The sequence below is a fragment of the Macaca nemestrina genome, chromosome 3 (assembly GCF_043159975.1).
Source record: "Macaca nemestrina isolate mMacNem1 chromosome 3, mMacNem.hap1, whole genome shotgun sequence".
Lineage (NCBI taxonomy): Eukaryota > Metazoa > Chordata > Mammalia > Primates > Cercopithecidae > Macaca > Macaca nemestrina.
Genome location: NC_092127.1, coordinates 157,096,742 through 157,385,099, shown reverse-complemented (window position 1 = coordinate 157,385,099; position 288,358 = coordinate 157,096,742). Strand labels below are relative to the sequence as shown.

The 288,358-nt window shown below is 42.4% G+C and overlaps 3 protein-coding genes, 1 non-coding gene and 1 pseudogene across 28 annotated transcripts in view; all 5 read left to right on the top strand.

The window, feature by feature from the left end:
• Positions 1 to 93,823, top strand: part of LOC105487725 (NEDD4 binding protein 2) — a 109,449-nt gene extending 15,626 nt beyond the window's left edge. For 3 of the 15 annotated variants that reach the window (XM_011751339.3, XM_071093694.1, XM_011751338.3), the window contains exons 2-19: positions 2,538 to 2,634; positions 21,433 to 21,512; positions 23,130 to 23,472; positions 28,331 to 29,474; positions 32,598 to 32,722; positions 37,832 to 37,920; positions 39,787 to 39,863; positions 44,244 to 44,399; positions 46,641 to 49,018; positions 49,838 to 49,923; positions 50,882 to 50,927; positions 52,832 to 53,028; positions 58,836 to 58,954; positions 63,984 to 64,122; positions 68,080 to 68,268; positions 70,751 to 70,919; positions 77,553 to 77,676; positions 78,960 to 84,886. In XM_011751339.3, coding sequence (XP_011749641.2) covers positions 23,244 to 23,472; positions 28,331 to 29,474; positions 32,598 to 32,722; positions 37,832 to 37,920; positions 39,787 to 39,863; positions 44,244 to 44,399; positions 46,641 to 49,018; positions 49,838 to 49,923; positions 50,882 to 50,927; positions 52,832 to 53,028; positions 58,836 to 58,954; positions 63,984 to 64,122; positions 68,080 to 68,268; positions 70,751 to 70,919; positions 77,553 to 77,676; positions 78,960 to 79,005 — 5,313 coding nt within the window. In that variant the 5' untranslated portion in view covers positions 2,538 to 2,634; positions 21,433 to 21,512; positions 23,130 to 23,243 and the 3' untranslated portion in view covers positions 79,006 to 84,886. Of the gene's footprint in view, positions 1 to 2,537; positions 2,635 to 12,303; positions 12,397 to 17,514; positions 17,638 to 21,432; positions 21,513 to 23,129; positions 23,473 to 26,282; positions 26,376 to 28,330; positions 29,475 to 32,597; positions 32,723 to 37,831; positions 37,921 to 39,786; positions 39,864 to 44,243; positions 44,400 to 46,640; positions 49,019 to 49,837; positions 49,924 to 50,881; positions 50,928 to 52,831; positions 53,029 to 58,835; positions 58,955 to 63,983; positions 64,123 to 64,593; positions 64,722 to 68,079; positions 68,269 to 70,750; positions 70,920 to 77,552; positions 77,677 to 78,959; positions 84,887 to 92,505 lie in introns of those variants that run through there. The other 12 variants (XR_011621344.1, XM_071093697.1, XM_011751336.3 and 9 more) reach the window with 12 other exon arrangements.
• On the top strand, positions 7,530 to 7,628 carry LOC112427742 (U6 spliceosomal RNA; annotated as a pseudogene).
• On the top strand, positions 12,458 to 12,593 carry LOC112427754 (small nucleolar RNA SNORA51). Its single transcript, XR_003019484.1, has one exon. It is a non-coding gene; the product is annotated as a small nucleolar RNA SNORA51 (small nucleolar RNA).
• Positions 93,824 to 116,416: 22,593 nt separating the features above from the next.
• LOC105487724 (ras homolog family member H) lies at positions 116,417 to 253,410 on the top strand. 10 transcript variants are annotated; one of them, XR_011621343.1, is made up of 6 exons: positions 122,112 to 122,615; positions 167,938 to 168,059; positions 168,384 to 169,196; positions 250,639 to 250,891; positions 252,050 to 252,510; positions 253,313 to 253,410. XR_011621343.1 is itself a non-coding variant. In XM_071093693.1 (4 exons), exon 3 carries the CDS (start codon positions 168,593 to 168,595, stop codon positions 169,166 to 169,168), a length of 576 nt encoding a protein of 191 aa, XP_070949794.1. In that variant the 5' UTR covers positions 122,112 to 122,615; positions 167,938 to 168,059; positions 168,384 to 168,592; the 3' UTR covers positions 169,169 to 169,196; positions 175,603 to 176,864. The 10 variants fall into 10 exon arrangements, 9 of the variants coding, with proteins under 9 accessions (XP_011749632.1, XP_011749633.1, XP_070949794.1 ...); XM_071093693.1 differs by lacking the exons at positions 250,639 to 250,891; positions 252,050 to 252,510; positions 253,313 to 253,410 and adding an exon at positions 175,603 to 176,864; XM_011751328.2 differs by lacking the exons at positions 250,639 to 250,891; positions 252,050 to 252,510; positions 253,313 to 253,410 and adding an exon at positions 135,621 to 135,821 and having other exon boundaries at positions 122,118 to 122,615; positions 168,384 to 169,738.
• Positions 253,411 to 254,603: 1,193 nt separating this feature from the next.
• LOC105487723 (cholinergic receptor nicotinic alpha 9 subunit) lies at positions 254,604 to 283,079 on the top strand. 2 transcript variants are annotated; one of them, XM_011751322.3, is made up of 6 exons: positions 254,604 to 254,692; positions 263,220 to 263,342; positions 263,636 to 263,781; positions 265,036 to 265,190; positions 276,337 to 276,869; positions 281,411 to 283,079. In XM_011751322.3, the coding sequence occupies exons 2-6, from the start codon at positions 263,279 to 263,281 to the stop codon at positions 281,950 to 281,952; spliced, it is 1,440 nt and encodes a 479-aa protein (XP_011749624.1). In that variant the 5' UTR covers positions 254,604 to 254,692; positions 263,220 to 263,278; the 3' UTR covers positions 281,953 to 283,079. The 2 variants fall into 2 exon arrangements, with proteins under 2 accessions (XP_011749624.1, XP_011749625.1); XM_011751323.3 differs by lacking the exon at positions 254,604 to 254,692 and having other exon boundaries at positions 263,256 to 263,342; positions 263,608 to 263,781.
• The last annotated feature ends 5,279 nt before the right edge of the window (positions 283,080 to 288,358 follow it).

Here is a 288,358-nt window from a genome sequence, read left to right as displayed (position 1 = left end):
GTGTCATCTTCGCTCACTACAACCTCCTCCTCCTGAGTTCAAGCAGTTCTCCTGCCTCAGCCTCGCAAATAGCTGGGATTGCAGGTGTCTGCCACCATGCCCGGTTAAGTTTTGTATTTTTAGTGGAGACGGGGTTTCACCATGTTGGTCAGGCTGGTGTTTTTTTTTACGCCAGATTTCAGTCAAGAGCTACCCGTTGCATTTGGTTGTAGTCTCTTGAGTCTTTTTAAATATATAGGTAGAACTGTCTCTTCTACCCATCCACCTCCTTCTCTACTCTGCTTCTGCTTCCCTGTGGTATTGACTCGTTAGATCTGTTGAGACGATTACATTTTGTATTGCTGCTTGTTTCCTCATGGCGTAGTATTACTTCTTCTTCTATCTTATTTAATTCCTGTAAACTGGGAGTTAGATCTAAAGGTGTGAGTAGACTTAGGGTAAACAGTTTTGGAAGAGTACCTCATTTAGTAATGCTATGTAGTTCCTGCTGTTTCTAGTTAAGAGGCATATAATGTCAGGTCCCACTATTTTGATGCTGTATTTGATCACCAAGCTGAGGTGGTGAGAACCTGATCATTTCATTATAAAGTTATGGTTTTCTTTTTGCTTTTAGCAAGTAGTAATCTGTAGGGTGGTACTTTGACATCAGGTAAATTTTTTTATTCTTATTTTTTATTTTTTTGAGACGGAGTTTTGCTCTTGTTGCCCAGGCTGGAGTACAATGGTGTGATCTTGGCTAACTGCAACCTCTGCCTCCCGGGTTCAGGTGATTCTCCTGCCTCAGCCTCCCAAGTATCTGGGACTACAGGCTCCCGCCACCATGCCCAGCTAATTTTGTATTTTTAGTAGAGACGAGGTTTCGCCATGTTGGCCAGGCTGGTCTTGAACTCCTGACCTCAGGTGATCCTCCTGTCTTGGCCTCCCAAAGTGCTGGGATTATAGGTGTGAGCCACGGCCCCTGGCCTCAAATTTCTTTTAAAAAAAATTTTTTTAAACTTTTTTGGAGATAGACTCACTCTGTTGCCCAGGTTGGAGTGCAGTGGCACAATCTCAGCTCACTGCAACCTCTGCCTCCCGGGTTTAAGTGATTCTCATGCATCAGCCTTCCTGAGTAAGCCGGGACTACAGGCGTGTGCCACTATGGCTGGCTAATTTTTTTTTTTTAATTTTTTGAGATGGAGTCTCCCTCTGTCACCCAGGCTGGAGTGACACAATCTGAGCTCACTGCAACCTCTGTCTCCTGGGTTCAAGCGATTCTCGTGCGTCAGCCTCCTGAGTGAGCTGGGACTACAGGCATGTGCCACCATGCCTCGATAATTTTTTTTTTTTTTTTTGAGATGGAGTCTCACTCTGTCGCCAGGCTGGAGTACAGCGGTATGATCTTGGCTCGCTGCAACCTTCGATTCCCTGGTTCAAGCAATTCTCCTGCCTCAGCCTCCCAAGTAGCTGGGATTATAGGCACACGCTACCATGCCCAGCTAATTTTTGTATTTTTAGTAGAGATGGAGTTTCACCATGTTGGCCAGGATGGTCTTGATCTCCTGACCTCGTGATCTGCCCACCTCGGCCTCCCAATGTCCTGGAATTACAGGCGTGAGCCACCGCGCTCAGCCCACCTGGCTAATTTTTGTAATTTTAGTAGAGATGGGGTTTCATCATGTTGCCCTGGTTGGCCTCCAACTCCTGAGCTCAGGCGATCCCTCCCTGCACCCCCCCAGGCCTCCCAAAGTAATACGACTATACTCGTGAGCTACCATGCCCGGCCCCAGATAAATTTCTTTCTTTCTTTTTTTTTTTTTGTGGGATTTTTTTTTTTTTTTTTGTGGGTTTTTTTTTTTTTTTTGGGACAGAGTCTCTGTTGCCCACGCTGGACGGCAGTGGTGCCATCTCGGCTCACCGCAACCTCCGCCTCCCAAGTGATTCTCCTGTCTCAGCCTCTGTCCCGAGTAGCTGGGATTACAGGTGTGCCCCACCATACCCAGCTAATTTTTATTTTTAGCAGAGATGAGGTCTCACCATGTAGGCCAGGCTGGTTTCAAACTCCTGACCTCAAGTGATCCACCCGCCTTGGCCTCCAAAGTGTTGGGATTACAGGCGTGAGCCACTGCCGCTGGCCAGGTCAATTTCTTTATCAACTTTCACCTATTTTAGCATTCATTGATGATTCTTGATTAACTATTCAATTATAGGTTAAAAATGGTAATCAGTTTTGGGTTCTGTTGTTTCTTTTACATTTAATAGCCACCTTCTATAAGGATAAGGTTTCTCTTATCGGCTAAGGCTATTTTGTTATCTGGAATTAGTGTTCTACTTAAAGGCAGAATAATGCTTAGTTACTTTCTTTTATGTAGACATTTTCAGAGTGCAATAGCACCTCCAATGGCAGTAAGTGCAGTCTTTCTTGTCTTTTCTCTTTTGTACTTTCTCTTTGGAATATCATGTATATTATATATATTATAGACATTTTTGACTTTGATTTATTTTGTGATTATAGTTTGATGTGAATTTGACTTTAATATATAATTTTCCTTTTATAGTAAGAAGACATGTTGGATAACAAGAAGAGGTGTGGAGTTTGCATACATCAACCGTGGCCTTAATGAGCATGTTGACAGCATCAATGCTAGACAGACAGTAAGTGTTATTAAAGTTGTAGAGTATGAATATTTTACACATAAGATGTTTTTGTTTTTTTTTGAAATCGGGTCTCGCTCTGTCACCTAGGCTGGAGTGCAGTGGCGCGATCTTGACTCACTTCAGCCTCAAACTGCTAGGCTTAAGCGATTCTCTCACCTCAGCCTCCCGAGTAGCTGGGACTATAGGTGCATGCCACCACACCCAGCTAATTTTTGTATTTTTTGGTAGAGATGGTTTTTTTTTGTTTTTGTTTTTTTTTGAGACGGAGTCTTGCTCTGTCGCCCAGGCTGGAGTGCAGTGGCCGGATCTCAGCTCACTGCAAGCTCCACCTGCCGGGTTCACGCCATTCTCCTACCTCAGCCTCCTGAGTAGCTGGGACTACAGGCGCCCGCCATCTCACCCGGCTAGGTTTTTTTGGTATGTTTTAGTAGAGACGGGGTTTCATCGTGTTAGCCAGGATGGTCTCGATCTTCTGACCTTGTGATCCGCCCGTCTCGGCCTCCCAAAGTGCTGGGATTACAGGTTTGAGCCACCGCGCCTGGCCTGTTTTTTGTTTTTTTTTTTAGATGAATTTTCATTCTTGTTGCCCAGGCTGGAGTGCAGTGGCATGATCTCGGCTCGCTGCAACCTCTGCCTCCCGGGTTCAAGCGATTCTCCTGCCTCAGCCTCCTGAGTAGCTGGGATTACAGGCACACGCCACCACGCCCAGCTAATTTTGTATTTTTAGTAGAGACGGGGTTTCTCCATGTTGGTCAGGCTGGTCTCAAACTCCTGACCTCAGGTGATCCGCCTGCCTCAGCCTCCCAAAGTGTTGGGATTACAGGCGTGAGCCACCGAGCCCAGCTTGTTTTTGCTTTTTTTTTTTTTTGAGACGGAGTCTTGCTCTGTTGCTTGGGCCGGAGTGCAGTGGCACGATCTTGGCTCATTGCAACCTCCCCCTCCTGGGTTCATGGAATTCTTCTGCCTCAGCCTCCCAAGTAGCTGGGATTACAGATGTGTGCCACCATGCCCAGCTAATTTTTGTATTTTTAGTAGGGATGGGGTTTCAGCGTATTGGTCAGGCTAGTCTCTAACTCCTGACCTCAAGTGATCCACCCACCTTGACCTCCCAAAGTGCTGGAATTACAGGCTTGAGCCACTGTGTCCGGCCCAGAGATGGCGTTTTGTCATGTTGCCCAGGCTGGTCTTGGACTCCTTGGCTCAAGTGATTCGCCTGCCTCAGCCTCCCAAAGTGCTGGGACAACAGGTGTGAGCCACCATACCTGGCCTACACAGGTTTCTAAGCTTTTACTTATATATTTGAGGGACTAAAATAACACCTCATGAGAAGGGAAGTATAATCACAGATTTTGTTACTAGAATTTTCAAAAGAGTTTATGGTGGTGTAAGACATGTTCACTGAGGAAGCATTAAGAACTGAATTGTGGTGTTAGTTTTTCTATTTAATGAGTGTTTTCATTTCTCTGCTTCTTTTTTTTATTTTGAGACGGAGTCTTGCTCTGTTGCCTAGACTGGAGTGCAGTGGCGCGATCTCGCTTACTGCATGCTCCGCCTCCTGGGTTCTGGCCATTCTCCTGCCTCAGCCTCCCATGCAGCTGGGACCACAGGCGCCCGCCTAATTTTTGTTTTTGTATTTTTAGTAGAGACGGGATTTCACTGTGCTAGCCAGGATGGTCTCGATCTCCTGACCTCGTGATCCGCCTGTCTCGGCCTCCCAAAGTGCTGGGATTACAGGCGTGAGCCACTGCACCTGGCCTTTCTCTGCTTCTTAAAGGCCAATCTTGGCTAGGTACGGTGCCTCACACCTGTAATCCCAGCATTTTGGAAGGTTGAGGCAGGCAGATCACTTGAGGCCAGGAGTTCGAGACCAGCCTGGCCAACATGGCAAAACCCTGTCTCTACTAAAAATACAAAAATTAGCGGGACATGGTGGCATGCACCTGTAGTCCCAGCTACTTGAGAGGCTGAGACACACGGATTGCTTGAGCCTGGGAGGCAGAGGCTACAGTGAGCTGAGCTCTTGCCACTGCACTCCAGCCTGGGCGACAGAGTGAGACTCTGTCAAAAAAAAAAAAAAAAAAGCTTAAAAAAAAAAAGGCTAATCTTGCTTCTTCGTATTTTACATATTGTTAGCTATCCGTAAATATTTGTCTACCTGTTTTACGTGTGTTACTATGCATAGTACCATTTTGGAGTATATATCATGATCCATGTTCTCAAGAAACATTGTTGTAAATATAAACACATATAGATGGAAATTATAGACAGTGCTGATGTATTATACAGAAATACACTTGGAATTAAAGATATATATTTTTCAGCAACTGGCTTTAACATTTAACAACATGTCCTAGAGGTCTGTCTCGTTTTTGCACAGCTTTTCTTTTATTTATTTATGTTTTTGAGATGGAGTCTTGCTCTGTTGCCTAGGCTGGAGTGCAGTGGGGCTCACTGCAACCTCTGCCTCCTGGTTAAAGCGATTCTTCTGCCTTAGCCTCCCGAGTACCTGGGACTACAGGTGCATGCCACCATGCCCGGCTAATTTTTGTATTTTTAGTAGAGACGAGGTGTCACCATATTGGCCAGGCTGGTCTAGAACTCCTGACCTCATGATTCGCCTGCCTTGGCCTCCCAAAGTGCTGGGGTTATTACAGTCATGAGCCACCGTACCAGGCCTACACATCTTGTTTCTATATTCCACCTAATTTTTTTTATTACTGCATAGTATTCCAAAGGATGATTTCTGTGATAATTTATACTGTTTTCCTAAGTGTTTAGAATGTTATAACAGATAGATAAATATTTCTCTTTTTGTTTGTTTGTGTGAGACAGGGTTTTGCTTTGTTGCCCAGGCTGGAATGCAGTGCTTTGATTACTGCCTACTGCAGCCTTGGCCTCTCAGGCCCAAACAATCCTCCTACCTCAGCCTCCTGAGCAGCTGGGACGACAGGCATGTGCCACCAGATCCAGCTAATTTTAAATTTTTCGTAGAGATATGTTTTCCCTATGTTGCCCGGGCTTATCTTGAACTCCTGGGCTTAAGCAATCCTCTTCCTTTGGCTTCCCAAAGTGTTCGAATTAGAGGTGTGAGCCATCATGCCTGCCCCTGATAGATATATTTAAAGATTATTGGTTACTTAATTTGGTTACATTTTCTATAAAAAATATTTTTTGGCCAGGTACGGTGGCTCCTGCCTGTAATCCCAGTACTTAGGGACACTAAGGCAGGAGGATCACTTGAGGTCAAGAGTTTGAGGCCAGCCTGGCCATCATGGTGAAACCCTGTCTCTACTAAAAGTACAAAAATTAGCCAGGTGTGGTGGCCCTCACCTGTGGTCCCAGCTACTTGGGAGACTGAGGCAGGAAAATCCCTTGAACCTGGGAGGCGGAGGTTGCATTGAGCTCAGATGGTGTCACTGCACTCCAGCTTAGGTGACAGAGGGAGACTTTGTGTCAAAAAAAAAGCCAAAAATACCTTTTTTTTGAGATGGAGTCTTGCTCTGTGGCCCAGACTGGAGTGCAGTGGTGTGATCTTGGCTCACTGCAAACTCCGTCTCCCAGGTTCATGCCATTCTCCTGCCTCAGGACTATAGGCGCATGCCGCCACGCCTGGCTAATTTTTTGTACTCTTAGTAGAGACAGGGGTTTCACCGTGTTAGCCAGGATGGTCTCAATCTCCTGACCTCATGATCCACCCGCCTCGGCCTCCCAAAGTGCTGGGATTACAGGAGTGAGCCACCACGCCCGGCCCAAAAATACCTTTTTTAGTGACATACTTTTGGTATCTCATGAGATTTTACCATCTACCTTTTTCTTATCACAGTAGTATTTTGAAATCATCTTGTAGGTAACTTAATCCATGGGAAAGACATTGATGATACTGGTTTTTGGTAGCTTCTCTTTCTGAGGAAGTTGTTTGCTGATTGTGTTTGGGAGCATGCTGTGTTTGGGTTCCCTATATATTACATATAGATATATTTTTTTGTTTGTTTCTTTTTTGATGGTCTTAAGGAGCTAAATATTTGATTCTTAGTATCAGTTTTCTTAGGCCTATTATTCCTAGTTGGTTGATATTGAATATTATGTAGAATATACATATGTGGGTCTGTGTATGTGTGTGTGTGTGTGTGTGTGTGTATATATATATATATATATATATATAGTTTTTTTTTTTTGAGAGTCTTGCTCTGTTAACAGCCCAGGCTGGAGTGCAGTGGTGTAATCTCAGCTCACTGCAACCTCTGCCTCCTGGGTTCAAGCAATTCTCCTGCCTCATTCTCCTGAGTAGTTGGGACTACAGGTGTGTACCACCATGCCTGGCTAATTTTTGTATTTTTAGTGGAGACAGGGTTTTACCATGTTGCCCAGGCTGGTCTTGAACTCCCAACAAGTGATCTGCCCGCCTCAGCCTCCCAGAGTGCTGGGATTACAGGCGTGAGCCACTGTGCCTGGCCAGAATATCTTTTTTGTTTGTTTGTTTGAGACAGAATCTCGCTCTGTCGTCCAGTCTGGAGTGCAGTGGTGCGATCTCAGCTCACCGCAACCTCTGCCTCCTGGATTCAAGTGATTCTCCTGCCTCAGTCATCTGAGTAGCTGGAATTACAGGCACCGGCCACCACACCCTTCTAATTTTTGTATTTTTAGTAGAGATGGAGTTTCACTATGTTGACCAGGCTAGTCTCAAACTTCTGTCCTCAAGTGATCCACCCACCTCAGCCTCCCAAAGTGCTAGGATTACAGGCGTGAGCCACCGCACTCGGCCACAATATCTTTTTTGATTGTTATAGAGATCTGTTATTTTCTGGATATTATTCCACCGAGGTAAGTTATTCAAACTTACTTGTCCTTGTCATGTACTACATATAACAGATTTATTTATAAAATGATATGGAGTATAGCACATTTCCTAAAATTGGAATGATACAGAGAAGATGAGCATGGCCTCTGTGCAAGGATATGACATGCAGATTCGTGAAGTGTTCCATATTTTTAGCTTCAATATAAAAACTGTATAAATATTTGTATAGCTGATAAGGTTCTTTTTAGATAAAATACTTAAAAAAATGCAGGTTGTACCTTTTTGAATTAGATTTTAAAGCTTCTGATGTTGAATATTTCTAAATGTGTGTGTGTGTGTGTGCGCGCGCGTGTATATATATGTGTATATATATATATGTGTATATATATATAATTTTTTTTTTTTTTTGGAGACAGTCTTGTTGCCCAGGCTGGAATGCAGTGGCAGAATTTCAGCCTTCTGGATTCAAGAGATTCTCATGCTTCATTGTCCCGAGTAGCTGGGACTAGTGTCATGTGCCACTATGACCGGCTACTTCTTGTATCTTTAGTAGAGACAGAGTTTCACCATGTTGGCCAGGCAGGTCGTGAACTCCTGGCCTAGGTGATGCACCTGCCTCGGCCACCCAAAGTGCTGGGATTACAGGCGTGAGCCACCGTGTCCAGCCCAATATTCCTAAATATTTAATGTTTTTTTAAGTTTCTTGACTTGTGTATGGTAGCATAGCAAGCTTGGAATTAATATCTTTTGTTTTAAACTTTTTCTTTGAGTCAGGGTCTCGCTGTGTCACCCAGGCTGGAGTACAGTGGCATGCTCATGTCTCAGTGCAGCCTTGACTTCATTGGCTCAACTGATCCTCTCACCTTAGCTTCCCAAGTAGCAGGGACTACAGGTGTGCACCATTACGCCCAGCTAATTGTTTTGTATTTTTTTGTAGAGACGGGTTTTATAATGTTTCCCTGGCTGGTCTTGGACTCCTGGGGTCAGGCAGTTCGCCCACCTTGGCCTCCCAGAGTGCTGGGATTACAGGGATAAGCCACCTGTGTTTGGCCTCAGAATTAGTATCAATAGTAAAGTTTGTGATTTTTAGGATACTGCATTTTGTTTTTTTAAGAAAATCTGTAATAAAATTGCGTATCTTGAATAATGATATGGTGCTTTTCAATTTTTATTTTCTCATTTTTTTAATTGTTTAGAGAGGAGTCTCACTCTGTTGCCCAGGCTTGAGTGCAGTGGCATGATCTCAAGTGATTCTCCAACCTCAGCCTCCTGAATAGTTGGGATTACAAGTGTACACCACCACACTCGGCTAATTTTTGTATTTTTGGTAGAGACGGGGTTTTACCATGTTGGCCAGGCTGGTCTTGAACTCTTGACCTCAAGTGATCCTCCTGCCTCAGCCTCCCAAAGTTCTGGGATTATAAGCATAAGCCACTGTGCCTGGCCTGATATAGTGCTTTTTTTTTTTTTAGTATTGATGATGTGGTTTTCAGTGGGAAGGTTTTGTATTTTTTGTTTATTTATTTATTTAGAGATAGGCTCTTGCCGTGTTGCCCAGGATGGTCTTGAATTCCTGAGCTCAAATGATCCTCCTACCTTGGCCTTCCAAAATGCTGACATGTGCCCATAGCCCTCGCTGCTTGGGAGGTTGAGGCAGGAGGATCACTTAAGCATGGGCAATTGAGGCTGCAGTGAGCTGAGATCATGCCACTGCAGTTCAGCCTGGGTGACGGAGGGAGATTGTCTCAAAAACAAAAATCTAGAGTTGGTAAGACTTCTGCTTACCATGTTGGAATATTATGATGATAATCAGTGAGCAAGTATTTATTGATTAGATTTTACATCAGGTTAAAATTATATAATAGAGACGGAATAATTTGAAAAATGCATATATTCATGGTATTGTTAATAATTATTTGTTTTGAGGACGGGAGCGGGGAGTATATTTGTTTTTACATTGTTCATTTGAGCCAGTCCATTCACATTTCTCCATAATATATCAAATCTTACTTATGCATTCTTATTTTCTATATCCTTTTCAAATACACTCTGTTTAGGTCAGGTATATATATGAAGAAGCTATAAAAGTTGTTTAAACTAATGTATTAATGATGAGGCTTTCATTATGAAAAAAGAAAGATACGTAAGATTAGATGATAAAATAGTTAAACCCAGTGGAATAGTTAAATACAGTGGAATATGTGGGATTGAGATAAACTGGATTTATAAGTAGAACAGGTGATTGGAAGATAGTGTCAGCTATCTACATATAAATATATATGTAAATATATATTTACATATATTTATATTTATGTATTTATATATTTATATTTATATGTATTTATATAATTTTTTTTTTTTGAGTGGGAGTCTTGCTCTGTTGCCAGGCTGGAGTGCAGTGGCACGATCTTGGCTGGCCGCAACCTCTGCCTCCTAGGTTCAAGCAATTCCCCTGCCTCGTCTCTCGAGTAGCTGGGACTACAGGAGTGCACCACCACGCCCATTTAATTTTTTGTATTTTAGTAAAGACAGGGTTTCACCATGTTGGCCAGGCTGGTCTCGATCTCTTGACCTAGTGACCCGCCTGCTTCGGCCTCCCAAAGTGCTGGGATTACCGGCGTGAGTCACCATGCCTGGCCTACGTGCCTGGCCTGTATATGTTTTTATACATAAGAATTTTCTTTTTTTTTTTTTTTTTGAGACGGAGTCTTGCCAGGCTGGAGTGCAGTGGTGCGGTCTTGGCTCACTGCAAGCTCCACCTCACGGGTTCATGCCATTCTCCTGCTTCAGCCTCCTGAGTAGCTGGGACTAGAGGTGCCCGCCACCACTCTCGGCTAATTTTTTTTTTTGTGTTATTAATAGAGATGGGGTTTCACTGGTTTAGCCAGGATGGTCTCGATCTCCTGATCTCGTGATCCGCCCACCTCGGCCTCCCAAAGTGCTGGGATTACAGGCATTAGCCACCGTGCCCGTCCAGAATTTTCTTTAATACACTAAACATTATTTGGACCCTAAAACTGCCTATATGTTTAGATCTTTTTACATACAAATAGACAAAGTGAAAAAAAGGGAATGGAAGGGATATATAGCTTGCAAACCGGAGGAAGTATAGCGGGAAGTCCATGATTCACCTTTAATTTATAATAATGATTTTTTCCTGATTATGAAAAAAATGCATTTATTATGGTTTATGTGGAAAATGCAAAAGTACCATATAAAAAAGTATATAAAAAACAAAGTCACCTATGATTCTATTATCCAGAGATTTCTTTTCTGGTCTAATCTAATTCAGTCCCTTTTGTGTGTCTGGGTAGATTATATTTAGTTGAGTGTCTTGCTTTCATTTCTAACATTCTCTTTTAAAAAACTACAGTGAAGCCCAGGTGAGGTGGCTCACGCCTGTAATCCCAGCACTTTGGGAGGCTGAGGTGGGCGCATTACCTGAGGTCAGGAGTTCAAGACCAACCTGACCAACATGTTGAAACCCTGTCTCTACTAAATATACAAAAATTAGCAGGGCGTGGTGCTGCATGCCTGTAATCCCTGCTACTAGGGAGGCTGAGGCAGGAGGATTGCTTGAATGCGGGAGCTGGACGTTGCAGTGAGCCGAGATTGTGCCATTGTACTCCAGCCCAGGTGACAGTGTGAGACTCCATCTCGAAAAAACAAAAGCAAAAAACTACAGTTAAATATTATCCAAAACAGGCTGGGCACAGTGGCTCATGCCTTTAATCCCAGCATTTTGGGAGGCTGAGACAGGTGGATTACCTGAGGTCAGGAGTTTAAGACCAGCCTGGCCAATGTGGCGAAACCCCATCACTCCTGAAAAATACAAAAATAAGCCTGGGTGCAGTGGCTCACGCCTGTAATCCCATCACTTTGGGAGGCTGAGGCGGGTGGATCACCTGAGGTTGGGAGTTTGAGACCAGCCTGACCAACATGGAGAAACCCCGTCTCTACTAAAAATACAGAATTAGCCGGATGTGGTGGCTCATGCCTGTAATCCCAGCTATTACATGCCTGTAATCGCTGCTACTAGGGAGGCTGAGGCAGGTGAATCGCTTGAATCCGGGAGGCGGAGGTTGCGGCGAGCTGAGATTGCACCATTGCGCCATTGCAATCTAGCTTGGGCAACAAGAGCGAAACTCCATCTCAAAAAAAATAACAAAATAAGCTGGGCGTGGTAGCGAGCGACTGTAGTCCCAGCAAATTGGGAGGCTGAGGCAGGAGAATTGCTTGAACCCAAGAGGTGGAGGCTGCAGTGAGCCAAGATGGCGCTACTGTACTACAGCCTGGGCGACAGAGTGAGACCCTGTCTCAAAAAAAAAATTATTTAAAACATAGTCTTTTTAAATGGCTGCCTAAACTTCCATTATATCAATCTAAAGAGATGTTGTATTCAATAATCTAACAATCCTGGGTTCAGCTTAATAATAGAAACAACCCAATTTACAAATGGGCAAAATAATCCAAACAGACATTTATTCAAAGAAGTATATAAATGCCAATAAGAACATGTAAAGATGGTAGCCAGGTGCGGTGGCTCACACCTGTAATCGCAGCACTTTGGGAGGCCGAGGTGGGCGGATCACGAGGTCAGGAGGTCAATACCATCCTAGCTAACACACTGAAACCCTGTCTCTACTAAAAATACAAAAAATTAGCTGGGCGTGGTGGCGGGCACCTGTAGTCCCAGCTACTCGGGAGGCTGAGGCAGGAGAATGGCGTGAACCTGGGAGGTGGAGCTTGCAGTGAGCTGAGATCACGCCACTGCACTCCAGCGTGGGCAACAGAGCAAGCCTCTGTCTCAAAAAGAAAAAGAAAAAGAAAAAGAATATGTAAAGATGGTCAACAACATTTGTCCTTAGGAAAATGCAAATCGAAACCACAGCTAGATACCACCAGGGTTATGTGGAAGAGTTCCTTGAGCCCAGGACTTCGAGACCAGTGTGTGCAACATGGTGAGAATCTGTCTCCAAAAAAACCAACCAAAAAGCCTAACCAAACAAATAACAAACCCAACACCTCCTGGTGCTTAACCACAGGCTGTATTCTTACACTGACTAGATAGATAGAGGAGATAGAGTAAACCTACCCCATATATACTTCAGCCCACGCTTTGTGCCTGTTCTGTATTATGAAGCGTTTGGGGGCGTGCATAGAAAAAGAAAAAAAAACAAAAGGTAAAAATGAAAAAAACAAACCCAAAACAAAACAATGGACAGTAACGGTGTTGGTGAGGATTAGAGAAATCAGAGCCCTCACATTGCTGGTGGAAGCTGAAATTGGTGCAGCTGCTTTGGAAAACTATCTGGCAGTTCCTCAAAAGGTTAAACATGGAGTTACCATATGAACTAGCAATTCCACTCTTAGATATATACTTAAGAGATATGAAAACGTGTCCACAGAAAACTCTTACACAAATGTTCATAGCAACATTATTCACTATAGCCAAAAAGTAGAAACAACCCAAATGTCCCTCACTTGATGCATGTATACATAAAATGTGTTATATCTGTACCATGCAATATTTCCTAGCAATATCAGTGAAGTACCAATACAGGCTACAACATGGATGAACCTGGAAAACATGCCAAGCGAAAGGAGCCAGTCACAAAAGGCCATGTTTTATATTATAAAATTCTGTTCATATAAATGCCTAGAATAGGTAAACCTGTAGATACAAAAGTAGATTCGTGGTTGCCAGGGGATAGGAGAGGGAGGAATGGGCATGGTTGCTAATGGGTTGCGGGGTTTCTTCTTGAGATAATAGAAATGTTCTGGAATTCGTGGTGATGGTTTTACAACTCTGAATGTACTGAAAACTACTGAATTGTACACTTTGAAATGGTGAATTTTATGGTTTGCATATTATATTTTAATAAAGCTGGTATAAGTAGAAATTTGGGAGCTCCCACACTTAAAACCAATCCATGACATTACCTTTGATACGGATGGTAGTGGTGAAGGTGATGATTTTAAATGTATTTTGAATTTATTATTCATTCATTCATTTAGACAGAGTCCCATTCTGTCACCCAGACTGGAGTGCAGTGGCATGATCTCAGCTCACTGCAACCTCCCCCTCCTGGGTTCTCCTGCCTCAGCCTCCTGAGTGTAGATGGGATTACAGGCATGTGCCACCACTCCCAACTAATTTTTGTACTTTTAGTAGAGACGGGGTTTCGTCATGTTGCCCAGACTGGTCTCGAACCCCTGACCTCAGGTAATCCATCTGCCTTGGCCTCCCAAAGTGCTGGAATTACAGGCGTGAGCCACCATGCCTGGCTTATTTTGAATTTACAACTGGTAGGAATTGCTGAGTGATTAGGTTTGAGGGAAAGAATAGGCAGAAATGACTATTAGTTTTTGGCTTCAACAAGTAGAAATTGCCATCAGCTGAGATTGCAATTACTGTAGATAGGGCAGGGTGGCAGTAGAGAATCAGGTCACTTATAGACATGCCTGGTTTGAGGTTTTTTTATTTTTTTTCCTCTGAGATGGAGTCTTGGTCTTTTGTCCAGACTGGAGTGCAGTGGCACAATCTCAGCTCACTGCAACCTCCGTCTCCCGGGGTCAAGTGATTCTCCCGGCTCAGCCTCGCAAGTAGCTGGGATTACAGGCATGCGCTTCCATGCCCAGCTAGCTAATTTTTTTTTTTGGTTTTTGAGATGGAGTTTTGCTCTTGTTGCCTAGGCTGGAGCGCAATGGCGCAATCTCGACTCACTGCACCCTCTGCCTCCCGGGTTCAAGCAATTCTCCTGCCTCAGCCTCCTGAGTACCTGGGATTACAGGCATGCGTCACCACGCCTGGCTAATTTTGTATTTTTAGGAGAGATGGGGTTTCTCCATGTTGGTCAGGCTGGTCTCGAACTCCCAGCCTCAGGTGATCCACCCGCCTCGGCCTCCCAAAGTGCTGGGATTACAGGCGTGAGCCACCGCGCCCAGCCTTTTTTTTTTTTATTTATTTATTTTTTTTTTGAGACAGACTCTCTCTCTGTCGCCAGGCTAGAGTGCAGTGGCATGATTTCAGCTCACTGCAACCTCCGCCTCCCGGGTTCAAGTGATTCTCCTGCCTCAGCCACGCAGGTAGCTGGGATTACAGACATGTGCCTCCACGCCCAGCTAATTTTTGTATTTATTTTTATTTTTTTAATTTTTTTGAGACAGAGCCTCTCTCTGTCACCAGGCTGGAGTGCAGTGGCATGATCTTGGCTCACTGCAACCTCCGCCTCCCGGGTTCAAGCGATTCTCCTGCCTTAGCCTCCTGAGTAGCTGGGCCACCATGCCCGGCTAATTTTGTATTTTTTGTAGAGACGGGGTTTCTTCATGTTGGTGAGGCTGATCTCGAACTCCCAACCTCAGGTGATCTGCCTGCCTTGGCCTCGTAAAGTGTCGGGATTACAGGCGTGAGCCACAGCACCCGGCCTTTTTTATTTTTATCTTTTGAGATGGAGTCTCGCTGTGTCGCCCAGGCTGGAATGCAGTGGTGCAATTTCAACTCACTGCCACCTCTGCCTCTCAGGTTCATGTGATTCTCCTGCCTCAGCCTCCTGAGTAGCTGGGATTACAGGCGCCCACCACCACGCCCAGCTAATTTTTATGTTTTTAGTAGAGACGGGGGTTTCACTGTGTTGGCCAGGCTGGTCTCGAACTTCTGACCTCATGATCCACCTGCCTCGGCCTCCCAAAGTGCTGGGATTACAAGCATGAGCCACCGCACCCAGCTAATTTATATTTTTAATAGAGACGGGGTTTGGCCATGTTGACAAGGCTGGTCTTAACCTCAGGCAATCTGCCCGCCTCAGCCTCCCAAAGTGCTGGGATTACAGGCCTGAGTCACCTCGCCCAGCCTGATATGTTTTTTAGATACACAACGTAGAGATGTTCAGTGAATAGTTTGATGTGGGTCTAGAGTCAGAGAAGAGTTGCTGGCTGAAGATGTAAATTTGTTAGCATGTTGATAGGATTTATTTTTTATTGTTTTTCTTAAGAGATGGGGTCTCACTCTGTCACCAAGGCTGGAGTTCAGTGGCACAATCATAGCTCAGTGCAGCCTCCAACTCCTGGAGTCAAGTGATCCTCCTCCCTCAGCTTCCAGAGTCGCTGGAATTACAGGCATGCCACCATGCCTGGCTAATTTTTAAGTTTTTTGTAGAGGGAAAAGAATAGACCCTAGGACTGAACTCTGGAACACTCCATTGTTTCCAAGTTGAGAGATGCGAAAATCTTGAGAGTGGCAGTGTCCTCAGGAGAAGAAAGCCAGTTCTTGGGGGAGAGATTCATCAGCTGTGTAGATGCTGCTGATAGGTCTAGCAAGACAAGAACTGAGAACTGATCATTTGATTTAATTTTATTTTCTAATTGTTGTTGGTATAAAGAAGTATAATCTAGCCAAGTATGCTGCTGACACCTGTAATCCCAGCACTTTGGGAGGCTGAGGCAGGAGAAATATTTTAGGCCAGGAGTTTTTTAATTTTTAGATGGAGTTTTGCTCTTGTTACCCTGTTCTTGTTACCCAGGCCTAGAGTGCGATGACTCGATCTCAGCTCACTGCAACCTCTGCCTGCTGGATTCAAGCAATCCTCCTGCCTCAGCTCCCGAGTAGCTGGAATTGCAGGCGGCTGCCAACATGCTGAGCTAATGTTTGTATTTTTAGTAGAGACAGGGTTTCACCATGTTAGCCAGGATGGTCTCCATCTCCTGACTTAGTGATCCACCTGCCTCGGCCTCCCAAAGTGCTGGGATTACAGGCGTGAGCCACTGCGCCCGGCCCTGGTAGGCATTTTCTTAAACTTGTATATCAATTTGGGGAAGAATTGACATATGTGTTGTCTTCCGTCTTTGAACATTGCTTTCATAGTTTTCAGCATATTAAGTTTTGTACTTGTTTTCTTAGATTTATACCTACGTACTGAAATATAGGAAGTCCTCACATAACATCATCGATAGGTTTTTGGAAACTGATTTTAAGTGAAACTACATATATCAGGTCCTTGAACAGTACTTTCATTCAACGTCATTCTGTTATGTTGATGAGGAAAAAAATTGGTTATGTATTGTTTTGTTTAAAGTTGTAGTTTATAGCCAAGAGTGGTGACTCACGCCTGTAATCTCAGCACTTCGGGGGGCTGAGGCAGGCTGATCACCTGAGGTTAGGGGTTCGAGACCAGCCTGGTCAACATGGTGAAACCCCATCTCTACTAAAAATACAAAAATTAGCTGGGTGTGGTGGCATGTGCCTGTAAACCCAGCTACTCAGGAGGCTGAGGCAGGAGAATCGCTTGAACCCAGGAGGTGGAGGTTGCAGTGAGCCAAGATCACGTCATTGCACTCCAGCCTGGGCAACGGAGTGAGACTCAGTCTCAAAAAAAAAGTTGTAGTTTACAAGATCCTATTGATGGCAATAAGTGAGGACTTAGTGTATTTCTGTTTTTTTTTTTGTTTTGTTTTGTTTTTTAGCAATTGTGAAGGGTATTGTTTCTTTAATTTCAGTGTCTGTGTGTTTTTTGCTAGTATGTATTTTTTGCTAGTATATATAAATGCAGTTGCTTTTATATATTTATCTTGTATCTTGCACCCTTGTTAAACTCACTTTCTTGTTGGAGATTTTGTAGATTACTTGGGATTTTCTATAATACACAGATAACCATGTTATCTGCAAATAGGGACACTTTTGTTTCTTCTTCCCTAATCTGTATATGTTTTCTTTTCTTTCTTTTTCTTATTTCATGGGCTATAACTTCAGCATTATTTTGAATAAAATTGGTGAGAACAGACATCTTGCCTTTTTCCTGATGCTAGGAAGAAAGCGTTTAGTATTTCATTATGAATACAATGTTAGCTGTAGGTTTTTGTAGGTGCTCTTATCAGGTTGAGAATATTTTTGTTCCTGTTTTTCTGGTAGTTACCATGAATGGTATTGAATTTTGTCATTATTTTCTGCATTGATTAATATGATTCTTTCACCCATTAAGATGGTGGATTATACTGATTTTTGAATATGGAACTAGCCTTGCCTTCCTGTAATAAACCCCATTTCATTATAGTATACAATCCTTTTTTTTTTTTTTTTCAAGACAGGGTGTTGCTGTTGCTCAGGCTGCAGTGTAGTGGTGTGATCATGGCTCACTGAAGCCTCAATCTTCTGGGCCTAAGTGATCCTTTTACCTCACCCTGCCCCCCAGTACCTGGGACCACAGGTACGTACCACTATGCTTGGCTAATTTTAAAATTTTTTGTAGAGTTGAGGTCTCACTCTATTGCCCAGGCTGGTCCTGAACTCCTGGGCTCAAGCAATCCTCCCAACTCAGCCTCCTAAAGTTCTGGGATTGTAGGTGTGAACTACTATGCCCTGCCAAAATTCAGCAATATATAAAAACAATGATATCCACTGTACTGCCGCCTGGGTGATAGAGCAAGACCCTGTGTCAAAAATAAAAAAAAAAACACAAATGAAATATATATTGCTGAATTTTATTTGCTAGTGTTTTGCTAAGGATTTTTGTGTCTGTAGTCATGAGTATTGGTTTGTAGTTTTTTTGTACTGGCTTTGTTTTTGGTATCAGGATAATATTAGCATCATAAAATGGATTGGAAGTGTTTTCTTACTTTCTGGAAGAGATTATGTAGGATTAGTATTATTTTTTCCTAAAAATATTTGTTAGAATTTTCCATTGAAGCTATTTGGCCCTGGAAATTTTTTTTTTGTTTTAAAATTATGAATTAAATTCCTTTATAAATTATAGTGATTTTATCTATGTCTTATTGGATAAGTTGTGATACTTGTGTTTTTTGAGACATTGGTCCATTTCATATAAATTGTCAAACTTTTGTGTGTTCATAGTTTACTTTATTAGCCTTTTGATATCTGCGAAGTCTATAGTAATATCCCTTTTTCATTCCTGATATTGGTAATTTCTGTCTTCTTTTTTGTCAGTCTTGCTAGTCTTTCAGTTTTATTGATCATTTTGGTAAATCAACAATTTATTTCATTGAATTTTCTCATTGTTTTCTGTTTACAATTTATTTGTTATCTATTATTAATATTTTTATTATTATTATTATTTTTTAAGACAGAGTCTTGCTCTGTTGCTCAGGCTGGAGTGCAGTGACACAATCCTGGCTCACTGCAACTTCCATCTCCTGGGTTCAAACGATTGTCTTGTCTCAGCCTCCCAAGTAGCTGAGACTACTGGTGTGCACCACCACGCCCAGCTAATTTTAGTATTTTTAGTAGAGACGGGGTTTCACCATATTGGGCAGGCTGGTCTCGAACTCCTGACCTCAGGTGATCCACCCACGTTGGCCTCTCAAAGTGCTGGGATTACAGGTGTGAGCCACCGTGCTTGGCCTGCTTTTTTTTTTTTTTTTTCCCAAGACGGAGTCTTGCTTTTGTCACCCAGGCTGGAATGCAATGGTGCAATTTCAGTTCACTGCAACCTCTGCCTTCTGGGTTCAAGCGATTCTCCTGCCCCAGTCTCCTGAGTAGCTAGGATTACAGGTGCCTGCCACCATGCCCAGCTAATTTTTGTATTTTTAGTAGAGAAGAGGTTTTACCATGCTGGCTAGGCTGGTTTGAAACTCCTGACCTCAGGTGATCCACCCGCCTCAGCCTCCCAAAGTGCTGGGATTACAGGCACGAGCCACTATGCCTGGCCTACTCTGTATTATTTTCTTTTTTTCTGATGGGTTTGAGTTTATATTGCCCTTCATTTTCTAGGTTCTTATGGTGGGGGCTTAGATTATTCATTTGAGACTTCTTTTCTAATGTATGCATTTAGTGCTATAGATTTTCCTGTTATCACTGCTTTAGCCATGTTCTACAATTTTTTTTTTTTTTTTTTTTTTTTTTTTTTTTTTTTTGAGACAGAGTCTCACCCTGTTGCCCAGGCTGGAGTGCGGTGGCTCGATTTTAGCTCACTGCAACCTTCCCGAGTTGAAGCAATTCTCCTGCCTCAGCCTCCTGAGTAGCTGGGATTATAGTTGCGCGCCACCTTGCCCGGCTAATTTTTGTATTTTTATTATTATTTGTTTATTTACTTTTGGAGACAGAGTTTCTCTCTTGTCGCCCAGGCTGGAGTGCAATGGTGCTATCTTGGCTCACTGTAACCTCTGCTTCCTGGGTTCAAACGATTCTCCTGTTTCTGTTTCTTCAGTGTGCTCACCAGCACGCCTGGCTAACTTTTGTATTATTAGTAGAGACGGGATTTCATCATGTTGGCCAGGCTGGTCTTGAACTGACCTCAGGTGATCCACCTACCTCGGCCTCCCAAAGTGCTGCAATTACAGGCGTGAGCCACCGCACCCAGCTAATTTTTGTACTTTTAGTAGAGACGGGGTTTCACCATATTGCCCCGGATGGTCTCGATCTCCTGAGCTCAGAGTGGTCTACCCACCTCAGTCTCCCATGGTGCTGGGATTGTCAGCGTGAGCCACCACACCTGGCCTACAAATTTTGATATGGTATATTTTCATTGGCATTCAATTTATTATATTTTTAAAATTTTCTTTGAGACTTCATCATTGACCCATGTATTATTTAGATGTATATTGCTTGGAAATTTTTATGTTATTGATTTCTAGTTTGATTCCATTGTGGTTGGAAAACATACCTGTGTGATATCAATTCTTTTAAATTTGTTGTGGTTTGGTTTTAGCTTAGGATATGCTCTATCTTGGTATGTCTTCTGTTAATACTTGAAAAGAGTGTGTATTCTGCTGTTGTTGGGTGGAGTATTCTGTAAGTATAGATTAGATCCTTAATTATTGGTGTTGTTGAGTTCTATATCTTTGCTGATTTACTGTCTACTGTTGATAGAGTGATGTTGAAGTCTCCAACTATAATTGTGAATTTGTCTATTTCTCCTTTCAGTTTTAGCTTCACTTATTTTGTAGCTCTGTTTAGTGCATATACATTTAGGGTTGCTATATATTTTTTATTTATATTTATTTATTTATTTATTTATTTTTGACATGGAGTTTCACTCTTGTTGCCCAGGCTGGAGTGCAATGGTGTGATCTCAGCTCGCTGCAACCTCCGCCTCCTGGGTTCAAGTGATTCTCCTGCCTCAGCCTCTCAAGTAGCTGGGATTACAGGCATGCGCCACCACGCCTGGCTAATTTTGTATTTTTAGTAGAGACAGGGTTTCTCCATGTTGGTCAGGCTGGTCTCAAACTCCCGACTTTAGGTGATCCACCCGCCTCGACCTCCCAAAGTGCTGGGATTATAGGCATGAGCCACATGCCTGGCCTTTTTTTTTTTTTTTTTTTTAATTGAGACAGTGTCACTTTGTCTCCCAGGCTGGAGTGCAGTGGCATGATCTTGGCTCGCTGCACCCTCTGTGTCCTGGGTTCAAGCGATTCTCCTGCGGTTAGTCTCTCGAATAGCCGGGACTACAGGTTAGTTCTTTTTGTATTTTTAGTAGAGACAGAGTTTTGCCATTTTGGCCAGGTTAGTCTCAAACTCCTCACCTCAAGTGATCCTCCTGCCCATTGTCCACTGTGCTGGGATTATAGGCGCCATCCCCTGAGTCTGGCCAGGGTTACTGTATCTTTTTTTTTTTGAGATGGAGTTTTGCTCTTTTTGCCCAGGCTGGAGTGTAATGGCACTATCTTGGCTCACTGCAACCTCTGCCTCCCGGGTTCAAGCAGTTCTCCTGTTTCAGCCTCCTAAGTAGCTGGGATTACAGGCACAGGCCACCACGCCTGGCTAATGTTTGTATTTTAGTAGAGACAGGGTTTCACCATGTTGGCCAGGCCGGTCTCAAACTCCTGACCTCAGGTAATCCACCCACCTTGGCCTCCCAGAGTGCAGGGATTACAGCTGTGAGCCACTGCACCCAGCCTGCTATATCTTTTTGATGGCCTGATCGTTTATCATTACACAGTGCCCTTCTTTGTCTGTGGTAATTTTCTTAGCTCTGAATTCTACTTATATCTGATATTAATATATAAGTGTACTTTTATTTAATTGTAATTAATTTAAATTTAAATAGGAACATGTGGCCGGTGGCTGCCATATTGACAGTGCAGTTCCGGAAGGTGGAGAGAGCTATGATACAAATTTAATTAAAAGGTAAATTTTATAATGTAATAGAAGACGATAAGGGCCATGGATAGTTAGCAGGAAAGGAGAGATTAGGGCCGAGGGAGCAGGGTATATGGTTTTCAGTTGGATAATCAAGAGAGAAATCATTGAATGTGACACTTGAACAAAAATTTGCAGGAGTACAGGAGTTAGCTGTGCAGATATCTTGAGGAAGAGTATATCAAAGGCTAGCAGACAGATAGGCCATTGTAAGAACTTTAGCTTTGTCTCTGAGTGATGTGGAGAACATGTAGGGGTTTAGATCAGACCCTTTTTACATTGTATAAAGCTCAGTCTGGCTGGTATATTGAAAATAGACTATGGGGTACAAGGTACAAACAGGGAGAACAGGTAAGAGGTTGGAATATGGGTTAAAGATGACAGGTGTCAGACCAATGATTAGAGCAGATTTTGGGAAATATATTAGACATTTAGTTTTGGATATGTTAAGTTTGAAATGTTTGTTAGGTATATTCAAGCAGAGAAAACAAGTAGACTGCCTGTAGTTCTATTCCAGATATGAGTCCCTGCCCTTGTGGAGCTTACACTTTATTGGAATATGGGTGGTAAATACAATATGTGTATAAAACATATGCTATGTAAGAAAACAATAAGTCCTGTGGAGAAAATTCAAGTAGGAAAGTGGGGTAAATAGTGTTGAGGCACTGAGGTCTTGAGAAGGTAATATTTGAATAATGATAAGAAGGTGATAAGGAGATAATTGGAGAAAAGTGGTTCCGTAGAGGGAACTAAGGTGTAAAGGTTCCCAAGGGAGAACATTGCTGGTGTGTTTGAAGAAGAGCGAGGAGACTTAAGTGTGGCTAAGGGAAAGGACAGTGCAGAGGTGACCAGTGTCCAGGTTATGGGCCATTTTAAGGGCTCTAGCTTTTATCTTGAGTTAGGGAGCTAGTGGATAGTTTAGTAGAAGAAAGGCATGGTCCAACCTATGGTTTAATTGAGTCACTCTGGCTTTGGTGCTAAATAGTCTGAAGGGGCAAGGGTGGAAACCAAGAGACAGGAGACTTCTAGGAATTTAGGCAAGAGGCTGTGGTAGCTAAGTCTAGGGTGGTGGCAGTGAGGAATAATAGTATTCTGGATACGTTTTGGGAGTCACATTGACAAAATTGGCTTACCAGTTGCATGTGGGATGAGAGGAGTCAAGGATTATTCCAAGATTTTGGCCTGAGTCATTGGAATGATACAGTTGTGCTAACTGAGATGGGAAAGACTGGGAAAAGCAGTTTTGAAGGGGGTGATGAGGAGCTGTTTTGGACATGTTAAATGTACGGTGCCTATTGGACATCTGAGTATAGGTGTTCAGTATGCATTCTAATTATATTTATGAAGACTTTCATGTTTTTAAAAATGAAAAAATATATTGAAACAGTGTATTCATTGTTCTGAAATATATATTGTTAACATCTTAATTTTTAACATGTTCAATCCTGGCAAAACCTGAATATTTTGGAGAGAGAGAAATTGACTACTTTTTAGCTCTGTTGTTAGAGTTGGTGGTACTTTCTTAGAGCTAAATAAAGATGTCATTCCGATTTCAGAAATGGAAATATATATAGTCTGAGTGTTTTTAATTGCTTTCTATTTTAGGTCTTTTTACTGCTGGATTGTGCAAGATATTTAACCCTATTTTTTTTGAATTATGACTTAAATATCAAACATCTTAACTAAGAAAAGGGAAACATTTTAGTTTTGGAAGTCAGAATGCCAAGGAAAAGGAAAAATCTTGGGGGAAATCCTTTTCGGAAGACTGCAAACCCTAAGGAAGTTATCGTATCCAGTGTTGCTAGTCGTGAGGAGCCAACCACTACTCTTCCTTCCATGGGTGAGACAAAAGTTGATCAGGAAGAACTCTTCACCAGTATCTCAGAGATGTTTTCTGATCTGGATCCTGATGTAGTGTATTTGATGCTTTCTGAATGTGATTTCAAAGGTGAGAAAAAGTTTAGTTTGAACCCTGTCCATCTTATAAGAAGACTTTGTGTACTATGCCATGATTAATAGTAATATAGAAAAATGTCTTATTTCTATTTTATTCATCATTTATTAATCATCTGCTGTTGGCAAGTTATTAAGGTTGGTATTTGAGTTGGTATTTGGGATATGAAGAATAAAACATAGTTTCTACTCTTAAGAAATGTGCAGTTCTAAATGTAAGGTATTTGTATAGATATCATATTCTATCTCTTTCATCTTTACTCTAGAACAGACTGGCACTATTGACACTTTAGGCTACATAATCCTTTCTTTTGAGTGGCTCTCCTATGCATTGTAGGTTTAGCAGCATCCCCGGCCTATACACACTAGTTGCCAGTAGCTCCTTACCACCCAGGTGTGACAATAAAAAATGTCTCCATGTCTTGCCATTTGTTCCCTGGGAGGCAAAATTGTACCTGGTTGAGAACCACTCTCCTCTAATGTAAGCTCCATAAAGACAGAGGTTTTAAAAACTTTGTTTTACTCCTGTATCTTCAGCCCATAACATGGCAACTGACTCATAATAGGAACTGAGTAAATATCTATTAAGCAACTAGGTAAGTATAATTTTGAAAATAAGAGCTGATTAAGAGTTGAGGCTAGTCGGGCGCGGTGGCTCACGCCTGTAATCCCAGCACTTTGGGAGGCCGAGGCGGGCGGATCACAAGGTCAGGAGATCGAGACCACGGTGAAACCCCGTCTCTACTAAAAATACAAAAAATTAGCCGGGCGCGGTTGTGGGCGCCTGTAGTCCCAGCTACTCGGGAGGCTGAGGCAGGAGAATGGCGTGAACCCGGGAGGCGGAGCTTGCAGTGAGCCGAGATCGCGCCACTGCACTCCAGCCTGGGTGACAGAGCGAGACTCCGTCTCAAAAAAAAAAAAAAAAAAAAAAAAAAAAAAAAGAGTTGAGGCTAGCAGAGTAGTATAATTTCAAAACATTGACTTTGGAGTCAAGAAACCTGGGTTGGATTTCCAGCTCTGCCACTTAATCTCTCTAGAGTCTCAGTTTTCTAATCTGTTAGGGAGAAAAATAACAGTATGCACCTCATAGGACTTTTTTTTGGTGACAATTGAGTTTTATTTTTTTGTTGTTGGTAAAGTCTTCAGTATGGTAGGTTATTAATAACTTGTCATACATTGTTTACAAGTATGTAGACAGAAGGGAGTTTATGTAAGTTGGCTAGATGAGTAATTAAATGTTGATGCTTAGTATTGTTACTAGCCATGATTAATATAAGATAAAATCATTCTAGATTTGGGAAGTTTTGGTAATGTGTTATAAACTTCCAGTTTCAGTCATTGTGTGGTCTGTGATGTGAGCATGTCTTATCCAGTTATGTATGCAGAAAACCAGTTGTCAGCAGTGCGTGATGCTCAGAAATGATAGTATATTGAATTTTGTAAGTTACTTCAACATTTTCCTTTGATGTGTTTCAAATTTAATTGTTGCATATAAACTAATACAGCAATGAAGAATTATAAGAAATCCACATCATCCTATACCATAACAAAACAACTTATTTTTGTTTTCCAGAATCTTCTATAGACCTTGTTCATAAGCATTTGTGATTTGAGTGGTGGAATTTTGTATTATGTATTTTTAACTTAACATAAGCATTTTGTCTGTGTTGCTGTAATCTATATTTTTAATGGGTTTCTAATATTCTACTGAGTTGTTGTGCTATAGTTTAATTATATCTCCATTTTTCACGAATAATTAATATTGCAGAGAACATCTTGGTAAAAAATATATTTTTCTTTCTTTTGGCTTTTTTTTCTTAGTTCCAAAACTTTATTTTCTTGCATCACAGGGTAAGAACTGCTTTGGCTCTTGGAAGCATACTCCTAAATTGCCTACCAGTGAGGTGTTCTGATTTGTAATTCCACCAGCCTTGCATAAGTGTAGTGGTTTCACTTCAGCCTTTTCAACATTGTGTAGTAGTGTTTTAAGATTTTTTTTTTTTTTTGAGATGGAGTTTCGCTCTTGCTGCCCAGGCTGGAGTGCAGTGGTGCCATCTCAGCTCTCTGCAACCTCGGCCTCCCGGGTTCAGGTGATTCTCCTGCCTCAGGCTCTACAAGTAGCTGGGATTACAGGCGTCTGCCACCATGCCCAGCTAATTTTCTTTTTTTGTATCTTTAGTAGAGATGGGATTTCCTCATGCTGGCCAAGCTGGTCTTGAACTCCTGACCTCAGGTCATCCACCTGCCTCAGCCTCCCAAAGTGCTAGGATTACAGGCGTGAACCACCACACCTGGCCTGTGTTTTAAGGTTTTAATAGGAATAAAATTGCATTTTTCTTTGTGTTGATTTAATAAAGAGGAATGTTGGACATTTTTGTACATGGTTGTTTATTCTTGTAATCTTGTGTAAATTTTTCATTCATTGAAAAAAGTTTTTTTTTTTACCATGGTTTTAATTTTTCCCAACAATCTGTATAAGGACTTTTCTTTTTATGTGATAAGTACCTATCCATCTTGGTCTTTAATTTACTTTTACTTAGTGTTAGTGTAATTTTTCATTGTATACACATTAAATTTTTAGTTGATCTTTTCTGGTTTTACTGTCACTTTACTGTCATGTAGATTTTTTTCATAGAAATACCCCTTATGTTTGCTTTCTTTTTTTTCCCCCCTCCCTGCCCCCCCCAACCTTTTTTTCTTTTCTTCCATTTTTAGGTTTTCTGTCCTTTGTAGTATTGCTATGATCTCCTAATTGGTCTCTGCCAGGCTTGCCCCCTCCAATCCCTCTTTGTTTTTCTTCTTAAGGGAACATTAATTGGGTGCTTACTAGGTGCCAGTTCTTTGTGCACAGCACTTTTTCATGGATTATCTCATTTAATCCTCACAACAACCTATGAGGTAGGTGCTTTTATTATCCCCATATTACAAATGAGAAAATCGAGGTTTAGGGACGTTAACTTGTTGAAAGTGTCATAGCCAGCAGTAGAGATTTAAATGTTGGTGTTCTGACTCCAGACCAGAGCTGTTACCTACTCTGCTGTGCTGTTTCCAGACTTACCTTTCTTAAAACAGCAAGACAAAACACAAAATAAACAACCCCTCGCTCCAAACTTCAAATGCTTAAAAATTCTAATTTTATTTTATTTTTTTTTTGGTTTCCTTTTTTTTTTTTGGGATAGGGCCTCACTCAGTTGCCCAGGCTGGAGTGCAGTAATCTAATCACTTTCACTAGAGGCTCACTGTAGCCTTCACCTCCTGGGCTGAAGCGATTCTGCTACCTCAGACACCCTACCACACTGGCTAATTTTTGTAGAGATAGGGTTTTTCCATGTTGCCCAGGCTGGTCTTGAACTCCTGGTCTCAAGCGATCTACCTGCCTCAGCCTCCCAAAATGTTAGGATTATAGGCATGAGCCACCACACCTGGCCTTAAAATTTCTAATGGCTCCCTATTTGTGTTATAACAGAAAGAGCTCAGCATTGGAGTCAGATACACCAGTCCTGGCTCTGTCACTGACTATCTGTGTGACTTGGGCCAAGTTAATGTACTTTTTAACTTCATTTCTTCATCTGTTTGCTAGGAATAATATACCTCATGGTAGTATTTGAGGATTCAGTGAGGTGATGTGTATAAAACTTCTAGCTGAAATGCTATGACTGGTAGTTTCCTTCAAGTTCCCTTCGAAAATAAAATTAATATTTCTTAACATGGCATACAGGACTGTTCCCAATTTTACCCAATCAACCTCCCTCTAGGGAGAGCCAAGCCTGGGTTTACCCTTTTTTCTCTTGTGTCTGGCAAGTTACTTTTTAATCTTCAAGTCCCAGTTCACATATCACCTTATGTGAAATCTTTTCTTATTCTCCCTTGTGCTTCTATGGCATTTGTACATTATCAAAAATGTGCATTATTTATTTATTTATTTATTTTTGAGAGGGAGTCTCGCTCTGTCACCAAGGTTGGAGTGCAGTGGCTCGATCTCTGCTCACTACCACCTCTGCCTTGCCGGTTCAAGAAATTCTCCCACCTCGGGCTCCTGAGTAGCTGGGATTACAGGCATGCGCTGCCACTACACCCAGCTAATTTTTATATTTTTAGTAGAGACAGAGTTTCGCCATGTTGACTAGGCTGGTCTCTAACTCCTGACCTCAGGTGATCCACCTGCCTCAGCCTCCCAAAGTGCTGGGATTACAGGCATGAGCCACTGTGCCTGGCCAAAAGTGTGCATTATTTAATCTGTATTATATTACAATGTAATTGTCTCTAATATAATTGTTTTTAATCTCTATTAGACTGCAAAGTTCTCTATTAGACTGCAAAAAAAATCTATTAAAGATTTTTTTTTACAAAATATTTCTGATATGCAGTACACACTCATAAATATATTTGTATTAAGTGCAATTCATAGCATGGATCATGTAAATAAATTAGATTTACTAAGAGAATATATAAAATACTTAATATTTAAAAGTGTACATTCAATAGGTATTTGTTAAATTAATCAACAGGCTTTAGGACTTTTATAAATAAGCCTAATACATCTAATGACAGATATCTATACATTTACTCAATAAATTCAGCAAATAATATTTATTTAATTAGTTTATTAGCTTGGTTTATTACTGTTTCCTGAAAGAATAGGATTGCATGTCTCCATCATTCAGACTTTTTGCCACTACAGACTTTGGTATGTTAGTAAAATATTACTTTTTTAAAAATAACATGAACATTGTACATTTATATTTTGTTCAATGCAAAATCCAATATAATTTTAGCTGGATTTTAATAAAATTATTAAATCTGTTTTCTCTGTCTATGTTTTTGTTGTTGTTATTATTCTTGTTGTTGTACAGTTGAAAATGCTATGGATTGTCTATTAGAATTATCTGCCACTGATACCAAGATAGAAGAATCATCTTCACAAAGTTTTGTTGCTTCTGGGAACCAAGTAGGTGCAGCAGAAAGTGAAATAATGGAAAAACGTCCTGAAGAAGAGAGTGAAGATTCAAAAATAGATTCATTTTTGGACATGCAGCTAACTGAAGACCTGGATTCCTTAATACAAAATGCTTTTGAGAAATTGAACTCTTCTCCTGATGACCAAGTATACTCATTTTTGCCTTCACAAGATGTTAATAGTTTTAATGACCTGAGTGAGTTTGTAAATCCTGATTCAAGTAATATGACTCCCATTTTTTCTACACAAAATATGAATTTGAACAGTGAAAATTTAGACAATTCTGGCTCTACGTTAAGTTTAAACCCATTACCTTCACATTCTGTTTTGAGCGAGTCCAAATGTTTTATAAAGGATAACACATTGGCTTTGGAAAGTAACTACCCAGAAGATTCTCTTCTCAGTAGTTCTTTAAATGTAGCAAGTGACTCCATCGTGGGCTGTAGCAGTCTCAATCAAAAACAGAAAGAACTTTTAGAATCTGAGTGTGTTGAGGCTCAATTCTCTGAAGCTCCTGTAGATTTGGATGCCAGCGAACCTCAGGCTTCTTTAAACCTTCCAGGGCTTGATTTACCGGGTACGGGTGGGGATCAAAAATCTACTCGGGTCTCTGATGTTTTTCTGCCTTCCGAAGGGTTCAACTTCAAGCCACACAAACATCCTGAACTGCCAACTAAGGGGAAAGATGTGAGTTACTGCCCGGTACTTGCTCCTCTCCCCTTACTGTTGCCTCCTCCGCCACCTCCACCGATGTGGAATCCAATGATTCCTGCTTTTGACCTCTTCCAAGGAAACCATGGCTTTGTAGCTCCTGTTGTAACCACAGCTGCACACTGGAGATCTGTGAACTACACATTTCCACCCTCAGTTATTTCTCACACTTCCCCAACAAAAGTATGGAGAAATAAAGATGGAACAAGTGCTTATCAAGTACAAGAAACCCCAGTTTCTCAGGTTGTAAGAAAGAAGACATCTTATGTTGGACTAGTTCTTGTTCTTCTCAGAGGTCTTCCAGGATCTGGAAAATCTTTTTTGGCAAGGTATGAGGTTTAATTGGGTTTTAAAAAAATAGTATAATGTCTGAATTTGAACACAAGTGTGAATATATATGCAAAATGCTTTGCTTAGTACAGATCTTTAGTAACCCCTAAAATGTTTTCTTTTTACTAAGTTTTACTAACTTTGTGTAGCTAATAATAACACTATTTTCTCTGGAAACTTTTTTTATGGAATCCCTTCATCTTTGACTATCTCTTTGAAAGACAGAAGAAAAAATTAAAGAGGATTCCAAAATTGTGAGTTATTGACGTAGTAGAGGAGAGCTAATTTGAGTGGGAGAAAGATGAGTTCAGCTTTGATCACAGAGTTAAAGAGGTATAATTGATCTTGATTTCATGGAATGAAAGTCTTAAATATATTAATTTTACTGGTAGTTGGAAATTCAGGATTATAGAATGTTGTTAAATAATGCTTTTAGAAATATGTGATTTGAAGGAAGAGAGTATAGGATGACAACTGGTAGTCAGAGAACTTCAAGTTTTCAGGGACTTTTCTGTTCCAAAATAGAGTACCATTAGTTATTTGATCTCATATATACACCTTTATCCCTTCTGTAGTTAAGGTAGGCTGTGAGTGCCTTAATCTGGGAGATAGGAGTCAAGTGTTACAGGCAGCTTTGTAATGGTTTCAGTGGCACTCCTTGAAGAGTATTGTTTTCATAATTTCTCTCTATCCCTGCTTAACCTTTAAATTCTAGAAGATTTCACCTAATCTATTTTATTTGCTAGTTTTTTTTTTCTTCTTCCAAATTTTAATCGTTAGCCTTCTAATATTATTAGTTGGGTGTCCTCTATTTGATCCTGGGTGTATCTAGTCTAGTCTTAATGAATATGCATAGATAACTGGAGAATGTCCTTCATAAACTTATTTTTAGTTTTTTTTTTTTTTTTTTAAATATCTTTTCTGTGTCTGAGTTTCTCTGCCAGTAAATTTCCGCATATTCTGCTGATACACTTACAGGCATATTTTTCAGTAGACATGTAGGCTTTTCTAACTGACTTAATAGCAACAACAACAATAAAACAATATTATAGATGTTACTGTCAGTCATGGCAGTGTGTTTCATGAAAGAGATTGGACTGAAAGGTGGTACCTTAGAAGGCAGTTGAGCTGTGAGACAATTTTGAAGAACTAGGTTTCAGGGGCCTTTAGAATCAGAGGCAGCTACAGTTTGAGTGTGGGTAAAGAAAAATGTGCTTGTCACAAGGTAGAAACTTAATATTTTTTGAATGAAGAGAGAGAAATAACGGGGATAGTGTTGAGACATAGAACCTGCGTTGTCTTGAAGAGAATGGTCCCATATTCAAACCAAAGGAAAACGATGGATGCAAAAAGTCTTTTTGAATTTTTTGGAAAGAAGGTCATGAATGGATATCTGGGAAACAATTTTGTTGTCCTGTGAGGGTAGAAAGCAAAAGGGTTTAGCAAGCTCTGATGATGGAGTTAAGGGAAAGAGAGAAGTTGGGTAGTAGTTGAAAGGGGTCACAAAGTGTAGTTACAATTTTTTTTTTTTTTTGACAGAGTCTGACTCTGTCGTCCAGGCTGTTGTGCAGTGGTGTGATCTCAGCTTACTGCAACCTCCACCTCCCCAGGTTTATGAGATTCTCCAGCCTCAGTCTCCTGAGTAGCTGGGATTACAGGTGCCTGCTGCCACCCCCAGCTAATTTTTATATTTTTAGTAGAGACAGGGTTTCACCATGTTGGCCAGGCTTGTCTCAAACTTTTTTTTTTTTTTTTTTAAGAGACAGGGACTTGCTTTGTCACCCAGGCTGGAGTGCAGTGGCATGATCATAGCTTATTGTTGTCTTGAATTCCTGGGTTCAGGCAATCCTCCTGCCTTGGCCTCCCGAGTAGCTGGGACTGCAGGCATGGGCCATCACACCCGGCTCGTTTAAAAATTTTTTGTAGAGACAGAATCTCGTCATCTTGCCCAGGCTCATCTCAAACTTCTGGGCTCAAGCAGTCCTCCCACCTCAGCCTCCCAAAGTGCTGGGACTATAGGCATGAGCTATCATACCCAGCCTAGTTAGAATTTTTAAAGATAGCTGAGATATATGCATGTTTAATGGTAAAAAAGGAAGTGTCAGAGAAGGGAAAGCTACAAAGAGAAGAGGATAAACATAGGAATTGGGATCAAATGAGCATTCCCTAGAATGTAAGCTCCATGAGTGCAAGCGTTTTTGTGTTTTTTTGTTCATTGATGTATGCTCAGTGCTTAAAACAGTGCCTGGCACTTAACAGATGCTACAGAAAGGGATATATATTTTCAGAAAAGGATAGTTAAACATTTGTTAATCTTCAAACCATTATAACGATTTTATAGTTAAGGATAAAAGGTCTTCATAACATTAAAAACAAGTTTCTGAATAATAATTTACATAAAGCAAAATAGACCTGCCTTAGGTTGGATTTTTTTGGAATTAAACTTCTGCTTAGAGTATTTTCAGTATGATTTGTTTGAATATTACAATATGTTTATTCTTTTATTTATCTATTTGTGTTTAATTTTTTTTTTTCTTTCTTTCTTTTTTTTTTTTTTTTGAGAGAGGGTCTTATTGTGTCACCCAGGCTGGAGTGCAGTGGTGCAACCTTGGCTCTCTGTAACCTAAACCTCTTGGGTTCAAGTGATCCTCCCAACTTAGCTTCCCAAGCAACTGGGATTATAGGTGCACACTACCACACCTGCCTAATTTTTGTCTTTTTTGTGTAGTTGGGTTCTTGCTATGTTGCCCAGACTGATTTTTATTCTTTTATTTTATTTATTTATTTATTTTGAGACACAGTCTCGCCTGTTGCCCAGACTGGAATACAGTGGTGCAATCTCAGCTCACTGCAACCTCCACCTCCTGGGTTCTAGCAATTTTCATGCCTCAGCCTCTAGTAGCTGGGACTGTAGGTGCATGCCACCATACCTGGCTAATTTTTGTATTTTTAATAGTGATGGAGCTTCACCACGTTGGCCAGGCTGGCCTTGAACTCCTGGCCTCAAGTGATCTACAAAATGATAGTACTTGAATAATGTATTTGGTTTATGACTTTGAAAAAATTAGGAGAGAAAATTTAGAAGAAAAGGTAATGAAAATTATTTCATTTATCTTTCACAGGACTTTGCAAGAGGATAATCCAAGTGGAGTCATTCTTAGTACTGATGATTATTTTTATATAAATGGACAGTACCAGTTTGATGTAAAGTACTTAGGAGAAGCACATGAATGGAACCAGAATCGTGGTAAGAACAGATAATCAGATTCTGGGTAACGTTGTGAGTAATATAAAGAAAAGATTCACTTAGTATTTGTTTGTGTATTTGTTTTTTTTTTTTTTTTTTTGAGGCAGGTTCTCGCTATGTTGCACAGGCTAGAGTGCAGTGGTGTGATCTTGGCTCACTGCAGCCTTGACTTCTGGGTTCAGGTGATCCTCCCACATTAGCCTCCCGAGTAGCTGGTACCACAGATGTGCGCCACCATCCCTGGCTAATTTTTGTATTTTTTGTAGAGACAGGATCTCACTTTGTTGTCCAGGCTGGTCTTGAACTCCTGGGCTTAAGCAATCTGCCTCTCTCAGCCTCCCAAAGTGCCGAGTTTGCAGAAGTGAGCCACTGCGCCCAGCTAAATTGGCTTAGTATTTTTTTTCGAGATGAAGTCTCGCTCTGTGCCCAGGCTATAGTGCAGTGGTGCAATCTCGGTTCACTGCAACCTCTGCCTCCTGTGTTCAAGTGATTCTCCTGCCTCAGCTTCCTGAGTAGCTGGGATTACAGGTGCATGCCACCACACCTGGCTAATTTTTGTATTTTTTGTAGCGACAGGATTTCCCCATGTTGGCCAGGCTGGTCTCGAACTCCTGACCTTAGGTGATCCGCCTGCCTTGGTCTCCCAAAGTGCTGAGATTACAGGTGTGAGCCACCGTACCCAAGCTATAACTGTATAGTATATATAAAATTTTAACTATAATTAACATTAATTCTTGTGTTACATAGTAAGAGGTAAGTTTGTCTTATAGGGTTGTTATAAGGATTCAAATAGTTAATTTTTGTAAGGTACTTAGAATATTGTGTGGCATATTTAAGTTATCAGTAGGGATCTTTTGAGAAGTAAATCTAATTTTCTGCTTGGATCTCAGAATAGCTGTAAGGAAATTGCACTTGTTTCCTATGCTCTGGTTACTGTTGTCTTTTTTTTTTTTTTTTTGACACAAAAAAAAACTGTGTCGCCTGGCTGCAGTGCAGTGCTGTGATCTCGGCCCACTGCAACGTCAGCCTCCCACGTTCAAGCAATTCTCATGCCTCAGCCTCCCAGCCTGAGTAGTTGGGACTATAGGCGTGTGCCACCATGCCTGGCTAATTTTTGTATTTTTAGTAGAGATGGGGTTTTGCCATATTGGCCAGAGCCAGGCTTGTCTTGGACGCCTGTCCTGAAGTGGTCTGCCTACCTCGGCCTCCCAAAGTGTTGGGATTACAGGTTTGAGCCACCATGCCCAGCCTGGTTACTGCTTTCTAAAATCAAATTTGAACCACTAGAAATGGAGTTTGACCAGTTAACCACTGGTCTTCGTTAGATTGGTTTACTCTTTTTTTTTTTTTTTTTTGAGACCAAGTCTCACTCTGTTGCCCAGGCTGGAGTGCAGTGGCTCAATCTCGGCTCACTGCGACCTCTGCCTCCCGGGTTCAAGTGATTCTCCTGCCTCAGCCTCCTCCTGAGTAGCTGTGATTACAGGCGCATTCCACCGTGCCTGGCTAATTTTTGTATTTAGTAGAGACGGGTTTCATCGTGTTGGCCAGGCTGGTCTTGAATGCCTGACCTTGTGATTTACCTGCCTCGGTCTCCCAAAGTGCTGGGATTACAGGCATGAGCCAGTATGCCTGGCGATTGGTTTACTTTTTATAGAAGATAGTGTGAGAATAAAAACGACTCTCTATAAACTGAATCTGTAGGGACATCATAGGTAAAAATTTAGTTTCCTTGCTAGCATAACTGTCTATTCAGTGAAGGTGGTTTTATCATTAAATGTTTATTTGCATAGTTTGAATTTTCTATGGAGAATCTTATTAAGATATAGGGACTATATTTTCCTCAGGTTTTTTTCTTTTTGAGACAGAGTCCTGGTCTGTCGCTAGGCTGGAATGCGGTGGCTTGATCTCAGCTCACTGTAATGTCTGCCTCCTGGGTTTAAGCAATTCTCCTGCCTCAGCCTCCTGAGTAACGGGGACTACAGGCATAGGCCACCATGCCCAGCTAATTTTTGTATTTTTAGTACAGACAGGGTTTCACCATGTTGGCCAGGATGGTCTCGATCTCTTGACTTCGTGATCCGCCTATCTCGGCCTCCCAAAGTGCTGGGATTACAGGCATGAGCCACCGCACCAGGCCCTCAGTCTTTTATGATAAGGGTACTATAAAGGTGATTATTGGGTTTGCCATCTTCAGACATTGTTAACTTTTTATATATTCATTTTTGAACTAAAGATTAAGAATTCAGGAATCTGAAAATACCAACATAACTAAAACCAAAGGAGGCAGTATGATTTGGTGATGAAGATCACCCTTGGATTCACCAGTTACTAGCTATATGATCTTGTGCAAGTTATTTATACTTTCCAAGGCCCAGTGTCCCCTTTGTGAAAGGGAATAATAATACTTAACTCCTAGGATTGTTGTGAAAGTTAAGTGAAGGTAAAAAGTGTTAGCATTGGCTGGGCGCAGTGGCTCATGCCTGTAATTCCAGCACTTTGGGAGGCTTAGGCAGATGGATCACCTGAGGTCAGGAGTTCGAGACCAGCCTGGCCAACATGGCGTGACCCCATCTCTACTAAAAATACAAAAATTAACCAGGCATGATGGTGCACACCTGTAATCCCAGCTATTTGGGAGGCTGAGGCAGGAGAATCGCTTGAACCTGGGAGGTAGAGGTTGCAGTGAGCCAAGATCCCACCACTGCACTCCAGTCTGAGTGACAGAGCGAGACTCTGTCTCAAAAAAAAAAAAAAAAAAAGTGTTAGCATGGTTCAGCATGCCATTATAACAGCAACAATAATATATGTTAATAGGTGGAATTCATTTTAAAACTGCTTTGTTAAGACAAAATTCATGTACGATACAAATCATCCATTTAAATTGTACAATTCAATGGTTTTTAGAACTTAATATTCAGGGCTGTGCATTCGTCAATACACTCTATTTAATTTGGCTTTGCTGCAACTTTTAGAACACACTAAATTTTAGAACATTTTTATCATCTCAGAAAGATTCTGTACCTATTCACAGTCACTCTTCATTTCTCTCTAGTCTGTGTTTTGTCACTATAGATAATTTGCCTATTCTGGACCTTTCCTACAACATGTGGACTTTTGTGATTGGCTTCTTTCACTTAGCATAATGTTTTCAAGCTTCATCCATGTTGTAGCATGTGTTTCATTCCTTTTTATGGATCAGTAAGATTCCATTGGGTGGATATATCACATTTTGTTAATTTGTTCATCAATTAGTAGACATTTGCATTGTTTTCACTTTTTGGCTATTAAGAACACTGCTGCTATAAACAAACACACATGTCTATGTCTGATCTTTCTAGGAACTGCCATGCTGTTTTCCAAAGCAATCACACCTTTTTATGTTTCCTCTAATAATTTATGAGGGTTTCAACTTTTCCACATCCTCACCAACACTTGTTATTGTCCGTTTTTTTGATTATTCCTATTCTGGTAGGTGTGAAGTGGTATCTCATTGTGCTTTCAATTTACTTTTCTCTGATGGCTGATGAAGTGGAACATCTTTTTGTGCGTTTATTGGCCATTTGTATATCTTCTCTGGAGAAATGTCTATTCATATTTGCTCTGTCGCTCAGGCTGGAGTGCAGTGGCACGATCTTGACTCATTGCAACCTCCACCTCCTGGGTTCAAGTGGTTCTTGTGCCTTGGCCTCCTGAGTAGCTGGGATTACAGGTGTGTGCCACCATCCCTGGCTAATTGTTGTATTTTTAGTACAGACAGGGTTTCACTATGTTGGCCAGGATGGTCTAGAACTCCTGACCTCAGGTGATTCGCCTGCCTCAGTCTCCCAGAGTGCTGGGATCATAGGTGTGAGGTACCATGCCCAGCCTCTTTTGCCCATTTTTAAATTGGTTCTTTGTTTCATTAGTGAGTTATTAGAGACTGGGCAGAACTTTGAAAACTTCCAAATAATTACTTGTAAGACTTACTTGTTGTGGTACATCATTAATTTCCTGTATGGTCTAATTCCTTTGGAAGAAAATCCCTTGTGCAACAGTGTATTATAATATTTTCTTTATTTCAGGTCATTACATTTTGTGTGTGTGTATTTGTCCATTTGGGTTTGTTGTTTATTTTTAAGCTTTAGTTTTGAATATTAGATTTATGGAAAAGTTGCAGAGATACTATGGAAAGCTTCTGTATACCCTTCACTAATTTATCCTTCATGTTAACATCTAATATAACTAGGATACATTTGTCAAAACTAAGAAATTGGTTTATTATTATTAACTAAACTCCAAACTATAGTTTGATTTTAATTTTTCTACTCAAGGTATTTCTCTCTTGCTTGACAGTCTTAATATGTGGGTTTTTTTTTTTTTTTGGAACGGAGTCTTACTCTGTCACCCAGGCTGGAGTGCAATGGCGTGGTCTCAGCTCACTGCAACCTTTGCATACTGGGTTCAAGCTATTCTCCCGCCTCAGCCTCCCAAGTAGCTGGGACTCACATGCGTGCACCACACCTGGCTAATTTTTGTATTTTTAGTAGAGACGGGGTTTCAGTATGTTGGCCAGGTTGTCTTGGACTCCTGACCTCATGATCTGCCTGCCTTGGCCTCCCAAAGTTCTGGGATTACAGGCGTTAGCCACTGCACCTGGCCTTGTTTTGTATTTTTTAGGCAGAGTCTCACTCTGTTGCCCAGGCTGGAGTGCAGTGGCACGATCTTGGCTCATGGCAAACTCCGCCTCCTGGTTTCAAGTGATTCTCTTATCTCAGCCTCTTGAGTAGCTGGGACTACAGGTGGGCACCACCAAGCCCGAATAATTTTTGTTTTTTTAGTAGAGATGGGATTTCACCATATTGGCCAGGTTGGTTTTGAACTCCTGACCTCAAGTGATCCACCTGCTTTGGCTTCCCAAAGTGCTGGGATTATGGGCATGAGCCACCATGTCCAGTCAACCTGTACTTACTTAATTTTTATGTCCCCAAAGGGATATTTAGAAGTTGAGCAGTGAGTAAAATTAGCGCATCTGTGTTTTTCAAATTATGAAAACATCAGATTTTTTGAAAATCATAATACTTAAATATTGTTATTTAAAAATGATTTTTAATTATCTGTTATGTTTTTCAGCAAAGGAAGCATTTGAGAAGAAGATATCTCCTGTAATTATAGATAATACAAACCTACAGGCATGGGAAATGAAACCATATGTTGCTTTGGTTAGTACCATAAGTTGTCATAAGTTTATAACAGATCATATGCAGTTATTGGGGAACATTAATTATGAAAGTGAATCTGAAGCACTTAAGAATCTCAGAATCTTGGATAGTCTGTAACTGAGCTTTCTTTGGTCTTCAGGAAAATGAGAAAATTAGGCCATTTAGCTGAGTTTTTCCATAAAGGTAAATTTTTAAATTCTGAAATTCAATTTTTAAACTCTAAGTTAAATTTTTTTTTTGAGTCTTTCATGAAAAGATAGTGGTACTAAATTATAGTTTTTTTGTACATATGTTATATATATTTATTTCATTTTCCTCGTACTTAGCAGAATCAAAATTTGTTGGTCCTTTGTTTTTCCCCAAATTTCTTTTGAAATTTTGCTGTTCTGAGAAATTCAGCAATCTGTAAACTCAGCTATTCTCTCTAAATTTGCCAGATTTCTTTTACTATCTAAATCCTTTCCGTTTACCTGACCTATACCTAATCCTCTTTCCCTCCTTGCTCTTTTTTGCCCAGCTTTTTTTTTTTTTTTTGGTGAAACTGAGCTTCGCTCTTGTTGCCCAGGCTGGAGTGCAATGGTGTGATCTCTGCTCACTGCAACCTCCGCCTCCTGGGTTCAAGCGATTCTCCTGCCTCAGCCTCCTGAGAAACTGGGATTACAGGTGCCCGCCACCACGCCCAGCTAATTTTTTGTATTTTTAGTATAGATGGGATTTCACCATGGTGGCCAGGCTGGTCTTGAACTCCTGACCTCAGTTAATCCACCCACTTCGGTCTTGCAAAGTGTTGGGATTATAGGTGTGAGCCAACATGTCCGGCTGAAAATTCTTTATCTTCCTTTTTTTTTTTTTTTTTTTTTTGAGATGGAATCTTGTTCTGTTGCCCATGCTGGAGTACAGTGGTGTGATCTCAGCTCACTGCAAGCTCTGCCTCCCGGATTCATGCCATTCTCCTGCCTCAGCCTCCTGAGTAGCTGGGACTACAGGCGCCTGCCACCATGCCCGGCTAATTTTTTGTATTTTTAGTAGAGACGGGGTTTCACCGTGTTAGCGAGGATGGTCTCGATCTCCTGACCTCGTGATCCACCCGCCTCGGCCTCCCAGTGTGCTGGGATTACAGGCGGGAGCCACTACGCCCGGCCTATCTTCCTTTCTTAACATTTTTTAAGAACAGTCTGTCATTAACACATGTAGAATTTAGAAAATTACTGTGTAGTATTTTCATCTTGTGGTTATACCTTCACTTATTTAGTCAGTTCTATATTAATAGCCACATGGTTATTTGTATTCTTTTGATGTTACAAATAGTGGAAAACTGGCTATCCTGGCGTATATCTAATATATGTATTTTTTTTTTTTGGAGATGGAGTTTCGCTCTTGTTGCCCAGGCTGGAGTGCAATGGCACAATCTCGGCTCACCGCAACCTCTGCCTCCCAGGTTCAAGCGATTTACCTACCTCAGCCTCTCTAGTAGCTGGGATTACAGGCATGTACCACCATGCCTGGCTAATTTTGTATTTTTAGTGGAGATGGGCTTTGTCCATGTTGGTCAGGCTGGTCTTGAACTCCCGACCTCAGGTGATCCGCCCGCCTTGGCCTCCCAAAGTGCTGGGATTACAGGCATGAGCCACCGCTCCTGGCCTAATATATGTATTATATAAATAAATGCTCTTATATAAGTATTTATCAGTAGTATAAATTTCTAATAGTTAATTGCTAGGTTAAAGTGATTGTATATTTTGCCATTTTAACATGCTCATCAAGATGAGATAATCTTTACGTTTAAAATGCTATAAATTTAGAAACAATAATTTTAATTTCTTGGAAGTATCTATTTTAAAATGTTTTTGTCTTTGTTGTATGTAGTCTCAGAAACACAAATACAAAGTCCTTTTTCGGGAACCAGACACATGGTGGAAGTTTAAACCAAAGGAACTTGCAAGGTAAAACTTGGAGGCTACCTAACATGCTTTTTATATAACAGCAGACAGAGAGGGTCCATCTAGATTTTTCCCCTTGTAAATGATGAATGAATTGATTAGACTGTATTTAATTTCTATTGCTTACAACTTTTTGTCTAGTTTTATGAAGAGTTTGTGTTTCTAAAATTGAGTTAATTTACAGTAAAAATTCCCCTTGTATTATATATTCTGTCCCTTATTACCTTTTTTGAGTTCTTATTATTTATTTATTTATTTATTTATTTATTTATTTATTTATTTAAATATAGAGACAGGGTCTTGCCATGTTACCCAGGCTGGTCTTGAACTCCTGGCCTCAAGTGATCCTCCTGCCTCTGCCTCCCAAAGTGCTGGGACCACAGGTGTGAGCCACTATGCCCAGCCTGTACTTTATTACTTTGAATCATATGTTAATATCTGAAACTAGAACAGACCCTAGGATTTGGCATACCTGAACCATGTGCTACTGGGAGGGGCAGACTGTTGTAGCTGCTTAGTGACTTAGAGCACTGGAAGGTAGTATGAATGTAGAGATGGAAAAAGTAGCAAATATCCAGCTGTCCAGGTATCTCACTCCATGCCTGCCTCCCCCTATGGCTATACTTTTTTCTTTATTCAGTTGCTTGACTTGAATAAAAATGTCAGTCAAGGCATGGACATACAGTGTGTTTTGCTTTGTGTTCTATATTTCCATAGAGATAGCCCTAACTTCATTTTGGTTAGGTAATTTTTTTTCTTGGCAATTTCAACTAATTTTAGTACTAAAGGACAACCTAATTTTAGTATATTCACAGTGTTGTGTGATCATCACCCCTATGTAATTTCAGAACTTTTCCATTTTCTCCAAAGAAGCCTTATGCCTACAAGCAGTTACTCTGGTTCCCCCCTCCTCTTGGCAACTACTAATGTGTGTTCTGTATTTATGGGTTTTCCTGTTGTGTATACTGCATATAAATGGAACGTATAATATGTGGCCATTTGTGTCTGGCATCTTTTCACTTAGCATAATGTTTTTAAGGCTCATCCATGTTGTAGCATGTATCACTACTTCCTTTTCATTTCCTTTTGATAGATTACTGAGTTTGGTTTTCTAATATTTCATTTAGGATTTTTGCATCTTTATAAGTGAATGAGATTGACTACAGTTTTTTATTCCTTGACTTGTCTTACCTGACTTTGCGGATCATAACATTAATTGGGAAGTATCTCCTCTTTTCTTCTTTTCTAGGTTTATCTAAGTTTGAATGTTAGAATTTACTTAAAAAATTCTCTGGATCTGATGTTTTCTTCGTGAGAATGTTCATTTGGAATTTTTCCTTTACAGCAACATTTCCGAATTTATTAAGACTTTATTAAAGCAATTATAATCGTCTCTTACTGTTTACACATCTACTGTGTTAGCAGTTAAGTTCCCTCCTGCAATCTTAGTATGTTTATATTATCTTCCCTCCTTTTTTCTTTATTGTTCTCATCAGAGATCAGATTTTGTTTTAATTAGCCTTTTCAGATAAACAAGTCTCAGCTTTATTTGAACTCCATTGTAAGTTTTTTGATGTTTAATTTCTGCTTCTCATTATTCTACCTTTATTGCTTTAAAAATCAGTTTTGCTTTTTTATTCTCTTGTGTTTTAAACTTCTCTACTTGAAGGTTTAGGTCATTTTCTAATATGACATTTGATGTTAAAATTTCCCTATGTATGCCAGGTGTGGTGGCTCCCACCTGTGATCCCAGTACTTTGGGAAGCTGAGGCAGGAGGATTTCTTGAGACCAGGAGTTTGAGACTAGCCTGGGCAACAGAATGGGACCCTGACTCTACAAAAAATAAAAAAATTAGCTGGGTATGGTGGCATGGGCCTGTGGTCCCAGATGCTGAGGTGGCAGGATCGCTGTAGCCTGGGAGGTCGAGGCTGTGGTGAGCCGTGATTGCACCATTGCACTCCAGCCTGGGCAACAGAGTGAGACTCTGTCTCCCAATAAAATAAAATTTTCCTGTGTATTATTTTAGCTGCTCTCAGAATTTTAATATATAATACTTTATTTTTGTTTTATTTAGTTATTTTCTAGTTTGCATTATGATTAATTTCGTCCTTTAGCTCTTGGGTTATTTAGTACTGTGTTTTTAAATTTCTGAACAGATGGGTGTTTTGTCTTTTATAAAAATTGGTTTTCAACTTAACTACAGTAGGTCAGGTTGTGTAGTTTGTGTGATACTAATTCACTGATATTTTAAAGATTTTTTTGGCCTACTTAAGTGTTGGTTTTTTATACATTTCATATTTGCTTGATAAGAATGTATATGATTACAATGTGTCAATATATCCATTAAATCATGCTTCTTGTTACTCATATCTCCTATATTTGAGGGATGAATGTTGAAATCTCCCTTTATTTTGTTGAACATGTGATTTCTCCTTATAATTCTGCCTATGTTTGCTTTATATATTTGGAGGGTAGTTTTTGAAATGTATACAAGCTTAAGATTTTTATATTATCCTAATAATTGAATCTTTTATTATTTTCTGGTGATTTTTGTTGTCTTTAGTAGTGATTTTTGTTGTAAAGTGTAATTGGTCTAATACTGATAGACCTATATCAACTTCCTTTTAGTTAGTATTTATTTCTTTTTTCATACTTTTACTTTGAATGTTTTTGTTAGATGTATCTCTTGTAAGCACGATGGCTGGATTTTTTGAAATCCACTCTGTCCACCTTGACTTTTAACTGATAAGCTTAGTTCTTTTATGGTTATTTTGGTTATTCATATAATTGATCTTGTTTCTTACAATTATGCATATAATTGATCTTGTCTCATTCTGTGCTTTTTGTTTATCTCACATTTTCTGTGATTGTTCTTCTAATATAGAAAATGATGTAGTTGGATTTTTTTTCCTATCATGCCTTATTTAAAATTTTTAAAATTGTTTCCAAATTTTTTAATTAAATTTTTTTCTTCTCTACTAATTTGGAAATCATATACACTATTTTTGTTCTTTTAGTGGTTACCTTACAAGTTTTATCATGCAGACTTTAAATCTAAAGTCAAACCATTTTCTTGGCTTTCCTCCTCACACATACGAAGACTTTAAAACATTTTAATTCTGATACTTGCCTCCCTCTCAGTTTACATGCTCTCATTGTCCAGAGTATACAGGTAGTGTTTGTTTTCACTTATTCATCTAGTTATTGCTTTCTGCTTCATTTTTTTCTTGCATCATATACCTTTCATCTGGGAATTTCCTTCTGCCTGATGTTCATCTTTGAGAATTTTCTTTACAGTAAGGGTCTGCTTGGTGTCAAATTCTTTTTTTAAAATCTGCAAATCTTTTTATTGCCCTCATTCTTGTAAGATACTTTTGCTGGATATGTATATTCTATACTGACAGTTATTTTCTGTTGTTGAAGATAACACTTAACTCCCTTCTGACTTACATTATTATTGTTGTTAAGTCAGCTGTCATTCTAATAATTTCTTTGTAGATAACTAGTTTTAAAATGATTTTTTTAAAATTTCTGGTTGCTTTTAATATCATCTCTTTGTCTTTGGTGAATGACAATTTCAGTACTATGTTTCTAGTTATGGATTTCTTATTTTTTATCTTGTTTGGCATTTGTTGGCTTCTGAAATTAAGGGATTGGTATTTTTCATCAGTTCTGGAAAATTCTCAGCATTTTTCTTTACATTGCTTCCGTCCCATGCGTTCTCTTCTCTTTCCGGGACTTAGATTAGATGTATACTAGAACTTTTGGCTCTGGCTCCTATGACTCTTAACCTCTCTTTCATATTTTCTATCTCTTTGCTTCTCTGTGATCTGAAACCAGACAAGATCGAGGTAGGTAAATATGAAAGCCAGATTTCCCAACTGGCAAATGCATATATTATCCCTGGGATCCAGACACAAAGCCTTGAATTCAACCCAAGACAGGAGAGTTGCAATTGAGATGTTTTCATAACATCTGGCCTCCTGGCAGAGATAAACCTAGATGCTGTGTGAAAGTACTCCCGAGTTGAAGGCCTCAGAATTCTCATGTATTAAGTTCAACCAAATATGAGCTTATAATAAAAAACATTTTTAAAAAAGCCACCATGAGTGAAAACACAAACAACAAACTTCATATTTGAACCTCTAGAAACTTCAAATACTAGAATTTTCTTTCTTTCTTTGAACTTAAAGTGTATAATTTAAGAAATCCTTAATAAAATGAAAATTAGGATCGATTCATATATATTGTGGTCACAAGAAAGCAGCTTTGATATTCTTATCTATTAGAAATATATTATTGTTTTTCTGGACATATGTTCTGATTTTTAAAAATTTAATTATCAATATTCCTTCAACCCTTTTCTCCCCTGGAATTTTCAGGCGTAACATTCACGGGGTAAGCAAAGAAAAAATAACAAGAATGTTGGAACATTATCAACGTTTTGTTTCAGTGCCAATAATTATGAGTTCTTCGGTTCCAGAGAAAATTGAACGTGTTGAGTTGTGTGCATATTCTTGTGAGGATAGAAGCACTAGGTAGGTTAAAATGCCTTATGTACGAAATTCAATTTGAAATATAATTTTTAAAAAGTATAATTTTGGAGCGTGTGGAATCATTGCTGATAAACTTTAAAAATAAGGTGGAGTTGGCCAGGTGTGGTGGCTCACACCTGTAATCCCGGCAGTTTGGGAGGCTGAGGCAGGTGGATCATCTGAGGTCAGGAGTTCGAGACGAGCCTGACCAACATGGAGAAACCCCATCTCTACCAAAAGTACAAAATTAGCCGGGCTGGTGGTGCATGCCTGTAATCTCAGCTGCTTAGGAGGCTGAGGTAGGAGAATCACTTGAACCCGGGAGGCGGAGGTTGCAGTTAGCCGAGATCGCACCATTGCATTCCCCCCTGGGCAACAAGAGCGAAACTCCATCTCAAAAAAATAAAAAAATAAATAGGGTAGACTTTTGTTATTTATAAGGGTTTACTTATAGTCTTACCTGGGGTGGGATGTATGTAGTTAGCAAGAGAAGTACAAGTTCATATGGGAGATGACATGATGGTTCTTTTGTTGTCCTAGAGTTTTGCGAGTCCATGATTATGCTGTGAATTCTCCTGCCAGTTTTATGTGACGCTCGCTGCTAAACCAGTATTTCCCTTATCTTCTCGCTGTTTTATATCCACTTAAATCACTTCTTAATTTCCTTAAGTTTTAATGAAAATACTCTTTCAGGCTAGTGTTATAAAAATTATTGGCCGGGCGCGGTGGCTCAAGCCTGTAATCCCAGCACTTTGGGAGGCCGAGACGGGCGGATCACGAGGTCAGGAGATCGAGACCATCCTGGCTAACACGGTGAAACCCCGTCTCTACTAAAAAATACAAAAAAAAAAACTAGCCGGGCGAGGTGGCTGGCGCCTGTAGTCCCAGCTACTCGGGAGGCTGAGGCAGGAGAATAGCGTAAACCCGGGAGGCGGAGCTTGCAGTGAGCTGAGATCCGGCCACTGCACTCCAGTCTGGGTGACAGAGCGAGACTCCGTCTCAAAAAAAAAAAAAAAAAAAAAAAAAAAAAAAAAAAAAATTATTAACGGTACACTTTTACCAAGTAATACAAGTCGTGGCCTTCTGACAGTTTGCAATCTGAGGTAGCACTGATTCTGTTTAGCAGTGAGGACACATAAACAATTGAATAAATAAAAACAGCATTAATTGACCGAGTAAAGAAGAAACCAGATATATGTAGAGGTCTGAATTATCCATATGTTATGATGGTAAGGGATAAAAAGGAGTTGGGAATGGGGAAGACAAAATTTATAAATGCTTTTTTAAATTGAGAAACAGTGTTGCAAAGTAGTTAAGATCATGAACTCTTGAACTATGTTTCCTGGGTTCAAAAATCCCAAAGCTTTGTAATCTTTGGCAAGTTACAAAATCTTTCTGTACTTCAGTTCTTCATTTCTAAAATGCCAGTAATACTCTGCTCATAAAAATCTTATAAGGATTATGAATTAGTACATGCAAGGGACTTAGAGTTGTATCATCATCTAACACATAGAAAACTCAGTGTTAGGTATGAGTTCACTTAGGAAGGCATCCTGTGAGAGTTGGGACTTCGAGCACTCCTGAAGTTAAAAAAAAAAAGGAAAATGCGTTGACAAATTTAATCTGGAAAAATTAACTGAAGTTGAGAGTAAAATGATTTGCACAAGTGCTCTGAGTCTGAAATTAACATTAAGTATGGCTTTAAAAAATCTTACCAAATGACATTTCAAATGAAAGCTCTTTTTCTCTCATTTCTCTTAATTGGGCAAATAGCGTTTGTTGGCCCTTTGTGACTTTGTAAATGAAGCTTCCTCTGTATCAAATGACAGGTACACAGTATAGAGGCAGACCTATTTTACATATGCTTAGCTATGTAAAACTAAAGTCAGAAAGAAGCCAGGAAAGTGGTGTCCTCTCCTGGGAACAAATTCAGAGCTTTAACTTTAATGCATAATTAACACCTAAACTGAAAATCTCATATGTACTATTCAATTCAAAAAAAAGTTTGAGTGCTTCATATATGCCAAGCATCATGCTAGGTAATGGGGTTACAACAAAGTAATGTGTTCATAGTGATCAAAGATCACTATGATCAAAATTAGCTTTTATAATTTTAATGTAGTTTATTTATAAAATTTTCAGAATAACTGTTAAGTGCCCTGACAATTAATGCTTCTTTAAATCATAGTATTGATGGCAGCATTAAGAGACTTTCTCATGATACTCTTTAAAATAATCTTACAGCCCAAGAGACAATGAAGATACTATCTCTGAAAAAGAAGAAAATGTTTTATCTTCATCTTTGAAGCATCTAGATTTCATTGAAGAGAAGAATCTTGATGTAACCAAAGAAACGGTGTTACCCGAGAATGTTACATATCTCTCTAATGCAGATTTAAACAAAAGAAGAAAAGAAATAAGTGATATGAATCCTAGCATTCAAAGTGCTTTAATTCTGGAAACTCCACACATGTATTTTTCTGACTCTGAAAGCAAACTACAAGTAACAGACAAAAGTGAAGAAGAGCAAATAGAAATGGTGGCTGTAAAAGGGTATAGTAAAACTGACACAGATAGTTCTATGGAGAGAGTATCACCTAGTTCTTGCTATAGTGAAAATAATCAAGAAGACTGTGATCTTGCAAATACCGAAGCACTTCAAAATGAAAAACCCTCACCTGGTGAAATAGTGGAAGAAAGAGCAACAGTAAAGAAAAAAGCCTTTGGGAAACAAAAAAGCAAATCAACTTTGGAAAAGTTCCCAAGACATGAGCTGTCAAATTTTGTTGGTGACTGGCCAGTTGATAAGACTATTGGTCAGAGGACAAAAAGGAATAGAAAAACGGAAAAAACTTCATCTGTACAAAATGACAAAAAGTATAATTACCCTCAGTCACACAAAGTATTAGTTAACAGTTTATCTGTGAATATAGATTGTGTCCAGCAACGAGGATCTCCACATGAAAGTGTAGAGGATGGCAGAAAGTCACAGTGTGATGATGCTTCAGAGCCACTCAGTAGCTATAAATATGATGCTTATAAAAATATTGAAAAAAACTCATTCAACATTGTGGGTGACTGGCCTTCATCTGATTCTTTAGCTCAGAGGGAACACAGATCAAGAATGCCAAAGACTGGTTTCAGTGAGCCCAACCTAGAAATTGGAACAAATGGCAAAATGAATGAAATATCATTATCTACAGCACATGAGGCCTGTTGGGGCACAAGCCCTCAAAAACTAAAGACATCGAGTAGCTCCAATTTAGGAAGTTCTGAAATGCTACCCAGTGAAATGACCTGTGAGAGTCAGACCTGTCTAAGTACAAAGAGTCATGGGCAACACACATCATTGCCTCTTACTTTTACCAATAGTGCACCAACTATTTCTGGAGTAGTGGAACCAGAAACATTAGCTGAATGTCAAGAGCATATGCCTAAGAGAGACCCTGGAAAAGAAGTGGGCATGTGTACCCAGACTGAACCACAGGATTTTGCTCTTTTATGGAAAATAGAAAAGAATAAAATTAGCATTTCAGATTCTATCAAAGTATTAACAGGAAGATTAGATGGATTTAAGCCGAAAGTTTCCAGTATTAACACAAAATCAGGTGTTCAAGAAGCAATTCCATATAGAGTAATGTATGATAAAAGCACGTTTGTTGAAGAAAGTGAGCTTACCAGTGCAGATGAATCTGAAAATCTTAACATTCTTTGTAAACTGTTTGGATCCTTTTCATTAGAAGCCCTGAAAGACTTATATGAGAGGTGTAATAAAGATATTATTTGGGCCACAAGTCTTTTGTTGGATTCTGAAACTAAGTTATGTGAGGATACAGAGTTTGAGAATTTCCAAAAATCGTGCAATGGATCACAAATTGGGCCTTTTTCTCTGGGGTTGAATTTGAAAGAAATTATTAGCCAAAGAGGAACTTTAGAGAATTCTAATTCTCCTGTGCCAGAGTTTAGCCATGGGATTGGTATTAGTAACGCTAACTCACAGTCTGCTTGTGATGCAGAAAGAGGAAACTCAGAGCAGACGGAAATGAGAGCTGTTACTCCTGAAAACCATGAATCAATGACAAGTATACTTCCCAGTGCTGCTGTGAGTCTAAAGAATAATGACGACGTACTTCCTAACAGCCAGGCAGAACTTTTATATAGCAGTAAGCAGTCCTTTCCAGGTATTCCAAAAGCTACTACTACAGATATGAGTGAAACAGAAAAAAACCTAGTAGTCACAGAGGCTGGAGACAACATACATTCTCCTTCACATTTTTCTGATATTTTTAACTTTGTATCTAGTACTTCAAATCTTGAATTCAATGAAGAAATTTATTTTGCTGACTCTCTTGAAATAAAGAGAAATGAAAAATTTCCAAAGGATTATGTGAAATTTTCAGATGCAGAAGAATTTATGAATGAAGATGAGAAGGAAATGGAGGAAATTCTAATGGCAGGAAGTAGTTTATCAGCTGGAGTTAGTGAGGAAGATAATACCGAGATATTGAATCCCACTCCAGCGATGGCCAAATCTCTGACTATAGACTGTCTGGAATTGGCATTACCGCCTGAACTGGCTTTTCAACTTAATGAATTATTTGGTCCTGTTGGTATTGATTCAGGTGAGGAAAAAGTAAATGACCATGTGTGTGTCTTTGTGTGACTAGACTATAGAGGCTTCTATTTTTTTTTTTTCCCCTGAGGCAGAGTCTCGCTCTGTTGCCCAGGCTAGAGTGCAGTGCCTCAGTCTCAGCTCACTGCAACCTCCGCCTCCCAGGCTCAAGTGATTCTCCCGCCTCAACCTCCAGAGTAGCTGGGATTATAGGAATGTACCACCATACCTGGCTAGAGAGTTCTATTTTGATTGTAAAATTATTTTCTATGTTAACTGAAATGCAAAAGTAATTTTATGTTGTCTTAACTTCACGTAGTGCCTTATTTTTGACACATTTCTGGAGACCTTTAAGAAATATAATTGGAATAAATAGAGAATATTTATATGGAGTTTGTATTTATCCCATGCATAGTTTGAACGTTTTCTCTGGTGTTTACTTCACACCTGATTGTACGGATGAACCTTTTAAAATCCTTTGGTGCTACTCCAGTTACGTTTAAGACAAGATTAATTTTTTTAGAGCATATTTATTGAAAAGTCTTGATTAACAGAAATGAATAAAGTAAACATATTTAGACTCATGGAAAGGAATAACTTAAATAGATTTACTATGAAGCTTTGTATAACTGCAGTAGTCAAGAAGTGTGAAGACAGTAACATAGCATATAACATAAATAAAAATACTCTGAGATTTAGTAAATAGAAGCATAAGTTAGGAATTAATAATACAAGTTAGTTTTATAATGCATGAGGTGGTTTAGTATGTTTTCTGCAAATATATAATGACTAATGATTACATTTTCTTCCCTCCCCCTTCCCCCACAAGGGTCTCTAACAGTTGAAGATTGTGTGGTTCATATAGATCTGAATCTGGCGAAAGTGATTCATGAGAAATGGAAAGAATCTGTAATGGTTGGTAGGCTTCTTTTTATAAAGAGCTCCTTTTTTGTCCATTTTGAACCTTTGAATTTCAATAAAATCTACCACATAATATGAAGGAGTTCTGTTGAGTTTTGACTTTGAGATGGATGAGTTCTGTTGAATTTTGACTTTGAGAGAGAATGAACTTGTACCACTTAACAGATTACTGTCTTTTTTCTTTCTTTCTTTCTTTTCACTAGTTTAAGTATTTCCAGACAGCCCCAAGTTATATAATTAGCGATGGAGCTCATTGTGATTGTTGATTTTTTTTTTTCTTTTTTCTATTTTAGAGACAGTGTCTAACTCTGTTGCCCTGGTTGAGTGCAGTGGCACAGTCATAGCTCACTGCAGCCTTGAACTACTGGGCACACAATCCTCCTGCCTTAGTCTCCAGAGTAGGTGGGACTAAACAGGTGCCTGCCACCACACCTAGGTAATTTTTTTTTTTTTTAATAGAGGCGAGGTCTCACTATGTTGCCCAGGTTGGTTTTGAATTCCTGGCTTTAAGTGATCCTCCTGCCTTGGCCTCCCAAAGTGTTGGGATTATAGGCATGAGCCACTGTGCCTGGCCTGTTTTTTTTCCAAGAAAAAAAATTACAAACGGTGAGTTTTTCACTCCCGGAATTAAAGACTTCAATGCTGATTGGTTAAATTTCAAAGACAGTTTTTAATTTATTAAAAATTTTTTTTTCAGACCATTCTCCATAACAAGAATTTTTTTGAAAAAAAAGGGCAGTATTTTTACCATTCTGTAAGTGGAAAAATATGTAGCTGTAGTCATGCTTCATAATTTTTATTATCTAACTTTATTGTTTTACTTAGATTTAGTAAGGATCGTTTACAGTTATACAAGGAGAAATGATTTCTAGAGAAAAATAATATAACCTTGTATCCTTGTTTACTAATGCATTCCTTGTTTGCTAATCTCTTGCCTGGCTTTTGTGTTTAGGAGCGACAAAGACAAGAAGAGGTGTCTTGTGGCAAGTTTATGCAGGGTAAAGCACATATTTTTATTTCTAATGTCTTAATGTTGAAACTTGGTGTGTGTGTTTGAATTTTAACTCATTCTAAATTACTTCCACAAAATACAGTACTCACAAATTTTGATTTGCAAATAAAAGTTTTATTTATTTATTTAGGGACGGAGTCTTGCTCTGTCGCCCAGGCTAGAGTGCAATGGTGCCATCTTGCCTTACTGCAACCTCTGCCTCCTGGGTTCAAGCAATTCTCCTGCCTCAACCTCCCGAGTAGCTGGGACTACAGGTGCACGCCACCATGCCTGGCTAACTTGTATTTTTAGTAGAGACAGGGTTTCACCATATTGGTCAGGCTGGTCTCGAACTCCTGACCGCAGGTGATCCACCCGCCTTGGCCTCCCAAAGTGCTGGGGTTACAGGCATGAGCCACCACGCCCAGCCAGTTCTTTAAAAATATTTAATACTTTATTTATATGAAATAGAACTTAAAAGGGAAAAAAGCCCCTATAATATATATTGAACTTTCATGAGTGCTGTGGAACACCTAGGGTATGCTCTCAAAGTATTTCCTGTTGAGGTTTTGCTCTCCATGAAAGAAAACTTTTGGTTTGAGAGCAATAAAGTGTTCATGTGTTTGATCAAGAACATCATTGAAATATTACTAGGTTATTCAAAGTTTTTATTGATGTCAGTATTGTTAGATCACAAAACGCAGCCTGCTTTTTTGGTACATCCTGCCAACTTGAAAATATTTGATTCCAGATGACTTCTCTTAGATAGTGTTGTCTTCAGTGACTGTTGCAGGGTGGCAGACCTGTTATTAAGCATCCTCCTTTTGTGCATGAGTTCCTCCATATGCCTCTGTTGTCCACTCCACACTGGGACCAAGGCAAGGAGTTCCACCTTGAAGATTCTTAGGATCCACTTTGGTCCAGACCTGTGCTCATGTCATAGCCTCAAGAGCTACAGCTGATGTAGGGATAGAGGTGCCCAAACGATGGTGTGCAAATGCCAGTGTCTGTTGTTTCTTCACTCCCCAGGACAGCAGAGGAATATATCAGAATGTGTTGATATTCCTCTGAGAAGTTGAAATGTTACACATTAAATTCTGTTATTGTGAGCTTTATAGAATGTTCAGTTCCTTATTTTGAATATCATTTGCCCAGTCTTTATTGTGTGCCTTCAGTGAGTTACAGGTTTGCCAAAATAATCAATCTTCTTGGTCCTTAGAATGGGTGGGCAGAGCTGACTATAGCTGTTATGGTTGCTCACTTCCAGCTGGCTATAACTTCCTCTATTTATCAGTGTCCTGTATACATGTCAGCATATTTTGGGTTGATATGATATGAAAAAGAGTAGGAAGCATTGAGTCAGTTTAAAATTATACACAGACTGGCCGGGTGCAGTGGCTCACACCTGTAATCCCAGCACTTTGGGAGGCCAAGGCAGGCGGATCACCTGAGGTCACGAGTTCAAGGCCATCCTGGCCAACATGGTGAGACCCCGTCTCTACTAAAAATACAAAAATTGGGCGTGGTGGCGGGCGCCTGTAATCCCAGCTACTTGGGAGGCTGAAGCAGGAGAATTGCTTGAACCCAGGAGGCGGAGGTTGCAGTGAGCCGAGATCGCGCCAGTGCACTCCAGCCTGGGTGACAGAGCAAGACTCTTGTCTCAAAAAAAAAAAAAAAAAAAAAAATTATACACAGATCATTACTCTTTTAAAATATTGCTACATTAACACCATTTCTTACTTGCAATGATGTGAAGATGTATTTTACAATTTCAGAGTTGTGTTATATTTACAAACTGAAAATTAAAAAACTGTTGTTCCCTTGGTCTCTGAGGTAAATGTAACAGAGTGAATAATGTTTAATTTATACATTTATTGTTGAGAGTATGACAGTATTTATACTACTTTGTAGATCCTTCCTTGGTTGGACATACTGGGCTTGATAATCCTGAACAAAAATCATCTCAGAGAACAGGCAAAAAATTACTGAAGACCTTAGCAGCGTCCGAAATGCTACCTTTATTGGATCATTGGAATACTCAAACTAAAAAAGTATCACTCAGAGAAATAATGTCAGAAGAAATTGCTTTACAGGAAAAACATAATTTGGTATGAATTAATATAAATATTAAGCTACTGTCTCTGATTCTGGTTTATTGTGTATGTTTACTTTGTGATTTTCAAAGTATTTTCTAGTCTGGAATCCATATTTAACCTGATTGAATTTAATGTTAAAATTGAAAAATATTTTAAGTATAATTTGAAGCTGGAGGTTTTTGCTTCAGGGAAATTAGTTGATACTCAGCTATAAGCCATCCATGTTATGTTTGTGTTGTTTTAGATTTAATTTTATAGGTGATTGAGCTGCATCTTTCTTTTTTTTTTTTTTTTTTTTTTTGGAGACGTGGTCTTGGCTCTGTTGCCCACACTAGAGTGCAGTGGTGTGATCACAGCACATGGAAGCCTTGACCTCCAGGGCTCAGGCAATCCTCCCACCTCAGCCTCCTGAGTAACAGGGACTGCCATGCCTGGGTTATTTTTTTGTTTGTTTGTTTTTGAGATGGAGTTTCACTCTGTTGCACAGGTTGGAGTACGGTGGTGCAATCTTGGCTCACTGCAACCTCCATCTTTCAGGTTCAAGCGATTCTCCTGCCTCAGCCTCCCAAATAGCAGGGACTACAGGTGTGTGCCTGGTTAATTTTTAGTAATTTTAGTAGAGACGGGGTTTTACCATGTTGGCCAGGCTGGTCTCGAACTCCTGACCTCAAGTGATCTACCTGCCTCAACCTCCCAAAGTGCTGGGATTACATACATGAGCCACCATGCCCGCCAATTTTTGAATTTATTATAGAGACAGTTTTGCCATGTTGCCCTGGTTGGTCTTGAGTTCTGGGCTCAGTGATTCACCTGCCTTGCCCTCCCAAAATGCTGGAATTAAAGGCATGAGTCACTGTGTCTAACTGGTTGTGTCTTTTTTTCTTTTTTTAATTTTATTTGTTTGAAATGGAGTCTTGCTGTGTTGCCCAGGCTGGAGTGCAGTGGTACAGTAAGGCTCACTGCAGCCTCAACCTCCTGGGTTTAAGTGAGCCCCCTGTTTTAGCCTCCCAAGTAGGTGGGACCACAGGCACGTGCCATGTTGCCTGGCTAATTTTATTTTTTGTAGAGAGGGGGTCTTGCCATGTTGCCCAAGCTGATCTTGCACTCCTGGGCTCAAGTGACCCTCCTGCCTCAGCTTCCCAACGTGCTGGGATTACTGACATGAGTCACCATGCCCAGTCAGCTGCATCTTTTTCAGCTTTTAATATTTACCTCTATTTTTTTATTTATATAAAAACATGAAAGAAATCTTATTTAAAGATAATTATTTATATTAGTAATAAGAAATGTCTGTCTTACTATTAAAGATGTCTATCTTTGAAACAAATTTTTTTTTTTTTTGAGATGGAGTCTTGCTCTGTTGCCCAGGCTGGAGTGCAGTGGCGTGACCTCAGCTCACTGCAAGCTCCGCCTCCCGGGTTCACACCATTCTACTGCCTCAGCCTCCTGAGTAGCTGGAACTATAGGTGCCCACCACCATGCCTGGCTAATTTTGTGTATTTTTTAGTAGAGACGGGGTTTCACTGTGTTAGCCTGGCTGGTCTCGATCTCCTGACCTTGTGATCCACCTGCCTTGGCCTCCCAGAGTGCTGGGATTACTGGTGCGAGCCACCACGCCTGGGTGAAACAAAATTTTTTAGAGAAAAATTTTAGAAACTTACGAGTTTGAATAAAAAAATTACTCTTCCTTTTCAAACAGAACCTTCACTTTACTTTGAATTTTAGTTTTGGTCTTTATTTCAAAATATCTAAATATATGAAGCCATACGTGCAGTTGATTTCATTTGGATTTCTTCTATTCTTTTCTGGAATTCTGAAAATTAGTATTAAAGAATTCCAGGTCAAAAGGGAAAACATCCTAGAGGTTATTTAGTCTAATTCTCAAGGGAAACAAATAATTCTTAGATGGTGTTCTTAAAACATTTTAGGGCCGGGCGCGGTGGCTCAAGCCTGTAATCCCAGCACTTTGGGAGGCCGAGACGGGTGGATCATGAGGTCAGGAGATCGAGACCATCCTGGCTAACCCAGTGAAACCCCGTCTCTACTAAAAGAAATACAAAAAATTAGCCGAGTGTGATGGTGGGCGCCTGTAGTCCCAGCTACTTGGGAGGCTGAGGCAGGAGAATAGCATGAACCCGGGAGGCAGAGCTTGCAGTGAGCCGAGATCGTGCCACTGCACTCCAGCCTGGGCGACAAAGCGAGACTCCGTCTCAAAAAAAAAACAAAACATTTTAACACTTTCTTATTTGTTTGACTGCACAAAGGAGCACCTTTATATTTGGCTGTAATACATCCAGTTAAAGCATAGGGATTCCTATACCTTCGTATTTATTTTTTAAATTTATCTTGGTTAATTAAATTAGAAATATGCTGCCATTTCCATCTTTGTATCCTAATGCAATCCAAGAAATAACCTCTTCAGTAGATCTTAAAATTTTAGTGTCCTGTCAAATAGCCTCTTCAATTAATATATGTATTATTTTGAGGCAATGAATTCTCTCTTTTTTTTTTTTTGAGCTCATTCTGTCACCTAGGCTGGAGTGCAGTGGTGCGTTCTTGGCACACTGCAACCTCCACCTCCTGGGTTCGAGCAATTCTCCTACCTGAGCTTCCCAAGTAGCTGGGATTACAGGCATGTGCCACCACACCCAGCTAATTTTTGTATTTTTAGTAGAGACAGGGTTATACCATGTTGGCCAGGCTGGTCTTGAACTCCTGACCTTAAGTGATTTGGCCTCCCAAAGTGTTGCGATTATAGGCGTGAGCCACGGCGCCCAGCCAGCATGGATTTTCTTAAAAAAATAAAAAATAAGAATAAGGAAAGCCTAACACTTAGGCTTAAATGATATGATACTTTCTGTTGAAATGCCATTTTCCCCTATTGAAACTTGTCTTTACAGTTCTAACCTCTCTTTAATATCTTGATGTAATAGTGAACAAATGAGCATCTTTTGACTTAACAACTTACTCTTTTTTTTTTTTTTTTTTTTTTGCTATCAGTGAGTTTTGCTTGTTTTTTTTTTTTTTTTTTTTTTGAGACAGAGTCTGGCTCTGTTACAGGCTGGAGTGCAGTGGCACCATCTCAGCTCACTGCAACTTTGCCTTTTGGGCTCAAGCCATCCTCCCACCTTAGCCTACCAAGTAGCTGGGACTACAGGTATGAGCCATGATGCTCTGCTAGTTTTTTTTGTTGTTGTTGTTTGTTTGTTTTGAGACAGAGTCTCGCTGTGTTGCTCAGGTTGGAGTGCAGTGGCACAATCTCGGCTCACTGCAATCTCCACCTCCCAAGTTCAAGCGATTCTCCTGCCTCAGCCTCCCAAGTAGAAGGGATTACAGGTGTCCGCCACCATGCCTGGCTAATTTTTGTATTTTTAGAAGAGATGGGGTTACACCATGTTGGCCAGGCTGGTCTCAAACTCCTGAGCTCAAGCAATTCACCTGCCTCGGCCTTCCAAAGTGCTGGGATTATAGGTATGAGCTACCACACCTGGCCTTTGCTTGTTTTTCTATAGATTGGATAATATAATAGAAGCTGGTTGGCTTTGTCCCAAGGATACCCACCTTTACATAGAGCCTCAGAAAGATAATTTTTTTCTTTCTTTCTTTTTTTCTCAAATAGAGATGAGGTCTTGCAATGTTGCCCAGGCTGGTCTCGAACTCCTGGCTTCAAGCAGCCCTTCTACCTTGGCCTTTCAAAGTGCTGGGATTATTAAGTGTAAACGACACTGCACCCAGCCAGATAATTTTCTGATGCTGTCCTCACTCTTTGTCCCCAAAGGAGAAATATACTTTGTATATATTTTTTAAAGCAAAAAATAGAAACTTTACACATAATATATGAATAGAATAATTAATTTTAAGATGATTAAGGTTACAAGGTTTTAGTTCATTGATGAAACCTCAGAATTTATAGTTTAGAAACTATGACCTGGTAGATTGGTAGAAAATCTGATTATTGAATTTTTTAGTAAGTTTAGATTACATGTGTATCTTAAGTAAAATGTGAAGTATTTTGAATTTTTTTTTTGGGGACTGGGTTTCACTCTATTGCCCATGCTGGAGTGTGCAGTGGCGCAATCTCCTGGGCTCAAGCAATCCTGTCACCTCAGCCCCTCAAGTAGCTGGGACCAGAAGCACACGTCACCACGCCTGGCTTATTTTTGTATTTTTAGTATAGATGGGGTTTTGCCATGTTGCCCAGGCTGGTCTCAAACTCCTGGGCTCAAGCGATCTGCCCACCTTGGCCTTCCAAAGTGTTAGGATTGTAGGCATGAGCCACTGCACCCAGCCAGAAATATTTTAAATTCTTCAGGTAGCTTGTTTCCATCACTCTTGTTATATGTTCAGCGTTATCACTCCTTTTTGCTTGTCATATTGTCACCTCTTGTGGTTCCTCTTTTATTGCTGTTTGGTGTTATAAATGGCCTCAGTATGGTTAAGCTTTAAAACAAATAACAATTCTACCTTTTTCCCAGATTATTTTAATTTGTTTATTTATTTATTTATTTATTTTTGATACAGGGTATCACTCTGTTGTCCAGCCTGGAGTGCAGTGACTTGATCCGAGCTCACTGTAGCCTTGACCTCCTGGGCTCAAGCCATCCTCCCACCTCAGCAGGGACTATAGGGACTTGCCATCACACCTGGCCAGTTTTTAAAAAACAATTTTATGTAGAGATAGAGTCTTGCAATGTTGTCAGGTTGGTCTTGAACTCCTGGGTTCAAAGAATCCTCCTACCTCAGCTATTGTAATTTTTAAATTTAGGAATTTTCAGTCATTTTATTGCCTTTGAAATTGTATAGGAAGTTATTTTTCAGACATCAGCATTTTTGTAGCAAACAAAATTATTTTGTTACATCACAGTGTTGACAAATTGCCACTTTAAGAATATTTATTATCATCTTAGGTTAGAATTAAAATAGCATATTTTTAGGAAAGTTCTTTTGGTCTGATAGTTTAGAGCAGATCCAAATATGAAATGTGAGTAATAATATAATTCTTATACAGTTATTTTGGAGTAAATATATTTGTGAAAAACTTATAAAATAATTGTGAATTCCAAGATTTTCTGTTAATCTGAATTTACAGCTTGTTTGTACACTGTAGTTTCTGCCCATTGAGGGAAATATGTTTTGAGGACGATGTTCACAGCATCACACAGTGTCACTTTTATGAGGACCCATGGGAGAAGTTTCTCTCAGGTCTCAGTACCAGAAAAATCTATATTTCTCCTGAGCCACTGGTTTGTTTTTATTTTATGGACACTGAGAATCTTTGTTTTCCCCTTTGCTTTGGCCATTAAGAGTCTCAGAACTAAATTTGTGGCCTGCCTTTTGCAATTGTACAGGATTTTGTGGCATGCATTGATATCTAATACTACTAGCCTTATCTTGTATTTTATCTTTATTTTCTCTTTCATTTATTTATATCCTGTTTATGTATGTGTGTGTATATATATACCTCTATATCTTCATCCTTTTAATGATTCAATGTGTTGGATATGCATGTGTGACAGTATGCATATATATATTTACATACACATGCCCACACATACATGTATATGTGGGATTTGTGTGTGTGTGTGTGTGCGTGTGTGTGTGTGTGTGTATTTTTGAGCAACTTCAAATACTTGGCAAAAAATGGGATATAAATAAATAGTGCAAGAGTACTCATATTACTAATTTCAGCCTTTAATCAGTAAAGAAAGTCTGTGATTGCTTTTCATCAGCAGTTTAGCAACAAGTTAACCGTGCCTTTGATGAGCGTTTCTAGTATTATGCATTTCATCTTGAAGATGATTTTTGTGTTTTTGTTTTAGAAAAGGGAGACCCTTATGTTTGAAAAAGATTGTGCCACTAAACTAAAGGAAAAGCAGCTCTTTAAGATCTTTCCAGCCATTAACCAAAATTTTCTGGTGGACATTTTCAAGGACCACAAGTGAGTGCTAGAAGGATTGTCTGTAGTTTCTACTCTGATATCACTGAAAGCATATGCCATGTTTATTTTTCTGATAACAAAAATAATACAGGTCTACAGTAGTCTCTCCTAATCTGTGGGTACTATTCCAAGACCCACAGTGGATGCATGAAACCATGAATATAACTGAACCCTACATATACCCTATATATACTATGTTTTTTTCCTGTAAATAAGAATTGATTTACAAATTAGGCACGGTAAAAATTTAACAACTATAGCTAACAATAAAATAGAACAGTTATAACAATATACTGTAATGTAAGTTATATAAACCTGGTCTCTTTCTCTGTGTCTCAAAATACAGTTGTCCTTCAGTATCTATGGGAGATTGGTTGCAGGACAGAAAATCTTTGCCTTTATTGTTTCTGAGTTTTATGTTTTATTTAGGGAGTCTGTTATGTCCCAGTATTATAAAAATTTTTCTTTATTATTTTAAATGTCTACCTTTTTATGTGTGTGGTATGAGGTAGAGATTTATAAATGAGCTAGAGATTTAACTTGTTTTTCCAAATGACTAACCAAATGAATGGGTCATCTTTGCCCCCCCACTTATATAAAACATAACCGGTAATACTTACTACATTCCCAAATACATACAAATACTTACTACATTCCCAAATACATTGTTAGATCCTGAGTTGCCACCACGTTGTTTTAATTATTGTAGTGTTATGTTTGGTATATCAGGAATGCTGTGGCTTGAAAAATGTATACTTTTGATCCTGTATTTTTCGTAAATTCTTCACAAGAGCTTGTTTTAAATAGATACTTTTTGAGAATCTATTAAAGATTTTGATCTTTAGTTTATTAATACATTTCATATCAATCACAATAATGGATTTCTGGAATAAAACCTACTTTACCTTCAGATTTTTTTTTTTTCTTCCTTTAATGCAGGTAGGAATTGATTTACTAATTCATTGGGATTTTTGCAATAGTAATGAAACGGCGTTGGTCTGTGATTTTTTTTTTTTTTCTGTTCCTGGGCTATTTTCGTCAGATTTTGGTTTCAGTGTTTTATTTGGTGTCAGCCTTAATAAAATAAACTGGCAGACCGCCATTTTTCTCTCTGCTATGGAAAGTTTAAAGAACTTGGTACCTTGAAGGTTCTGGGCTTGTACCTTCTCAGAGAGAGAATCTTGGTTTATTGGTCAAAGTCTATTTTATGCTCTCTCATCATTTATTTTTACTGATATCTTTCTCTTAAAATTTGTTAGTATATTTTCAACTCTGGTTAGTTTATTTCCCTTCAGTCTTTAATAACATACATTTAAGGTGTGAATTTTTCTCTATATGTTGTTCTGATTTTGATATATATTTTAATTTTCATTATTTTCTAAATCTCAGATTTTAGTTTGAATTTCTATTTACCCTGGAATTTCTTTCTTTTTTTTTTTTGAGACAGTCTCACTTTGTCTCCCAGGCTGGAGTGCAGTGGTGCCATCACAGCTCACTGCAGCCTCCACCTCCCAGGTTCAAGTGATTCTCCTGCCTCAGCCTGCTGAGTAGCAGGGATTACAGGCGTGTGCCACTATGCCCGGCTGAGTTTTGTATTTTTAGTAGAGACAGGGTTTCACCGTGTTGGCCAGGCTGGTCTCGAATTCTTGACCTCAGGTGATCCACCCACCTTTGCCTCCCAGAGTGCTGGGATTACAGGTGTGAGCCACCTCACCCGGCCAATTATTAAGGCATATAAAAACATGAGTGAATTTTATGTTTAGACTTGGACCCCATTCCCAAGATACCTCATTATGTATATACAGATATTCCAAAATTTGGAAAAATTTGAAATCTCAGCCACTTCTGATCCCAAGTGTTTCGGATGAGGAGTAGTCAACGTATACTTTTTTGTGTGTGTGCGTTTGTGTGAGACAGGGTCTTGCTGTTGCTGAGCCTGGAGTATAGTAGCACGATCTTGGCTCATTACATCCTTGACCTCCTGAGTTCAAGTGATCCTCCCACCTCTGCCTCCCAAGTAGCTGGGACTACAGGCACGTGCCACCACACCTGGCTAGTTTTTGTATATTTTTTGTAGAGATGGAGTTTCACCATGTTGCCCAGGCTGGTCTTGAACTCCTGAGCTCAAGGGATTCTCCCCGCTTGGCCTCCCAAAGTTCTGGGATTACAGGTGTGAACCACTGTGCCCAGTGCAGTCTGTACTTAAGAATATTTATTCTCTGCTGAGTGTGCAGAGTTCTAAATATGTCACCTAAATCAAATCTTTAAAGGTAGTATTCCAATCCCTAATTTTCTTATTTATTTTTGCTACCTAACTTGCTGTTTTCTGAAAGTTTTGTGTTAAAATCTCCCAGATGCCGGAGGGTGATGCTAGCATATGGCCATTCCTGTTCTATGAGTACCTAGGGCAAGAGGCCTGAGGTGAAATAGCTCAGAGTTGTGCTTCCCCAGGCAAAGGAGGGGGCTGGGTGTGTCCTTTCTGGGGATAGCCAGTGATTGGTCAGCCAGGACCCTCATGTTAGGTGGCTGATTGCCTCTATTTATGTCTGCCAAAGACTGGCTGATTCTCTCAGCTAGCAGTAGGTGCAACTTCATCCTGGTAAGAAGGGTACGTAGGCTCAGTTACTACAGTATGTGCTTGAGGTGTAATCTTCTAGGGCTGTTTGCGTCAAACAGCGTCAGGGCTGGAGACTGACTTCCAGCAGGTGGGTGATTTTAAGGCCTAGAAAGGATGTGGATAATTGTTGATAGCATCCAGCCCCTAGATACTGATATCCTTTGTGTTGAGCATGTCTGAGGCAACAAGATGAGAGGGGAAGTGGAACTGGTAGTTGCACATGGCTTCCCTTCAAGGGTTGTCTTTAATAAATTGAAGAATAGCAAAACATCACATTATTTTGGATAATTAGTTTACCTCCTTCCTTCCTTCCTTCCTTCCTTCCTTCCTTCCTTCCTTCCTTCCTTCCTTCCTTCCTTCCTTCCTTCCTTCCTTCCTTCCTTCCTCCCTCCCTCCCTCCCTCCCTCCCTCCCTCCCTCCCTCCCTTCCTTCCCCGTTCCCTCCCTCTCTCCCTCTCTCTCTCTCTTTCTTTCTTTTTTTCTGACAGAGTTTTGCTCTTGTTGTTCAGGCTGGAGTGCAGTGGCACCATCTCGGCTCCCTGCAACCTCTGCCTCCTGGGTTCAGGCATTTCTCCTGCCTCAGCCTCCCAAGTAGTTGGGATTACAGGTGCCCGACACCATGTAATTTTTTTTTGTATTTTTAGTAGAGACAGGGTTTCACCATGTTGGCCAGGCTCATCTCGAACTCCTGACCTCAGGTGATCCACCTGCCTTGGCCTCCCAAAGTGCTGCAATTACAGGCGTGAGCCTGGCCTAGTTAACCAAACTTCAAAAAATACTCGTATGTGGTCAGTTCCTCAGTATCTGGCCAATGGAAGAGGTGAGAGACATAAATAGTGTGAAATACTGAGCAGCACACTAAAATGTTGTGAAATACTGAGAAGCATATACTTTTTTTGAATTATTTTCTTTAGATATTGGAACGTGAGTGTATCAGACATTTGTCGATTTGTAGAATTTCATTCTACAGATAATATAGTATCACCCTCAAGATATGACTGAGTAATGCAGGGATGAGAGGTAGGGTAGTGCTTTACTTTTTCTTTTCTGTATCCCTGCTTAGAATTTGACTAAAATCCCGTGGTAAAAGTAAACTTAGAATTTGACACAATACAAATGTCAGCTTAAAGGTCTATTGTCTGTGTTTGATGTTTGAAGGAAACCAAGTGTGAATCCAACAAAGGATTTAAGAATAGGTGATAAGGCCGTGCATGGTGCCTCACGCCTGTAATCCCAGCACTTTGGGAGGCCAAGGTGGGCGGATCATGAGGTCAGGAGATCGAGATCATCCTGCCTAACATGGTGAAACCCCATCTGTACTAAAAATACAAAAAATTAGCCGGGTGTGGTGGTGGGCGCCTGTGGTCCCAGCTACTCGGAACGCTGAGGCAGGAGAATGACATGAACCCGGGAGGCAGAGCTTGCAGTGAGCTGAGATCACACCACTGCCTGGGTGACAGAGCGAGACTCTGTCTCGGAAAAAAAAAAAAAATAGGTGATAAAATGAAAGAAAGATTTGTTGTGGTTAATCTGCCTGGAACAAAGGATTAGAAATTGAATTATCTATTTTTTTTTTTTTTTTTGAGATGAAGTCTCTTTCTGTTGCCCAGGCTGGAGTGCAGTAGCACGATCTCAGCTCACTGCAACCTCTGCCTTCTGGCTTCAAGCGATTCTTGTGCCTGTCAGCCTCCCAAGATTACAGGTGCATGTCACCACACCTGGCTAATTTTTGTATTTTTTGTAGAGATGGTGTTTCGCCATGTTGGCCAGGCTAGTCTAGAACTCCTGACCTCAAGTGATCCACCCGCCTTGGCCTCCCAAAGTGCTGGGATTACAGGCGTGAGCTACCACACCCGGCTGAATTACCAATGTACTATCTTTTGGCATTCGTTTTTTGAAAATTAGCTTTTGAGAACCTACTGCTTGATAGTTTCCTTCTGATTATTCTTTTTTTTTTTTTTTGAGACGGAGTCTCCCTCTGTCACCCAGGCTGGAGTGCAGTGGCCGGATCTCAGCTCACTGCAAGCTCCGCCTCCCGGGTTCACGCCATTCTCCTGCCTCAGCCTCCCGAGTAGCTGGGACTACAGGCGCCTGCCACCTCGCCAGGCTAAGTTTTTGTATTTTTAGTAGAGACGGGGTTTCACTGTGTTACCCAGGATGGTCTCGATCTCCTGACCTTGTGATCCGCCCGTCTCGGCCTCCCAAAGTGCTGGGATTACAGGCTTGAGCCACCGCGCCCGGCCCCTTCTGATTATTCTTGATTTTTTTTTGAGATATACCATGAGCATTTAATTTCAAGGTTGAAAACTTAAAAGTAAGCCAGTTTTTCATATTCTTGTAAGACGTTTGAAGATTGCTTGTGTTAATGTCTTCACATAACTTATTTTCATTTATTGACATTATGTTTCTACAGCTATTCATTAGAACACACAGTGCAATTTCTTAACTGTGTTCTTGAAGGGGACCCTGTAAAAACAGTTGTAGCCCAAGAGTTTGTTCACCAAAATGAGAATGTCACATCTCATACTGGCCAGAAGTCTAAAGAGAAAAAGGTATGGAGTTACTAATTTTTTTTCTATAAGGGTAGATAATTGCATATAAAAATGTAATTGGTTCATTGAGTATAATAATTTAATGATTATTTCTCACCATTTTGACTAGACTGGAAATTTAACCACCAGTGGCATATTTGGCTTATAATATTTGTGCACTCAAAATAATGAATTTATAGCTGATGCTTTTTTTCGTGTGCATGAAAAACAGGCACTTGAATTTCTGCAACTTCTGTATACTCTGACACAGTAGAGTATGAGGTTTAATTGAATAGCAGTAATATGATGGGTCTTAAATATAAACATGTGGGCAGAAATATTTAGCCTTTTGGGAAAGTGCCAAATTTTTTCCCTAAGTGGCTCCTCCATTTTATATTTCCACTAGAGTTGTATGAGGGTTACAATTTCTCCACATCCTCACTGACACGTATTATTATTTAACACCTGTCTTTTTTATTATAACCATTGTAGTGAGTGGGAATACCCAGGATTTGTTTTAAGAATACCCAGGATTTGGTTTAATCAGATGTGGTAAGACGTGGAGACATGGAAGTGTCAGAAAGGAAGTTTATCATACTCACAGAGTTCTGGAAAAAGGAGGTATGGATTGCTACCCAAGGCCACATGGGGAGCCAACAGGATTGGTCAGGAGGCAGAAGGAGTAGGGGGAAATGTGGGCAAAAGCCTGTATTTTGGTTTCTATGGGAAGGAATCGGTAAGGTAGGGTAAGCAGGTTTAGGATTAGCTAGTTTAAATAATTTCAGTAGGCTCTGGGGCATAGGGACTTCTCCTGGTTGTCTGGTACTTGGGGCAGGTGGATAGTGCCCGGAGTGGGAGAACCCCATTAAAGGAGGAAGTTGGAGGCATAGATTCCTGATTGGTTGGTTTGCAAATGAAAGGCATGCTCCCAGACAGGTGTTTGTTATCTCTAGGAATTAGCTAAACCTGAGGAGGTGGTGAGAGTGGATGGAGATGAGGGGGCAGAGGGAGCAGCCTCTCTAGTGTCTCGAAGGCTGCAAAAATGCCATGGTTAATACAGAAGTGGTATCTTATTGTGGTTTTGATTTGCATTTCCTTGATGACCGTTGATGTTGAGCATCTTTTTATGTGCTATTGGTCATTTGTATACCTTTGGAGGAATGTCTGTTCATATCCTTTGCCTATTTTTAAATTGGGTTATTTGTCTTTATTGTTGAGTTGTAAGTGTTCTTTATATATTCTAGATACAAGTCCCCAATCAGACATGTGATTTGCAGATATTCTGTCCTGTCCATAGGTTGCTTTTTCACTCTGTTGTTTCTGTTGTGACACTGAAGTCTTTTAAATTTGATGTAATCTAGTTTGTCTACTTTTGCTATGTTGCCTGTGCTTCATTGCCAAATCCAATCTTATGAACTTTCCTCCTGTATTTTCTCTAGGAGTCATAGTTTCAGGCCTTTCATTTAGATCTTTAATCCATTTTGAGTTAATTTTTGTATATGTAGTGAGAGAGAAGTTCAAGTTGATTCTTTCGCATGTGGATATCCAGTTGTTTTGTACCATTTGTTGCAAAGACTGTTCTTTTCCCATTGAATTTTCTTGGCACTCTTGTTGAAAATGAATTCACCATAATTGTAAGGATTTATTGTTGTACTCCTAATTCTATTCCATTGATCTGTATGTCTATCCTATTGCCAGTACCACTTATCTTGATTACTGTGGCTTCTTGATTACTGTGGCTTTCTAGTAAGTTTTGAAATTGGGAAGTGTGAGTCTTCCAACTATGTTCTTTTTTTTTTTTTTTTTTAAGAGATTTTGGCTATTCTGGTGCCCTTGGATTTCCATGTGAATTTTAGGATTAGTTTGTGAATTTCTGCACAGAAGCCAGCTAGAATTTTGATGGGGTTTGTGTTGAATATGTAGACCAATTTGAGGAGTATTGCCAATTAACAATATTAAATCTTTCAACTCATGAAATGGAGTATCTTTCAGTTTATTTAGGTCTTCTTTAATTTCCTTCAACAATGTGTTATAGTTTTCAGAGTATAAATTTTGCACATCTTTTGTTAAATTTATTTCTAAATACAGTATTTTATTCTTTTTCATGCTATTATAAATGTAAATGGAATTATTTCTTTTGTTTGTTTTCTTTCTGGTCTGGAATTACGCCCTTTTTAAAAATTTACTTTATTTTTTGATATTACTTTTAAATTAAAAAGAGATGAGGGTCTTGCTATGTTGCCCAGACTGGGTTCAACTCCTGGGCTCAAGCAATCCGCCCACCTCAGCCTCCCAAAGTGCTAGGATTACAGGCTTGAGCCACCGCACCTGGCCTGGAATTATTCATTAATTTTATTTTTGGATTGTTTATTACAAGTACATAGACATGCAGTTGTGTTTTTTGTATTAATTTTGTATCAGCATTAGGCTTTTTTTTTTTTGAGTCAGAGTCTCACTCTGTTGCCCAGGCTAGAGTGCAGTGGTGTGATCTCAGCTCACTGCAACCTCTGCCCTCTGAGTTCAAGCGATTCTCCTGCCTCAGCCTCCTGAGTAGCTGGGATTACAGGTGCCTGCCACCGCGCCAAGCTAATTTTTTGTATTTTTAGTAGAGATGGGGTTTTACCATCTTGGCCAGGCTGGTCGTGAACTCCTGACCTCATGATCCACCTGCCTCGGCTTCCCAAAGTGGTGGGATTACATGCGTGAGCCCCCACGCCTGGCCTAGCATTAGGCTTTTTTTTTTTTTAACAGAATTTTTTTCTTTTTTTTTTCTTTGAGACAAGTGTCTTGCTGTGTCACTCAGGCTGGAGTGCAGTGGCAGGATCACATCTCAAGTGATCCTCCCATCTCCCCCTCCTGAGTAGCTGGGACTACAGGCACGAACCACCACACCTGCTAATTTTTGTATTTTTTGTAGAGGTGGGATTTTGGTTGCCTAAGCTGATCTCGAACTTCTGGGCTCAAGTGATCCACCTCGGCCTCCCAAAGTGCTGGGATTACAGGTGTGAGCCACCACGCCCAGCCTTATTTTTAAATTTTATTTTATTTTACAGAAACTTATCATCCTGCAGTTCTTATTAATAAAACCCCTCAGGGGTAAATTATATGCTCCCTTTTTTCTTTGAATGTTTCATTGTCAGTCAGTTGGTATTTAGGACTTAGGTAATTTTGATTTTCATTTGATCTGTTAGTGCTACCACCGATGCCTTTGCCCAACTGGAAAATATGCCGCTGTCATGGATAGATAGATGCAGTATATTATAAAATGCAGAGAGTGTACACAAGATGATTATGAGACCTTATGGGCCAAATTGGCAGTGAAGTTACTTCTCCCTCCTGATAATATGCAAGGCACTGTGAGTCATTATGGTAATAGGGGGTGGTAAGAAGGTGTGCTTGCTCAAAGTGGGAGATGATTGGAAATGTAATCAGAAAGAGAGTTTTTGTGAGTTATGTAAACGTTGGCCAAAATGTAAACTTTAAGTTATTCTGGGAATTATTTTTGCACTTATTCTCTTAAATTATCATCTTTAGTTTCAAAACTCAGACCACCAGTGAACAATTTTCTATTGCTTTGGTTCCTTTGAGTCATGATCCTCCCCTCCCTGGCGCTGGTGGCGACGGCTGGAGTTGGGCTGGGGGCGACCGGATGGTGGCTTTACCTCCATTTTCAGACCGGATTTGCCTCTTCCAACTCAGAGTTTAATATCCCTAATTGTATTTTGATAATTTTAGAGAACTCTTCAACATCTCCTAAGAGTGGTTAAAGAAAGGGTAACCTTAATGGCATAAAAAAGTTAATGATAGTCTATAAAATGCCTGACTTATAAGGTAGACACCAGGGAGAATCTGTTTCCTGAGGAGAGAGATGAAAATATACGAGAGCCCAGTTTTCACATGCGTTTTGTGAAGGTGTAAAGCGTGAGTTTTTTTTTTTTAACTTTCTGTGTGTGTTACTTATTGTTTAATATCTTATAGCCAAAGAAATTAAAAGAGACTGAGGAAACACCAAGCGAACTGTCTTTCCAGGACTTTGAGTACCCAGACTATGATGACTACAGAGCAGAGGCTTTCCTTCACCAGCAGAAGAGGATGGAGTGCTACAGCAAGGCCAAAGAAGCATATCGGATAGGGAAGAAAAATGTCGCCACCTTTTATGCCCAGCAGGTAAAGTGGAAAAATGTTTATATATTTTTTGTTTGTTAGTTATAATAACTAAATAATCTTGAAGCAGATAACACCCATATTGTGACTAGATTAAGTTATTCTGAGGAACGTAGTAGTTGTATAAGTGACATAAATAAGGTATCCTAAGAAATGTATGGTTCTGAGAATTTCATCTGCTGTTTTGAGCATGTGAAATGCTCAGTTTCTGTGGTTGTTTTGCATTTACTGCTTATGTGAATTACGGTTTGTTCTGACAGTCACTATTTCTGGCAGCAGAATATTAATATTGGCCATCTCAATGAGATTAAAGGGATTTTGTGCCTTCTATGATGTTTGAATTTTTAGTAATATATCACTTTCATAGTAGAAAAATAACATTAAATTTTTTAGGGAAGTAAAATTTCTTTTCTTTTTTTTTTGTGAGATGGAGTCTCGCTCTGTCGCCCAGGCTGGAGTGCAGTGGCTGGATCTCAGCTCACTGCAGCCTCCGCCTCCCGGGTTTACGCCATTCTCCTGCCTCAGCCTCCCGAGTAGCTGGGACTACAGGTGCCCGCCACCTCGCCCTGCTAGTTTTTTGTATTTTTTAGTAGAGACGGGATTTCACCGTGTTAGCCAGGATGGTCTCGATCTCCTGACCTTGTGATCCGCCCATCTTGGCCTCCCAAAGTGCTGGGATTACAGGCTTGAGCCACTGTGCCTGGCCGGGGAAGTAAAATTTCTACTTGGGCTCATGTAACATGGTATTTATAAGGAACCTGCTTTTCTTTTCTTTTCCTCCCCTCCCCTCTCCTTTCCTTTCTTTTCTTTCTTTTCTTTCTTTCTTTTTTGTAAGGTCTTGCTTTGTTGCCCAGGCTTGGAGTATAGTGATGCAATCTCAGCTCACTGTAGCCTTGCCCTCCTGGGCTCAGGTGGTCCTCCCATGTCAGCCTCCCAAATAGCTGGGACTACAGGCACGCGCCACCATGCCCAGCTTATTTTTGTATGGGGTCTTACCATGTTGTCCAGCCTGGTTGCGAACTCCTGAGCTCAAGCAATCCTCCCATCTCAGCCTCTCAAAGTGCTGGGATTACAAGTGCGAGGTACCACTTCCAGCCAGGAATCTGCTTAACTTTTTATGTTTGCGTTTCCATATGGGTTACTTCTTTGTGATTGAGCAGAGAAGAGTATCAGACTGCTATAGGCCTGCGAACCCTAACAGTAGTCCTTGGGGGATAGCTTCTGGGGTAACTACAAGATGTTGAAAGTGAACGCCAAGACGAGACCTAGCATTATCAAAGGATACACAAATAATAAACCAGTGGTTCCTTCTTGAGATAGTGTATTAGAGTTCTCTAGAGAGACAGACCAGTGGGATATATGAAAGAGAATTTATTAGGGGGAATTGGCTTTCACAGTCACAGAGATGGAGTAGTCTCTTAATAGGCCAGCTGTAAGCTAGAGAACCAAAGAATTCGATAGCCTGGCTTAAAGCCAGCAGTGTAGCACAGTCGAAGTTCAAAGCCTCAGAACCAGGGATACTGACTGCAGCCCCCAGTCCAGGGCCAAAGGCTCAAGAGCCGCCGAGAGGTAGCTGGTGCAGGTCCCACAGTCTAAAAGCTGAAGAATGTGGCTGGTGCAGGTCCCACAGTCTAAAAGCTGAAGAATGTAGAGTCTGAATTCCAAAGGCAGGAGGAGAACATCTGCCTGTTTGTCCTAGCCAGCCCCCAGCTGCCCACATGGTTGGTGCCTGCCCACAGGGAGGGGAGGTCTTCTTTCTATCCACTGACACTCAAGTCAGTCTTCTCTGGAAACATCCTCACAGACACACCCAGAAACAGTGCTTCACCGGCCATCTAGGTATCCCTCAGTCCAGTCAAATTGATACCTAAAATTAACTGTCTCATATGGGGGATCGTGTTAAGTTTCCCACTTTTACGACTTTTGGTTCAGAAAATGTTAGAAAGAATGACTCAGTAGTTTAAGGATTACATTATTTTTTATTTTTATTTTTGTTTTTATTTTTTGAGACGGAGTCTTGCTGTGTCTCCCAGGCTGGAGTTCAGTGGCGCGATCTCGGCTCACTGCAAGTTCCGCCTCCCGAGTTCACGCCATTCTCCCACCTCAGCCTCTGAGTAGCTGGGACTACAGGCGCCCGCCACCACGCCCGGCTAGTTTTTTTGTATTTTTAGTAGACACGGGGTTTCACCATGTTAGCCAGGATGGTCTCGATCTCCTGACCTCGTGATCCACCCGCCTCGGCCTCCCAAAGTGCTGAGATCACAGGCTTGAGCCACCGCGCCCGGCCAGGACTACATTATTAATTCACTGAAATTTACCTAAATTTTGGTGTATTCTTATATATTAAACTCATTGCATTATTTAAGATTTTAGATTTATTATTCCCTTTTTTTCCCCCTGTCTTTTATTTGGGGCACTGTTAACTTCCTCATCACCCAAGTAGCAAATATCAAAAGTGTCCCTTGGTGATGTGTTTATGATTTAGGGTACTCTTCATGAGCAGAAGATGAAAGAAGCCAATCACCTTGCTGCCATAGAGATCTTTGAGAAAGTCAACGCCTCGCTGCTGCCACAGAATGTTTTAGACCTCCATGGACTGCATGTGGATGAAGCTCTAGAACATTTGATGAGAGTTTTAGAGAAGAAGACTGAAGGTAGGACTGTGGAAATCACAAGTTTTCAATAGAATATATGTCTTTGCTTGTATTGGTATAACTTGCAAATTCAGGAGAGTCTGAATATGCAGGCTGAGAATATCTGTGCAACATTTGTAAATGTTTGTGTTATTCTTCAAGGATTCTCACTGGTATGATGATTAATATTTTCTTCATTTGTATTCCTGTGTTGTATTTATTAGAGGGAGGGCATGGTGTAATCTGTGAATCCTCTCTGTGACTTATAAATGAGACCTTTCAGGAATATTACATATCTTTGTCCAATAGACATTTATTAAACTTAATAGATATTTCTTGGATTTCACTTTTTCAGTAGATGTTTGATAAAATACAGAAGATGTAAATAAGGTAATAGGATACTCCTGCCTCAGTAGTTTTTTTTTTTTTGGTTTCTTTTTTTGAGACATAATCTCACTTTGTTGCCCAGGCTGGAGTGCAGTGGTGCCATCTTGGCTCACTGCAACCTCTGTCTCCCGGGTTCAAGCCATTCTTGTGCCTCAGCCTCCCAAGTAGCTGGGATTACAGGCAGGTGCCACCATATCCAGTTAATTTTTGTATTTTTACTGGAGACGGGGTTTTGCCATGTTGGCCAGGCTGGTTGTTGAACTCCTGGCCTCAAGTGATCCACCTTCCTTGGCTTTGCAAAGTAAGCTACTGCACCTGGCCTGACCCTAGTATTTTTTTTTTTTTTTTTTTGGAGACAGAGTCTCGCTCTGTCGCCCAGGCTTGAGTGCGATAGTGTGATCTTGGCTCACTGCAAGCTCCGCCTCCTGGTTTCACACCATTCTCCTGCCTCAGCCTTCCGAGTAACTGGGACTACAGGTGCCCACCACCACGCCCGGCTAATTTTTTTGTATTTTTAGTAGAGTCGGGGTTTCACCATGTTAGCCAGGATGGTGTCAATCTCCTGACCTGGTGATCCACCCGCCTTGGCCTCCCAAAGTGCTGGGATTACAAGTGTGAGCCACCACGCTCAGCCTGACCCCAGTAGTTTTTAAATTGAATTTTAGAAATCTTGGAGAAAATCTAGAAAACAATAAAGATTAGAAAAGAGGAACTTTAAGAACCGTTTAAATGCATTATTATTTAGTCCAGAGAGAAGAAAACTCTTCAAATATATAGAAGTGTCGTGAGAGAATATTCTCTCTATAGAGGTTGAATTAATCGTGTTTTGCTCAATGAATATTTGGTTATCTTCTGTATTCTAGGCATCAAGGATAAGGTAGTGAAAAAGACACACAGTCCTTGTCTTTATTGGAGTTTATTGTCTAGTGGGGTATACCATCTAGTAGGGTAGATAACAGTGACCAAATAGTTACATAAGTAATTAGCATTGTGATATGAAAATACAAGTTGTGGCCGGGCTCGGTGGCTCACGCCTGTAATCCCAACACTTGGGAGGCCGAGGCAGGTGGATCACCTGAGGTCTGGAGTTTGAGACCAGCCTGGCCAACATGGTGAAACTCCATCTCTACTAAAAATACAAAAATTATCCAGGCATGGTAGCATGCACCTGTAATCCCAGCCACTTGGGAGGCTGAGGCAGGGAGAATTACTCTGTAGGCAGAGGTTGCAGTGAGCCGAGATCGGACCCCTGCCCTCCAGCCTGGGCAACAGAGTGAGACTCTTTCTCTAAACAAATAAATAAATGAATAAATAAAATAAGAAAATACAAGTTGTATTTAGAATAAATTCTAAAATCCCTACGTAATGTCTCTTGCTTACCTCTCCAGTCTCATCCTGTGTTTTTTCCTCCTTTTCTGTGTATTTAACTACACTGTCAGTCTTGACCCCCGTACTAGTTAGACTCCCTGTTCATAACTTCTGACAGTACTTCTGCCTCTCACAATGTTTATAAAAAGCTTTTTGTATAAGTGGTTATTAAATGTCTGTCTTTTTGGCCAAGAATTGAGCCAGTGATGATCATGTTTTTTCTTCAACACTCAAAAAGTTTTTGAATAAATGACTAAATAATGGTAGGTATTACTCTCATTTTTTTTTTTTTGACAAATAAGATTGTTTATATTGAAAGTATGCAATGTGATGATTTGATAAATGTACACATTGTGAAGTGATTACCACAATGAAGTGCTTTAGCACATACATCACCTATTATTGTTACCATTTTGTTTGTGTGGGATGAGAACACTTATGACTTACTCTCATAGCAAATTTCAAGTATATGATATAGTGCTATTAAATATAATTACCATGCCACACATTAACTCAGCAGAATGTATTCTTTTTAGAACTGAAAGCTTGTACCCTTTGACCAGCATTTCATTTCCTCCTGTCTATTCTGGCACCTGGCAACTACCATTCTATTTTGTTTCTATGTGTTTGGCTTTTTTAGGTTCCACATGTAAGTGAGATCATACAGATTTGTCTTTCTGTGTCTGGCTTATTTCACTTAGTATAATGCCCTCCAGCCACATCTGTATTGTTGCAAATGGCAGGATTTTCCCCTTTTAAAAATTTTTTAAATTAAATTTTTATTAATTTTTATTTAAAAGAAATAGGAGGTCTCAATGTGTTGCCTAAACTGGTCTCGAACTCCTGGGCTCAAGTGATCCTCCCGCCTTGGCCTTCCAAAGTGCTGAGATTACGGATGTGAGCCACCACGCCTGGCCTGAGCCACTGTGCCTGGTCCCCTTTTTATTGTTGAATAATATTCCATTGTGTCTGTATCACATTTTTTAAATCAATTTATCCATTGATGGACAATTAGGTTGTTTCACTCCAGCCTGGATGACAGAGCGAGACTCTCTAAAAAAAAAAAAAAAAAAAAAATTGAAAAATTAAAAAATGAAATGGAAAGTAGTCAGTATTGTTAAGTATGTGGATAAATTGGAGCCCTCATATATTGCTAGTGTAGCCACTGTGGAAAATTTCACTAGTTGTTTGAAAGGTTAAACATATAATTAACCATATGACCCAGTAATTCTGCCCCTAAGTATGTACCCAAGAGAATTAAAAACACAATATGTCTTTACAGAAACTTGAATATGAATGTCTGCAACAGCCAAAAAGTGATAGTAACCTAAAAGTTCATTAACTGTTGAATAGAGAAACAAAATGTGGTAAATCCATACAATGAAATTTAATTTAGCCATGTGGAGAAATGAAGTGCTGATAAATGCTACAGCATGGATGGACCTTGTAAACATTATTCTTTGTGAAAGATGAAGGCAGATAAAAAGCCGTATGTTGTATGATTTCATTTTTACCAAATGTTCTGAGTATGTAAATCTAGAGAGACAAAAATTAGATTAGTGGTTGCTGGGACTGGAATGGTGAGAATATGGGCAGTGACTGCTACGAGGCACAGAATTTCTTTGTGAAATCATGGAATGTTCTGGAATTAGTGGTGGTGGTTGCACAACATGATGAATATGCTAAAAACCACTTAATTGCATATTTTAAAATGGTTAGTTTTATGTTAATTTTATCTCAATTTTAAAAATTGTAAGAATTAAAAAAGAATTAATAATTTGCCTCAAGGTAACACTTGGTCAGATCCAAGATGCAGATCCTTTCTGGAGGCCAAGCCCCATCTCTAGTGCATGCTTCCACCCGTGGTAACCTGTAGTTACTGTCAGTCACCACCAGGTGGCAGTATTGTTGAATAGAAATGAATCCAGTGGAAGATTTGTGGCTCTGACCTGCATTACTTTTTGTCGTAAGATTAAGAAATGTTAAAATCGGAGATGAATTTTTTTAAAAAGAGAGACATCTGGACCTTATGTCCCTTCTGATTGAAATATGCACTGCTACCTATGAATCATTTTTGCCCCCAAATCAAATGAGGAGCAGATCAAACCTTTAGAACTGACTACTGTTTTACAAGGATTTACAGGGGACAGAGGAACGTGTTAAACAACACCATGGGGATACACTCAGCAAAATCCAGATTGTGAAAATCTAGGACAGGCTGCGTGTGATGGCTCATGCCTGTTATTCCAGCACTTTGGAAGGCTGAGGCAGTCAGATCACTTGAGGTCAGGAGTTTGAGACCAGCCTGGCCAACATGGTGAAACCCCGTCTCCATTAATAATCCAAAAATATTAGCTGGGCCTGATGTCTCAGGCCTGTAATCTCAGCCACTCGGGAAACTGAGGCAGAAGAATCGTTTGAACCCAGGAGTTACAGGCTTCAGTGAACCGAGATCGTCCCACTGCACTTCATCCTGGGCAACAGAGTGAGACTCCATCTCAGAAAAAAACAAAACAAAAAAAAGGAAGTCTAGGATAAATGATCCAATTTTTTTCAATAAACTGTAAAGAAAAACACCAGGGGAGGGGAAACTTTGTTACTTAAGAAATATGTCAAATAGAATGTATAGACTTATTTCAAATCTTGATGCCAACGAATCACTGTAAAAACATATTTTTGAGATAATTGGGGGAAATTTTTGGAAATTAATGATATTAAGGGACTTTTATTAATTTTATAAGATATGATGGTGCCATTATAGTTACGCTTTTTTAAGGAGTCCTTATCTTTTATGAGGTACGTACTGAAATATTTGCAGTTGAAATAAATCTGGAGTGTGCTGAAAGATGAGTTAAACAGTTTTTTCAAAGGTGTTAAACAGCAAGAACAGCCTGTATTTGGGAAACTAAGCATATACATTAATTCATGCAACAAACATCTTTTGAACTCTTACTTGAGGCATGTGAGTCAACTAGAGAATATTTTCATAGCAATAAATGAACTATTAGCAGGTGATAATGGTAGAAATGATTGACCTAAGTGATAAGGAGAGCCATAGTGAAGAGCATGAGTTATGGTTAGAGATTTAGTTGGGCTTTTTCTGTAAGTAAAGTTTTTCTTTTTTTTTTTTTTTTTTTTGAGACAGAGTCTTGCTCTGTCACCCAGGCTGGAGTGTAGTGGCCGGATCTCAGCTCACTGCAAGCTCCGCCTCCCGGGTTTACGCCATTCTCCGGCCTCAGCCTCCCGAGTAGCTGGGACTACAGGCGCCCGCCACCTCGCCTGGCTAGTTTTTTGTATTTCTTAATAGAGACGGGGTTTCACTGTGTTAGCCAGGATGGTCTCGATCTCCTGACCTCGTGATCCGCCCGTCTTGGCCTCCCAAAGTGCTGGGATTACAGGCTTGAGCCACCGTGCCCGGCCAAGTTTTTCTTTTTGAGATGGGAGTCTGGCTCTGTTGCCCGGGCTGGAGTGCAGTTGGTTGTGACCTTGGTTCACTGCAACCTCCACCTCCCAGGTGCAACCCATCCTTCTAACTCAGCTTCCCAAGTAGCTGGGACTACAGGTGCATGCCACCAGGCCCTGTTAATTTTTATATTTTTAGTAGAGATGGGGTTTTGTCATGTTGCCCAGGCTGGTCTTGAACTCCTGAGCTCAAGTGGTCCACCTTCCTTAGTCTCCCAAAGTGCTGAGATTACTGGCGTGAGCCACTGTGCCTGGCCAAAGTAAACTTTTATATGTAATATAACATTCGTAAAGAACAGTGTCCAAAACTATAGGTATATAGTGCAAAAACTTTGTAAAAAGCTCGTAAAAAGGTTTTATACGATATACCTAGAATTTTGTGCACTGTGAATACCTTTGTGAAACTAGCACTCAGTTGAATTTTGAACAACATATTGCTTGAAGTAATGGATATGGATTAGAGATGGGGATCATAAACAGACAAGGAATTAGAAATGCAAGAGCAACATATTCTTTTAAAATTCCAGGCTGATACCATCTTGGAGATTTGATACTTGAAAAACCATTTGTTTGTATTCTATTGGCGTATTAGGACAATTTAATAAGCAGACTATGGAATGTTTATATTGTGTGTGTGTATTTTCAATTTATTAATTCATCTCATTGATAGTTTTTTTTTTGTTGTTGTTATTCTGCTACAGCTTTTATTAGTTTTCAGGATTTATATCCTTGATTTTCACAAGGTCATTTCCAAAGTGGAACTGCAGTATTTTAGGAGGCTGTGACTCCTTTGATGTTTTAAGAACTATCTATTAGAAAAAGTTTGTTAACAATTGATTATCTTTAACAGTAAGACTGCAATCTAGCTGTGATTAGTGGATTTGCTAATAGCTATTACTGGAAGATAATCTATAAACTAGTTGCCATCATTATCCCTTTTTCCTGATGAGAAAATAGGTACAAAAGAAACTTAAGTAACTTGTCCATGTTCACACAGTCATTTAGTGGCAGAGCTATGATTCCGAACAAAGCTTGATGGCTTTAGAATATTTAATTAACAGGGTTGTTGTAAAGATTCTTAGTTAATAAATATAAGCCACTTAAAGCAGTATTTGACTCCTTTTGTGTAGTAATTATTAGGTATCATTAATGTTATTATTGCCATTATCATTATTTCAGGGACAGAAATCTCTTTCCCCATAAAGGAAGAAGTCCCACTTAAATCTTTTGATGGATAGATTACAATGAGGCTATGTGTTTTAAAACACATTAATTTGGGGGCTTTTTGAGATAGCAAATCTATCTTACTGTTTTGAGATGGCAAACCCCAAAATCCTCTTGGAAACAATTTCATGTACTTGAGCAGCTAAGGTTTACCTTTTCTACTGAGAATGTAAGATAAATGAATTTTAACTCCCCTAATTTCTGTTGTAACAGAATTTAAGCAGAATGGTGGGAAGCCTTATTTGTCTGTGATTACGGGGAGAGGAAACCACAGCCAGGGAGGAGTTGCTCGCATCAAACCAGCTGTCATTAAGTACCTCATAAGCCATAGCTTCAGGTGAGTGTAGATTTCTGTTATTGATAATGGCAACTGCCCATATAGAGCTGTATCAGAGATTTCCGCGAGTATAGATTTCTGTTTTTGATAATAGCAGTAGCCCTCATATAGCTAGGTAAATAAACACTAATAGCATACTCAGAACAATCTGTTAAAATAGTTAACGAAATTTAATCATCTGATTTCAGCCACAGATTCATGCTTAAATTGTGATATAACTTTCCCTGCTGGATTTATGTTGTCTGGTAAACCAGAAATAAGGAAAAATGTGTTTGTTGCCGATAATCATCTGATAAAACTTTCATAAATTTAAAGTTCTAAAAGAAAATATGTTTATTTGATAATATGCAAAATAATTAGGTAATATGTATCATATTTTAAGATTTGCTATTCTTCTTTAGAAAGGAAATAAGTATTTGTGGATTTTGGATGGAATTGGGTGGCTTCTATTGAAATATAGTTATAATTTAGGTACGTTTAAACTTTAGCAGAAATATTCCATTTAATATGAATGTATTTGTTTTCATAAGTTAAATGCCATTAATGACCTGTGTTGACAAACATGAAATGTTCTTTTTCATTAAGTGATAATTTAATAACAGAAAATGACAAGAAAGTCAAAGATGAAAAATCCGTTGATGGATAGATTTCCTGCAGATGTGTATCATTAACTCCTACCCACCAATTTCAGTGTAGCATATTTATTTTATGCCATGTAATAAGATGTTATTTGGCTACATTATTGAAAATGGTAGCATAAGTTATGAGCATAAAACAGGTGACACATCAGAGTTATTTTTATAAAAGGAGTAGTTAGACTGGAACATTATCATGTTGAGATTAATTATCTATTTTAGAGACTAGTCTTCCTTTAAATTCTTTACGGATAGAGCTGAAAGCATTGCATGGCCAGATTAATCAGAATTACCTGATATATCAGAGATTTCTTCTTGGTGCTTTCATGATGCACCAAAACTTTATTCTTCCTACAGCATACTCTTTTTCATGAAGGTAAAATTCAGGCCTCATGAGTTTTAACAAATCTTAAGTTATACTAACTACTAAGTCAGGAGCAACCCCCAGCTTTAAGATTGTATTTCTTTTGACCGTAGATAAAAGGAACATAAACCTAGATGTTGGTCTTGGATATTGACTTAATAAGGGTTAATACTTTGGTAGTAAATATTATATTAAGCATAGGTACTTGGAATTGATTACAAGGTATATTCCTTAGCTAATTTGAAATTTTCATCTTTAAAATAACTCTTTTCTCATTTCTGCAGGTTCTCTGAAATTAAACCAGGGTGCTTGAAAGTCATGCTAAAGTAAAATAGACGTCCTTGAATTAGAAGTATGAAGGTTTGTAGGTTAAAATTACTTTTATTTGCAGTAATTCAGTCAAGTCTACCTTAAAGGTGTGTTTTATTATAAATAATATTCAGTTATGAAACAAAAAAATTATGTTTTTGCAAAACCCAAGCGAGTTTAATTTGCTTTTTTACTGAATCAAATGCAAATGTTACCTGTTAAAAATATTACAGAGAAATTTTATTGATTACAAAATATCTAAGAAAATTATCAGCTACAGTTTTAAAGTTTAAAATGCTCTGATTGTTTCTCAGAAAAGGTTGCCTTCGTATTAACTGTTGTGTGACATTTAGTAATGTCCTAAAAGTCTTCTGTGAGAGGTATTTAAAGTGCTTTGAGACATGATTCATGCCCCTCAAAGGGTGGTATTAAAAGAAGAAAAAGACATAGTAGTGGGTAGTAAAGAAAAAAAGGAGATCTAACAAAAACACTTGAATATTTTTTATTTTCAAAACTAAACACATAAAATGCTTTTATTTTGCCATATCCTACAGGAAGGAAGACATGCTTTTGCCCTTTTTTCTGCTTTGTATATGACCTTCATCTTTTACCTTTTGTTCTGTTCTTCTGTGTGCATTTTATAGGAAGAAAGTTGGGTCTGAGATTATATTGTAATTTCATACTTTCTATAGACAGAAAAGTTTTCAGAGAAAAAGAAATGATTAAATATCTTCCAGATGTTGCTGCCTTATCAAAATGCTTCTAGAACTGTCTGTATAAGTGGTATTTCAGACAGTACTAAATACTTATATTTTATTTTTGAGGCATGTAATTTTAAAACTGCAGTAGCTTAAAATTCTATTAAACAAATGTAGAAAATATTTTGGTTATAATTGGCCTGGTGCGGTGGCCCACATCTGTAATCCCGGCACTTTGGGAGGCTGAGGTAGGTGGATCACCTGAGGTCAGGAGTTCGAGACCAGCCTGGCCAACATGGTGAAACCTAGTCTGTATTAAAAATACAAAAATTAGCTGGGTATGGTGGCATGTGCCTGTAATCCCAGCTATTTGGGAGGCTGAGGCAGGAGAATTGCTTGAACCTGGGAGGTGGAGGTTGCAGTGACCCGAGATCAAGATCACACCACTGCACTCAGCCTGGGTGACAGAGCAAGACTCCATCTCCAAAAAAAAAAAGAAAGAAAAAAAAATATTTTGGTTATAATCATAAGAGGAATCCTTACAATTTAAAATATTTTCACTTTTGTTTTGAAAAAGAGCCAACTTTCTCAAAGGAAGCTTTCATTAACTTCTGTCGTTTGGTTAGCTAATAAATTCTGTTAGTATGCAAGTTAAACCTGTGTAAAGAAGGTTATAATATGGTAAAGTGTAATTTTCCAATATGAGATAATGGCTTAAATTTGTCTTTGGAGATGGAGAATATTTTCAACATATATAATTTTAACGAACAGTTTTGTTGCTTTTTGTTAAGCTTAAAAAAAGAAATTTAGATCAGGAATTATAGGATTGAGCTGGTACCAAAAGAATCCTGAAGTACAGAATGGTTTTCCGAAAGAGCAAACATTTCAATGAAAATAAAACCCCAAAACATTTTTTTATATATCATGATTGCATGCTTTTAAAATAAAGAGGCTTATCATTGAATTTTAGTTCCATAAAAATAAAAATACATGTTTATTATTTAGAAATGGTTAGTGACTGGTATTGAAGTATTGTTCACACTTACGTTTGTAATAATTTGTTTAAAGAGTGCCAACAGTTTAGCACACTTTTGTAGTCTCTAGAACAGTTCTATACATTAAAAATAAAGCAATTCCTTTAAACAACTTACTATAAAACTATAATTGTTAATGAAATAAGATATTCCTTTGTGTAAATTAGTATGATTTAAAAGTATGAAAAACAATGTTAAAATGTGGAGTTACTGGAATGTGTGCAGCTGCATACTAACTCTGTGTTTTTATATTTCCTTACCTGGTTTTAAAAATCATCACTTTTGGGCACTTCAGCTAGACTTATTTCAATATTATAATTATGATTAATGAAGGAGCAGTCAAAAGAAGTAGAGGTGTGGTATTTGTGGGCAGAACTCAAATGAAAAAAGCTATATTGTTTACTTGTTTACTTTATCAATGTTAATATTATGCCTTATTTTGATAAATCATATATCTTAATCATTGTTGATAAGTATACAGGCAAAGTTTGAGCATCACGTATTTTTATGAAGCTGCTTAATTCCAAATTGCCTCCCACGCCACTATCTAGCATAGTTTAAGAAACACATAATTTTGAAAGAAAAGTTTATAATCCCTCCTTTCTTTTTTTGCCCATTTCTAAATTCTGTATGCCCGAGGTAAATATAGTTTGGGGATTATAAAAGATTTCTCTATTACCCATTTCTAAATCCTGTATGTCAAAGATAGTTTGGAAATTATAAAAGTTTTCATGTATTGGTGTAGGTTGAGTGTCCCTAATGAGAAAATTCAAAATCTGAAATGCTTCAAAATCTGAAACTTTTCGAGCACAGATATGATGCTCAAAGGAAATACTTATGGAGCATTTTGGATTTTATATTTGTAGGTTAGTGATGCTCAACAAGTAAATATAATGCACATGTTCTAAAATCTCTCCCCAAACCCCAGCAATCCAAAACACTTCTGGTCCTAAGCATTTTAAATAGGGGATACTCACTCAATCTGTATATTTGTGCCAATACATGACTCATTAGAATGATTCTTTGTAAACTTAATATTTTAAAAGTACAGCACTTCTATAGTTTGGAAGGTTTCAGTAATAATTATATTCATTCAGTAGTCTCTTACCATTATCTCCCAGATGGAAAAAGAGAACTAATGTGGAAACCCCAGACGGTGTCCAGTTGGACCAGGGCGACATTAGACACTTAACAGTATTTTCAGTCTGTCTGTCTCGTTATTCCAATGAGAGAAATGGAAGTGGTTTTTTTTTTTTTTTTTTTTTTTTTTTACATTTACATTTATTGGCTCTTCATATTTCTCTACATTATTTATAAGTTACAGTTGGTTAGTATTTCCATACTGTTTGCAATTTTATGGCCTTTAAATATAGGACATATTATATAGTAGAAATTTTGACTTTAAAGCATCTTGAGTAGTATATTTTGAGAAGAAAAGCTATACTGCTCTTCTGGATGGTTTCCATCCTTTATTTAGGTCTTTTCTTTTTGAATTCAAGTGTTTTGTATGCTTAGAAAGTGGACATGTATAATAGCGAGATTGGTTGTTTCTGAGCTGGAAATTGGAAACTTTTGAAACTCAGGAAATTGCTCTGACAATGTTTTAACTGCTCTCAATTTAAGAAAATGACTAAATGTATAAGAAAGACAAAAACCACTTGTGCTGTTTTTTCCAAGTGCTTTTTCTAAGTGCTTTTGCATTGTGCAATGAGGTGAAGTTTGGTAATTTTTCTGTGAAGTAGTTAAATATTGCTAATTTTTATTTCCACGTAAAGAAAACAGATTTAATGTTTATGTGGCCAAAAAGTGTCATTTAAAAGGTAAAGTAGTTTGTGTAGAATGTATGTACATGGTGCTTATTTTTAAAATGTGATTCAAGTTTACAGTATTACTTAATGCTTCTTTACAGAATTTAATAGAGAAACAAGGCTAGAACACATCTACAGCCTGAAGAGCCGTTTATAACTTCATATTATGTGATGACAAAGTTCATTATTTTCCTTAAAGTTGAGCAATTGACTTTTATGGTCCAATGATGAACTTATTATTAATAAATGATTGGATTAACTGTGAGGCTTCTCATTAAAATACAATATTGCAGCTATCAGTTGGAGAATATATTATAAAATTTTCAGATGGTATATCAGAAAAATGTTTTTATTTGTACTGTAAAGAAAATGTAATTTTGCTGTTAACTCTGTACTTTTTAAATTGAAAATGTTTTATAAATTTGCTTTTAAAATTTCTTATGAAACCATTTGCAAATTACATACTTAATTTAATAAAATACTTTAGCCACAGTCCAGTGTGAGGAAATCTTTCATTTGATGTATTAGGGTTAGTGGTTTAACTATTTTAAAATATTTTTATGTGTAACTTTGTAATTTCAGGGGGAAAGTGTCATAAAAATTTTATTTCTGTACCACAACTTTTCTTCTATTTTAAACTATTTTCTGTAGCAAATAAGAGTCCACTTTTGAACCAGATAAATGGATTAGCTATGGTTTCTCTCCTCACACCCTGTATCTTTTGACTGACATCAAAATTAAAAGTTATATCTCTTAGAGGCCGGGCATGGTGGCTCATGCTTGTAATCCCAGCACTTTGGGAGGCTGAGACGGGTAGGTTGCTTGAGGTCAGGAGTTTGATGCCAGCCTGGCAAACATGGTGAAACTCTGTCTCTACAAAAAATACAAAAAATTAGCCAGGCATGGTGGTACACACCTGTAATCCCAGGCATGAGAATTGCTTGAGCCAGGGAGGTGGAAGTTGCAGTGAGCCGAGATTGTGCCACTGAACTCCAATCCAGCCTGGGCAACAGAGTGAGACCATCTCAAAAAAAAAAAAAAAAAAAAAAAAAAAAAAAAAAAAAAGAATCTCTTAGAGACTCAAGTAATGCTTTAAATAATATTAATGACCTTTGGACTTAATATTTGAGTCCAAAGCAGAATAATTCACTCATTTCGCAAAGACTTAAAAACATTTATCTAACAAATATTTAGAGCACTTGTTACTGGGGTTACAGTGTAAATGCGATAGAGCTTTTATCCAGAGTTATAATTATTCTTATCAACTACTATGTGTATAGTGACTTATACTGTAGGATACTTTTGTGTATGTTATATTTTAAATCTCAAGAGAATTTTATTACGTAGGTAGTGCTATCCCAATTTAATGAATAAAGCCACATAGAGAAGTTAACTGGTTTGCTGTTTAATGTCAGAGTTGTATAACTTGAACTTGCGTTCTCTGACTCCTAATATGGAGCAGCTGCATTTGTCTTCGAGTAGTTACTTATAAAGAGATAATATTCTACTGTTCTCTTCAGAGAGTTGTGGCTCCACAGTATATGTCTTTGAAAACCTGCCATTTGGCTGGGCGCGGTGGCTCAAGCCTGTAATCCCAGCACTTTGGGAGGCCGAGACGGGCGGATCACGAGGTCAGGAGATCGAAACCATCCTGGCAAACACAGTGAAACCCCGTCTCTACTAAAAAAATACAAAAAAAACTAGCCGGGTGAGGTGGCGGGCGCCTGTAGTCCCAGCTACTCGGGAGGCTGAGGCAGGAGAATGGCGTAAACCCGGGAGGCGGAGCTTGCAGTGAGCTGAGATCCGGCCACTGCACTCCAGCCTGGGTGACAGAGCGAGACTCTGTCTCAACAACAAAAAAAAAAAACAAAAAAAAAAAAACCTGCCATTTATGAGTCTGCCTTCTTCCTTTATAAGAAAGGTGGTACTTTGGAAAAACCCAAAATACTAATGGCAAAAGGTAAAAGTTTATTTCTTTCTTCCCATGAAATCCCAGAGATAAAAATTCCAGGACTGCTGGGAGTCTTCTTTTTCTTGATGCTTTTGGGAATCTAGGAAAGTTCACCATTCTGCCATACCCAAGATATTGGCCCTCATTTTCCTAGGCCAGGTTGGGTGGCCACATCTCGAACTCTCACATCTGTATTCTACTGGAGGAAAGACAAAGAAAAAGGGAGCAAAAGGCAAGTGCTAGTGATCTAAAGATGATTTTTGGAAGCTGCCATAGGAAACTTCTACTTACATCCTATTGGCTAGAACCTGGTCATGTCACATCTAGCTGCAAGGGAGGCTGGGAAATTATCTATTTCAGACTGCCATGTTCTGCTGAAATTTGGTGTTCTCTTGGTGGAAAGAGAATGGATATTAGGAGAATGAATAGCAGTCTCTGCCACATCATTTTTTTTTAATCATTATATGCAAATAATGTGAAAATTAGTTCTTGATATGTTGATGACTTCTAAGTGTTAGGAAATAAAAAAAGAAAATAACAGTTTTTTTTTGTTTTTTTGTGTTTTTTTAAGATGGATTCTCACTATGTCACCCAGGCTGGAGTGCAGTGGTGCAGTCTCCTGAGTAGCTGTGATTACAGGCACTCACTTCCACGCCTGGCTCATTTTTGTATTTTTAGTAGGATGGGGTTTCGCCATGTTGGCCAGGCTGGTCTCGAACTCCTGACCTTAGGTGATCCACCTGCCTCAGCCTCCAAAAGTGCTGGGATTACAGGTGTGAACAATCGCACCGGGCCGGGGAATTTTATTCAGGGAGGGTTGCTCTATATGATCCTGTTCTAGCCTCAAGTAGGAAAAAACTAAATGACATGGACTAGCTAAAAAAGTGCTAGTGGCAGGAAGTACATTAGTCAAAACATGTTTTTGGCATTGCTACATTAGCCTGCCCTATTTAATATAGGATATATGTACAGATGGTTCCCCACTTAGGATGGTTTGACTTATTTTTCAGTTTTATGATGGTGTGAATGCCATATGCATTTAGTGGAAACCATCCTTCAAAGCTTGAATGGTGATGGGCTAGTGATATGCGGTGCAATACTCTCCTGCGATGGGCAGTGGCAGCGAGCTGCAGCTCCTAAGTCAGCCCCGCTAACGTTAACTTTCCTAAGCACATTTAAGGTAGGCTAGGCTAAGCTATGATGTTCAGTAGCTTAGGGGTATTGGATGCATTTTCCACTTACAATATTTTCAACTTACAGTGAGTTTATTACATAAGTGACTCCATTGTAAGTCGAGGAACATCTTTATTTCACATGCATCTCTTAGTTAGAAAACTCAGACTGACCCCCTAACTGGGAGAGTTGGGAAAACAAAAGATTCTGGATGAAAATATTAAACACACACTAAAAGCACTGCACAGTTAATAAGATAAAAGGGGCTTAGGTCAGAAATCTAAGTGAGAATATTAGAGGCACTTTTGCAAAAGGTTCTTGTGCTCCTGACTCATGTTAAGTTTTAGTTTTCAGTTTTGAGGTGGAGGGACAGATGACAAAGGACAGCAAACCTAAAAGACTAAGACACTCCATAAAGCTAACACCCTGCAGAGCTTTATCCTCAGTGGGGATGGGGATGAATAAAACAATTTTGCTCTCCTTCCCACCCCCAGAAGGACTGCAAGGAATATTGTCTTGGCATGAGAAGAAGAGACCAAAAAATGAATCAATCAATCAATCCTGACAAGTTAAAATCACTACTGGCCCTCACAGAATAACAGCCCAAAGTCATAACACTTAGAGTGGTCAAAAAAATGACAAGTCAAGAATTGAATTGGTAGAGGTCTCGGCCTGATAATGCTGCCATTAGCTGCCCGACAAAGGCAACACAAATTTTCTCAGAGAGAATGCACCCTCATCTTGGACAATTAGATCTGATCAAGGCTGTAGATCCAACAACCGATTTATAGGGATTACAGAGGACAGAGGAATACGTCAGACATCACCATCGGGATGCAATTACCAGGATAGACTGTGGGAAACAACACAATTTCTTTAAATAAGTTGCAGATAGAATAAAACCACACAGGTGGAGGGAGAGCTTACGCATTGAAACATTAGAGGCATATACCAGTTGCAGTTTTGGACCCTTTTTGGGTACTGGTTCAGCGGAAGAACTTTGACAGTCACAGGACAGTTGGCAATGTGAACATTGACTCGATAATTAATGATTGTTTTTTAGGAATGGTGTGGTTGTATTTTTAAAAGGATCTCTATTTTAAAAAAAGAGATACATGCTGAAATATGTATGTAAAATGATACGATATTAGCAATTTACTTCAAAATGAGATGGAGGAAGTGGGTGTGGGTACTTAGGAAACAAGATTGCCCGTAAGTTTGTAAATGGGAAAGATAGATGTTTATTATACTAGAATGTCTACTTTTGAATAGATGCAAAGCTCTATAAAAAAAGGATTTTTAGAAAGTTGGTGGAAGAACTGGAGAAGTGGATTCTAGACCTGGCTCTGGGGATGAATTCCAGAATGCTGCAGAATTAACCTGCTTAGTAGCTGCTACCTCTGCTTTAATTTAAAGGTGAGGAATCAGGAGGCCACCATGGCACTGTTGCCACAACTGTCTCTTAACCATTCTCAAAGGTGGTGACTAGGCACCAGAAAAGTGTTGTAGAAAAAAATCTCCATCATTTGCCTTTTGAGCAGAATGAGCCATACCAGTGGGTAGACGGCCTTCACCTTACTTATGCCTCCCAAATTTCACTGGAGTGTATCCAACTGGTAGAAACTATTGTATTCATATATATATATATAATTTTACCTTCATAAAAGATCTGGGAAATGTTATTTTAAACTTTACAGGAAGGCTTATTAGAAGTAGAGCTGGGGCTGGGTGTGGTGGCTCATGCCTGTAATTCCAGCACTTTGGGGGACCAAGACAGGCAGATCACTTGAAGTCAGGAGTTCGAGACCAGCCTGCCCAACATAGTGAAACCCCGTCTCTACTAAAAATGCAAAAATTAGGTGTGGTGGCACTCATCTGTAATCCCAGCTACTCAGGAGGCTGAGGTAGGAGACTTGCTTGAACCCGGGAGGTGGAGGTTGCAGTTAGCCAAGATAGCGCCACTGCACTCCAACCTGGGTGACAGAGCGAGACTCTGTCTCAAAAAAGAAGAAGTAGAGCTGGAGGATGAGTATCAAATGTTCATATTTGCTACACCGATGGTACTTATCCAACCAGGTATAGGAATAAAATGGCTTGACATATTAGTCACAAAAGCATTGCATGTCAACTGGGATATTTAGAAGTATGCCAAGGAGTACCCCAAGTCCAGGATAAGCTTAGGATATATTTCAGGAGCATTGGTTTTACTCAATGGCAAATAATACACATTATTATTTAATGTAGCTTATTGGTGTAGGTATTAGAGTTCTTCAGAATGAACAGGAGATAGATAGAGGATTTATCAGGAGAATTGGCTCCTGCAATTTTGGAGGCTGAGAAGTTCCAGCCAGAGAAGTTCTCCAGCAGAACCAGGGAAGCCAGTAGTATGGCCCAGTACAAGTCTGAACGCCTCAGAGCCAGGGACGCTGATGGTATTTTTCAGTCCAAGTCTGAAGTTCTCAAAATCCAGGGAGAGAGGACCCCATGTGGGCCTCTCCAAAGGCTGCTTGAGTGTCCTTACAACATGGTGGCTGGTTTCCCCAGAAGAGGTAATCCTTGTGAGCACGTCGGAAACTGCAGTACCTTTTATGACTTAGTATTGGAAGTTTTTTGCAGTTATCTGCCAAATTCTGTTAGAACCAAGCCATTAAATTCAGCTAACTTTGAAGCATAGGAGAATTAGCTCTACCTTTTGAAGGATACAATGTCAAAGGATTTGTGTATGTATTTGGAAGCCGTTATGTTTACTGTGAACTAGGCACCACTAGGTACTTTGCAGTGTACCCAGTATAAACCACCCACTGGGGTAGGTATTATTGCCCACATGGCAAGACATTGTTGTCCTACCCAACAGGTATTTCTATTACAGCTCTTTTTGTTCAGGCATCTGGTGGCAGTGTGCTCAGGAAAGATCAACCCCTCTGTAGCTCCTGCAGGTGAATTTTGATTGGTGGAAAAGCCAATCATGGCAATGCCATTTCCCCTTGCCAGTGATTATCTGAAGGGTGGATATATGATCATACCAACAAGAATTCTGCTAGAATGGGTCTAGGAAAAGTTTTGCTCATGAATACAGAGAGACACATAGGAAGAAATGCACTCTTGTTCAGCAAGACTTTGTGTCTGTGTGTGATGTCTGGAATTGCAGTTTCCTTGTTGAAACGATGAAGAGACAAACCTAAGGCCCAAGCCAATGTGCTAAGGATGGCGAGTGTAGAGAAGAAAAACCCTCTGTTCTTGATGATGTCATTGAGCCCCTGAATTAACCCTGGAACTGACCTTTAGTGGTCTTGTTATGAGAGACAACAAGCTACCTTTGTTTGGGTTTTGTGTTACAGCTGGAAGCATCCTAATGATTTGATATACCCCATTTTACAGACTAGGAAACATGTTCAGAGAGATCATAGAATTTGCCAAAACTTTCCCGCCAATAATAGCAGAGCCAGGATTCAGACTGAGATGTCTATGTTCTAAGCACCTGGTCCTTTATCGGTTAAGTGACTTTTCTTCAGCAATTCTCAGGAATCAGAGAAGAGAAACAGAAGCCTCAGTTGGTTTCAGCAGAGGTAGTGATTGGAGGACAGGTATAGGAAGGGGTCAGTATGGGAAGGGGTCAGTGTGGGAAGAAAAGGAGATGAAATTCAGGACGCTGTATATGTAAGGTTGAAAAGCTTGACTGTGAGATACAGGCTGGTAAGGAGTCAAGTGGAATCCAGAGGGGGCTGATAGACTGGAATAGTGGAGGTGAGCAGTGAAGGTATAGCTGGGGAAAGAACAGATTCAGAAAGTTTGAGGGGGAGGGAAAGTGGAAGGAGATTGTAGGAAGGGAGAGAACTTCTGAGTTTAGGGTATTAGGATGTGGGTATTTGTTCCCAAGGGAGTTTGATTTGTGGCTGAGCATGGAGATGATGGTAGTTGGAGTGGAGAAGGTCACAGAATTGATACCAAATTTCTGGATCATCTACTTTGTGTACATATTACATAGAAAAATGACAGGCAGTGCAGTGGGGAGGAATATTGAAAGCTAGTCTGCTATAAGTCTGGGTAAATTAAAAATGTTTTCTTTATTTGTGTGGTCTCCATTCTTCACACAGATAGGATCTGACTCAACACAGCCCCATGTTGAAGAAGAATTATAAGGATTATTCTGTTTTAATCTGCTGCTTTGCCAAGACTGGAGAGATGAGATGGATAGGGTCACTGGGAGGGGCTAAAAGGAGAGAGTGGTGAGAAATGGAGTTTCCTGTCTTTCTGAAACAGTTCTTTGCAGTGGGACCTCACTGTTTTGTTTGAAGTTGCCTCTTGACTAATCCATCTGAATTTATGAAAACCAACAAAATAGCCTTACACATTACCCATTATTTCAGATTATTGTGGTTTCCCTACTTACTTAAACAATTACAGGCAACTCTGCTGATCTCTTTGCTGAGACTCTGAAGACTCTGGTGATCTCTTTGCTGAGCTGTAGAGTAAGAAGAGCTCACTGTCTTCTTAAGCTCTGGGCTACGTTTTTCTTTTCATTGTTCTGTTCTTTCTTAGGTAAAATCATTTTTTTCTTTCAAATTTTTGGCAGTGGGTTACATAGGAATCTATTTTTAAAGTAGCTTATTAATTTTATGTTACCTTCATGGAATCATTAGCTAGAATATCTGAATATAGTTTCTTTCTCGTCCCTTATATTTCTTGGTTCCTGTCCTTAGAGTCATGTTAATAGTTTTAGGTCATATTCCTGTGCTTTTATTGTAAGCTAACTCAAATCTTTTTTTGGAAATAGGATAAAAATCAATCTGTACTTTTTTTTGGTCTTGCTCTGTCACCCAGGCTGGAGTGCAGTGGCGCAATCACAGCCCACTGCAACCTCTGCTTCCTGGGCTCAAGTGATCCTCGTGCCTCAGTCTCCCAAGTAGCTAGAAATACAGGTGTGCGGCACCATGTCTGGCGATTTTTTGTATTTATAGTAGAGATGGGGTTTTGCCATGTTGGCCAGGCTGGTCTTGAACTCCTGGCCTCAACTGATCCACCTGCCTCGTCTCCTAAAGTGCTGGGATTATAGGTGTGAGCCACTGCCTGTACTTTTAAGAGAAAAAGAAGCAAGGTGCAAAAGAGTACTCACAGTATGATCCATTGTGTGTTTTTAAAAGGATATGTGTAGATAGATCCACCGATATACTCTACATCTCTATGTACATGTGTGTGTGTATATGTATATATAAATGCAAACACACACATACAGTGAATAGAATAGATTCTGGGCCCCTTATGACTCAGTTTCAGAGGATGTCATGTTCAGAAGTCAGTATTCCTCAAAGAACTTGTAGGAAACATTTGTGTTTTATATAGCACAAGTTGAAATTAGTTTCCCTTCATATTCTTTTTGTCTCCCACTCTCATACCCCAAAGCCTCTGTCTCTGTATTTCTTCCTCTCCTGCTTTCACCAAAACCCTCCCTGACGTCTCTACAACTGCTAGGCCTTATCTATCTCCCTTCCCATTTTCTTTCTATTTTCTTCTGCCTAGTGAATAGTTCTGGGCCTTTTGTATATAAATCTCTCATCTCAGCTTCCTTGGTTCTTCTTATAGAACACACCTCCCTTCCATTTATTTTATCTACACAATAAGACAATGCAAGGGGGCGGGGGCTGTGGCCAGTGGGAAGCGGTCAGGGTGCAAATATTGGCAATTTTTTTTGTTGTTGTTAGTAGGCAGGAGGAAGGAAGCTACAAATACTCCCACAGTAATAAGTTTTTTCCCTGTTTCACATGAAGAATTTCTGAAGGATTCTGTAAGAAACTGTGAACAGCAGGTTATCTTGCGGGATAGGCCTGTGGGGTCAGAGGTGGGAGAGTTAGATTTTGCCTTAATTGTCTGGACAGTTTTTATTTTAAAACTATATATATTACTATTAGAAAGTCATTAAAAAATAGAGACAATTGGCCGGGCACGGTGGCTTACGTCTGTAATCCCAGCACTTTGGGAGCCCGAGGTGGGTGGATCACTTGAGGTTGGGAGTTCAAGACCAGCCTGACCAACATGGAGAGACCCCCGTCTATACTAAAAATACAAAATTAGCCAGGCGTGGTGACGCATGCCTGTAATCCTAGCTATTTGGGAGGTTGAGGCAGGAGTATCGCTTGAACTCGGTAGGTGGATGTCCTGGTGAGCCAAGATCGTGCCATTACACTCCAGCCTGGGCAACAACAGCGAAACTCCATCTAAAAAAAAAAAAAGAAAACAAGATAATTAATAGATGTACTTTTTATTTTAAAATTTTGTGTGTACATAGGAGGTGTGTACATTTATGGGGTACATGAGATATTTTTGATACTTGCATGCAATGCATATTAATCACATCAGGGTAAATGGGATAGCCATCCCCTCAAGCATTTCTCCTTTGTGTTACAAACAATTCAGTTGTTTATAGTTATTTTAAAATGTACACTAAATTATTGTTGACTGTAGTCGTAGTCACCCTTTTATGCTATTAAACACTAGATCTTATTCATTCTAACTATACTTTTACATTTTGAAACATAGCGAAAATGTCATACTTGATATTAGAGTGAATTATTCAGTGTACAAATTATATGTATTTTAATATGTTTCTCTTTAGGCTGCCCTCTAGTACCAAATGTTATAATCAGATAATTGACCTGGTGTTTGTGATGATCTGATATTATCAGGAAAAGCATTAATCTGCCTTTTTTTAACTCTTAAATTTATACAACTGCTGAAAGAAGGGAGGACAGATCCAAGAGATCTAATTTGTGAATAATTGGAGTTCCAGAGTGAAATACAAGAGAAAATTCAGATTTAATAGAAGTAAATTTCCTGAGCTGAATAAAGCCTTATATTTGCAGGTTGAAAGTGTTCACTAAATTCTAGGCAGGATTGATGAGAAAAAGCATACGCCTAAACATACTCTGACAGAATTCCTGAATCTCAAAGTTAAAGAGAAAAATATATAAGATTCCAGACGAAAGAAGTTATTTGTAATGGGAAAAGAGTTGGACTGGTATCAGACAGTGGAATCATATGTATACCTGTTAAGAGAAAAGGAAAGTAACCCAAGAAGTCACTTTCCAGCCAAGCGTCATTCACCTGCCAGAGTGAAAGAGATGCAGAAAGGATTCCAAGAACCTATCGTCTGCGTATCCCCATCTGAAGGAACTGAAAAGAGGACTGTAACTAAATAACAAATTAATGAGAATAGAGACTCCAAGAAATGAGAAGGTAAAGTAGAAAGCGAAAATGATGAGTGAACAATAAGCCTTGTAATATACATGGGTATGTATATTAATGTACTTGGACGATGATGAAATGACTGAAAATGTGTACTATATGTGTTAAATAAAGACGCTTAAGATAAATGAGACTCATCTAACTAGAGCCTGGGAGTAAAAGTTACAATTTTTCTCAGCAAAACCTACGAGGTGGTATTGGAGGAAAGGGAGGAAGAAGTAAAAACATTCTAAAGTTTTATCTTATTGGGTGGAGGGAAAGTATCAAGAAATACAGTAACTTGGTGGGGAAATAATATATTCTTACATAATAGTAATAAAATATGTGTTTGATGATGTGTATTAAAAAAGAACATAACCACTAGTGGAGTGGGAAAGTATAATGTCATTTTGAAATTATAAGAGGAAACAAAGGAATAAATTATAACTTGATCATACCAGTATATATAAAGAGAAGGAAAAAAGAAAATGAAGTAAGTTTAATAGTAAATATAAGCAAGAGAGAAGGAATAAAATAAAGAATATCAGTGATTATATTAAATGTAAATGAGCCCAATTTTCCTATCAAAAGACAGAGACTATCAGAATAGATTAAAAACAAATCCAGTGAATATGTTGTTTATAAGAAACACACTTAGAGTGATAAAGAAATATTTAAGGGAATTGGAAAAGCAATACTACAGATATATAAAGAAATTAAAAATTAGGAGAGGCAATATTAATATCAGAAAAGGTGGGACTGAACAGGGAGAAGAACAGTACCTACAAAAGACAATGTATGAAGATAAGCACCAAACAATATCATAAACATATAAATCAGAAGATTGTTATAAGGATAACATAAAAATGAAATTTGTGGATTTTACTACACCTTTTTCAGAACCAGACAGATCTAGTAGACAAAAAATAGGAGACCATAGAGAAACCAATTGACCCATTTGCTGTAATAAATATATATAGAATTATACATTCTTCAGAGAATATGTGTATTTCTTTTATTTCTTTTTTTCTTCTTCTTTTTTTTTTTGAGACGGAGTTTTGCTCTTGTTGCCCAAGCTGGAGTGCAATGGTGTGATCTTGGCTCATTGCAGCCTCCGCCTCCCGGGTTCAAGTGATTGTCCTGCCTCAGCCTCCTGAGTAGCTGGGATTACAAGTGTGCACCACCACACCCAGCTTATTTTTTGTATTTTCAGTAGAGACGAGGTGTCACCATGTTGGCCAGGTTGGTCTTGAACTCCTGACCTCAGGTGATCTGCCCACATCTGCCTCCCAAAGTGCTGGGATTACAGGCTTGAGCCACTGCACCTGATCAAATATATATATTGGCTACTAAGTAGTTACACAAATTTATCATAAACTTGGCCACAAAAATAAAAAATAAAGGGCTGGGCATGGTGGCTCTCGCCTGTAATCCCAGCACTTTGGGAGGCTGAGGCGGGGAGATATCTGAGGTCAGGAGTTTGAAACTAGCCTGGCCAACATAGTGAAACCCCACCTTTACTAAACATACCAAAAAAAAGCCTGGCGTGGTGGTGCACACCTATAATCCCAGCTAATTGGGTGTCTGAGGCACGAGAATCGCTTGAACCCAGCAGGCAGAGGCTGCAGTGAGCCAAGATCCCTCCACTGCACTCCAGCCAGCACAACAGAGCAAGACTCTGTCTCAAAAAAAAAAAAAGAAAAAAAAAAAACCTTAAAAATAGAGATTTTAAAATTTCACATTATTTGATGAAATTAGACGTAAATTAATGAAATTTGAAATATATAAAAGATTATAAAAATAATTATTTGAAATTTGAGACCACCCTCCTAAATAATCATTGGATCAAATTAGAAACTAAATTGAAATTATAAACTTTGTAAAGAAAAAAAGGGAAACTCGACATAACCAAACGTACAAAACCCAGCAAGAGCTGTACATAAAGTACATAAAGATTGGAAATTCAGTGCTCATCTTTAAAAAAAGAAAAAGAAAAAAGGGAAGCTGGGTGCGGTGGCTCACGCTTGTAATCCCAGCACTTTGGGAGGCCGAGTTGGGTGGATCACCTGAGGTCAGGTGTTTGAGACCAGCATGACCAACATGGTAAAACCCCGTCTCTACTAAAAATACAAAAATTAGCTGGGCATGGTGGCGGGCGTCTGTAATCTGAGCTACTGAGGAGGCTGAGGCAGGAGAATTGTTTGAAGCCGGGAGGCAGAGGTTTCAGTGAACTGAGATTGCACCATTGCACTCCAGCCTAGGTGACAGAGCAAGACTCAGTCTCAAAAAGGAGAAGTAAAATAACCATAAAAGAAAATGGAGGAAATTAATAAAAGACTAATATTAATGAAATTTAGAAAAGATAAAAAAAATCTCTGAAAAAAGAGAAACACCTTATGAACTTGAGGGTAAAAAACTTAAAAATTAAAATACACATTTAACGCAGTAATTCTGTCTACAATTCTCATGGAAATAAAAACATAAATTTCAAGATATATACCCTCAATCATTAATTTCAGTTTTTTTTTAGGGGGCCTGCTTACTATGTACACTGGTCATCCCAATTTAAGAGTCCATTGTGGTAATATATTTAAAGATTACAAATAAAGAAAATGAACTAGGTAGTTGTCTAATAAGAGCACATGCAGGATGGCCAGGTGCGGTGGCTCATGCCTGTAATCCCAGCACTTTGGGAGACTGACGCAGGTAGATCACTTGAGCTTAGGAGTTGAAGACTGGCTTCGGCAACATGAGGAAACCCTATCTCTACAAAAAATACAAAAATGAGCTAGGTGTGGTGGTGCGTGCCTTTAGTCCCATGCGCCATCACAGTCCCACACTACCTGGGGGGCACTAAGACAGGAGGATCACTTGAATCTGGGAGGTTGAGGCTGCAGTGAGCCAAGTGGTGCCACTGAACTCCATCCTGGGTGAGCAAGTGAGACCCTGTCTCAAAAAAAAAAGCACATGCAGGAGCTCAGCAGACCTCATCCATTTTGTATTCCAATTGGAAATTGTTGACTACCTTTTTTCAGCTGTATCTTTTTGGCCAGATGTTACCAAATGAGATCATTTCCTGTTCAATAATTCTATCAGGTTATGCATTAACTTAAATGATTGAGTTAATATGTCATGGGCCATTTAAGATAGTGCAATTGTATTTCACATATCCTCATTTTGCTCAATGATGTCTTTTCTCTTTTGGTTTCTCTTTGATATGTTGGAAAGGTATTGAAACTAGGAGCTAAGTGATATGGAAAAGGCTTTTACATGTTTATGATGGAGAGATTTATTTACTTTCTTGGCAACTTGTGTGAGAATACAGTTTTAATATTTCAGCAAAAGCAGATTGGTGTATGTTTTATTTAGGGATGCCCAGTTTAATGATTTTATCAGTTATATTGGAGTTTGGTCAAGGCATTTAGATATATTTAGCCTATCTTGCTAGGTTGCATACCTAAAGGCCTGGGCTTCCACTTTTCTCAGTCTATCTTCTGCCCTTCGCAAGTTCTTCCAACGTGAAGTGCCAGGGCATGCTGTCACTTTCATTGTTTGTCCATCCCTTCTGCCAAAAACTAGCCAGGAAACCAGGAACCAAACTCTAGGAGAAGGCTGCCAATGCCATTGGCAGAAAGAGTGCCATCTTGTTTTTTACTTGTTGTTGAGCCTGGTGTCGGTGCCACCTTTGCATCCCAGGGTAATGCTGTGTGGTGATTCCCATACAACATGGCCAGAGAAGCATTTCAGTGTTGTCTGATGACACTTAGGTTCAGCTTTGGATCATCCCCTATGATGTGGCTGGGTGTTATGGCTTGAATTGTGTTCCCCCAAAATTCATATGTTGAAGTCCTAACCCCCAGTACTCCTGAATATGATCTTAATTGGAGGTAAAGTCTTTACAGAAGTAATCAAGTTGCATTAGTCAGGGTTCTCTAGGGGGACAGAACTAATAGGATAGATATATACATAAAGGGGAGTTTATAAGGAGTATTGACTCATACAACCACAAGGTGAGGTCACACAATAGACCATCTGCAAGCTGAGGAGAAGGAAACCAGTCCGAGTTCCAAAACCTCAAATGTAGGGAAGCCGACAGTGCAGCCTTCCATCTGTAGTTTAAGGTCCAAGAGTCCCAAAGCTGATGAACGTGGAGTCTGATATTCGAGGGCAGGAAGCATCCAGCACAGGAGAAAGATGAAGGCCGGGAGACTAAGCCAGTCTGGTCTTTTTCTGAGATGGAGTCTCACTCTGTCGCCCAGGCTGGAGTGTAGTGGCACGATCTCGGCTCACTGCAACCTCCGCCTCGTGGGTTCAAGTGATTCTCGTGCCTCAGCCTCCCCGGTAGCTGGGATTATAGGCATGCGCCACCACACCTGGCTAATTTTTTGTATTTTTAGTAGAGATGGGGTTTCATCATGTTGGCCAGAGTAGTCTCAGTCTTGTACTCCTGACCTCAAGTGATGCACCCACCTCGGCCTCCCAAAATGCTGGAATTACAGGTGTTAGGCATCATGCCCTGCCAACAGTCTAGTCTTTTCACGTTCTGCCTGCATTTATTCTGGCAGGCAGATTAGATTGGCAGCTGATTAGATTGTGCCCATCCAGATTGAGGGTGGGTCTGCCTTTCCCAGTGCACTGTCTCAAATTTTAATCTCCTTTGGCAACATCCTCACAGACACCCCCAGGTACAACACTTTGCATCCTTCAATCCATTAAAGTTGACACTCAATATTAACCATCACACAGTTAAAATGGGGGTAATTTGGGTGGACCCCAATCCAATGTGACTGGTGTCCTTATAAAAAGGAGAAATTTGGACACGGAGATAACCACAGAGGGAAGATGATGTGAAGAGACACAGGAAGAAGACACCATACAGGCAAGGAGAGAGGCCTGGAACAGCTCCCTCCCTCACAGCCCTCAGAAGGCACCAGCCCTGCTGACACTTCGATTTTGGAATTTAGCCTCCAGAACTATGAGATAATAAATTTCTCTGAAGCCACCCATTCTGTGGCAGTTTGTTACTGTAGCCCTAGCAAACTAATACAATGAGGTTGGATCAGTTCAACTCAGCAGTGTGTTTAAATCTGTGAATGACCACTTCACTGCAATCTTCCCAACAATGTGTTTTATGATATCTTAAAATCTCCAAATCTCCAGCACATGCCTGGCTAAAGTAATATTACTGTTTGTTAAATAAACAAATGAATGGTTACATTGAATCTAAGAACTTTTTCGCTTTTTTTTTGCAAAAGCACCACCCAGTATTCCCTGTAGGTATCTTTGAAATTATATCCAGTTGACACTGCCTTGCTGTTGACAGTTTGCTCCCCTAACTTCCCCTCCCATTGTCCGCATCCCTCTACTCCCAGCCCAGAACAAAAGAGGATCTTTGTGGTTATCTAACTCTACTATCACCATCAGTAGAGGACATCTCTTGCACATCAGGACAACTTCCCCTTGAACCCCTTGTCCTCTTAGAGGGCCTAGTTTAGGAAACCTCTGTTCTCCCACCTCAGTAAATTGCTCAGATCCTGGGTGTGGACAAATTGGCCACCCAAAATTGCAAAAGGTAGCTGATTACCCTAAATGCAGGAACTCCCTGGAAAGCACCCCATGATCACAAATAGTTTTTGCTTGAATATAGTTGGATGAAGATGAGAATGTGATCCCTGGCAAGTTAGATGCTGTGGGAATACAACCCCTGTCCTCAAAGATTTATGCAATAGCGGGAAAGAAAATAGGACACTCATTGCTATACTAGGAGGCAGCATTTGTAGTACACACTACGCGAGAGGTATGAGGGAACAGAGGAAGAAGTTCATTTTGACTGGGGCAGCCAAATAAGGCTCATGGTGATGAGCATCAGATGGAGGTGAAGGGAAATACGCTCTGTGCAAGGTAACAGTGTATTCCCAACCACATCCTTCCTTGTAAAGTGAGCCTGAAAACAGGCTGACAGTCAGTGGATATACAACAGTGCATGGACCAGTTAGTCACAGTCAGAGTCAAACTGTTCTCACTGTAGAGAGCCTGGGCCGAACTCTTGTTCAATATTTTGCATGTCACCTCTATTGGCAAACCAGTATTTCCTTTTCTCTGCATTATCACTTTCTCTTTCCTCTCTCTGCTCCCCTGTCCTCTCCTCTTTTTTTTTTTTTTTTGAGATGGGAGTCTCACTCTGTCGCCAGGCTGGAGTACAGTGGCGCGATCTCAGCTCACTGCAACCTCCGCCTCCTGGGTTAAGCGATTCTCCTGCCTCAGCCTCCCGAATAGCTGGGACCACAGGCATGCGCCACCATGCCCAGCTAATTTTTGTATTTTTAATAGAGACAAGGTTTCACCATGTTGGCCAGTATGGTCTCGATCTCTTGACCTCGTGATCCACCTGCCTTGGCCTCCCAAAGTGCTGGGATTACAGGCGTGAGCCACCGTGCCCGGCTCCCTGTCCTCTCCTCTTACCTCCCTTTTCTTTTCTCATTTCTTTTTTTTTTTTTCTCCTGAACTGATGGCAAGAAATAGAAAGTACGAATTTGAAATTTTACTCATAAACTTTCCTGGGCTTATTTCTGATTATAAAAGCAATAATGGTTATGAGAAAAAAACACTAAAACTACAAAAAAAAAAAAAAAGGTATAAAGCAGAAGAAATTTGAAGTCTTTATTAATCTCATTCAAAACAAACAACTGGATAGCTAATATAAAAAAGACAAGAGAGGCCGGGCACAGTGGCTTATGCCTAATTCCAGCACTTTGGGAGGCTGAGGTGGGAGGATTGCTTGAATCTAGGAGTTCGAGACCAGCCTGGGCAACAGAGCAAGACACTGTCTCTACAAAAAGTAAAAAAATTAACCTAGTGTAGTAGTGCATGGCTGTATTCCCAGCTACTTGGGAGGCTGAGGCAGGAGAATCACTTGAGCCTAGGAGATGGAGGCTGCAGTGAGCCGTGATCATTTAAAGAAATTAAAAATAGAATTACGAGATGACCCAGCAATCCCTCTTCTAGGCATATACTCAAAAGAAATGAAATCACCACCTCATAAAGATATCTGCACTCCATGTTCATTGCAGCATTACTTGCAATAGCCTGGATGTGGAAACAACCTGTGTGTGTTGAAGGAAGAATGGATTAAAAAAACTGTGCTGACTGGGCGCGATGGCTCACGCCTGTAATCCCAGTACTTTGAGAGGCCGAGGTGGGTGGATCATTTGAGGTCAGGAGTTTGCGACGAGCCTGGCCAACATGGTGAAACCTCAAATGCAGTGAGCCGAGATCGCGCCACTGCACTCCAGTCTGGGCGACAGAGTGAGATGCTATAACAAACAAACAAAACTGTGCTTAGTGTTCACAGCAGTTTGGGAGGAAAAAAAGGAAAGAAACTGTGCCATAGATAGACTGTGGGATATTATTCAATCTAAAAAAAAAGGAGATCCTGCCATTTGCTGCCACGTGTGAACCTGAAGGACATTATGTCAAGTAAAATAAGCCAGTCACAGAAAGAAAAATACTGCTTGATCTCACTTGTATGTGAAATTGTTTTTGTTTTTTGTTTTAACAAAGACAGTCTCATTCTGTTGCCCAAACTGGAGTGCAGTGGCACAAAGAGAACTCACTGCAGCCTTGAATTCCCGGCCTCAAGCAATCCTCCTGCCTCAGCCTCTCTAGTAGCTGGGACTATAGGTGCATAGCATCTTGCCTGGCTAAGTTTTTTTGTTGTTGTTGTTTTTGTTTTTGGTAAAGACAAGGTCTTGGTGTGTTACCCATATTACCCAGGCAGGATTTGAACTCCTGGCCATATGTGTGTCAGTTTCCCAAAGTGCTAGGATTATAGACATAAGCCACCAAGCCTGGTATATATGTGAAATATAGGAAAAAAAAAAAAAGCCAAATATACAAAGACAATAAAATAGTGATTACCTGGGGCAGGGTGGGAGGTAGGAAGTAGGGAGATAGAGGATGGGGGGATACAAAGTAACAGATACCTGGGATGAACCAGTCTAGAGATCTGATGCAAAACATGAGAACTAGAGGTAATAATAATGTATTGCATTCAAAAGAAAAACAGCTGGCCAGCGCTGAGGCTCATGCCTGTAATCCCAGCACTTTGGGAGGCCGAGGTGGGTGGCTCTCCTGAGACCAGCCTGGGCAACAAGGCAAAACCCTGTTTCTACAAAAAAAATACAAGAAGTAGCGGGGCATGGTGGCGGGTGTCTGTGGTCCCAGCCACTCGGGAGGCTGAGGCAGGAGAATCTCTCAAACTCAGGTAGCGGAGGCTGCAGTGAGCTGATATTGCGCCCCTGCACTCCAGCCTGAGCAACAGAGACTCTGTCTCAAAAAAAAAAAAAAAAAAAAAAAAAGCCTGTAATCTCAGCACTTTGGGAGGCCGAGGCAGGTGGATCACGAGGTCAGGAAATCGAGACCATCCTGGCTAACACGGTGAAACCCCGTTTCTACTAAAAATACAGAAAAATTAGCCAGGTGTGGTGACGGGGGCCTATAGTCTCAGCTAGTCGGGAGGCTGAGACAGGAGATTTGCTTGAACCTGGGAGGCGGAGGTTGCAGCGAGCCCAGATTGTGCCACTGCACTCCAGCCTGGGCGACAGAATGAGACTCCGTCTCAAAAAAAAAAAAAAAAAGAGAAAGGAAAAAAACCCCCACATTTTGGTGATTTTCCTATCCACCCTCTCTGCCATGTATATAAACATCTAAACAAAAAAATCATATAAACAATGATTTTGCAAGATGAAAAAGTTAAACCATCTTTTCTGATGTTCTAAAAAGAAATAGTTACATATAATAATAACATAATTTATTTTCCTGTTGGACATTCACGCTGATCAAAATCTTCATCACTAAGAATATGAACATCTATCCTTACTTTTATTTCCAAAACTAGATTCTTAGATTAATTTTTGTCCGTTATATCCCCCTTTCTTTTATTAGATCATTGTTGATCATCCAAGGAGTGGAGAGTGTATAGTTTTTTTTTTGTTTTTTTTTGTTTTTTTTTGAGATGGAGTCTCGCTGTGTCTCCCAGGCTGGAGTGCAGTGGCATGATCTCGGCTCACTGCAAGCTCCGCCTCCCGGGTTCACGCCATTCTCCTGCCTCAGCCTCCCGAGTAGCTGAGACTACAGGCGCCCGCCACCTCGCCCGGCTAGTTTTTTGTATTTTTAGTAGAGACGGGGTTTCACCATGTTAGCCAGGATAGTCTCGATCTCCTGACCTCGTGATCCACCCGCCTCGGCCTCCCAAAGTGCTGGGATTACAGGCTTGAGCCACCGCGCCCGGCCGAGTGTATAGTTTTGACAAAAATACTCCCAAGGTGGTTCTGATAAGCATACCTCCCTCTACCCCAACTCCAGTTAAGAAATGTAGGATTAAGGCATTGAAATCACTCTGTGGTGACTGGGAGAAAACACGAGAACAGTAACCATAACAAATGCCTGAATAATTGTGATACTCCTTTCTCACTGAGTTAATTATTCAAGCTCCCTGTGCTAGAATTCACAGTCAAAGCAGATGTCACCGAGACAGCCAGGTCTCAGTGCGAAAGGGTCTCTGGAGAAACTCCACCCAACCTGCCCACTGAGGTGGAACCTCAGGAAGTTCATGATGTTTGCAGCGGGGAGGAACCTCGCCCCTCCTCTTCCTGTGTGGAACCTGGGATTCAAACTGCGGGCGGGAAGCGCTCTAGCAGGAGACTCTGGCCTTTCAGGGATCCCTGTTTCCCCTGCTTCTTTCCCTTTTCACCCAATAAAATCCTTTTCTCATCCTTTAAACCTCTGCGAGCCTACATTTTCGTGGCCGTGGGACGGACAAGAATCCCCTTTTACCGTAACTACGGAAAAGTCCTGCAACGTCAACCAAGAGTATTTTCGCAGCAGACAGCAATGGAAAGCTAGCCTGCTCCTCTGTCTTCTAGAACTTTCCTCCAATGACCAACCTGGAGGGGGTCGTGCCTAGCTAAAGCTCAACTCTGAACACAGAATTCACACAGTATTTCATGTTTGTATTGACTAGGAAAGGAAACAGATAACTAGGTTCTTTGGGAGATGACAGGTGATCTGGTACCATGCAGAGGGAAGGAAGGGAGGGAAAGGGAATTTGTAGTTGTTTTGCTTTTTAAAGACTTCTTTCTGGGCTGGGCGCGGTAGCTCGCGCTTGTAATACCAGCACTTTGGGAGGCCGAAGCAGGTGGATCATCTGAGGTCAGGAGTTCGAGATTAGCCTGGCCGACATGGTGAAACTCCGTTTCTACTAAAAATACACAAATTAGCTGGGCATGGTGGCAGGTACCTGTAATCCCAGCTACTCGGGAGGCTGAGGCAGGAGAATTGCTTGAACCTGGGAGGCAGAGATTGCAGTGAGCCAAGATCGAGCTACTTGCACTCCAGCCTGGGTGACAGAGCAAGACTCTGTCTCAAAAAATAAAATAAATAAATAAAAAGAAAAACAAAATAAAGACTCTACCTCAACTAGAGCACAGACTCCATGTGAGAATATCTGACTTTCAGTATCAGATGCTCTCATTTTCTAGTGTCAGATCCTTCATTTGTAGAGAAACAAAGATTTGGAAAGGTTTGAACAGACTCTATCTGCATGGTTTCCTTGAGACATGCGAAATGTGTAGGGAACGAGCTTCCTTTGAATATGAGCACGCATTTGCCTTCCATGGGATAAGACGTGCTTAGTGCAGCTGCTATCCGAGAGCTCTGTCAAGGCCAGACTCACAGTTGAAACTCGCTGCCTCATGTTCTTCTATTTGCTTAAAGCTGGCTGAGTTTTTGCAGCTGGTACTTCTATTTGATTTGCAGTGTGACACTGCCCTTCTCATTTTCTGTCTTTGTGGTTGCTGATTTTCATGCTTATTGGTAGGGGCAAGTGGCAGAAAGCATAAGACCATTGTAAGGAATGGATGTATTGTGGAGCATTTATTTATGGGTCCTAGTAGATATTAAAACATTTTGGAGGCCGGGCACAGTGGCTCATGCCTGTAATCCCAGCACTTTGGGAGGCTGAGGCGGTCGGACCATGAGATCAGGAGATCGAGACCATCCTGGCTAACATGGTGAAACCCCACCTCTACTAAAAGTACAAAAAAATTAGCTGGGCGTGGTGGTGGGCACCTGTAGTCCCAGCTACTCAAGAGACTAAGGCAGGAGAATGGTGTGAACCTGGGAGGCGGAGCTTGCAGTGAGCTAAGATCAAGCCACTGCACTCCAGCCTGGGCGACAGAGCGAGATTCCATCTCAAAAAACAAACAAACAAACAAACAAAAACATTTTGGAAAACTACCATCGAGTCACAGCAAAAATAATAGTAGCTTATGTTTATTGAAATGTTCTGTGTTGCAAAAAGGTGCTAAGCAGTTGGTATGTACTAATTAATTTAATCCTCACAACAGCCATAAGAGGTGTAGAGGCTATTATTATCCCCATTTAACAGTTGAGGAGGCAGGGCGCGGTGGCTCAAGCCTGTAATCCCAGCACTTTGGGAGGCCGAGACGGGCAGATCACGAGGTCAGGAGATCGAGACCATCCTGGCTAACATGGTGAAACCCCGTCTCTACTAAAAAATACAAAAAACTAGCTGGGCGAGGTGGCGGGCGCCTGTAGTCCCAGCTACTCAGGAGGCTGAGGCAGGAGAATGGCATAAACCCGGGAGGCGGAGCTTGCAGTGAGCTGAGATCTGGCCACTGCACTCCAGCCTGGGCAACAGAGCAAGACTCTGTCTCAAAAAAAAAAAAAAACAGTTCAGGAAACTGAGGCACATGGAAATTAAATAATTTTCCTGAGGTTACATAGCATAATCAAGCTTTAAACTTGGGCAGGTTGGCACCAGAGACTGTACTCTTAACCATTATATTATTGCAGTGTAATTTTGAAAGAATGATAAATCATGAATTGTAGGAAAATATTGTTTATATTTTAGAGCAGTAAGGCCCTTCTTTCTTTCTTTCTTTTTTTGAGACTGAGTTTCACTTTTGTTGCCCAGGTTGGAGTGCAATGACATGATCTCGGCTCACCACGACCTCTGCCTCCTGGGTTCAAGCCATTCTCCTGCCTCAGTCTCCCAAGTAGCTGGGACTACAGGCATGCACCACCACACCCGGCTAATTTTGTAATTTTAGTAGAGATAGGGTTTCTGCATGCTGGTCAGGCAGGTCTCGAACTCCCGACCTCAGGTGATCCGCCTGCCTCGGCCTCCCAAAGTGTTAGGATTACAGGTGTGAGCCATTGCACCTGGCCTAGAGTGGTAAAGCCTTTCTAAGCAATTGCTGAAATCAAAAACTTGGGCATGGCAAAAGACACCATAAATAAAAGACAAGTGACTGAGAGATAATGTATGTAACATATAGACAGATTATTGATATCTTTCATATACAAACAACTTTTCTAAACTGATATGACAATAACAAATCAATAGAAAAAATGGGCACAAGATAAAATATGCCATTTTAGAGGAGAAATACAAAAGACCAGTAAATATGTGAAAAGATGTTGAATCTCAATAATAATTAATTAGCAAGACACCACTTTTCAACTAAAAAAGTAAAAAAATTTCTGACAAAAACAAAAAAGATTTCTAACATCTGGTGTTGTGATAATGCAGGCAGATAGTCAGTCACTCTCATACATCACTGGTGGACTTCCCTGGAGTGTATTTGACAATATCTACTACAATAAAAAAAATCTACTCTGAAACCTGCAAAGTCACTTCCTGTCATTATTCCACAGGAATACTTAATTACTCATGCATAATTCATTCATGCACAATCAATTCAGTTCACAATTACAAAATGTGTTACATTGTTTTGTACAAGTAGCACTGTTGGTAATAGCAAAAAAGTGAAATACATCAAGATGGGCTAGTTAAATTAATTATGGTACTTCCATACAAAGGAATATTATGTTGCTATTAAAGGATGAGGTTACTCTATTTTCCAGACTTGTTGTCCTTGCTATATTGATTGGTCAAAACAAAACAAAAATAAGTTGCAAAACAATACGTCTACCATGACCTTATCCTGGTATAAAGAAAAACTGTAGGCCAGGCACGGCAGTTCACACTTGTAATCCCAGCACTTTGGGAGGCTGAGGTGGGTGGATCACAAGGTCAGGAGTTCAAGACCAGCCTGACCAAGATAGTGAAACCTTGTCTCTACTAAAAATACAAAAATTAGCCAGGCGTGGTGGCATGTGCCTGTAGTCCCAGCTACTCAGGAGGCTGAGATAGGAGAATTGCTTGAACCTGGGAGGCGGAAGTTGCAGTGAGCTGAGATCTCGCCATTGCACTCCAGCCTGGGTGACAGAGCTAGAGTCTGTCTCAAAAAAGAAAAAAAAAAAAAAAAGATTATTGGCCAAATATTTGCCCTCATTCCCTCCCCTAAAATAGTCATTGGTGGCTCTAACTTGTCACCATATTGCTAACCCACTGTCTCTTCTTGTCTCTGTTTTCTTTTACAAGCAAACTTGAAGCTTCCCCAACTTTCTGTTTATTTCTTCTGGATAGCAATTCAGTGCTACTGTTGTCATCCCTTCTTCTCAATACATTTTTGATACTAACTCATCTTGTAGATTAATATATCAATTAGGATTAGGTTAAATTGTATGTGACAGAAAAACTCCCAAGCAGTGGTCGGCTGTGCAATATAAGTTGATTTTTCCCTGCTATGCAAATGAAACCGAGAGGTAGGTGCTCCAAGGCTGGTACAGCAGCAGTGTCATCTTCAGGGACTGGGCTTTCTTCTCTCTTGTTCCTCCGAGCTCAACTTGCGACTTTCATTTCATAGTTCAAGTTGGCTGCTCAAACTCAAGCACCTAAGAAGGAAAGGACAAAGAAGAAGTCCGGGCGCGGTGGCTCACGTCTGTTAGTCCCAGCACTTTGGGAGGCTGAGGTGGGTGGATCACAAGGTCAGGAGTTCAAGACCAGCCTGGTCACATGGTGAAACCCCATCTCTACTAAAAAACTACCAGTGTGGTGGCACACACTGGTAGTCCCAACTACTCTGGAGGCTGAGGCAGGAGAATCGCTTGAACCCAGGTGGCAGAGGTTGCGGTGAACTGAGATCATGCTACTGCACTCCAGCCTGTGCAACAGAGCAAGACCGTCTCCAAAAAAACAAAGGACAAAGAAGAGAGTACTTCCCATTAAAGACAATCCTGGGATTGCCTGGAGGTTGCTTACACCCCATTAGTCAAGACTTAGCCACATGACTACATTCAGCTGAAATGAAGATTGGAAAAAATAACCTTTATTATTGGCTACAGTGCTCAGTTGAAAATTATGTTCTGTTGCTAATGAAAGGGATTTTGGGGGATAGTCAGCAGTCTCTAACACAACTAACAGTGTTTTACCTTGCACACAAGGAAAGGCTTTTCAGGCTGGTACAAGAACATGCGCAGAGACAGGAAAATGTGTTCATGTGCCTCGAACAGGACATGGGTGGAAGGTTGGGCTAGAAAGAGAGGCAGATGCCGTGTTAGGAAAGGCTTTGAGAGTTAGGCTGAGAAGTTTGCTTTTGTCCTGTAGGCAGTAGGGAGCCAAACAGATCCTTCTATTTGGTATAAATCCTTCCAGGGATTTAAACTAATTGCTTGTCTGAGTTCATTTTATTTATTTATTTTGAGACAGGGTCTCACTTTGTCACCCAGGCTGGAGTGCAGTGGCGGGAACACAGCTTACTGCAGCCTCCACCTCCCAGGCTCAAGCGATCCTCCCACTTCAGGGCCCCAAGAAGCTGAGACTGCAGGTGCACGCCACCATGCCTGGCTAAATTTTGTGTGTGTGTGTGTATATATATATATATAAATTTGTGTATATATATATATACAAAATATATATATATATATATTTTTTTTTTTTTTGTAGAGACGGAGTTTCGCCATGTTGCCTAGGCTGGTCCATTATATATATATATGTATAGAGAGACGGAGTCTTGCTCTGTTCCCAGGCTGGAGTGCAGTGGCCGGATCTCAGCTCAATAAAATCCCAGGTTCAAGTGATTCTCCTGTCTCAGCCTCCAAAGTAACTGAGATTACAGGCACCTGCACGCACAGCTAATTTTTGCATTTTTAGTAGAGATGGGGTTTCACCATGTTGGCCAGGCTGGTCTTGAACTTCTGACCTCAGGTGATCTGCCCGCCTCAGCCTCCCAACATGCTGGGGTTACAGGCATGAGCCACCATGCCTGGCCCCATTTTATATTTTTTAACATAAAAATTGTGTAAGTCCCAACATTTAGAAAATAGAGGAATGTATAAAACCAACCTTGTTACCCTAAGACAATTCCTGTTAGTGGGTTGGCTTTGTTTCCTCACAGTCTTTGGAAACACTGTTGTATTCATAATGCACAGATACAATCCCAAGTCCTGTTTCTCTTTTTGCACATAAGCTCGTATCATGAGCATCTCCTTATGTGGCCACTTGATCTTCCCAAATACTATTTTCAAATGACCACGTATAACATCCCAGTAAAATAATCTACCAACCATTTCTATACAGTATTCTACAGTTTTGGCCATTTAGGTTGGGTATTGGCTAAATTACTTTTTACATTTTGTAAGAGGTTGATAGCTTCAACGTCATAAGCTTTTTCTTATTTGTTACTATATCATTAGAAGACATTTGATTTCAAGTATTAGAGTAACGAAAACTGTGGCTTAGATAAGACATTTATCTCACATAAGAAAAAGTAAGAGGTGGTAAGTGAGTCAACAATGCCAGGCTTCTGCTGTGTCTCTGCAGTCTTTTGGGTTTCTTTGCTTGTCCTCAGGGCTGCTGCAGCCCTCAAGAAATCTAATTCTCCCACGACTACACCCAAAGTACGTAAGAAAGACGGGTGCGCCTGCCCGTGTCTACTTAATCTAACTGGTGAGCAGCACCTTCCCAGGAGCAAGCAAGACTTTCCCGAACATTCGTTGATGAGGACTGGGTCACACAGCCACTCATAGCTGCAGGGGAAGCTGAGAAGCAGGAGAAGCTGAGAAGCAGGAATCAGAAGATTCTTTTTCAGTCTTAGACATTATGATTCATCCCCTGGAACAGAACATTTTGTCCATCTCAAAATAGAGGTTCTTTTAGCAAGGAAGAAGACCTGACTATCGGGCAGGTAGTCACCTATGTTAAACGTGGGACTTACTGTGGCAAAGAAAACCACAAAAATGGTTTACAGATTAAGTTCTCAGAATCGGCCCTGTACTGCTGCATGGGCTAGAATGGAGAAACAGGCCCTCAAAATGCAGCACTGGACTTCACATTATTTTTTTTTCTTTACAATGAAACTTCATCTGCCTTTTTTTTAAATAAAAAATTCCCAGCAAATCAAAAAGCTGAAGTGAAACCAAATACATTAGAGAATCACTGAAGAGAATAAACTATATGAGTATAGCTCTTCATTAAAAATAGATTGTAATGTTTATTTTTCTGATTATAGAGTTAATCCTTACTGATCACTAAAAATCTGCAGAGTACAAAAAATTAAAGAAAAAAGTGAAAAAATTATCTCCAATTTTACCATTCAGAAACAGTCACTATTACTATTGGGTCTAATTATTTGTTGCCTTTCAGATGTATGAAAAAATTTTTTTCATATTAAATTGGGATTTGGGCTGGGCATGGTGGCTGATGCCTGTAATCCCAGCACTTTGGGAGGCCAAGGCGGGTGGATCATCTGAGATCAGGAGTTTGAGACCAGCCTGGCCAACATGGAGAAACCCCATCTCTACCAAAAACACAAAAATTTTCTGGACGTGGTGGTGCAGGCTTGTAATCCCAGCTACTCGGGAGGCTGAGGCATAAGAGTCACTTGAACCTGGGAGGCAGAGGTTGCAGTGAGCTGAGATTGTGCCACTGCACTCCAGCCTGGGCCACAGACCGAGACTCTGTCTCAAATAAATAAACAAATAAAATAAAAAATAACTTGGGATTTTACTGTATAGATAGTTTAATTTTGTAGCTTACTCTTTATAATAACAAATCTATGTCCCTTTAAAAATAAGTTTTTCTCTATTTTTTGCATGTCTGTCTTCCATTTGATGTGTACCTCTTGTTGTACTATAATGAGTTAATTTGAAAAGTAATTTGTCTTCTGGAAGGGGAAATGCTGTAGAAGTAAATTGATCCAGGGAGTCCCCTTACTCATTGGCTGTGTAGCCTTATGTAAGTTGATTAACCTTTCTCAGCTTCAGTTTTCTTATTTATAAAGTGAAGATGTTGGTAATAATAGTAATAGTTGTTTTTGCTGTTTTATGGTTTTCTTGTGATAAATGATAATATAAAAGGATATTGTAAATTGAATTTGAAAGACAAAAATTTAAAGTTAAAAGAAAACTTAGTAATGTGAATATCCTTTCAAAATATTTTTAGAAATCTCATTATTTTATATTTAGACGATTAATTTAAAAGACAGGAATTAGAGAACAAAAACAATTTTATTTTCCATTTTGAATAATAAATACCATAGTGGTAAGTTTGCTCAAAATTGTAAAACTTGTTTTTGGTAAACATTTGAGAACTTAAATTTATTATTTGGAAAAAACATTTTAATAGAAATTTTGCTTTTTAAAAGGTTTATGTGGTTTAAAAAAAGCAAAAACATTTGTTTATGACTAATCTTGAAATTTTATGTATAATTTAAAATGTCATTTAAGCAGGAAGGTACTCATTTAGGAGAAATTACAAAAATATTTCCTTTTCTTTTAAATGATTAAAAAAATGCACAGCTACAATAATTTAGGTAATAATAATAATAAGGAGAAAGCAGCAGGCTTAGTTTGAAACCAGATCTTGCAATCCTTGACTGCACTTGTCACAAACATGTTTTCCTCTAATGAGCCTCAAGCATTTCCCACTACCTCTTTCTTTTTGAGCACAGACACTGAATTAATTTCCCGGAAACCTCACTTTTTTTATTTCTGAGTACTCCTTTATCTTCCCATGAGAAGAGAAAGCTACTAAAATAGCCCAGGATATGTTTCCCAGATATCATTTCCATTCTAAGGGAAAGTTAAGACAGCGCTTCTAAGAGGTTTGACGCAAAAGCCTCCAGAATGCCTTGTTTTTGGAAGTTTGAATTGGGTTGGAATCCTCTAAATATGACCCTGTGTAAGCTGAGTAATGAGGAAGATGACTTTGCTATGCTCAGCTGTGGTTCAGTGATTCTCCACTGAGAATCAGCTGCTATAAAAATCACTGATTATTATGTAAAACATACTGTGACCAAAGCAATGACAAGGGTTTATAAAGAAAACTTAGGTTGACTTGCTCAATGAAGTTAAGAAAAATAAAAAAAGAGCAGCAACTTTTCATCTGGTTCATATAAATGATAGATGCTCATTACAGAAAATTTGGGAAATACGTAGCTAGGCGGCATGGCTCATGCCTGAAATGCTCAATCGGCCGCTGCTCACCTCCTGCTGTGTGGCCCAGTTCTTAACAGGCCACGGATGGGTGCCGGTCTGCGGCCCCAGGATTAGGGACCCCTGACCTAGCGATTGCCTCTATAAACATTTGCATGTGTGTATACAACAAGTTGAATCCAAATTAGTTTTGTAACCCGCTTTTTTCACTTAATACTATATTGTGAGCATGTTCCCATGTCATTAAAGATTTTTTGATTTGCAGTGAGCTGATATTGTCTGCTTCCTAGGACTGAGCCACCAGGAGCAAAGAAAGGAAACATTGCCTTCCAGAAGAACATGGTTGACTCTGGTGCCCATACTTGTCTCTCTTTCATTGAGCCCATGACTATATTTCCTGATAAGCCATGCCAACTGGTGTCAAGTCTCATCTGGATAACATATTTTGTTGTTGTCATTGTTGTTGTTTTTTTATCTATGGGCCTAATTGCAATTTATAAAGTACGTATTTTCACACAGATATTTTAAAGCTGGTTCTTTTCATGATAATTACATCAGTAATAAAGTGAATGAAATTGACAATTTTACTTAACTGACTCAACATTTATCATTTATCTTGAGCAGGGAATACTTCCAAGACAAGAAATTAATTGGCGAGGAAGAAGGGATATGCTAATCTGAATCTGGCTTCCCAAAGCTTTAGCCAAATTATCCCTGATTTGCCAACAGGTCAAATATAAAATTTCTCTTGAAGTAAGGAAAACTTAAGGAGTGTTCTACGTTCTGGTGAGCTGATTTTCTCAACCATTTTTAATACCGTAAATGGAATCTTTAAAAACAAACAAACAAAATCTACATTCATCCAAAGCCAAAAATCTGTACACATTCTGGACATCTGTGCAAAAAAAAATTTAAAAGGCTACATGGAGTTAAAATGACACTGGTCATTTACTTTCTAACTCAGGACATACCCTGACTTCCTTGTGTTGGTTATATGTCACTATAAGATGCAGTTATTTATTTATTTTTAATTTTTTTCTATTTTTTGTAGAGATGGGGTCTTGCTATGTTGCCCAGGCTGGTCTCAAACTCCTGGTCTCAAGTGATCTTCCCATCTTCGCCTCCCAAAGCACTAGGATTACAAGTGTGAGCCACTGTGCCCAGGCTAAGATGCATTTTACGGCCCGGCGCGGTGGCTCAAGCCTGTAATCCCAGCACTTTGGGAGGCCGAGATGGGCGAATCACGAGGTCAGGAGATCGAGACCATCCTGGCTAACACGGTGAAACCCCGTCTCTACTAAAAAATACAAAAACTAGCCAGGCGAGGTGGCGGGCGCCTGTAGTCCCAGCTACTCGGGAGGCTGAGGCAGGAGAATGGCGTAAACCCAGGAGGCGGAGCTTGCAGTGAGCTGAGATCCGGCCACTGCACTCCAGCCTGGACGACAGAGCCAGACTCCGTCTCAAAAAAAAAAAAAAAAAAAAAAAGATGCATTTTACTCACTTAAGAGAACTAACCTGTTCAGATTATGAATTGACAAGTCATATCAATTCTAGTTTTGAGTGACTTTCAGAAGACAATCACACACTTCATCTACAAATCAGCATATGTCTGTAACATCTTCCACAACTCAGGAGGGCAGATGAAAGCCATTCTCACACATGTCGTTCACATTATCAGCAGAAACTGTGCGGTGGTGGGTGGAATTCCTTTTGTTTAGTTGTATGATGGTGATAGCTAATTAAAATGGCATTTAAAAATGAATGTCTAAAACTTGTGCTAACCCAGGAAAATACAGGCATCTTAGGAATAAGAAGACAAAAAGAGACAAAGAACTATTCTTTAAAAGTGCAAGGAACAGAGAGAGGGCAAGGGAAAAGGTTTCTTCTGGAGTGGGGAGGAAACACAAAACAACAACAAAAGAAAATGTTTATTCTTTTTTGGATGAGAATAAGAGTAGCCTTTGAAATTTAAAATTGATCTTTGTCAATGAGTCATTTGGAATTCAGGATCAGGCAAACTAACTTGAGAGGCTCGGGTACTCATCTAGTGGAGAGACCTAACAAGTAATATTTAAATAATGTAGCTGCAGCCTGAAGTCAAGGATACCAAAGATATTGGCAAAAGTCAGCTGGCTACCATCATAAAGGTGTGCAAAGGTGAAGTATGGAATCAGGCTGTGCTGTTTATTGCCCCTGTGGCCCCGAGCAAGATACTTAATCTTTCTGTGCCTCAGTTGCCTCCTTTGCATATGGAGATAACAATGGTACCTACCTCATAGTTGTTGGGATGATTGGGAAAATGCATATAAAGTGCTTAACTGGGCCCGATGCAGTGGCTCACGCCTGCAACGCCAGCACTTTGGGAGGCTGAGGCAGGCGGATCCCTTGAGCCCATGAGTTTCCAACCAGTCTGGGCAACATAGCGAAACCGGACTCTACAAAAAGTACAAAAATTAGCTGGGCGGGGTGCTGTGTGCCTGTGGTCCCAGCTACTCAGGAGGCTGAGGTTGGGGGGATCACCAGAGCGTGGGAGGCGCAGGTTGCAGTGAGCTGAGATCTGCCTGGGTGACAGAGTGAGACTCTGTCTCAGAAAAAAAAAAAAAGTGCTTAACTGACTAATCTAATGTAGTGCCTAATAAATGGTAAGCCAGTGTGACCATTATTATGAAATTATCAGTATGCTCTGATTACAAAGATCAAGGGAGGCCGGGTGCAGTGGCTCACGCCTGTAATCCCAGCACTTTTGGAGGCTGAGGCGGGTGGATCACCTGAGGTCAGGAGTTTGAGACCAGCCTGGCCAATATGGCAAAACCCCGTCTCTACTAAAAATACAAAAAATTAGCTGGGCATGGTGGTGTGTGCCTGTAATTCCAGCTACTCAGGAGACTGAGGCAAGAGAATCGCTTGAACCCAGGAGGCGAAGGTTGCAGTGAGCCAAGATCACACCACTGCACTCCAGCCTGGCGCCAGAGCGAGACTGTCTCAAAAAAAAAAAACAAAAACAACAACAACAAAAAAAAAACAAAAAAACCCAACCCATCAAGGGAGCAGAGAATAACAAGCTGAAGAAGAAAGCAGCATGGTGGTGCTACGTTTTGAAAAAGCTCCTACAACCCTACAACTCTGGAATTTTCCACTAGGTACTTGGCTATGGTTATAGTTCTCTCTCCATGGGGTCTGTAACGGAAAAGACTTTCAAGGATTCAGAGAAGAGACTCAGAAAGGACTCAGAAAGGTGGAGGACTGAGCAGTTAAGTGGAGGAATGGGGCTGAGAGATGAGCACCAACTTGCCCCGGGGTAAAGCTGCGTGGTCAGCTTCTCCTGCTGGCAGGTATGGATAGAACAGGAAGCGGACTGTGCTTCAGCAAGGAGGAGCCGGGGCTTGGTGATACCCGATGATCATTAAACCTATGGATTTATGCCAGTGTTAAAGACCATTGAACATTATGGTGGGGAGTGCTGGCTCACACCTGTAATCCCAGCACTTTGGGAGGGCAAAGGGGGTGGATCACCTGAGGTCAGGAGTTCCAGACTAGCCTGGCCAACAGGGTGAAACCCTGTCACTATTAAAAATTGTAAAAATTAGTCTGGCATGGTTGTGGGCTCCTGTAATCCCAGCTACTCAGGAGGCTGAGGCAGGAGAATCACTTGAATCCGGGAGGTGGGGTTTGCAGTGAGCTGGGATGGCACCACTGCACTCCAGCCTGGGCAACAGAGCAAAAACTCCATCTCAAAACAACATATATAGGCCAGGCGCGGTGGCTCATGCCTGTAATCCCAGCACTTTGGAAGGCCGAGGGGGGCAGATCACCTAAGGTCAGGAGTTTGTTTAAGACCAGTTTGGCCAACATGGTGAAACCCCATCTCTACTAAAAATATAAAAATTAGCTGGGTGTGGTGGTGGGCCCCTGTAATCCCAGCTACTTAGGAGGCTGAGGCAGGAGAATCGCTTGAACCCGGGAGGTGGAGGTTGTAGTGAGCTGAGATTGTGCCACTGTACTCCAGCCTGGGCAATGGGGAGAGTCTGTCTCAAACACACACACACACACACACACACACACACACACACACACACACACACACAAAATAGGCCATTGAACATTAAAATGGCTTTTGGATATTTTTTAAAAGACTAAATTTTTCATCTTTCTGTCAAGGATGTTCCTGACCATCCTTTTTAAGTATGCACCCTCCAAGTTTTCAATCCCCCTTCCTTACTTTGTTTTTCTTCTTAGTAATTAGCTCCCTGTAACATATTCTACTACTAGAGTTTCACGTTCATTGCTTGTGTTCCTAGTATGTAGATATAAACTCCGTCGAGCAGGCTGTTTTTGTTCTTGTTGTTCACTGCTATCTCCCTAGCACCTAGCCCAGTGCTCAATCAGGATTACAGCAAGTGTTCAGTAAATGTTTGTTGAATGAAAGGAAAAATTCTAATTTAGCTTAGGGCATTTGTAGTGGGGCAACCAGATGGCTTCAGGAGGCACTTCTGAAGATTCTGCATTGCTCAGATTATGCATAAGGAATAAAGTATCATTAACAATTTGGTTTTAAATGTTCTGTATCCTTTTAACTCATCACGACAATAAACACATGACATTAGAATCCTCTGATGTGTGAGCTTCTATGACTTTATTCCACATGAATTTGGGCCCTGCCAAAGCTTCTCAAATTTTGCAGTTCAACAGTTGTTATTTAAAGAGGGGGTAGGGATGGAGGGGGAAAAACTCCAGAAAGCAAACATCCAAAACAGGAGTGGCTAATAACAGCCACTACGTATTGAGTATTTACTGTATTCCAAGCACTAGTCAGCTTTTTTTTTCTTTTCTTTTCTTTTTTTTTTAAATAAACCTCTTCCAAGTTAGATATTATACCTGTTTTGCAGATGGGCAGATCAGGGTCTCATCTTTAGTAATAAGTGGAGCCAGGATTTGCATCTTGTTTTGTCTGAATCCAAATTTGTATTTCTCCAAAATTTCAGATTGCCTTTTAGTGTAAGCTTCAACCTGTTCCCTACAGAACAGCGAGGAGATCTGTTATTTTGAAAAGATGGCAAGTTAACACTCGGTCTGCCCTGCCTCACAACTGAAATGTTTGCAGCACCCGCTGTGAGCAGATGTGCTGGGTTGCAGTTACCCTGTGATGTTTGTGCTCAAACTGAAGATCCCTATCAATGCAATGAGTAAGACACAAGTTTGAGAAGAAGCAGTGATGACCTTCTTCTTCACTCCTCCCGCTGATGAATTTCTACATCACTGTGCGTGTCCTGTGCTTTGCAGTCATTCCCTAGGAGCGCGGGCACTTGACCCAAAGATACTGCTCTTACTAACACTACATTTTAAACTCCTCCTCTGGACTCACTCCCAGAGCCTGCAGCACAATCTTTAAAAACTTTGTCAATGATGGCAAAATCTTTTTCCTTTTAGAGTGGATTTGATTTTAGGAGACAGCCATTCGGAGCTACATCCAGTGAATAAGGTGGGTTAAAAAGCCAGGTACTATTTTGAGTCAAAAACAAGTTGTGAACAGAATGCAGAGATACTGGTTTTGTTTTGTAGTTGATTAAGCTGTCTCTCAAGGATATTGTAAAAAGGGTCTAAATGCACTTTGACTAATGTCTGCGATATTGCAAAAGTGCATCAACTATCGAGGGACTGCTTTGAAGGGAAACGGTCATTTGACTACATTTGCTCTGCTCTGACAGGCTTTTTTAAAAAAAGGTGTATCATAACTTTAGAGCCACAGCTTGAATTATCACTTCGGATGCTATCATCTTCCACAACAAGACCCTGTCTTCTTATGAATTATGGCTCTGCAATAAAAAGAACCAGGATGTGAATGTTTGCTAGATCAACACAGTTATCCAGGGCAAACAAACCAGAATAAACATGGCAGTTGAGAATCCTGAGAACCAAATATTCACTGAAACAAAAAGCAATATGTTATGATACATTAACATATTTAAAGAGAAAATAAATGATGAGAATAACAGCAGGGGAAATGGTGTTTTTATGGTTATGGCAATAAGAGGGAAGCTAGAAGATGTTTCAAATGCTATTATCTGGTTAGGCAGGGTGGTTTTTTTTTTTTTTTTACAATGAATTAAAATGCAGAAAGAGGAAATCACCCATGAGATTTCTAGCCTGTGGCATTTTGAAGCTATTTCAATATTCTGAATTTAGAAAGTATTTTATATCAATGTATTTTTACACTAAAAGTTACATCAGAATTAAGATCATTCTCTTAACATTTTATAGTTCTTATCATGAAATCTCTCAATCAGAAAGAAAGGATATTTTGTTTTAATACAGTTGTTCATCATCCAGTGGGGAACTGGGTGAGAATAATTGCAATATGACTAATGGCCTGGGTTTGAAATTCAGAGCCTTCAGACAAGGTCTTAGTACATATTACCTATCTTCACAACTCACTGAAATATTTTATTAGGTGGCATAAATGAGGGTCTGTGTAAACATTAAAAGCTACCCACTGAATCTAAATCATTTCAGTTAATATGCTAATAGCAAGGGGGAGGCAAAGGCATCTCACTAACCCAGCGTTGAAATTATTTAGTAGATGAATCATGTCTCAAGGTTTCTAAGATTTACTATTCATACAATTACAATTGTCATTAAGAGTTTTCGCTGGTGTAAGTGGCATAACAGCTTTGCAATGAGCAAACATAGTGCTTATGCATGAGTTCAGGGTACACAGGTAGTTGTCATATTATTTTAAAAACCTCAGTAAAAGAGGTCTTTGTTCACAGGAGACTATTAAAGTAAAAGTAAGCTGTTCTTTTGCCATGTCAGAGAACATTTCTGATGCAGGTGGTTTTGAGAAAGTAAGTCTTTGCTTTTTCACCTTGACCTGACTGGGACCGTTTGCACAGAGAATCCTGGAGGGGGCATGTTTAGGGCCAAGAAAATGGGCCTTGGGCCTCGGGGCTCTGGCTGCTCCTCCTTGCCCGCGCTGGTTCAGTTCTCTCTGTGGGGAGGCAGCGGGAGTGACCGGCCAGGACAGATGAATGGGGTGAATCTTGGTTCTGGTTTTCGTAGGCCATAGGGTCTTATGCAAATCATTTAACCAGTTGAAGTCTCTGTTTCCTTGGCTGTTAAAATAGGGTTTAAAGTGTTTACTGTAAAGGGCAGCTGTGAGGCTGTGAGATGGGAGAATCAATCTACTGGTCAGAAAGCGGTTGTTGAATGACTGTTCGGTGCCTGGGATTTCTGAGTGAGCAAGGCTGGACCCCGAGCCTTGGGACCTCTGAAGTGAACACTACAGGGCCGTTTGGTGAGTGCTCCGGCTGTGTTAACACAACGTGCTGTGGAGCCCCTGGGAGGGCACCTCACTGGGCTTGCAGGGGAGGTGGGTGGTGGCTGCAGATGGCTTCCTGGAAGATGGCTCAGAGGGGGCCTCTGAGTCCCAGTTAGGGACTGCGGACCCATGGTTTCCTTCCTCCTGCCACTCTGAAGTCCCCAGGATTTCCCCCTACCCCATCCCAAGGACGGACCACACAGCATCAGAAGGGACACGCTGTGGGGCTCGGGTGCGTGTGTGTCTGTGAATGTGTGCATGTATTTTCAGCATTTGCTTCCTCCTCTCACCACTACCCCTGTCGGTTAAAAGTCTGTTAAAAGAATGAGAACGAGAGAGAGAGAGAGAGAGAGGAGAGGAGGGGCGGGGTGGGGGAGGAGGGGAGTGGGGAGAGAGAGAGACACCAAAAAGACATTTTCAAGAAAGGAAGAAAATTAGATGGCGACCCCCTGTCCCCTCTGTCTAAGAAAATCCTCTCTGAGATTAAACTGTGTGAAGATTAGAGGTGTGTAAGTCAGGAGTAGGAGGAAGCCCAGTGCTGGACTGTACTAGATCATCTAAAACTGGCAATTCCAGGCACAGAAAGCCAGTTCTTCGGATGCAGAAGGATGGTCAGCCATGGGGTGAAAGGGACAGGGGTCTCGCAGCCAGGCACGACAGTGCCCTTCCTAGTCCCTTCCAGGATGGGATGGGAGTGCTTGTGCCTGAGGACACCCAGTCCATCCCGACTCTGGAGTATGTCTCCACTTTCGTGCAGAAAATGGTACAAGGCCTGAGGCCTGGAGCTCGTGATAAATCATGCTGGTGGCGTTTCTAGCTTTGTTTCCCAAAGGGCAGAGCCTCACCTCCCTTTCTACTTAGGAGATGGAGGGGGTCTGTCCGTACAGGAAGCTGTCCTTGTGTGACTCCTCTGCTTTCTGAAGGGGAGACAGTGTCCCCCTTAAAGGACACTGGATCTCTTGTTGGAGGGGCAACCAGTTTTGAACTCTTTGCCTCTTTAAATCTTTTAGAAACTTGAATGAGACAAACTTTTTATCCTGAATTTTCTGAAGCATATCTGAAATCATTTTTCTTTATTATTATTAGTAGTAGTATTATTTAAGCTGAAGTCTCACTCTGTTGCCCAGGCTGGAGTGCAGTGGTGTGATCTCAGCTCACTGCAACCTCTGCCTACCGGGTTCAAGCAATTTTCCTGCCTCAGCCTCTTGAGTAGCTGGGATTACAGGAATGCACCACCATGCCCGGCTAATTTTTGTATTTTTAGTAGAGGTGGGGTTTCACCATGTTGACCAGGCTGGTCTCGAAATCCTGACCTCAAGCGATCTGCCCTCCTCGGCCTCCCAAAGTTTTGGGATTATAGGCGTGAGCCACCGCACTCTGCCTATTATTATTATTATTATTATTATTTTAGAGACTGGGTCTCGCTATATTGCTCAGGCTGGTCTTTGACTCCTGGCTCAAACAATTCGCCTGCCTCGGCCTCCCAAAGTGTGGAGATTATAGGCATGAGCCACTGTGCCCGGCCCATGAAGTCATTTTTCATCTCTGGATAAAGCTGGAACATCAAAGCAGTGTTGTGGCATGGCACACTCTGTTAATCTCCTGCTGCATTCTCCCCGCCGCACGCCCTGGAGTTGCTTTTAGTGAACTCTTTGGTGAGATGCAATCAGCATACATGGAGGAAAAGTGTAAGGAACCACCTCACAGACTTGTGGCTGGCTGCATGGAGTCTAAACATGGTGTTTCACTTCAGCCATGTTGTCTCTCTCTGGGAATCCAGGGGGCAGAGTTCCTCTTTAATCTCAGCACTGGGGAGCCAGGGAGGCCTCATGGTTCTGAGCTCTTTGTTTATGTTTCTTCCGTGGGCAAAGAGTTTTCTGGGTGGTGGTAGTTCCTGCTTCATACCCGTTGCTGAAGAGCGTAGAGCCACATGGCATACATTCTCTGTAATTAACCTTACCCCAGTTTTAGTGTCGCTTTTGTCTTCACTTCTCTTGGCCTCGTTTTCATATTTCTTGTTTTTAATTGTTTCATTTTGCTAAGGTGTAAGTATTTTTGCAAGATGCTCTAAATCCTTTGATGAACAAAACCAGAAGTAAATAAAGTGTCCACAAGCTTATGTTCTGCTCAGCGGATAACATCACCATGGTGATCTGGCTTTCCACAGAGGATTTTCCCTTTCTTTCCTTTCTTTCTTTTCTTTCTTCCCTTCCCTCCCTTCCCTTCCCTTCTTCTGTCTCGTTCTCTCTCTCTCTCTCTTTTTGAGACAGAGTCTTGCTGTGTCCCCAGGCTGGAGTGTGGTGGTGGATCGCAGCTCATTGCAACCTCAACCTCATGGGTTCAAGCAATCCTGCCTTGGACTCCTGAGTAGCTGGGACTACGGGTGTGGTTGCTCAGCTAATGTTTACATTTTTGTAGAGATGGGATCTCACTATGTTGCCCAGGCTGGTCTCGAACTCCTAGGTTCAAGCAGTGCTCCCCCCTTGGCCTCCCAAAGTGCTGGCATTATAGGTGTGAGCCACCACCACCACACCTGGCCTCCCACAGAGGATTTTCTAGAAGATAATGTGCTCTTCGGAAGGCTCAAGGATCTCAGCTGGCAGATTGAGTTCTTACTATGCATCAACAAATTGACACTTGGGTTCATATGAAAGTCTTGTGAACTTGGTAATTGTGTGTCTATTGATAAGAATGCTCTCCTCGTACCATTGATTCCCTCTACAACTGTGCTGCAAGCACAGTCATCTGCTTTCACTTCTTTGAACATGCCAACTTCTTTCCTACCTCGGGGCCTTTGCATGTACTGTTCGCCTCTGCTTGGAATGTTCTTTCCTCCTTCTCATCCATTAGAGTGGCAGCAGCACTTTAGAATAATCAGAGGGGTTTAAAATAATATTGACGTCCGGTCCCCACCCAGCCCAATTAAACTCAAATCTTTGAGTGTGGGGCCGATGCACTGATAAAATAAAATAAAAGGCATGGAGTTGATTTTATCCTTATGGCCGGCAGGTGTTTTGACCAAGCTATCACTGTGAGCGGTAGCATCAACAGTTACTCAGGGATTCGGGGCACAGGGGGGTGTGACCACATCACGAAAGTTCCATTTGTTGGGTTAGGCGTTTAGCCATAACCTAAGTAGTTGCAGATGGTCTCTACACCTGGATTGCCCATTAGGACAAAACAAGTAAACTTGTGTTTTTAGGCAAATAATGAAACTCTGAGGAGTCTGAAAAAGCAACTCATCGCCAGGTACCTCCCAGCCCAGGTGCCCATCCACACAGGGGTGAACGCACGGCGGGGGCTGCTTGAACTCTTACTAAGCCTGTTCTTTGCAAAATATTATTTGATAGTGTTTAATGCAGCAAAGCAAGGCAGACAACCCACCTCCTGTTTTCCCCGAGCTGATGTGAGGGAAGTTCTAAGGTGCTGTTTCCTAAGCTCAGATTAACCAAGACGGATCAGTGGCATGGACTTTTTTTTTTTTTGTAATTTTACTTCCATGAGGAATCATTTGGACTCTTCGGTCTTCCATTCTTCAGTTTTACGCTGGGCTTTGCTGGAGGAAAATGGGGCGAAGCGGGAGAGAAATACAGTCTCGGAGTGGGGTGGGAGATAAATTCAACACAAACCCAGCGGTGCAGCAAAGGCCTTATTCTGCCTCTGATCTGGGGAAGTTTCATATTCTAATGGAGAGAAACGCACGTGCACACACACCCCCCTAAACCCACACAAATGAAACCCCCTCTGCGGAGAAGCCGGCTGCAGGAAACTGACTTAGGCACAGGAACTTGCTAATCTCTGTTGTCACATTCGGATTGCTCCTGCTGCCTCACGCACACTAAACCCAGCCATCTTGGGGTGGACTCCCTGCCAGCCCAACTCTTGTATTTTCAGTTCTTCTAGTGTGAACCAGTTAATGTTCTCGGGAGCGAGGGAGAGGTTAATCCTAGGAGGAAATCAACCACAGTGAAAAGGCTTGGGCCGCTTTTGTTTTCACATCATTTTGCTGAACAAATTTGATTTCCGGAGTCAGTCATTTTACTGTCAAGAAATTCCTTCGGCGTTCTGCAACAGGTAAGGATTTTGCTTCTTTGAAAGTATTTCTTTGGTGTCAAAAGAAATTTTTCTAATTTTGTTTAGCTTTTACTCTAGGCCAAACGTTGTAACGACTCTGATCTACCTGCTGTAAGGTGTAGAACCAATTCATAGTGGGACGGACGGGGGGTGTTGCTTTGATATTCAGTGCCCCTCACCACAGTCCTAACAAGATTTTTGAAACATTAAAAGTTACAGTCGTTGGCTTTTTGATTTTCCAGATATTCTAGAGAATGCATATGCTTGTGACTGACTGTGGCTGGGCTCAACTGTATGGGTAGTTTAAATACTACCCAAGGTTTGATGAAGTAAATCTAAAGACTAAGTTGTGCAAATCTGAACTTTAAAGTTGTCTAGTTCAGAAATGAAACAGAACCGAAATTCTAAATGATGTAGATTTCAATCTGGAACTTCTAGCTTGTGTTTTTCACCTCTTGCCAATGCTAATGTCCATTTCCCAAAAGTGCTCTGTGATGTATAACATGTAGTTTTTAATTAAATTTAATTTTTCTTCTGAGGTGGTTTGATTTGGAGATATGCTATGAGGTACCAGTCAGTAGCCTGAGTTGTAACTAAACAAAGTTTGGGAAATCACTGGTTTTAGGTGCTTTACTAAATGAAAGTTGCCATTGAAGTATTCAAGCAGGCAACAAGTAGTTGGTGATCCCTTACTGGTTCTAAGCTGGTGCTGTGGAGGATATAAGAAAAATATTTTAAAAATCTCTACTTCGAAGGGCCGTATAATCTAGTAGTCGTGATAAGAAGTAAAATTTAGGAAGCAGTGCAAGATGAGAATTCAGTGATGAGTGGGGAGCACAGGCTTGAAGAGTTCTGTGAATTCTGTGGAGGTGGTCTGGGGGCAAACTGGAGTCGTCGGGAAGATCTGGGCTTTGGAAGGATGCGAAGTGTTGGTAGAAGAAGAAGGGGAAGGTGATTTCAGACTAGGAGGACCTTGTGGGCAAAGGCACAAAGGCGAGGCTGACGTGGAGATGATAAGGCCAGTTGAAGAGACACTGGAGAAGAGAAGATAGTTTGTTTTACACATTGCAGGAAATCAGATTAGACGGTTAGGGTGTGGACGCAAAAGGGAGGACCTTGCAGGCAATGGGGAGAAGTGACCCCATTCAATAGTCACTGGTCTCCCTCTGCCCTGGGCTGCGCCTCCTCGGCTCTCACGGCACTAGCAGAATTCCACGTGAGAGGAAGCTTGTCGAGTGTGGCCTCTTCCCACTGGGGCTGCTTTCTGCATCCGTACACCTGACTGTGGGCCTCCATTTGCCCTCTACTGTCTTCCCTTGGGACATCATTTACGCAGAGAAAGGTTCGTGTGGCTCGGGGTACAGGTAAGACCTCCACCTCTGGTTTCTACATTTTAAGGAGGCCTTTCAATTATCCGGGAATTAAAGTGGTCTTCCTCTTGGGAGGACGAGTTGGTTGATGAATGATAAGCAAGTCTCTATTCCTCAAAAGCCAGTCCCCAAATTCCATGAAATACGTGTTACTTTCTTTGCATGTCTAAATGAGATGGCACGGGTATGCTTCTGTTCTTTTTCTGGACGTTGTTTAGAGAGTCAGTAGATCGTAATAATTCAGACACTATTTTTCTGGACCATAAAATATCTGAACCCATTTAATAACAAACATACAGCATGGTGAATAAGAACCCAACTTTTGAACCTGATCGCTTTGCATTGAATCCCCATTCCATCATTTCTGGGCTGTGGGAACCTCAGACAAGTTACTTCACTTCTTCAGTGCTCAGAGTTTTTAAAAAAATTCACAAAATAACTCAAATAACACTAATAATAACTGAAAATACCTACCTCAGAGAGTTGTTGCAGAGATCAAATGAGATAAAACATGTAAAGCATGTAGCCTAGTGCCTAATTAAAAAAAAATCTCTCAATAGATACAACTCTTATGATTCTTCTTAAGGACTTGGCTATTGACATAAATGAAGGTGTTATGAGCCCTGGCTTAAGAGCAAGAAGCCTGCAAATCCCAACGTTCTCCTAATCCCAACATTCCTTTCCAGGGAAAGTGGGGGGTGACAGGTGGAGACTGGGAATTAACATTTTTTGAGCACCAAATATGGACAAGGCACAGGGTTGGATGTTTTTCTAGTGGGAATACATATGAAGAAAGGAAAACAAGCTTGGAAACTGCTATTTTAAGCCTTTCTGTAACAGTTTCTCTAGCTTATGAGAGAGGTCCTCTGAGTAGCTGCTGCATTACTTGTGGGCCTCCTTGTTTGATGTTGCTCTCTGAATGCTTGGGTGGAATTCTAGAGGTGATTTTCATTAGAGGCAGAGAGCGCGACCTTTCTTCCTTGCCCAGTTTAAATTAAATTATTCTATCTTACAATGTGTTAATTTTGGTGCTAACAAAGCACAACTACAATTCCATTTCTACTTACGAGTGGGGATTGTTGTGGCATTAAGTGCTTATTTGGGTTCAGGATGCTTGGATCTAGGTGAAAGCCAAGATTAAAAAGCATCCTGCTTTCCCCTTCCACTCTCTAGGTTATAAATATTTTTTGGATTAAAAGCCTCCTATAAAAAATGGAAATCCACCTGGTGTGTTAATTGTGCAGGGGATTCCTAATTATGTGCGCAGATGACTTGAGTCAAACGGTGGTAGTGTTCCTTCTAGAGTCCCACTGGTGTCCTAAGGTAGGAGACTCTGGAGCTTTGTGTATGAAAAGGGATGGGCACAAGTCAGGATGGGGTGCACAGGTGGAGGCTGGGAGGCAGCATGACAGAGTGGGGGGCTGGGGTGGGCAGTGAGAGCAAGGAGGGTGTCAGAGATGGAAAGGATGACCCAGGGGGGTGGTAGGGTGCCTGAAACTTAGGGCTCCTCCGTGGCTCTGTAGCCGTTTCACTCTAGCAACTGCTTGAATGCCCTGAACAACCTTTTGACGACTTGCACAAGAAGTTCTCATGCTGTTGCCGGGATGTGGACAGTTGTTCAGCGGTAATGATCATGTGTCTGCTGTTTCAGTGTGGAATAGTGGTTTCTAAAGCTGGCTGGACAGCAAAACCACTTGGGGAGCTTTTAAGAAACTGAAATTCCGTGTCTCATATCCCAACCCTCACATGAGATCCGGGAATCTGTGTGATTAAAAAATGCAAGCCCTAAAACAACTTGGAAAGTGGTCGTTTTACAGGTGGGGATTTAGGAACCAGGAATCCAGAACTGTCCTACCAGGGCCCCAGAAACTGTAAGTTGAATAGTGCTGAAATGAGGCAAATTGATCTATTCTGTATTGTGATTAATATTTTTACACAGAAAGTATTTTCCTTTGTTTTGAATTTATTCCTTGAGATGAGTTACTGGGAGTGGGGTGACTGGGTCAAAGGTGTGAGGATGTTTAGCTCAGTCCTACCTACCTTTTAACATGCAAACATAGGGCGCCACTAATTTAAAAACCAAAGTGTTGTATACATCTAGAAGCTACATATTATTCCGGGGCAGTCCAAAGAGGGGAAGCTGCTTTCAAGCAAGAAAGTGCCAAATCACATTCTTTTCTGGTAAAATAGAATGCTAATGAATTGCTTTTGGAAGAAATTTCCAGAGCATTGCTAAATGTTCAAGTGTTTCTCAGAGCATAAGTTGAACCTTTCTTATCTCTGCACTCAGTTTCTCGTAAAACAGAAGTCACAGTGACCTCTTCCTCATTTCGTAGAAAAGAAAACCAAGGAAGAGAGTGGTTAAGAAACAGAAGATACGGGTCTCATCACATTTGCCTGAGAACTACATATAGTCATCCATTCAGTGCCTCGTTAAGTAAACAAATGATCGAATCGTTTGTATACATGATCTCATGGAAAAAACACCGTAAAATGAATGCTTGAGGGTGGGTAGACGGAATTATTCAACCCAGACAGGCATTAGATGTTCACTCTATCCCCCTTTTTTTTGCATTAGATTTTGTTCATTATTTGTATCATCTGTGGACCTAAAAGCATGCTCATTGTTTGTCACACAGATGGGAACAGGGTGAAATTTCAATGATTTCAATTAAAAAAAAAAAAAAAGATGTGCTCTTGCAAAATATCAAGGGAGATGTTTACAGTGGTGTTCTAGAACAGGCTCGCTTACAAGTGCTGATTGTCATATTTTCAGAAATTTTCCAAGCCACTGAAGTTACTGACTTCTCTTTATCTGTATTATGGAAATGCTGTATTATAATGTGCTATCTGAGCATCTCTTTTCAATTTTGCATTCAGCGATGTCATGTTGGTGGCTTGAAATTGGCTATGGTAAAAGTATTTACACTGTGAAAATCAGCAAACACAGTAAATCAGGCTCCCTACCTTTTTTTTTTCGGGGCGCGGGGGGGCAAGCATGTTGTTAAACATTTACTAGCATACTACTGAGGAACTGTGTAAAATACAAATATGGCGATTTGACAATATGTACCAAGAGCCATTAAAGTGTTCATACACTTTGATCCATTCATTCCACCCCTGCAAATTTATTCTGAATAAATAATTCAAAGAAGAAAGAAATAAAATGCATGAACATATTCATCGTATTATCACGTATAGCAGCAAAATCTGAAAATAACCTAAACACTAAGCAATAGGGGCTCTGGCAACATTAACTCCAGGAGATTTTTTTTTTTTTTTAAAGACAGGGTCTTGTTTTGTCACGCAGGCTGGAGTGCAGTGGTGTAATCACAGCTGACTGCAGCCTTGACCTCCTGTGCTCATTTGATCCTCCTGCCTTAGCCTCCCAAGTAGCTGGGACCACAGGTGTGTGCCACCACACTTGGCTAACCTTTTATTTTTTGTAGAGATGGGGTCTCACTTTGTTGCCCAGGCTGGTCTCCATCTCCTGGGATCAAGTGATCCTCCTGCCTCGGCCTCCCAAAGTGCTAGGATTACAGGCACGTCACTGAGCACAGCCCGTGGGTTGTTTTAAAGTCATTAAAAATCATAGTTATGACAGTTATGAAAATATATTTGATATGATATTAGGTTAGAAAAGCAGAATTAAAATTTTTAATTACGTTCTGATTTTGTTATGAATAAGAATTAAATGTGAGCTGTAAAAAAAATGACAGCATTTGGTATGTTAGAATGGTGAAATAGGAGAACTTGTTTTTATTTCGTTTATGGTGGTCGTGGTGTGTGCATTTAAGAAATTTGGAGAACCCCTGTTAATAAGTGATCTTGAGTAGTTGTAATATTTAGGAGGAAGGCTATGAGTTTTGTGAACCATATGGGGCTTACCTTTAACCAATCGATGTTACTGTGAATCCCTGGGCAGGGTATTGTAAAGGGAGTTTGGAGCTGGGCAGTGTGAGCTGTGGATGCTAAAGGGGTTTCTTTAGAGCAGCTTAAGGAGGAGGAGGAAGTAAGTAACTGTGTCCTGAGGACTTGCTAAAGTAGACCGCAAGGCCTGAGAAATAGCCCAGAGAAAAGCTACCATCAAAGGCCAGAGAGACGGGGGAAAGAAGGTTTCTTAGGAAGAGACCATGAGATGCTGATCTCAGAGGTAAACAAGATGGATAAGAAAATAGCTCCATTTTGACCCGAAAAAAATAGGGGCTGAAACCAGAGAGGAAATGATTTTGGTAAAGCAACGGTTCTCAAGTTTTATTTATTTATTTATTATTTATTTATTATTTTTTGAGACGGAGTCTCACTCTGTCGCCCAGGCTGGAGCGCAGTGGCGGGATCTCAGCTCACTGTAAGCTCCGCCTCCCGGGTTCACGCCATTCTCCTGCCTCAGCCTCCCGAGTAGCTGGGACTACAGGCGCCCGCCACCTCGCCCGGCTAGTTTTTTGTATTTTTAGTAGAGACGGAGTTTCACCGTGTTAGCCAGGATGGTCTTGATCTCCTGATCTCGTGATCCGCCTGCCTTGGCCTCCCAAAGTGCTGGGATTACAGACAGGCGTGAGCCACCGCGCCTGGCCGGTTCGTTTTAGTGTGTTTGAGAATCACCTGAATGAGTGGGGGAAGAGTTAATTTAGCATCCAGGTTCCATCTCCATGCATTCTGATGCGGTTGGTCTGGACGTTGGCAGGAACATGCATTTTTAACAAATCCTCGCACCCTGTGAAGACTCCAATGTGAATTACCTGAAAATTACACTTTGAGAAACACTAGTGGAATAAAGGTAACAGTTTGGTTTTGTCCAGGGAAGGTATATCTGTGAGTGTGTGAGAGTGTGTGTGTGTGTGTGTGTGTGTGTGTATTGTGGGTGGTTACTTAAAGGCTCAGAATTGAAGGACTTATAATATAAAAGGGGAATGAAAACAGAGAAAGCCCAGAGGGACAAGTTATTTGTTATAGAAACAAACAGCACAAAACAGGAAGCTGTACATATGATATTCCTTAAAGGAATATAGTTTGTGGCACAAAATTCTCTTCCATAGTTAAACAGTTTTGTCCGGCATCTGAACAAATTAAAAGTAGCCATGGCCAGGGGAACTACGAGCACAGAGAAAGAAGGTCATGGGGAGAGTCTGGGGCCCATAAACAGTCTCTTTCCGGCCATAGAGAGGTGGTTGTTAAACCCGTAGTAGAATATGGGAGAGCTATGGACAGAAAACACTCTGGACCTTACTGTATGATAACATTATGTTAAAGAAGAAAAGAAAGTATATTTTTTGATGAAATGTAGTATTTTATATACAGAACTGAGCACTCAAAATAGTCATAACAATTAGACTTATGCCATAACAACCTTATATCACAAAATAAACATATGAAAGTGCATGACATCACAGTAGCCACGGTTCTGAGATTATCTGCTTCACCTGGCTTTGGAAATTTAGTGATTGTAATAGCTTTCAAATAGCCTTCAATGTCTTGTGCTCTTCTTACGGTGGAGACGATTCTTTTACTTTACTCACATTCCCCATCATCAGGGCCTCTAATCTCTCGAGACATGGTGTGGTAAATCGAGGATAAGTTAACGACCCATCTTAACACTGGAGGCGCAACTCACAGGGTCTGTTGGATGTGCAAGGGTCTAACACTTGAAATCAGACCTCTTTCTACAAGCACGCGCTGACTATTCTATTCCCCACCTAACAGGGTTTTTAATGGACTGATTGGCTTATGCTTTGGAGCAATGTTTCCTAATCACTATTTTTGGTCACGGATTCGTTTGACGATGTAATGAGAGCCAAAGGCTTTCTCATACAGGGACATGAACATTTGCCGCAGAGGCTTAGGGGATATAAGGACCCTCTAAAACCCATTCACGGACTCTCAGGGATCCAGAGGCCTCATGTGAGGAGCTCCGGCCTCAGCAGAGGGATTATTGCAGAGGAAGTTCTGGTTATTACTGACATCAGATTAATCTCCTAAAGACTGAAATGCTGCTTCTCCAACTGATGGCTGAAATGAGGGTAAGATGGCAGATACATGTGTAGATTTATAGCATCAGATCCTTAAAATGAGTAGCATGCGGGGCTAGAGTTGGTTCCCTTCAGATAACATGATTAATGCTCTAAATGGTTAGTTCTGAATTCTCTCAAGTGAAGCCAGGGTGGGTTCCCATTTGGGAAAGCAGCCTCTCAAGATGCCACTTCAATGTCTTACTTATCAGCTCATGATGCCTTGGGTGGCACAAGAAATGCAGGCAGCGCCAGGTGAAGTGGCTCACGCCTGTAATCCCAGCACTTTGAGAGGCCAAGGCAGGCAGATCACCTGAGATCAGGAGTTCAAAATCAGCCTGGCCAACATGGCGAAGCCCCGTCTCTACTAAAAATACAAAATTAGCTGGGCGTGGTGGCACATGCGCCTGTAATCCTAGCTACTCCGGAGACTGAGGCAGGAGAATCGCTTGAACCCAGGAGACAGAGGTTGCAGTGAGCCGAGATGGTGTCACTGCACTGCAGTCTGGGCAACAAAGCGAGACTCAGTTTACAAGAAAAAGAAAAAGAAATGCAGGCAGGTTGTAAGCACTGGTTTGGCCAACTCTAGAGTGTAGTGAGTAGTGTGGGGTCACCTGATGCCCCTAAGCAACGTACTGGATACCAGCCTGGCTGCTTTTAGGGTGAAAGGCATTGGCATTAGCCGGTGGGTAACATGCTCGCTTCTGAGTGTAAGATGTAGTTGTCCTATCTGAAGCTGGGCATCTGGTTGGGCTTTGATAACTTTGAAGATAGTTCGTTTCCTTTTGATCACAGAAGCCCAGTTGGTCATCTTCCATTAGTGAGTATCTGACCTGCAATTTGGGGAACTGAGTGTTTTCAGCTGAAAGCTTTGTTCATTTCCTGTGCTCCCAGACTGTAGTATCAGGCACGGTATGGAGACCTACCCCAAACCCGTCTGTTTAAATTAGCCAACCCTGCTGGAAGTGGTAAAATGAGGCCACATTCTCATGTCACAGCCATACAGTGGATTGACACAGGATGAGAAAGAGAAACGCACTCCCATCTCCATCCCTCCAGAGAAAAAGAATGTGAAATTGACTAAATACATTGTGAGTCAAGGTTCTCTTGATGTGAGATAGCATAAAAATTGGAAATCTGTCTTTGAGATAGAGAGGGAAAATCTATAACAGATATGTTCCTGTAATCAGTGTGCCTTAACTTCTATAACCATTTTAATTATTGCACATCCATGACTAGGTTTCCTGCAAGTTTCGATATCTATTTTAATAATAATATTGCATCATACAATCACAGCCCTCAAAACACAAATATTCCATGTACACCAAAGTTTGGTAGCAAAGTCTCTCCTCCTCTTACCTCCTGGAGATTATTTCCCCTGCCAGGTCATTATGTCTAGCAACCTAGCTGCCCATGCAGAGAATGGACTGGCACACATCTCTTCCTTGGCTCTTTTCCTTTCTTTCAGGCAGGACCCCTACTTTTCATTTGTCTTCCCTCCAGGTCCAGCTGTCACCTTCTTGAGAGCCTCTAAACATACAACCCTTACTATGAACCTTTTTCTCCCTTTTTTGCATTTTTTTTTTCTCAGTTGCCACAAAAAATTCTCCTGGTCTTTGTTCCAGTTTTGAGCTGAAAATGATCCCAACTGTGGTTGAGAAGCATAAGAATGCCTGTAATTATTCCTTCTAACAAGGAAAAGGAAACAATGTATTTAGAGTCAAATTTAAATGATGTAAAATCAACTACAAAAACCTTTAAGGGGCCTAAAAATCCCCTTTGGTATACTTTTTCTTGATAAAACCTGATTTTCCTCAAGTTCTACTATTTGGGCAGTAACTTGCTGAAATTTATATCAATAATAGTCTTTCTCTGTCTTCTTCACGTGATAAGGAAGTAGGAGAGAGGGTTGGAGGCACATACAGGAAATAGGAGGGGAAAAGCCAGAAAAACCCTTACTTATTGACAATACCACAATTTCCTATATGTGCCAAAACAATATTGTCATATATTCCTAAACACAGAATATCTGGCAATATCAGAGAAATATCTATAATAATATCTACTTTTAAAATATAATAGCAATGGATATTTCTTATAGCAAATAAGGCATATGCTTTTTAGGTTAAATATACTTGTATACATCTTATTTGTGAGTCTTTAAGTGTTTATGTATTAAAATTGCCATCAGGCCGGGCACGGTGGCTCATGCCTGTAATCCCAGCACTTTGGGACGCTGAGGCGGGTGGATCATGAGGTCAGGAGTTCAAGACCAGCCTGGCCAAGATGGTAAAACCCCATCTCCACTAACAATACAAAAATTAGCCAGGCGTGGTGGCAGGCACCTGTAATCCCAGCTACTTGGGAGACTGAGGCAGGGAATTGCTTGAACCTGGGAGGCGGAGGTTGCAGTGAGCAGAGATTGCGCCACTGCACTCTAGCCCAGACAACAGAGTGAGACTCCGTCTCAAAAAAAAAAAAAAAAAAAGTTATCATCCCAGTGTTTTCCCTCCAAGATGTGCAAAATCTACAGAAAGAAGCTTAAACATTGACATTGCTTCCTAATGTGATAGAAATACAGCTAATAACTTAAAGGATCATTTGAATTAACAAAAGGCAACTATGAGTATTTTATCTGAATCCTATAGTTATCTTTTCTTTTTTCATCCTCTACATTTCAGGAAAAGCAATTGAGATGTAGATTGTGGCAGTGTTTCTATTACATTCTAGAGCTATGAAAACACATGGATAGTTTTCAGGATGCAGCAGGAGGGTTCTATGTAAAACTTGGGTCCAGAGTTCAAACCCCAAACTAATAGTTTGGATTTCCCCAAGTACTACCCACTTAATATGTCACCAGGAAAGACCCATCACACACATATATGGAAGGAAAAATTAAAGTTTCTCCTCCAGCAGGGGCTAGATGCTTGTGGCTTCTGTTTAAAACCTAGATGGTGGCCGGGCACTGTGGCTCACGCCTGTAATCCCAGCACTGTGGGAGGTCGAGGCGAGTGGATTACCTGAGGTCAGGAGTTCGAGACCAGCCTGGCCAACATGGTAAAACCTGGTCTCTACTAAAAATACAAAAATTAGCTGGGCATGGTTGCTCACGCCTGTAATCCCAGCTACCTGGGAGACTGAGGCACAGAATTGCTTGAACCCAGGAGGCAGAGGTTGCAATGAGCTGAGATCATGCCACTGCACTCCAGCTTGGGCAACAGAGTGAGACTTGGTCTCAAAAAATATTAAAAACAAAAACAAAAACTAGATGGTACAATTGTGTTTTTTTAAAAAAATCACCAGTGTTTTCAGCCTGTGTTTCTATCTACATTTTTTTGGACCTGTGACCAACCAACCTTATAAAGTTATATTATCCTCCAGCTTCCTCTGATTTACTTGTCCTTTCTTTGGAGGACTGAAATGATCATACTCTGTTTATTTCCCTACACTCACTCGGGCTATTTGGAATTTAAACGTTAGTGCTCCTTCCTTTATAAATTTTGTCGTGATTGGTTTTATTTCTCAACAGGTACATAGCTCATTATTTTATCCATTAATTATAGTTACTTTTTGTTTCCTTTGCCAATTTTGGGAGTGCTTAACAACTCTTAAGAACTGTTTCATTAACAAACTAGTAACCAATGTAAAATGCAGAATAAATAACAAGTTCAGTTGCCTTTATAGTCTTTAAGGTTTGCTTAGAAACTTTTAAATTATAATCAAGTTTTTTCTTTTCCTACAAAATATTGGCCAACGAACAATTTATGAACAATATCATCAGCCAGTCAGGAAAACGAGCCAAATAATCCCTTCTTCTCTCCACTTAATATGCTCTGTTCTAAATTATTATTTGGAATTGTTTTAGGAGACTTTAGAAAGGCCTCTTTTCGGAAAAATTGTGAGTTGTTAGGCAACAACATGAATGATCAGCTTTAAATTGTTCATGGTCTTTTACCACATTTAAGAATTATTCCTAAGAAAACAATGCAAGGTGTTTTATTATAAAAGCAAGACTTCTCAACAAAATGGTGTCTGCTAATAATAGAGAAACCAAGAAACAACTTAAAATGCCCAACAGAAATGTATGAGATGATAAAGGTGACAAAGTGAGACCCTGTCTCAAAAAATATATATATGTATAATATTTTTATTTATAATATAAAAAGGCCTATATATGTATTCTTATACATGAATTCAGAATATGGAGATAAATAAATATGTTAGAAATTATCTAGTGTGTGATAAGATTACATGATTTAAAATGTTTTTCATTTTTTCCTGTCTTTTCTATAAGTAGCATATATTGTTTGTATATAAAAAAAAAAAGGCCAATAATCTTTATTAAAAGAATGTCAGTTTTCGGTGTGAGGTTAATAATGAAATTAATTAAAATGATTCTGGCATGATACTTTTTTTTTTGACATTTTAAAAGAAACCTAATGCTTTGAAAGCCCTAAGTCTATAATTAAATTGTATCTAATAAAATTTAGAGGCTCTTTAGATGTAGAGGGATTTTGAGTTTCTCAAAGCATAGAAAACCACTTTTAGTGAGAGATGTTGGAATTATCAGTTAAGTTTGTGAGTGGTTTATATTTTTAAAATATGAGCTAATTAGCATTAGCTAGTATCATAATTTAAGCAAAATATAAAATATTCAAGTGATGAATACAGATGATTATTTCTCCATTTTAACCTGTAAAAAGGTTCCCGAAGATATTTTTTTTTCTTTTTTCTTTTAGTGAGACAGGATCTCACTCTGTGGCCCAGGCTAGAGTGCAGTGGCCCGATCATGGCTCACTGCAACCTCCACCTCTTGGGCTCAGGTGATTCTCCCACCTCAGCCTCCCGAGGAGCTGGGACTACAGGAATGCACCACCGTGCCGGCTAAGTTTTGTATTTTTTTTGTAGAGATGGGGTTTCACTATGTTGCCCAGACTGGTCTTGAACTCCTCAAGCAAATTCACCCACCTCGGCCTCCCAAAGGGCTGGGATTACAGGCCTGAGCCATGGCGTCCAGTTAAGAGATCCTTTAAGAAGCACATTTTCCTTATGCATCTTAAATATTCAATTAGAAAAGAATTGACTTTCAAATATTTTGAAAGACATATCTCCTAGGTAAATCATAAATATATCCATTTTGTGTAAAGTAGGAAAATAAAGGAAAATTACCTTGTATCTTTTCATGACCATTTTTCTACACAGTAATACCAAATATCTAAAAGTTTGTTAATTCCAAATGCCAAATATTAGTTTGAATACCATATAACTCTTTGAAATGTTGATTCGTTTAGTGAAAAAGACTTTTCCTCTTAAACAGGAGTGAAATCTCGTGTCTGATTTGTGTAATATTCCTGATTACGTGTGTGTGTGTGTATGTGTGTGCTTCTTTCCAGCTTGGTTTACCAATAACTCGTGATCATAAGAGGACAGCTATTGCTTGTAAGGCATCCAGTTGATCAATTAACATGCTTTGTATAACAATTGTATAATTGATGCAATACCTACCAACCAGGGGCTTAAAGCAACCAGGATTCATTTCTCCACGTAACAGGATGTCGGAGGTCTGCGTTTCCGGCCCTGGGCTAATGGCTCAATGAGACTGCCTACCATTCTGTTGTCTTTTGTCATAGCTGCACGATGACTGCCGCAGCTTCTAGTTATGTGCTCCATTCAAGACGCATGGGAAGGTTGGAGTGGAAAGGAGGATGAGTTGGCAGTGGCTGTTGGATTTTCCAGGAAACCAAGAATGTTCCCGGAGACCTCCCAAACAGATACCAGCTTCCGTGTCATTGGTAGAACAAGGTTACACAGCCACCCCAGCTCCCATGAAGGTGGGAAACAGGAAATAGGCTTATTATTAACAACTCCCTTAGACCACACATTCCTAACAGGCAGAGTGGGTGGGTGTGGGGAGCATGGTGGAGAACAGCGTGAGGGTTGGGGTAGGGTGTGGATAGGGTGGTGCTGTTGATATCATCCCTTACGGGAAGGATATTGCTTTTGTGGGAGGGAAAAGGCAGGAAAAATATCTCACTCTTTATATGTATAAAGCACAGTCATACATACAGCATATATACAGACATATAATTTATCTATGGTATTAAAATTTCATGGAAGGGGCAATTAGGAAAAAAGCGTCTAAAAATGCTCTTAGGGAGATGATCTTGAAAAAAAAGTTGAGAAATACTGGGCTAGACCAAACATGATCCATTGCCCGAAGCCTGCATATTATCTATTACTGATGACAAAGAGAGGCACAGGTATGGAGCAGAAAACTAACAATGCCTGCCATAGAGAATGTCATAAATTAATGAACAGCTTACTTTATGTTGTCATTGTTGGTCTTCTCTCATTGTACTATAAACATCTTAAAAGTAGGAACTGTGTCTTATTTGAATGTATATCTTTGTATATTAGCACACTAGTCCCTCAAGAGGTATGTTTTGTAAGTTGAATGGAACAAACAACATTTTATTTAACATATATTTTATTTCTATTTTTTTTAAAAAACTTTATTTATTTATTTATTTTGAGACGGCCTTTTGCTTTGTCACGCATCCCAGAGTGCAGCTGGTGCAATCTCTGCTCACTGCAACCTCTGCCTCCTGGGCTCAAGTGATTCTCGTGCCTCAGCCTCACAAGTAACTGAGATTACAGACGTGCACCACCACGCCTGGCTAATTTTTTTTGTATTTTTAGTAGAGACGAGCTTTCGCTAAGTTGGCTGGGCTGGTCTTGAACTCCCGGCCTCAAGTGATCTGCCTGCCTCGGCCTCCCAAAGTGTAATGTTGATTATTTTTAATGGCAAAAATAAAGTGATGCAGGAAGACATTTAAGTGTCATAGGTGATGTCTTGGGGGTAGTTTCATTGGGTTTTTAGCGAGCTATTTGATTGCTCTTATGTGGATGGTACAAAGACTGAAAGAGGTTTTGCAAACAGTGGAGTCATAAATGATTGTTCATGAGATAATTTGTTCTGATAGTTCCGTTAGTTTGTTTGTAAGAGATGAAAAGGAAATAAAATGGAAAAAGAGAGCAGATTTGTTTTGTTTTGTTTTACTTTTTAGCCGGATTGTTTTTTCGGTGCCTAAGCTGCTTCAGTTGTGAAATGGGAATTATAATGTCATGGTGCTTCCTTCTCGAATTGTGATGGTCAAATGAAAAGCTGTCTGAGAAAGCTGCCCCGAGCTGTCTAACAGTATTCCTCCAGCTGGACTGTGCTTCTGAGTCATCCGGTGCTTTAAAAATACAGCTTCCTGGCCGGGCGCGGTGGCTCAAGCCTGTAATCCCAGCACTTTGGGAGGCCAAGACGGGCGGATCACGAGGTCAGGAGATCGAGACCATCCTGGCTAACATGGTGAAACCCCGTCTCTACTAAAAAATACAAAAAAAAAACTAGCCGGGCGAGGTGGCGGGCGCCTGTAGTCCCAGCTACTCGGGAGGCTGAGGCAGGAGAATGGCGTAAACCCGGGAGGCGGAGCTTGCAGTGAGCTGAGATCCGGCCACTGCACTCCAGCCTGGGAGACAGAGCGAAACTCCGCCTCAAAAAAAAAAAAAAAAAAAAAAAAAAAATACAGCTTCCCAGGAAAACATTGTAAACAACTCCCAGGGTACATAATGATTTAGATGATTAAATTTGGAGGCTGCCCTGACTTCACTACCCTGGGCCTCGACTGCTGTATAAATTATGATAGAGATAACTTCCCAGGACTGTAGGGTGGATAGCAAATGAAGCAAATTAACTGCCAAATCCTTCCTTAACATCTTCGTTATGATGAATATTACGAACCTAGGCAATCGTCATCCATACATTGGACACTTGACCTTGGGATGGATTAGAGTTCCTCAGTTTATTTCGTCCTCTGTGCAAAATCTAGAATATTCCCCAGCCTGTCATCAGAGTGCGACACATGTTTGAGGAATGACTGCATGATTGATAATTGTTGAGAGTTCAGATTCATGTCACTTCAGATAATCCACAGATGACATGGAAAACTGGTGGGCTACCAGTGCTGTTTGAAGTCATCGAGGGCTTACACTTATCTGGGAATGGGCCAGAGAATAGGATCAATGCCCAGTAAGGTATATCTTCTGATCCTCACCTCTCTTTTGTATATAGGTGATTTAAAAAAAAAAAAAAACTTCCTTCTCTAGGCCGGGCGCGGTGGCTCAAGCCTGTAATCCCAGCATTTTGGGAGGCCGAGACGGGCGGATCACGAGGTCAGGAGATCAAGACCATCCTGGCTAACCCGGTGAAACCCCCGTCTCTACTAAAAAATACAAAAAAACTAGCCGGGCGAGGTGGCGGGCGCGGTGGCTCAAGCCTGTAATCCCAGCATTTTGGGAGGCCGAGACGGGCGGATCACGAGGTCAGGAGATCAAGACCATCCTGGCTAACCCGGTGAAACCCCCGTCTCTACTAAAAAATACAAAAAAACTAGCCGGGCGAGGTGGCGGGCGCCTGTAGTCCCAGCTACTCAGGAGGCGGAGGCAGGAAAATGGCGTAAACCCGGAAGGCCGAGCTTGCAGTGAGCTGAGATCCGGCCACTGCACCCCAGCCTGGGCGACAGAGCGAGACTCCGTCTCAACAAAACAAACAAACAAACAAACAAACAAACAAAAAACTTCCTTCTCCTCCAATCAAAACTGGCTTTGAGGAAAGAATGGGACTGGATGCACATTTGTGTAAACGTGCTAATGGTAAAAAAAAAAAAAAAAAAAGTCTTTACCTTCCAAGGATATTTGCATTTCAACAAAGCTCCAACCCTGAAGAGAAAGGGCTGCTCCAAGGATGGAAGATATATTTGGTAGGGAGAGGACTTTTTTTTATCACCCTTGATTCACTCCATGTAGGCAGGGACCTTCTGGTAAGATGCTCCCTGATGGGGACTTGCTGGATACTGGCCGTGCCAGCTGGCTGAAACCCCGAGAGTCAGACTTCCTTGCACGGGATCCTTATCATGGGGGTGGCAGCCACTGCTGATAGATTGGGGAACTGCTTCCTTTGCCATCTCCCTATAGGGAGGGTTCCCCTAAACTGGGTCTCTAATAATCTCAGAGCAAGACACATGCTGTGGGGATCTTATCATCTTATCAGATTTTTCTAAACTATAGTCCTTCGTAGAAGTGAGAGGCCCAGAACAGTCTATTTTGTGCAGGAATAGCAGTGATGACTCATGGTTGGGAAGACACTAGAATTCAGCCAGGAGAATATCATTAAAGGAGGGAGAAGGGAAAACAGACTTTTTGTGTGGTAGAGAAACACACCCCTCTGTATCATTATGTGAACAAAGGTGCGTGTAAGAGGGGACACAGTTTACCCACGGGTAACTAACTATGATAGTGAAAGTTGCCTTGAACCTTGTTTTAGAAAAATGGCAAGTGTGGGTCTCACTCTTCTATTTCCTGATTCCTCTCTCTCTCTCTCTCTCTCTCTCTCATTTCTCTGTTTCTCTCTCTCTCACACACACACACCTATCTTGGGCCAGGTTCGTAAAGCCTCATGGGAAACGGAACACGGAAGAGTCCACGGGGAGGTTTTAAAATTTAATTTTAGTCAGATTTAGTAAGATTTTTTAATATAAAACAAAACAAAAATTCTCTAAAAAGAAATCCTTGTTAGGGTCTGGTTAAGACAACTAATATCAACAGATATGAGGCCATAGTTCCTAGTTACCAAAGAATCGCTCTGGTGAGAGAGGTGTGGAGGCAAAAATTCCAGATGGTACCCGGTAGTGATTGCACTCAGCTAGGTCATCCTAGGACAGCTGCCCTAGACCGCCGTGCCTGAGCCTCTCCATTGTAATTTTCCTTCTTCTAGTTTCTTTTAAACATTTTTTCTTTTTTGTTGAGATAGAGTTTTGCTCTGTCGCCCAGGCTGGAGTGCAGTGGCATGATCCCCACTCACTGCAACTTCTGCCTCCCAGGTCTAAGTGATTACAGGCATGTGCCACCACGCCCGGCTAATTTTTGTATTTTTAGTGGAGATGGGGTTTCACCATGTTGGCTGGGCTGCTGTCAAACTCCTGGGCTCAAATGATCTGCCCCCCTCAGCTTCCCAAAGTATTGGGATTACAGGTGTGAGCCATTGTGCCTGGCCTAGTTCCTTTGCTTTAAAAGCTTAAATGCACGAAGCATACAGTACTGTGAAGACTTGCTTGATGTAATGCAGGTTCCTTAATCTCCTCCTTTGCTATTTGGTTGGCGGGTGGTGGTATGGGTGGCACTTTGGGGATGGTGGGGCAGAAGGAAGCTTTCTGATGAATGTTTGCACGGTACACAGAATGTTACAAGATATGGGCATCATGCACAGGTGATGAGGGGGCTAGAGAAAGGTGGATGGTGTTTGGGGATTACCCTCTGGTACATTTCAATTCATTTTGGGGTTATGAGATTTCAGAAGGTTAACTAATGCTCATGTCCTGGGGTGGGCTCTTTTGTATTTCTTTGTTGTCTCTTTTTTATTTTTATTTTTTAGAGACAGAGTTTTACTGTATTGCCCAGGCTGGTCTCGAACTCCTGGCCTCAAGTGATCCTCCCACCTCAGCCTCTGAGTTACAATTGTCTCTTGAAAGTAATTTCAGGTAGGCTTGGGGCTACCAAGGCAAGCCTAGGGAAGCCTGGTACATGAAGAGGATTAGAGTCCTCCGGAGAAGTTGAATTTGTATGAAGAGATACTAATCAGAAAGTTGGGAGTTAGTCATCCATGGAAAACAGGGATGTTTGAGAATCATATTCTGGCCATGCCCATCCATGCATTGTCAGTGGAGAGAGAACCTTGGCTAATGGACTTCCCCAGTTATGATCCCATGGATAAGACCATGGGGGAGAAGGTAAGGCTTAGGCTAAAGCATGTTCTTGGATCATTCAGTCACCTCCTTTCACTCTGAGTCCCTGTTGACCAGGGAACGTCTTGGTATCAGAGCTTGTCTTTCCAATAGCCCTCTCCGTGGGGAAAGAATACACAGGCTGTGTTGATGGTATTCTAGTCCTCATGAGAGCTGCGTTTCTCATGGTCAGCAAATGAATTGGCATCCTGATATACAAGCAAATCTTGTGACCTTGGTTAAAGTGAGTTTCACTCTGTAAAGTCAGATACTTTCTTGTTAGTTGAGGGAATCAGATTTCTGAGGGTAAGAGGTAAAGCCAAGAACCATGGCAAATTCATTATCTTGATAAAAACTACCCGATAAGGCTGCCCATTTTCTTTCAGACTGCAACACCGTATGTCCAGTGAGTCCTGAGAATGAGGGAAAGAGGAGACCATGAGTTGTGAACACCACAGCAATTTCTCTTCTCCTTTTGTCCCTCTTGCTTTAGGTAGTAATGCATGCCTTAAGATAATAAAAGGTCTGTCTTTGTGGGTTCCTCATTGCCATAGAAAAGTGATTGGTATGATTTCCCAAGGCCTAGGATACAAATATTTCTTCAGAGAGGGTTTTGAAAACTTATGCCAGTTACCCGGGTGGACTCCAATCTTTCAAGCATTGTATGTCTTTCATGGTCCTCCTTCTCTCCCTCCTTCTTTTCCTTCCTTCTCTAAACAGAGCCTAAGGTAATGTCCCTCTCCAGTTTCTTGGGATAGGGAAGGGGGTGGAATTACTTCTGACTCACACTTACCCTTATGGTGTACCCTTTGGGGTTCTGGCTAAAATATATATATTGGGAAGCCGGTCGCAGTGGTTACGCCTGTAATCCTAGCACTTTGGGAGGCCAAGGCAAGTGGATCACCTGAGGTCAAGAGTTCAAGACCAGCCTGGCCAACACCAGTCTCTACTAAAAATATAACAATTAGCTTGGCGTGGTGGTGCATGCCTGTAATCCCGGCTACTCAGGAGGCTGAGGCATGAGAATCACTTGAACCTGGGAGGTGGAGGTTGTTGTGAGCCAAAATCGTGCCACTGCAGTCCAGCCTGGGTGACAGAGCGAGACTCTGTATCAAAAAACAAATAAGTAAAATGTATATATTGGGGTCCATTAGTTTTTCCACCCTGGGTGGACTCTGACCTTTGACTTCTGTCATCCTTGCCCCTTGAGGCCATTGGAACTGCAGCTCGTTTTCCACTTTTTCATCTCCCTTTCTTTCAGCTGACAAATGCTGTTTACCTCACTGGCTTCTCCTTTATTTTTAGACTTTGGCCTGACAGTTACTTTTTTTTTTTTTTTTTTTTTTTTAGCTCTTTGATACTTTTAAGAAAATTGTTTTTAGGCCGTGTGCAGTGGCTTATGCCTGTAATCCCAGCACTTTGGGAGGCCAAGGTGGGTGAATTGCTTGAACCCAGAAGTTTGAGACCAGTCTGGCCAACATGGCGAAACCCCGTCTCTATTAAAAATACAGAAATTAGCTGGGCATGGTGGCGGGCACCTCTGTAGTCCAAGTTACTCTGGAGGCTGAGGCAGGAGAATCGCTTGAACCCAGGAGGTGAAGGTTGCAGTGAGCTGAGATCGCACCACTGCACTCCAGCCTGGGCAAGACAGTGAGACTCCATCTCAATAATAATAAAAAAAAACGAAACAAAAAATAAAAACATAAGGACTTGTCACAAAAATATGAGTCTTTAGGCAAGAGGTTTCTTTCTCTAAGTGTCAGTTTCTCTGAAAACTTTGAGGATTGGATTGGATATAAATTTCCCCAAGCACAATGTGGGCACCAATGGTAGGAAACAAGATCTTTTTAGGGCAAGCATTTAAAAAATGTTTTAAATAGGTATATGTTTCTTTGAATGTTTTCAGAAAAAATTATAAGTGACAATCAAATCTATGATTTCATCCATTTAATTGCTTAGGACAAGGCCATGTGAGTTCACTTAGAGTTGATTTTTAAAACATATCAAATAAATAATAGTTCAAATATGGTTATCAGATGACTGAAATTTGGGGGCAGGATTAGAAGATGATCTTTCAGATTTCGACCAACTTGACTATTCTGGTCTCAGTGACAAAAGGAAACAAGTTCCCATGTCATTACAGTGGAACCCAATTATATTATCCAATAAACCAACATTCCTAGGGTCTTAGTTCTCCTAGAAATCTTTCTAGCATGCTGAGCAGGATGGGCTGGACACAACCCAAATCACTGGAATGTTACAAATTAAAAAAATGTTTTGAGTGGTGTATGAAAGAGCCCTGCTCTGAGGAGTTCCAGAATGAGTGAGAAGGGAACTTACAGACCTACTGAGACTTGCTCCTCTGTCAGATGTGGCAGGAGGGTCGGGGCCTCGGAGTTGTTCAAGTAATTTCATCAGTTAGGGGCCAATCCTGATCCAGGACCCAGTCCTGCCGGGCTGTACTTTCTTAAAGTGACTATCCAGTGACACTAGCAAATGTTACCTCTTCCCAGGAAGAAATTACAGGATGTGTTTATATTTTCTTTTACAAAGGGTCATGAGATTTTATTTTTACTTTTTTTGTTATAGAAGTGATGTATGTCTATGAAGGAAACTCAGGAAACATAGATAAGCACACACACAATTTGTAATTGCACCAGTATATGAGTATTGTTAAAATCTTGGTTTAGTTTCTGACTTTTTTCCTCTCTCTATTTCTACTAAGAAATCAGGATTATGTTGCACATACCAATTTGGCCTTGCTTTTCTTTTATCCATGTAGCAATGTTGTCACATACTTTTCCCCACATGATTAAATATTTTTTCTACAATAGTAAGGAATTCAATGATAAAAGAGGCGTATTGTCTTCCCCCAACCTTATAAAAGTTATTTTGTGTGGCAGCTTGACTTATATTTTAGAAGTAGAGACAAATTAAGGCAAAAATGAATGGAAATGGCAAATTAATTCCACAAGGAGTATGTTTTCTGAAAGTCCCTGCTGCTAGAAACGGAGTTAGGATTATGCCTCCTGGTTTCAAACGTCGATAGTAGCTGTGTGGGCTACTCGAGTTGGCGTCAAAGATGGATGTCCAACTCCATATTGGAGCTGTGGGTAATCTAATGAGAGCCACAAATCATCGTTCTAAGAGCAGGTGGTTAGTGAGCACCTTTCCAGTTTAGGGCATATACCCGTTGCTCTCCTGATGGACATCTGGTTCATGATATTTGACTGTTTTAAGGTGTGGAAGGCTTTGTACAAGGTCCAAAACTTCTGTCCTTGGTGTGAACATTTGGGAGGCAAATGAGTGATATGACCATGGCTGCCTTTTTGTCTGGCAAAGCACAAGGATGCTTTGGAGAACAGAAGGATTTCATCAAGCCCAAATGACACTCACTTCTGGGCCTCTCAACCTCCTTGGCCACGTGGTTGTTCTGCTACTCAGAGTCTGCAGATGAGCTGGTGGTTTCTCCAAACTTCCGAGAGCTCTCTAAGGCATTTATTATATGCACATTCTCTCTACAATGAGGCCAGTGGACTCTCAACTGGGCTGGCACATGTTCCCAGGAAAACATGCCCAAATTCTGGTCTACCTTGTGTAAATCTAAGATAGGGGCTACTGAACACAGTCTTGGAAATCAGGCACCTGCTAGGGCCCCTTGCGCTTAGCTTGGCTGATGAACCCAGGCTGAGGGCTTTTTTGCAGGCATGCCTCTGGGCCGAGGCTGGGGGTGGAGAGGGAAGGCTAGGGAAGTCAAGGAAGGCATGAGGAACAGCCTGGGAGCAGGAAAAGGTCATCTGGTGGCAGGCAGGAGCTTTAGGTTCTCTGCTCCTTCACCCTTTTCTCTATTCAAATCTGCTCTCAAGGCAGCGTATGATATCGATGGTTCACAGAAACGTGAACTACCAGCCTTGGAGGGGCCCTGAGAGCCCATCTAGTTCAACGCCTCATTTTGCAGATGAGAAAACAGGTTTGGAGAGGCTAAATGGCGTGAACCAGGTCATATAACTAGAGGTAGAGCTGGGATTCAAGCCTGACGGTCAGTCCAGGGTTCTGATCACCACAAGCTGCCTCTATATACAGTATAGTGAGAAAGTCTCAGCCACCGCATTGACTTTTCATTTATATTTAATATTATATTTGTATTTTAAGATTGATCCATAATGGAAGGAATTGTGTAGTCCTGTACTAAAGGAATTTAGAAAGATTTGGGTGACTCAATCTACTGATAAGGAAAAAGATTTACAATCTATTACTAAGTGAGAAAGGCATCACGGAGTATAGTATAGCATGCTGTAGTTTGTATATAAAAATGTGTGTTGGCCGGGCGCAGTGGCTCACGCCTGTAATTCCAGCACTTTGGGAGGCCAAGGCGGGTGGATCACTTGAAGTCAGGAGTTTGAGATCAGCCTGACCAACATGGTGAAACTCCGTCTCTACTAAAAATACAAAAAATTAGCCGGGTATGGTGGCACATGCCTGAAGTCCCAGCTACGTGGGAGGCTGAGGCAAGAGAATCACTTGAACCCAGGAGGCAGAGGTTGCAGTGAGCCGAGATTGTGCCACTGCACTCCAGCCTGGGTGACAGAGTGAGACTCCATCTTAAAAAAAAAAAAAGAATGTGTGTGTGTGATAATTACATACATTCATACATATGTGCATGTGAATTCACGTAATAATGTAATAGCTTTGGAAAAGTGCATGAGAAACTTAGTCCGATGGTTGCCTCTGGGAAAATGGCCTGGGCACCATAGAAGGGAGGTATATTTTTTCACTTTTATACTTTTAAAATGTTTCTATAGGCATGTAATCACTATTCAAAAAACGTAAAACATTTAAAGATGACATGTGAGCTCAAATAAGGGAGAAATATATTGCTTATTGAGAAGGCCTCATGCAAGAGGTAGCATCTGAGCTGGGCTCTGGGATGGGTGGAAGTTCACCAGGAAGAGCCGGGGCAGGAAAGCGTACGGCAGCAGGAGTAAAGCTGTCAAAGCAGGAAAGGCCAGGCAGAGTGTCAGCGATGTTGCACAGTCTGGAGAAACTGCAGCAGAGTGGTATGCTGCTGTTTGTATATAAAAATGTGTGTGTAATCATTATATGCATTCATACTTACAGGCATGTGAATTTATGTAATAATGTAATAGATTCAGAAAAATGCATGAGAAACTGTTGGCTAGGTAAAGCAGGGACAGGGCTGAGGAGAAAAGTAAGGAGAGAGAACTCGGCTGGATGCAGGTTATTTTATACTTCATATGGGTAAAGGGCCTTTTACAAATTGGCCCCATTGTCCCTTTCTAACATCATCTTCCACCTGTGCTTCAGCCATCATAGCCCCCTGTCTATTCTCCAAATACCCACGTGCACACCTGGGCACCAGCCGCTTCCTCTGCCTGCATACGGTCCGCCAGTCCTATTTTCTTTCTCTCCTCCAAGACCAGGTTCAAATGTTCCTCCTCTCCCCCTCCCCACCCCACCACCCTGGAAGATTTTAACACTCTGTCCTTAGTGTTCTCTTGGCATTTTGCATTTACCTTTATTACAGAACTTGGCTGTTTAAATTTTAATTTTTTGCAGGCGGAACCGGAGAGTGAGGTCATTTATATGCAGAACATTGCGTCTCCTCTCTCTAATTTAGCATTTTATTCTCTGAGGTCCTAGCTATATGGTACTTTATGGTGATGAAGTACAGCCACACCATTCTGCCTTTGTGTGGCCGTTGCATGACCTCTCCAAATGAAATAATTTCTTCTATAGAGAAAAAAAAGTGAGGGCCAGAGACATTATCAACTAAGTAAAAAAAAAAATTTTTTTTAAACCTCTGGGCCTAGTCTAAACTATATTAACATTTTCTTTATTATCTTCTGTCCCATTAGGCTCCTTAAAAGTAGTCCTAGTTTAAAGACAATTAAAGGCAGATATTTTGTCACTTTTTTTAGACTTCTGTGGATTTGAAATGTCATGTTAATAGAACACTATATATGCGTAAGCAATGAACAGAACCATTAAAAAAGAATTTTGCTCTGGAATATCCTGGTAGTTTCACGGTCATTATGTATTTGTTTTGTTCAGTTTCTTGATCTTTCTGATCCTTAATTAGAAGCTGAGCATCTAGGGAAATGTTTTATCCTATTGCTCTGTATCTACAATATTATCTGTGTAAAAAGTACCTATGTCCATATTTCAAAAGAAGATTGAAAAAATCTAAGAAAATCTGAATAAACTTGCGTTCTTAGATTATTCCTCTTTGTTCCTCTTCTCCCTTAGGCAATTGAGGGAGTAACTGCTGTGTTCCTAGTACAGTTTATTCTAGAGAGGGACATGTGACAGGTGAGCTGAGAATTCCCAGTAAACCTCGATTTGCCCATCATTGCAGAGACTTTTCCTCTGCCTGGACCAATGTCCTTCTCGGCAAGGGAAGATAGATCGCACCAGACTAAGTTTGCACATTTATCTTTCTACATAAATGGAAAACCCTTCCCAGATTGTTCGACTGGTTGCTTTTTTTCAGTTACTAGTACAGGAATACCTCATTTGATTGCACTCCACAGATATTGCATTTTTTTTAACAAACCGAAGGTTTGCGGCAGCTCTGTGTTGAGCAAGTCTGTCAGCACCATTTTCCCAACAGCATATGCTCACTTCATGTCTCTGTCATATTTTGGTAATTCTCAAAATAATTCAGACGTTTCCATTATTATTGTATCTGTTATGGTGACCTGTGATCAGTGATCTTTGACATTACTATTGCAGTTGCTTTGGGGCACGATGAATCATGCCCATATAAGATAGCAAGCTTAATGGATAAATGCTGTACGTGTCCTGACTGCTCCGGCTGTCCCCCACCTCTCTTCCTCTCTTGGGGCCTCCCTATTCCCTGAGACACAGCGAGATTGAAATTAGGCCAATTAATAAACCTAGAATGGCCTCTCAATGTTTAAGTGAAAGGAAGAGTTATGTGTCTCTCACTTTAAATCGAAAGCTAGAAATCATTAAGTTTAATGAGGAAGGCATGTTGAAAGCTGAGAGTGGCCGAAAACTAGGCCTCTCGTGCCAGTTAGCCAGGTTGTCAATGCAAAGGAAAATGTATTGAAGGAAATGAAAAGTTCAACTCCCGGGAATACATGAATGATAAGGAAGTGAAACAGCCTTAGTGCTTGGACAAAGCTTTAGTGGTCTGGATAGAAGATCCAACCAGCTATACAATTTCTTTAAGCCAAAGACTAATCCAGAACAAGGCCCTAACTTGCTTCGATTCTATGGAGGCTGAGGGAGGTGAAGAAGCTGCAGAAGAAAAGTGTGAAGTTAGCAGAGGTTGGTTCACTAGGTGTAAGGAAAGAAGCCATCTCCATAACACCAAAGTGTAAAGAGAAGCAGCAGGTTCTGATGAATAAACTACAGCAAGTTATCCAGAAGATCTAGCTACGGTCATTGATGAAGGTGGCTACAGTATACAATAGAATTTTCAGTGGAAACAAAACAGCCTTCTATTGGAAGAAGATGCCATCTAGGACTTTCACAGCTAGTGAGAGGTCAATACCTGGCTTCAAAGCTTCGAAGGCTTCGAAGAGAGTCAATAGGCTGACTCTCTTGTTAGGGGCTAATGCAGCTGGTGGCTTTAAGATAAAGCCAGTACTCATTTACCATTCCAACAGATCCTAGGGCCTTAAGAATTATGCTAAATCTACTCTGCCTGTGCTCTGTAAATGGAACAAAAAGCCTGAATGACAGCACATCTATTTACAGCAATGTCTATTGAATAATTTAAGCCCACTGTTGAGACCTACTGCTCAGAAAAAAGATTCCTTTCAAAATATTACAGCTCTTGGACAATGCACCTAGTCACCCAAGAGCTCTGATGGAGATGTACAAGGAGATTAATGCTGTTTTCATGCCTGTTAACACAATATCTATTCTGCAACCCATGGATCAAGGAGTCATTTCAACTTTCAAATCTTATTATTTAAAAATACATTTTGTAAGGCTATAGCTGCCATAGATAATGATTCCTTTGATGGATCTAGGCAAAGTAAATTTAAAATCTTCTGAAAGGATCTACCATTTTAGATGCCATTTGTGATTCGTGGAAGAAGGTCAAAATATCAACATTAACTGGAGTTTGGAGGAAGTTGATTCCAAGCCTCATGAATGACTTGAGGGATTTAAGATGCTACTGGAGGAAGTAACTGCAGATGTGGTAGAAGGAGCAAGAGAGCTATAATTAGAAGTGGAGACTGAAGGTGGGACTGAATGTCTGCAATATCATGACAAAATTTAATGCATAAGGAGTTGCTTCTTATGGATGAGCCAAGAAAGTAATTTCTTGAGATGGAATCTACTTCTGGTGAATATACTGTGAAAACCATTGAAACGGCAACAAAAAATTTAGAATATTACATAAACTTTGTTGATAAAACAGTGGTAGGGTTTGAGAGGATTAGCTCTAATTTGCAAGAAGTTCTGCTGTGGATAAAATGCATTTCATGCTACAGAGAAATCCTTCACGAAAGGAAGAATCAATCAATGTGGCAAACTTCATTGTTGTCTTGTTTTAAGAAATAGCCACAGCCACTCCAACCTGCAGCAACCACCACCCTGATCAACTGGCAGCCATCAATATTGAGGCAAAAAGATTAGGACTTGCTGAAGGCTCAGATTATTGTTAGCTTTTTTTTTTTTTTTTTTTAAGAGAGGGTCTTGCTCTGTTGCCCAGGCTGGAGTGCAGTAGTGCAACCGTAGGTCACTGTAGCCTCCCAGAGTCAAGTGATCCTCCCACCTCAGCCTCCTGAGTAGCTGGGATTACAAGGGTGCACTACCACAGCTGGCTAATTTTTAAAAAATTTTTATCTAGACAGAGTCCCACTGTGTTGCCCAGGCTGTAGTGTTAGCATTTTAAAGCAATAAAGTATTTTAAAATTAAGCCATGTAGACTTTTAGGCATCATGTATAGTGTAAACATAACTTTTTTTTTTTTTTTTTGAGACGGAGTTTTGCTCTTGTTGGCCAGGCTAGAGTGCAATGGCACGATCTTGGCTCACTGCAACTTCTGCCGCTTTGGTTCAAGTGATTCTCCTGCCTAAGCCTCCCAAGTACCTGGGATTACAGGCATGTACCACCATGCCTGGCTAATTTTGTATTTTTAGTAGAGACAGGATTTCTCCGTGTTGATCAGGCTGGTCTCAAACACCCAATCTCAGGTGATCCGCCCACCTCGGCCTCCTAAAGTGCTGGCATTACAGGCATGAGCCACCACGTCTGGCCAACATAACTTTTATGTGCACTAGGAAACAAAAAAATTTGTGTGACTCACTTTATTGCAAGATTCACTTTATGGCACTGGTCTGGAACTGGACCTGTGATGTCTCTGAGATATGTCTGTATATCATACCTTCCCTGTGCAATACAAAGAGGCTGACCTAATTCTTTCTAACGCTGAGTGGATTATCCGGAATGGATATGGCATAATTAATTTAACCCCTGCTTCTTAATGGACCTTTCAGTTCTTTCCAGTTCTTCTTTTGCTGTCATGAATAATGTAGCAATGGAAATTCTTGCATATCTTGCCTACTTGTGTAGACACATCAGTACAATGTGTTCAAAGAATTGGAATTGCTGGATTAAATGGTCTATGCATTTAAAAGTGTAATAGAGACTGGCAAGGATTTAAAGGATGGAGTGGTGCAAGGGGTCCCCCCTAAGTACAGGAAGTGAGGGGGTGTATCATTTATATAGAATTTTAAAACAGTAATAAAACCAGTATGGGTCTGTTTTTTATTATCACCATGCGCTGGCAGTGATAAAGTCAGAGTAAGTTCTTAATGGTGTGTACAGCTGTCACTAGAGCTTTGGGGCCAAGCTGCATCTTCAGCTCCTGTGGCACAGCACAGTCCTGAGTTTAAGTTGTAGATTAGACATAAACAATGATAGCACAGTGATTGCAGAAACCCCGGAACAGAACTCGAGTTACTTCAATTCTGTTATTCTCTCTGAGTTTTGTATTTAAATTTAAAATAACAAAGCAGAATGCAAACTACAGAGTATAATTAATTTTGATTGGTAAGTACAAATTTTAATTCATACATGAAATATTTTACTGTATTGTTATCATTTTTTAGAGACAGGGTCTCACTCTGTCACCCAGGCTGGAGTGCAGTGTTGTGATCATGACTCACTGCAGCCTTGATCTCCTGGGTTCAAGCCATCCCCTGTCTCAGCCTCCTGAGTAGCTAAGGCTACAGGTACATGCTACCATGCCCAACTAATTAAGAAAACTTTTTGGTAGAGATGTTTGTCTGTTTTTGTTTTTTGTTTGTTTGTTTTCAGACAGAGTCTCACTTTGTCACCCAGGCTGGAGTGCACCGGTGAGATCGGCTCACTGCAACCTCCACTTCCCAGGTTCAAGTGATTCTCACGTCTCAGCCTCCCAAGTAGCTGGAATTACAGGCATGCACCACCATACCTGGCTAATCTTGCTATGTTTCCCAGGCTGGTCTCAAACTCCTGGCCTTGAGCATTCCTCCTGCCTCAGCCTTCCAAAATTCTGGGATTATAGATGTCAGCCAATACACCTGACCTGAATGATTTTTTTAAAGTTCAATTAAAAAAAAAAAAAAGTGGCCGGGCGCGGTGGCTCAAGCCTGTAATCCCAGCACTTTGGGAGGCCGAGACGGGCGGATCACAAGGTCAGGAGATCGAGACCATCCTGGCTAACACGGTGAAACCCCATCTCTACTAAAAAATACAAAAAACTAGCCGGGCGAGGTGGCGGGCGCCTGTAGTCCCAGCTACTCGGGAGACTGAGGCAGGAGAATGGCGTGAACCCGGGAGGCGGAGCTTGCAGTGAGCTGAAATCCGGCCACTGCACTCCAGCCTGGGCGACAGAGCGAGACTCCGTCTCAAAAAAAAAAAAAAAAAAAAAAAAGTAACTTGTTCGTTTTAAAGCTAAAGAATGAATAAAAAAATAAAAAGACTGTTCCTGATTCTTACACATTACTAGGAAAATAATTTTGTCACCTAGAGGAGAGAGGTTGATAGATGATCGGTTGTGGGTGTCAAATACACTAAGGATGCTGCTGGATTCTGTTCCATTGCCCTCTACAAAGATGGTGGTCTTGTGCTTATCAAATGGTGTGTGAGAGTGTCTGATTGAGGAAGAATCTTTAAAATGCTGTAAGAAATCAGGCTTGTAGTAAGAAGGAAATCACCCGCCAGCAGAAAAATGTATTTCCAGCCTTTCTTCCTCACGCTCTGCCATTGCTTTAGGATTGCTTATTTTCATCAAGGTTTCAAGGATAGGCAGGCTCCCACCAAGAGGGAGGTAGGGAGAGGGGAGGTAGAGACCTATGAGTAGGCTCAGAGGCTGGACTGCCAGAGCCTGAACCCCAGCATCTCTTCTCACTAGCTTGTCATCATGGGCAAGGTATGTTACTTCTCTGTGCCCTAGTTCCCCCAGCTGTAAAATGAGACAAAAATGGTATTGACCACATGCAGTCTTATTGTAATGATTAAAGGAGGTAATTTTTATAAAGCACTTAAAACAGCGTCTGGCAAATGTATGTGTTTATTGTTATCCTTATCCGCTAAGGGTCAGGCATTCATCTAGGCATGGGAAATAGATTCTTTTCAGCCGCCTTAAAAAAAATCCTACAAACAATGCATGATTATTCACATTTTGCAGTTGTAGTTATGTGACTTGCCCAAGGTTATACTGCTGCTCAGCGAGGGAAATTAAAATCTAACCGTGACTGGCCAGGCGCGGTGGCTCATGCCTGTAATCCCAGCACTTTGGGAGGCCGAGGCGGGTGGATCGCCTGAGGTTGGGAGTTCAAGAACAGCCTGACCAACATGGAGAAACCCCGTCTCCACTAAAAATACAGAATTAGCCACAAGTGGTGGCGCATGCCTGTTATCTCAGCTACTCGGGAGGCTGAGGCAGGAGAATCACTTGAACTCGGGAGGCGGAGGTTGTGGTGAGCTGAGATCATGCCACTGCACTCCAGCCTGGGTAGCAAAAGTGAAACTCCATCTCAAAAAGAAAAAAGAAAAATCTAACCATGACTGTCAACTCCACAACGTGGGCTTTTTGCAAACGATTGCATATCTGCAGTCTTACACATTGAAACTAAAACTAAAACACCTCACTCCTTCCAGTGCTCTGGGCTGCATATCCAGAACAAAATATTAAATGCCTCAACTTCTTTTATAGCTGAAGCAATCTGCAGGTTAAGGGTTTATCCTACTTCTAGAGAATGCTGGAAAGCCTAATGATTTCTCCTAAAGAGAGATGATCCATCTCGAAGGAAGTGGATGAGAAAGGGAACAGGTGTTTGAAAAGTATTTTTATATTAAAACTGGGAGCTGTGGCCAGGTGTGGTGGCTCACGCCTGTAATCTCAGCACTTTGGGAGGCCGACGCAGGCAGATCACTTGAGGTTAGGAGTTTGAGACCAGCCTGGCCAACATGGCAAAATCCCATTTTTACTAAAAATACAAAAGTTAGCTGAGTGTGGTGGTGCATGCCTGTAATTCCAGCTACTCAGGAGGCTGAGACAGGAGAATCACTTGAACCTGAGAGGTGGAGGTTGCAATGAGCCGATCTGGCCACTGCACTCCAGCCTGGGTGACAGTGAGACTCTGTCTGAAAACAAGCAAACAAAAAACAAAAACAAAAACAAAAAAAGCATTGGGAGCTACCTTTTGAGTAAAAACCCATCAGTACACAATAAAATCTTTCTCTGGGAAAAAGGCAAAGAAATAAAGGTTGCTACTGTGTGAATAATTTGGCGTATCTATCTAGCTATATGAGCATTGTGCTTAAAATATTAAGGAAATCAAGTATGGGCTATACTATGTAGACATAATGTGTATCTGAAAAAATCCTGTGTAGATGGAAAGTGTGCTGACTCAGCTGGCTTAGTTTCTGGGCCTCGTGTGGGCCCCCAGCAGCTTAACCACTTCTCTCAAGTCCTTGGTTTCCTCATGGGGGAAATGAGTATGTTGAATTAGATGACCTTTCAGGCATCTCATCATGCTGAGTTTTTTTCCGCAGCAGGGAACATGCTACTTTACATTCAGCTTAGGGCTTGCTCAGTGTAGGGGGAGTACCAGGAATTTGGGGAATTCCCAGAATACATGGGCACAAAATATATATATATGTATATATATAAAATATTTGCCACACATTAATCCTTAATCTCTAAAAGGATTTTAAAAGTCATTAAGAAACAATAACCATCTTGCTGGAAAAGTAGGTAAAACCGATGACTTACAAAAGAAAAAACATATGTTGTCAAAAAACAGATGAGCAAATTTTAATCTTCACTAGTTGTAAATGAAATGCAAATGAAAACAAATCAAACTTGCAAATATTATACCCAGTGAGAGTTGATAGAGTGATGAGATGATAGGCCCATACATAGAATATAAATTGGTTCAATTTTTTATCTCTTCTGTTCCAGCAGTTGCTCTCCTATCTATTTATCCTAAAGAAATAATCATGTATTTATATTAAAAATATTCACTCAATGTTATTGTAGTGAAAATGAGGAATTATTAAACTATCCAACAGTAGGCAATTGGTTAAATAAATGATGCTATGTTTATATAATCAAATTTTATGCAGCCATTTTCTATGTCAAGAATCTTGACATAGAACGTTAAATGAAGACCTAAATGTTAAATTAAGAAAAACAAGATGCCAAACCATATATAAAGTATGGTATTCTTAGTTTTGGAAAAAAATGATGCACTGAAAAAAAACCCCAGAAAAATGTACGCTAATATTTTACAGCTTTTGATTCTAGGTAGTAACTGATTTTCGTCTTCTTTGGATTAGTGTTTTTGAAATGTTCTATAATGTGTATGTACTACTTTTATAATCAGAAAATAGGATATATAGAAATGGTCTGGAAAAAATGAGGAGAGAATTTAGCCAGAATAGGGAGGTCATCTTCAGTCTGTTTGGACCAGCAAGTAAAAGCAGGAAATGCTGTCCACCACCAATGGCTTGAATATGTGTGTTGGATGGTGGTGGTGGTTGGTGGTTCTGGGGTTAGGGATGGGGGAAACCCTGAGATGTGATGGTTTTCTTAGTCACAGGTGGCGCTTTACAGCTGGGGAGTATCTTGGACTTGGTGGAGGTCTATCCAGACATCAGGCAGATTTCATATTTTCACAAAGGCTACGTTTATGTCTAAGGGGAAAACACAAAATACTAAGATAGAAAACTCCCAAAGCCCCCTCACCTTTTCAGACAACAAGAACACCCAGGACAGAGGGTCTTCCCCACTCTCAGAGTTACTTTGACTTCTCCTTTGGTTTCGTGTGGGTAATGCATTTTCACTCTTGAGTTTCTTTTCTTTTTAAGGTATTTTCATTATGACATTTGTTCTTTTGCAAAGAGCTAATTCTGCAGAATTCTATCCAGGGAGGGCCAAGGGAAATTAGTGAAGGTAATAATACCAGTTAGAAAGTTGAGTTTGGGTCATCTCAGGGGCCTCCTTTGGTTGGAATATATTCTAGAGATGGCCCTTACTTCCCCAGAATAGATAGTGATGTCTTACTGAGTTGTATTGAAGTGCAAGATTTTCTTCCCTGACTTGTCTGGGAATCCTTACCCAGGACTGTGGCTTTCCTCTTCCATATCCCTCCACCAGGAGGCAGGCTCTAGGCCTCTGGGCTGTCATCCTTTTGCCACTTCCACGCACATGCCTTCAAATACTTGAAAAAGTCACTATAACGTAAAGTATACTTTTCTTTTTTGGTGATGCTTTTCTCCATTTTCTCTATAACCAGAGAGTAAGAATAAAACTACAGCTTGGGACCCGGTGCGGTGGCTCACACCTGTAATTCCAGCACTTTGGGAGGCCAAGGAGGGTGGATCACCTGAGGTCGGGAGTTTGAGACCAGCCTGACCAACATGGAGAAACCCCATCTCTACTAAAAATACAAAATTAGCTGGTGTGGTGGCACATGCTTGTAGTCCCAGCTACTTGGAAGGCTGAGGCAAGAGAATCGCTTGAACCTGGGAGGTAGAGGTTGCAGTGAGTTGAGACCTTGCCATTGCACTCCAGCCTGGGCAACAAGAGTGAAACTCCATCTCAAAAAAAAAGAAAGAAAGAAAGAAAGAAAACAAAAGCCCCCACCCTTTAAAACTTTTAACACAAAAAGTTTTGAAGCTACACCAAAGAAGAGAGAATAGGCTAATATACTCCTGTGTACCCGCCACTCAACCTCAATAGTTCTTGACACTTTTCCAATCTTATTTTATCCATCGTTTTTACTTGTTGTTTTCTGGAATAATACAAAATAAATCCCTGACATCTTATTTATTTTCCTATCAATACATCGACATCTCTATCAGATAAGGGCCTTAAAATATCATTGACAAATTGATAAATCAGGGCCTGACAATACAGTTATCACCTAACAAAATTAGCAATAGTTCTTTAATGCCATCCAATACCCAGGCCGTATTCAAATTTATTTGAATATCTAAAAGAATATAAAAAGGACTTCTTTGTTTTTTTTTTTTTTGAGACGGAGTCTCACTCTGTCATCCAGGCTGGAGTGCAGCTGGCACGATCCCCCCTCACTGCACCCTCAGCCTCCTAGGCTCAAGCGATTCTCCTGCCACAGCCTCCTGAGTAGCTGGGATTATTAGCCACCATGACGGGCTAATTTTTGTATTTTTAGTAGAAACGGGGTTTCGCCATGTTGGCCAGGCTGGTCTAGAATTTCCGACCTCAAGTGATCTGCCAGCTTTGGCCTTCCAGAGTGCTATGACTACAGGCGTGAGTCACGGCACCCAGCCTGGACTTTTTTTGAGTCGAAGCCTCCCTCTGTTGTCCAGGCTGGAGTGTGGTGGTGTGATCTCGGCTCACTGCAGCCTCTGCCTCCCAGGTTCAAGCAATTTTCCTGCTTCAGCCTCCCAAATAGCTGGGATTACAGGCACCTGCCACCAGGCCCAGCTAATTTTGTGTGTGTGTGTTTTTAGTAGAGATGGGGTTTCGCCATGTTGGTCAGGCTAGTCTCGAACTCCTGATCTCAAGTGATCCACCCCCACTTAGCCTCCCAAAGTGCTGGGATTACAGATGTGAGCCACCACGCCTGGCTCTCAGCCTGGACTTTCAAAACTCTTATGAGTAAGAAGAAAGAAGAGATGGCTTGGGGCTGAGGATAGCTATGGACAGCTGTGATTCAGGAGGCAGAATTACTCAGCTTTGCTAATCTCTTTTGCAAGGAGGACAGAATGAAACAGACCTTTAAAAGGGAATCAGAAATTGGAGTTAGTGCTTCTAGGAATTGTAAATGAATTCAGCAGTGTAGACCTAGAAAAATTTTCAGAGTTACTGATAGAGATTCCCAGAAATTTTCTGTAGCTTCAAGGCACCAACCCAGCCTTTCCATTCCCTTCTAAGCCAACATTAAAAAGACAAAACAACATACAGAAAGCACCTCTTCAAAACTGCACAAATAGCACATGCGTCTCGTGGACACATTTTTAAATGCACATAAGCAAGGAGAAGAAAATGGGAATCGCATACAACCCCAGGAGCCAGAGACAAGCCAGCTTCACGTGGAGGTAGGCAACACTTTAGATGTTTTCACAGCTCTGGAATCTCCTGTATGGGCCATTTTGCAATCTGCTTTCCACCCATTTAGCTTAGGAAGCCTTTTCCTGTGTCCGTGAATAGACTTGTACACTGTTATGTTAATGGATTTCAATATAGGAACAAACTGGCTTGTGCAAGACCCACCTATTCTTAGGTGATTTTTTTTTTTTTTTTTTTTTGGCTATACATAACATAGAGGAGAACATGTTTCTAGCTAAAGATTCCATGTCAAAGCTCATGGGAGAGGAAGACGACCCTGGCTGCCCCACTTCTCTTCCCCTTTATTCGGTAAACGATAGCCTTGTCATTGGTGGCAGCCGGGTGGCTCTCCTGAAAGCGCTGTGTCTCTTCAGCAGGCCCCCCAGTGGGAAACACCCACCTCTTCATGGATCTCACAGATCCGTCTTTCTCCTCTGGTGCTGCCTGGGTTTGCCAGCAGCTTCTCCCAGGCCCCCAGGCCTATACAGCCTCGGAATCACCTTGTTTCAGGCCTGCACGTCAGTTCCACCTTGTGGGTGTTGCTGGGGCCCCCTCCCCGTTTCTTGTCTCACAGCATCTGCTCTGGATAAAGCCATCCTTGATCCCAACGGCGGGAGCCTCCCACTTGCCTCTTTGGTCTTTCCCGCTTGCAGTCCAGCCTAACCTGCCACAAGAATGAGTTTCCTGGCCGGGCGCGGTGGCTCAAGCCTGTAATCCCAGCACTTTGGGAGGCCGAGACGGGCGGATCACGAGGTCAGGAGATCGAGACCATCCTGGCTGACACGGTGAAACCCCGTCTCTACTTTAAAAAATACAAAAAACTAGCCGGGCGAGGTGGCGGCGCCTGTAGTCCCAGCTACTCGGGAGGCTGAGGCAGGAGAATGGCGTGAACCCGGGAGGCGGAGCTTGCAGTGAGCTGAGATCCGGCCACTGCACTCCAGCCTGGGCGGCAGAGCGAAACTCCGTCTCAAAAAAATAAAAAAAATAAAAAAAATAAAAAAAAAAAAAAGAATGAGTTTCCTACAGCCCAGCTTGAGCTCCCATTTTGGGCTCTGCCTTTTAGCCCAACTGAGCTGCTCTCACCCTTCTAGGTGCCCCAGATTTTTCCTTCATTGCTCATGTTTCTCTTTCTTCTCTGTGCATCTCAAGCTCAGTGGTTTTAAGGGTCATGTTCTAATATCACGGCCTCCACAAAGCCTTCCTTGATTCCTGCTAGTTGCAAGTAGCACTTTTTCCCTTTGTTGGCACTTGATTTGTTCCTACCTTAGATCCTTGCTGAAGTTGATGTCTAGTGTTGCCATTAGACTGTAAGTTTTTTGAAGGCAGAAACTGTGTCTTCTTTAACTTGACTTCAATGCCTGACACAGAGTAGGTGCTCAAAGAGGCTAGTAACATTTAAGTTAAAAGAGAGTGGATTGGTAACAGTTTTTTTATTTTTTGAGACAGGGTCTCACTTTGTTGCCCAGGCTGGAGTGCAGTGGGGTGATAATGGCTCACTGCAGTTTCAGCTTCCTGGGCTCAAGTAATCATCCTGCCTCAGCCTCCCAAGTAGCTGGGACTACAGGCGTGCTCCACCATGTCTAGCTAATTTTTTTTTTTAATGTAGACTTGATGGGGGTGGGGGGGGGGGTGGTCTCACCATGTTGCCCAGGCTGGTCTTGAACTCCTGGGTTCAGGTGATCCTCCTGCCTTGGCTTCCCAAAGTGCTGGGATTATAGGCAGGAGCCACTGTGCCTGGCTAGTAACAGTTTTATGTGCCAAAGACCCAGGGATTTTAATTGGCTGTTAACCAATTTTAATTGGAGTCAGTTGGAGCTAATAGTATGCTGTGGCTACTGATGAGCAGAAGGCAACCTTGGATTGTGTTGAATCACAGGCTCATCTCCCATAATCCCTCCACCGGCCATGTCCTGCTCCCCACTGAGCAGCCCACAGTGCAACCTCCCTGAACTTCTTCTACTTCCCCAAATCAGACATGCATTTTCATGCCCCTGGGCCTTTGTACAGGCTTCTCCCCACCCACAAAGGCTTTCTTCTCTTTTGCTTATCAAAATCTTACTCATCCTACAGATCAGCTGTCACTTTTCAAATGCAGGGCTCCCGAATCACCACTCCTTTCTCCCATCTCGAGAATTAATGCTTCCTCTCCTGTGTGACTATAGTACTGGTTCATATCATCATCATCATAGCAGCTACTATTTGCTAGTGCCTGTTTTGTTCCAGGCACTGTTTTCGGCTCATGACATACACTAGCTCAGAACCATCTTACGACAACCCCTCAAGGTAAATGATAATAGTGGTAAATACTTCTACAGTACTCACTCTGTGCCAGGCACTATGCAATGTGGTTTACATGCACTACCCTTTTAAATTCTGTACAACCACCTTGTAAGGTAGGTACCATTATTTTATTTTTATTTTTATTATGAAAAATAATACCATCAACCAACTCACACCAGGTAGGTACCATTCTTATTGCCTATTTACAATTAGGGAAGAGGAGCTTAGAGAAGTTAAGTGACCTTCATGAGATCACATAGCCAGTGGGGCTGAAAGGCAGTATGGTTCCGGAGTCAGTCGTGCTGTAGACATTATGCATAGTTTTTTGTTGTCAAAGGACCCGAAGCTCAGAGAGGTTAAGGAATTGCCCCAAGGTCATGCATTTAAGTGGCAGACATTAGAGCCAAACCAAGCCTGCCAGACCCCAGGTCTACGTGCCCCTTCTGACTCTGAACTACCTTTCTGTCTAGTAGGAGTTGGCAAACTTTTCTGTGTAAAGACCAAATTGAAAATATTTTAGGCTTGGTTGCAACTTTATGTTGCAGCAAGAAAGCAGTCATAGGCAACATGTCAATGAATGGGCATGACCGTGTTCCAATAAAATGCTATTTATGAACCCTGAAATTTGAATTTCATGTAATTTTCACATGTCATAAAATATTCTCCTCCTTTGGATTTTTTTCAACCATTAAAAAATGTAAAAACCCCCTGTAATCCCAGCTACTTGGGAGGCTGAGGCAGGAGAATCGCTTGAACCTGGGAGGCGGAGGTTGCAGTGAGCGGAGATCATGCCACTGCACTCCAGCTTGGGCGACAGAGTGAAACTCCCTCTCAAATAAAATAAAATGAAATGTAAAAACCATTCTCAACTTATGGCCCATACAAAAACAGGTGGCGGGCTGGGTTCAGCCATGGATGAACCATAGTTTGACAACCTTTAATTTATAGCATCGTGACATTATAGAATGATTAGATAGGCATGATTTGCCTTTTTGCTCTCTTTTTCCTAGAATAGTTCAGCTCAGACCCCAAAAATGGATACTCAACTGAGAAAACACGAGTCCTTTGGTAAACAAGATCCACATTCCCTAAAAGAAGTTCAGAGACCACGTGTCCTTCCCTGAGTGTACCTCTTGGGGTTGCACCCTCAACTCCAAGCAGTTTTTCAGGGTATTCCAATTATTTTGAGAAAAGTAGTAGGAAATGCATTTCCCCATCACTTTAGTTTTGAGATGAGGTTCTAAGGGTGCTTTGGGCAGTTGTCTAGCTGGCTAGTCTTGTATTTGACTCTGAAATTGAACCGGGCTAAGAACTCTGGACCTTAGGCAATGATTCCTTGATCGTGCTCCTGGAGTGGAAGAGACCAGTCAGGGCAGAGTTGCTAGACCAGAGGAGGGGAAGGGGACCACGGTCCCGGCGTGGTTGGGAGTCAGAGGGCAGGACACATGGCTCAGAGAGGTTTGAGAGTTTAATATGTTGAACTAATAAAAGGCTTCAGGACTTGGCAATGTTTTGTTTGAATTCAACTATAAAGGGGTTTAATATGCTTCAGGCTTAGGAATATAAATACTGCTTAACATTTTTTATCCTGGTGAACTTATGTCAAAAGTTGCAAACCAGCATCTTTTTTTTTTTTTCTTTTAATAGAAACAGGGTCTTGCTATGTTGCCCAGGCTGGCATTGAATTCCTGGCCTCAAGTGATCCTTCTACATCAGCCTCCCAAAGCACTGGGATTACAAGCGTGAGACACTGTGCCTGGCCAAGCAAACCAGCATCTTGCAAACAAACTTTCAGAACAAAATCTGTTTCAAACAGAGATGATCTACGTATGAAAATACACTGACTTAAAAATGATTTCTTTTTGTGATTTTGAGAGAAAATTTAGTGATTATTTGTAGCAATTAGCAACACAGTAGGGGGAATTATTAAGATAGGATTCAGATTAGTGAAATAAACTCTTGCAAGTGAAACTTATAAAATACCACTTGAAAAGATGTTCACTGCAAAGGTGGCAACCTTATTTTTAAAAATATTTTTTATTGAAGTTTTATCTAAGTGAACACCTCATGGATATATAGCTTGGTGGATTTTCACAAACTGCACACACTTGTGAAACCAGCATCCAGATCAGGAAGCAACAGATGTCCTTTAAAACATCAAGCGCTGAGCCAGGCGTGGTGGCTCACACCTGTAATCTGAGGACTTTGGGAGGCCGAGGTGGGCGAGTCACCTGAGGTCAGGAGTTTGAGACCAGCCTGACCAACATGGTGAAACCCTGTCTCTACTAAAAATACAAAATTAGACGGGCTTGGTGGCATGCACCTTGTAATCTCAGCTACTCAGGTGGCTGAGGCAGGAGAATCGCTTGAATCCGGGAGGTGAAGTTGCAGTGAGCTGAGATCATGCCATTGCATTCCAGCCTGGGCAAAAAGAGTGAAACTTTGTCTCAAAAAAAAAAAGAAAAAAAAAAAAAATCAAGAACTGGTTTATTTGTAGGAAGAGAATAGGAGTGGAGACCTGATCTGAAGAGCTGGCTACAACCTGGAGCAGTGGCTCACGCCCGTAATCCCAGCACTTTGGGAGGCCGAGGTGGGTGGATCACCTGAGGTCAGGCGTTTGAGACCAGCCTGGCCAACATGGCGAAACCCCTTCTCTACTACAAATACAAAAAACTAGCTGCGCATGGTGATGGATGCCTGTAATCTCAGCTACTCAGGAGACTGAGGCAGGAGAATCACTTGAACCCAGGAGGCGGAGGCGGCAGTAAGCCAATATCATGCCACTGCATACAAGCCTGGGGGACACAGCAAGACTCCGTAAAGGAACAAAGCACTCAGCCCCACTTCCCAGTTGGGGAGCCCCCCGCATGGGCTCACCCATCCTAAGAAAGGCTGCCTGTTGCTGTGATGTCCCTGCTAGGCTAGGAAGGCGCTATTGAAGGTGCTGGCTAGAGATTGCTAGAGGTTGCTGAGGAGCGTGGCCATTTAATTGTGTTAGATTCATGGTGGAATCAATTTCCTTAATGAATGAATCGGCTGCTACCAGCACAGGTCCTTTGTTCAAAGCTCCTCGAGGAGGATGACATTTAGATATATTGTCTGTAATTGGTAGGCCATCCCCAACTGGTGATGGACTCATATTTTTTAAAAAAGACAGCTGAGGATTCCATCAGCATTTTGAAGTGAGCTACCTCCACCAAAGCCCAGCTAACTTCAAACCTGCAATAATAACAATCAGTTAATAATAGTCATAATTTCACTTTAGCTCTATATTACGCTGTATTGTTATAAAAAGACTTTCTCACAAAACCAACAAGAGAGCATTTCCAAACATACAAAGTATTGTAAAAGTAAAAACCGAAATGATTTCTGTATTGTTACCATTTCCACCTGATCCTTATGAGCTCCCAGTGAAGAAGGCAGGGCAGATCTCATTCCATTTTACGACTGAGAAGACGAGCCATTTCGGCGGAGTGGTAGTTTCTGTGTCAAATGTGCACAGAGGTATTGTGGGAACACAGCAGGGGGCATCTGATCTGTCAGGGGCTGGGGAGCGCTGGTGCTCAAGGAAGGCTTTCTGGAAGGCGTGTGAGTTGGGGGCTGAGTGAAGACCTGGTCTTTCCAGCCAGTAGGATGGCACAGAGCGAGCCTGCGGAGGGTGTCAGGTGGAGAATGGGTGTCTGTTAGCACGGCCGTTAGAATTGAGTCCAAAAGGAAACCAGGATTTCCTACTGGACAGCCCTCAGTTCTCCGGAGGAGGAAATGCGTTAGGATGTCTCTTCCCCTAATCCCTCACTTGTGTGTATCTTGGTCTCTTTGCCAGAGTGGGCAGAAAGGCCCAACCCTGTTGCTTTTGCAACAGGAAGCCTCCCTTCCCTCCCTGTGTCTGTGCGTGTGAACCCTGGCGGCCTGCTGAGGGACCCTTTTCTGTGAAAATGGTAGAAAGAGAAAAAGGGCAAGAGCATCACATTATGGAGACCCCGCAGGCTCTGGAGGTGAAGGCTCATTGATTCTGTCTGATTCAAGGCCTGAGAAGAACGACCTGGAGGGCCACTCAGTGTCGCCACCCGTGACGCTCTCGTAACTCTTCCGTACGAAGAGACATACTTGGGCCACTCTTGCCGGTTAGCCACTTGGGAAATACCATGGAAGACTCACTTTTTTCACCCAGAAGCCCTTCTAGGGAGAATTTCTTTTGGAGAAATTCGCTGAAATCAAGCCCATCAGACTCACATGCTGATGATGTAACTCGAGGCGGCTCACTCCTGGACACACGTGACCCATTCTGAAGATTATCTGTCATGTCCATATAGGGTATGGCTCTGCCTCAGACCGCAGCTCCTCTCCTACTTCCCCTTCTCCCCCAGCTCCATATTTAGGCATCTTCCAAGGCTCCTCCTGTCCTCAAGGCTTATCATCCATCTTTACTGCCGCACAGTAATGCAATGGTTTATGTTTTGTATTCACTGCAGCAGGTACTTTGGCTTCAGTTTTAATAAAACTATCAAGAACTACTTTACAGTTTATGAAACTGAGGCCCTGAAAGCTGACTTGATGAGCCACTTGGGGTCAGAACTGGGTGGCACTGAGGGTCACTTGATTGAACAGAAATGTTTTCACCTTTCTGACTCGCTGGGTGGCAAAGCTTAGACAGGAGTCTCTCTCTCTCTTTTTGTAGCTATGTCTGGGTGTGTTTCACCCTTTGTTGGAGAAACCTCTTTTGTGCTACTTTAAATTCCCTACTTAGCGTTAATAACTGTTTATCATTATATTTAGTAATTGTTATTTCAGAATATTATTAATAGGGACTACTTACTGAGTGTTTACTATGTACATACAGTATGTTTATATTATGCACCTGCTAAGAATTTTGCACTCTAGGCCAGGCACAGTGGCTCATGCCTGTAATCCCAGCACTTTGGGAGGCTGAGACAGGCAGATCACTTGAGCCCAGGAGTTTGAGAGCAGCCTGGCCAGCATGGTGAAACCCCATCTCCACTAAAAATACAAAAATTAGCCAGGCACGGTAGTGGGCGCCTGTAATCACAGCTACTCAGGAGGTTGAGGCAGCAGAATCACTTGAACCCGGGAGGCGGAGGTTGCAGTGAGCCGAGATCACACCACTGCACGCCAGCCTGAGCGACAGAGCGAGACTCAGGTCTCCAAAAAAAAAAAAAAAAAGAATTTTGCACTCTAAGCTTTAAGCACACTTAAATACTCTCAACAACCTGTGGTGCAGATATAATATTGTTACACTGATTTTACAGAGGAGGAAACTGAGGCTTAAGGAGGTTAGAAAATCTTCCAAGTTCGTCACATAGGTAGTCGGTTGGGCAGCTCGGATTCAATGCCAGGTTTACCTGACTTTAAAGCCCATGACCTTAACAATTATGCCTTATTAATTTCCTTTTGCAGATATTCACTCAGGAAATTTGGCTTTAGCTCAGTCAGTTTATTGGAGAGTTTATTTAAATAACCGAAAGGACTGGGTGTGGTGACTCATGCCTATAATTCCAACACTTTGGGAGGCTGAGGCAAGAGTATCACTTGCGCCCAGGAGTTCAGGACCAGCCTCAGCAACATAGTGAGACCTTGTCTCTATACAAACTAAACAAATGTAGCCGATCACAGTGGTGAGTGCTCGTAGTCCTAGCTACTTGGGAGGCTGAGCTGGGAAGATCACTTGAGCCTGGGAGGTGGAGGCTGCAGTGAGCCACCATCGTACTCTGTCTCCAGCATGGGAGATAGAGCAAGACTGTCTCAAAAAATAAATAAAGGTGGCCAGTGGTTGGGTGTGGTGACTCATGCCTGTAATCCCAGCACTTTGGGAGGCCTAGGCGGGTGGATCATTTGAGGTCAGGAGTTCAAGACCAACCTTGGCAACATGGTAAAACCCTGTCTGTACTAAAAATACAAAAATTAGCTGGGTGTGATGGTGCATGCCTGTAGTCCCAGCTACTCAGGAGACTGAGGCATAAGAATTGCTTGAACCTGAGAGGCGGAGGTTGCAGTGAACTGAGATCGAGCCACTGCACTCTAGCCTGGGCAACAGAGCAAAACTCCATTTCAAAAAAATAAAATTAAGATAAATAAATAAATAAATAAATGCCTGAAGCGTGTACATTTTTCTTAATTCTGGCCCTGCTACACTGGGGTCAAATAAAACTTAAGGCCAAAAAATAAATAAATAAATAAATAAAATATGGAGGAAATAGGCAAAAAATAATAATAATAATAAATAATAGCACAATATTTGATATTTAAATGCTCGTTTAAATTCTCAAAAATGAAATATTAAAACACACAATGCAATAATTGTGCTCCAAAAAAAACCCAAAAAACTTAAGGCCAGGCGTGGTGGCTCATGCCTGTAATCCCAGCACTTTGGGAGGCTGAGGTGGGAGGATCACTTAACTCCGGAGTTTGAGACCAGCCTGAGCAATATAATGAGACCCCCAACTGCATTTATAAAAAATAAGATAATTAAATTAAATTTTAAAAATGTAAAAATATCTTAAGAGTTCTTGGCTCTGGACTAAGTCACAAATGCATATATTTAAGTTGCCACTTGGTCTAAGGATCTAATGTCTAACTAAAGCCTATGGAGCCCTCAAGGAGTCCTTCCTCAAAGGTCTAGTCTCAAATGGGGTCCATGACCATGGTGTGTGACAGTAACCTGGTGTCAGTCTGGAGAAAGAGTCCAGGTAAACATTTGGCAAAGTGGTCCCTCCACTATGGACATTCAGTATTTGGTGTTTCAGATAGTAGTGAAATGGATAACTTGATGGCTTCCTGTAATTCCCAGATGCCAGGCTTTGTGCTAAATCAGACTCTTCACATTCTGAATCCTTACAATGATCACATGAAGAAAATCCTTTTCTTATTTTCATTTCTATGAGAAAATCAAGGTTCAGAGAGGTTAAGTAATTTGGCCAAGGTCACCTGGCTTACATGTGAATTTTTAAGTAAAAAATATTTAAAATATATTTTAATGAATATATTCACATATTCATTAAAAACATGAATATGTGAATATCATGTGAATTATTTATTTGGCTAACTCATTTGCAAAGGCTGTTAGGTATAATTAAACAACAGAGACCGTGGGTTGACAAGGATAAAAATGTCTTGGCTGCCGGGCGTGGTGGCTCACGCCTGTAATCCCTACACTTTGGGAGGCTGAGACAGGAAGATCTTTGAGGCCAGGAGTTCATGACCAGCCTGGGCAACATAGTGAGACTGTATCTCTACAAAGAAAGCAAGAAATTAGCCAGGTGTGGTGGCACACACATGTAGTCCCAGCTACTCGGGAGGCTGAGGTGGGAGGATCACCTGAGCCCAGGAGGTCCAGGCAGCAGTGAGCCGTGATGACACCACTGCACTCCAGCCTGGGTGACAGAGTGAGATCTTGTCTCCGAAAAAAGAAAAAGAAAAAGAAAAAGAAAAAGAAAATGTTTTGGAAAGGAATGCCAGGATTTAGAGAAGTTACTTAAAAATTATGTCTTAAATCAGACTTGTAGTTTGCTTTGTATTGCCTTGCATGACACATGTCAGGAAGCTCACCAAGGAGGGGAGTTTATAGGCCCAGATCGCAGTAATAACCTTTACTCTGAATTTTGGTCTGAAAGACTTTTCCTTTGTCTGGAGCTGGGCTGGCTTTGTGATATCGTGCCGCAGCAGACCCGACAGTGTCTCCAAGGCAGAGCTCATTGCCTGGAGTTTTCCCACTGCACTGAACGAGAATTTATTTGGCCTTTCATGAAATTCAGATTGTTCCATTTATGCAGTCCTGTTTAAGTGACAGGCACCGAATATGGTTGCTTTCAGGCAAGTTATTTTGTTTGACTAGGGGCCTAGTGGAGTTCGGGATACACAGATGGCCATCCAAAAATGTTAAAAGAAAGAAATAACTTGATCCTCACAGCATCTCTGAGAAGTGGTTCCTAAATTTATCACAATCTTGCAGATGTGTAAGCTGAGGCGTGGAGTTCAAGCAGTGTGCTCAAAGCCATGTGTAGGTGACAGTGCCTGATTTCAGATGCAGATAACTCTAAGGCCAGTCTGCTGCATCTCTTACCAGTTTTTGGAAAAACCTCAAGGGAAAAACCACAGCAAATTTTCAGAGTTCTAGTAATTTCTTTTCCCCTATTACAACACGTATTCCCATAAACCAAGGACTGTGTGATTAGTCAATAAACAAAAAGAAATGTATAAAGTATCTGTCACTCATAACATTCTTGTTTCTTGCAGTTTCCAAGGTGGCTAGATCCATCAGAAGCTGAAGCTGTGGAGAACGCTCTCAGGGGCCTTTGCCACTTCTTGGAGTAGAAGCCGACAGAGACCTGTTTGGAAACGTCTCCTTCACACACCAGGTTGCTACCAAGGTCTTTTTCATGTTGCAATCAGAGCAGTTGCTTGTGTTTTTTAGCGCTTGAATGATTTTAGAGATAAAGTCAGTTTCTGCTTCTTGACCGGGAGGCGTTGTGTGTGTGTGTGTGTGTGTGTGCGCGCGCGTGTGTTGGGCGAAGACAGATCTAAGCCCTCCCTGAGAGGGGAAGAGTAGATTGCACAAGTGGGGTTGGTTGGCTATACAGAAATTGCCCCACATTTAATCCGTTTGCCAATGAGGAAGCCCCTTATCTTCAAAAAAGGCAAGAAAGAAAGACTTCATTTTCCCCCTTCTCTTTCTGTTCCAGTTGAAGACTAGGCTTTGGAGGTTTTCAAAGTAGACGGTGCTTGGATGGGCGGCGAGAAGTAACATTCTGCAAATCACCGTCAGAGGTCCTGAGGACACAGACCTACCTGGCTTGCCTTCCCCTTGCTGAATGGCGTGTGCTGCAGCCGCCCACTGAGGGCTCTTTTCCCTGGGATTCTGGACTTGCGAGTAGGACAGCAGGCTGGGAAGATGCTGAGTTCCATCAAGTGCGTGTTGGTGGGCGACTCTGCTGTGGGGAAGACCTCTCTGTTGGTGCGCTTCACCTCTGAGACCTTCCCGGAGGCCTACAAGCCCACAGTGTACGAGAACACGGGGGTGGACGTCTTCATGGATGGCATCCAGATCAGCCTGGGCCTCTGGGACACAGCCGGCAATGACGCCTTCAGAAGCATCCGGCCCCTGTCCTACCAGCAGGCAGACGTGGTGCTGATGTGCTACTCTGTGGCCAACCATAACTCATTCCTGAACTTGAAGAACAAGTGGATTGGTGAAATCAGGAGCAACTTGCCCTGTACCCCTGTGCTGGTGGTGGCCACCCAGACTGACCAGCGGGAGATGGGGCCCCACAGGGCCTCCTGCATCAATGCCATGGAAGGGAAGAAACTGGCCCAGGATGTCAGAGCCAAGGGTTACCTGGAGTGCTCAGCCCTTAGCAACCGGGGGGTACAGCAGGTGTTTGAGTGCGCGGTCCGAACTGCCGTCAACCAGGCCAGGAGACGAAACAGAAGGAGACTCTTCTCCATCAATGAGTGCAAGATCTTCTAAACCCCAAGAGGCTTCACACAACACTTATGTATGTGCCCCAAAGACTAATGGGGAGAGGGAGGGCCGGGAAGCCAGGAAAGCTTGGTGTTTTCTCTGGGTACTCCCCAAGCAGTGTCTCCTTTCGGATACAGTTATTGATGAGGCTTGGCCACTGGATGTTTTCACTAACTACACTCTACAAGTGAACTCCTTGCCCGGGCCGGTCAGAAAATCCCGTGGGGAACTGTAATGACTATTCCATTTTTGATTAAAATAGTGAAATAGTCTCCACAATTTTGGACGATGAAGTGAGTTTTTCAAAGAATTCCGTATTTAAAGACACATTTTATTTAACTAATAACAAAATGGATTGCTTTTGTATATATTTAGTTTTCACACTTGGAAAATCTTTTCCTACATCCTCGAAAACATAAACTCCTGTGTGAGTGAAATACCTGTACGGAGCTCTGCCATATGTTTGTAGTGTTACTATTTTCACCTCAAGTAGAAAGTCTGTTGAAACCACTTGGCTGCTGGATTTAAATGGGTAATCAAATTTTAAAATGACCATAAATGAATCTTTGCAATTTATTTTCTACCTACCTGTTATTGAGAATTGGATATAAAATACAGTTCCATAGGATATCCTAATACTGCCTAATGATTTTAAAGTTATCACTGTATTTTTCTGAAATGATAAAACATCATTCATTTATTTACAATATTGTCTTTCACTCAACTCCAGTTATGCACTAAATATTCTCCTCTCATTCACCATGACTGATTGAAACACCATCTTTCAGGTAGAGAATCAGACTGCTCCAAGCAATAGCAACAGAACTTGAAACAGAAGCGAGAGAGTGTCACTTACACTTCTGGTAGGGTGGTTCCCAGGTGATTGTACGTCCTGTGAAAGACAGTGGGCTCAAAGTTCTGTTAACTTGACAAATTTCTTATACATTTGTCTAAACTGAGCTGTTGTGGCAACATAATTTATGAATTGTAGGATCTAATCAGGATTATTGGGAGGGTATCTACATATATATGTGTATGTAAGGGAAAAGGTAGAATTTACAGCCTTCAAAAAAGAAAAATCAAATTCCAAACCCAGGAAAAAGAAAACTCTATAGCAACTGCTCAGATAACAGAAAGTTATCAGGGGAAATACTGAGTAAATACATACACATATACTCACACACAACCTCCTCTCACACACACAACTCAAACCCCATTCTATCGAATAGTTTAAAAGCAATGGTGTTGCTCATCTGTTAAAGTTGAGAATAGAGGACTATATAACTTAAGGTAGAAATTGCAAAGGCTGGGCTGGGTGCGGTGGCTCATGCCTATAATCCCAGCACTTTGGGAGGCTGAGGCAGGTGGATCATGAGGTCAGGAGTTCGAGACCATCCTGGGCAACATGGTGAAACCCCGTCTCTACTAAATATACAAAAATTAGCTGGGTGTGGTGGCAGATGCCTGTAGTTCTAGCTACCTGGGAGACTGAGGCAGAAGAATTGCCTGAACCCGGGAGGAGGAGGAGGTTGCAGTGAGCCAAGATTGTGCCACTACACTCCAGCCTGGGCAACAGAGGGAGACTCCATCTCAAAGAAAAAAAAGAAAGAAAGAAAGAAATTGCTAAGGCTGGCGCCTAGATAGATCAATCAATTACTGCTCTAATCAAAACTTAGAAACACTCTGAACCACCTTTATGAAGGTACATCATTGTTATGGGGTAATGTGACTATTACACGCAAAAGGTAAGGTGGCTGGCATAAATGACTTTGATTAGAGTTATGTTGACATAGCCAAACCAGTTTCTCTGTTCCCTTGTGTGGTCAATTCCTTACAACTATAATCAGTATCAAAAACCAAATGTGTGCTCATTCACACATTGCTTTCTCCTTCTCTCTCTCCTCCTATCCACAGCCAGTATAAGGCCTGAGACTGGGGTCTTAATCTCCGGTGGGAGGATTGCCTCGGTTCCCTGGGGCTGACACAGTTGCCTTCACCCAGACTTCTCAGCACTCCAGGCCGTGGCTTGTACTCACCTCTGAGTCACCCGCCTCCTTTGATTCGAGAGCCCTGTCTCTAGTTCTCAGCTCAGGGCGGGGAGTGGGGGCTTGAAAGATGACAGGGCAGGGGGCTTGAAAGATGACCGAGCAGGGGAGGGGAAGGGATCTCATATCCTCTGTTATCCCTGGGATTCTCTTCTCTCTCAACACACAGTCTTAAATCATGAAATGCAGGTGTTCAGGGCCAGCCTTTGTGGTGAGAGGTATTTAACATGTCAGTGGGAAGGAATTTCTATTCACTGCAGTGGGCTGTCCCCAAGGCTTTTCTTTTTCTCTTGTTGAAGAGAGACAGGGGTGGGTATCTGAAAGTGGGAAGGGCCACCATACATGATCCTAAGTAAGGAAAGAGGAGGTGGTTCCATGTTGGCAGCAGAGCAGGAAGGGAAGGCCAGAGATGGCACAGTCAAATGGCTTTGCTGTCACGTGGCCAAGGACACACAGGTGAGACCTCCACCTGTTGGCAGGAGCCAAACTTCACAGCTCCCTCTGGGAAACCTCACACCTGAGGCCAGGAATCTATGTGTAAACCCTTTCCGGTGGTGGAAGCTGGCAGAAATGGAGCCAATAAGTGTCTTTCTTCCTGCTAGACTGCTGTTCTTGAAGGCAGCACTGCCTCCTGGTCTCCTCAGCGTCCCCAGGGCTCAGCACAGGGAAGGCAATGGAGCTAAAGTTGTGTTGAACTAAATTGGAAAGAAAGACAGTAATTGGGCTTCTGTGCCGCACAGTGGTTACAGAAAGGAAGCAGACCCTCACTAGCCTTGCAGGGGTAAGAAGAAAAACAGGTCATCTGGGTAGAATCCATGTGTTGTGTGTTGTACATGAGCACATACTTACTTTTGCCTACCTAGATGCAGACACAGGTTTCTTATACTTCAAAATTTGTGGTACCTTTCTGTAAACTATTGCATATCGATTCTTAACTATTCCAAGTAGCAACATTAAATATGTTCTTGATGACATTAAAGAGTTAATTCATGGTCGGGTAATTCATTCTTGCCTCTGTCAGTCTGGGCTGCTATAGTGGAAAACCATAGACTAGGGGGACTCAACAACAGAAATTTATCTCTCACAGTTCTGGAGGCTGGGGAGTCCAAGGCCAGGGACAGCATGGTTGGGTTCTGGTGAGACCCCTCTGCCTGGTTTGCAATGGCTGTCTTCTTGCTGTGTTCTCACATGGTAGAGCACGAGATCATCTTTCTGGTGTTTCATCTTCTAAGGACACTAATCCCATTCATGAGGGCTCAACCCTCATGATCTAATACTTCCCAAAGTCCTCACCTTCAAATGCCATCACATTGGGGATTAGGCCTCAATATTTCGAGATTGTGGGGACACAAACTTTCCATCCATAGCAATTCTATTCTGTCCTACTTTACACTGACTAGTTAACTGGGCAGCAGAATCCAGTGTGGTAACAAGAAATCTAGAAGCATCCTGATTAAGTTTGTTCAGTGCTTCAGATGTGCTGTGCCAGTCACCGTGTGAAGCACTCTTTTGCCACATGTGTGTAGGCCCACATTATACTGAGTCCCATCTTACATGAGGAAACTGAGGCTCAGCATGTTGATGTGATAAGGCCAAGCCTGTGCAGCAGGTGAGTGGCTGCCCCAGGAGTCTCAAGTAGGTCTGTGTGACTCCAAAGCTCTGCTCAAAACCACCCTGCCCCACTTCCTCCCAGAGCAGCTTGACTGAATGGCTTCGCCACATCCGACCTCATGTAGCCTGCAGCCCCGCCCCCGTCAGTCAAGTAGCCTGTGTTTTAAAAAATATATTTTTAAATCAAATATTCCAAGTCTGACCTTTGTCCTCCCCTTTTCTTTCTGGCAATGAGAATGGGACCCACCTATATCACACAATACCATCATTTGCAAAGGTCTCCATTCCAACCCTTGGTATTTAAAGCATGATTCCAAAGGCTGATTGCATGTAAATTGGCAGAGATGAGATACACCATGATTTAATGTTATAAAAAGCTTGGGAAATATTGTCTTTTTCTTTTTTTATTAAAAAACTTTTTTTGAGATAGGGTTTTGCTCTGACACCCACAATGGAGTGTAGTGGTGTGATCATGGCTCACTGCAGCCTCAACTTTTAGAGCTCAAGCGATCCTCCCACCTCAGCCTCCCAAGTAACTGGGACCACGGGTGCATGCCACCACACTTGGCTAATTTTAAAATTTATTGTAGAGACAGGGTCTTGCTATGTTGCCCAGACTGGTCTTGAACTCCTGGGCTCAAGCGATCTTCTCACCTTGGCCTCCCAGAGTGCTAAGATTACAGGTGTGAGCCACTGTGCCCATCCAGTATTCTCTTTCTCTTCTTTTTTTTGTTGGTTGATTGGTTGGTTGGTTGGTGTTTTTGTTTTTTTGGGATGGAGTTTTGCTCTTGTTGCCCAGGCTGGAGTGCAATGGTGCAATCTCGACTCACTGCAACCTCTGCCTCCTGGGTTCAAGTGATTCTCCTGCCTCAGCTTTCCAAGTAGCTGAGATTACCGGCATGTTCCATCATGCCTGGCTAATTTTGTATTTTTAGTAGAAACAGAGTTTCACCATGTTGGTCAGGCTGGTCTTGAACTCCTGACCTCAGGTGATCCACCCACCTCGGCCTCCCAAAATGTTGAGATTACAGGCATGAGCCACCGTGCCTGGCCAATATTCTCTTTTTCTTATCTCACTTTTCCACCCCTCAGGTTTCAGGTATTTCCTTTGAATAAGGGAGTGACAGGGAAGAGGAGAGTCCGCCTCTTTTCTTTCAAGGATTTGGTACTTAGGAGGGGTCCTTTACGCAGAATGAGATGTGATGGAAGGACTCACTTTGGCGCATCTGTAGAGTGACATGACAGAGGGGACGGGGCTCTGTGAGTGCTCGGCCCCAGTGCGAGAAAGCAATGCTTACAAGGTGAGTGGGATCAGTACAACTCAATAGTAGGAACCTACTTTTCCTGAGACTGTATCTGTCCGGATAAAGCAAAGAAACATAATCAATGGCTAAGATGTCAAGCAGGTTTTCACAGGAAATGATAAGCTCAAAACTTATTTGTGCTATAAGTTCATAAAAAGTTATTGATTAAACCTAAAGTCTACATTAACTTTTTGATAGATTCTAAAATGCATCCTGACCTGGAACTTAATATTAATAGTAGATACAAAGCCATGATGAGGGAGTGGAGAGACCATACAATTGTGATGTATTTTGGGGTCAGAAAATCTGGGTTGTGTGTCTTTCAGCCTTAGTGCCCCTCTCTTAAAGCAGAGATACGAATTCCTAGGATACTCTATAAATATTGGTACAATAATGATTGTGGACCAGGCTCGGTGGCTCACACCTGTAATCCCAGCACTTTGGGAGGCCGAGGCAGGTGGATCACCTGAGGCCAGGAGTTCAGGACCAGCCTGGATAACATGGTGAAACCCCATTTCTATTAAAAATACAAAAATTGGGCTGGGTGCAGTGGCTCACACCTGTAATCCTGGCATTTTGGGAGGCTGAGGAGGGTGGATCACGAGGTCAAGAGATAGAGATCATCCTGGCCAACATGGTGAAACTCCATCTCTATAAAAATACAAAAATTAGCCAGGCATGGTGGCGGGCGCCTGTAGTCCTGGCTACTTGGGAGGCTGAGGCAGGAGAATCACTTGAACTGAGGAGGTGGAGGTTGCAGTGAGCCAAGATTGCGCCACTGCACTCCAACCTGGTGACACAGCTAGACTCCGTCTCAAAAAAAAAATAAAAAAAAAAAAATTAGCCAGCCATAGTGGTGGGCACCTGTTATCCCAACTACTCAGGAGGCTGAGGCAGGAGAATCACTTGAACCTGGGAGGCAGAGGTTGCAGTGAGCTGAGATCGTGCCATTGCACTCCAGCCTGGGCGACAAGAGCAAAACTGTCTCAAAAGAAAAAAAAAAAAAAAGAGAGAGAGAGAGAGACAGATATACAGAGATACTTCCCCTTTACAGTTACTTTTCAAAATGTCCCAGTTTTGGCCAGGAGTTTGAGACAAGCTTGACCAACATGGCAAAATCCTGTCTCTACTAAAAATACAAAAGTTAGCCAGGTGTGGTTTCAGATGCCTGTAAACCCAGCTACTCTGGAGGCCAAGGCAGGAGAATCACTGAAACCTGGGAGGCAGAGATTGCAGTGAGCCGAGATTGCACACTGCACTCCAGCCTGGGGGATAGAGCAAGACTATGTCTCGAAAACAAAAAACAAAAAACAAAACACAAAACAAAACAAAACAAAAAAACACAAAATGTCCCAGTTTTACCACGTAATTTTGGCATAATTAAACTTGACCAGCTAAAAATTATATGTATAATTATATTAAGTGTTCATTACACTTGCTAATTTAAGATGGTGACAACGATCCTTGTTACATACTGCAGGGAAATGGTGATGATGAGAGCTTGGCAGTCTTCCTACAGGAGCTTCCTTCTGTCATTCTTCCGATAATAAAGTCTCAGGTAATTCACATCCCACTGTCCTGGCTGCTCTCTGCTTGCTGCCCCCATGTCCTCATTTCCATCTTCCACCTTTCCCTGCCCTCCTCTGGGCCTGGGAGGTTAAGCCTGTGGACTGAATCACCTGGATCTCTTCCCGCCTGTCTTCCACTTGAGTTCAACCAATAGGACACTCTGGCAGGAAATCAGAGGGTAGGAGGGGAGAACAGCTGGGTGTTTTATCCCTATACATTTCCGGCTTTGGCGCTACTTATTTGGCAACAGTCATGAGTCCCTCCGTGGCTCCAGCTTCTACTGGGAAGCTTCTCTTCCATGATTCCGGCTTCCACTGGGCCCTAGGGTGGTGCTTCCTCTCCTCGACTTCAGCCCTATGCGGGGTAATGGCTTCCTGCTGGTCCTCATCTTTGGATGCAGCAGCATCCTTGATGTGGTCCCTTGACCCTGACCTAAGTAGTGATTTCATTCAAGTCTCTTCATTCGAACTACCTGGAATAAATTTCATTTCCTGTAGAACTCTGAGTGATGCACTCATTAGTTATCTACATAGTCTGTCATTAAATGATTACTCAAATCCCTACTGAAAGATATGAGTTGGAGGTCTGGGCAACTGGGTTTTCCTGAGCCTCAAAACCTAGGAAATACCACTCAATATCTATTTGCTTGGAAGAAAAAGGAGGAGGTTGGTTAATTCTAATCTGAATGAACAAAAGAATAGTTCTGGGATAGCAGCATTCAAATATTGTGGATCTTCTAACAATATATTTATATTCAAGAAGCTCTGCTATTATCCATAATATATAAAGAATAACCATAAATCAATAAGAAAAACAGCCCAGTTTTAAAGCAGATACTTCCCAGAAGAAAAAATATACATGACCAATAAACACTAGAAAAGGTGCTTCATTTCATATGTACTCAGGGGAATGAAAACAAAACCCACCCATAAAATATCATTTTCAAACCACCATATTGGAAAGAAAATTAAAAAATATGACATTGGCTGGGCATGGTGGCTCATGCCTATAATCCCAGCACTTTGGGAGGCTGAGACTGCCCAACACGGTGAAACCCCATCTCTACTAAAAATACAAAATTAGCCTGGCATGGTGGCACATGCATGCCTATAATCCCAGCTACTCGAGAGGCTGAGGCAGGAGAATTGCTTGAACCTGGGAGGTAGAGGTTGCAGTGAGCTGAGACTGCACCACTACACTCCAGCCTGGGTTACAGAGCAAGACTCTGTCTCCAAAAAAAAAAAAAAAAAAATAGCCAGTGTGGTGGCATGTGCCTGTAGTCCTAGCTACTGCAGAGGCTGAGGCAGAAGAATCACTTGAACCTGGGAGGAAGAGATTGCAGTGAGCTAAGACCACATCATTGCACTCCATCCTGGGCAACAGAGCAAGACTGTCTCAAAAAAAAAAAAAAAAAAAAGGAGGAAGGCATGACACTATTGAGCATTAATAAGGAAATGAAACAACAAGAACTCAGATGCTGCTTGCGGGAGTGTAAACTGGTATAAAATTTTGGCATTACTCAGTAGTGTTGAATATCCTATACTCTTAACCCAGAAATGTCATGCTCTAGGGATATGTTGGCATAGATTTTCTGGGAGACATATATGAAAATGTTATTAGTAGCATTGTAGGTAATAGCAAAAACTAGAAATGACTCAATGGCATCAATAGAGAATGGCTAAAAAATGGTGTATTCACACATGGAATATTATGCAGCAATAAAAAAAGAATAAATTTTAGCTATACATATCAATATGAATGAACATAGACAATGCTGAAGGAAAAAAGCAAGTAGTAAAATAATATATGGAGCATGATTATCAAATGCAAGCAAAACATAATAGTATTAGGGTTAAAACTTGTTTTCTGCCGAGTGTGGTGGCTCACGCCTGTAAACCCAGCACTTTGGGAGGCTGAGGGGGGTGGATCACTAGGTCAAGAGATCGAGACTATCCTGGCCAACATGGTAAAACCCCGTCTCTACTAAAAATACAAAAATTTGCTGGGCGTGGTGGCACGCACCTGTAGTCCCAGCTACTCAGGAGGCTGAGGCAGAGGAATTGCTTGAACTGGGGAGGGGGAGGTTGCAGTGAGCTGAGATGGTGCCACTGCACTCCAGCCTGGTGACAGAGCAAGACTTCATCTCAAAAAAAAAAAAAAAAAAAAAAAGTACGGAAATCATTAACACATCATTCAAGTAAGTGATTACTTCTTCTGGGGAGAAAGGTGATCAGGGTCCCACAGGTGTGTCACAGGTATCGGTAATGTTCTATTTTTAAGTTTGGGACATGGATACTTGAGTATTCATTAATTTTTTTCTATTATTTATTCTTCAAAATATCCAGATATATTTTATGTATTCTTTTGTGTGCATGATATAATTAATTTTAAAAAATTTAAAGTTCAGGTTCTAAAGCAAAATTGTCTGAACTTGAATCTCAGCTCTGCCACCTTGCATAAGTTAACTAACCTCTTACACAAGCTCTGCAGCCTTGTGTGAGTTAACTAGCCTCTCTGTGTGTCAGTTTCCTCATCTGTAAAATGGAGAAAATAATATAGTGAGCATTAAAGGAGCTAATGTGGGTAAAGGCTTCACCATGTCTAGTACAATAAATGGCAGCTATGCCATTCCGTTGTTTTACACCTCAGAGCTGGCAGGATTCTGCTGTTTATGGATGAAGACACAGGTATTGAGACCATTGCCTGACCTGCCTAAGCTCACAAATTTGTGGCAGACCCAGACCACCTCACTCTTCCTACTCTTTGCTTCTCTTTTCTGTAAACTTCCTAAGAAGAGAGGAACCTGGGGTTTTTACTTGTTCACTTTTCATATATTTGCCTTTCAATCCATGTTTGCTGTACTTGAATTATTTCTAGTATTGTTTAGCACAAATAGGTACCTTTCAGTATCTCACAAAAGGGATCAACAGAGGCTCAATCTCTTACTGTATGTGAAGACATCTCCATTCACCTGTTTATTCATTCAGAATGTACTGAGTTCTTTAGGTTCTTTACAGGGTTGATTCGGAGAAAGTGGAGGACTCAGTGACTAACAGAGCATCTCTCCATAGCTGGACTTGCCACGTTGTTTCCTATTTACTTGTATTTCTATCATTGCACCTTGGCCTTAGTGTCAAGCTGTGCAATAGCCAAAGTTCCCGCTTTCATGGAGTTTAAGGCTTTAATTAGGGATGGGGTGCAAACAGTAGTTATAAAATAAATAGATAAGATCAATGTAGCTGCGTGCAGTGGCTTACGCCTGTAATCCCAGCACTCTGGTAGGCCGAGGTGGGCAGATCATGAGGTCAGGAGATCGAGATCATCCTGGCTAACACGGTGAAAACCCGTCTCTACTAAAATACAAAAAATTAGCTGGGCGTGGTGGCGGGTGCCTGTAGTCCCAGCCACTCAGGAGGCTGAGGCAGGAGAATTGCTTGAACCCGGGAAGTGGAGGTTGCAGTGAGCTGAGATCATGCCACTGCACTCCAGCCTGGGCCACAGAGCAAGACTCTGTCTCAAAAAAAAAAAAAAAAAAAAAAAAGAGCAATGAACAATGTAGATGGATGATGGGTGCTGTGAAGAAAATATATTAGGAAAAGAGAGAGAGGATATTTAGTATCTTGGTAGGAGAGCGAGGACTGATTGAGGAGAGGTCTGAACGATGTTGACAGACCACATCAGTGATCTGGTTTTAACACAAACAACTCCTTTGAAAAAGAAAGCAGGCTTCGGTTTTTCCCTGTTGCCCTGAGAGGGACACACGTGCTTTTTGCTGTGATGAGTGTTGGATGTTGCACAGCACCCTCCAGCAGCGACTGCCTTCACTGGGTGGGGATTCTAATCCATCTGTCTGCCTGCTGGGAATGACTGAACTGGGGGGGTTTCAGGGGATGGATTAACAAATAGACCAGAACAGAAAATTGGCATGATTCATAGAAGCAGGATCGTGCTGGGGGTTACACAGGCAAGCGGTTTCTAATGGATTCTGGACAAAAGGAAGGAAATGATTAGAACTCGGGGCCTACATAGGACTCGAAGTAGAGTGAAGAGCTCGCCTGCAGGGCCCTGAGGAGCGATTCCAAGAATCTGCAGGATGAGCATGTATGTTTGTGGCAGCACAGGCTTGAGAAGCAGCAAGGTTGCAGCTTGCTGGAGCCCAGCTGCTGATGCAGTGGAACGTCCTTCATAGCCATGTTTAAATAGAACATAGTAAGGCGGCCCAATCTATCTGTAGAACATTTACACTAATTGAAACAGATAGGGGTGCAATTTACGAGTGAGTCACCAGAGCTAACCCAAGGGCAGTCGTTGCATCGTTGCATCGTAGATCTGTTGTCTTGGGGAATTGACTTACTGGGGTGTTGGACTGAAGATATTTTTTTTAAAAGTTTTCAGACAGCCCTAGATAAATCACTGCACATGTGTACTTCTCAAATACATCTCCTCCCTCTCCGCTTTCTCTTCCTCCTCTTCATGGCTTCTCTCTGCAGCCTGGGGTAACTCTCTCACCCAACTTTGATTGCTCTAGCATCAAATGGTGCTGTGCCCATAGTAATGCTGAACCACATTTCTTAAGTGAATCAGTCCTCACAGTCATCGTCTCCGCACATTAATTCATTTAGTACTTTAAAATTTTCCAAAGTGCTTTTCCTTGTCTTATTATAATGATTGCCAGTATTTGCTCAGCACTCTAGAGGTTATAAAGTACTTTGTGTACGCCGTCTCCTATGACATCACAGCAATGCTGTGGTTTATTATTACTTGACTCATTTTGCAGGCAAGGAAGCTAAGGTTCAGGAATGCTAAATGACTCATCTGTGCCCACGTAACTAATGCTTGGCAGAATCAGGATTTGTACTTAGATCTCTCGCTTCAAACTCCCTTTTTTCCATTTGATGATGCTTTCATCTGAGGCTCAGGATGACCCTGTGAGGTGTTAGTGTAAGAGATGAGGTCCAGGAGGGTGACATGGCTCATCCAGGCCACACACATGCCGTCACTGACCAGAAGTGAGATCTTCCATCCAAGCCTTGCCTGTCACTATTTTCACCCTTACCGTCAGAGCATATTTTTTTAACTGAACCCACTTACTGTGTGGTTGTCTGCTAGGCATTCATTGAGTAAACAGATATTGATGCTATCTCTGTTTAACAAATGGAATAGTCAGAAAGAAGGAAATAATCCATAAATCCAGGCCTCAAACTGTATTTGCCTTACTTCTCTGGATACTGCATGCAAACCCATACAATTTTTTTTCTCTCTTGTTAGCGTAGATCCTTTCATTGAGCCCAAACCTAAATCAACATGGCAGAACATTTTCCCCTGCTTCTCTGTTATTTACTGGACTCCCATTTTTTGGAGTTGAAAAGGACCTCAGGGCCGGGCGCGGTGGCTCAAGCCTGTAATCCCAGCACTTTGGGAGGCCGAGACGGGCGGATCACGAGGTCAGGAGATCGAGACCATCCTGGCTAACACGGTGAAACCCCGTCTCTACTAAAAAAAATACAAAAAACTAGCCAGGCGAGGTGGCGGGCACCTGTAGTCCCAGCTACTCGGGAGGCTGAGGCAGGAGAATGGCGTAAACCCAGGAGGCGGAGCTTGCAGTGAGCTGAGATCCGGCCACTGCACTCCAGCCTGGGCGACAGAGCGAGACTCCGTCTCAAAAAAAAAAAAAAAAAAGAAAGAAAAGGACCTCAGGGAGGATTTAACCCAATCCTATCATCCTACAGATGAAGAAACTGACTGTCCTCATTGCCCAAGATACACAGATGGCTTCGGGCAAGTCGGGACTTGAGGGCCAGGTTTCAGCTCCCAAGGGCTCTCACTTCTTCCTGCAGGCCTCGGAACTTCCAGCCTCTGACCTGGAGCTTTAGATTCTGCCTATTCATTTCAGGTTTCTGTGATGGAAGTTTAAAGGCTTCTGGGCGTGGTGGCTCACGCCTGTAATCCCAGCATTTTGGGAGGCCGAGATGATCAGATCACCTGAGGTCAGGAGTTGGAGACCAGCCTGGCCAACATTGTGAAACCCCGTCTCTACTAAAAACACAAAAGTTAGCCAGTCGTGGTGGCAGGTGCCTGTAGTCCCAGCTACCTGGGAGGCTGAGGCAGGAGAATCACTTGAACCTGGGAGGGAGAGGTTGCAGTGAGCCAATCTAGCCTGGTTGGCACAAGTGAAAGAAATCATAACGGAAAGAGATTCTTTATATTGATGTTTTTCTAGGTCTATCCTAAGAAAACTCACAAATATTGCACATTCATTGGTGAAAAGATTAGAAGCAATGAAACAAAAAGATGATAATAAAAATCACTTCAATAACCACTGTTACATCTTTTTTTGTCTCTACCCTTCCAGACTTTTTCTTATCCACATATGTGTGTAGTTTTACAAAAATAGGCTCGTATGTTGCAATCTGATTTGCAATCTGCTTTTTTCATTTATTATATTGTGAACAGCTTTCAGTATCAGTATGTTAACGAATATACATACTCCTACACTGTGTAATGGCAGTGTGTTAGTTAGCCTAGATTTTTTCAAGGAACCTGTAACTATGTTTGTTTACTGTATCCATGGGCTTCTAAGGTGGGGGTGTGTGTGTGTGTATGTGCATGCACACATGTGTATATATATACACACACACATATATATGGATACATGCATATATATAAATAGCCTTGCTTAGGCTCATAGTAATAACCTCAGATATATCCAGCACTATGTATTTTACATATATTAATTTATTTACTTCTCGTAAGCACCCAAGATAAAAGTACAATTTTCATCCCCACTTCGCAGATGAGAAAAGTTACTCACGGTTAGACACTGCATGTGGTAGAGTCAGGATTCAGTCCAGGCAACCTGGCCCCCAGCCTGGCCTCCTGACTACCACCCTTCCAATAATGGGCCCACCTATTTGGTTACACACTCTAACTCCTTGGTTACATAAACTGGGAGGGCCTATAGGGAACATCCAGTCCCAGAAAGAAAAATTTTAGTATGACAGATGTCCGTATGAAAATGTCATAAAAGTATGACAGATGTCCATACTAAAAGAAGTCCAGAGAGTTCTTTTCTTTTTTTTTTCCTCTGAGACGGAGTCTTGCTCTGTTGCCCAGGCTGGAGTGCAGTGGTGTGATCTTGGCTCACTGCAACCTCTGCCTCCCAGGTTCAAGCAATCCTCCTACCTCAGCCTCCTGAGTAGCTGGGATTACAGGTTTGCACCACCATGCCTGGCTAAATTTTGTATTTTTGGTAGAGACAGGGTTTTACCATGTTGGCCAGGCTGGTCTCCAACTCCTGACCTCAGGTGTTCCTCCTGCCTCGGCCTCCCAAAGTGCTGGGATTACAGGCGTTAGCCACTGTGCCTGGCCTTATCTCTGTTTTTCAAAAGCTCCATAGTGATTTAAAAGCACAATGAATCCTAAGCAGGGGGGGGGGAAAAAAAAAGGACAAAGAGTTAGCAGGAAAAAAAATGAAAAAACAAACAAACAAAAACAAAAACCAAAACCAAGAGCATATTAAAATGTAAACCTATTTTTAAAATTATTATTATGAAGCAGCATCACCTGGGGTAAATACCCAGGGTTCATCATCTTGCGCCAAGAAGATTTAGGATATGCACACACACAAGGAATTTAGGAGTGGAGGTTTAACAGGCAAAATAAAGAGAAAGGAGAATAGCTCTTCCCCTAGTGAAAGAGAGTGCCTTCCATAAGGAAAGACAAGCCAGTGGCGGAGTGCATCGGATTTTATAGGCAGGCTTGAGGAGGCGGTGTCTGATTTACGTAGGACCCACAGATTGGTTCGATCAGGTGTGACGTTTACACAGTGCTCAGTGAAGGCTGGCCACCCCACCCTAATCTTACCATGCCATTAAATGAGCTTTCCACTTGACTGGCCCCATATTGTCTGCTTCTTACTATACACGCAGCTGGCAAAGAGAAGGGAAGATGGAGCTGTCATTTTGGACATGCCTGGTCCCAGATAGCTTTTTTCCTGCTGGCATTCACTCGTGCAAGCTTTCCACTTGCTTGTCTATGTCTGCAGCTCGATTTTACAGGCTGTTCTTTGTTTGAAAATGATTTTGGGGCTACTTTTCATTAAAAAGGAAAACCTTACCGAGGATTCCCATACCCTCATTATCTGCTTAAGCAGTTTCTTCTTAACTCCTTTATTATTATTATTACTGTTTGAGAAGGAGCTTCGCTCTTGTCACCCAGGCTGGAGTGCAATGGTGCAACCTCGGCTAGCTGCAACCTCCACCTCCTGGGTTCAAGCGATTCTCCTGCCTCAGCCTCCTAAGTAGCTGGGACTACAGGCACCTGCCACCATGCCCGGCTAATTTTTGTATTTTTAGTAGAGACGGGGTTTCACAGTGTTAGCCAGACTGGTCTGGAACTCCTGACCTCAGGTGATCCGCCTGCCTGGGCCTCTCAAAGTGCTGGGATTACAGTCGTGAGCCACCATGCCCGGCTGAACTCTTGTATTATTTAGACTCAACAGACATTATCCAATTGCTATAAAACTTTTTCCATATGTCATTCTCTGAATTTCTGTGCTTACTTTTGTTGACCTGAAGGAGGAAATCGAGGCAAAATAAATATATAGTCCATTTGGGCCAAGGCTAAGGACTGCAGCCCAGGAAACACTGAGAAGTTCTCCTGAGAATAAAGGAGAGTTTTTAAGGAAAAAAGCTTTTTTTTTTTTTTTTTTTTTTAATGAGATGGAGTCTCAGTCACCCAGGTTGGAGTGCAGTGGCACGATCTCGGCTCACTGCAAGCTCCGCCTCCCAGGCTCATGCCATTCTCCTGCCCCAGCCTCCCAAGCAGCTGGGACTACAGGTGCCTGCCACTATACCTCTATTTTTAGTAGAGACGGGGTTTCACCATGTTAGCTAGGATGGTCTCGATCTCCTGACCTAGTGATCCACCCATCTCGGCCTCCCAAAATGCTGGGATCACAGGCATGAGCCACAGTGCCCAGCCCAAGGAAAAAAGCTTTTAAGGAAAATAGGATGAATCAGGAAAAGGGGCAATTGCAAAAGTTGTTTTTCAGGAAATCTTGCAGGGTTACAGAAATAACGTTGATTAGTAATTGGCTATATATTGTTAAACTATAGTGTATTAATAATGTTGTCTAGCACATGGCATTGTTAGGTTAACTTGTGGATACTTGGTGATGACATTCAGTCTAGAGTCCATATAGCAGGAGGCTTCAAAATAAATACTTAGCTCAAGGTGGTAGGTGCCACTGAGGGTGTCCTGCAGACTCTGGCCAAGCAACAGATGAAGAAGGAAGTATGCTGGCACAGGTATATTACCTGACAGTGCAGCTAGGGAACTGCCGCTTAGCACCACCAATGAGAGTGCAGCAGCAGCCCCCATAAACCGGAGACACTCGCATTTATTTAGCACAGATTTAATGACAAAGGCTTAGAGCAAACACAGTTTGGGGTAATTAACATTGTTGACCCCCGAGTAGAAAGCAGTCCTGCATAGGAATGATCAAGGGTTGGTTTCTGGAGACATAAGTAAACAGATTTATCTAGATAAGTTCCTTTATATTCCTCTGTTATCTGCCCTTTGTTCTCAGCCCCCAGATAAGAGAATTTGGCTGCCTTCGCCATAATCCTCTCCCGAAGCTTTTGCAAAATCTCCCGGCCTTCCAAGAAGGTTTGTCTTTCCCTATAATTTTTCCTACCACCCTGACTGATCTCCTACACGTAGGGGGTGGAGTGAGCCATGACTGCTGTCTCATTTTAATGCCTCTCTGGACCTGATCACTTAAAAGAGGTCATATTCCTCAGATAAAAAGTTTATTTTCTTTCTCACCTTGCCGTGGTCCAGTAACAGTTTACAGACCTGCCCTGGATGGCAAGTTGCACTTTGAGCAGTGTTGATCTAATTCACTCGTTCCTTATCCATTTAGGAAAGTTCACTCATTCACAGAATAAAACATTCATTACATATCTGTTATAAGCCAGACATATAGGTGATTTGAACTTGTTCTGTCCTCAAGTGTTTGCTGTGACACCATGACCATGTGTTATGATAATATAACTGAATTGGAATAGTCTAGTCATCAATAGAATGTCATGTTTCACCATGATAGCACTGAAAAGAAAAATTGCCCCAGGCCTGGTCTGGGACAGACCCTTTTTTGTATGTGATGTAATTCACAACTTCCTTCTGGGGAGAAACTCAGTGCTCCTGATAAAATGCCTAAGATGTTTCCTGATAGACTTTAATGGCATTAAGACTTGTTCTGGGAAATAAGTCACACCCCTACCCCTCCTCCCTGACCCCTTGCAGACTTTCAGACAATAGCCCAGTTGACCTTTAACCAGATATATATATTTTAGATGGAGTCTTGCTCTGTCACCTAGGCTGGAGTGCAGTGGTGCAATCTTGGATCACTGCAACCTCCACCTCCTGGGTTCAAGTGATTCTTCTGCCTCTGCCTCCCAAGTAGCTGGGACTACAGGTGTGCACCACCACGCCTGGCTAACTTTTGTATTTTTAGTAGAAACAGGGGTTTCACCATGTTGGCCAGGCTGGGTTCAAACTCCTGACCTCAGGCAGTTGGCCCCCCTGGGCCTCCCAAAGTGCTGGGATTACAGGCGTGAGCCACCACACCCGGCCTAACCAGACATTCTTTTATTCTGTGCCTAGTCTAGCAATGACTATCTGGCCATTCTCTTTTCCTATAAAATACCCTATCAAGTGTGAATCTTGGAAATAGACTCCTAGAGTCCATTTCTCTTGAAGAAAGATTGTAATACAGTTACAACACGTGGTCCTAACTAAAGAGAGGGAAGGACAGAATTCTGATGGGTTGGTGGAGTTGGTGGGACTCAGTGACCCTGAGAAAGCTTTACAGTATTTCTGAGTCTCAGTTTTCTCACCTGTGAAATGGAGGCAATAATATCCCAGGAGGTGGCTATGAGAATGAATGTGGAATGGAAAGGGCTTGGTATCTGCCCAGCATGTATTAGTGCACCCTACATGCACAAGATGATGATGGTGATGACTACGGACCCCTGCTCTCTGAAAGAATTAAGAATATGCCACCCCAAACATGCCATTCTGGCATATTGACTTTTAAGTTAAAGGCACATGGAAAACAGTGGGTGCAAGATCACTCTGACCTCTGTGCTGTTTCTTAAAAGCAGAAGATGGGCTGGGCATGGTGGCTCACACCTGTAATCTCAGCACTTTGGGAGGCCAAGGCGGGTGGATCATCTGATGTCAGGAGTTCGAGACCAGCCTGACCAACATGGTGAAACCCCACCTCTAATAAAAATACAAAATTAGCCGGGCGTGGTGGTGCATGCCTGTAACCTCAGCTATTCGGGAGGTTGAGGCAGAAGAATCGCTTGAACCCAGGAAGTGGAGGTTGCGGTGAGCCGAGATTGTGCCATTGCACTCCAGCCTAGGCAGTAACAGTGAAACTCCATCTCAAAAAAAAAAAAAAAAAAAAAGCAGGAGATGAAATTCCAGTGTGAAAGACACAACATCCTTATCTTCGAGGTTGAGAAGTAGAGACAAGGAGTGTTTGGCACAGACCTTGTTCAAATAACTCTTATCTTTTAGGCCTCTCCACATAATTTAGTTGCTTCTTCACAACTTACTACTCTTCGTCCAATCCGGTATATATTAATAAGTAACTGACTCTAGCTGCTTCTTTGGGGGTCTTCATTTCCTTAGCAGGGCTCCTGTGCCATGTAAAACTTATATGAAATAAAGTTGTATGCTTTTCTCCTGTTAATCGATCTTACGTCAATTTAGCCTTTGGGCCCAGCTGAGACCCTAAGAGCATGGAGGTGGATGGAGTTTTGCTGTCCCTACATCTCCTCAAGTAGAGTCCTGGAGTTCCAGGGTATTACCATAACCACCCGATGGGTTCACCTTGCTGGGTGCCTAGACAGAGCTGGTTTCTCAAGACAGGGGAATTGCAATAGAGAAAGAGTAACTCAGGCCGGGCGCGGTGGCTCATGCCTATAATCCCAGCATTTTGGGAGGCCGAGGTGGGTGGATCACGAGGTCAGGAATTCAAGACCAGCCTGGCCAAGATGGTGAAACCTTGTCTCTACTAAAAATACAAAAAAAAGTAGCCGGGCGTGGTGGTGGGAACCTGTAATCCCAGCTACTCGGGAGGCTGAGGCAGATAATTGCTTGAACCCAAGAGGCAGAGGTTGCAGTAATCCAAGACTGCACCACTGCACTCCAGCCTGGGTGACAGAGTGAGAATCGGTCTCAAAAAAAAAAAAAAGAGAGAGAGAGAGTAATTCATGCAGAGCCGGCTGTGCAGGAGACTGGAGTTTTATTGTTACTCAAATCAATCTCCCTGAGCATTCAGGGATCAGAGCGCTTAAGGATAATTTGGTAGTATGGGCTGGGAGAGTGGAGAGTGCTCATTCGTTGGGTTGAAGATGAAATCAGAGGGGGTCAAAGTGAATTGCTCTTGCTGACTTCTGCTCCCGGGTGGGATCGCAGAACTGGTTGAGCCAGATTATCAGTCTGGGTGGTGTCATCTGCTGCACTGGAATGCAGGGTCTGCAAAATATCTCAAGCACTGATGTTAGGTTTTGCAACAGTGATGTCATTCCCAGGAGCAATTTGGAGAGGTTCAGATTCTTGCGGCCAAAGGCTGCAACCTTTCTAATCTTGTAGATAATTTGTTAATGCTACAAAGGCAGGCTGGTCCGCAGGCAAGAAGGGGTTTTTCGGGAAAGGGCTATTATCAATTTTGTTTCAGAGTTTAAACTATAAGCTAAATTCCTTCCCAAAACTAGTTCAGCCCATACCCATGAATGAAGAAAGTTTAGAGGTTTGAAGGAAGATGCGGTCAGTTAGGTCTGATCTCTTTCATGTCATAATTCCCTCAGTTATGATTTTTGCAAAGCTGGTTTCATTATCTGCTCCTCGTCAAACTCTGGGCTGTTGCTTCTCCCTCAGGCCTGAGATGGGAGGAGCAGATGCCCCATGGGCCTAGGAAAGCGGCCAAGCAGGTGCCTGGTGCCTGAGGGTGAGCAGGGGCTGCCTGAAGCGAGAAAGTCAGCGGGCTTGCCTTTGAGGCAACACTCCCAGTTCCCACAGGGTCCTAGCTCCTCCCGAGTAGTGGGCAGGGAAGAAACCAGCCTGGGCCTGGGCTTCTTGGGGAGGTAGGACTGACGCCGGGTCCCAGGCCACTGCAGGCCTGTGATCTGGAACCCAGCCAAACCTCATCGTCCTGCAGCTGTGGGAGCAGCCAGAGCCCTCCTGTGGTTTTAACTCTGTGGCTGTCACTCAGGGACCATTTATGGGCTGTTCTTTTTCACAACATTTCTCTTAGCTTGAGGCTTGGGCTGAGAGACGAGAGGCTTCTGAGAACTGTCTGCGTCTGTTTTCTTCATGCTATTGGTAGGAGAAACACACTTGTCACATACTGAGGGAGAGAGGGAGGAGCAGAGGGGAGGGAGAGGGAGGAGGAAGATGGCAGCCTGGCCAGTGTTTCTAGCCAGCATCATATTGTGGAAACTTGACAAGTGTAATTCTCTGCCATGGCCTCCTGTGGTGAAGGGAAGAGGCAGAGGCAGAAGAGAAAGAGCAGAGCCTCAGGCAGGTGGTAGGAACAGTGCTGCCAGCCTGCAGGACTCCTTTGTGAGAGTCAGAAAACGGTGCCTGCTCTGCCTGCACACGGCCCTGTGCCAGCCCACAGAGTTTTGGCAAGCCCAGCACAGCTAGATTTCAGTCTCCACTGTCCCCTTTGCCTTGTTCAGTGAACAGCCTGCACAACTGTGACCAGCAGCCCTGACTGGAGGAAGACTCATCCCAAATGCTGTGGCAGATGAAAGTTCACAAGGAACTGAAATAAGAAGTGGTAAAACCGCCCTCGGTTATGGCTACAGTATTTGATGAGTGTAAAGATACAGTCCATTTCCAGAAAGCCTGACTATGAGGCAATCACTCTTACCCATAGAGTACAGCTCTTTACTTTCTCCATCGAGGCATCCACCAAACTACAAAATCTAGTTAATTGCTCCCTTCCTTCTTCCACCAAACTTGGACTCTCTCCTTGTTTCTGTAAACCAAAAGGTATCTGAGACAGGTCTCAATCAATTTAGAACATTTATTTTTTCAAAGTTAAGAACCTGTTTGTGACACAGCCTTGGAAGGTCCTAACAACGTGTGCCCAAGGTGGTCAGGACACATCTTGCTTTTATGCATTTTAGGGAGACATGAGACATCATGGATACGTGTAAGATGTATATTGGTTTAGTCTGGGAAGACAAGGCAATTTGAGGTGCAGGCTTCCAGGTCATAAGCAGTCAAAAGACAAAAGGCTGCAGTGGACTCTTTGGAGTCCTTGATCAACCTTCCACTGAATACAAAATTTAGTCTGGCTCAGTGAGTCTGCAATTTTACATAAACAATAGGGCAGAGGAAGTAATTGGATAGGCATTTGTCCCATGTGAGCCTCTGAGGGATGACTGAGTTCTGTTCTGTCTGTCCTTTGTCCACAAGGAGTTTCCTTGTGGATAAATTGTGAGGGAGGTATGGAGCTTTCTATCTTTGTAGCTATCTTATTTAGGAATAAAATGGGAGGCAGGATTGCCTGACATAATTCCCACTTGTCTTTTCTCTTGGCTTTGTGATTTTGGGGTCTTGAGATTTATTTTCCTTTTACATTTCCATCCCTGTATTGCTTTTTTTTACTTCTGAGTGTTACAGGAAAGAGGTACTGATCCAGACCCCAAGAGAGGGTTTTTGGATCTCGCACAAGAAAGAATTTAGGGTGAGCCCGTAAAGTGAAAGCAAGTTTATTAGGAAAGTAAAGGAATAAAAAATGGCTACTCCATAGACAGAGCACCCCCAAGGGTTGCTGGTTGTCCATTTTTATGGTTGTTTCTTGATGATATGCTAAACAAAGGGTGAATTAATTATGTCTCCCCTTTTTAGACCATATAGAGTAACTTCCTGACGTTGCCACGGCATTTGTAAACTGTCATGGCGCTGGTGGGAGTGTAGCAGTGACAATGATCAGAGGTCACTCTTGTGGCCATCTTGGTTTTGGTGGGTTTTGGCAGGTTTCTTTACTGCAACCTGTTTTATCATTAAGGTCTTTATGACTTGTATCTTGTGCTGACCTCCTCTCTCATCCTGTGACTTAGAACGCCTTAACTACCTGGGAATGCAGCCCAGTAGGTCTCAGCCTCATTTTGCCCAGCTCCTATTCAGGATGACGTTGCTCCGGTTCAAATGCCTCTGACACCAGGAAGAGGCTTCCTACATTTCAGAATAAAATTTCTACCCCCAAACTTTCTGCTGCGAATATTCACTACCTCTTCTAGGAAAGCTCTGGGGCCTGATTCTGCTGAAAGCATCTGTTTTCCTCCCCACCCCCCGCCCAGCCCTTACCAAATGACCTCTCTTTCAGAAAGAAGAAAAGAAGATATAAAGGTAAGGGAACATGAGAGTAGAGAAATGCTGCCTAGCCACATACAATTTTTTGCTTTAATTCATTGCGTTCTTGGAAAGACTATCAAAAGCTTTCATCAGAGTCTAAAGAGTCCATGACCCCAGAATTTTAAGAGCTGCTGCTACAAAAGGATTCATGAAATCCTCTAAGAAAAGGGCATAGAAAGTTCAGGGAGGGTTTATTAAATTAATTTTATCCCACTGTCTGATTTCGGGCAGGTTATATACTTTTTTCTTCTTCTTCTTCTTCTTCTTTTTTTTTTTTTTAACATGAGCATGAACAGTATTGCTTATTTTCCTGACAGCCTTGGATGGCCCCCAGAATCATATTATTCTAATTGCCAACTAGAGGCCATCCCATTCTTTAGCTCACCACCCTCCAAGCTACCCTCCATTGTGTACTCAGAGCTGTAATCCAAGCTTTTCTCTCTTTGGGGTTAAAGGCCTCCAGTCCCACCAATATGCCCTTCTCTTGCTGTGTTCCCCAGTCAGACCTGCACCCCTGCCAGGCTGGCTAATGTACTGCCCATGTAAACCAAAAATAAAATTTTAAGTCGCTCAGCGGACTGAATTGACCCCCCTTCTTGGCCAAGGGAATTCCAAAGTAAACCTGAAAAATTAGTTCAGGCCATGGTGGGAAAGGGGGTTGGACATGCCACATTATACACTCCTTTCTTTGGAGTTCACTATAGCCTCCTTTATAATATTATACCCTCCTTTCTTTGGAATTCATTATACCCTCCTTTCTTTGGAATTCATTATACCCTCCTTTCTTTGGAATTCAGGCACAACTGACCAGCATTAACATTAAAATAGCAACCTGGGCAACAGAAAGATACCTTTTCTCTAAAAAAATCAAAACAACGGCCAGGCCCAGTGGCTCACGCCTGTAATCCCAGCACTTTGGGAGGCCGGGGCGGGTGGATCAACCAAGGTCAGGAGTTTGAGATCAGCCTGGCCAACATGGTGAAATCCTGTCTTTACTAAAAATACAAAAAATTAGCCAGGCATGGTGATGTGCATCTGTAATCCCAGCTACTTGAGAGGCTGAGGCAGGAGAATCACTTGAACCTAGGAGTTGGAGGTTGCAGTTAGCTAAGATTACATCACTGCACTCCAGCCTGGGCAACTGAGTGAAACTCAGGAAAAAAACAAAAACAAGAAAAGAAACAAAAACCAAATAACCAAACAAACTAAAACCATATAATAACAACAAAAAATTAAAACAGAGATCTTAAGACTGACAAAACAGGCTTTTGTAGCAATTGTTATGCCCAGACCGTTTATTCCCCGAAGAAGACCACCAGAGTCCAGAGTCAAAGCTAAGCAGCAAGGATCTTTATTACAGGTTTGAACCTGGAACTCTCCCTCGCTCGTGAAACGAGACGGGCAGGAGAGCTCCCCCACTGAGCTCGGAGCAGTGTTATATAGTCTAAGAAAAGTGGGCATAGAGTTATTATACAAATCAGATATATGATTGGCTAGTGTTTGAACAAGGCGATTTGGCTAACTATGATTGGTTCCTGCCATTTCTGATATTTTGGTTCAAACTTTGAGGCGGGAGAGCAGGTTTATGGCAGCAAGAGTTTATCTTACTTAAACACGTCTTGTGACCTTGCCTCAGAACTTACAAAATCTCTGGTATGTGCAAAACAAAATCTCTGGTACGTGCAGAAAACCAGGTACTCACAGAACTTACGAAATCTCTGGTATGTGCAAAGATTAGAGAGCAGAACAAGGGTGTACCGGGTGGGGGGCGGGTACACATCTATCTTTGTGTCCTTTCACAATAAGATATCAAATTCCAACCTAACTCTAGTATAGCACCACGTGTCAGATAGCAGGCCCTGAAGGAAATTAAAGTATTTTATCTTAAATATATTTATTTGACATATTTAGATATGGCCCCACAAAGCTGTCTCTTGTGGGAGAAATGTATGTCTGGTGTCCAACTCGTGGGCTCAAGTGATCCTTCCATCTTGGCCTCCCAAAGTGCTGGGATTACAGGCGTGAGCCACTGTGCCTGGCTGAAATTTACATTCTGTAGAGAATCCTCTTCCCTTTCCAGGTTTTTTTTTTTTTTTTTTTTGGATTCTGAAGAGATTAGCTGAGAGTATTGCACCTTTTAAAGGTCTGAGTAGGAAACATTTGCCATCTGTTGCCTCTAAGGGTGTCCACCTATGAGACTTCATCTACATAATAAGAACCTTAATCTCCACAACCCTTTATCTTAGCCCAGACACTCCCTTGTATTGATTCCGGGTCTTCAGATAATAACTTAACTCTCAACCCATTGCCAAACACAAAAAATCTCTGAATCCACTTATGACCTAGAAATCCTCCAAAGACATCCACTTTAAGTAGTCTGGCCTTTCTGGACTGAACCAATGTATACCTCACATGTATTGATTGATGTCTGCCTGTAACTCCCCTGAAATGTACAAAATCAAGCTGTAACCCAACCACAGAGGCACATGTTCTTAGGACCTACTAGGGCTGTGTCATGGGTCATGGTCCTCACATTTGGTTCAGAATAAATCTTAAAATATTTTAGAGTTTGGCTTTTAAATCAATATCCACAACAGGAGCATCACAGCCTTTTGGCTCTAGGCCATCACTCATGATGTCCTTGTCATCCATTCCTCTTGGTTCTCTAGATTATCTGTGTCATTTGAGATCAGCTCTTCTGAGGTGAGGAACCCTGTCTCTGTGTTCCAATAGCACTCCTTTTTCCCTATCAGATACAACACTGTGCTTCAACTCTCTACCTCCATCTCGCTCACTCCTCTGTGAGTTTCCTTAGAAGAGGGCCTGAGTGTTGTTCACTGGTGTCTGCCCAATGTTCCCAATGGTCCCTGGAACATAGTCTGTACATGAGAAATGTTTTTTGAATAACTGAAGCCTTCTCTGACAATTGTAGTGCAGTTTGATCCTGTATTTCTCCAAATTTTTAATATATTTATTGTTTCTACCAGTGACTGATGATCAGAATTACTGGGAGAGTTCTTACGAAATACAAATTTTCAGAGCTCTATCCCAGCTCTACCAAATTACAATGTAGAAGGAAGGAGCCTAGAATCTGTATTTCCACAAAGTTCTCCAGATGGTTCTGATAATCTAGTTTGCTTTATATTAGTGATATAGGAGTTAAGAAGAAATCAGTTAGGCAGATTGCAAGGGCTTGGTAATCCTCAGTGAGGCTTTTCTTTTTAATGAAAAGCAGCCCCAAATCATTTTCTAACAAAGAGCAGCCTACAGGCTGGGAGCTTACTCCGATGACTGCCAGCAGGAACTAAGGACTACAATTTTCAAGATGGCGGCTCCATCTTCCCTTCTCTGCCAGCCACGTGTGCTGCAAAGAGCAGACAAGATGGGCTGGGGGAGGTGGCTCACGCCTGCAATCCTAGCACTTTGGGAGGCCAAGGCTGCGAACTGCCTGAGCTCAGGATTTCGAGGCCAGCCTGGGCAACATGGTGAAACCCCATCTCCACTAAAATACAAAAAATTAGCTGGGCATGGTGGCATGCACCTGTAGTCCCAGCTACTTGGGAGGCTGAGGCAGGAGAACTGCTTGAACCCGAGGTTGCTGTGAGCCGAGACAGTGCCACTGCTCTCCAGCCTCCGCACCAGAGCGAGATTTCGTCTTGAAAAAGAAAAAAAGCAGACAAGATGGCGCAGATCAACTGGAAAGCCTATTCGCATAAGAAGATCAGGGTGGGGCAACCCGCCTACCCCACGGACTGTGTAAACGTCATACCTGATCAAACCGATCTATGAACCCTATGTATCAGACACCGCCTCCTCAAACCGGACTATAAAATTCTGCGCATTCACTGCCAGCCAGTCCTTTCTGCTTGGAAACTTCTTCCTCTATGGAGGAAGCTGTTTCTCTTTTTTTTTTTTTTTTTCCTTTTTTGAGGCAGAGTTTTGCTCTTGTCTTCCAGGCTGGAGTGCAATGGCGCGATCTCGGCTCACTGCAACATCTGCCTCCTGAGTTCAAACGATTCTCCTGCCTCAGCCTCCCGAGTAGCTGGAATTACTGGCGCCCACCACCACGCCCTACTAATTTTTTTTTGTAATTTTAGTAGAAATGGGGTTTCACCATGTTAGCCAGGCTGGTCTCGAACTCCTGACCTTAGGTGATCCACCCTCCTCAGCTTCCCAAAGTGCTGGGATTACAGACGGGAGCCACCAGGCCCAACAGTTAAAAAATATTTATATATTAATTCAAGGTAACAATAATAAACCCAGAAGATGTTAGCATAAATAATATATTCTTAAAAATAACTATATTTTACTTAAACAAAAAATTTTGATGAGAAGATAGCCATTGTCTTATGGTTTTGCAAATTGTTTTAGTGTTTAACTTAGCAGATGACAGCTGGATCTCAGATCTGCTCCTGCCTTCAATTTGGTGCACTTTGCAATTTGTTGTCTTGGATTCAATACATGAAGAAAATTCAGCTTCACACATGTAGTTAGAACAAAGAGAAGTATTTTGATAGCCTTTTCAGATCACTGTGGATATTTTTCGTTGATACTACCCCAAAAATTAAGTTATAGTTTCTGAAAGGTTAGTTGCGATATGGAATCTGAAACCAAATCAATGAGCTTTTTGAACTTTGTGTATTTGTAGAAAACGAGAGTGTAATAGACAAGTAAGGCTTTAGTATTGAGGACTAAACTCTGAATTTTTTTTTTTTTTTTTTTTATCTTGCCCAAATTCCTACCTAAGGGGTCTGGGAAGTCATACCCTACAAATCATACATTCTTATCAGATGGGTTTGATTTAACCCTATATATCGGGACTTACTTTCCAACCTGACTCTGGCATAACGTTACCAGACAAGAAAATAAAAATATTTTTACCCAAAACATGTTTCTTTGACATCTTTGAAGTAGCCCTGCAAAGCTGTTCTTTGTGGGGAAAAATTAGTAAATAATCTGTATTAACATAGTTAGATTTTTTCTTCCAGACCCTCCCAGTGCTAGAGAAATTAATTAAGATCCGAATAGGAATTATTTGTCATCTATTATCTCTCTCTCTTTTTTTTTTTTTTTTTTTTTGAGACTGAGTGTTGTTCTGTCGCCCTGGCTGGAGTGCGGTGGCGGGATCTCGGCTCACTGCAAATTCCGCCTTCCGGGTTCACGCCATTCTCCTGCCTCAGCCTCCCCAGAGCTGGGACTACAGGCGCCCGCCACCATGCCCGGCTAATTTTTTTGTATTTTTAGTAGAGACGGGGTTTCACCGTGGTCTCGATCTCCTGACCTCGTGATCCACCGGCCTCGGCCTCCCAAAGTGCTGGGACTACAGGGGTGAGCCACCGCTCCCCGCCTGTCATCTATTATCTCTAAGGGCAGCCACTATAAGACTTCAAAAGAACTTTGGCCTCCATGATCTTTATCTTAACCTGAACATTTCCTTTCTATCTATCCCAGGTCTTTAGACAAACTCAACCAATTGTCAACCAGAAAATGTTTAAATTCACATATAGGCTGGAAGCCCTTCTGCTTTGAGTTGTCCTGCCTTTCTGGACCAAACCAATGTATTTCTTAAATGTATTTGATTGATGTCTCATGCCTCCCTAAAATGTATAAAACCAAGCCGTGCCCCAACCACCCTGGGCACATGTTCTCAGGACCTCCTGAGGGCTGTGTTGTGGGCCATGGTCACTCACATTTGGCTAAGAATGTCTCTTCAAATATTTTACAGAGTTCGACTCTGTTTGTCAACAGTCTCATTATGAAAATAGTTTTGACTTCATGGTTCTCTGAAGTCTTAGGGAACCCCAGGGGTTCCTGGACCACACTTTGAGAAATGCAGCTATATTCCTCAACACTCAGCACTTCTATCTTGCTCTTGGACTTTTTTTCTTTTTTTTTTTGAGAAAGGGTCTTACTTTGTCACCCAGGCTGGTGTGCAGTGGCGTGATCTCGGCTCACTGCATCCTCTGTGCCTCCCATGTTCAAGGAATTCTTCCACCTCAGCTTCTCTAGTAGCTGGGACTACAGGCATGTGCCATCACGCCTGGCTAATTTTTGTATTTCTTGGTAGAGACAGAGTTTTGCCACATTGGCCAGGCTGGTCTCAAACCCCTGACCTCAAGTGATCCGCCTGCCTTGGCCTCCCAAAGTGCTGGGATTATAGGCATGAGCCACCGGCCTCGGATGGTTTTATATTCATTTATCCAACAAATATTTGTTGAGTGCTGCTATGTGCCAGGCAGTGTGCTGGGCTTTGGGGTTCTAAATATAATTGATCCATGACCAAATTACATTGACGATAAAAGCTCCAATTTCTGCCTCATGAGAACTCAGTTTAAGGGCTGCTGCTTGGTCATTTGGCATCTTTGTATAAATTAGGAAAAGTCAGCCTGGGCACAGTGGCTCACGCCTGTAATCCCAGCACTTTGGGAGGCCGAGGAGGGTGGATCACCTGAGTCCAGGAGTTCAAGACCAGACTGACCAACATGGAGAAACCCCTTCTCTACTAAAAATACAAAATTAGCTGGGCATGGTGGCACATGCTTGTCCTCTCAGCTACTCAGGAGGCTGAGGCAGGAGACTCGCTTGAACCCGGGAGGTGGAGGTTCGGTGAGCCAAGATGTGCACTATTGCATTCCAGACTGGGCATCAAGAGTGACACTCCATCTCAAAAAAAAAGATTAAATTAAATTTTAAAAAAGAAAAAAAAGTGTCGTGTCCTCTGAACAGACGCACCTCTGTAAGCAGAGAACTCCTCCTGTGGTTGGACATTACCTTGCACTGGATACATTGCAAGACTGGCTTGGTGAGAGGAGCATGGGCTGAATTATAGCCGCCACTCACTCCTTGACTGGGTGTCTTTATGCAGTGAACAACTTATGCAACTGTTCATGCCCTACATGTTTTATATCTTTCTTGTTCTCTACGTTGATAAGCCTCAGAGCCAGAATTCAAATCCAGAGAGTGAGGTTACAGAAAGTCTGTGAGCTTTGCTACAGACTATGCAGTGTCTGATGCGTAGTGAAGACACGCCAAGTGGCAAGGGTGTGGGTAGCAGTTGATAATACTATATCTTCTTAGCTTAATCTGCCTCTGAAGCAATTCTCTACACAAACTTGATAACTTGGCTCTTCCTAAAGACAAAAAGCGTAGTTAAGAACGGAATCTAGGCCGAACACAGTGGTTCACACAGGTAATCCCAGCACTTGAGGTCTAGGCGGTCAAATTTCTTGAGCTCAGGAGTTCAAGACGAGTCTGGGCAACATGACGAAACCTGTCTGTATAAAATATACAAAAATTAGCCAGATGTGGTGACATGTGCCTGTAATCCCAGCTACTCAGGAAGCTGAAGTGAGAGAATCACTTGACCCTGGGAGGCGGAGGTTGCTGTGAGCCGAGATCGCGTCACTGCACTCCAGCTTAGAAAACAGAGTGAGACTCTGTCTCAAAAAAAAAAAGAGAACTGAATCTATTTCACAGATGGACCTGTACTCAGTTAACTTAAGCCCAAATATATATTCAACAACTACAAAGAATACTGCTCCATTTTGGTATTAATTACCAAACCTTTGTCACCAGAGCATTAATGAACCTTCACGATGTAACATTTTTTAGGAATTGACCCTGTCTTTACCTGCGTCCAGTACTACTGATGATTCAAGTAGAAGAGAACTGAGAATCGTCCATTGCATTTATCAATGTAGTAGTGACCTTACTGAGAGCAGTTATAGCAGAAAGATGCTGGTAAAAGTTTGATTGGAGTGTGTCTCATAGAGAATTTTTAGTTTTGTCTAACTCAAAACTTAAAGAATGGAGCCTTCTTTAGCTGTATTTCTATAGATCTCTGTATTTGGTTTAGTTATTGTCAGTCCATTTTGCATTGCCATAACAAAATATCTCATACTGGGTAAGTTATTAAGAATAGGGATTTATTTCTTACAGTTCTGGAGGCTGGGAAGTCCAAGGTCAAGAGGCCCACATCTGGTGAGGGGTCTCTTACTGCATCGTGCCATGGCAGAGGGTGGAAGAGCAAGAGAGGACAAGTGCAGGAGAGAGAGATGGTGGGGAAGAGGACTGATCATGTCCTTTCATCAGGAACCCACTCCCATGATAATTAACCCACTCTTCGAGAACAGCATTAATCCATTCATGAGGGCAGAGCCTCTTAACACTGTCCCACCTCTTAACACTGTTGCATTGGAGATTAAGTTTCCAACACATGAGCTTTGGGGGAAACATTCAAACTATAGCAACTATATATCGTATCTTTGCTACTGCATGAATCTGTGCAAAGATCATAGATGCAATTTTCAGCCAGTTCTGCTGACATCTCTGTGGCAGTTGCCTTCAAATGTGAGTGCATGTGGGATGCCCCTCTTTGCTGCAGAGTAATAAGACTTGACTGTGGTTGGCTGATGACAGTTTGAGTCTAAGGGGAGTCTCTCAGCTTAATCAAAGCTCATACCTGCAGACCTTCCTGCACTTGCGTGTGGAACTCTGTGAATGCAGGCAGCCCAGCAGGAACAGAGAGCTTGATGATGACCAAGAACCCTAAGATGTAGTTGGGTGAGGGTGGGTGGGGGGGAGTGAAGGAAGAAGAGGGGCAGGTAAAATTTTCAGTGTTTCTAAGAAGCGTCTGGACAGGGATTAAAACTGTGGAAGGGGCCAGCAGAGAACTGAAGGAGGCCTGGTAAATTAGGCTTGGGCTGGAGCTCTGTGTGGCCTTGCTGTGACCTGCTCTTCTGCCAATGTCTGCAATTACAAAAGGAGGCCACTGGCCTCTGTAATAAGGACGGTCTCTTCTGGTGCTCTGAGCTGGTAGTGCATGACTACAAGTTCCACGGGCTTAGAGCAATTAAAAAAAATTTTTTTTTTTTTTTAGATGCTACAAGTAGGGAATAGTGTTTCAGAATTAAAGTTTGTTTTGGAACCTAATACTGCATACAAAGAATAAGATATAACTGTCTTCTCTTTTCATTACTCTTCTAATATGTGTCTTCCAGCTATTTTTTTTTTTTTTTTTTTTTTTTTTTTTTTTTTTTTGAGATGGCATCTCACTCTGTCACCCAAGCTGGAGTGCAATGGTGTGGTCTCAGCTCACTGCAACTCTCACTCCACCTCTTGGGTTCAAGTGATTCCCTCGCCTTAGCCTCCTGAGTAGCTGGGACTACAGGCATGTGCCATCACACCCAGCTAATTTTTCTATTTTTAGTAGAGATGGGATTTCACTATATTAGCCAGCCACCACACCCGGCTAATTTTTTTTGTATTTTTAGTAAAGATGGGGTTTCACCATGTTGGCCAGGCTGGTCTTGAACTCCTGACCTCAAGTGATCCACCCTCCTCGGCTCCCAAAGTATTGGGATTACAGGCATGAGCCACTGTGCCTAGCCACAAATACCTTTCTTATGGGGTTTCAGTGGGGACTGAGTGAGATAAATGACTATTAAGAGCTTAGCATAGGGCCTGGCACATAATAGGTACTCATTACTCATTAGCTGCCTTCATCACCACCACCTATGAAGTAGGAAAGGGCAAAAAGAGAATTAATCCATGTTAAAGACAGGAAAACAAGAGTCCATATTCAGCTGGCAAGATATAGAAAGAGAACTGAGAAGCTGGGCTCAGCAGCTCATGCCTGTAATCCTAGCACTTTGGGAGGCCAAGGTGGCCAGATCATGAGGTCAGGAGTTTGAGACCAACCTGCCCAACACGGTGAAACCCTGTTTCTACTAAAAATACAAAAAATAGCTGGGCGTGCTGGCAGGCACCTGTAATCCCAGCTACTCAGGAGGCTGAGGCAGGAAAATAATTTGAACCCAGGAGGCAGAGGTTGCAGTGAGCCGAAATCATGCCATTGCACTCCAGCCTGGGTAACAAGGTGAGGCTCTGTCTCAAAAAAAAAAAGAGAACTGAGCTTCACCAAGCTCATCATTAAGCTGACTTCATTCAGTAGCCTTCTTCCTCCATTGTTAACCTAAACCACAAAAGTACCCACACCCAAATAAGTTCTTGCTTGTCCTCCTGTGGAAGAATGTCAGAGTGGGTAAAGGAGCTTCTACTCAGTGTTAGCACCCAGGAGGAGGGAGATGGTCCTTTCTTTGTGCAGCTACAGGGCACATGTTGAAAAGCTGAGTGTGACCATAACACACTAGGTGTGATGTTCCATCACACAGCATGGAGCCAGGGCTGTAAATCTGGGGCAGACTGGGATTATGCTGCACTACCTGGTTGGCTGAGAACAGCATCTTGCCCTCATTTAAGAGCAATTGTCAAGGATGGAACCTTAGTTTATTTCCCTGATATAGTTTGTTTTTGTTTTTGTTTTCTTTTTAGAGACAGAGTCTTGGTCTGTCTCCCAGGCTGGAGTGCAGTGGTACAATCTCAGCTCACTGCAACCTCCGCCTCCCAGGTTCAAGCGATCCTCCTGCCACAGCCTCCCAAGTAGCTGGGACTACAGGCGAGTGCCACCATGCCTAGCTACTCTTTGTATTTTTAGTAGAGACAGGGTTTCACCATGTTGGCCAGGGTGGTCTCGAACTCTTGACCTCAGGTGATCCACCCGCCTCGGCCTCCCAAATTTCTGGGATTACAGACATGAGCCACTGTGCCCAGCCAGGCCTGATATAGTTTGATCTGAGCTGGAGGTGTTAGAATTTTGTTCTGTTCTATTTGAGGGATGCATGCAGGTGTGAGAATGGAAGTGAGGAAAAGTCTCTGAGTGTAAGCATTCAAATTGCAGGCCTTCAGGGGGCAAATTTCTTTGCTTCTATAATAGCTTATTCTTATTCACACCAATCCTCAAAATTAAATTTACTCATAAATGCTAATAGAATTATGTATTATGATACACTTTGAGTCATGCCCTGCAAATACTTAAACACTTATTATGATAGCATAGTATAATGACATATATTTTCCAAATTTTAAAATTATAGTATACTTGTTAATTATTTTATTAAAATCTTACATGTTTAACACAGTAACTATATTGTCCTACATTCTCTTCCAAACATGTCCAACTGTAGTTATATTTTAATAGAATTGCAACCAATGTGTACATACTATTTTGTGTATTTTTTTCACTTAATATTTTTTCTAAACAAATTTCCATGTTTTCCCATAGTGATATTTATTTTATGGATACATTTTTCTTGCTTGAATGTACACTGTAAATATCTATGTGTTTTTGCCTCTATTATTTCTTTAGGGTATCTTCAGAAGGTGTTTGTACCTCAGTCAGAAGGAATAAATATTTAATTTAATTTAATTTGTGCATGTGTATTTATTTATAGAGACAGGGTCTCTCTCTGTTGCCCAGCCTGGAGTGCAGTGGTAGAATCAGAATTCACTGCAGCCTCGGACGCCTAGGCTCAAGTGATCTTCCCACTTTGGCCCCCCAATTAGCTAGGACTACAGGCATGTACCAATATGTCCAGCAAATTTTTTTTTTTTTTTTTTTGAGACAGAGTTTCACTCTGTCACCCAGGCTGGAGTGCAATGGTTCAATCTTGGCTCACTGAAACCTCTGCCTCCCAGGTTCAAGCAATTCACCTGCCTCATCCTCCTGAGTAGCTAGGACTACAGGCATGTACCACCACGCCTGGCTAGTTTTTGTATTTTTAGTAGAGATGGGGTTTCACCATGTTGCCCAGGTTGGTCTCGAACTCCTGATGTCAGGTGATCCACCCACCTCAGCCTCCCAAAGTTCTGGGATTACAGGCGTGAGCCACCACACCTGGCCATGCCCAGCTAATTTTATAATTTTTTTGTTAGAATGAGATCTTGCTATGTTGTTCAGGCTGGTCTCAAACTCCTAGCTTCAAGTGATCCTCCTGCCTCCGCCTCTCAAAGCACTGGGATTACTGGTGTAAGCCACTGTACTGCATCAGCTATAAATAATAATTTTATAATTCTTGTAAAATACTCAAAAAATTGGCATTGTTTTTATCTCTGTCTGTTCTTAGTATATCTCTAAAATAATAATCTCGGCTCACGCCTAGGTAGCTCATGTCTCTAATCCCAGCATTTTGGAAGGCTGAGGCAGGTGGATCACATGAGGCCAGGAGTTTGAGATCAGCCTGGCCAACGTGGTGAAACTCTGTCTCTACTAAAAACACAAAAATTAGCTGGGTGCGGTGTTATGTGCCTGTAATCTCAGCTATTCAGGAGGCTGAGGCAGGAAAATTGCTTGGACCTGGGAGGTGGAGGTTGTAGTGAGCAGAGATCATGCCACTGCACTCCAACCTGGGCAACAGAGCAAGATTCCAACTCAAAAAATAAATAAATAAATAAAATAATAATAATAATCTCCTTTAAAGTTAGCTTTGATTGATAACAACATGCTGAAACAATGTGAAGATTAGAAAGATTTCCAACAAGGGAAAGGGACAAAAGCAGCTTTATTGAACATGTATCAGGGCAGTAGTAGGCACAACGCATGGATTTAGTTAGTAACTGGTAAAACTGGGATCTTAACCCTGGCAGTCTAGCTCTAGAGTTTATGCATTAAACCCCAATGCTATTAGCTAAACCTAACTTAATCCTTAAAGAATCCTCTGATGCATGTGTGTTTAACCTCATTTTTACAGACGAAGGCTGAGGGGATTAAAACAAGAGCTCAGACTGAAGTGTATCTAGAAATTAAGCAGGTACAGGGAGTCAGAGTAAGAACATACAGCCATCCCTTGGTATTTGCGGGGGATTGGATCCAGGATCCCCAGGCCAAGATACTAAAATTCACAGGATACTAAAATCAGAAACAGATGCTCAAGTTTCTGATATAAAATGGCATGGTATTTGCATATAATCTATACATTTCCTACCGTATACTTTAAATCATCTCTAGATTACTTACAGTACCAAATACAATGTAAATGCCATGTAAATCATTGTTATACTGTATTGTTTAGGAAATAATGACAAGAAAAAGTCTGTACACATTCAGTACAGAAGCAATACTGTTTTCCAAATCTTTTCTATCAACAGTTGATTGAATCTATGGCCACAGAACCCATGAAGACAGAGAGCAATCTGTAAATGTTTCCTCCACTTTCTAATTTTTCTTAGACTACATAGTTCTCTCAATCTCTTTTGGTATACAAATCTTTATAGTCATTGAGATGATAGTGGTTGGCATGCAGTTGGAAGTTGCAAAATTCATGCCTCATCTCAAGGGGCTACTCAGCCCCAGCTAAGATTTTTTTTTTTTTTTTTTTTGAGATGAGGTCTCATTCTGTCACCCAGGCTAGAGTGCAGGGGCATGATCACGACTCACTGCAGCCTCGACTGCCTGGGCTCAAGCGATTCTTCCCACTTTACTCTCCCAAGTAGCTGTGACCGCAGGTGCATGCCACCACACCTGGCTAATTATTATTATTATTATTATTACTATTTGTAGAGACAAAGTCTTGCTGTGTTGCCCAGGCTGGTCTGAAAGCGATCCTGGGCTCAAGTGATCCTCCAGCCTTGGCCTCTCAAAGTGTTGGCACTACAGGTGTGAGCCATTGTGCCCAGCCCCAGTTAAGTGTTTTGATGAGGAACAGTCTGCCCTATATGGCCAAGTGTATCAGTTAGTTATTGTTATGTAACAAACTACCCCAAAGCTCAGTAGCTTAAAACAATAGGCACTTATTACTGTCTACAACCTATGAATCAGGTGGTCCTTCTACTTTTGGCTGGAATTGCTCATGCATGTGTGGCCAGCAGGCGGGTTAGTGGTGGGCAAGCTTTGCTGATCTTGGCTAGGTCCCTTCACATGTCTTGAGTCTTGGCTGGAACAACTGAGACAACTTGGCATGGTCTCTCATCCTTCAGCAGGCTGGCTCGAAGTTGTTCACATGGGGTTTTGTAAGGTTCCAAGAAAGAAAGAGAGGAAGTATACAAGGCCTCTTATGTCCAGGCTCAGAATGGAAAAGCTATCATTGCTGTCACATTCTATTGGTTAAGACAAGTCACAAATCCAATCCAGAGACAAAGGAGGAAGATATACTCAGCCTTTATGGGAAGAACTGAAAGTGATATTGCACAGCGTGTAGACAAAGAGAGGGCTGAAAAATTAAGGCCATTATTATTATTTTTTTGCCTCAATCTACCATAAGTCTTCCAAGTTTTCAGAAGCCAGAGATCCAGATCTTTATGTGAAATCTCCCAAGTTTTAAAAGCTTCAATGAATTTACAAACTTTTAAGACACTGGTGGGCCAAAGAGATCATATTAGAGCTGGATGTGGTTTGTGGGCCATCGGTTTACAACCTCTGGGTAAATAACTTGCTCAAGTTTCTGTAGTAATTGGCTGAGGAGAACTGAACTTAGGTCTGTCTAGACTCTAGGTCTCTATTCCTTCAGCAACATTTGCGTGTCTTCTGAGTATAAGACTTGGATAAACAGTGCTAAATAAACCACAATGCTTCCCTTAAGGGGCTTAGAGTTGTAAGTGGGAGGCATTATGTAAATGAACACTTTCTTCATGTGATTCAGTGTTACAGAGGCTTGGCGGGTGGGGGGGGGGGCACACTTCTTCCCTCCCCTGAAGGGAACTTCACTGATATAATTCAGGGTCTCTCTCTTTGCCCTTGTATACATTCCACACCCTGGAAGTGGAGTGATATGGTTTGGCTGTGTCCCCACCCAAATCCCATCTTGAATTGTAGCTCCCATAATTCCCACGTGTTGTGGGAGGGACCCAGTGGGAAGTAATTGAATCATGGAGAAAGTTTCTCCCATACTGTTCTTGTGGTAGCGAAGAAGTCTCATGAGATCTGATGGTTTCACAGCAAAGAATTCTCACCAGATCTGATGGTTTTATAAGGGGTCTCCCCCTTCACTTGGCTCTCAGTCTCTTCTTGCCTGCTGCCGTGTAAGATGTGCCTTTCACTTTCCACCATGATTGTGAGGCCTCTCCAAATACATGGAACTGTGAGTCCATTAAACCTCTTTTTCTTTATAAATTACCCAGTCTTGGGTATGTCTTTATCAGCAGTGTGAAAACAGAATAATACATGAAGTGACTTATCTACTTGGTAAATTTGGGGAAACAACTGTGTATGTTCAGTTTAGTTCTTCCCTTTATTCTCTTGCGGCCAGCCCTGGTCAAGGGTAGTGTGTATCTCCCTGCTCCTTCATGCTGCAAGTTCCCCCAGGGCTATAGCCTCTCCCCAGTCCAGCCCTGTTGAGCACTCCTGAGAGCGGGCAGGTGATCCACCTGATTCTACGGTTCATTTGGCTGTCACACTAGGCAATGTCTTCCTACCTATCTGTAGCAGTAATAAAGGTGACATTTGGCATCCAGCTTTTTCTTCCCTTCTATTTCTTTCTTTCTTCCTTTTTCTTTTTTTTGAGATGGAGTTTTCCTCTTGTTGCCCAGGCCTGAGTGCAATGGTACAATTTCGGCTCACTGCAACCTCCACCTCCCGAGTTCAAGGGATTTTCCTGCCTCAGCCTCCCAAGCAGCTGGGATTATAAGAGATCGGATTTCACCATGTTGGCCAGGCTGATCTCAAACTCTTGACCTTAGGTGATCCACCCAGATTGGCCTCCCAGAGTGCTGAGATTACAGGCATGGGCCACCACACCTGATCTCTTCCCTTCTTTTTTTATTTTTTTTTAAATTTTTTTTTTTTGAGACGGAGTCTCGCTCTGTCCCCCAGGCTGGAGCGTAGTGGCCGGATCTCAGCTCACTGCAAGCTCCGCCTCCCAGGTTTATGCCATTCTCCTGCCTCAGCCTCCCGAGTAGCTGGGACTACAGGCGCCCGCCACCTCGCCCGGCTAGTTTTTTTTTTTTTTTTTTTTTTTTGTATTTTTTTTTTAAGTAGAGACGGGGTTTCACAGTGTTAGCCAGGATGGTCTCGATCTCCTGACCTCGTGATCCGCCCATCTCGGCCTCCCAAAGTGCTGGGATTACAGGCTTGAGCCACCGCGCCCGGCCTGATCTCTTCCCTTCTATTTCTTATCTTGTTCAGAACCCAGGTAGGGAAGAGAAATGCTATTTATTGGGCAGTTACCTCGAAGAACTCAATGGTGCTATGATTAGGGTCTATATGTACACACACATACAGAGACACACCTTCTTTACTCCACTCCAACTTCATTCCCTACCTTGTCCCCTTGCACCACCTTTTTTTTCTTTTCTTTATTTCTTTTTCTTTTTTTTTTTTTTTTTTTTTTTTTTTTTTTTTTTTTTTGAGACAGAGTCTCGCTCTGCCGCCCAGGCTGGAGTGCAGTGGCGTGATCTTGGCTCACTGCAAGCTCCGCCTCCCGGGTTCACGCCATTCTCCTGCCTCAGCCTCCCGAGTAGCTGGGACTACAGGCGCCCGCCACCTCGCCCGGCTAGTTTTTTTGTATTTTTTAGTAGAGACGGGGTTTCACTGTGTCAGCCAGGATGGTCTCGATCTCCTGACCTCGTGATCCGCCCATCTCGGCCTCCCAAAGTGCTGGGATTACAGGCTTGAGCCACCGCGCCCGGCCTCTTTTTTTTTTTTTTTAAGACAGGGTCTCACTCTCTTGCCTGGGCTGGAGTGCAGTGGCAGCATCATAGCTCACTGCAGCCTTGAACTCCTGGGCTCAAACAGTCCTCCCACCTCAGCCTCCCAAGCAGCTGGGACTATAGGAGCGTATCACCATGCCTTGCTAATTTAAAAAAAAAAAAAAAAAAGTAGAGATAGGGGTCTTACTATGTTGCCCAGGCTGGTTTTGAATTCCTTGCCTCAAGCAATCCTCCCACCTCAGCCTCCTGAGTAGCTGGGATTACAGGTGTGACCACCACACCTGGTCCCCACTGCACTTTCTTAGTTAGGTTAAGGGCTTGTGTTTCCCAGGAGAAAACAGGTCTGGTTTCAAAGTACTCTTTAGGCTGCCTCTTGGGTCTCAGAGTTTCATGAGTTTATTTTCCTAAAGGGTCCTAAGCCATATGGGGTGGGCACCTGGTGGGAGCTGGGACGTAAGGGAACGAAGAGCTGCGACCCTGCCCTCAGGCTGCTGCCCTCCCAAGGGAAACATGATGCCAAGACAGGGAAGCCAGGAAGTGCCCTGATGGTGCCGGGGCCAAGGCTGAGGAGAACTAGGTCCTGAGGCTCTAAGCCACAGGCCAGGAATGAAAACCAGTCAAGTGCCCCTCCCATTTCTTTGCACGAGGCCTGCATCTCCCAGCCTCTGTTTTTTTTCCGGGCAGCCTTCAGTGTCTGTTGTGTTGTGAGCACAGCTGGAGGGGAGTCATCCACCTCTTCACATATTTTCCTTCTGTCAACTATGAGAGGCAGAGTGTCAGGTTGTTCAGGTTGGTGCAGCCCATCTCCCTCCCACCTACCGTGAGCCTGCTCCCCGGCTCACTCCCTTTGCTTTGCTTTGCTTTCCCTCCCTCCTGAGGAACTGTGGCGAGATGAGTAGGAATTCAGTTGAATGGAAGGAATTTTTTTTTTTTTTTTTTTTTTGAGACGGAGAATCACTCTGTTGCCAGGCTGGGGTGCAGTGGCATGATCTTGGCTCACTGCAACCTCGGCCTCCCGGGTTAACATGATTCTCCTGCCTCAGCCTCCTGAATAGCTGGGATTACAGGCATGTGCCACCATGGCCAGCTAATTTTTGTACTTTTAGTAGAGACGGGGTTTCTCCATGTTTACCAGGGTGGTCTCGATCTCTTGATTTCGTGATCCGCCTGCCTCAGCCTCCCAAAGTGCTGGGATTACAGCCGTGAGCCAACATGTCTGGCCAAATGGAAGGAATTTTATTTCTCTCTTGCCGTTTGGCAAGATGAGCTCAAGAGGGAAGCCACATCAAAGAAGGAGGCTGCTGCCACCATTAGGTGTCTGCCACGCCTATGAGTCAGTGGAGCCTACACTTCCGTGGGACGCCTGTAGTAAGCTGAGGGGCAGTTCATGTTTTCCATTCACAAAGGAGTCTATGACCATTTTATGGTATCTGTGTAAGAGTCTCCATGACACAACAGTACCCACGTCACCTCATGTTGGCAAATCAATCTGGGGCCCAAAGTAAACTTTGGTCTAATTGCCGCGGAAAGGATCTAGACTCATTCTTTGACCAACGGACCATATCTACGGAAGTAAAAAGCATAATGTCAGATGACCTGAATGTAAAAGCTTAAGTGATTTGGGCAAATTATTTAAACTTTCTAATATTAGCTTTTCTAGTCCCAGCTACTCAGGAGGCTGAGGCAGGAGGATGCTTAAGACCAGGAGTTCAAGGCTGTAGCATATCATCGTCGTGCGTGTGAATAGCCACTGCACTCCAACCTGGGCAACATAACAAGATCTCTTTAGGAAAAATTAAACATTAGTTTTCTGTCCTGCAAAATCATAGTTTTTTATTGAATGGGATAATACAAGTATCTATTTCATAACATAATTAGGAAGTTTAAACGAAGAAATGTGTGTAAGGCACTTAGCACATGGCTGAAGACTCAGTAAAAAGTTCCCGTCTGTCATTTCTGGGGCATCCTCAGTCTTACAGGTGATGGTGAAATTAAAGGATGGGAAGATGCACTACGTGGTCTTAAAGAGGTGGTCTGTGGTGCTGGGAAAGCACTTGGCCCCCCAGGGCATTGAAATGACCCCCAGCCCAGCAAGGTCTTTGTGTGTTGGGTGAAGGCCTAAAACAAACCCAAGTGCAGAGCTGCTGATTCCGTTTCCCATGCTGGAGGCGGTAGGAGGAGGCAGGGCTCATGTTGCCCCCACACCCCTGGACGAAGCGGAAAGAACCTGTATTTCAAATACTTTAGGCTGAAGCACCCACTGGTAGGAGATCATCCAAGAGACCTTGAAGGGAAGGCTCTGAGCTCAAGTTGTTGGAGAAAGAGTGAAAAGAGGCCAGGTGTGGTGGCTCATGCCTGTAATCCCAGCACTTTGGGAGGCTGAGGCGGGCGGATCACTTAAGGTCAGGAACTCGAGACCAGCCCCAACATGGTGAAACCCCGTCTCTACTAAAAATACAAAAACTATCCAGGCATGGTTGCAGGTGCCTGTAATCACAGCTACTCAGGAGGCTGAAGCAGGAGAATCACTTGAACCCGGGAGGTGGAGCTTGCAGTGAGCTGAGATCGTGCCACTGCACTCCAGCCTGGGTGACAGACTCTGTCTCAGAAAGAAAGAAAGAAAAAAAAAAGAGCGAAAAGAAGGAGAAGACATAGAGTAACTGGGAAAAGAGAAAAGGTCTGCACAGCTCTCACCCTCTGCCTGATTCTCCCTCTTCTTCTTACCTCCCTGAAACTGGGAAGGAAACCCTGCCTGGCTGGGTTGGGGGCTGTTTTAGGAAGGTGAACACAGCAAAATTCTGTGCCCTGCAAAGTCTTAGCCCTCATCTATTTCAGGAGACAACCTTCTGGTGGGAAGGGGATGGGGACCAAGAGTGCCCGAAGGATGAGGAGTCCTCAGCGGGCTGGGAGCAAGCCTGGAGGTCGGGGGTGAGCTGTGGAGGGGGCTGCTTTGAGCCCTTCAGGGTGCTCGCGGAGGACAAGCCAGCTGCCCTTGGAGAGAATGGAACACCTCGCCTCCTTCCATTGATTCAGGCTGATTTTCTCTGTTGGACTCTTACAATCCTGGCTCCAGGAGCGGGTTGCCATGGTTATGCTGGTTTTAACAGAGGGCTAAGTGGCTTCCCTCAGGCCATGCAGCATTTAGCTGCTCGCTTTGGATTTTAGCTTCTCCTTCTTGGAGACCCTGCTCTGCATGGCGAAAAGAATGGAGGGTGGACAATCATGTTCTGGGAGCAATTGGGGAAGTGGGTGAATTTGATTTGAAATAGTTCATGTGGGCCAGGCCTGTATTCTTGGCACTTTGGAAGGCCAAAGTGGGAGGATTGCTTGAGCTCAGGAGATTGGCCTGGGCAACATGGTGAAACCCCATCTCTACTGAAAAAAAAAAAAATTAGCTAGGTGTGGTAGTGTGCACCTGTATTCTCAGTTACTCGGGAGGCTGAGGCTGGAGGATCAATTAAGCCCCAGCGATCGAGGTTGCACTGAGCTGAATTTGTGCCATTGCACTTCAGCCTGGGTGACACAGTGAGATCCTGTCTCAAAAACAAAAAACAAAAAAATTGACGAGAGGTAGAAAAGGTCAAGTGTAAGGGCTTTAGAGAGTCAGGTAGCTCAGCCTGATTTCTAGCTTTGTCATGTACCATTTTAGTGACCTTAAGCAAATTACTTAACCCCTTAGAGAAATGGGGGCCCTCATGGCATGCACTTCATATGACAAGTGTGAGAGTTAATGGGGTGATGTGTGAGCCATGGGGAGCGCCCAGGAAGGGTAGGTTTACCAGGTCCTTTCACTCAGATTATCTCAAGGGCTCCCACAATAACCCCGGGATGCTGTCAATGCTATCCTACTTTTCCAGAGAAGGGAACCCAAATGGGAGCTTAGGGACTTCCCTCATCGGCCTTTCAGATTGATGTGTGCCTGCTTCTCTGACTTCATCTCCCAGCACTATGCAGTGGTCACACTGTAGTTGCTGCCTGGCTCACATGTATTAGGTTGTTCTCATACCACTGTAAAGAAATACCTGAGACCGGGCATGGTGGCTCACGCCTGTAATCCCAGCACTTTGGGAGGTCAAGGCGGGTGGATCACGAGGTCAGGAGTTTGAGACAGGCCTGGCCAACATAGTGAAACCCCATCTCTACTAAAAATACAAAAATTAGCCGAGCATGGTGGTGTGCACCTATAATCCCAGCTACTCAGGAGGCTGAGGCAGGAGAATCGCTTGAACCCGGGAGGCAGAGGTTGTAGTGAGCCAAGATCATGCCACTGCATTCCAGCCTGGGTGACAGAGCAAGACTCCATCTCAAAAAAAAAAAAAAAAGAAAGAAAGAAAGAAAGAAAGAAATACCAGACTCTGGTAATTTATAAAGAAAAGAGGTTTAATTGGCACACAGTTCTACAGGCTGTACAGGAAGCATAGCAGCTTCTGCTTCTGGGGAAGCCTCAGGAAACTTACAATCATTGGGGAAGGCAAAGGAGAAGTAGGCACGGAGCAGGAGCAAGAGAGAGTGGGGAAGTGCCACACACTTTTAAATGACCTTGTCTCACAAGAACACTATGGTGAGAACAGCACCAAGGGGGAAATATGCCCCCAGGATCCAATACCTCCCTCCAGGCCCCATATCCAACACTGAGGATTACAATTCAATGTGAGATTTGCCTGGGGACACAGATCCAAATCATGTCACCTTGCTACTCCAGGGCCTGCCTGTCTTGTCTCCTTCTTTGTAACACTCTTCCCTGGCTTTTCATGGGACTAGTTCCTTCTCCTCCTTTGGGTTTTAGCTGGGGTCACCTCTTGGGAGGTATTTTCTCTCTTTTTTTTTTTTTTTTTTGAGACTCCGGCTTGGGCAACAAAAGCAAAACTCAGTCTCAAAAAAAAAAGTAAGTTACTATATCACAATTTAAAGATACTTTGGTAACTGTTTCAATACATTTGGCTTCCTTTATAAACCTCTCTGTTTATTTTATGCACTTATAAAGCCTTAGCCTGAATAAGGGTCCATAAGGATTCACCAGGTTACTAATAGGATTCGTGGTACAAAAAAGCTTAACCACCTTAGTGGCCTAGAACAGTGTTTGGCATATACCAGGAGCTTGAAAAAAATGTTTTTGAGTTGGCTGGGTGAAGGGAGGTGGAAAAGGAAAGACCGTCCTAGGCTGAGGAAACTGGGGAAAATTCAAAAGCAGAGAATTTTGTCCTGGAAACAGAGAAATTAGTGTGGTTTGTACTTAGAAATCCAGTGAGAAGTTGGGCACTGTGGCTCACGCCTGTAATCCTAGCACTTTGGGAGGCCAAGGTGGGTGGATCACCTGAGGTCGGGAGTTTGAGACCAGCCTGGCCAGCATGGTGAAACCCCATCTCTACTAAAAATACAAAATTACCCAGGCGTGGTGGCACGCACCTGTAATCCCAGCTACTCGGGAGACTGAGGCAAGGGAATCGCTTGAACCTGGGAGGCAGAGGTTGCAGTGAGCTGAGATTGCGCCACTGCACTCCAGCCTGGGCTAAAACTAACCAGGTGGCTGATTGGACTTTGTCCTGACGCTGTGGGAAACAATGGAAGCCATCAGGCAGGGACAGGAATTACTACAATTGGGTTTTTAAAAAATGTCTTTGGCTGCCAAGAGGAGAGAGAAATGAGAGGGCCAATGTGGATAGCAATTAAGAGGCTACTGTGGGCGGCTTGAAACAGGCTGGTGGCAGTGGAGGTGGGAAGAAGTAGATGAATTTGAGAGCAATTTTGGAGATGAAATAGACACAGCTTGAAAACTGATTAGACTAGGGGGTAAGGGAAAACAGGAAGGACAGCATGACTGCGGTTTTCTTGCCTGAATTGCTGAGAGGATAGTGGGCTGCTTACTGAGAAGGGACACGGAGGGGAAGGAGCAGGGAGGCATGAGGTAGCCTGAAACTTCGGTGTAAGTGTTATTATTTTGTTCTCAATCTGGTTTTGCAAAAATGTCTTGGAACTCAAATGATGGAGACTGTAGTTTTACTTCTAGTTCTGCCACTAACTTGCTGTCTCAGGCACTGCTATCGTCTGTTTACATTAGTCCCTGCCAAATTCATAGGTTGAACTCTTCACCTTCTGCCCCACCCCGCTACAGAGGTGGAGGCTTTGGGAGGTGAGGTTCTGCCCTCATGACGGGATTAACGCCCTTATAAAAGAGGCCACAGAGAGACCCTTCACCCTTTCTGCTGGTGCGGTTGGATTGGGAAGGCAGCCGTCTAGGAGGAAGCAGATTTCACCCAACCTGCTAGTGTCTTGAACTTGGACTTCCTATTCTCCAGAACTGTGAGAAATAAATTTCTGTTGTTTGTAAGCATCCAGTCTGCGGCATTTTGTTATAGCAGCCTGAATAGACTGACGGACACCTTTCTCATCTTCGTTTTCTCATCTAAACGGTGGAGCCCCAGATCCTTGGCCTGCACACCTCACATGCTGGAGCGAAACCCACCTGTCCACCCTCCTTCCTCAGGTCAAGTAAGAAACCTTTGAGCATATGACTTTGCCAAAGGAGCCTCAAAGTTGGCGATTTTTGTCTGAGCCTTGAATGATAGCTTGGGTCTCATATGAGTATTATGATGAAATTAGTTAGCTCTCATTAATAATAAAAGTGAATTTTTTCATTATCATATGTCAGACTGAAACTGCCCTTGCAAAATTATAACTGAGACAGTGAAAGCAATCTGACCTAACCAACTCGATATTGCTTCTAACCTCCAAACTGTCCTTGTTCATTCCCGGGTGTAGGATGAACTAACTTTGGGAGGAACTATAGTTGTTTTTCTTTTTTTTTTTTTTTTTTTTTTTTTGAGACAGAGTCTCGCTCTGTCACCCAGGCTGGAGTGCAGTGGCCGGATCTCAGCTCACTACAAGCTCTGCCTCCCAGGTTTATGCCATTCTCCTGCCTCAGCCTCCCAAATAGCTGGGACTACAGGCGCCCGCCACCTCGCCCGGCTAGTTTTTTGTATTTTTAGTAGAGACGGGGTTTCACCGTGTTAGCCAGGATGGTCTCGATCTCCTGACCTCGTGATCCGCCCGTCTCGGCCTCCCAAAGTGCTGGGATTACAGGCTTGAGCCTCCGTGCCCGGCTGGAACTATAGTTTAAAACAAAGATGATAACAGCCCTTTCTCAAAACAAACCTCCTTCTTGCCTGGGGACTAGACTGCCTTTGTAGGACTAACAAATTAGCCACAAGATTAGAAATTATGGTTTAGGAGTCATGCAGCTGGAGGCTACAAGATTGTGACCCTCCCTAAACTGCTCCTAACATCAGTGCTTGAGACATTTTGCAGACCGTGCACTTGATGGATCAGCTGGCACCACCCAGATCCATAAACTGGCTCATCCGATCTTGTAGCCCCCACTCAGGAACTGACTCAGTGCAAGAGGACAGCTTCAACTCCCTGTAATTTCATCTCCGACCCAAACAATCAGCACTCTTAACTCACCGGCCTTCCCCCACCCACCAAATTATCCTTAAAAACTCTGGTCCCTAAATGATCAGGGAGACTGATTTGAATAATAATAAAACTCTGGTCTCCCACACAGCCGGTTCTGCATGAATTACTGTTTCTCTATTGAAATTCCCCTGTCTTGAGTAATCGGCTCTGTCTAGGTAGCCGGGAAGGTGAACCCATTGGGTGGTTACAAGGCATTCTGCTCAGTCAAGCACTCTGCTAAGTGCTTTACATGCTTTATTTATATTCTTCATTTTACTTCTCTATGACAACGCTATGAGGTAGATATTATTATTATACCCAATTCACAGACGTTCAAGTAAATTCCCTGAAGTTACATAATTGTGGTGGTAGTGTAGAGATTGGAACCTAAAGTCCAACACTGGAATCTGTACTCTTAACTCTTACACATTCCTGCCTTCTTGGATTAATTATTTTGTTTTGACCCAGGTGTCCATCGGGGTTCTCCTGTCCCTTATAACTTAGATTGAATTGGAACATTCTTCCATTTCATATTCTGTGCAAAGTCCATGCCCTCCCTGATTTCTGTGAATTCAGGTGAGCTCCTGTTGTCATGGCAATCTTTGGCTTAGAGCTCCTGCTTCTGTGAAATTATTTCAGTTTCTGGCCCATCCCGCATGTGTTTTCCCTGATCTGTGCTCTCTCAGCCCAGCTATGGAAACCAGTGTCTTTCCTTCATTTCTACCAAGACTTTCACTTGCATAAAGCTGTTATGTTTGTAACAGATTTTGCCAAAAGTCAAAAGATGGAGGGATTTACTATGCAGATAATGCAAATTTTTAAAGACAATTTAGATTTATTTCTGTTTTTCTTCTTTTTTTTTTTTTTAGATGGAGTCTTGCTCTGTCACCAGGCTGGAGTGCAGTGGAGCAATTTTAGCTCACTGCAACCTCTGCCTCCCAGGTTCAAGCAATTCTCCTGCCTTAGCCTCCTGAGTAGCTGGGACTACAGGCATGCACCACCACGCCCAGCTAATTTTTGTATTTTTAGTAGAGACAGGGTTTCACCATGTTGGCCAGGATGGTCTCAATCTCTTGACCTTGTAATACCCCCGCCTCAGCCTCCCAAAGTGCTGGGATTACAGGCTTGAGCCACTGCGCCCAGCGTTATCTCTGTTTTTCAAAAGCTCCATAGTGATTTCTGCCATTGTGTTAGTTGAGATTTAGGCTAAGATGTTGAAACAACAATATCCCTCTCCCATTCCCAGCAACCTAGAGTGGCTTTATCTCTCTCTCTCAGTCCAGAGTTTAACAGTCCAGGTGAGTGGAAGGTCTACTGCCCACAGTCACTCAAGCCACTGTTCCTTCTATATGGTGGGCGTGTCGTCATCCCCTAAGAGTGGTTACGTCCTCGTCTGCATGGTCAAAGCTGAGTCAAATCACATCCACAAACAGCCCATCAGAAGGGGAGAAAAGGAGGGAATGGAGGCCAAGGATTTCCTTTCTAGGAGGACGTAGACATCACTTCCATTCTCATTCCATTGTTGGAACATAGTCACATGATCACACTGGCTGCAATGCAGTCTGGGAAATGGAGTCTTTCACAGAGCCATGGTGTGCCCCACTGGAAAGCTTTTACTATGCAAGAAGGGGAGAGAGGGTTTTGGGGGGCACAAAATCCCTCTTTGTTTCACCCAACTGGATTCCAGGGTTTGCTTAATCTTGTACTCTCTCTTCGTTTTCTCTTTCCACTCTAATTTTATCTCTGCTCTCTCCCTCTGCTTCTTGCCCCTGATTCATACTTATTTCCAAAACAGAATGGTTCTGTCAAATCTCAAGATCTCACTTTCCATCCCAAATGACTTAGAAAGCTATTGTCCTAAACAAAGATATTTCACACTCAAACTGGGAGTCTGGCACCAGCTGTTAAGGTATTTTTCCTATTTGGCTACATGGTGAAAATAAAGCAAGACACTATTTTAAGACACTTTTCCCAAAAACAAAGAGTTAAGATTCACAGAAATCAATTGGTCTGTCATGTAAACATCCCAAATCTTAAGTGATTTAACAAGCCCTTAAGAAGTACAGGCTGTTTATTGCTTAAAATGAAATAATTTCACACTACAGCAGAGTGTACGAGTGTACAATCTAGACTTCCAAGAAGAAGTTTCAGAGGGGGCAACTGATACTTTTTTTGCTGGAAAAATACACTCTTTTCCCCCACCTTGCTAGGGGACACCTGCCCTTGGTTCAGCCAAGCCACACAACCATTTAAAGTTTATGCTAGGATTGGTATAAGTCATGTCTGACTACATTTTATTGCGCAAAGCAAGTTGTGTGGATAAGCTCTACATCAATGGAATAGGAATGTCTACTTCTCCCATGTGGGGCCTCCAAGTAACAGGGCAAAGGATGTGAATGCACAATCTTCTTAGGGAGACACAGTGAACACTGGGGCACAGTGATCAATCTAACAGTTGTAAAAAGAGGGACTGGGAACAGAGATTGAATCCAGTGCACAGAGATCTCTGAATGTTAAGCATATTATAACTGGAATTTATTGAAAGGTTGGCCAGCACAGCGGCTCACGCCTGTAATCCCAGCACTTTGGGAGGCAGGGACAGGTGGATCACTTGAGGTCAGTAGTTCAAGACAAGCCTGGCCAACATGGTGAAACCTTGTCTCTACTAAAAATACAAAAATTAGCTGGGCATTTTGGTGCTCACCTGTAGTCCCAGCTACTTGGGAGGCTGAAGCAGGACAATCACTTGAACCCAGGAGGCGGAGATGGCAGTGAGCCGAGACTGTGCCATTGCACTCCAACCTGGGCGACAGATGAGGCTCCGTTTTAAAAAAAATGGCTACAGAGAATCACTGGAAGACTTTCAGCAGGATGGTGATGTTATCAGCGGACTGCCAATTAAGAGCATGTCCTGCTCCACCTTTTGAGCCCATCGTTGGGGTAGGAAGTGTGGGGAGGTTGAATTAGTAAACCATTACAGATCAGCACTTTATTCCTCCCTCTACTCTATCCCCAGCTAACTGGACAATTGGGCAGGCCACTGCATTAGAGCTCTCCAGAGAAACAGAACCAATAGGATCTATCTCCATCTCCACCTCCATCTCCACCTCTATCTCCATTTCTCTCTCTCTCTCTCTCTCCTTCTCTCTCTCCATCTCCATCTCCACCTCCACCTCCATCTCTATCCCTCTGCCTCTCCATCTGCACTCCCATCCCCACCTCCACGTCCATCTCCATCTCCATCTCTGTCTCTCTCCACCTCCATCTCTGCCTCCATCTCCATCTCCACCTCCATCTCCATTTCCATTTCTGCCTCCATCTCCATCTCCACCTCCACCTCCATCTCCATCTCTGCCTTTATCTCCTTCTCTGCTTCCATCTCCATCTCCACCTCTATCTCCATCTCTGCCTGTATCTCTGTCTCCATCTCTCTCTCTCCATCTCCACCTCCATCTCCATCTCTGCCTCCATCTCCATTTCCATCTCTGCCTCCATCTCCATCTCCACCTCTATCTCCATCTCCATCTCTATCTGTCTCCACTCCACCTCCACCTCCATTTCCATCTCCCTCTCTATCTCCACCTCCACCTCCATCTCTGCCTCCATCTCTGTCTCCATCTCTGCCTCCATCTCCATCTCCATCTGTGCCTCCATCTCCATCTCCATCTGTGCTTCCTTCTCCATCTCTGTCTGTGCCTCCATCTCCATCTCTGCCTCCATCTCCATCTCTGCCTCCATCTCCATCTCCATCTCTGCTTCCACCTCCATCTCTGCCTCCATCTCCATCTCCATCTCTGCTTCCACCTCCACCTCCACCTCCACCTCCATCTCCATCTCCATCTCTGTCTCCATCTCCTCTCCATCTCCATCTCCATCTCCATCTCCAACTCCATCTCCATCTCTCTCTTTCTCCACCTCCATTTCTATCTCCCTCTCTATCTCCACCTCCATCTCCATCTATCATCTATTCCCACCTCTCTATCATCTACCTATCTACAAATTGATCCATATTCATTTTAAAGAATTGGCTCACTTATGTAGTCTGGCAAATCCAAATATTTCAGAGCAGGCTAGAAACACAGGAAGAGTTAATGTTTCAGTGCAAGCCTGAAGGCAGTGTGCAGACAGAATTCCCTCTTTCTCAAGGGAGTCAGTCTTATTTCTCTTAAGGCCTTCACCTGATCGAATGAGACCCACTCACATTACAGAGGGTAATCTGCTTTACTCAAAGTCCACTCATTTAAATGTCAATCTTACCTAAAAAATACCTTCACAGCAACATCCAAACTACATCCAAACTGCTGTTTGACCAAATATCTGGGTACCATGGCCTAGCCAAGTGGACAAATAAAATTAACCACAGCTCCATGCCTTTGTTTTTTAGATGAGTTTTGCTCTTGTTGCCCAGGCTGGAGTGCAGTGGTGTGATCTCGGCTCACTGCAACCTCTGCCTCCTGGGTTCAAGCCATTCTCCTGCCTTAGCCTCCCAAGTAGATGGGATTACAGGCACCTGCCACGATGCCCAGCTAATTTTGTATTTTTAGTAGAGATGGGGTTTCACCATGTTGGCCAGACTGGTCTCAAACTCCTGACCTCAGGTGATCCACCTGCCTTGGACTCCCAAATTGCTGGGATTACAGGTGTGAGCCACCGCACCTGGCTTGCATGCCTTTTTTGTCCCTATCTTTATAACAGGTATTGATTCCATTGTGCTAATGGGATTGCACACGTGCATGGCTGCTGGAAAAGAAGTCAGTATGAATGAAAGGCTGTGGGACCACTCATGGGGCTGACATCCACCTTAGGCAGCTGGGCCTCTTCCATTGAAACCTCCCAATTCCCAGTGGGGAATTGACTTCTGGAAGAAACTATTAATGAAGTGCTCCAGTGACCTACCCTCTTCCTCCCTGTGGCCTCTGCCCTACGTCAAGCCTTCATGACCCTTTCTCTCGGTTAGCGCACTTTCTTCTCATGAGACTCCTTTTCGAGGCACAAATCTGAGCACAAGTTTCTCAGACAAACCCTCACTCAGTGGTGTCTCACTGCATTCCTGACAAAGGCTAAGCACATTAGGCCCTCCAAGACCTGACCCTAACCCGCTCCCCTAGACTCATCCTCTCTGTCCTCCATGTTGCTGGATAGTCAGTCCTGTGGCCCCAGTGTCCCCTACCCTGGAGGCTTAAGCATTGTGAAGTCATGCCTCATGGGCTGCCTCTGGGAAGAGGTGGCCACCACTGCCCCTATGCAGCCAACTTATTTTATTATTATTATTATTTTTTTTTTTTTTGAGACAGAGTCTCACTCTGTCACCCAGGCTGGAGTGCAGTGGTGTGATCTCAGCTCACTACAACCTCTGCCTCCTGGGTTCAAGTGATTCTTCTGCCTCAGCCTCCTGAGTAGCTGGGACTACAGGCACCTGCCAAAACCAGCTAGTTTTTGTATTTTTAGCAGAGACGGGGTTTCACCATGTTGGCCAGTCGGTCTGGAATGCCTAACCTCAAATGATCTACCCACCTTGAGCCTCCCAAAGTACTGGGATTACAGGTGTGGTCCGCCGCAGCTGGCCAGCCAACCCAATTTTATCTATGGGTTCTTGCATATAATTTTTTGTTTGTAGAAAGGATTCTGTGGGGAGGGAAAATATTTGAAGGGTACTCTTTTGGTAGGTAACTGCTCATAGTTTACTGCATAGACCATGTCATTACTCATCCTTTGATGTGGACTGAATGTTTATACTCCCCGCCAAAATTCATGCTTTGAAGTCTGGGTGTGGTGGCTCATGCCTGTAATCTCAGTACTTCGGAAGGCCGAGGCAGGTGGAACATCTGAGGTTAGGAGTTCGAGACCAGCCTGGCCAACATGGTGAAACCCGTCTCTACTAAGAATTCAAAAATTAACCAGGTGTGGTGGCATGCACCTGTAATCCCAGCTACTTGGGAGGCTGAGGCAGGAGAATGGCTTGAACCCAGGAGGTGGAGGTTGCAGTGAGCCAAGATTGTGCCATTGCACTCCAGGCTGGATGACAAGAGTGAAACTCTGTCTCAAAAAAAAAAAAAAAAAAAATTCATACTTTGAAATCCTAATCCCAATGTGATGATATTAGGAGGTGAGGCCTTCGGGAGGTAACTAGGTCATGAAAATGAAGCCCCATGGTGGGATTAGTGCCCTTATAAGAAGAGGAAGAGACACCAGAGCTCTATCCCTGGGCTGCTGCCCTGGTACCCCTGCTGTATGAGAGTACAGCAAGAAGGTGGCTGTTTGCAAGCCAGAAAGTGAGCCCTCACCAGATACTGAGTCTACTGGCACCATAATCTTAGATTTCCAACCTTCAGAACTGTGAGAAATAAAAGCCGTTGGTTAAGCCACCCAGTCTGTGCTATTTTGCCATAGAAGCCAGAGATGACTAAGACATTTCTTAAGAAATTCCACTTCTAAGAATTAGCCAAGCCGAAGGCCAGGCTAATATACTGTGCCTGTGCTCCTACTGAACCACATGGCTGAGCATTAATTTGTGCCTGGTGCTATACTAATACTTACTGTATTAAATTGAAAGGATGCTTGTTTATCTGTGTACTTCGCACATTAGGAAATTCCTCAAGACAGGGATGGTTTCTTTATTGCCTCAGCATCTGGTGTAGTTGCAGATCAAAACCGTGTGAATGTCCCTGTATGCATCTGTGTGTGTGTGTGTGTGTGTGTGAGAGAGAGAGAGAGAGAGAGAGACAGAGAGAGAGAGAGAGAGAGAGGCAAAGAGAGAGAGAGAGAGACAAAGAGAAAGAGAGAAGAAAAGTGAATGGAACCAGTCCTTGGAAAAGGCAGCTATCCTCCCATGTCTATCTTGAGCACCACCACCCCTGAGAAACCTATCCTGACTGTTGAAGTCCTCGCTGATCTCCATCTAACAAACCTCTACGACAAACCTCTAATCTTGCATCTGTACCACATGGCTGAGCATTAATTTGCCCTCCATCTTTATTTTCCTAGACCTAAAAATCCCACTGGTTAAGTCAATTTAAAAAATACTGAACACTAAAAACTAAATTTTGAGTGTTAAAAAGGTCCCAAGCACTTGGGAGTTAAAAAAAAATTAAAAATAGAGTAATAAAAGGTTATTCAGAATCCTACCATCTTTCCAGTAACCGTTTCTCCCCTATGATTTCCCTTATATTCTCTGTTGAAATGTTTTTATAAAATTAATCAAAGAAATACAGGTTTATTATAAGATATTTTGAAAATATAGAAGAAGATAAAGAAGAAAATAAAAAAATTTATAACCTTATGACCCAGAGATAACTACAGTAACTCTTTGGAGTAATTTCTTTCAGTCTCTCTTTTTTCATTGTTTGTTTTGTAGTGCACCCTCAACCTCCTGGGCTCAGGTGATCCTCCTGCCTCAGCCTCCGAGTAACTGTGCCACTACACCTGGCTAATTAAAACCAATTTGTTTTGTAGAGATGGCATCTTGTTATATTGCCCAAGTGGATCTCGAACTTTTGGGCTCAAGTGATCCTGCTACCTTGGCCTCCTAAAGTGCTGGGATTACAGGCTTGAGCCTCAGCACCTGGCCTTCAGTCTCTTTTTTACCTGTGTACATATATGTGTGGATTATTTTCGTAACTTATATTCATTGAGCATGCTCTATTCTATTGCTCTTAGTATTTGAAGTTTATTTACATTTCAACACTACTACGAGGGAAGTATTATTGTCTCCACTTTAGACATGAAAAAACCAAAACAAAGAGAGCTTACATAATTTGTTCAAGTCACAGTTAGCAAGATAGTAGAGCCGTGTGTACATGTGTGTTTGTATGTGTATTAGTGTGTTTTCATACTGCTATAAAGAACTGCTCGAGACTGGGTAGTTTATAAGAAAAGAGGTTTAATTGACTTACAGTTCCACATGGCTGGGAGGCCTCAGGAAACTTACAATCATGGCAGAAGTGGAAGGGGAAGCAAAGACTTTCTTTACAGGGTGGCAGAAAAGAGAGAGTGAGCAAGAGCAGGGAAAACTGCCTTATAAAACTATCAGATCTTGTGAGAACTCACTCACTATCACGAGAACAGCATAGGGGAATCCACCTCTATGATCCAATCACCTCCCACTTGGTCCTTTCCTCAACAGGTAGAGATTATGCAGATTACAATTTAAGACGAGACTTGGATCGGGACACAGAGACAAACCATATTAATATGTCTGAACGTTTATCTCAATACCCGTTTTTTGAAGCTGCTGAGGGTTGCAATTTTCACTTCCACAAGTGTCAAGGGCCAATAACTTTGCTAACACTCCTGGAAAACACTTGGTGTTGCCTGATAACGTTTGCTGACAACTTCTGCGTTAATATTTACAGCCTGACATGCTGCACCTGGCTAGGGATCAGGCTCTGTTTCTCTCTTGGCCCCAGTCCTGCTTCAAAGAGGCCTTCAGGGGTTAATCCACGATGAAGTTTTCCTAGTTTTGATGGCTTAGGGAGCTAAAGAATACTTTTCAGGCTAATTCCAATGGAAGGCTACCTTACCACTTTCCTCAGGAGAAATCATAAAGTGACTTCTATTTCTAGTTCTTATTACAGTTATTTTTATTTCTTTTACTTAATTTATTAAGAGAAAGGGTCTTGCTCTATTGCCCAGGCTAGGGTGCAGTGGTGTCATCATGGCTTACTGTAGCCTCAAGTCTCTGGGCTCAAGCAAGCCTCCTGCTTCAGCCTCCTGAGTAGCTGGGACCACAGGTGTGTGCCACCATGCCTGGCTAATTTTTTTTTTTCTAGAGATGGGGTTCTCTCTATGTTGTTCAGGTGGTCTCAAACTCCTAGGCTCAAGTGATCCTCCTGCCTTGGCCTCCCAAAGTGTTGAGATTATAGGCATAAGCCACTGCACCCAGCCTATTTTAAAATAAATTAATAAAAATGAGTGTTGCAAGTGTTTATTGCAGTATAACAAACGATTCCAAACTTAGAGGCATAACACAATAATTATTTCTTATTGATTGGGTTCAGGAGGTGGTTCTCACTTGGAGCCTCTCATGAGGTGCAGTCAGAGGGTGACTGAGGCTGGGGTCATTCCAAAGGCTGGCTGTTCACTAGGACTTCAACTGGGGCTGAGGACCAGAACACCCATACCCGACCTCTCCATTGTCACCTGAGCCTCCTCCTACCACGGGAGCCAGAATTGAAAAGCAAGCATCCTGAGATGTAGCCAAGCTAAAATATCCTTTGTAATGTAGCTTTGGAAGTCACCCAGTGTCACCAAGCCCAGCCCATATTCAAGGGTAAGGGAATTGGACTGCACCTCTCGATGGGAGCAGAGTCAAAGAACTTTGAGACCTGTTTTATAACCATCATAGGTAGAATTTCTGCAGACTTTATGGTTCTCATCAAGGAGTGGGCATTCCTCAGTTCACTCCTCACAGTGAACTCATTCTCTGAAATGTCCTGGGGCAACATAGATCTTCAGCACACTGACTGGTTCTCAGAGGTCTATGATGCCATCTATCTCCTGGGTTTTGTCACTGTCTCCAGACATCCTTGATGGCTCTCAAAGTGTTTTGTGGGGCCCCCCCGCACATGTGTGGGGCATGCAGCTTTGAAGGGGAAAGGCCACTTGAGAAGGATGAGTTTTACTCTGTCTTGCGGGCTTCGCCTGCCCAGATCAGCCACAGAGAAGTGGCTGATCCTTTGGGATGTGATGATGTTGTTAATAATACTTATCACTTATTGAGTTCCTCCTGCACGCGAGACACCATGCAAAGCATGTTACCTGCATTATCTAATTTAACTTCTCTTCTTACCAGCCTTAAGCGGTAAGGAATATTTTTATCCTCACTTTACATGTGAGAAGATGGTCATATGTAAAGTGACCATCTGGCCAGAAAGGTCAAGCGATTTGCTCAAGACACACATCTCGACTAGCAGATAGAGCCTGGATTTGAATGCAGGTGTATTTGCCTCAGACAGCAGCGTAGTGGTTTTGAGTTTGAACACTGAGGTCAGACTACCTGGGCTTGACTCCTCGCTTTGGGCAATCTTTGACAACCTCTTTGTATTTCAATTTCCTCATTGGTAGAGGAGAGACGATAAACATATATATATCTCAACCCCATGGGGTTTTAGCATTAAATGCGAGGAGCTATTTAAGGTGTTTAGCACTTGGCAAGTATTAATTATTTCTTCTTCTTTACGATTTATGTCAGGTGGGGGTGGTGATTTACTCAAAAGAATAATATGCCAGAAATGAAGAGGTCTAAGGAAATACAGCATGAGGAACTACCAGAGACCTGCCGTCAGATCTCGGCATTCAGTGACTCACTTCAGTCTCTGAGTTCCCCTCTGCAAAATGGGCACAAGACTGGGACCTTTTTTTTGAGACCAAGTCTCATTCTGTTGCCTAGGCTGGAGTGCAGTGGCATGGTCTGGACTCAATGCAACTTCTGCCTCCTGGGTTCAGGTGATTATCCTGCCTCAGTCTCCCAAGTAGTTGGGATTACAGGTGCCCGCCACCATGCCTGGCTAATTTATTTATTTATTTATTTATTTTATTTTTATTAGAGATGTGGTTTCACAATGTTGGCCAGGCTGGTCTTGAACTCCTGACCTCAGCCTCCCAAAGTGCTGGGATTATAGGCATGTGCCACCATGCCTGGCCTAGACTGGAACTTCTTGAGGATGAACGGAGGAAACACTTCTCTACATGGCATCCCAGTCCTTTCTCTACTTCCAGAGCCAATTAAATCTGCCAGCCACTCACCAATCCAAATACAAATGATACATCATGGAAACTGACTGAGGAACACAGAGGCCGAAAGGAGGGTTGGTAAGAAACCCTCTCCACCTTCTTATGGGACTCAAAACACTGTCTAATTCACAGAGTGACTAGATATTGGTCTTGTCTTTTGGGGTTAAACCGTGGACAGTGGGATATGACTTCCTGAAATGTGTCTATACTGCAGCCAAGCTCTGCAAGCTGTGCAGTAGGATTTTATCCATTGTCTGTATAAATAACATGATGGCTGGGGCTGGAAAGGGCTCAGTGCAGAGCCAGGCAGGTGGGGTGGCCCATGCTTGCCTGTCGCTGTTGCTCAACTCCGGATCAGCACTGTCTTCCGAACCCAAAGAGGCTGGGAGGGTTTTTACAAAGGCCTATGTGTGTGGTTGAGCCCCCTCCCAGACAGGCTGATTTGTGAATGTGCTGAACTCCAGCACACCAGTAGCCTAACCACAGAGCGGTGTTTTGTTTCTCTACCGGATACACCTGCCAAAAAGGCAGGGTTCACTTGTGCTGCCGGCTCCGGTTTGTTTTACTTTTAAAAAGATTGCACCCTCCAGATAAACCAGAGTGCACAGTTGTGTTATGGAGAAGCAGTTGAGGTTGGAGAGTGATGAAACTGATTTTATTTTCTTTTGGGACAATTCTGTACATTTTCTCCTTATTCAAATGAGCATTCTCCATATTCATATCGGTCGTTATTTCCCAAAATGTACCCCGTCAAGAGGATTTTAGGGATACAAGGGATCAAGAGCATTGAGTCACACACTGAGAAAGTTAGTCCCTTTTCAAATGTTTTCAATCTTTCTGGTTTTGTCAAGAAAAAAGTCTTCGTTTGAAGCTATCTTTAACACCTAACATCTACTTATCTCCCTTTATACATAACAAAACCAAAGTGAGTGCAGACCTTGGAATTAGTCTTTAGTCAGATATAGTGTCTAGTTAAATGTTATAATATTGTCTAAATAAAATTTGCCAATATTGCTTTCTCTTTATGATAATTATTTTTAGGATTACCTTAAGTGTATGGCGAGGGATAGCAGTCTACCTACCTTAGGGCTACTGTGTTTCCCTTTAAAATAAACATGTTCAAGTTTTCAAAATCAATTAATTTAAAGAAAAATAGGAAGTAAATAATAGTATGAGTGCTACTCATAAGTAATAAAAGTCATGAGGATAGCGTGTGGCGATAGTTGAAGGTAGTAAAAATTGGGAAGGGAGTATACAGATATTTGACGTATGAGCGGCTGGGCTTTAGAGCCAGACCAGCTTGGGTTTGAATCACTGCCTACCACCTGTGGGAAGATGAGCAAGTTATTTAGCCTAGTTCCACATCTGTAAAATCAGGAAAGCGGCAATTCACCACCCACCTTAGGACTTCTGTGGCGACAACCCACACAGGGCTGAAATACGTGGTCGTAGAACACAGTGTGTGCTCAATAAAGTTAGCCATGATTGTTATTCTTGCCAGAGACTCTAGTTCTACTCTCAGAACTGTGCACAGAGTTAGCCCCTAGACACGCTGCTGCTGTCATCAGCATCATGTTCTAGTTGGGGGTCTGCTGAGAAGCAGATGCCAAGATGGCATCAGATGTGCAAGAAATTTACGAGCGACACACCTGTGAAGGATAAAGGAGGGGGCCAGAGAAAGCGGGGAGAGGAGTTCTGACATCTGTGCCAGGAAGGAGAGAAAGAGGCCGGGCGCAGTGGCTCATGCCTGTAATCTCAGCACTTTAGGAGGCTGAGGCGGGTGGATCACCTGAAGTCAGGAGTTCGAGACCAGCCTGGCCAACATGGCAAAACCCTGTCTCTACTAAAAATACAAAAATTAGCCAGGTGTGGTGGCAGGTGCCTGTAATCCCAGCTCCTCAGGAGCCTGAGGCAGGAGGATCGCCTGAACCTGGAAGGTGGAGATTGTAGTGAACCAAGACTGTGCCACGGCACTCCATTCTGGGCAACAGAGCAAGACTTCATCTCAAAATAAATAAATAAATAAAATAAATAAAAGGAAGGAGAGAAGGAAGGAGGACTGGTTTGGAGGAGCCTGAGACTGCAGTGAGGTTACAAGAAAGGTTTGGCCAGGCTGGTAAAGAATCCTGGAGCCAAAGTGGACTACTGGAGTTGTCCCCCTTTTGTGCTCAGTCATTGGTTGGAGCAACTGGCAGGAAGTGCAGCCTCCCTGTAGCCGTGGTGTTGGACCCAGAAAGGCAGCTTCGGGGTGACCATCAATCACGCTCCCCACAGCAGGAGATCCAGCAGCGTTAGCATGGCTGCCATGCATATCATTTCCATCTCACATGTGAAACATGTTGAAAGTGGAACTTGAGAGTTTCCTCCAGTTCATTTTCCTGGTTAAGTAACTACTTGGACACTGTGACCCATTCAAAACCAGTTTGTGATCTTCTCGGGTTTCAGTGCGTGACTAACAAGCCAAATTCAGTACTTTGAAGGCTTTGTCTTGATAACAGCTCTTGGCTAAGCCTATTTGCCTTTTAACTCTAATTTTGGATTCCCCAAATTTTGCATTTCAGGCAGAGAGTTAAGCACAATGGACATTTTCATGCAAATTGAATCAATACAGAGCCCCAAATGGCAGCTACTGGGCCATATCCAGTCCACAGATATGTTGGGCCCACACAGAATCTTAAAAAAAAATGTGAACCAGCATTCTAAAATGGAAAGATTTCGTATTTTTTGTTTTATATATATATATATATATATTTTTTTTTTTTTTTTTTTTTGAGAAGGAGTCTTGCTCTGTTGCCTAGGCTGGAGTGCAGTGGCGCCATCTCAGCTCATTGCAACATCTGCCTCCCAGGTTCAGGTGATTCTCCTGCCTCAGCCTCCTGAGTAGCGGGGACTACCAGCATAAGCCAATGCACCTGGCTAATTTTTTGTATTTTTTTTTTTTTTTTAGTAGAGATGGGGTTTTGCCATGTTGGCCAAACTGGTCTTGAACTCCTGACCTCAGGTGACCCACCTGCCTTGGCCTCCCAAAGTGCTGGGATTATAGCATGAGCCACTGTGCCTGGCCGAGATTTCATTATTTTTTAAAATGTTGATTCCTGGCTTCTTTTGAAAACAGCAGAGTTGAACACAGAGCCTGAATTTCTGCATGACAGTATCATCTAAGGTGAAAGGGGCTGCTGCTTAAAATGGGGCTCTCGCTGTTTGCTCTGTGCTCCACTGCCCACAAAAGATACGCATATGTCCTTACACCTGGCAGGAATCACTGCTTTATATTCCTGTTTAGTCCTTTGTGCAGAGTGCTAGCTGTTCCCCAATATTGCATTCTCTTCTTCCATACTAATGTTCCAGATGGACACGTGATGGTCCACCTAGGATTACAATTCCAGCTTCCCTTGCAGCTAGGTGTGGGCCAGTGACTAAGTTCTGGCCAAGGAGGTGATTGTGGAAGTGATACTTGGAATTTCCAGACTGCCTTTAACGGAAAGCAGGATGTCTTCTCTTGCTCCAGTTCTTCTTCCTGCCTGCTGGAGTGTGGATGGGATAGTGGGAGGTGGGGCAGCCATGTGCTATCACAAGATGGAAGCTGTGTATGGAGCACAGTAGAGCAAAAAGACAGGAAGAAACTGCATCCCTAACATCATGGAATCACACAGCAGGTCTGGAAGGCTTATGCTCACACTCTTACATAAGAAAAACAAACTTCCATTTTTATGTCTCATTTTTACAGCAGCCTCAGTTATATCTTAAAGAAAATATCTCATTTGTAAGGGGGCCTGTGGCCCCTGGCTTACACTAAGAAACTCTGGAACTGTGTAGGCAGCATCAAATCAAATTCCACCGAGAGCCACGATGAGCCATAATCCTTTGAATGGTAAAAGCAATATTGGAAAACCCTTTCTATGTCTCAGAGGCTCTGTTTGCAGGTGGCACATTGCAGGTAGCTGTGAACCAGTTTATACAAATGGCTCCTTAGGGACCGCTGTTTCCCACCGCTGCAGGTCTCAGGTTCATAGACTACTGCACCACATTCTCACCTCTTTTTCTTCTCCACTTTGTCTTTAAAGGCCACACTTGAGCAGGCAGCCCTCCCACCTTTTCTCGGCAGTGCCATCTGAGTAGAAGCGAAGTAGAAACTTCTTGGCTGGTACTGTTCCGGTTTCCAAGGGACCAACGGAGGCTTCCTGGTGCTAAGTGCGAAACCATTGAGGATCTTGACAGTTTCGATCTGAGGCCACCCTGCAGTATTACATGAGGGCAAGACGCTGTTACTTCCCCAGAGGCAGGTGCCAAAAATGACATGTTATTGTGTTCCTTAGAATGATGAATGAAAGTATTGAATGAAATCTGGGTAATAATAATACCCAACTATTTAGTGTAGCCTGTGACAACGAATCTTCCCAGCCAGGACTCTTTGGGAAATAGAAGCGGGAAAAAAAAGAGTTGCTATTTACTGAGCACTTAAGGTGCTGCAAGTCTTATGTACATTTTATCATTTAGTTATCTCAAAAATCCTGTGATTTAGTATTATAACAACTTTTTTTAAAAGCAGAAATGCTAAGAAAAGTTAAGGAACTCAATAAAGTTTGCATTTGCTAGGAAGTAAAAAGCCAGAATTTTGATTTAAATCTAATGACTTATGTTTATTCCATATTATGCAGCATCTTGGATGCTCTACTGTTGGCCTGCTCAGGAGAAGGAGGCAAATGAGATCATGGTCAAAACTGCTGGGGAAGCCAGGTGTGGTGGCTCACGCCTGTAATCCCAGCACTTTGGGAGGCCGAGGAAGGAGAATCACTTGAGCCCAGGAGGTCGAGGCTGCAGTGAACTATAACTGCACCACTGCACTCCAGGCTGGGTGACAGAGTGAGACCCTGTCTTGAACAAATAAGCAAAAACTACCAGGATAGAAAATATCTGAGTGGGGAGGACAGTTTGTAACGGAGGCAAGCTAGCAAGAAAAGAACGTTGGGGAGGGGTTCTATACCTGCATCAGATCATCTGAGGGCCCACAGTGCAGCTCTGTGGGCTCTGAGGGATTGTGCAAGAGGCAGCTGGCAGATATGCATGGGGTGGGCTGATCTGGCAAAAAGACGAGATAAATCTGAAAAATACATTTTACAGTGCTCTTTACACTGAAGAATCTTGCAGAGTAACTGGTAGATACGATAAGGGATAGAGAAGGAATTACTGCTTAAAAGCTAGCCAGACACTGGCATTAGGTTTCTGCACAATTAAATGGGTGTGCTTTTCTCATCCCTGGCAAATTTTTTTGTTTTCCCCTACGTCCTCAGGTTCTTCTTTTACATAAATGGCCTCTATGTCCATTCGCACTGTTCTGCAACATCAAAGGAGAAAATAATTCCCAAACCAATGTTCGGGGCTGCTGAATGTCATCAAACATCAAGTGAAATTGGATCAACTTGCATTTTTATTTATTATCTCTTACCTTTTGCATCTTCAGAAAGGCAGTTTATCTTTATTTTCATTTAGTGGTAAAATATTTTCTAATAGCATCAGTGAAATCCTGTTGAAAGTCAATGGCCAGCTTTTTAGACATAAGACAAACAGGAGTTCTGTTGGACACAAAGTGACTGCTAACAGATCTTTTAATATATTTCTTTCTCTCTCAGCCATTGATGGGTGTCTGACAGCTGCAAACGCCCTCTATGCTGGGCTGATTAGAAATGGAGGAGTTGTCTAAGATGCGGCTGTTTGAACTTCAGTGGTGGAAGGTTGGGCAGATGGCCCCCAGGTGTGTGCATTCAGACTGCAGCAGGAGTGACGCCCTCTCCCTGTGGTCCATCAACCTCTATCTACAAGATGAGTCTCAGGCGACTGAGTACCATCCTCTAGACAGAAGCAGGGAGGGATGTAAAATAGAAATGTTGACAAGGCAAAGAGAATGATGTCCCCAAGGCCATTGTGGTTCTACAGACTTACGTTTGTGCACAAGTTACAGCAGGATGAAGCTGGAGATGAGGCTTACCGAGTTACAGGGGATGGCGGTGGTTCCAGAAAGGACAGGGACATCTGGTTTCTGGAAGGCATTTTGGAGATTTCATCATACATAAGCCATCCAGAGCTGGTATGTGGGCTGCATGATGTTAGGCACTTGTTTTCTTCCTGTCTTTTTGCTCTACTGTTCTCAAAACAGAACTTCTCCCTGTGATGTCCGATGGTAGTTAGGGAACAATGGTGCTAATAGGAGGCTTTGTTAATGAAAACAGGGATGCCTGCTAGATTTGGGGTTAGAAAGGAAAACAAAGAAATGTGATGAGGTCCTAGTGTAGTTGGCAGCTGGCAAATTCATTACATCATCAAGTTCTCTTCTCACCTACCTTGCGCTGATTAAAACGAAAATGTAGCCCTCAGCGCCACAGAAAACAATTCTCCATGGCTGTGACCATGGGGTGCCTGGGAGGAAGTGAAACTAATCTGGCAAAGACTCTTCCTGTCTGTCCGTTCCTCTGTGTGGCCCTCGGGTAGAAGCAAGGATTTATACATGTTGGGCTAGATACAAGAGAAAAAGGGGAAACATGGTCTGAAGGAGGACTTTGGGGTCAGGAATAGTTCAAAGTTTAGCAATTTTCTTTTGCTTTAGGAATCGCTCTTTGACCTCTCTCTCTTTTTTTTAAGTGACGTTTCCAAGCAGAAAAGGCAGTATTTGCCAAGTGCTACAATTCACTTTAAGCTGATTGGGCTCTGAACATGAAGGCCCTTTTTAATCTCACAATTATTTAAAAACAGTAGTAGTAAGTGGGGTGTTTCGGCACTAATTTACAGGTTCCTCCTTTGTTGCTATGATGACCCCCTGAGACCGGAATTGTTATCCTCTTACAGGCGGGGGAATTGAAGCTCAGAGAGAAGTGGCTTGACCAAGAGCCCGCAGTGGGTGAGCGGCAGAGTCTAGGGTTTTCTCTTCCTATCACACCTGTCATCGTGGTGCCCAGGGATAAGCAGTCATTTCAGATAAACGTCAAGGTTTCTGTTACCAGCCGTCCTCCGGGCCCAGTGTGATTAGCCTACTTTGCTCAGCTTCCTGTAGGTGTGTTGTGATACTCTGCAGAAACTTTATTTCCTCTTCTCCCCTAGTTCGTCCAGAAATACAAACTGTTGAATTTCTTTATCATCATTTTAGAAGTGATAAACATTCCCAAAAGGAATGTTATTTCTGCCACGGAGTTGGCAGCCTTTATTCATGCAAAATGTATTCTGTAGTGTTTTGTTTTAGTGAAAAGAAGACATTCTTAGAAATTGAAGACAAAGAAGAGAGGAAGTGAGCCGCAGGGGGCATATTCGTGTGGAACTGTGAGTCAGGCATCTTTAGGTATCTCTGCTCCTTTCTCCTCGGAAGAAAGCAAGGACCACTGCCTTCTTTGGCGAAAATTCTTGAGGAAGATATTTAACCTCTCTGAGCCTTGGTTTCCTCATGTAGAAAATGGGGAGAATAATATCACCTTCTTCATTGGGTCATTGGGGGGAATTTAATGGAATAATGCAATGTTTTTCCAAGTGTGATATACATACTATAGGTGATAGTGAGGTGATTTTCTGGTGATATAGATACTCTAATGTAATAATTATAACATACACACACTAGCACACCAAAATCATCATTTCACAGGTCTGATTGCTTAGGGTATGGCTAGGTAAAAAACATATATAACCCACGTTAAAGACTATTTTAGTACCATGTTAAATGTGTGATAGAGATGGCATCAGTGGACTAGAGACAGGGAACGACCACCACTAGGGATCCCTGAATGAATGTGTATGAAAGTGGGCCCTGCCCACTGTGGTTGATGTCTTCCACCCTGGTTGACTTTGGATAAAGAAAACCAGGGAGACCTGGGTTGGATGGGAAGGCTGGCTCTCCCTGGGACCTGAAGCTAGCAGCCCTGTGAAGAATCCCTGTAATTTCATCTTGTGCTGCTGCCCTCTCGTGGTCACGGGCTGTTCCCAGTGTCTTGAGACCAAGTCAAAGCAGAGCCAGTGCGATTTAGAGCATGTGCACCACCCTCTCTGGCCCTTCTCCCACTTCTTTGTTTCCCTGCTTTCAGGGACTTTCCGAGTCCCATCAATCCCACCAACCTTGACCTATCTTCCCCCAAGTGTCACTTCCTCCTGCAACCTAGTCGCAACTCCCTTTCCCCCAAACTCCTTACTAATCAGCAGAGGATGCTCTGGTTCTCAGGTGTGAGCAACAAATGAGCTTAGCTTACTGAGGGGACATTTGTTTTAAAAGAGAAACCAGTTTAACCAAATAAACTCAAGTCAGCAGGAAGTGAAGTGGCTATATTTTTGTGATGAGGGTCTTTCCTTGTCTCTCAGCTTTCTCTACAGAACGGAACCTGCTCTTAAAGCAGGCAGCCACATCCCAGGAATGAAATCCTTCAAAGGGAATGAATTGCCTTTCTTCCCAGCCAATTCTACATGAAACTTTCAAATAGTTTCACTTTCTGTGTTCGAACGGCATTATTATACATTACACTTATAACCGAAAACCCCAAATATCAGTGGCTTTTGTTAAACCACTGGGTATAATAAAGGCTGGGTGCGATGGCTCACGCCTGCAATCCCAGCACTTTGGGAGGCTGGGGTGGGTGGATCACTTGAGACCAGGAGTTTGAGACCAGCCTGGTCAACATGGTGAAAGCCCATCTCTACCAAAAATACAAAAATTAGCCAGGCCTGGTGGTGGGTACCCATAGTTCCAGTTACTCAGGAGGCTGAGGCAAGAGAATCACTTAGGTGGAGGTTGCAGTGAGCTGAGATCGTGCCACTGCACTCCAGCCTGGGTGACAGAGCGATACTGCATCTCAAAAAACTAAATAAATAAAAAATAAAAATTTATTTACCTCTCATGTAAACAGAGACAACCCAAGACTGTTATAGAGGCTCCCTGATCACCAGGTTTCTTTCTTCTTGTTCCATTCTCTTCAACACATGGCTTCTACCTCGTGGCCCAAAATGGCTGCTCCAGCCCCAAGGTTGGCTCAGCGTTTCAGTCACTGGTCAGGAGGAAAGGACCAGAGAAGGGTATGCTCTAGCTCTTTAAAGTGCTCACTGGCTAGGTGCGGTGGTTCATGCCTGTAATCTCAGCACTTTCAGAGGCCAAAGTGGGAGGATCACCAGAGATCAGGAGTTTGAGACCAGCCTGGACAACACAGTGAAACCGCATCTGTACTCAAAATACAAAAATTAGCCAGGCGTGGTAACACGTACCTGCAGTCCCAGCTACTCAGGAGGCTGAGGCAGGAGAATCACTTGAACCTGGAAGACAGAGGTTGCAGTGAGCCGAGATCGTGCCACTGCACTCCAGTCCCCGGCAATAAAGCAAGACTCTGTCTCAAAAAAAAAAAAAAAAAAAGAAAAGAAAAGAAAAAAGGAAAAAAAAAACGGGTAAGTGCTCATCACTCTCCCTTACATCCTGCTGACCAGGCCTCAGACATGAGCTCACTGTCAGGTATACTGGGGAGTGAGGCAGAGCAAGCATGGGCCCTGGTAACATTTGACATTTTGTTACTGAAGAATTAGAGAATGGATTTTGGAGACAATCAGCAATCTCCTCTATAAGCCGATGGCTGGGGTTGTGAAAAATGTTCAGACCCAAGAAGGATCAGATCCCAGAACTAAAAAGAAGCTCCAGCATTTCTCTCCTGCCATCGAGAAAATCCTGCTGGAACAAGGGCTAATGCTCTAGGCCTCGGCCAGGACGTGGAGATTGTAGTCTGGCTCTGCCTTTCGCCGCTGCCATGCCCTTGAGAGAGCTACTGAACATTCCAGAGCTCAGTTTCTCTCAAATGAGGTTACTTCCTGCTCTGCAATTACGACTTAATATACTTCTGTTATGGCATCAGCAGTTAAATAGAAAACGAATGTATTTTTTTTCCTTCCAATCGTGAACATTAAATGTAGTGGATAATTAAGAACATATATAACTTGCTGGGCGAGGTGGCTCACGCCCGTAATCCCAGAACTTTGGGAGGCCAGGTGGGGGCGGATTACGAGGTCAGGAGATAGAGACCATCCTGGCTAACATGGTGAAACCCCATCTCTACTAAAAAAAAAAAAAAAAAAAAAAAAATTAGCTGGGCATGGTGGCATGCACCTGTAGTCCCAGCTACTCGGGAGGCTAAGGCAGGAGAATCACTTAAATCCGGAAGTTGCAGTGAGCTGAGATTGCACCACTGCACTCCAGTCTGTGCAACAAGAGTGAAACTTCATCTCAAAAAAAAAAAAGTAGATAACAAATTTCTGGCTCCCAGTTATCCTTTTAACCTTGCAAAACTCCTTTCTGTTGGCTAGAAATGGAGTCTTTGGCTGGGAGATCCACTTTATGTTCCCATTGGGCTTTGGAAGCAGAAAGTCTGAAGGGACCGGCAAAGACCCTTGCAGTTGTGAAGTCCCTGTTTATACCCGGCAGTAGCAGCTGCCTTCACCCATCTCAAACTGCGGGGACAGGAAGCATATGGAGCCAGTTGATAAAGAGGGTATCAGCTGTGAGCACGCTAATCTGGAGGAAATGGGGATCCCAAGAAACCTGGATTAGCCGCAAACCAAAGGAGCCCTCTTACAGTTCCTTTCAGTTGCTAAGACACACCATGTTTGAAAAAACACCCCCAACCACACCCAAGAAAGAAAAATATAACCTGCAATTGCTCAATTCCTTACAGATAGCCAGCAAACCCTAGCATCTGGGCCTTAATAAACAGCTAAACTACAAACAGAAAAGCTACCTTGTCTGCTGCTTGCGGCCAGAGAGCGAACCTGTGTGCTAGTTGGTCACCATGGCTACAAGATGTGACTTTTCTAGTTCTGTGTGATACAGTGGCTGAGCTGGGTGGTGGCAGGAAGAGGACAAATCAAACATCCAACTAGGAAATGGGGCACTGGGTGGCACGTCTCCATCCCAAGCTGAGCCTTGCTCCTGTTTTGGCAGAGACTTCCCGGAAACTGGCCCTGTGACGAGGACAGGTATGCCTGGTTGTAGCATCCGGGGTATCATCTTCCCTCTTCCTAGGATGACTTTCAGCATCAGGCAGACCAAGCCTGAATCAAAGGAGAAGGGATCCAGAAAGCTCTGGAGCAAGGCAGAGTGTATCTGGAACTCTGGTTAAAACAAAACAAAACAGAACAAAACAAACTGTCTGGCTTCATTTAGCAATTTCCTTCCTGGGGCTGCCCAACGTTTCGGCCTTCTTCTGCGTGACTAGTGGCCTAGATCCTCCACGTCAGCTTTGAGGACTGCCCACTTTGGCATGGGTGCCCAGCACACTTGTTTATTGAATGCACTACAGCCAATATTGATAGTTAATGTTTGAGTGCTTGCTATGTGCCAGGCACTGTGCTAGTATGTATCTTTTTGTTTTTTGTTTTTTTTTTGAGATGGAGTCTCATTCTGCTGCTCAGGCTGGAGTGTGGTGGTGCGATCTTGCTTGGCTCACTGCAACCTCCACCTCTTGGGTTCAAGTGATTCTCCTGCCTCAGCCTCCGGAGTAGCTGGGACTACAGGCATACACCACCACACCCAGCTAATTTTATATTTTTAGTAGAGACGGGGTTTTGGCCATGTTGGCCAAACTGGTCTCAAACTCCTGACCTTGAGTGATCTGCCCACTGTGGTCTCCCAAAGTACTAGAATTATAGGCGTGAGCCACTGTGCCCGGCTGGCATGTATCTTCTAATGTACTCTTGTGTCTACTATTACTCCCACTTCATAACTAATGCAACTGAAGCACAGAGTTTAGTCAATTGTTCAAGGCCACATGGCCAGTTCATAGCATAGCCAGGACTCCGACTGATGCATCCAGTTACAGAGCCCATGATTCTAACCATGCTGCCTCTTTGTTCAACATATACTTGTTGAGCACCTACTGTGTGCAGGAACTGTGCTTGGTGCTACTTATGACTCTGGTTTTGAGACCTGCTGTTCCTGTTCTGACTTTGACTAGGGCAGAGGTAGCAACCTGGAGACCAGCTGGGTAGCTCCAGAGTCTCAACTCAGGAAGTCTGACTTGGCCAGAGTATGGGGCTGACATTCAGCTGGTCCACACCACTGCTGGCTGTTTATGCGGCTCTCCGTTCTGATGGGTCGGTGCCATGTCATACCAGTTGTTAATTACTTTTAATAGCGTCCTTGCCAGTGCAATGTTTTCAAAAAATGAATCTGAATGCCTTGAGTTGGTCATGAGTGGACCAGCTCCCATAGTCCCCATTGCTTGCTGTTGTTTTATTATTTGCCTTTTCACTTATTTCGGTACTTTCCTGCATTTGAGTTTATGACTCTTGCCTTATCTCTGCATCAGCCCAAGCCAGGCCCTAGACTGGCTCCCCAGTTTCCCAATGCTTAGGCCTGGAAAAAATCAAGACAGGCCTGGCGAGGACATGTAGAGCTTGGGGAGGTGAGATCAGAAGGGCAGAGAGCTTATTCTGTCTGAGCTGAAATAAAAGATTAGAAGAGATATAACATTGTGATATGCTGTCACTGTGTCACAGGATATGGTGTACTTTGGTAAGTTCATTCTTTTTTTTTTTTTGAGACAGAGTCTCACTCTATCTCCCAGGCTGTAGTGCAGTGATCTCAGCTCACTGTAATCTCCACCTCCTGGGTTCAAGTGATTCTCCTGCTTCAGCCTCCCAAGTAGCTGGGACTACAGGCATGTGCCACCAAGACTGGCTGATTTTTGTATTTTTAGTAGAGACAGGGTTTCACCATGTTGGCCAGTTTGGTCTCAAACTCCTGGCCTCAGGTGATCTACCCGCCTTGGCCTCCTAAAGTGCTGGGATTATAGGCGTGAGCCATCATACAAGGCTGTAGGTTCATTCTTTTATATAATAAAGAAATGAGGAAAACAAGAAGTTGGAGGGGAGGGGAAACAGAGTCAAAACAAAAAATGTGTGAATAAGAAATATTCATTAAATAAACATAATGCTGCCTCCATGGCCAGAGGTCCCCCATCTGTCTGGAAATCCTTCTTCTTTTCCTCTTGCTAGTGTAGCTCACTTGTTACTTCCTTCAAAACTTCCAGGAGGACAACTCCTTCCTTTTGACAGCACAGCTACTTACCAGACTTTATTTTTGCAACAGCCTACCCTTATTGAGATGTTACTGTGTGTCAGACACTAATTTAAATATGTTGGCTGGCCAGGCATGGTGGCTCATGCCTGTAATCCCAGCACTTTGGGAGGCTGAGATGGGTGAATCTCCTGAGGTCAGGAGTTCGACACTAGCCTGGCCAACATGGTGAAACCCCATCTCTACGAAAAATACAAAAATTAGCTGGGTGTCATGGTGTGCGCCTGTAACCCTAGCTACTTGGGAGGCTGAGGCAGGAGAATCACTTGAACCCAGGAGGCAGAGGTTGCAGTGAGCCAAGATTGTGCCACTGCACTCCAGCATGGACAACAAGAACGAGACTCTGTCTCAAAAAGAAAAAAAAAGAAAAGATAAGAAAAGAAAAAGAAAGAGACGTACCATAATTATCCCCAATTTGCAGCTGAAGAAAACTGAGGCACAGCCATGTTAGGTAACTTGTCAACATCATACAGCTATGAGGCGAAAGAACTGGGTTCTAATCCAGCCAGACTGGCTTGGGAGTATGTGCTCTTAACCACGTTGCCTCTCTTGGCTGTGTGCATTTAGACATCAGCCTTCCCAACTAGCCTGTGTGCTGGCAGCACTCTTTCTAACTTGGGCCTGACGCCCAGTGCACAGTGCCTGGCCCTGGGAGGGTTTAGTAATTGGGCCAGTGTACACACAGGCCCCGTGTTATCTTTAACAGAGACCTTATACTTGAGAGCATTTCAGGGTGAATCCTTCCTTATATCGTAAGACTGTCTAGGGCAGCGTGGTATTTCTTTGAGTGCTCTGAAACCAGAGCTAGAAATGTCAATTCATCTGGAGAGGCGGCCGGGCTAGAAGCTTCAGAGCAGAGGAGTTATGTGATCTGATTTTAAAGCAGGGACGCAGGAGCTAGTGTGAAGGGGCCACCCCTGGCCAAATCGGACACAATTTGAACACCAAAGTAATTAAGGACAGCAGTGGGATGTGGAACTATGGAAAAATAGGAATCCTTAGCCTGGGCTATATCACTAGACCTCATCTCTACAGACAATTTAAAACATTAGGCAGGTGTTGTGGTGCATGCTTGTAGTCCCAGCTACTTGGGGGGCTGAGGTGGGAAGATCACTTGAGCCTGGGAGGTCGAGGCTGCCGTGAGCTGTAATTGTGCCACTGCACTCCAGCCTAGGTGACAGAGGGAGACTCTGTCTCAAAAAAAAGGGGCAAGGGAGGAAAAATTGAAATCCACATGTGCATACTGATAATAAATAGATAAGGAGGAGGTGGAGGGATCTTGCTCACAGTAGAATGCTGCAAAGTACTAACTGGCAAACGTGCAGGGTGAGCTGGAGTTGGAAAATCACCATTTGTCACCATCCAAGTGAAAACTGGCTCAGGCAAGAATCATTAATAGTTGCTACATTGAATTGGAAATTCTGATGAGGAGCAGCATATTTGCATGATTTTAAAGTACCTATTTACAGATTGCTTATTGGTTACAAGAGAAAAAATAGTAATTCTACAGTGGAGAAGTCAAACAACATGTTGATTGGGAGATCAAAATTTATGTCACCAATAAAGGGCAGATGGACCTTGTGTGCCTCCAGATGTGATGCTCCAAAAAGGACACAGTATCACTTATTTAATGTTCTGTCCAGGAACGCATAACCTGAATTTAGTGATGGGAAACATCAAAAAACCCCAAATGAGAAAATTCTGTTTAAAAATAGAAAAAAGGGGACTAGTATTCTCCAAAAATGATAGTATCGTAAAAGACAAAGAAAGGTAGTGTAAAATCTTCCAAATTAAAGTAGACAACAGTCATGGCTGCTAAATACAATATGTAACCCTGACCTTAGACTGTATTCTATACTAAAAGGGAAAAAAATGATATATAGGACATCATTGGGTCAACTAGAAAACGAGAAAACGAGAAAACAGGTAGGCTAGATAAAATTACTATATCAATTTTTTTTTTTTAAATGTAGAATCTCGCTCTGTTGCCCAGGCTGGAGTGCAGGGGCATAATCTCGGCTCACTCCAACCTCTGCCTCCTGAGTTCAAGCAATTCTCCTGCCTCAGCCTCCCAAGTAGCTAGGATTATAGGCATGTGCCACCATGCTCAGCTAATTTTTGTATTTTTAGTAGAGATGGGATTTCACCCTGCTGTCCAGGCTGATCTTGAACTCCTGGCCTCAAGTGATCCACCCGCCTCGGCCTCCCAAAGTGCTCGGATTACAGGCCTAAGCCACTACGCCCGGCCTTATCAATGTTACATTTACTGAGGTTGGTAACTGTACTATGGTTATGGAAGATAATATTCTTAGGATATACACACTGAAGTGTTTAGGAGTAAAGGGCCGTGAAATATTAGTATTTAGAGAGGAGAGAGAGAGAGAGCTGGGTAGGTAGACAAAAGACATGCAAAATGCTAACTATAGGTGGCTATGGCGTAAGGGAACAGGAATTTTGTAGTATTTTTATTCTTGTAACTTTCTGTGAGTTTAAATCTTTTCCTAATAAATAATAATTAAAAAGAATACAACTCTTAAAGGGCCCACACATGCTGCTGTGGTGCAGAGACCATGGAGGGGAATGGGCAGGAACCGGCCACATGGTCAGGCTGTCACTGCGATAATTCAGGTAAGAGAAGATGGTGGCTTAGACCAGGACGGTGACAGGAAAAGGGACAAGGGGCATTCAGGTTCTCGATATGTCTTGAAGGTAGAGCTATTAGGATTTTCTGATTAATTCCATGTGTAGTTGAGAGAAAGGGAAGAGGCAAGGGAGAGCCCCAAGTTTTCCGGCCTGAGCAACCGGAGCCTGGAGTTGTCAGTAACTGGGATGGAGAAGTGGAGGGAGATGCAGACTTGAAGTGGGAGATTGAGAGTCTGCTTTGGGACGTGGGCCTGGGTAAGTGGATTCAGGGAACATATAATCTAATTTTAATTAAGCTAAAGTGCATAAAATGGATACTTAGCTTCAAAAGATTTCTACAAAGTAACTACAGATCAAAGATAGACTGAATACGGCAAGTGACAGTGAATTTCCAAACTACTGCATTTTTGGTTGGTGAGACTGTAAGAATGGTGAACAAAACTCTTCTTTGTTTAGATCTATGTATATTTGTGAGGGGTCTCTTCCTGCAATGGCAACCTTACATTGATGATTAAAATATGTTGAATTTAAAATCAGACCCCAGAATAACTGTAATACAAGATGTTAAACCAATATTTTTAAATATAATGAAACATATTCAATCACATTGCGCTTGCCAAAAAGAGCAAAAATATTTTATTATATTGTATAGAATGTATTAAAGAAATAAATAATTTAATAGATATATTTCATCTTTAATTCAAAATGGATATTCACTAAGATATCCCTTTTTGTGTCTGTCCTGTGATATGAACAATAATTCCGTCATGTGTCATTTAACAATGTGGACATTTTGTAAGAAATGCATTGTTAGGTGATTTCATCATCATGTGGACGTCATAAAGAGTACTTACGCAAACCTAAATGGTATAGCCTTTGTTCCCAGGCTATCGGCTTGTACAGTATGTTATCGTACTGAATATTGTAGGCAATTGTAACATGATGGTTACACAGTATATGGGATCACAGTATATGTGGTCACTTGACATTGACTGAAATGTTTTGTAGCACGTGACTCTATTTTCATAAAGTCATATCTGTATGTAATCTATAAATTTAAAAAATACATAAATGGGGGCATGCTCAAAATTTCAATCAGTAAATGGAGAGATCAGAAAAGTTTGGAGACCTTTGGGTTAGAATATAATACTAATTCCAGCCAGATAAGGCGGTTACCTTTGCCATCATCTGTTCCCTCCCAGGAAAGGTATGGTGTGGATGGAACAGTATAGATTCAGACCCATTGCTAGGGACCCCAGCTCACTGCATATGTATCCAGTGCATTAAGAGGTTTTGTCTAGGGCAAATAAGTGATAATACATCATCTCATGGAATATTCTGCAAATTCTAAAAAGAATAGATCAATTTGAATTGATATGGAAAGATGTCTGAGACACAGTAAGTCAAAAAAGCAAGTGATAGAACAATGTACAGTGTCAAATAGACAAATGATACACATGTGCTCTGTATTCACAGAAACAGGGGTTACTTGTAGAGAGTGGAGAAAGAAATTTGTTTTTAATGTACTGTTTAATTAAAAAAACATAAACATGTATCAGTTCAATATTTAAAAAGTTTTAAGATGTTTATCCTCTTTGAAACTCCTTTTATGATTTTATCCTGAAGAAATAAAGATATAATAACTATTTTGTACTAAGTTGATCATTGCGACATTATAATGGTGAAAAATTAGAAATAACCTAAACATCTAGCATTTATGGTTAATATTGGGAAAATGAACTGTAATATAATGCAGTCTTTTAAAAATCACGTTTCTGAAAATTTCACCAGATGGAGAAATGCTGAAATATAATTAAATTCAGTATTAATCTCAGTGTAAAATCTTTATTAATCTCCATGATGTTAAAAATGCATAGGAAAAAAAAAAGCCTAGAAGAAAATATTCCCAAATGACAACAGAAGTTGCCTCTGATAGTGAGATTACAGGAGATTCTTTACTTTCTGGACCTCTATATTTTCATATTCTTTTCATTTCTTTCTGCAATGAGCATGCATTATTTTGTAATGTGAGAGAAAAAGAAAGTAAAATACTGAGAAAATTATGACGTGCATTTCTGGCATGAGTCAGGAGCTGAATTTTCATGTTTAAATTAGTTTCAGAAACACAGGAGTGGTTTCTAGGCAACCTGCTTGGGAAATTATGTTCATTTCCATTGTTGCTGGAGTGTACGTGAGTGTCTCAGAAAATGTAAGAGATGAACCTTTGCAAAAACAGACTCCTGCTAAGGATAAACAAGATTTGCCACTCAGTTTTGGTCATGGGGACTTGAGTTACTGTGACCTCATAGGCCCCTAGGGGCCTGAGAATTTTCTTTCTTTCCCTTTCTTTCTTTCTCTCTCTCTCTTTCTTTCTTTCTTTCTTTCTTTCTTTCTTTCTTTCTTTCTTTCTTTCTTTCTTTCTTTCTTTCTTTCTTTCTCTTCTTTTTTCTTTTTTCTTTCTTTTTCTTGCTTGCTTGCTTTTTTTTTTTTTTTTGCAAATGAGTGATTGATTTTAATGAGGATTGCCATAGGTAGGTACAGTACATTAGACATTCAAGCCTCTGCATGAGGTGTGGGAAACTGAGAGGGGAGAGAGGATGAAGCAAAAATCCCCACTCTGTGCCTTTGCTGAGAATCCAGGGCTGTAATTCAGGCCACTGCAAGGCTTTACAAGATGGATTGTAACTCAGGATGTGAAAAGATTGCCTCATCATCATGTGAGTCATTTACTATTATTATAGACAATCCTGCTGTGCTAAAGGGCTTTTAATCAGAAGGAAACACTGAAAAATGGAATCAGGGCTAAGAAACCCTTGGCCCAGCCTGATGGACTGTGGAGGATGGGTTGAGTTAAGAATATTTTTTAGCCTCAAGGGAGATGCGTTCTTCACTAAGGGTTTGCAGAAGGTGCAGAAGGTATTGTTCTCAGCCCAGGGTGTGTGTTTCGTTGACCTTGACTGCGTTTTTCAGCAAGAAGGAAAGGCATTTTGCCTGATAAATGGAATCGGAGCTCTGCGTCTCGCTCCTAGGCCCCCTAGTGGTTGTCTTTTGCAATTAAAAAAATGAAGTGACTTGAAGTCAACAGCAGCTCTTTGGGTAATCATCACAGGTGACTAGAGTGTGCTGCCTTTGACGCTGGCTCCCCCAGATTTCATCAAAGCTCAGGGGAGAAGCTTTGAAAATCAGGAGCTCCAGAGGGACAGATGCATTTCCTCACAGAAAGTGGGACAGGAAGGCAGGAACCTTCCGTTGTGGATGGTGAAGAGCTTGTTCTGTCTTCAAACTTCTGAACCAATATCCTGCATTCTATGTATGTGGCTTATGGTTCTGACCACTGGTCCTTTAAAATGACAGACCCCTGGGCCGGGCGCGGTGGCTCACGCCTGTAATCCCAGCACTTTGGGAGGCCGAGGTGGGCGGATCACGAGGTCAGGAGATCGAGACCATCCTCGCTAACACGGTGAAACCCCTGTCTCTACTAAAAATACAAAAAAAAAAAAAAAAATTAGCCGGATGTGGGGCGGGCGCCTGTAGTTCGAGCTACTCAGGAGGCTGAGGCAGTAGAATTGCTTGAACCCGGGAGGTGGAGCTTGCAGTGAGCTGAGATCGTGCCACTGCACTCCAGCCTGGGCGACAGAGCAAGACTCCATCACACACACACACACACACACACACATGCAAGACAGACCCCTGGAAGGTAAATGAAGAGGGGGACCAACATTGACTGCCCCTCCTTATCTGGCAGCTCTTGAGGGCAGGCCTTTCTGTTTTCATCTTGTACTCCAGGGCTTATCAAAAGGGCTTAGTGTAAGTAGACTCCACAGATGCTTGTGGTCTGAATGATACATGGAGCCCAGTGGGGTAGATAGTATTATTCCTTTCACCCATGAGGAAACTGAGGTGCAGAGAAGATTTTTTAAAAATGCCTGAGATCTCTCACTAATAAATGACAGAACAGACGAACTCCAGTCCCAAATTCCAAAGGCTTTCTTTCTCTCAAGATGCACCCCCACGCCTTCACCATGCACTCCATCTTGCTGGTTCAGTCTGTCAAGTGAGAGTCTCGTTTTTGGTCTCTGCCTCCTATGGATCAGTCCACCCTGGAGGCCCAACCCTCTTTCCCTTCTCTGAACTTCTGGTTCAAACCTCTCATTTGGCAGTGAGTCACGCCTTTAAGGAAGAGTTGGCAGGTTGCAGTGGCTCACGCCTATATTCCCAGCACTGTGGGAGGCTGATGTGGGCAGATCGCTTGAGCTCAGGAGTTCAAGACTAGTCCGGGCAACATGGTGAAATCCCTGTCTCCACTAAAAATATTAAAAAAAAAAAAAAAAGTAGTTGGATGTGGTGGCAGTGCCTGTGGTCCCAGCTCTCTGGAGGCTGAGGTGGGAGGATTGCTTGAGTCCAGGAGGCAGGTTGCAATGAGCTGAGATTGCACCACTGTACTGTAGTGGGTGACAAAGCAAGATCTTGTCGAAAAAAAAAGGGGGGGGCTGGGTGCGGTGGCTCACGCCTGTAATCCCAGCACTTTGGGAGGACGAGGCAGGCGGATCACCTGAGGTCAGGAGTTTGAGACCAGCCTGGCCAACATGGTGAAACCCCGTCTCTACTAAAAATACAAAAAAATTAGCCGGGCCTGGTGGCAGTCGCCTGTAATCCCAGCTACTTGGGAGGCTGAGGCAGGAGAATCGTTTGAACCCGGAAGGCGGAGGTTGCCATGAGCTGAGATCACGCCATTGCACTCCAGCCTGGGGGACAAGAGCGAGACTTCTCTAAAAAAAAAAAGAAAAAGAAAAAGAAAAAAGAAATAGTCTTCTTGCTTGCATTACTTATTTAACTTTTATTGTTATTGTTATTCACCTTTTGTTAGGAATTTGTCTTTTTCCTCTAAATATTCCATAATCACCTTGAAGGACAAGATGATGTGTAGTTAATTCTTGTGAACTCTCTGCCCAGCATTCAGTAAATATTTGCAGGATGAGTGGATTTTGCAGCACTGTTCTGATCAGAACTCACCTCTCAGTGCCTCTTTCTGCTGGGAAACTAGGAAATATTTTTGTTTTTGTTTTTGTTTTTTGAGACGGAGTCTTGCTTTGTCGCCCAGGCTGGAGTGCAGCGGCCAGATCTTGGCTCACTGCAGCCTCTGCCTTCCGGGTTCAAGCGATTCTCCTGCCTCAGCCTCCCGTGTAGCTGGGACTACAGGTGCCCACCACCACGCCCAGCTAATGTTTGTATTTTTAGTAGAGACAGGGTTTCACCATATTGGCCAGGCTGGTCTCGAACTCCTGACCTTGTGATCTGCCCGACTTGGCTTCCCAAAGTTCTGGGATTACAGGCGTGAGCCATCGTGCCTGGCCAGAAGTGGTTTTAATTTTTATCTTAAAACATGTATTCTCATCAAAAAGGTGACCCACTCCCCTCTGCTGAGGGGCTTACAACCTAAGGTAAGTTAAATACAGTTCTCTTTTCTCCAGACACTTAACTCTTGAGCTTGTACTTATCTTGGCCATTACTACACTGGATTTAGGTCAAAGGTAGAATCTTTTTTTTTCCTTTATTTTTATTTTTATTTTTGAGACAGAGTCTCTTTGTCGCCCAGGCTGGAATGCAGTGGTGTGATCTCGGCTCACTGCAACCTCCACCTCCCAGGTTCAAGTGATTTTCCTGTCTCAGCCTCCCGAGTATCTGGGATTACAGGCGCCCGCCACTATGCCCGGCTAATTTTTATATTTTTAGTACAGGTGGGGTTTCGCCATATTGGCCAGGCTGGTCTTGAACTCCTGATCTCAAGTGATCTGCCTGCCTTGGCCGCCCAAAGTGCTGGGATTATAAGCATGAGCTACTGTATCCAGGCTAGGTCAAAGGTGGAATCTAAATTCATTTAGATCCTTCCATTTTGACTGGAATCTGTCAGCTCCCAAACACAGCACATCCCTTCTGCAACAGGGATCCACTCTGACAAGCTGGGTCACAATGGGGCTAGTTTCTCTGCCAGGTGCATTTACACCCAGGGTTGTTTCATCTTGCTCTTAAGGCTACCCTCTAGGGAGCCATGCTTGGCACAGGTGTGTGCACAGTAAGGTTAAGACCCAAGTTAAGACACTCAGCTGTCACCATCCTCTCACTGCAGACACCAGGAAGTGTCACTGCCCAGGGAATGTCAGCCAAGACTGCCTGGGGAAGTGTGGCATGGGAGAAGGGCCACTGCCAATCAGGAGACCCCTGTCAGGCCTGGCTCTCACCACCACAATCATGTATTTCATGAGCATTTATTGGACACCTCTTGTATAGCAAATACTGGGGATACCAAGACAAATAGAGCATCTGAGAGATGCTCAGTCTGGCCGGGGAGACAATAGGTAAACAGCTGAGTAATGGAATGGGCACCATGATAGAAGTATGTATCAGAAACCACAAGAACATAGGAGAGGAAACACAGAATTCTGCCTGGGAGGTTGGAAAGGGCTTTCTTGATTAGTCTTGAAAGAGAAGCTGTTCACTGGTTGGGCATGGAGGGTACAACTATTCCAGGCTGAGGGCAACATGGAAAGAGCATGGAGGCCCGCGAGAGTGCAGCAAATCACCTTGCTATTAGAGCTATGTGGGGCCGGGCACAGTGGCTCATGCCTGTAATCCCAGCACTTTGGGAGGCCGAGGTGGGCGGATCACCTGAGGTCAGGAGTTTGAGACAAACTTGGCCAACATGGCGAAACCCCGTCTCTACTGAAAATACAAGAATTAGCCAGGCGTGGTGGCAGGTGCCTGTAATCCCAGCTACTCAGGAGGATGAGGCAGGAGAATCACTTGAACCCAGGAAGTGGAGGTTGCAGTGAGCTGAGATCGTGCCACTATACTCCAGCTAGGGCGACAGAGCCAGACTCCATCTCAAATAAATAAATAAATAAATATAAAAGAAAAGAAAAGAAAAAAGAAGAAAAGCTATGTGGGATGACAGGCGATGCATCTGGTGAGGAAGGCGGGGCAGAGAGTGTGAAGGGTCTCCTATGCCATGACTTAGAGCAGGGCATTCATCCTGTGGGTGATGAGAGACATGGAAGGATTTCAGATGGGCAGGGGAGTGTAACATGGTCAGAATCCAAAACTTCGATGTAACAGCAATGTGAGTGGGGACTAGAGGAAAAGGAGACTGAAGGAAGAAGGACCAGCCCCAAGATGGTTTTCAATAGTCCAGGAGATACTACCTTGTAGGGAGTTGGGGTGATGAGAGGGATGGCGTGGGTTTAGCAGACAGGACTGATGGAGCCTGGTGGTGGACGGGATGTAGTAGTATGTGAAGGGAATCTGGGACAACTCCCAGTATCTGGCATGGGGGACTGGGAAACGGTGGCTTCCTTCAGCAAAACCAGGAACCCACAGCAGGCCAGGGGAAGATGGTGAGTTCCACTTTGGCCACATCTGAAAAGCTATGGAACCTCCAAGCAGAGCTGTCTAGGAAGTGGTTGGTATGTGAGAGTCTGAGCTCTGGGTAGATACTGGTTTCGGATGTAAAAAGGCTGGATCAGGTTTCTTTCTCTATAGACATTCAATAAACATTGTTTTGAGTAGCTAATTACGAATTACAGGGCACTGGGAAAACAGAAGGATGTTGCAATGTAAATGTGGATGTTCTTACAGTAATGGACTGATGGTTGCAGAAAAGCTCAAGCTAAATAACACTAATTTTTCAGCTATAAATAAACCTGCCTCTGCAGTTGGGGTTTTCAATTACGCAGGAAAAAGAAATGCAGCCATGGAAACGAGGAAGAGAGTTATGCAGAGGGCAGATTGTGCCTGCAGGGCAAAAATGTTAGCACGTTCTAGCCAAAATGGATGGTGCAGTATAGTCTGATCTGGTGGAAAAGAAATTCAAGTCTAAAGTCCTGGGTTCAAGTAAGAGTTGAGCGTCTGTCATAGATTATCAGACATGAAGCAAACGTTTGCTATCTACTTTTAGAGATGTCGTCAATGTCGTAAGCTTTTTATGTGTATCATCTCATTCAATCCTCAGAACAACCTCATGGTAGAGCCTTTGTTTTGCCCCCTTTAGAGATGAGTAAACTGAACGCAGAGAGTTTAAACAACATTCCCTGGGCCACCAGTTAAAACGTGGCAGTTGGAAGATTTGAACCCAGCCAGCCTGAACCCAGAATCCTTTCAGGGACTCTTCACTACTCCTAACTATGCTATGCTGCCTTTCCAGCAAAAAGCTGGGCAATATCACTTTGCACAGCCTTCATTTTCTTATCAGTCCATGGAGTTTTGTAAAGAGCAAGGGGCATAATTTAGATTAAGGCCTAAATGACAGATGTGTATTTGCATTGGGTTCTCTATGATTTTGGCTCTTCAAAGGATTAGTGTTTAAAGTTTTGCTCCAAATGTTCTTTTCAAGGAAACCTCTGGGAGGTCCCATAATTCTGTGACTTTGTGTCTGCACAACACAGCAGATGACCTGAGCAGCATTCAATCAGTGATCACTGTTTATTAAACTCAGTGTCACAATAATGTTCATGGGCTCACAAGTAAGAGAGACCTCGGTTCTACCCCAGCGCTGCAACTTGGACATGCTACTTAAAACTCTCCAAGCCTGCCTTCTGTAAATGGGATAATACCAGAAACCTTTGCAGGGGTATAAAGATGACCATGGCAAACTGTTTCCATGGTCACGGAATTCACAATCCAAGATAAAAGAGTCATTAAGCACACAGACACACAAATAGGCAAGCAAGGGTTGGAGAAGCACACTCTAGGAGAAAGGAACCGCAGAAATCTTGCGTTGGCAGCGACTTGACACGTTTGATATGCTACAAGGTCAGCAAGACCTTCTCATAAATTTGTGAAGTAATTAGCATTCTTTTAGTCAACAGTCAGCATTTCTCTGTGTATGCAGTACATTTATAACTAATAAAGTAAAACAAGCTTTTAAGAAAATATTTTTTCCCAAACATTTAAGTGTTAAATGCATGCCTAAATTAAGCTCTTTTTTTTTCTTAATTAAAATTACAACACAAATCCACTGGATCTTAAATACATTAAACGCCTTTAAAAACTGGCAAAATATACTAGTTATCACAAAGATTACAGAAATTATGATATAACATTGTAACTTTTTTTTTTTCCAGACAGAGTCTTGCTCTGTTGCCCAAGCTGGAGTGCAGTGGGGAAATCTCAGCTCATCGCAGCCTCTGCATCCCAGGTTCAAGCGATTCTCCTGCCTCAGGCTCCAAGTAGCTGGGAATACTGGTGTGCGCCACCATGCCCAGCTAATTTTTGTATTTTTTAGTGGAGACGGGGTTTCACCACGTTGGCCAGGCCGGTCTCGAATTCCTGGCCTCAAGCAATCTGCCTGCCTCAGCCTCCTAAAGTGCCGGAATTACAGGTATGAGTCACTGCACTTGGCCCATCATTGATTTTGTTACTTGTTTTTTGATTTGTTTGTTTTTATTGAGATGGAATCTTGCTCTATAGCCCAGGCTGGAGTGCAATGGTGTGATCTCAGCTGACTGCAACCTCCACCTCCTGGGTTCAATTGATTCTCCTGTCTCAGCCTCCCGAGTGACTGGGATTACAGGTGTGCTCCACCAAAGCCGGCTAATTTTTTTTGTATTTTTACTAAATATGGGGTTTCACCATGTTGGCCAGGCTGGTCTCGAACTCCTGATCTCAGATGATCTGCCCACCTCGGCCTCCTAAAGTGCTGGGATTATAGGAATGAGCCACCATACCCGGCCCATCATTGATTTTTAAAACTGCTAGTATCATGAATTTAAGACTGTTTGTCATCTACATTGATGATAAATATGCATAAATTTAATTCTCATTTTATTTTATACCTTTCTGGGTTTCCTATTTCTATATCAGTTTAGGATTGCAAAAATAATATGATCATCCTTCTTTCTCTCCCCCTCCCCCCAAATTCAGACTGGCTCAAGTTGCAGATTCTGAGTTACAAAAGAATTGATTCTTGGTACTGGACCTATTCATTCAAATCTGCACAATCAATCTTTAGGTTGGGCCCTTTGGAAAAATAGAATTTCGTTTTGGATGTCATGGAACTTTCAGGTCCCTTTTCTCTTCGAATGGAGTTTGAGTTTTAGAAACCAGAGGCATGTAGTCTTTAAATTTTTCAAAATCAACTTCCCTATCCCAGTTCAGCCATTATAATATATTGGTTTGGTCTGTTGGTGTGATTGATAATTTAGGTATGTTTTATCAATATCTCATTATAATTATATGATCATCTAAACCTTGCTACTCAAAGTGTGGTCCATGGGCCAGCAGCATCTGCATCATGTGGGATGCAGAATCTCAGCCTCAGTCAGTCCTACTGACTCAGAATCTGCATTTGAACAAAACCGCCTGTGATTCGATGGCCGTTTAAAGCCCAGATGACTCATAGAAAGAATGCAGCTACCTAGATATGAGGGATGGAGCCTGTGGCTGGCAATCCTCTTCAGGACATGCAACTAATTTGACATCATGGATAGTTTGAGGTTTCATTATAACTGCTAAGATTTTCTTCTACCTTGACCAACAGAAGAAGGCTTGGGACTGAATCCTGAGAAATCCAACATTGAGGGAAGAAGCAGATGAGGAGGAACTGCCCAGGAAATTAGAAGAAAAGCTGCAGTTTTACTGCCGTGGAAACCCAGAGAAATGACTGTACTAAAATGAGTAGTGAGCACCTCATTGTGAACATCGGCCATGTTCCTATCGTGACTGTTATGATTAGCAATTTTAAAATGAAGAACAAATGCTGTGTTAGAGGAGCTGGAGAAGCTCATGGAGTCTTATCACAGAGGCCTCTCCCAAGAGTCATTTTCCCGGACCTCTGGAAGAAGGATCGATGGTCCCCCACGGTGTTGAACGAAGTGCTTATTTGCAGAACAACTCACAAAAAAGTTAAATTCAGAGGAAATGGTCTGTTCACTGAAGTGTTACATTTTCTTCTGAGAGGGGAGGTGAGGATGTGAAGGGAAAGGATGACAACAAGCCGAGGTAAACTTACTTTGAAAGAATAGTACAACCTTCCCACTACTTTGTTTTCTGGGCCCCCCATAGCACTTCATGCACTGATTTTTTAAAAAACATATACAAAAGGTTTAAATATTGTTTTCAAAATTCCGTACCCTAGGCTGGGCGTGGTGGCTCACGCCTGTAATCCCAGCACTTTGGGAGGCCAAGGCGAATGGATCACTTGAGGTCAGGAGTTCACAACCAGCCTGGCCAACATGGTGAAAACTTGTCTCTACTAAAACTACAAAAAATAAACAAAAAATTAGCCAGGCATGGTGGTGCGCACCTGCAGTCCCAGCTACTTGGCAGGCTGAGGCGGGAGAATTACTTGAACCCAGGAAGCTGAGGTTGCAGTGAGCCGAGATGACACCACTGCACTCCAGCCTGGGTGACAGAGTGAGACTCTGCCTCAACAAAAACAAAAACAACAAAAAAATTCCCTACCCTAAAGAATTCGGTAAAATCTAGTCCTCCAAACCAGGGAAAGAGTTAGTTCCTGGAATACTCTATTTTGATCTTGCAGAATTATACTCCATTAGAAATTAATCCGGATAAGGTACGAGAAAACAATAAAGTAGGAACATTCTAGAAAGTGTATTGATTAGGACAACCTGACTCTAATAATCTATTTCTTAGCTTAAATCTGTTAATAGATTTTATTATCATAAGCACTTGGCTGTTAGCCAGAAATCCTGGATAAATGGGTGGATCACTGTACATTTGGTATTTGAAGCTGTTACGTTTCAAACTGTTTTTTTTTTCTTTGTATGTGCTGTCTCTTTAGAGCTGGTTAAAAACAGCCGATTTCACATATGACGTTATCTGCAGTGCCCTGTGCAGAGGCCTGCGGGGAGTGTACAGAGACATCTGGTGGCTGAGAAGGTGAAGTACCTTGGCTTTGTCAGAAGATAAAGGATTTGAATTGTGTCTAAATTTGGTTTCTTTTTGTGACTGAGACTTTCACTCTTTTCTTAATTATTGTAGCAGAATTGCACATTTAAAAAAAAATACTTTGATTTTTAAAGATTATTTTTAGAGCTTTCACTCTTTCTTTCTGAAAAAAAAAATCATCAACCAGGTGAATTGACCAGTTCCATCAGCTAGGCTAAATCTCATCAGGGCCAGGACCAGAGTGAGGCAGAGAGGCACTTGCTTCCACTGCACATTTAAGGGGGAGCCAAAAATATTAGTAATGAATATAGAAATTTGTTTTGAGACAGGGTCTCTATCTGTCACCCAGAGCAGAATGCAGTGGTGTGATCATAGCTTACTACGGCTTTAAACTCCTGGGCTCAAGTGATCCTCCCGCCTCAGCCTCCCCCATGTGGGGAGGACTGAAGGTATGCGTCACCATGCCTGGTTAAAAGAACCTTTTTTTTTGGTAGAGATAAGGTCTCATTTTGTTGCCCACGCTGGCCTTGAAGTCCTCAAGTGATCGACCCACCTCGACCTCTCAAAGTGCTGGGATTACAAGTGTAAGCCACCATGCTTGGCCTTAATACAATATTTCTAAACATCAAAATTAATGCAAAATATTTCATCATAAATAAAAATACCAAAGTTTAAAAACAGGATTAGTGGCTGGGGACAGTGGCTCACGCCTGTAATCCTAGCACTTTGGGAGGCTGAAGTGAGTGGATTGCCTGAGGTCAGGAGTTCAAGACCAGCCTGGCCAACATGGTGAAACCCTGTTTCTACTAAAAATATAAAAATTAGCCGGGTGTGGTGATGCATGCCTGTAGTCCCAGCTACTTGGGAGGCTGAGGCAGGAGAACCGCTTGAACCTGTAAGGTGGAGGTTGCAGTGAGCTGAGATCACGCCATTGTACTCTAGCCTGGGCGACAGAGACAAATTCTGTCTAAAAAAACAGACAAACAAACAAACCAATACAAACAACAACAACAACAAAACAGGATTAGTATTGCCAATGTTCTCTCTCTCTCTCTTTTTTTCTTTTTGTTTTTTCAGGCTCCAAGATGGCTCTGAAAGGCACCGAGAAAACCTAACGTATCTGAGGGCCTAGCTTCTGGCCTGGCTTTTACGTGGTCAGCGGATGTGCGTCCATCCCCCCTGCACTGGTTTCCCTTGTCCTTTCTGTGGCTCTCCTGGATTCCTCTCGTTCAGCTCCTTGGTGTACAGAGCCTATGTCCATGGCGATGGTGAGGTAAATGAGAAGAAGAAATGGAGAAAGTTAAAGTGTCTTCGAGGAAAAAACTTGGGAATAAAATCTTCCAGTTTTCCTGCTTTACCTTTCAATATGTTCCCTGCTTCCTTCCAAACACGCTTCCAGAAGCAGGAGCCTAGGTCATTCATACCCACGGAGCTGCTCTCAGCTAAGTAGGCCTAGCCAAAGAGACGCTGAGGGCAGGTGGGGTGGGAGATGGAGCAGTGCGTTGCTTCCTGGGAGAAAGCACCTCCTTGCCTCTTTTCGGTTTTAACATGTCCCTTTTAGGGACATGCCAGGACAGGGCAGAGGATGGGGGAGCGGGAGATGAGTGAGGTCCTGGGGCCATGGGGCCATGCTGCTTCTCAGGCGGCAGAAGCTGTGGGAGAGGTTGGGGGCCGGTAGCTCTCAGAATAGCCTGGGAAGGGTATCCGCTGGGTTTGCACAGTGTTGTCTCCGAATCTGCCAGCTCCTGTTCTCTATGATTAGCATCCTTGTAGCGTGCTACTTGTTAACAGAAGAGCAGAGCGTGTCCCTTGTGCCTCTTCCCAGGCTTGTCATTTGCCTAACTCTTACAATGTTAGCAGAGAGACGGTGATTGCAATGAGCAGGGAAATACTGCACAATTGTGACTGCAGGGTCCGCTATGAGAAGAGGAAGCAGAGCCAGTGGGGTGAGAACCTCCTGGGATGAGAAGGGGTCAGACACTCAAGAACAAAATAAAATGTCTGAAAAGTCCCAAGGAGCAAGTGGGCTACCGTTGAGGACAGAAATTTCCCATGGATAAGGTCTTCTCTACGCAGCGAAGAAAGACCCCAGAAACAGGAGGAAGCCAGGAGATACCCTATGCCACACTGTACAGTTTTATAGCTTTCAAATATATTCCCTCAGGGGATTTCAGGGAGAATAGTATGTACCCTCTGACAAAGCACAGACATCAGAGCCCGCTGTAGTCCCCAGATCGCTCACTTGGACATACCCGATACCCTGGATCATATATCAGCTGCTCTCCTGACCCAGAAAACTGCATGTCTCTTATCACCCACTCATGTCTCTTCATGAACTTGGCTCTTCTGTTGGCAACTTTATGAGTTTCTTTTTACCAGTGGGCGCTTTCTGACTACTGTAGCCTGTGCGGTTCGGCGAGGGGAATCTTCGTGGCATTCACTGAGGGTCTTGCTGTGTTCCAGGTGTGTGCTTGGTACTTTATCTGCTTTCTCTTGAATCCTCACAGTAACCCTTTTGGGTAAAATATTACAATCTTCATTTATACAAATGAGAAAATGAGACTCTGAGAAATAATTACTACTCATATGACTAGCAAGTGGTGGTCCTAGGACTTGAACCAGGGCCATAGGACTCCTCCTGCGTCCTTAGGTTCTTTCTGTTGCATCAGGTCATCAGAGACATGGGGAGATGCCTCCACACCCTCCCCCTGCATCCGTGGCAGATGCTGCTAACTGGACTTGGTGGTTGTTTCCCTTGAGCTAGGACTATGTATAAGGGAAAAATTATGGTCCATGTTCTCAAGGAATTTTGTTCTGATGTAGGTTAAAATATAACACAGCAGTAGACTGACAGTGTAAGGCTGTGAATAACACCCTGGCCGTGAATGCTAAAAAATATCAGGTAAGCTTATGAATCATAGGAAATATACCCACCATACTTTGTCTGAAAGCTGGCCTTTCCCTTTTTAATTTCTTAGATTTCTCATCCTAGATAGTACTCATTGATGCAATCAACAAATATCCTCTAATATCCTCTCTGTAGCTGGGAGAACAGCACAGAACAAGACAAAGCCCCCACTTTTGTGGAACTTAATTTCTAGTAGGAGGACAGATGATAACTACCAAATGCAATGCACACACACACGTCAGCTGGTCCTAAGTGCGAGGAAGAGTGGATCCCGGAGATGGAGACAGGGCTGGGATGTTACTCTATGCAGCATCATCAGGGAAGGGCTTCTGATAAGGAGGCACTGGGCAGAACCCAGGAAGAAGAAAGGGAGTCAGGAGGAGATGCCAACGGTGCCCCAGGCAAAGGGAGCAGAAGGAGGGGCACAGTGTGCGTGTGGAATGCAAGGAGGTCAGCAAGGCTGGAGCTACGTGAGTGAGGGGGAGAGTGTTGGAGAAGGAAAGTCGGGGGAGACATCACGTAAAGCCTTGTAGTCGCTGGTAAGGATTTTGGTTTTTATTCCAAATAAGGTGAGAATCCACTGGAGAGAATCCACTGGGCAGAGGGGTGACATGATCAGACGTGTGTTTTAAGATGACCACCCGGCTGGGCTTGGTGGCATGCACTTGTAGTCCCAGCTGTCTGGGAGGCTGAGATAGGAGGATCTCTTGAGTCCAGGAATTGGAGGTCACAGTGCACAATGATCATGAGGGAGCGCAGTGAATAGCCTCTGCACCCCAACCTGGGCAACATAGTGAGACCCCCATCTTATAAATTATTTAAAAATAGGCAGGGCACGGTGGCTCACGCCTGTAATCCCAGCACTTTGGGAGGCCGAGGTGGGCGGATTGCCTGAGGTCAGGAGTTTGTGACCAGCTTGGCCAACATGGAGAAACCCTGTCTCTACTAAAAATACAAAAATTAGCCAGGCGTGGTGCCAGGTGCCTGTAATCCCAGCTACTTGGGAGGATGAAGCAGGAGAATTCCTTGAACCCAGGAAGCAGAGGTTCAGTGAGCTGAGATCGCGCCACTGCACTCCAGCCTGGGTGACAGAGTGAGACTCCGTCTCAAAAAAAAAAAAAAAAAAAAAAAAAAATTTAAAATTAAAAAAATAAAAATAAAAAATAGACAAAATGAAATGGAATAAAATGACCGTCTGGCCCTTACCTGGAGAAGGGAATTCAGAGGCACCTTTGGCTACTAGGAGGCAAGTACAGTTGGTGCAGATGGCAGTCAGCAATGGCTTGTACCAGGAAGACAGTAGGGAAGGTGGGGAGAGGTGGCTGGATTCCTGATATATTGTGAAGGTGGAGCTGCCGGGATTCGTTCACAGATTGGACGTGGGGTGTTCCAGGTTGAACTGCATCCTACAGAATTCACACGCTGAAGGCTTAACCCCCAGTACTGAAGAATGTGACCACATTTGGAGATATGGTCTTTAAGGAGGTAATTAAGGTTAAGTGAGGTCATTGGGGTGGGACTAATTTCATCGGAGGAGACAATGGGTCTGGGTACAATCGGGGAACGGGGTCACAACCTAGAAACCAAACAGTGCTCTGGGACTCTGTATCTCTTAGGGCAGTGCCAGAGCCCTGCCCTCCAGGCCTGTCCTTATTCATGGGGACATGAGAAGAAGAGATTAGGACCCAGACATGCACAGAGGGGACCTTGCAAGGACACAAGGAGAAGACAGTCATCTACAAGCCAAGGAGTAAGGCCTCGGGAGAAACCAGCCCTGCCCACACCTTGGTCTGGACTTCCAGCTGATTCTTGGATGAGCTGGTCCTCAGGTGCGGAGGCAGGACTGTGAGAAAGCGAATTTCTGTTTTTAATTCACCTGGTCTGTGGTATTTTGCTGTGGGAGTCCCAGTAGACTAATACATGGGGCTTGAGAGAAGAAGTGACGGTGATGCGCAGGAGCTGGATCTGTTTGAAGTCATGGTTGGGAAAGTTCAAGAGCTGGACATTTCCTTCACGACGCCCAGAGGCACCAAGACAGATTGTCCCGCTGGGTTTTACTCAGAAGAGTCTTCCAGTCCACTACACACCGCTGGCAGAGCCAGAACACAGTGCGACAAGAGTGAGACACAGACGTGCAGTCACAAAAGGAGAATCAGCTCCACGCCTAGCGTGATTGCCTTTTGGTGCCCATACCATAATGAGCTCCGGGCCCGCTGTTCCTTCCTCCCCTTCCTGAATCCCTTTTGTTCTGATCTAACCTGCACTCCCCCAGGCCAATGGATTTCAGTACATCTGGGGAAGGGAGTTGCTAGGATTTCTAGCAATCTAGAAACAAAACAGTGCTCTGGGACTCTGTACCTCTCAGTGAAACTGCCAGAGCTCTGCCCTCCAGGCCTGTCCTTATTCATGGGGACCCCAGAGGGACTTACTTGAACTTCTGGCCCATTAACCTGCTGCTCACCCTGCCAGCCCCTGGCCTGGCTGTAGCCACAGTTCCCACCATCACCTATATCTGGAAACTCTAATTCCTTGCCCACGACACTCTCACGGTCATCCTGTGGAAGTGAGGAGGCTTGCCCCGCCTCCAGACATCCAACTGGGTTGCTTCCTACTCTTTCCAGTTCTCTTATATTTCTGACTCCTTATTAGAAAGGCGTCTTCCATGCCCAGAGCCTCTGCTGGAAGGCAGTTTGAGTCTCACTGGCTGAGCTGCAGTCAGAGTCTGCCCTGGCCCTGCCATGCATCTGCGCACGTCAAGCCCTTTTCCCTGCAGGCTTTGCCCCTTCTTCATCTAGAACACTGTTCCCTATTGCAATTTTCATGAGCAAAGTGGATTTATGAATCTGTTTATCTATATCAGGGGTCAACAAACTATGCCCTGCCACCTATTTTCATAAATAAAGTTTTATTGGAACACAGTCACACATTCATTTTGCCATAAGCTGCTTTCATAGTACAATGGCAGAGAAGAGTAGTTGGTACAGAGACCATATGGCCTGCCAAGATGAAAATATTTACTATCTAGCTCTTTGCAAAGAGTTTGCCAATCTCTGTGACAGAGTTAGATTGGGTAACTCTCACAAAGTGGATAAGAGGATTAAAAAGACTACTGCAGAAATCAGGAAGCAAATAAATAAATCCACGGTGTACTGACAATAATATTAACATCACAATAAAAAAGGGCAACACGAAAATAGTAGGACTGATATTCTCCCACCCACAGTACAAGCTGCTTGTCACATAAAACAATTATCCTCTAACCAGGCCTATCAAGAAGTTGGCAGAGAGATTGGGTGAGTGAGAGAGAGAGAGATGGAAGAGGGAGAGGAAGAGGGGAGGAAAAATAAATAAATAAATACATAAATAGTGGCATTGAGCTACAGATGACATGCTTAGCATGTCATTTTCCCCTTTAATGATCATTTATCTAGCCATTTTATGGTCAAGCACTATTTTTAGGGTTCTACATGCATTAAATGATTCAGTCCTCAAAACAACCTCAAGAGGTAGGCACTATTTATAATTGTCCCCATTTTATAGATGAAGAAGCTGAGCTCGAATAATCTGGCTGAGCTTACACAGCTAGTAAGTGGTGGGGCTGGACTTGAATCCAAGCAGTTCGACTCCAGGGTCTGTGCTCTTAAACTCTACATTATGCTGCTTTTGACCAAGAAAACAAAGTGGCCGGGCACAGTGACTCACGCCTGTAATCCCAGCACTTTCAGAGGCTGAGGCAGGTGAACCACGAGGTCAGGAGTTCAAGATCAGCCTGGCCAAGATGGTGAAAATCCGTCTCTACTGAAAATGCAAAAAAAAAAAAAAAAAAAAATAGCTGGGCATGATGGCAGGTGCCTGTAATCCCAGCTACTTGGGAGGCTGAGGCAGAGAATTGCGTGAACCCAGGATATGGAGGTTGCAGTGAGCCAAGATCGCGCCACTGCACTCCAGCCTGGGCGACAGAGCAAGACTCCTTCTCAAAAAGAAAAAAAAAAAGAAGAAAGAAAGAAAGAAAGAAAGAAAGAAAGAAAGAAAGAAAGAAAGAAAGAAAGAAAGAAAGAAAGAAAGGGAAAGAAAGAAAGAAAGAAAACAAAGACAGAAGTAAACCCCAAAATGTTTGGAGAGTGGTGCCATGGGCAGCCCTTTCAGCATGACTTTGTGTCCTAACTACCAACGCTTATCCTAAACTCTGGTGCAAGGTGAAGGAATTCACATAGCTCTCTTTTAAAGCAACTTTGAGAGTTTTTTTTTTTTTTCAAGACATATATCCAGGATAAATCCAGCAAACTTAGAAAGCAGTGAAATAGGCCCTTGGGAATGGCGTCCCATTGAGGTGTCTCCTGTCGTTTCAGTGAGTTGTGAAGCACTGGTTAGCAGGCGTCATGGCTCTGAGTACCTAGGACAGCACCCCTCTGCAAAGAGCCCAGGCTCCTGGAGAGGTTGAGGGTCTCTGGCATGGTTCTCGGTGGAGAGTCAGCATCCTTTACCCACCCTCCTGTGGGGCAGATCGAGGTCCCACCTGCCCTTGGCTGAAAGGAAGTGCATTCCCAAACCTCCTAAAGGCACACTCGACCTTGATTTCCTCTGAACTTCCTCACCAGCTGCACTAGTGTTGTGTAAGGAGCACTGTATTGAGAGTCAGGGCAATGGGTTATGTCCTTGTGAAGGCTTCTGACTTCTCTAGTCCTCAGTTTCTTTATCTGTAACATGAGTGACCTCAGCTAGATGGTCCTTGAAGAGCTCTTTACAGGTTAGAAATGCTCTGATCCTGTATTTAATGAAATGGAGAAAGTATTCATGCCATATTCATTTGTGGGAAAAACATTCTTTGCAAAACATGACGTTTGACTCTTGTAATTTTTGTTTTAAAAAACACATGTAGCAGAATGAAGGTATTTGTTCTTCCCATCCCCACGCTGCTGCTGGGCAGAGGATCTTTTAACCATAGAATTCACTAGGATTCTTTGTCAGACAGGACTCTATTCTAAAGAACGGGAGCACTGCCGTCATCCTCCTGGAATGGAGTCAGGGATGCCCCCCAGGACACTGGACCCCAATGGGCAAACGTTCTCAGCAACTTCAACCTAAAAGAGGTTCCCTGAGGGGAGAAGAGACCCTGAAAGGAGGGGAGTGGGATAGGAAGGGAGGCGACACCATTCAAGGTAGGCCCTGTGTCAACTACAATTCTTCCCTATGAGTGCTGTAAGGAATCAAAGACATATAAGGTAAAGATCCTCTACACACAAGAAAGTCACCACCCACCTGACATCAAAAGCCATATTGATGAAAGACGATGAGAAGGAAGAGATGCATTGTTAACGGGGCGGGGAGCACAGTGGATTGGGGCAGGTGGCCTGGATCCTGTTTCTGGCCAATCACTGCTGGAGGGAAGCCACTCTGCCTCCCTGGGCCTCAGTTTCCTCATATGGAAATTAAACTCAATTTCAAAAGTACCTTCCACCTCTGAGATTCCAAAGTGGATGGTTTGTTGAAGGAGGACTGAGCGTGGGCACCCGGAACTGTGTCATTTGATGAATGAGTCAGACTAGGGACGTCAGAAAAATAATGTCTTCACAAGCAACACAAGGGGACAGGCAATTAAGAAACACTTTGCCGTTGGCTGGAGTGTCTGTTCCACTCAAAGGATACATTCCCGAAGAGGGATGGGGTGACTCATCAGGCGGCTGTAACCTGATGAAACAGAGCTATCCAATTTCCTCGCTTCGATTCCAGGCAACCAAATTATCTTAATATGGTTTTCCAAAGCAGATTCTCCAGGCAATAGGAAGGGCAGACATGAGTTTACAGAGTAAGGAGCAATTGAAAATTGACATTTTTCTAAAGGAGTAAAATTATATCACACATGAGAAATGACTGAAATTTTATATGAAGTAGCATTCAAATGCAAAGGGTATCATCATTAGTAGTATCACCATTGGTTATTACTCTCATGCTGATTTGGTCAGCCTTTGAGCCAGTTTTTCTTTCTTTTTTTTTTTTTTTGAGCTGGTAAATCCTGTGTGACTTGGTAAACATAGAAATTCTGGATCTGCAAAGCTGATCAAATATGAAAATTACTGATATTTAGAAAGTGCTTTCACATACAGATACCTCAGTAGCTCTAGAGAGAGGAAATATTATTTTCCCCAGTCTGTAGTTCTGGAAGGCTCAGAGAGGTTCGGTGACTTATCCAGAATAACAGAGCTCGTCAGGGTTTGGGCTGGCAGTCGAACCCAGGGGGTCAAGTCCAAATCCAACTCACAGTGTTGCTGCTTCTTAAGTGGGTGAATATCCACCCATCCAGCACACCCCTTCACACATATACTCACAAACATTTACTATGCAAGATCCGTGCCCAGAGGGACAGCTGCCGGAGGGATCAGAAGCTGAGGCAGAGAAAAACCAAAATGCCAATATATTCTGGAGATCATAGAACCGTGTCTCTTTCCCTCTTCAAACGCTGCTAAAAGCGCGTAGTCTTTCTGGACAGCCGTCCCATGGCTCAATCCGTTAGGCTTCCCTTAGTCCCCAGACTCAGGCTGAATCTGCTCATGGTGGGTGTAGAAAGCTCCCATTCTGCTTAGATGGAGTCTCTGGGGTGTCAGGCATACCCCTGCTGCCTGCATCTACCTCCTCTTCTGTCTGGTTGTTTCTGCTGAGAGTGGCTAGGGACCCTAGATGGCCCCCCAGAACAGCACTGTTGGACCTAACGCACCCTGGGTTCCCGGCATCTCAGCCACTGGAGTTGCCAGTCTCAAATTACTGGAGGGGAGGGAGGGCAGGCCTGGATCTCAGGATCTAGGTCCTGCGTGCAATGCAAGCCTGAGCTCTCCAGCTGCTGCCATAAGGCTGCGGCAGTGTGGGCTCCTTGTGCCCAGATCCTTCGTATTCACAGGGAGAAGCGGAAGACCACGCTGCCTGACCGAGACTTTATTATAGAGGCTCAGGAAAAGGATGAACTGGTCCCATTCCTGCATCTCCTTTTGCTGGATTTACTTTGCTGCTTCCAGACTGAGAGGTGAGCGGCTGGTGACATGTAACCATCTTGTCTCATCTGGGGCTATTGCTTTGGTGGGAGGTGGGGCAGGGCGGGGAAGACAAAACAGATGATTCCACCGCATGGAAGGGCTCCGTGCTTGCTACTGCCTCTGACCTTGGTAGGGCATGCCAGAAAAACAACTCATCCATCCACCCAAAGCTGTCCCTCGCCAGTGCTGGACCATCCCCCATTTTAGACCTCAGTCTTGTGTTCTTTGTCTTGAAATACATACAACACTCTGAAGGTTGATCCAGATCCCTCTTGTTGAGTAGCTGTGGAGACGGCAGATGGAAAATATGCTCAGAAGTTGTTTAATGACCTTTTTGAAGATTATTCCAATGCTCTTCGTCCAGTGGAAGATACAGATAAAGTCCTGAATGTCACACTGCAGATTACGCTCTCTCAGATTAAGGATATGGTGAGTAATACATGGTGCTGACTCTGTGGAATGATTCTCAGAGGATAAACAACCATGCTTTCTAAAGAGAATATCTTAACTGGGAATTTGAGGGAATGATAGCTCCGTATGCAAGCTGGTAGGAGAAGAGAACGCCGGGAAAAGGAAGCTTTCTACAAAACTAATTAATTTCACGAAATGTTACCTAATCCTGGTCATTAACCATAACAGTCTTAGAAAATCTAAGGAAAGGTGGGGTTACATACTGTATGCTGCCATTTATATAAAATGTCCGAAATAGGTAAATCCGTAGATACAGAAAACAGCATAGAGGTTGCCAGGGTCTGCGGGGAGGAAGGGGAAAATGGCCAGTGAGTTCTTAATGATTATGGGGTTTCTTTGCGGGGGAAAGAAATGCTCTTGAGTTAGGCAGTGGTGATGGTTGCACAACATTGTGAATATATTGGAAACCAGTGCATTGTTCCCTTCTAAAATGATTAAAATGGTGAGTTTTAATGTGAATTTAATCTCAATCCTTTTTTTTGGCAGGGTGGGGGGGATGGGGGGACAGAGTCTCACTCTGTTGCCCAGGCTGGAGTGCAGTGGTGTGATCTTGGCTTACTGCAAGCTCTGCCTCCCGGGTTCACGCCATTCTCCTGCCTCAGCCTCCTGAGTAGCTGGGACTATAGGTGCCCACCACCACGCCTGGCTAATTTTTTTTGTATTTTTAGTAGAGACAGGGTTTCACCGTGTTAGCCAGGATAGTCTTGATCTCCTGACCTCGTGATCTGCCTGCCTCGGCCTCCCAAAGTGCTGGGATTACAGGCATGAGCCACCGCGCCTGGCCAATCTCAATTTTTTTTAAAAAAGGTAGTGTTTTAAGATGGCATAGCTTATTAGTGCTTATCTATATTTAATCACACAATGTTATGAAACTTGAAAGATTTTCCTTCTGCACGTTGTTATTTCCTGACTTTTGCTTTCAAGTACGTCATTCATTGATCAATTTTCAGGAAATATGGGCAGTTGATCCATGCAAAGATATCAAGACTTAAATATTTGTCCACTTTACATTCTGAACACTAAATCTAGGAGGAAAAGAATGATCTTGGTAGTCAATCAAGGGTATAGAATAAATAAAGAATAAAGCTCTCACTTACTTATTGAAAATAGATGAGTGTTTGTGAAATTCCTATTGTGAAGAACAAGTGTCCTATCAATGGAAGACATTTCAAGTGTCTGCTAGGTAAAGTTACATCTGCATTCATTGTGTAGGATGAAAGAAACCAAATTCTGACCGCCTATTTGTGGATCCGCCAAATCTGGCACGATGCCTATCTCACGTGGGACCGAGATCAGTATGATGGCCTAGACTCCATCAGGATCCCCAGTGACCTCGTGTGGAGGCCGGACATCGTCTTATATAACAAGTAAGTGCAGCTCAGAACTGAGGCTTTTCAGGCACGAACGTGTTGATTTCATAGAATTTAAACATAATGAAAAAGGAATGTTTAAAACATGCATGAAATTAAATATTAATCCATGTTCCTAGGACTCCTGAAATAACAGTCATAGAATCTTAGATCAGGAAATAATACGTCATAAAAGCTTAGAGCTGGAAGGAAACCATCAATCTACATGCCCCTTTTTCAGGTGGGAAAGTGGAGGCTGCGTTAGTTTGCTAGGACTAACTTTGCCGTAACAGAGTAGCACAAATTAGGTGACTTAACACAAACGTGTTGTCTCACAGTTCTAGAGTTGAGACGTCTGAGATGCAGGTGTTGACAGCGTGGTTTCCACTGGGGGCTGTGAGGGAGGATCTGTTCCAGGCCTCTCTTCTAGCTAATGGTGGTTTGTTGGCAGTCTTTGGTGTTCTTAGCATTGTAGAGCGTCACTCTGAGCTCTGCCTTCATCTTCATATGGCATTCTCCTGTGTGTTCCGTGTCCAAATTTCCCTTTTATATAAGAACACCAGTCATATTGGGTTAGATGCCCACCCTACTCCAGCGTGACTTCATCTTAACCTAACTAATTACATCTTCCATCATGCTATTCTCAAATCAAGTCACATTCTGAGTGTTGGGGGCTAAGACTTCAATATGTGAATTTTTCAGGGACACAATTCAACCCTTAACAGTGACATTCACCATCCAAGATCATGTATCAACAATTAATTAAACTGGAATGGGCCATCTAGAAACTGACCTGTGGATTTGGGGTTTTGCATGGAGTGGAGGATGAACCAGTTTACAGGATACAAAGTGACTTTTTCCCAGTCTCAGAGCAAGGGGCCTTGCACAATGGGTAGGTAAGATTTATGTTTCGCAGGCTGGAAGGTGCATATGAATCTCCCAGGGAGTTTGTTAAAATACGGATTGTGATTCCACGGGTATGGGGCCGGCCTGTGATTCTGCATTTCTACAAGCTCCGGAAGACGTAGGTACTGTGGGTCCATGGGCAGCATTTTGAGAAAAATACCAGATCTCTGGTCACCGTTCAAGCTCAGTGGCCCCACCTGTTGTCGAAGGAGCTTCTCTCTCTTTTTGTTCTGGACCCGTTTCTGTGGAGTGGGAAGGTTCCTCTGTGGCTCAGAAGGATGTGAATGAGGGGCAGCTCAGGGGGCTCCCCTGGGTAGAGGCTTCCAGTGGGCATGGATTTCCTTTAAGGAAGCAACACGGGTGGGTTGCAGCCTGGATTTTAGTCTCACTCCTTACTCAGAGAGCTCATCTAAGGGTCATGACCTCTGGAATCATAGCCCTGTTCTTTCTGTCCATTCCCCACTCTGAGTGGTCTGTATCCCTTCCCAAGGAAGATAACAGGAAGATAACATTCAAGTACTGAGCTTTATTCCTTCAGTTTACACTCCCTGCCCGTGTTCACTCTCTCTGTCTCTCTCTCTCTCTATCTCTCTTTCTCTCTCTCTCTCTCTCTCACACACACACACACACACACACACACACACACACACACACACACAGAGAGAGAGAGCAAGAACACAAGCCACAATGTCCATTACCACTCTCTAGTCCGCAGAGTGCAGGAGAGTAATTTCATTGATACAGGCAGGGTGTGGGGGCTCACCCCTGTAATCCCAGAACTTTGGGAGGCCAAGGCAGGTGGATCACCTGAGGTCAGTAGTTCAAGACCAGCCTGGCTAACATGGTGAAATCCCGTCTCTACTAAAAATTTAAAAATCAGCTGGGTGTGGTGGCAGGTGCCTGTAATCCCAGCTACTTGGGAGGCTGAGGAAGGAAAATCACTTAAACCTGGGAGGCAGGGGTTACAGTGAGCCAAGATTGCACCACTGCACTCCAACCTGGGTGACAAGAGTGAGACTCCATCTCAAAAAAAAAAAAAAAAGAAAAAGAAAGATAATTTCATTGACACAGATGACCTCTTATAGCATTCTGTAAATTCTTTTTTTTTTTTAAGACGAGCTCTCACTCCTATCACCCACACTGGAGTGCAGTGGTATAATCATGGCTCACTACAGCCTCAACTTCCCAGGATCAGGTTATTCTCCCACCTCAGCCTCCTAAGTAGCTGGGACTACAGGTGCATGCCACCATGCCCAGCTATTTTTTAATTTTTACTAGTAGAGACAGAGTCTCACCATGTTGCCCAGGCTGGTTCTGAACTCCTGAGCTCAAGCGATCCATCCAGCTTGGCCTCCCAAAGTGCTGGGGTTACAGGCACGAGCTGCTGTGCCAGCAAGCATTCTGTAAGTTCTAAAAATTCTCTCCAGAAATCAAACAGAATGGTGGTTCTCCTCTCCTGTTTTGATTGGCTGAGGCGGTGACCATGTCTTACTGAAATGCTTCTTTGCAAGCTTACAAGGCACCCTAAGTTAAACTGACTCCACTGCTCCCTTATTAGAGAAGCCAGTTATGTACTCATGAGCTCAAACAAGCCTACTGTGGCTTTGGTCGGTTCTGTCCTCATTCTCCCTTCCCCACTCCCCACTCCTTTACACAGAGCCTTTCACCACACTGATTCATCATCTCTTTTTTGTTCCTCTGGTTGACTCTTCAGTCATCTCTGTGCTCTTGTCATGGACAATTCTGTTTCTGCTTCTCTCTTCTCCTTTGCCTTCTCCTTCTCAGTACAACTTCTCAGAGTTTTGCTGTGTAGAGGAACCTCTAAAAGGAGCTACGGTTGGATGACATCTTCATGCCTTTAACAAATCGAAATGAAAACGGAAGAGTGTTACAGGATCCGGCAAAGAAGGGCCCTTAGTCATGGCTATTTCCCTGAGCTCAGTCCTTCCAGCTGAATCTCTGACTCTGTAGACTCTACTGATGTCAGATACAATATCACTGCTTCTCAGAAGCAGGTAGAGAATGTCATAGGCAACACAACGGGCTTCCTGAGTTGTGGCAAGAAGGAGAAATAGGGGTAGGGAGTAAGTGAATCAGTCCAGTGTAGTAAAGACACCCAGGCAGGAAGAGGCTTTGCATCTAGAGTCACTGTTCGTGCCCGAATCCATGGGGCTAGACTGGTAGGGAGTGATCAGGAAGGAGATGGGCCTGGATGCCACTTCACGGAAGAATAGTTGAATTTGCTGATGCTTAGTTTGGAAGAGAGAAACCTTGAAGACTTGATGATGGTTACCTTAGGCAATCAGAGAGAAAGTAGGGTGGAAAAAAGAGAACAATGTTCCAGAAGACAAAACCCAAGATAATCGGTAGAAACCAAAGGGAAGATAAGCTCTCAAAAAAAAAAAAATTTCCCTAATAACTTCGGCAACAAATTGTCCCAAGAAATAGTGAGCTTTTTAGCAATGTAACAGTTCATGTAGATACTGGCTCTTTCAGTAAATCAATAGAGAAATTAATGAATTGGGGCTCAAAGTTCTGGTGGGAATGTTTAGTATTAGTATATGGTTAGTATAGTGGCTAATATAAGGCCACTGACATTTTTAGATTAGGTAAAATCAGATTACAGAAATTTTAAATTTGAATTCATTATGGCAGGGTTTTCATGGTCAGGTTTTTTTTTTGGTGGGGGGGCCGGTGGCTTGCTCTGTCACCTAGGCTACAGTGCAGTGGTGTGATCGTAGCTTACTGCAGCCTTGACCTCCTGGGCTCAAGTTGAGACAGTATTCTCCTCAATAGGGTCTGGAGACAGAGAGCCTTCACTTCAGCTTCCAATTGGTCACAGACCAAGTCTTCATTGCATGAGTTATAACTTCACTTCAGCCTCTGATTGGTTGTAGATCACATCTTCATTTGCATAGGGTGTAACTTCACTTCAGCCTCCAATTGGTTGTGGGCCAAGTTTTTATTTACATAGGGTGCAACCAATGGGAAACCTCTAGAGGGTACTTAAAACCCAGAAGATTTTGTAACCTGTGGTCTTGAGCTGCTTACTTGAGCTACACCCACTCTGGAGTGTAGTTTCATTTCAATAAATCTGAGCGTTTATTGTTTCTTTCATTGTTTTGTATTTTCATTGCTTTATTTGTGCATTTTGTCCAATTCTTTGTTCAAAATGTCAAGAACATGGATGACCTGTAGTTGAGACCCTCCATGGGTAACAAAGTGATCCTCTCACTTCAGTCTCCTGAGTAGCTGGGACTACAGGTATGCACTACAACACCCAGCTAATTTTTACAAAAATTTTTATAGAGATGAGGTCTCACTATATTGTCTGTTGTCCAGGCTGGTTTTAAATTCCTGGGCTCAAGCAATCCCCCTACCTTGGCCTTCTAAAGTGCTGGGATTATAGGCATGAGCCACCATGCCTGGCCCCAGTGGTTGGATTTTAATGAGCAGTTTTAATGGTTGGATTTTAGACCTGGTGAGGAACTGGGTGCCCTATTGTATTCAAAAGAATTTGTCTAGAATTTAGCTTTAAGGCCAGCTTATGTAGCTATCCTTAGCCATATAAGATGATTTAGAGAATGGCAAGACTTCCAAATGAGACTGGAAATAAAGGAGGGGGAAGAGAAACAGGTTTGGAAAAAAAGAGGATGAATTTGATGTTCAGTTTGGGGAACCAAAGAAACATCCCTAAGGAAGTGTCCAATAATGAGATTGCGGAGGCAAATCTGAAACCTGGAGAAATGGTCAGGGCTAATGGAGATGCCAAAAGCCCTTAAAGTCCTATAGAACTATTCACGGAAGGAAAGAAAATGGCTGACGATAAAGCTGAAAAAACCTCTACATTTAAGGAATTTATAGAGGAAACTTAGAATTAGTGGTTAAAGAGGTAGAAGGAGAACTGAGAGAGTCATGTCATAAAAACCAAGGGAAGAGAGGATGTCTAGGAACAACCCATAATCCCAATGTTTGGGAAGAGTTAAAGAAGATGAAGACTTAGGAGAAGTCTTGAGATTTGCCTAGTTGTACTTGTCGGAAAGACATCAAAATGCAGGAGTCAAGAAATAAAAGCAAGAAGAAACGGGACAACAGCAGGTATCAGTTACTTTTGAAAGCAGTGCGTGGAAGGAGATGGGAGAGGTAGAAGGGCCAGGGAGAAAAGGAATTTGGCAGGAGAGACTTGCGAACAGAGTTGGAAAGTGGCTAGAGCGACCAGAGAGAAGAGGGACCAAAGGAGGCAAAATCCTGAAGGAGGCATGGAAGGAGAGGACTCACAGGACCGGAAGGGAAGTTAGCCAGCAAGAGAGGGGGGAACTTCTTTTTGATATGGAAAGGAAGGAAAAGTGAATATGTGAAAGACAGAGACATTGGAGATGAACGAGGAAGGGATCCTGGGACTGAGTAAACAGACAAGTCTATGCTGAGGTTCCAGGCACTCTGGGGACTGAAAACACTGGGCGACTCTCTCTGCTCCCTCATTCACCAGCCTGCTCCTCTCCAGTTCCCAGGAATGGGCTTCTTACAGCCAACGCTGGGAAAGTCGTTTTTGCTCAATTGCAAAACAACTAAAGTTAGCTCAGTCTTTGATCAGATACAGAAGAGGAGAAGGGGCTGCCTGTATTGGTCTGTTTTCATGTTGCTAATAAGGACATGGCCAAGACTGGATAATTTATAAAGGAAGGCGGTTTAATGGACTCTCAGTTCACATGGCTGGGGAGCCATCACAATCATGGCTGAAGGCAAATGGGGAGCAAAGTCACATCTTACATGGTGGCAGTCAAGAGAGCTTGTGCAGGGGAACTCCCCTTTATAAAACCATCAGATCTCGTGAGACTTATTCACTGTCACAAGATCAGCACAGGAAAAACCCGCCCCCATGATTCAATTACCTCCCATCATGTCCCTCCCGCAACATGTGGGAATTCTGGGAGCTACATTTCAAGATGAGATTTGGGTGGGGACACAGCCAAACCATATCTCTGCCTGAAGGCCTCTGAGGGGCTGAGGAAAGGGAAGGTAAGAGGAAAGCAATTTAAATATTCTGTGAGGGTTATATTATTAAACATGCCTTCCCAACCTCCAGCTTACTTTTTGTCCCTGTAATTTTTTCATGTTTTAATTGAGAACACGAAACACAGTTAGAAACAGAGGGAAGGGGAAGAAATTAATACATATTGGCCACTTACTATGTGTCTGCATGGAGTTGGGGCTTTACGAAGTATGATAGAAAGAATAATGCCCCCCACAAAGATGTCCACATCCTAATCCCCAAGACCTGTAAGATTTATCTTACATGGCAAAAGAGACTTTGCAGGTATGATTGAATTAAAGATTTGAGATGGGGGAGATTATCCTGGTGGGCCTAATGTAAACATAAGGGTCCTTTTAAGAGGGAGATGAGATGGTCAGAATAGGCAATGCCACAAAGGAAGCAGAGGTTAGTGATGCGAGGAGGGGGCCCTGAGTCAAGGGATGTAGGTGGCTTCTAGAAGGTGGAAAAGGAAAGGCACCAGATCTTCCCCTAGAGCCTCCAGAAGGAATGCAGCCCTGGTCACATTGGTTTTAGGATTTCTGACCTCTAGAATTGTTAAGATGCTAAATTTGTGTTGTTTTAAGACATTAGGGACTGCACACGGTGGCTCATGCTTGTAATCCCAGCACTTTGGGAGGCTGAGGTGGGTGGATCACTTGAGGTCAGGAGTTTGAGACCAGCCTGGCCAACATGGCAAGATCCCGTCTCTACTAAAAATACAAAAAAATTAGCCAGGCATGGTGGTGGGAGCCTGTAATCCTAGCTACTCTGGAGGCTGAAGCAGGAGAATTGCTTGAATCCAGCAGACGGAGGTTTCAGTGGGCCAAGATGGCACCACTGCACTCCAGCCTGGGCGACAGAGTGAGATGCCATCTCAAGAAAAAAAGAAAAAGAAAAAAAGACATTAGGTTTAGGTTTGTTGTAGTTTGCTACAGCAGCAATAGAAATTAATGTACATAGTTTGTTTAACATAAAAATTTAAAAGAAGCCTTAAGGTTTTATAATGCCCACTTTTACAGGTGAGTGACAGAGATATAACCCACCTAAGGTTATGAAACCTGAATCAGGTTCTGAACTCAAATCTCCATGATATTTTTATGAGAAGTAAATGAGCATTTTAAGACCCAATCTCTGACCTCAAGGAACAATCTAATAAGCTATGTATGTAAAAACTATAATGCAAGGTAAAAATGCAAGTCTCTTATAACACAGAAGTAAAGTGCTGTGGCCCTTCAAGGATGGAAAGATACCTGATTGGAGAGGCAGGGAAGGCTTCACAGAGGTGGCCTCTGAGCAGAGTCTTGAAGGATGTGTTAGACTGCTACATGCAGAAAAGGGGGACCATTACGAGTTGAAGAAAGAGTTTAAGTAAGAGAAACTCACAGGGTTTGTTGGGATTTCAGTCTTGACTGGTGGAGTGGGAGTGAAGGAGACCAGCAGAAGGCACACAGCTAGAAAGTGAGATGGGAACAGATCATGGAATATCCAGAACACTAAACTGAGGAAGTGTAGAAGTATTGTGTGGGCTATAGGAAGCCACTGCAAGTTTTGAGCTGTGATATGATCAAAAAAACCAGGGAGATAAACAATAAGATATTGATCATGAAGTCATTAAATAATAATGTCTTGGCTGGGCGCGGTGGCTCCTACCCGTAATCGAGCACTTTGGGAAGCCAAGGCAGGAGGATCGTATGAGGCCAGGAGCTCAAGATCAGCCTGGGCAACATGGTGAGACATCGTCTCTACAAAAAATATATATATTTTAATACAATGTATTTAAACTACTCAAGGCCAGGCACGGTGGCTCACACCTGTGAAACCAGCACTCTGGGAGGCCACGGCAGGCAGATTATCTGAGGTCGGGGTTTGAGATCAGCCTGGTAAAAATGGTGAAACACTGCTTCTACTAAAAATACAAAAATTAGTTGGACGTGGTGGTGCACACCTATAATCCTAGCTACTCGGGAGGCTGGGGCAGGAGAATCACTTGAACCTGGGAGGTGGAGTTTGCAGTGAACCAAGATTGTACCACTGCACTAAAGCCTGGGCAACAGGATGAGACCCCGTCTCAAAAAACAAACAAACAAACAAACAAACAAACAACAACAAAAAACGGCCAGGCGCGGTGGCTCACGCCTGTAATCCCAGCACCCTGGGAGGCTGAGGTGGGTGGGTGGGTCACTTGAGGTCAGGAGTTCAAGACCAGCCTGGCCAACATGGCGAAACTCTGTCTCTACTAAAAGTACAAAAATTAGCCAGGTGTGGTGTCTGGCACCTGTAATCCCAGCTACTCAGGAGGCTAAAGCAGGAGAATCGCTTGAACCCGGGAGGCGGAGGTTGCAATTAGCTGAGACGGTGCCACTGTACTCCAGCCTGGGTGACAAGAGTGAGACTCCGTCTCAAACAAACAAACAAACAACAGCAGCAACAACAACAACAAAAACAAACAAAAAACCCCACAACCTACTCCAAAGTAGCTGGGGTGATGTTTTTGGTCAGCAGGTTCCCTTGCCCTTTGGCTTGGGGTTGGGTTTGGCCAATGTGGAGCATCAGTGGGCAATTGCAGGGAGAAGAGAGAGTGAGGTTAGCGTGTATATTCCCTCACTGTCTTCCTGGGAGGTTATCTTTGCCTGGATGTGTTCCCTGAAGGAAAGTCATCACTGCTATCATGGTGACCCTCTTCACGCAAATCTTTCCTTCCAGGTTCTGGTAACTGCACTTTCTCCTCACCTCTTCATGTCCAGGAATGGTTTCTCTGCATCGTATCCATACCTTTGTGAACAGTCCCTTTCTTAAACTCTCCTCAGTTTATCTAATTGGAGTAGGCCATCTATTTCCTACAGGGACCCTGCCCAGTGCAATTGTCCTAGCCCCACACAGATTCTCTCTGATCCCCAGATCTCTCCTCTTGCCCCAAGGAAGTAGGATGGGTGAGCAGTGTTCTCAGTTCAGGTCTAGTTCTCACTTATAGCTAACTGTACACGTTTCTCACTGTTGCAGGAGGAAGCTTCAGGCATTTTCAAAAAATTTATTTTGTTATCTTCACAAACACTCACAATTAAAGATCTGCTTGGGTATGGAGTTAACTCAGTCCATACCTCCTCCTCCTCCTGAGTAGATTAGAGTTAATATTGTGGCACCCAATTTCTAATGAGTGGAAAAAATAAAAACCTTAAAAACATGTCTGTTCTTTAAAAAATATATATAGACATGCATTATTTTATTTTATTATTTTTTTGTTGTTATTGAGACGAAGTCTCATTCTGTCACCCAGGCTGGAGTGCAGTGGTGCAATCTTGACTCACTACAACCTCCGCCTCCTGGGTTCAAGCAATTCTCTTGTCTCAGCCTCCCGAGTAGCTGGGACTACAGGTGTGCGCCACCATGCCTGGCTAATTTTTGTACTTTTTTAGTAGAGACAGGGTTTTGCCATGTTGGCCAGGCAGGTCTCAAACTCCTGGCCTCAAGTGATCGGCCTCCCAAAGTGCTGGGATTACAGGTATGAGCACCACGCCCAGCCAATATATTTTTTATTTTAATAGCTTTTGAGGTACAAGTGTTTTTTACTTACATGGATGAATTGTATAGTGTGAAATCTGAGATTTTAGTGTGCTTGTCACCGAGTAGTGTACACTGTGCCAATATGTAGTCTTTTATCCCTTACCGCCTTCAAAAACATGCCTGTTCTGACCCAGCACATCCTTTTTCAGCAATTTAACCTAAGGAAAGGGTCAGTGGATAAATGTAAAGACTCAGCTACAGAGATGTCCACTGCAGCGTTGCTTATAAATACAAAAACTGGAAGCAACCATAATGTCAAGCCTCAGTAGACTGGTTAAATAACTATGATGTATCTAATATAGTGGAATATAATAGAATGCTATTTAGACATGAAAAGAATGTTGTAGAAGAGTATGAACAGATGACCATGTATTTTTAAAAATTTTGTTTCGTCTTTTTTTTTCCTTTTTATTTTTTGCAAGTTAACTTTAAATTGGGGAATAATTTTTAGATTTATAGAAAAGTTGCAAAGATAGTGCAGAATTCCCTTATACCCTTCACGCAGTTTCCCCTAATGTTACCTCTTACATAACCATAATATACTTATCAAAATAAATACAATGTTATTGACTAAACTACTTTATTCAGATTTTACCAGTTTTTCCGTGAATGTACTTTTTCTGTTCCAGGATCCAATCCAGAATACCACATTATATTTAGCCAAAATATACTTTGCAGGGAAAAAATTGTAAGGAAGACTGCAAAAATATGCATCCAAATGTTAACAGAAATGTACCAGTTAAGACTTTTTGGTTGTAAGCGTCAGAAACTGACTTTGGCAACCTTGTGAAATAGGAATTTGTTAGAAGGATGTGGCACATCTCATTTAAATAAAGGAAAAAGTAAACAACCAACTCTTGGAAAGGACAGAACCAAGGCTGCTCTAGCGTTCAAGACAAGAGGGACTGTCTATTTTTTTCTGAATAGGGAGCCATCACTAGGGTGATGTTTTTGGTCTCTGGATCACTCTGCTTAAGACCTAAACTCTGGAAAGGGTGAATCTGTTGGACCAAGCCCGGGCCACTCAGCCGTCCTTTGGCCAGGGACACTGGGGCACCTTGACCAACATTTCCTCTGCCTTGCAATGGCAATGGAGAAAAAGTAATTCCCTAGAGAAAAATAGAAATTCTGTACCCCAAAATACAAGGCATAAATATTGATAAAGCAAAAGAAGATATATCTGGAATAAGTGACTATCTCTAAAGTTATGGGTGAATGACTTTTTTTCCTCTGAGTTTTCCAAATGTTACAAATAAACATGTATAGCTTTTATAATAGCCATAAAAAGCTTATTTTAATATTCTTGTGTCTAAAGTTAACAAATCAAGTAAGCAGATTTTAGTATCGACAGGCCTACTTTTTGTCTGCGTGTTCAAATCATTACACCTGGACCAAGAAAGTGGCATTGGGAATGGACAGGAAGGGATAGAGAGCAGAGATGCTTTAAAGGAAGACTCCAAGAGAACTTGGCCCTGACTAGTTACAGGAGATGGAGGAGAAGGACAAATTAGAGTTGATTCCAGACTCCCGAGCAACAATCACAGGGAAAATGGTGTTCCATGGCCAAAACACTGAAGTGATGGGCACAGTGAGCTGCCTGGGGTAAGGAAGGTGGCAAGTTCTCCTAGCATGTGGCTTTCATTTTCCTCATCTGACCTCCAGGGCTGACGATGAATCTTCAGAGCCTGTGAACACCAATGTGGTCCTGCGGTATGATGGGCTGATCACCTGGGATGCACCGGCCATCACCAAAAGCTCCTGTGTGGTGGATGTCACCTACTTCCCTTTTGACAACCAGCAGTGCAACCTGACTTTTGGTTCCTGGACCTACAATGGCAATCAGGTAGACATATTCAACGCCCTGGACAGCGGAGATCTCTCTGACTTCATTGAAGATGTGGAATGGGAGGTCCATGGCATGCCTGCTGTGAAGAATGTGATCTCCTATGGCTGCTGCTCTGAGCCTTACCCGGATGTCACATTCACCCTCCTTCTGAAGAGGAGGTCCTCATTCTATATTGTCAACCTCCTCATCCCATGTGTCCTCATATCTTTTCTGGCTCCTCTGAGTTTTTATCTCCCAGCAGCATCTGGAGAAAAGGTCTCCCTGGGAGTGACCATCCTGTTGGCCATGACTGTATTTCAACTAATGGTAGCAGAAATCATGCCGGCCTCAGAAAATGTCCCCCTGATAGGTGAGTTTAAGTGTCTTCCACTTCAAGCCCAGCTTTGTAGTGCCTGGGGTCATGCCTTTAAGGTTGTGTGTGTGCCTTTAAACTTGAAACAATGGAGCCAATTTCAGACTCAATACAGACTGTCTCGAATTTTTCTGGTGGTTGCAGTTAGCATCTTTCAATATAGATAAGGCTTTTGGAATCAAAACTGGTCTTATGGTCTCTGGGTTTACACAAAAGAGCAATGAAAAGCATTACACTTTAGAGCAGTGGTTCTCAAAGTGGTGGTTCCCAGATGTACAGCATTGGCATCACCTGGGAACTTATAGAAACGCAAAACCTCAGGGCCCACCCTAAGCCTACTGAATCAGACATTCTGGAGATAAGGCCCTGGCGTCCTGTTTTAACAAGCTTCTGAGTGATTCTGATGCATTTTCCGTTTAAGTCTGAAATCCACTGACTCAGAGGTTAAAACCTGATTTTGAAGTCAAAGAAACCTGCATTTGAATGCTGACTTCACTGTTCACTCCTTGATCAAACTTAGGCAAGTTACTTGTTCTCTTAGTCTCTGCTTCATCATCTGTAAAATTTGTGTGTCACTGCTTAGTGCATGCCCTGGCATATGGTAAGTACTGAGTAAACAGTGACTATTGTTATCATTTCATGTGACAAGGGCTTTCTTCTTGGGAAGAGTGGCAAACATGGCAGAAAGATGTGCTTTTTAAGCCTGACGTCTACCCTTAACAGAAAAATTTCATCTGCATTGGGTATAATAGCAGTGGAAGAGCTTATTAAAATGCAAGTTCCTACACCCGGAGAGTTTGATTTAGCAACTTGGCCAAGATTTGAGAATCTGAGATGATTCCAAAGCAGACTAAATTTTCAAAAATCTACAATAATGAAATGTCCCTCCAAGGACTGGAGTGCAGACTGAGGGTACCACCCCTGCCTCCCCTATCCTTGCCTAGCTTGTTCTGAGGGCTTTCCTATCCTCTTTAATGTCTACTTTCTGCCTCCAATACCCTTGAGATCCAACATCTCCATCTCAAGGACTTGCTGTTGTAACAGATGCTTACCAGAATCAAGCTAGATCTAAGTTTGAGTTCCTTAAAGTAAGCAATAAGGAGAAATTCTAGAACACCAAGGAACTTAGAGTCCAAAATCAAGAGATGTTGCCTTGCCCTTTTACTCTTTACTGAGTCCAATTACCCAATATTGAGATGATACTACAGTGGCTTCTCCATTTGGAGATATGTTCCTTTTTATGTCTCTCCTTGCAAAATACATACACACACACACACACACACACACACACACACACACACAGCCCTCTTTTTCAGAATTAAACACAGAAGGCTTTTCGTCCTCTAATAAAAAGGAGATGTATTGGCATTTTATTACCTCTCCTGAGGCAGAAATGATTGGCAGTGATGATCATAGCCCTGTTCGAGGAAAGATCATGGGACGGTCCCACTCTCTTCTTGGGCAGTGACATTATCTAGCAAGCTGGCACAATTTCTAAAGACAGATGTCTCACAGGAATTTCTTGTTCTGTTTTTATGAAAATATGAAATTTATATTTTTAAAATTAAATTTATATTTTTAAATTTTATTTTAATTTATTTTTATTATTTAAAAATGAAGGCTGGGCATGGTAGCTCATGCTTGTAATACTAGCACTTTGGGAGGCCGAGGCAGGCAGATCACTTGAGGTCAGGAGTTCAAGACCAGCCTGGCCAACATGGTGAGACCCTGTCTCTATAAAAAGAATTAGCTGGGCATGGTGGTGTGTGCCTGTAATCCCAGTTACTTGGGAGGCTGAGACAGGAGAATCACTTGAATCCGGGAGGTGAAGGTTGCAGTGAGCCACGATTGCACCACTGCACTCCAACCTGGGCAATAGAGTGAGACTTTGTCTCAAAATAATATATATATGTAGAAAAAAAATAAAAAATTAAAAAGATAGGGTCTCACTATGTTGGCTAGGCTGGTCTTGAACTCCTGGGCTCAAGTGATCCTCCCACCTTGACCTCCCAAAGTTACAGGTGTGAGTCACCGCAACTGGCTGAAATTTATCTTTTTAGGAAAAGTGCACACAGATCTTGAGAACATTTATTTAACAATTATAATTTGTTATTCATAGCACCCATGGAATGTGTTCACAATATTACAGAAATATGCTTAGGTTTTCTGCATCAAATGTAGCCCTTGATATAGGTTTCTGGCCCATGACCTTTACCATTTTAAGAAATGTCTCATATATTAACTCAGAGTTTTTGACAAATAATAAGTAGATGATAAACATTATCAAATACTTTGTCTTCATCTATTAAGATAATGTGAGTTTTCTCTTTTACTCATCAATGTCGTGAATTACATCAATAAGTCTTCTGATGTTGAACTCTTTTGTATAACTGGACCAAACTCTTTTTTTATGATACATTATCCTTTTAAGACACTGTTGGATTCAGTTAGCTAATATTTTGTAGAAGTTTCTCAAATATGTCGATTAGTGAAATGGCTTTAATATTTCTTTTCTTGTCACTTTTGGAATCAGGTCAAATGGACTTCACAAAATGAACTGGGCAGTTTTCCCTCTTTTTCTATTTCTAGAACAAGTTGCATAAGATGGGAATTATTTGTTCCTTGAAAGTTTGGTAAAACTCACCTATAAATTCTTTTTGGGCCTAGAGCCTTTGGTGGGGGGATGGTGTTTGATTGATTCCTATTTCTATTAAAGTGTTCTTTATTCTTGCACTAATTTTGACACCTGACATTTTTCCAGCAGTTTCACCTAGATTATCAAATATGTTATTATACAGCTATTTTTATTTTTGTTTTTTGAGACATAGTCTAGCTCTGTTGCCCAGACTGGAGTGCAGTGGCGTAATCTCGGCTCACTGCAAGCTTTGCCTCCTGGATTCAAGTGATTGTCCTGCCTCAGCCTCCTGAGTAGCTGGGATCACAGGCACTTGCCACCACAGCCGGCTAATGTTTTTTATATTTTTAGTAGAGATGGGGTTTCACCATGTTGGCCAGGCTGGTCTCCAACTCCTGACCTCAAGTGATCCACCAGCCTCAGCCTCCCAAAGTGCTGGGATTCCCAAAGTGGTGGGATTACAGGTGTGAGCCACCGCACCCGACTACACAGTTATTTATAATATTGTACTATTTTATAAGTCTTTTCCATCTTCTCTCTCTCTTTCCCTTCCTGTATGTCTCTCTCTATCCTGTAAGTGGTCTTATCAAAGGTTTATCAATTTTATTACTTTTTCAAAACTTTGCTTTTGGTTTTGTTCATCTTCTTGGATTTTTATTCTATATTTCATAAATTTGTAGCCTTATCTTAATTGTTTCCTTCCTTAATTTCACTTTTTCATCAACATGTGCTTTATATAATCACAGTTTGAGGACTAATAGTGACACAGTCTCCTTTCTTACCCAATAGCAATTGGCTTTCATATTAATGAGGTCTGAAGACAGTTCTGAGAACTGGTCAAGTTCATTAATTGTTTGTTTGTTGAGTGTGGAAAAATTTTTCACCTCATGATCTCAGGAAATATTTCCAAACTTTTTAATTTCGAGCCAGGAACAGTGCTGAGAACTTCACATGTGTCATCTCAATTAAGCCTCCTCATATTCCTGCGAGTTAGATATTATTACTATGCCCACTTTACGACCAGGAAACTGAGGCTTAGCAGGATTATATGCCTTGCTGAAGGCCACAAGTGCAGGGAGTGATACAGCTGGGATTTGAATCCAGGAAGTCAGATTCAAAAGTCTATACTACAGCTGGGTGCGGTGGCTCACACCTGTAATCCTAGCATTTTGGGAGGCCGGGGTAGGCAGATCACTCAAGGTCAGGAGTTCGAGACCAGCCTGGCCAAGATGGCGAACCCCCCCCACTAAAAATACAAAAATTAGCTGGGTGTGATGGCAGGCGCCTGTAATCCCAGCTACTTGGGAGGCTGAGGCAGGAGAGTCGCTTGAACCTGGGAGCCAGAGGTTGCAGTGAGCCGAGATTACACCACTGCACTCCAGCGTGGGCGACAGAGTGAGACTTTGTCTCAAAAAAAAAAAAAAAAAAAAGTCTATACTAGTAACCACTAGGGTATAACACCTCCTTAGAAAGAGTGTTTGTTTCTTTTTAAGCCAAATATAGTCATGTGCCTCATAACAATGTTTTGGTAAATGACAGACCGTGTATATAACAACAGTCCCATAAGATTATAATGTCAATTTTCACTTTATCTTTTCTATGTTTAGACACACAAATACTTAACCGTTTGATAATCATGTGTATAATTGCCTGCAGTATTCAATACAGTAACATGCTGCACAGATTTGTAGCCTCAAATCAACAGTCTATACCGTGCAACCTAGGTGTGTAGAAGGCTATACCATCTAGGTCTGTGGACATACACTCTATGATGTTCACACAACAGCAAAATCACCTAATGACTAATAACTTTCTCAGAATATATCCCTGTTGTTAAGTGACTCATGGCTGTATGAGGACCATTTTAAAGCAAATTCAGTTACAGTTGTTATTTTAATTCCAGGTAAATACTACATTGCCACGATGGCCCTAATCACAGCCTCCACTGCCTTGACCATCATGGTGATGAATATCCACTTCTGTGGGGCCGAGGCCCGGCCAGTGCCACACTGGGCCAGGGTGGTCATCCTGAAATACATGTCCAGGGTCTTGTTTGTCTATGATGTGGGTGAAAGCTGCCTCAGCCCGCACCACAGTAGAGAGCGGGACCACCCCACGAAAGTTTACAGCCAACTCCCAGAGTCTAACCCGAAAACAGCCAGGAACAAAGACCTTTCCAGAAAGAAGGGCATGAACAAACGCTTAAAGAACGACCTGGGCTGCCAGGGTGAGAACCCTCAGGAGGCCGAGAGTTACTGTGCACAGTACAAAGTGCTGACGAGGAATATCGAGTACATCGCCAAGTGCCTCAAAGACCACAAGGCCACCAATTCCAAAGGCAGTGAATGGAAGAAGGTGGCGAAAGTCATAGACCGATTCTTCATGTGGGTTTTCTTCATCATGGTGCTTGTGATGACTATTTTGATCATAGCAAGAGCGGATTAGTCACAGATATTGGCTTTGCTATCTCGGTAGAAATTCATACAATTCCCTGTGATCTATTCCAGTGTTCTTCCAAGATTTTTGTTCGTCTATAATTTAGGGGTTATGTTGTCTGTACGTTTTATTTTTAACCTCAAATCAATGTCGAAGCTTCTACCCTGTCAAATTAAGCAGGAGATCCAAAATTTCAAGGGTAGGAAGATGGAAGAAATAGGGAAAGAGACCTTTTATAGCCCACCATAGCGGTGGGTGACTGGCCTCTAGTTTATACAATGATTCACCTCTTTGGCAGTACAGATAACAAAATACACTTTACTGGTAAAATTTAAAACAAAAAGGCAAAACAAACCAAACTCGTTTTCCCCTTAGTTCCCCTTAAACCATGCTTTAAAAAATGAAATAGTCATATATATGTTAGTGTGATTTAAGTCTCAATGGTACCTTATTCAGGCATAGTGCATTTGAAGTCATATCTCAAATAGTGGAATAAAAGCTTTTGTCCCATGTGAAGAAAGTCTAAGCATCAGCTGTTTAACGGGGAAAGAGCTTGCTTCATAATGGTGAGGTTGTATATGTTGGTTATGTTTTATATAAACCCAAAAGATGAAGTCATTCCTGCATTTACCCCTTGATTAAAATATGATAGATGAGGTTCTTCCTGTCTTGTATCAAAATAAGGTGATTAGCAAGCTGGGCTCATCCATTCATTCACTGAACTTTTCACCAAACATGGATCACGTTTTTCCTACATGTAATAAAAGCGACATGATTCACATTTTATTGGGTGTCACAGCAATTCTTATGCACAAGTCTGATCACTTGGATCCTCATAACAATTCTGTGAGTTGGGGAGGTGAGTATTACTATTCTTTCTCAGAGAAAGAAACTGTGGCTTAAAAGGCGGGTATAAGTGACCTGCCTCCTCAACATCCAACAAGGTGTAAGTGGAACTGGGACTCAGCCCTCAGCACTGGGACTCAGAGTTGGGCTACGTCTGCTAAAGTCACCCTGCTTTAGGCCATGACAAATTATGATTTAGCATAGGAGAGACTGAGAGATTCTTGTTCTTAATTCTGAACTTTCTGCCCTAATTTACTTCCTGTATGTCTCAACTTCTTTCCTACTTTCAATAAAATGTGACTTCAAATCCACCCCCCATTCCCACCTAGATTAAAATGATCCAAGGCTGGGCGCAGTGGCTCACATCTATAATCCCTTTTCTTTTTTTTTTTTTTTTTTTTTTTTGAGAGGGAGTCTCACTGTCACCCAGGCTGGAGTGCAGTGGCATGACCTTGGCTCACTGCAAACTCTGCCTCCCAGGTTTAAGCAATTCTCTTGCTTCAGCCTCCCTAGTAGCTGGGACTACAGATGTGTGCCACTACACCCGGCTAATTTTTTTGGTATTTTTTGTAGAGATGGGGTTTTGCCATGTTGGCCAGGCTGGTATGGAACTTCTGGCCTCAAGCGATCTGCCCACCTTGGCCTCCCAAAGTGCTGGGATTACAGGCATGACACCATGCCCGGCCCTATAGTCTCAATATTTTGGGAGACTGAGGTGGAAGACTGCCTGAGCCAGGAGTTCCAGAGCAGCCTGGGTAACATGCGGAGAACTTGTCTCTACAAAAAAGTTAAAAATTAGCTGGGCATGGTGGCAGACAACTGTGGTACCAGCTACTTGGGAGGCTGAGGTGGGAGGATCACTTGAACCTAGGAGATTGAGGCTGCAGTGAGCTGTGATTGCACCACTACACTCCAGCCTAGGTGACACTGTGAGACATTCCTTAACTTCCAACTCGTCAACTATTCTTTTTCCAGTTAAAAACAAACAAACAAACAGAGGTGGAGAGAAAACAGGAGTCAACCTAGGAAGGGGAGGACAATGTTTGGTTTAAACATATAGACATCGTTTTTGTTGTTGTTGTTGAGACAGAGTCTCGCTCTGTTGCCCAGGCTGGAGTGTAGTGGCATGATCTTGGCTCACTGCAACCTCTGCCTCCCAGATTCAAGCGATTCTCCTGCTTCAGCCTCCTGAGTAGCTGGGACTACAGGTGTGCACCACCACACCCGGCTAATGTTTTGTATTTTTAGTAAACATGGAGTTTCACCATATTGGCCAGGCTGGTCTCGAACTCCTGACCTCGTGATCCACCTGCCTCAGCCTCCCAAAGTGCTGGGATTACAGGTGTGAGTCAACGCTTCCGGCTGGCATTGTTTTTTAATTCTTGTGTTTACTCATTCCAGAAAACATTTATTGTGCACCGACTTACAGTTAGTGGTATGCCAGCTGCCTTGAAGGGAGCAAGTGTGAAACGTGGCTTCTACCCTCCAGTTGCTCACATGTTGCTCACAGTTCAGTGGAAGAGATACCAAGGAAATAGGCAAACATAGTCAGGTGTAAAACGTGCTATCACAGAATCACGGACAAAACACCAGGGGTACAATCATGATGAATCTGTTTGAGGGAAAGTTTCGGAAAGACTTTGCAGAGTGTAACATCAACATTTGAGTTGAAGTTTTTTGTTGTTGTTGTTGTTGTTTGCTTTTAAGAGGGAATCTTGCTCTGTCACCCAGGCTAGAGTACAATGGTGCAATCTCGGCTCACTGCAACCTCCACCTCTCAGGTTCAAGCGATTCTCCTGCCTCAGCCTCCTTAGTAGCTGGGACTACAGGCACGTGCCACCTCTCCTGGCTAATTTTTGTATTTTTGTAGCGATGAGGTTTCACCCTGTTGCCCAGGCTGGTCTCGAACTCCTGACCTCAGATGATCTGCCCACCTCGGCCTCCCAAAGTGCTGGGATACAGGCGTGAGCCTCTGTTTCCGGTCTTAAGCGGACTTTTGAAGGTTGAGTAGTAGTTTGCTAGACAAAGAAAGAAATGAGGGTAAGGATTAGAAAGGATTGGTGAAAGGAGAGTGTGAGCAGAGCTTAGAAGAACAGAAACCAGGCTGGGCGCAGTGGCTCAGCCCTGTAATCCCAGCACTTTGGGAGGCTGAGGTGGGTGGATCACCTGAGGTCAGGAGTTTGAGACCAGCCTGACCAACATGGAGAAACCCCGTATGTACTAAAAACACAAAATTAGCTGGGAGGAGTGCTTGAATCTGGGAGGCGGAGGTTGCAGTGAGCCGAGATCGCGTCATTGCACTCCAGCCTGGGCAACGAGAGCAAAACTCCATCTCAAAAAAAAAACAAGAAAAAAAAAAAACAAGAAAAAAAAAAAACAAAGGAAGAAACCTTGTTTAGTCACAGAATGGAATCAGACAAGTTTTTTTCTTTAATTTTATTTTGATTATAGAAGTAATGTTATCAGTTAGAGTTGTATTTGGCTGTGAATAACAGAAAACCCAATGAGCCATAACTTAAGCAAACAGAGGTTACTCATCTCACACAAAAATAAATCCAGAGCTGCAAAGCCCGGGGATCTTTCCATCTTTCCTCTCCTTCATTTGGAAGTGAAGTCCAACAGCCTGAGGCTTGGTGCTTCGTGGTCACAGAAAGGCGGTTGCATCTGTAGGCTTTGCAGCCACATTCCGAATGAAGAAAAAAGTATGGAAGTCCAAAGGGACATATCAGCCGAACTTCCCTCTTAAAAAAAATACAATAATAAAAATTTTTTAAAATTCTAGGCTGGGCGCAGTGGCTCATGCCTATAATCCCAGCAGCACTTCGGGAGGCCGAGGTGGGCAGATCAACTTTAGGTTGGGAGTTTGACACCAGCCTGTCCAACATGGCAAAACTCCATCTCTATGAAAAATACAAAAATTAGCCAGGTGTGGTGGTGGGCGCCTGTAATTCCAGCTACTCGGGAGGCTGAGACATGAGAACTGCTTGAACCCAGGAGGCGGAGGTTGCAGTGAGCTGAGATCGCGCCACCGCATTCCACTCCAGCTTCCGCGACACAGCAAGATTCTCTATCAAAATAAATAAATAAATACATAAAATAAATAAATGAAAATTCTAGAAGCAGAAGCATATCCATGACTGTCTTTTGTAACTCATTACCTAGAAATGAATCACATACAAGAAAATCTTGGAACGGTTTTACTTTCCCAAAGACAATCAATGCTATCTTTATAGGAAGGAAGGAGAGAGTACATGTTGGGTAGATAGCAAGCAGTTCCTGCCTCTGCCTCAGTTATACAGTCACACTATAGTAAGGGCAGGATATAAAAGAATAACAGACCGGGCACGGTGGCTCATGCTTGTAATCCCAGCACTTTGGGGAGTCGAGGTGGGTGGGTCAGCTGAGGTCAGGAGTTCGAGACCAGCCTGACCAACATGGAGAAATCCCATCTCTACTAAAAATACAAAATTAACCAGGTGTGGTGGCACATGCCTGTAATCCCAGCTACGTGGGAGGCTGAGGCAGGAAAATCACTTGAACTCAGGAAGCAGAGGTTGTGGTGAGCCGAGATTGCTCCATTGCACTCCAGCCTGGGCAATAAGAGCGAAACTCTGTCTCAAAGCAAAAACAAAAAACAAAACAAAAAAAAGAATAACAATTACTCAAATTCCACAATCATAGCAATAACAACTATTCATTTACTATTATTTTCCTTAAATCATATTTATATGTCTAGTTTATTTGCTATAATTATAATCATTATGTATTTACTATTTTGTCCAGCTATTTATATTTGTTTATTCATTTATTTATTTATTGACACAGAGTCTTGCTCTGTCGCCCAGGCTGGAGTGCAGTGGTTCTCTCTAGGCTTACTGCAAACTCTACCTCCCGGGTTCAAGCGATTCTCCTACCTCAGCCTCCCAAGTAGCTGGGATTACAGGCATGCACCACCATGCCTTGTTAATTTTGTATTTTTAGTAGAGATGGGGTTTCTCCATGTTGGTCAGACTGGTCTTGAACTCCCGACCTCAGGTGATCTGCCTGCCTTGGCCTCCCAAAGTGCTGGGATTACAGACGTGAGCCACTGCGCCCAGCCTTATTTTTATTTTTGAGTTGGGGTCTTGTTCTGTCATCCAGGCTGGAGTGCAGTAATGCAATCATGGCTCACAGAAGCCTGGACTTCCTGGACTCACGTCATCCTTCCATCTCAGCCTCCTGAGTAGCTGGAACTACATGCATGCACCACCATGCCTGGCTACTTTTTTTTTTTTGTATTTCATAGAGATGAGGTTTTACTATGTTGCTTAGGTTGGTCTCAAACTCCTAGGCTCAAGCAGTCCTCCCACTCAGTCTCCCAAAGTGCTGGGATTACAGGTGTGAGCCACCTGCCCAGCCAGCATTCAATTTTTAAATAATTTTTTATAGAGATGGGGTCTCACTTTGTTGCCCTGGCTGACCTCAAGTGATCCTTCCACCTTAGCCTCCCAAAGACTCTGGAATTACAAGTATGAGTTCTTCAATTTCTACTGAACCTGTGGTAGGCAGAATAGTGGTCCCCCAAAGATGTCCAAGTGCTAATGTGAAGGACTGGTGAATGTGCTAAGTTACCAGGCAATGAGGAGTTAAGGTTGCTAATCAACTGACCTTGAGGTGGGGAGATAATTTTAAATTATCCAGGTGGATAAAGATCTTTTTAAGGCCGGGCGCGGTGGCTCAAGCCTGTAATCCCAGCACTTTGGGAGGCCGAGATGGGCGGATCACGAGGTCAGGAGATCGAGACCATCCTGGCTGACACGGTGAAACCCTGTCTCTACTAAAATATACAAAAAACTAGCCGGGCGAGGTGGCGGGCGCCTGTAGTCCCAGCTACTCGGGAGGCTGAGGCAGGAGAATGGCGTGAACCCGGGAGGCGGAGCTTGCAGTGAGCTGAGATCGGGCCACTGCACTCCAGCCTGGGCGACAGAGCGAGACTCTGTCTCAAAAAAAAAAAAAAAAAAAAAAAAAAAGATCTTTTTAAGTAGGAAAGGGAGGCAGAAGAGAGAGAACCAAAGAGATGGTATTGTGAGAAGGACTCAGCCAATGTTGCTGACTTTGAAAAATGGAGGAAAAAAGCTATGAACCAACAGTGTGAGAAGTAGCCTCTAGAAATCGGAAAAGTCAAAGAAACAGATTGTCCTCTAGAGCCTCCAAAAGGAAAGCAGCCCTGCTGAAATCGTAATTCGAGCCCAGTGAGATCCATTCCAGACTTCTGACCCTCCTGAACTCTAAGATAACAAACGTGGGTTAAGACACTAAGTGTATGGTAATTTGTTACAGCAGCAATAGAAAACCAATTCAGTATCCAATGTGTAAGAAATAAGACTGTGGTGGCAATTAAAAGACTGTAGAGAAAAGTGGTAAGAGGCAGGGAGATCTGTTGGGATTTTTTTTTTTTTTCACCCATTTAGGGAAGTGATAATGAAAGCTTGACCCAAGACGGTGGGAATAAGAAAATGGAAAAGATTACAGATCACAAAATATTTAGGACCTAGAATAGACAGGCTAGTTGGATATGGGCTTAGGGAGA

Bases quoted from the DNA above. Each gene is read 5' to 3' on its own strand.
- LOC105487724 (XM_071093693.1), top strand. From the start codon at position 168,593: ATGCTGAGTTCCATCAAGTGCGTGTTGGTGGGCGACTCTGCTGTGGGG.
- LOC105487723 (XM_011751322.3), top strand. From the start codon at position 263,279: ATGAACTGGTCCCATTCCTGCATCTCCTTTTGCTGGATTTACTTTGCT. The intron at 263,343-263,635 runs GTGAGCGGCTGG...CTTGTTGAGTAG, and splicing joins TGCTGCTTCCAGACTGAGAG to CTGTGGAGACGGCAGATGGA. The intron at 276,870-281,410 runs GTGAGTTTAAGT...TTTTAATTCCAG, and splicing joins AGAAAATGTCCCCCTGATAG to GTAAATACTACATTGCCACG.